Source organism: Lissotriton helveticus, chromosome 9, assembly GCF_964261635.1.
Source record: "Lissotriton helveticus chromosome 9, aLisHel1.1, whole genome shotgun sequence".
Lineage (NCBI taxonomy): Eukaryota > Metazoa > Chordata > Amphibia > Caudata > Salamandridae > Lissotriton > Lissotriton helveticus.
Window position 1 is genome coordinate 362,886,151 of NC_136070.1, and position 288,358 is coordinate 363,174,508.

A 288,358-nucleotide genomic window follows, 5' to 3' on the forward strand; every position below is an offset into this window, starting at 1 on the left:
ATAACACATGCCCTTATTATAGAAACCAAAATACACCCGTGATAGCATGTTTTTAAAAAAAGGACTTCATGAATCTCGATGACTAAGATCTGTAACTCAGTGCTGGCTTCAAGGGCCTGTAAAACAAACGTTTTCGAAGGGATAGAGGAATATTTGATCAGGGCTTGTCCTGGAAACTATCCCTCTGTAAAATAAGGGGCAGATTTACGTTGCCTGACGCATCTCTGCAAATCGGCAGAGATGCGCCAAGAAAGATACGGCACGCAAGTTTATCCTTGCGCCACCCATGATGCGCCGCATTTACAATGCGGCGCACCATGGCGCAGGAATGAACAGATGCGTGTCGCAACTTGGGCGTGAAGTTGGCGCAGTGCTGAAGTTGTGTTACGTGCGGCACGCAACTTCAGCACTTTTCCAACTTGCCCTATCTTTAACGTGGTGCGTGAAGCCTTACGCCTGCTTCAAGCAGGCGCAGGGTTTTGACGCATCAGCGTTGGGAAAGTGACTCAGTGAAATCTTGTAGATTTCACTGAGTCACTTTTCAGGGGCGTTCCTGCGACGGAACGCCCCCCCCTGCACCGGAACGCCTACATGAAACCTGACGCAGGTTTCATGTGGCGCAGGGCCTTACACCGTGACGCATCTCCATAGATGCATCACGTTGTAAATGCCTCGTAGGGATGCGCCACGTTTACGCCACCTTGCGTGACGCAACAGCGGCGTAAACGTGGCGCAAGGGGCTTGTAAATCTGCCCCTGTGTGTTTACCACATACTATGCCTTATAAAGTATGTTGCTGTGGGAACATAAGAGAGGTGATAAGAGTCTAAAGCAAAGTGTTCATACCTGCTATAGAGAATATTTTGGACACCCTTACACAAAATTGACTTTAGAAAAACACATATGGAAAAGATTGGGTTGAACGTGAGAACAAACTGAAACAAGAGTAATAGGGTTGGGTACGCCAGGCAAGGGATAAGACAGGCAACATGGGGTCGGTAAAATAAGGGACAGGGAACAAGTAGTTAGGACGATGTTCTATTAGAAATAAAATGTAAGATTTTTAAAAGTAAGGCAGGTGTTGGGCTCCCACCGGCAGTCATGATTGCATTTATTAAGGTATATGGTACATGACGATATGGCTACTCTTGGAACCACGGGTTCTGTCCCCTCCTCGTAATAGCAATACGTCATTTTCACAAACAGCGTTAGCCAATACAGTTTGATTTTACTAAAAGTATATGCCTAACACACCTATTTATAAGGACCTTTAGCCAGTCTTCTCTTTAATTGGTCTCTTATTGTGTCATTCACATTGTTCTTCCAACCACTACAGGTAGGGTATGGGCAATTGGTCAGCCCACTTGAGCCATTTCACTGTGAGTGATGGCATTCCTCCCTTTCACAAGCAGCACATCAATACACAAAGTAGTTCCAGTAGGTGCCAGTAACTACTTGAGTGAATGGGCCTACTGTGACAATGCATGTTTTTTGAGACAATAACATATTTTAAATTTTTGCCATTAAAAAAAAAATGGATGAAGACCTGGCAGGTTCTCCAACAATGAAGTTTTGCAAAAACCTGTGGACAAAACAAGCATTGACAAAGACAAATGGCAGGCAGCCAACACCAGACTGACTTTGCTAATACTTATTTTGACCTCTATGGGGGAAACAGCCATTACAACGCGGTTATAACCATGCGTGACCATTACCACAAAGCCACTACCATGCATATGCATTTAGCACACATGCCTCTAGCACGCATGTCTTTAGCACGAATATTCCTTTAGCACACAAGCCTTTAGCACAAATATGCCTTTAACATGCATGCCATTACAACTAATTTCATTCTAAAGCAATGACTGATGAAGGCATATGTGTGGTAAAGGTTTAAGCATTTCCATGGTAAAGGCAAGTATAGGTAATAAAACATACATTAGGCGGTCGCATCCGTGGAAACGAAGTACGAAGAGGTCCTTGCTAAGTGAGATGTCAGCTGGAAGTCTGTGTTCAGTCCGCATCCGGTGAAATGCAGTAGGAACTACTTCTAAGATGTCCAGCGAGCATACACAAACAAACACAAGGGTAGAATGGTTCATTTTCCTTGCTTCCTTTAGAGGCCTTGACACATTTTCTATGCTACTGAGAAACAGAGTTAGGAGGTGAGAAAATCAAAAAGGGGAAACAGGAGGGAGAGGTATCTGGAAGCATCAGGCAGGATTCACAAGGGTCACACATTGCCAGTCACTCGCAGGGCCTGGATAATTTGGGAAACAACAGTGGAGACTGGGCTCATGGAAACAATAGACTGCACAACTTAGTTTCACTGTACTCCCTTACCTCCTGTTTCACTCCGTTATTGCCAGTGTAACAGTAATTGTTTGGTAGTGGGGGATGGTGGACGGTGCAGAGGAGCCACGGAATGAATTGTCACTACCGAACCTATGCAGCAGCAGCGTCTCAGGAGGAGCGCCAGTGCACAGGGGACTCTCAGCACCTGCCGCAGAGCCATGATACCGCAGCCAAAAAGTGCAGGCTCTGCAGAAAGTTAGACGCCACTGGGAAAAACCGACCACATATGTACCTTTCTGTCTCCCTGCGGTCTGCAGCCCCAGAATCAATCCCTTCAGCCACCGCCTTCATTCTGCTGCATCCTGTACTTTCCCTACTTCACGCTGCAACCTAACCCAGCCATTACCATGCATGCCAAATTTGGAGCATGTATATGCCTTTACCAACCATGCTTTTACAATGAAAATTATGTGGTAAAGGCATGCATGGTAAAGGGATACGCCTTGTAAAAACGTTCATTATAAATGCCTGCATGGTAATGACGCATGCGTTGTATTGATGGCGTAGTAAAGACATGTATGGTAATTGTATGCGTGGTTGCGACATACAACCTCTTTATGGTTATCCAAGTCATTAGTGCTTTGCTTTGTTTTTCTTCAGAGCCACATGTACTTACTGGATAACACAACTAATAATGTTGCTATTGGAATCCGCAGTATCTGTAAATACAAGATATGTGTAATTTTACACAGAAATTTGTGGTTTCTAAATGATTTCAGCCTCAAAGAATAGTGAATCCTTTCTAAAGTGAAAAAAAGATTGAAGCTCGACCTGAGAAATGCATGAGGGGGTGGTGTCGAGGTTAGGTGAGGTTAGGCATTTATTTATTGATAAGATGTAAGTAACTGGCCTATGTCATTTGCTACTTCCACTGCAAACAATGTAATGTCAACCCCTGATGCACCATTTAACACTGACTGATCTATGGTATGAATGGCCAAGCTGAATTGTTAAGTATTTAATGTATTATATTGTTATTTGTATAAAAATTGTATATAAAGTTAAACAAACGTGAAAAAGATGACCCTGTCACCTAGCATGATAAGCTACAAATAGAAATCCATAAGGCTTGTAGTACATAGGTAAAACTTAAATTACACCAGCAACATTTTGGGAATTTTACGTTGTGCATTCCAAAATGTAAACCATTATGCAATGTTGCATGGATCTATGACATTACAACGCATGCTTTTACCACGCATGCCTTTACAACGTGGTTTTTACAACGCAAACCTTTACAACGCATAGCGCTTTGGGGTGCTGGATAGTGAATAGTTTAATTTACTATTCCAACTCCAGTCCCCGTGGACCCTAGGGAAGGTGTTGGATAGTAAATTAAACATTCCTTATCCTAGAGCGCCCCCCAGCGCAATGCGTTGTAATGGTTTGCGTTGTAAAAGTTGCGTTGTAAAGGCACTGCGTGGTAAAAGTTGCGTTGTAAAGGATGTTTCCCATGTTGCATAGTTACACCATCATTCACAGTAAAATTAGAATCCCATTATCCTTTTACAGGTACCTGCTAAATACAGTGTTGAGCTGCCTTGCAGTGGCAAGACTTCCCACTCAGCTTCCCTTTTCATCCCCATGGTCTTGCCACAGTAGGGATTTAGAAATATATTAAAAATGCAAGCATCACTTTAATAGTTCATTCAAAGGAAGTCAAATCCACTTATATATTTATAATTGATTTAATTTAAAATACATCTTGCCTAGTTTTCAGCGTGATTGGTAAATGTATTATTTGAATGTATTAATTTCATAGTGAGCATTTCCACTGCATATCCACAGTTGCATTTGCACTTTCAACATATTTGCACCTTTATATATTTATAGCAATTTCACTTCTTCTGGAAGATGTTTCAATAAACTATACACCTTCTAGAAAGCAATATAAAAGGCATAATTGCATTAATAGAATAATAGTAATAATTCCTCACACAATAAACAGTTACGATTGCTAAGATTAATAAGATCAGTTAGGGTTACTATTATTAATATTGTCCACGTGTAAATACTTTATCTGTTGATCAATTTACAAATCAAAAGTTCATGACATTACATTTACTCATTCTCATTAAAATTCGCCTCCATCGCACAAGCATAGAAAACCCATAAATGGATTATTTGTACTCTGTGCTGTATTTGGACTGATTATATTGCAGTCCTAAATTTCAGTTATCTTTCATTGACATTAGTTAATTTTATAGAATTAATTCAACCCTTTACTTTTTCATACCAAATGATTCCCACTTTATAAACTGTGTCTTTCTATCACAACCCCGTAGGGAATTCAGGTATTGTTTGCTGTGAGAAGTTGGCCTGATAGGTGATGTTTCCAATTCTGGAACCACCTATTATCAGACCAAACAATCCCTTATGGTGTCTGGTTGTAAGTCAACCTTATTAGACAAGCTATCCTAGGGGTAGCATGGACTAAGCAGCCTAAAGGCTTAACTTAAGAGGTCGTGTTAAGCGAGCTGTTTTACCACATACAATCCTGTAATATCAAATGAAAGGACACCACACAAGTATATATTATACAAATATATGTGTTTATTACTAAAAACAATCCCCAGTATTCTTTATGAATAAAGGGGCACAAGCGTTAAATCAAAAGCACTGTTTAAACATACAAGTTGCACAATTATGGATGAGGGCGGGTGGCCACTCAAACCATATACTAAACAAGTGGTATAAGAGATGCCACTCGAACAGTGGTTAGGCCTAGGGCCTAGGGAATCGCTGGGAGCAGTCAGGACAAGCAATGCTGAAGTCGGGAATGGCCCTCGGGATTCGGGAGATGTGCGGAAAGCGCACGCATGCACCAATGTTAACCAATGGTGCATAAAAGTCATAAAGTTAAAGTTTAAGGACACTTCCGCTGGACCTAGAGGAACAAAACTTAACACACAGACCCTAGAGATGTGCACCAGTGTGGGAACACCGGCGGAGCAAAGTTACCTCACCCACAGGAAGTGGGTGCACAGGGTCGAAGTGGCGTCGGGTTTTGACACGCAGGCTCTTGGTGCTTGAAGCTGAAAGGGCTGCAGGCGGGTTGAAGATGAAGTGTCCGGTGGAGTCCAAGGGTGGACTCAAGTCGAAGGGTACCTGAAAGCAGAGGGGACAGAGTCTGGGTCACTCAGCAGTGACCAGGGTGGAACCAGGACGGAACCAGGCAATGTCGGGCGCAATCAGGTGGTCGTCGAGGAGCTTCTCTCCGCTGTCACGTGGGCTCTGGGGCATCTGCGACGTCCAGGAGCAGGTCACGATCTGTCCCACGCAGGCTCTCACTGTCGGTGCAGTCGGCTTCAAGTTTGGAGCAAACAAGCCTTGGCAAGAGCAATCCACGCGGGATCGGAAGATTGCTTCTCACTCGGACCAGGAAGGTCAGAGTCGGAGCTCCTTTTCAGGGGAGCTGGTGTGGATCTGGAGCAACCAGATTCACGAGTCTTCTTTGTAGTTTCGTCGGCACAGGGACCACTAGCCGGCTGGCAAGTGACCGGGCCAACGCGTTGAGCCAAATGGAGCAGAAGGGCCCCACGCAGCACTCGTCGAGTGTGGAGGGCTGAACTTCGGCTCAGGAGTAGCTCAGGATGGGGGCTTCTCAAACCCCGGTGCACAGCTTCGAGGGTCACTCGTGGGCTGCACGGTCAGCGTCTCGTGGTCAATTCAAGATGGCGTGCCCCACGCTTCCGGTCGCCTCCACGGGTCTCAGCTCTGCAGGGACTGTGGATCGGGCTGTTGGAAGGCAGGCAAGCTTGATCTCGTCGATCTCAGTCGCTCGAGTTCCGGCGGGAACTGCAACTAAGTAGACGTCGAGGGCTGGATGGTGCCTGCTGCTGCAGGGTGGTCACTCCTTGACCACAAGGGAGATTCTTCGGGCTTCCACGTTGAGATGGAGGTCCAAGGGTCCAGAGTTTCGTTTCTAATGTTTCTTCCAGGAAATCTGATGTGCATTGGCACTGCTCCCACTCTTATTCCAATCTGGGGGGCGTGATTACCTGCTAGGTCCCCTCCTATGGGTGGGACCCAGGAAGTGGGTGGATACACCCCCTTCCTTTGATCCAGGCCGCCCTGGCACGAGGGCTGGAGTGCCCCAGAACCGGTTTGGCCGGATTATGCAAGGGGCAGCCTTGTGCGCCCCAGGCAGTGTCTGGCTTCTTTCAAACCTCCCTGCTACAATCCACTATCTCCTGTCTGGAGGGCGGTGACACCCTCCTGTGACAGGAAACCCTTTGTCCAGGACCCATTTGGTTGAGTTTCGGTCAACTGCAGGGGTCCAGACATTTGTCTGTGGCAGAGGCATCCATTTTGTGGATCTTAAGGTCTTTGGAGAAATTAACCGCATTTAAGTGAAGTAACATGTCTTACCCCTCTAGAGGGGTGGAATGCTATCCCCGTCGCCAGAACTGGCGAGGGGATAGTATTCCAAATCGTATGACACCTTACACGACATGTTTTGATAAAGCCAAACCAAAGTTGCTATTTAACCGCGAGGATTATAAGGCACTTAAGAGTATATGGTATGGCATTATCCTGAAACAGCTTAGGGAGTTGTTCCCGACAGCTGCAGACAGGCTCAGCTCATGCTAGAGCTCCATCTCACATAAAACCACGCACTCTGCCTCCAGGATTGATGAGGCCTTCCATAGGAGTGGCTCACAGGTTTACATGTGTCCAGATATAGGTTTAGATACAGGTATACTATATCTAAGCAAGGGGTGATTACACCACCTTACCCCAGCTGAGTGATCAGCCAGTTGTGTCAATTTAAGAACCAGCCAGGGGTGGCAAAAGATATGCTGCAGCCCCTGGTAGGCCTTGGTGGCCCCTATGCCCTGGGCACCTATAGTGCATTATACAGGGGCTGACAAGGAGTCCATTTCCAATTGTGGTATGTACCTAGGGTACATGGAATCCATTTTACAGAGAGAGCAGATGGCCTGGGGCCCTGATTAGCAGGGAACCAGGTCAACTAAGTCAAAAAACCAGCTAAACACAGGCAAAAAATCCGGGGTAACCATAGTCAGGTAGCCACCTTCCTACATTTGCAATATTTGATAATGTCTTTGGTTTGTTTATAAAATGTCTAGCCGTCCAACTCATTTTGTTGGTGTACGTTACTCTTATGCGCAGTCCTATAAGTCTTTGCCTTACATACTGTTATTTCTACATACTATTTTAACATGGGCACCATAAAAGCAATAAAATCTATCACAACTGCAAAATTAATTATAACACTCGCCAGTACGGTTGTGAAAGTGCCCCCCTATGTACTGCACATTGAAGACATCTGGATGTTTCTTTGTTGTTGATGGTTAATTGCATTGGTTGGTTTCTCCATATTGGTTTTGCTCTGGTCAACACTGAACTTAGATTTAGTAATTTTTTCAAATGCAAGCATAGGTCCTTCAACGAAAAGCTTTTTTACTATTAATCTGCTTTTAAGCATTCCCAATGTTTTGCTACTATTTTCATGCTTCTTTAGCTTTACATCAGGTAAGTGGATACATGTGCAATTTACTGACAACTTAGTAGAAACAGTAGATCCCTACATCAGGACTAACACATTTACAGGTTTCTGACATATGGCTATTCTGCAGGTTACCAAGTGTTTGCACTGGCTGAGGATTTTGAGGGGGCTATTGACCCACAAAATATGTTCTGCTTTTGGGACATTGGGATATTTTTCGATATTCAATTTAAACTCCTTCAAATAATATGTTATCCATTCTAAGCTACATCAACTGGGCCTATAACTGTCCTTATATTGATCAAATACTCTACTTTGAATGACTCCACAGCACGCATTTTAAGGTCATGCTTTAAAAGCCTAAGTGTAGCAAATGGGTTCCACCCATGTAGTCAACCAGAATTTTTTGCTTATGCTTCACTAACCGAGTATCACTAACGGTACATTCTAGGTAATTGGACTCACATTGTTAACAGCCAGTGTCCCCCTTTAAGATAAGGCCACTGCACAGGTTGGATAAGGTACACTGGACTGGTGACAAGTGAAACCGTGTGCATACTTACGCCAACAGTGTCCAGCAAGTTATCAAACTGGGGGAAACATGCATGCCAAGTTTGAATTTGTACTTCCCAACGCACTACAGTCACATCTTATGGGAATTCAGGAATTGACATAGATATTTCTCTAGCTCAGTTATTTACTTTGCTCCCCAGCAGAGGTAGTACAACCTTGCACAAGAGACAGACAGTTGAAAAGACCCTACACCTGATGGTGACAAAGGTAGAAATAAAAGCCATGTTATACACTGCAAAGAATGACTAAGGGCTTTGTCACCATCTGGCATCCCTGACTAGGATGAGTCTCTCAAGGGCCAATAGCACTGGCTGCCTAATGCTCCCTGAGGACCATTTGAGGTAAAGACCTAGCTGAACCCCGACAGATGTTCTGCAAGACAGCCAGGAGACTCTGGAGCCTGGGGAGTGCAGGCAGTAGGGTGCTCTGCTGGCTGATTGTGGTGGGGCTGTTTTCCCACCATCAGAAGAGGAGCACCAGGAGCCAAGCAGAGGAGAAGTCTGGCTCAAGAAGCCTGCAAGTTCAGCCCCCTGTAAAATGAGCCCCTTTATTGTCCCGGAGGCCAGATGAAAAGGCTCCTAGTATCTAGGCCTGGCCGCCAGGAGCAATATGAGCAAAAGGTGGAGAAAATTGGCTCAAAGGGGCTCGAGATGTGTAACTTTAAAGATTTGAACTTTAAACAAAGAAAAAGAGCAACTAAGTAAATGACTCTCCATCCAATCTCCTTTTCAAAACCCCAAGGACTGAGGGTCGACTCATGCAGAAGTTAATCAGTTTGTCTGGGGAGCAGGTGTCCATTGGACCCCCTAACTCCAGGGCCCCATCAACTTAGGGGAAAGTGCATTAATGGCAGGCTCATACACACCCAAGTCCCAGAACAAGGACATTGAACCATTGTGGAGAAGTGCTAGCATGAATATTCTTTTTTCTTTCCTGCCTCAGGGATACCATCCCTGAGAGTGGCAGAAAGTATCTGGTTATGATGCTGACCCCATGCCCATTCTACAGGGGTGGTGCACCCAGTACTAGAATATCTGCTCCAGCCGTTGGCAGAGGAAGAAAGCTGCTCCCCCCTACAGAGGAGCAATAACGTACTTTGCAGCTCCCATTTGCCAAACATGAGGTGGAAGCAAATAAGGAGCATGCTCCGGCAGCCTAAGGTGAGCTGACTGAGCTATCACTTTCATCCGTATCTACACCTGGGTACTCTGTGGGCATGGGCATCCAAGATTAAAGAAAATAAAAATGAAACCTAAACATGCAAGACAAGGCCGTAAAGAAAATAATATAGCAATACAATATTCATGGCTCCATGGAGGAGCATTCCATACTACGGACTAATCAGTATACTATTTTTACTTTTTTGGGGCCCAGAATGGGCAGGGAAACCACCAATGTGAAGCGCAAGAATTGTGGGGGGCTGCAGAAAGTACAGCAGCCCCCCAGCCCCCTGAAATGTTTCTTAAAAGTAACCCTACCTCTCCTAAAGGATTACATCCCTGATCCCAGGAGAGGTTTGCCCTAAATGTAAGCATTCCCACAACTGAAGCTTTTGCTCTCAGGCTCTGGAGTGTGGGAACCCCTTGTGGCTGGGCCTATGGCTACATTGTGTGGCCTGTAGAGCATGAAAGAAAAATCAGACATGCATGGTGTTGTGTATTAAAATGTTATTTGGCAATATGGTGATTGAACAAGAAATGTTTTCTATAATAATGAATGACTGTGTTTGTTTGTACTGTTTCCATTGAATTAAATCATGATGCAAAATTGAGTTATGACACATGGCTGTTTGTCATTGTTGATGGATATCCTAAATGCGTTTTTGCTCTTGCTTATACTTGGAAAATGCAAGAACATCTCCCGGGCATTTCCTAGCGTTTGTATGGCAAAATTGTGTTTGATCTTTATTTTTTTGTCTCAGTTGTGATGCGTATTTGATTGAGTATTGGTGATTTACGTACAGGGACAAGAATTGGCTGAGTAATTGTTGAACGAGAGAATCCTATACATTGGTTGGGACAACTTCCGCTGTGCGCCATTCACCTAGGAGAACTCTGCGGTTATCCATTATTACGGGGATTAAATGATCAGTCCATTTCAATCTATTAAGATTCTCTGTACGTGTGCCAGTTGCTGTGAGGCTGACTGCCGAGTGATGGGCGACGTTGAAGGATATACTTATTATTTGAGGGCGATGAATGCTAACACCCAGTGATGCAATGTAGAAATGCTATATCAGGTAAAGCATTTCATTATTGCTTAGTGTATAGTCTAGAAATGAGTGGGTATGACCATTTGATCGTGTCCAAGCTGGTGGAGAGTCCGTACAAAATCGCCCGTTCAATACAATATAACCCATGCTGTTAAGTTGTAAGACTTGAACTACCTATAGGGTGTTCTCAGCCCACCAAATTCTTCCCTGGTCTCAGCTTGCATGCTCGTGTCAGGATGAATGGACTAGTGCCTTGGCTGCCCACTTGATGTTTTGCAGCTGGAGATCGCACCTGGCCTGCTGCATACTCCACGTTGACTTCAGGTTGACCGCTCTTTGTCGTTGTTTGGAGAGTAGACTTAAGGGCTTGAGTTCGCTCAGATCGAACATGTGATACTAATTGTCAAGTACTTGATGGTGGTGCTTTTTGGTGTGAAGTTAGTTGGTGAACCGGAGACTGAGTACTGGTGATACTAGTTGTACTTGTCGAGCCCGGTGATGAGATGGGTGTATTATTTTGAAAGTCGTTGCTTATTGGGTTTTGAGCTTCTGTTACCTGTCTGTTAGAGTTTTTCGAAGTCTTTTTTTTCCCCGATTGCTCAGCCTGTGGATTTGCACAGTATTAGCAATTGTACCGGCAGCTGAGCCGGTACATTTAGGTGTCCTATTGCCTGTTGAAGATGATCTCTTGGGCGTGACCGCCTGAGCTGGTCTTAAAGTGTTCAAATCCGCATTAGCTGGTGAAGGTTGGCGAGTTAAGGAGCTCTTTCCGTTGGTATTTTGAAATTCGAGTGTAGGGATAACGGCATCAGAGACTATTTGTTTGACTGACATTGGACCTTCAGGGTGGACTTCGTTGCTGACAAGGCCTTTATTACTGTTGTTTGACTTCTGAACAATTAAGTCGGTTACAACAGATGAGTGGTAAGTCTGATGTGGAATACAGGTCTGCCCTGATAACAGAAGTTTCTTTTTTGTTTACAGTTAAAACTGCCAAGAGAAATTCAGGTAACGAGGAAAGGCTATTGATTATTGGGGAGCAGCAGCATACTGCTTGTGCTAAGTGTGCTTTGGATTGAGCTTTCATAATCAGAGTGTTGAGACGCTCTAGTTTTTGATTGATCCCGGCGGTGTACACGCCAAGTGTGTTTAAGAGAGCCACCTGCAAATCCAGTTTGTCAGAATGATAATTTAACGCTGAAACTGTTGATTGAAGGGTTCGCAAAAGTTGGGACCAAAGTACGCTCTCATCTTTCAAGCAGCGACTCACAAGAACTGGTGGCTTGTTATGATCGACATTGAAAAGAGATAGATCAAGTGATTTATTGATGTTATGGCCGCCATCTGGTGAGACTGTGCGGTTACACTGGCCAAATGGGTTTGGTGTTTTTTTGTGGGCAACAATTGGACCTTGCATGCAGATGTCCTTATCAGTTGTTCGATTTGAGCGATTAATGCTGGGTTGCTCTCTGCCTGTACTTCTGTGGTGGTTTGTAAATTATGAGTTAAAGGCGGAGGCAGGCTTGGGTTGGTGAAGGACTGGACATCCTCCCTTAAAGTGGTGTTTAGGGGTGGGACTGACGCTGCCGCTACGTTGACTGGTAGCAGGTTGTGGGGAAAATCAACAGATCTCTGTGATGGTGAATAGAGCTTGGTGACATTTTGAACAAGATGGTCATCCTTTGTTAAGGCACTCGATGGAAGAGGGGGTGGAGGTGGGCTAAAGCTTAGCCTACTGGGGCCGTCATGAATCGTGGCCTCAACTCTTGTTAGCTTCCGTTCTGATGACGGGTGGGCCTGGATGATTTCCAATACTGTCCTATGAGAAATTATCCCTGGCTTTTTTATTGCAGCAGTGTTTTTGAAAAAGTCCCTCAATGTCTCCCCTTTGGAGGCAGTCAACGCTGGGACTGCCACGCCAGATTTGAAATCAGGGAGATTGGGACTGGCAGAGGGTGACCACACCGAAGAAATTTGTGAAACAGAACTGCCATGGGGGTCTGGGGATGGATTAGAGATAGCTGAGCATGTCCCTGTGTCACACAGGTCTGAGATGTGTCCAAAAGTGGGGCTACCGCCATGTCCAGATTATCACGGGAGGACTCTGTTCTTGCGTTTTTAGTATGAGTTTTAAGTTGCTCTTTCCTGACTCTCCCTGACCTCATTGCAGGGCTAGATGCGGTTGAGATAGATAGTTAGTACCCTTCACTTCAGTGGTATAGCAGAGAATTAGAGGTCTAGAGGATAGGAGCTCTCCACCTTAGCAGGTTCCCAACCTTTCCTCTGCAATAAGGGGATTGGGAGGTGATTGAGGGGGTGGGGAGCATGGGGTGGTCTCTTCAATGGGAGGTGGGGATGATACCCATCTGGCCCTGTGGTGCCTCAGAGGTGCTCGCTGGTGGGGTACCCCTCCTCCGTACCTTGCACCCCCAAGCAGCACTACACGCAGGCGTACGCACTTACCGTGAGCCTTGGGCAGCAGGAAAATGCTGAGGAGTGCTGGCATCTATTGAGCAAAAAGTAGTATGTGGTGCACAGCAATTTATTCGATAAAGTAAAAGTTCAGTTGTGGTTCGCACGCACTACAGTGCAATATGAAGAAATTAGTCGGAGCACCGAAGCTCGAGCACACACTCTAGCGTATGATGATGAGGAACGTCAACGCATCTATGCTCTAATTGAGGAAGACATCACCCCAGCTTCCACCACTCGCAACAAAGAGCAATGTATACGACAACTCCTGTATCTTTCTAAAAGACATATTAATCAAAAGCTCCACGTGAGCACATTACTCAAATACCATCGGGCACTCAGAATTCCTCGCGGTTTAAGGATCGCTTTGAAACCTTCCCTGTGCAAAAATTCAAAGACATTCAAAGACAAATGGGATGGAATATTAAATAAATGCAGTTTGGACCTCATTCTCTTAATTGTTGAAGAACTTTCTTCTATCTTAAAAGAACTTGAACAAGAAATTAAAGACATAGATAAAGAACTAAAAGAAATGTTGACTCCAGAGGAACTAACTAACACATTGGAAGACTTGAAAATTACCCTTGATAAACATCAGAGAGAAATCAACGAAATCAGAAAGTTCCGCAGAGACACGCTTGATTACAAGCTTGACGAAGTCTACTCTTGGGCGGACATCTACGCCCAACGATGACGCAATCGGCCGACTAACACACAGACCGACACATCATCCTCTGGGAGCGACACTTCAACACGTCCACCTCGTAAAAACATCATTATTAGATCAACTCAAGAGCAAGCAAGCACCTCCACTACCTCACAGATTCAAACACCTGCGGTTCATTTTTTAGAGTCAGATACGGAGAACATCGAAGACTCAGGAGGAGCAAAAACAAAAGAAAAAGAACCAACCGCCCCAACTACTCGGAGCAAAGTGTCCACGAAGGATCCCAAACCAAAAAAGAACATTTAGTAATTAACATCTCCAGTTCCACTATCACTCCACACCAAATGAATCTACTTGAAAGAGGCACATCCTTTGTTCCTACAGCACATACTAACCAATTGGAACTCGAAGTGAGCACCTTTAAATTCGTCAGAAAACTCAGATTGCGCCACTTTTTTGAAAATATTTTGCCCCCAATCCAATGGGATAAACCAGATCAACTCAAAGGTCTTCGACCTTCAAGTACATACCAGGCTCCCAGCAGCCACAAATCCATTGATGTATTTGAAAAATTGGTCCATAATGACGTTGCCAAAATCAATTTCCACAGGAGCGCCAGAAATCAGAACCTTACCACCAAGGATCGAGACGCTCTTAAATCCTTAGCCAACAATGTGGATATAAGATGCCTCAAAGCCGACAAGGGAGGAGCCCTGGTCATCTTGGACACTTCTCTTTACACACAACGACTACAAGAACATATACGAGACACCTCTCTTTATATGCAACTTGAAAATAATCCCACTAAAGAATTCCAGATCACTCTCAAAGACATTGTCATGCGAGCCTTTCATAATGACATCATTCAAGAACGTACCAAAAACTTCCTGTTGGTTGAACATCCAAGAAGTCCCACGATCCACACGAGCCCCAAAATACATAAGGATCTCAAAAATCCCCCATTTCGGCCGATAGTATCTACTAAAGGTTCGATCCATGAACCTTCAGGCAAACTCATAGATCGATATTTGCAACCCATTGTTACCAAGGCTGCCAGCTACATCAAGGATACAACTGAATTCTTGCTCAAACTCACCGAGGTTCAAGTCGAAGACAACAATCAATACATACTTTGTACAGCCGATGTCAGCTCTTTATATACTTCCATCCCCCATCAGGGCGGCATTGAAGCCATTGAGCAAGCTCTACTACACAGTGATATTGATCATCCCATGCAATCTTTTCTGATGGAATTAATGGTATGCACTCTATACCACAGCTACTTTCAAGTTAACAGCGAATGGTTCCTACAGCTATCTGGAATGGCGATGGGAAATTGTGCTGCCCCCACATACGCTAACATCTACATGGAAAATTTTGAGAAAGCACACATCTATGGTGACATCAACTTTTATGAAAAAATAAAACTCTACGTCAGATACATCGACGACTTATTTTTCGTCTGGACGGATACCAAAGAATCTCTTGAGCGATCCCTTAGTCATCTTAATTCAAAGGACGAACGAATCAAGCTAACCTGGCAGACCAGCAATACTGAAATATCATTTTTGGATGTCAACATTAAAATCACTGCAACTGGCATCACCACTGATCTACACAGAAAAAACACCGACCGCAACAACACGTTGCATTATCACAGCTACCATCAAGAGTCTCTAAAAAAACACTTGCCTTTCTCTCAATTACTACACGTCAAGCGCATAGTATCTGATGAAGAAACCATGAAAACACGCATGCTTGAGATGCAGAATCGATTTCTGGATAGAGGATACCCTAAACAAGTCCTATCCGAGGCACAAACTCGTGTGGCACAAATAAGAGGCCCTTACCAAACAACCCACCAAAGAACAACAACGAATTGTTTTAGTATCAAAATACTCCACCGTCAGCCACATCTACAAAAGAATCATTCTCAGACATTGGCCAATTCTTCAAGTTGAACCAGACTTTGGTGACATGTTCAAATCTTTACCCTTGTTTGCACACACTAGAAGCCGAAACATCAAAGAAATACTATCCAAACCCACCAGTTCAGCTAAAAATTACAAAGGTACCCAACCCTGTCTCAACTGCAGTCACTGCAACTGTGTTATAAAAGGCAACATCATCCGCCACCCAATGAAAGGCAATGCCATCAAATTACAAGTCAATGCCACATGTGACTCTTCTAACCTAATATATGCCCTCAAATGCCCTTGCAGCAAATTGTATGTTGGTAAAACAGAAAGGAAAATCAAGATACGCTCGAACGAACATAAATCCAACATTCGACTCAAAAATGCTAAATCTAGTATTGCTACACATTTTTTGGAAGCTCGTCATACCATTGCTCAATTGCAATTCACCATTCTTGAAATTGTCAACAAAAAAGAAGGGACTGATAACAACAAACTTCTTTTACAAAGAGAACTTGAATGGATGTTTCGTTTACAGACCCAGAAGCCTTTTGGCCTTAATGATCGTTTTGAATATAGTTGTTATCTGTAAATTTTGTTATATTTCTTGACATTGCCTCTGTTGCCTGTGTTACATCTTTGTCTTTACCCTCCCCGTTCATTCACCTTTCCCCTCTCCAAGATGGCGCCGCGTCACATTGTTCTACCCCTCTCTTAATCCAGTCCGTTTTTTATTTTATTTCACCGCAGCCCGCTTTCTATCTTTAGTTTCTACACTTATCTTTCCCACATTCGGACCACCTGTGTCAGCGTTCTCAACTTCGTTTAGAACCCGTCAGTAACGCTCCGCGTTACATCGAATTTCAAGTAAGTTACATTCCATTCTTTCGTGCCTCAGATCCTGCCATTCACGCTCGCATACCGTTAAGTGCACTCTCCGTTTTTAGTTCTCCTTTCAGCACACGATTCGGCACTACCCTTCACATACCGATTACCGTTTGTTATTCCCTCACCCATTGATAGGCACTTTAAGCAATTTAGGTCACCTCAGCGCTCCCCATTTCCCAACCCTCACAGATTCTTGTCTTCTCCACAGTACTCCTTGAGAAAGGGCACCGCCCGAAATGCATTGGAGTTATCCTCTTCGAATGTTCCTCATTTTGAAACCTTGTACAAAATTGGATTGATATGAATTTAATATCGACCATCTGATGAAAGAAACATGTTGTTTCAATAAATTCTACATTTTTGGATGATCAAACATTGTAAGGAATCCTTTCCTAATCGGTGTGCCATAAGTGGGGATGTATTTGCATAATCTTATGCATACACAACTTCGTTACGTGGCATCTATTGAGCGCCACCACCACCGATCTGTCCCCCGTCTTCTGTGCTGCTGGGGTGCAGGCGGAACCGGTAGTGCTGGCAGGCAAGTGGGGGCACACCGGGGGACCGCAAACTGCACTCGGTCTGACCGAGCCGTCTCCGCGGACTCCTGGACCCGCTCTCTCACAGCAGCCTCCTGTGGCTGCCAGACTTGCGAGGGGGGTTTGGGGCTTGGCGTGCAGGAGAGTAGCAGGAAAGGGGGCACCGGGGGACAACTCTTGTGCAGCACCGCACTACACAGCACGCCCCCAGCTAGCTCCACAGGCTGAACCCCCACCACTCGATGCAACACTGAACGCCGACGCCTTTGGCTCCAGGCATCGGGTTTCGGCTTCGGCTTGGCTTGGCTCACTCCGCTCCAAGCATGTATGTTTTTATATAGAGGTGAACTGCGAAAAAGAGCTTATGTAATATTGCCAACTACGTTCCATGAAGTTATACCACTTACATAATCTGTTGGAGACACTGGAGCATATTTACAATATTTTGGCATGGGCAGCACTGCTCTACGTCAAAAGAAAAAGGCAGGAATGCACCATATCTATAAGATACAGTGCAATCCTGTATTTTCCGCCAGTGCTGGCACACAAACTGCAGCTGAGCGCGAACGTGGGCATCATGGTGCAAGGGTCTTTGTGTTGTTGGCATGATTGTTTTTGTGCAGGAAAAAATACCTTCTTGCACACAAACAATCAAAGGAGGCATTTTCTCCGTCTGTATGTGCTGCAGAGTGGTTCAAACTGAATTTGCTTCAGTTCCTATTACATAATAATGTTTGAGCAATAGCATGCTGAAGGTAACTAATTGGACCTATTCACAATCAAAGTGGTATTATACTAGTACTACTCAAGTAATGCATAATGCTATTCACAAACCTACGGATGAATACCTCCGCATCTGCCTCTCCTACCTTTCTACTGAAGTATTTCCGCCATGCTTTTGCCACTTGTGCATAGCATCTCCACACAGGTAGGTATTTGTTTAGTAGTACATGTGGAAGGGACAAAGGTAAGAGGCTGCAAAATGGAGAAATCTCACTACTAAATGAGTGGAGTTTATGGCAAATAAAGAAGGGGTTTAGGCAGGAACATCCCAATACAAACATACAGTCACAAAAGTGGCAAAACAGGTTCAAATGTAATCCAGCCAACCCTTGCAGTATGTCTAGCACCACACATGGAAAAACCAAAGGTGATGATGGACGGAGCGTTGACAATACAAACACTCACCCCCAGTCAACTGATCTGGGTTTAATCCAGCACCGTTCTTTAGCTCACTCCGCCACCCCAGTTCAGACATGGCCATATGCAAATCCGTCTGACCCTGTGCCTCATGGGAACAGTCCAGCCCGAACTGCCAAGCCATGTCTTCCCTGGACCGGAATCAAGCTTCCCATGACCGGTTTCCGGCATTACAGCCGTCTCAGCCGGGCTTGCTTGACTCCAGTGGCAAAGTGAGCAAGGGACTCACGTCTGAGCATACCCTGCCAACTTAGGGCGAACAAAGAAAAACCAAAGGTGATGATGGACGGAGCGTTGACAATACAAACACTCACCCCCAGTCAACTGATCTGGGTTTAATCCATCACCGTTCTTTAGCTCACTCCGCCACCCCAGTTCAGACATGGCCATATGCAAATCAGTCTGACCCTGTGCCTCATGGGAACAGTCCAGCCCGAACTGCCAAGCCATGTCTTCCCTGGACCGGAATCAAGCTTCCCAGGACCGGTTTCTGGCATTACAGCCGTCTTCAGCCGGGCTTGCTTGACTCCAGTGGCAAAGTGAGCAAGGGACTCACGTCTGAGCATACCCTGCCAACTTAGGGCGAACAAAGCACCACACATGGCCATTCATAGGCACTACAACACACTCCCGCGTTGACAGGAAACCATCCACTATCTATATTATACCCCCCTCTTTTTATTCATAAATGCATATGTAACAATGCAATGATGTTTTACCAAACCTTATTAATGAATCAATGATTTTATCAAACTATGTTCTGTTTGTATGGAATTAAAATGTATTTTATACGCTAACGCAGTTGTATACCATTATTAACTCTGGTCTGTTTTGCCTTCTGAATTGTGCCAGTAATTAGCTTGTGTGCCTGGGTGTGTTACTTTACATACATTGTTTACCCTGACCCAGGAGCTTGATCCATATCAGGGGGTCCTTGTTTCCCACATATAGAAAGAGAGAGTTGACTCAGGACTCCACCACACATCTAAGTTGAAACTCATTACAACACCTACCAATCACATACAAGTTGACCCCATAAGAAATTAGCTAAGACTAAACAACCTTTTGTCCTTCACTATATTGGTGAATGTCTTTGTGTCTTTGTTCCTCATTTTAAGAACAATTATTTGAGTGAGGGAGAGATGGTTTACGGGCAAATGATCAACATCTTTGACATGTCAATGCCCATGTTGAAATACTATCTTCATTCCATTTCATAGCTACTGGATCTTTCCAGAGGACCATTTCTGACAACATTGGTGAAAGAAATTGTGTTACTGGTTGAGGGGAGTAGAGCTCTACTCAGGCAGAAACCATAATCCTCATCAGGGTAAAGTCACAAGCAAACCCAAAATTAACATGTGCCAACCCTCGGGCAGCTTGGCACAGAGCAGTCAGGCTTAATTCAGAGGCAATGTGTAAAATATTTGCGCAAACAGTAACAGTGAAAACACACCACCAAAGTATCCCACATCAGCATAGAAAAATAGAGTATGTTTTGATAAATAAAACAAGGCCAAAATGACAAAACTCCAATGAGTGGAACCAGAGATATGCAGGAATACAGATTAAACGTGCCAGACCGGGACAAAGTCATAGGCTCAAGCCAGCCATCCACTTAGACATGGAGTCACGTTGGGGTACTGGGTTCAACAGATGCAGGTCCACTCCTTCTCACGAAGGCAGAAGGGCATAATGCAGCAGGTCAGCACAGCAAGGAAGCAGTCCTTCAGAGCAGCAGTCCAGCAGAGTGGCAGCCCGTGTAGCAGCACAGCAGTTCTTCTTCCTAGCAGAGTATCCCCAGGTTCAGACTTGTACTGAGAAGGTAGTGGCTGAGGCCCACTATTTACATCTGTTGCTCTTCCTCTGGAAGGTGGGAGAAGCTTCTAGAGGTTTCCCTTTGAAGTCTGCAGGCACCCTGCTGTCACATGAGTAGGATAGGCTGAGGAAGAAACACTGCCATTTTACATAAACACATTTCTTATATAGGCTTCTTTTCTACACAATGACTTTTGACACACATTTGCTTGCATGACAGTGCAGGATTAGTTTCTCTGAAACCACATTGATTACAATTCCACTTTGTGAGAACACTATCACAACACCTTGAACATTTAGTAAAAGGCCTGAACACACATTGTGCATTTATTGTTGTTTGTTTTTTATCCATGAGGCAACATGGCTATAACCAAGACAATAAACAGCTGAAGTGGAAGCTCGAAATGGAAGCATCGATTATGTTATACATACAAGCGCATTTCCATGCTCAACTTAGAGAAGCACTCTTCTGTCATTGCGAGGGCGTCGCTGTGTCAGAGTCTTAGTCCAACAGATTACTGTTGAACCCTCTGCAAGGAGGGAAGTCCAACTTATGACCAAGATTGGACCTACATACCTTGCCTTCAGGTAATGGGGAGATAGATCATCCAGTAGGGGATTCTTGGCAGATCACTCCCCCTAGACAACTGGGTTAGGGAGTGCATAGTAGGAGTAGACTATACCCAGTACTTATATGCCAGCATATATACACTGTTTTAGCACAATGGTGGAATTGTTTATCCTTTTCACTGTTCTTATATTGCTAATCACTTTTATCTGCTTCTGTCTATATAATTGCAATGTATACATTTTATACAAGAATCACAGTGGTTTGATAAATATTAAAAACACCCCTTTGTGTATTTCTTGTGTACCTTTCTGATTGAGCATGAGTAACTGAGCGAAAAGGTTCTAGATCTGTTACCATGATTCCTTGAGGAGACAGGGTTGTTATGTTCTGAGGTTGCTCAAACCATTTGTTAACTTGCCACATTTCGGGGATCTTACGGTTACACTTTGAGCTAGCAGGTCTATATTCCAGCATATCCAGGGGTGCATAGAATCAGTCTGGCACCATCTCAATGTTTATGTTGTCCAATCAATAAACAGTTCCAACTGTTCCACTGAGAAAGTGGAAACCATAGAACACTGCCTTCCCTGCCCTGGCTCCAGACTAATTACAGGGGGTATGCAGTCCTTTGTGTGGAGGCAGGACACAGCCTATTCAAGTATAAGTAGGGCTGGCCCAGCTCAATTCTCCCATCCTGCCAGTGAGGGACAATTCAGGTTCTCTATTGTCTGGCACCCAAAGGATAAAACAGTCATTCTCATATCCCCAGGCACATTTACTCCCGGGCAGGCAGAAAATATAGGTAGTCAGGAAGTGTATATACCCTAGACGGCAAGTCACACCCCTAGAGTGGGCTACTAGGTCTGTGCAGCCCAGGTAGCTTTCTGCCATTTAAAAAGTGGCAGAATAGAGGGTTCTGCATAGCAAAGGTGGCACACCCCTGGATGTGGGCACCTCATGGGTAGATTAGATGCAGGGACTAGTAGCCCATTGGCCACATTACCCACACCTCAACAACCATAAATACAGAATTTAAGGGACACCCCTGGCACCAGAAGCTCAGATCTGAGTTGACTTGCAACCATGGACAAAGTAGAGGCCAGAGTCCGCGACATCAGGACCTGCACAAAACAAAGGTTTGATACTCTGTACCTGTGACAACCACCCTGCAACTGCATGACTGCAACTTGTCCCAGACTAAAGACTGGTTTCCCCAGACAGAGAGCCAAAAGCAACTCCAGAACTCCTTTGGACTAGAGGCACTAGTCTCCTGTAGTCCCCGGGTAAAGCACGATCCAGGAACCAAAGAAATCACTGGCCATTGGGCCCGCCGAGGGATCTCTCAAACGTATATGGCCAACTACATTGTGGGAAATATAGTCCTGACCTCCAGCAAGTTTCAGGTGGCTATCATCTTTACCCAGATTCTTTTTTATGTTCAGAATAATTTTATTAAGTTTTCAAAAAAGTGACAGAAATGGACAATGCAGAAAAATAGAATAAAGAGCAATAAATGACTGTTGAATGAATAAAAAAGTTACAATCAATCTATCATAAATCCTTGAAATACAGTAAGAGAATAATCAATCAAAGGAAAAATAAAAGCAAGGAATGGAGAAGGGACGGGGAAAGAGGAGGGGGGATGGGACAGGATATATCATATTGCATGAAAAGTAAGGTTACTAATAACATAGTGAAATTAATCAGAAGTAATTTATGTATAACAACAAATTACAATGAGGAACAATAATCATAACAGCAAATATGAATCAATTGGAGACCAAAAAGATTGAAAAGACATGGAATTAAGGGTAACTCCTTGTAGAGACAATTGAGCACCTCTTCTTGTAAAGGTAATCCATGACCACCATGCAGGAACAGAAAGAGAAGTAGCATCTTTCCAACAAATAGTGATTGATTTTAATGCAGCTGAAATCAAAAAATTAAACAACGTTGCCTCAATGTCAGAAAGAGGGTGAGTAAGTACAACTGATTTGCAAATTAATAATTTATAAGAAAGAACATCTTGAATGGGTAGAATTTTCAATATTATGTCCCAAACTTCAGACCAAAATTTGAAAATTATATAGCAATCAAATAACATGTGGCGTAGTGAACCAAGACTTAAATTACAGTGCCAACAAACGTCTGATGGGAGCAATTTAGCACGAAATAGACGTAATGGAGTCTATAATGAATTAAGCAAAATGTAGGGGATCACTGACATAATATCGACGACACAAATATCGAGATACACAAATATCGAGTCAAAAATATCGATGGACAAAATATCGACTCCCTATCTTCAAACAGGTAAGTACCAAAATATCGACTCCAAAATATCGACTTACAAAAATATAGACTGTCAAAATATCGATTTTTTTAAATGTCTTAAAATTAAGTTAAAACTAATATAGTAATAAATATATTTAATATAAACTTAGAAATAATTAATAAAAAAATGTAATTTTAATAAATAATTTATATAATTAAAAAAATTATATCACCAAAAATTACACACATATATACATATATATATATATATATATATATAAACATATTATTAAATAAACATATATAACATTTTAGAAAATGTTTAAAATTTATTGTTACAACTATAGTGAGTTCAACATTAGCAAAAGTGTTGGATAGCGTAGAGGTAAAATTTACTATTCCCACTCCAGTGGGTGCAACAGTAGGGAAAGCGCTGGATAGCGTAGGGGTTAAAATTACTATTCCCACTCCAGGGATGTATGACGTTACAACGCATACTTTTACAACGCCTACCATTACAACAAAACTTTTACAACGCAAAAACTTTTACAACGCATACATTTACAACGCATATACCTTTACAACGCATACCATTACAACGTAAGTATTGGTAAGTATATAATAATTTTGTGAATATAAATTAATCAAAAATATTATAATATAATTTAATTTTATTTAATTTTGTTAAATAAATTTAATTTAAATGTAATTTTACTTAATTTTTACAAAGTACCCCTGTACCCCAAAAACCCAAAACTGACCCTGAACCCTAAAAATACCCCTTTACCCATAAACTGAAAACTGACCCTGAACCCTAAAAATACCCCTTTACCCGAAAACTGACCCTGAACCCTAAAAATACCCCTTTACCCCAAAAACTGAAAACTGACCCTGATCCCTAAAAATACCCCTTTACCCCAAAAACTGAAAACTGACCCTGAACCCTAAAAATACCCCTTTACCCAAAAACTGAAAACTGACCCTGAACCCTAAAAATACCCCTTTACCCCAAAAACTGAAAACTGACCCTGATCCCTAAAAATACCCCTTTACCCCAAAAACTGAAAACTGACCCTGAACCCTAAAAATACCCCTTTACCCAAAAACTGAAAACTGACCCTGAACCCTAAAAATACCCCTTTACCCAAAAACTGAAAACTGAACCCTAAAAATACCCCTTTACCCCAAAAACTGAAAACTGACCCTGATCCCTAAAAATACCCCTTTACCCCAAAAACTGAAAACTGACCCTGAACCCTAAAAATACCCCTTTACCCAAAAACTGAAAACTGACCCTGAACCCTAAAAATACCCCTTTACCCAAAAACTGAAAACTGACCCTGAACCCTAAAAATACCCCTTTACCCCAGAAACTGAAAACTGACCCTGAACCCTAAAAATATCCCTTTACCCCAGAAACTGAAAACTGACCCTGAACCCTAAAAATACCCCTTTACCCAAAAACTGAAAACTGACCCTGAACCCTAAAAATACCCCTTTACCCAAAATCCCAAACATATAACCTTTTAAAAATAATTATATACTTACTAATACTTACATTGTAATGGTATGCGTTGTAAAGGTATCTGCGTTTTAAAAATATGCTTTGTAAATGTATGCGTTGTAAAAGTTTTTGCGATTTAAAAGTTTAGTTGTAATGGTAGTGCATAGTAAAAGTAGCGTTGTAAACGTTGCATACCCACTCCAGTGGGCGCAACAGTAGGGAAAGTGTTGGATAGCGTAGGGGTTAAAATTACTATTCCAACTTGAGAGAGTGCAATAGTAGGGAAAGTAAATACTAGATATAAATAACATAAATAGTAATACCAATTACAAATAATTAAAATATTAAAAAAGTGTATAAAAAATATTAAATATTTATTTATAAATACAAAATAAAATGATTTAATTATGAAAATTGCCTACTCATACTAATTAATTACCTATTAACAATAAATTAATTTACAATGTAAAAATTAATAAATTAATTTTAATTACCAATTATATTTTAATTAATTACCTATTAAAAATTAATTAACAATTAATTCAAAATACATACCAATAATTTAAATGACATATTTAATTAATGAGAATTAAATTATTTCCCACCCTATTCCCCTATAAACCCACAACCCGCTACAGAAATTAAATGAATGAAATTAACATATTTATCAATTAATCAATTAAAATTATTTACCAATCATATTTTTATTAATTACCAATTATTATTTAATTAACAATGTATTCCAAATAAATAAGAATAAATAAATTAACATATTTAATTAATTATAATTAAATTACTTCCCACCCTATTCCCCTATAAACCCACAACCCGCTACAGAAAATAAATTACTAGCATTAAAATATTTATCAATTAATCGATTATAATTAATTACCAATTATATTTTAATTAATTACCAATTAATAATTAATTAACAATTAATTCTAAATAAATATCAATAAATAAATTAACATATTTAATAAATTATAATTAAATTACTTCCCACCCTATTCCCCTATAAAACCACAACCCGCTACAGAAAATAAATTACTAAAATTAAAATATTTATCAATTAATCAATTATAATTAATTACCAATTATATTTTAATTAATTACCAATTAATAATTAATTAACAATTAATTCTAAATAAATATCAATAAATAAATTAACATATTTAATTAATTATAATTAAATTACTTCCCACCCTATTCCCCTATAAACCCACAACCCGCTACAGTAAATAAATTACTAAAATTAAAATTTTTATCAATTAATCAATTATAATTAATTACCAATTATATTTTAATTAATTACCAATTAATAATTAATTAACAATTAATTCTAAATAAATATCAATAAATAAATTAACATATTTAATTAATTAGAATTAAATTACTTCCCATCCTATTCCCCTATAAACCCACAACCCGCTACAGAAAATAAATTACTAAAATTAAAATATTTATCAATTAATCAATTATAATTAATTACCAATTATATTTTAATTAATTACCAATTAATAATTAATTAACAATTAATTCTAAATAAATATCAATAAATAAATTAACATATTTAATTAATTATAATTAAATTACTTCCCACCCTATTCCCCTATAAACCCTACAGACTTATATCACACAAAAAATAAAAATTATTATTAACTTACCTTAAATTCGATATTTTTGTTGTCTATATTATGTCTAGTCGATATTATGTCCATTCTATATTTTTGATTCGATATTATGTCAATTCTATTCGATATTAATTTTCTCTAGTCGATATTTTTGTTGTCTATATTATGTCTAGTCGATATTATGTCCATTCTATATTTTTTACTCGATATTCTGTCCAGTCGAAATAAAAGACTCGATATTATGACTGCACACCAAATGTAGGCATTTGTTTGATAAAGAGACACTGTTAACCAACCAGAGATACTATTGAGCCAAATAGTCGACCAGGAGTCATCAGATAGTGAAATTGTAAGTTCAGTATTCCAAAATGTTGAAATTGTAGAGATGTTAGTTCTTAGTGAAGTGGTGAATTTTTTATAAAACATAGAAACAGCCTTAGAGGACGAAGAAACAACATTGAGATAAATCATCAAATCATTTGTGAGCATGGATGGAATACCATTTGGAAAAGAATCTAAAATAGAATTACATAGAAATTGATATTTTAACAAATCAGAATCTGGTAAATTGAATTTCAATTGTAGCATATCAAAAGGAATAAATGTATCATTACAAAAAACATCTTTAAGATAGAAAATGCCTTTTTTAATCCATGAGGTCCAGAAATTAACATTTCTATTCAATTTAATAAGGGCACTATGCCATAGGGATAAATGCACCGTAGAAAGTAAAGGTGAGGCAAAATTAGAATCTAAATCATTAAGGATTAATCTTGAAGATTTGATTATAGAAGAATGATGAATAGGCTTAGACGTATGAGACATTGTTAATAAGGAGGGCAGTGGGAAAGGATCCACAAGTGATTTTTCTATAGCAAACCAAATAGGAGGCTTAACAACAGGAGTGGTATTAAACCATATGGAACTCTGTTTTAATATAAAAGCTTTATGGTAAAGATAAAAATCAGGGAGAGCAAATCCTGCATGGCATTTAGGGAGTTTCAATTTTTTGTAAGCAATACGAGGGGGCTTATTGTTCCAAAGAAATTTGGATAACAGTGTATCAATATCTTTATAAAATTTTAGTTGAAATTGAGTGGGGATCATAGCAAGGGAATAAAAGATTTTCGGAGCAATATTAATTTTTATAGATTCCATTCTTCCCCACCATGTAAGATGAAGGGAAGATCATCTGAATGTTTTATTTTTGACACACTCTGATATAAAATTACAATTCAATTTTAACAGAGCAGGCAAAGTTGATGAGAATAAAATGCCAAGGTATTTCAGTTTGTGTTTTTGCCAAATATTATCTGTCGTAGGTAGCATATCGGGTGTACAAAGAACATTTAAAGGAAAAAATTCTGTTTTACTAACATTTAATTTATAGCCAGAAACGACAGAATATATGACAATAATGTCCAATAAGGACGGAACATAAGAAATTGGGTTATACTAATAAACAACAAAACATCATCCGCATAAGTTAAAGTTTTGATAGTGACATCTTTAATTGTGATACCTTGAATATCCTCACATTGATGTATGTAGTTTAGAAAAGGTTTAATTCCTAACAGGAATAAAAGAGGGGAAAGGGGACATCCCTGTCGTGTTCCTCTAAAAAGGGAGAATTGAGGAGAAATTTGGCCATTTATAAACAGACAGGCAGTGGGAGCATAATATAAAGCCGAAATCATACGAATAAAAGAGGGACCAAAATTAAATGACAATAAAGTTTTAAATAAAAATTGCCAATGAATTTTATCAAAAGCTTTTTCAGCATCTAAAGCCATAACTCCTGCAGGGACAAGAAGGGTAGGGCTCTGTTCGATAACATGGAGTAGTGTTCTTGTATTATTAGTAGAGTACCTGTTTTTCATAAAACCAGATTGATCAGGATGAATGACAGAATGAAGGACAGAAGCTAATCTTGAGGCAAGTATTTTTGCATATAGCTTAAATTCTTGGTTAATTAAGGAAATAGGACGGTAATTAGAGACTAGTGTAGGATCTTTATCAGGTTTGGGGAGCACAATAATTAAAGCGTCCGAAAAAGAGCCAGAAATGGTTCCCGAAGAACCAAAATGTGAAAAAAGTTGTAATAAATAAGGTGAGAGGTAAGGTTGAAATTCTTTATAGAATTCAGCAGGAATCCCATCAGGACCTGGAGATTTATTCTTTGGGAGTGATTTGATGGCTTTCAGGATCTCATCAGTAGTGATTGGTAAATCTAATCCGATTCTATCTGATGGAGAAATGTGGGGTAAATCGCAGGAATTTAAAAAAGCATCAATAAAGGAATCATCACAAAGGTCTGGTTTGTTATATAAGGCGGAATAAAAATGTAAAAATTCTTGAACAATATCGTTATGGGACACTACAACCTTACCGTGGGGACCATGAATGGACGTTATTTGTGTTTTATCATTTTTAATACGCAAATAGTTTGCAAGGAGTTTCCCAGACATTTTAGAGTTAAAACGGAATTTAGCGTATGACTTAGCAAGTTGAACCCCAGCCCTTTTACTTAGGATAGCATTAAATTCATATCGAAGCTTTTGTAGTTTAATTTTGTATTGAGGATCACTGGATGTAATAAATAAACGCTCATATTTCGCTATTTGTTTCTCTAGGAGGTGAATATTAGAGTTGAATTGCTTGTTCTCGTGAGCCATGATAGAAATTGTAGTACCTCTAATGTAAGCTTTAAAAGCGTCCCACCTGGTGACTACAGAAGTAGAATTTTCCGGATTAAACAAAAAGTAATCATGAATAGCTTGTAATAATTTAGGTTTATGAGTTTCATTGAGGACAATACCAGCATTCATACGCCATCTAGTTTGTTTAGTGAAAGTGGATGATACATTCAAAACAAAAGATATTAAAGCATGGTTTGATATATCAATGGAACCAATGACTGGGCTAGTTGCAAATTGAATAAGGGACGGAGAAAGCAAAAAATAATCAATCCTGGAATGAGAATTATGAGGGTTGGAAAACAAGGAAAAACATTTATCAGTGGGAAAGTGTAATCTCCAAATGTCAGCTAATTTGGTGGTATGAAGAAAAGCTTTAAAAGCATGAAAAACCTTAGGAGGACGGAATCTAGTAGTAGATAACCTATCTAACAATGGGTCAGCAATAACATTAAAGTCCCCCCCAACAATCAACGGAACTTTACCCAACTTCAAAACTTCCGTAGTGATGGTGGACAAGACAGCGGAATCATCAGCCGTAGGACCATAAATATTAAGTAAAAAGAAAGTAGAATCATGAATTTTAATTTTGACTATAATATATCTACCTTCAGAATCTGAAATTTTACTGAGAATCTGACAATGTAATCTTTTCGCAAATAAAATAGCGACCCCATTTTTCTTTCCCATAGCCGGAGAAGAAACGATAGTGTCAACCCACTTTTTATTCATATATTGCAAGACCTTATCTTCAACATGCGTTTCCTGAACAAAACAAATATCAGCTTTGCAACTACCCAGATAATCCAACATTTTTGTGCGTTTAATTGGGTGACTCAAACCTTTCACGTTAAGAGAAACAATTTTAATATTGTGAATATTAGCCATGAGAAAGAAGGAGATAGAAAAAAGAATCGAGACAAGAAGAGATAAAAAAAGGCATAGTAGAGAAAAAGATGAAAACAGCAACCTTATATGATAGAAGGGTAATTAGAATAGCAACTATATAGTTAGGAACAGAATAGGAGAGAAAGAAAAAAGGGAGATAAAAACAAACAAGATACATACATAGAATAAAGTGTGAAACGCACACACGCTCTACAAGCATGACCGAAACCGCTGGAGCCCAGTATAGAGAAATATCATTAATGAGTCAGAAAAAAGACCAGATACAAAAAGAGAAAACTAAATTCAAGCAGCTGAGTCATTAGTATCCATTGAAGATTGTGACTGTTGATCCAAAAAATGAAGCAAATCGTCTGGGCGATGAAAAGACTTTGAAAAATTATCCTTCCAAATTCGCATCGTCGACGGATCAAAGAGGCCATATTTGTATCCAAGGCTGCGTAGCTGTGGACGAAGAGCAGAAAAATCTTTGCGAATTGCGACAGTTTCTTTGGCGAAGTCTTGGTGGATAAATATTTTGTGACCATTCACCATTAATGAAGGTATTTCTCTAGCAGCTTTTCTGATGAGAACCAAATGATGATGTCGAAGGACTTTAAAAATCATTTGTCACGGTTTGGTATTGCGAGGGTTCCTATGCGAAGGGATTCTATGAGCTTTATCAATTTCACATTTTTCAGAAAATTTAATTTGCAAAAGTTCCGGCAATACATTTTCCAGGTACAATCTGCAGTTATTCCCTTCAACATCTTCAGGCAAATAAAAAATGCGGAGATTATATTGCCTATTACGATTTTCCAAGTCCAATAATGTGGAACACATAGGTGATATTTTGGCCACAAGAGGAGAAAATGACTCAAGTTTAACTTTATTATCTTGAATTTTAATGGAGTTGTCTGATATTTTCGTTGACAAGCTGGCCATTTCTCTACGTACATTTTTTACCTCAGATGCAATAGTGTCTGTGTTGACACGAAGTGTCTGAATTTCTTCCAATATTAAAGACAATGAAGGTTCAGAAGACTCCACTACTTTGGATTTAGCAGGAGGAGGAGATATTTGTTGTTGCCTCTTTTTATTATTAATAACACATTTAGATTCCATTTTGCAAGAATAAGAGGCAAAATTGTAAATATCTGATTAAAATCAAGCAGAAGCAATATACTGCTGTGGAAATGTAACGAAAACCACTGGTGCAGCAGCTAAAATGGACTGGGGGAGTGGCTAGGCCCACGCCAGGCCCTTTCCTGAATGGTCACTCCGCCCCCTTTGACAGAAACCTGGCTTTACCTCAATGCAGTGCAGGGAGCTGGAACCAGGCGAAGGAATTGTCCACTTCTGCTGCTTGAAATCGGCCAGAAACGCTCCACAATGCAGGTGAGAACAAATGACAAGCAGCGACCTCCTAAAAAAAAAGTTTCTGACAAAAAATCGTCGTTAAAACGATGTAAAAGGGTGAAATTCGCACTGAGCCCCTCACGCGGCGGCCATCTTGGATCGCCCGCTCGCGCGTCTTCCTTTTTTTTACCCAGATTCTAAGAGGGTGAAATAAGTCTAAGCTGATCTTGCTGCTGCCAAGGCTTATTGGGGGCCTGTTCGGCTACCACTTTTATTCAACGCTGTGCCTCGAGGGAATCCAGGAGCATCTTCAACTAATCACCTTAGTGGCTCCATTATTACATTTCTGCAACCGTTTCTTCAGGAGCACCATATGAGTGGTAAAACCAGCTCACCCGCTGCTGCTGCTTCAGCACCAGGGACAGCCAGGACAACTCTGCACCGGGCCCTATGAGCAAGGTAAAATTCAACTGGCTGTCATAGCCTCGTCCTGGAATCCACATCACCTTATCCCCCAGTGGGTGTCATGCAACTTGACCTGCAAGTGACTAATTGTCACTAGTGCTTTTTGCTATTCACTACAAAGGTAACGTTTTGCAATAGCGAACTGCACTGATTTCTTTCCTTCTAAAATCTGTAACGCTGATTATATTCATACCATTGTCTTGGTGTCTAAATTTACATACAAATCTCCTTTTTTTAAATAAATTGATATTGGATTTCCTTGGACTTGTGTCAATTGCTTATCGTCCATGCTGGTACTCTGAAATGCTTAGCACATGTTTCTCTAATAAAGCCTGACTGCTCTGTGGCACCCTACCAGTGCTGAGCTAGGGTGTGAATCCAAAGGACCTGTTTAGGGCTATTGTGAGTGTATTCCATAAGTAAGCCTAACCAGCCTCACTGCATAATACTCCACTTACATACATCCATGCTGTCCGTAGCATTTGTTGTCTTGTTTTGAATATGTACCTTTGTGTGTAAGCTGTTAAATGTTTAATGTATGTGAAGTTAATTTTAAGTTGGCATGATGTATATGTTTTGTGAGCTTCATATTTGGTGTACACAGAACATTTCTTATCACAGTTTGACTTATTTATAATTTCAGTTTTGCTAACATGTATGTATGTGAGTCTGATTTGACATATTCTTTCCTTAATCCATTAAACACCTACAACAGAGTTGGTAAACTATTTAATTATTGTATTGAATATTCTTATCTGTAATACCACTTAAGAAGCACTTCAACCAATTCATCATTTCTGCAATAGTTGACATGCTGGGGTACTTTTCCATAATGAACATTGTTTGCCATGAATCATGTCTAATCACATAAATGTGTCATGCACTGAAGGACTGATGGCTGACAAGACAAAATATTTTTTCAAACTTTAGCTTCAGTTTTCACCCACATATACAAAGACACACACACATTTATAGTAGGGGACATATGCACTCAGCATTTCTTTCTTTTTTTCAGAGGACTGAGCTGGCAAACAGCCATCTCTGCAGGACCCAGGTAAGCATCAAGATCTTTGACTGTAAAGCCAGCTTCAGAGCTGTCAACATCAAGCAAGGAGGAGTAACGAAAAGCTATGAGGGAGGGTGTGCTTTCCCGGAGAGAAATACGTGGTGGCTGTTGAAGTCACTGTGGGATTGGAGATATTAGTCATCGTTAGAAAGGGGAGGAGGACAATGGGGCTCCTTCTCACCTTAAATTAGATCTCTCTGTGGTGTCTAAATAGGATGCCTCATTATCATCTGGGCTTGCATCCACTCCCTTCTTAAGTCCAGAGGCCCTTATAATGACGAGGCTTCCAGCTGCACCCTCTGTTCAACCTTCTCGTCCTCCTACTACAATTTCCCATCTGGAACAACAGCAGCAATTGAGAGACACTTTCACCCCTGTCACCTCTGACCGCTCATGTGCTGCCCACCACCATCCCCATGATTAAGTCACTTTGACGGCTCTCAGTGAAATGCTGACGCCCATAGCATATTTTCAGTTAACAATCTATTGGGATGTTCTAGAGTTGATAGGTACAGGTAACACAATTAGAGAACATTTAACTGAACAGCATCCAAATAAATGACCTCCTTCATTACATTTGTAATGTCTCACCTGCTTCCACAAACCACCCCACCTCCTGTAGTGAGGACTTCAAGTGCATCAGGTTTACTTGTTTTCACCACCACCCCTGTGAATTAATATTTCTCAGAGGGTGTCAAGTCCTGCTGCAGCCGGTTGTCACCGCAATGGAGGATATAAACATTGTGGTGGTAAAGGGTCTTGGCGGAGCGGGGGAGTGGGGGAGAGACTTTAATCTTCATTTGGAGTTTTGACTTTTTTATGACTTTTTAAAATATATTTGCAGACTGCAAATAGTGGATGCTGTCTTACGCTTACATTCTTGCTATTTTTTCACGTTAGTACATAGACATGTTCCATGACATTTTCTCACCGATTTTTATAATTTGCCCATGCCCATCCATGTTGATATTCCTCTCTAACCAAATAAACTATTTATTTTAATTTTCACAAATCCCATAAGGTGGTGGTATAGGTACAGTGGCTGAGGTTCTGCTGGTTGTAGTGGTAAGTTTGCGGTGATTCAAGGGGACTAACATCAGGATTTGTGGGTGATGTAGCCTCATAGATTGTGATGTTTTGTGTATGCCTTGACACTGAAGATTGAGAATGGCACTTGTTTCTTATTGCAACTATCATCTTCATGATCAAGCTACGTTTATTAGAGATGGGGTCTCTAGTTGGTAGAGGTTTACTCCCTGTCTAAGTAAGGATCACCACCCTAGTCAAGGCAAGTCAGATACACACCCTAAATTAATCTGTGCTCACCCTCTGGTAGCTTGGCACAGAGCAGTTAGGAGAAAATGTGTAAAATATGTCTGTAACACTTAAATTACAGTAACTCAATTATACCACCACAAAAGGCTCTAAACAGGGTTAGAACAATGGAACAATGAAAACATGTCTATCTGAGCAAAACAAAACCAAAACAACAAAAATCCATCAAAAGAAGTTGAGATACAAATTTTTAAAGAAGGAAGGGAAAATATTTCTCAGAAGTAAATAGCGCTAAAGGTTACTTGAGGTCACGCTACACCAGAAAGTCAAGCCCATCGCAATGGATCACAGGTCAGATGGAGTTCCAAACAGGTCCCACTGAAGTTTTACCTTCTCAAGTAGAGCCAAGAGTTCCGTTCGCTAGGAAGAGCATCACCAGGAGCACAGTGAGCGTCACTGGCGATGGTGTGCAGTGCGTAAAGAGCCAACAGGTATTGCAGACAGACAGGCGGAGGCCTCGCGTTCACAGCCAGCAATGCTGTTGTGTAATGAGATGAAGCTGCCTCCGCCCGCACTGATCCTTCATGGGAGCGACGTGGTTCTGATTGAACTGGCATGTTTGCAGTCTGGAAGAGCCCAAACGCTTGATTTAAATGGCATAAGAGCTGTAGAAGATGACAGCAGCTGCAGAACCCACTTCTGAGGCCCAAAAAGGGGTACCCCAGGTGACAAGAGTAAGCTCACAGAAGACAAAGTCCAGCAGCTTGATTAGAATTGTAGAAAGTCTTTTTTGTCCCTGAGACTTCAGAAAACAGGAGGCAAGCCAGCAAGCCTTTGAAGTCACTCTGGGTTCAGTCCTTGGCCTCAGCAGGGCAGAGATCAGAAGGGCAGCATAGCAAAACAGACAGTTAGTCACAGCAGAGTGCCAATCCTTTCAGCACATCAGTCATTACTCCAGCAGAGTTCTTCCCGGGTCCAGTAGTGTAGTGATTTGAAAGGGCCAGAGCCCTGGTACTTAAACCCAAAAGTGCCTTTGATGTAGACAGTGAATTCAAATGAGTTATCTGAAGTGTGCAAGAATCCCTTTTAACCCAGGCCTAGCTTAAGACTACCAGAAGGGGTTAAATCAGCCCTTTGTGTGACAGCAGGATACAACCTATTCATATGTAAGTGTGAGCCACCTCTCCCCCTTCCTCCTCAGGAAGGCTTGCAATATGCAGATGTATCCCCTGTCACACCCAACCCTCCTTGTGCTGTGGCTGCCTAGAGAGAATGCACAAAGTGTAGCTGCTACCCAGCCCAGACGTGTAGTGGAGGCAGGCTGCAGGTACACAGCAAAGTTGGAGAAGAAAAAGGTCTACTTTCTAAAAGTGGCATTTCGAAAATAGTAATGTCAAATTCAGCTTTACCATTAAAGAGGATTTATCATCAGCATTCCAAAGATATTAAACATGAAGTAGCTACTCCTTTCCAATCAGGAATGACACCTTAAAAGGTATTGTTGAGGAATCCCCAAAGCTAGCCTAAGGAAGCTGTAGGCCTCACAGCAGTGAAAACAAATTTAGCAGTTTGTCACTGTAAGGAAACGTAAAACTTAAAAGACATGTCCTGCCTTTTAGTTACACAGCACCCTGCCCTTAGGGCCACTTAGGGCCTACCTTAGGGGTGACTTATGTGTCATAAAAGAAGAGTTTTAATAAAAGAAGAGCTTAACACTTGGCAAGTGGTTTTAAATATCAAGTCGAGGTGGCAGTAAACTGCTCACATAGGCCCTGCAATCGCAGTCCTTAGACAGGTTTGAAAGGCTACTCAGGCGGGTAGCATAATCAGTGCTGCAGGTCCATTGGTAGCATTCAGATTACAGGCCTTTGGGTATATTGTATAACACTTTACAAGGGATTTATAAGTAAACTAAATATGCCCATCAGGTATATACCAATGTGAACATGTTTAAGTGGAAAAGCACATGCACTTTAGCACTTTAAAAGTTCTACGGCCAACAAAAAGATACAGCAAATATGGGAGGCAAGAGGGAAAAAAATGGAGTAAAGGCCATCCTATGAGTGATAGGCTTACCAATGTTGCTTTTGCAGTTGCTTCTCTCAAACTACAATGATTTCCATGCATATCATTTCCTTGGCAACATTGCACAACATTATCCAAGACACAGATCTACATGTCAGCTGTCTGAGGGAGTCCTTTAAGGTGTTCCACAATCTCATGAATAGTTGCCTCCAAGTCATGAATATCCCTCTGCAGAGTGGACTGCCATTGGAAAAATTGATCCCCCAAAATATAGGAGTTAGTCTTGCAAACCCTCTCTCCCTAAATGCATGGTCAGTTGATATACGCATCAGGTTGCCATCATAGTAGCAAAAGGGTGAGTGCATGATAATGTGATACAATAATCTTTGGCTAAATAATTATGGCTATTCAATAATATCGTATGATTGTTGTTGATTAAACAATCTGTAGTATTAATCCGTACAGAGAACCCCAAATGTGATTGGTACAGCATCATTGCAGAATCAGTGTTCCCTGTGCCTGCAAGAGGAAAAAGAAAAATATGAAATGCATAAAATAAAGCTTCGTATCAATACTTCTACAGACTAGTCTGTGCAACAGTTTTTAATTAATTTTCACTTTAAGATAATAAAATGAGAGCTGAAAGAAACATATGAATTCAGAGGTTGATCTTTACATGGAATTAGCACATATATATAATATCAATTTACCTGCTCCAGGCATGGATTCTTCTTTTTTCAGATGAAATCCTTGATGTCAGTTGCTAAAGGAGTGTCCTGGGAGTTGCAGTTGGTAAGGTATCCCATGATCCAGCAGCTGGTAGGACAATTAATGTAACATGTAAAATGAAGAGTTGTGAACATAATGATGTAAGACCTGGCATCCTTGGTGTGGTATTCCCCCAATCTTTGGCCTTTATCTCTCCTGTTTTGCTGACTTCATTTATGTTGGCTGTAGGACTCTGTACACTTTACCACTGCTAACCAGTGCTAAATTGCTGGTGCTCTTTCCATAAAAGCATGATAGAATTGGCTTATACCCAACTGGCATCTTTAATTTACTTGTAGATCCCTAGTAAAATTGGCACTCCCTGTGCAGAGAACCTGTAAATTAAATACTACTAGTGGGTCTGCAGCGCTGATTGTGCCACCCACTTAAGCAGCACTTTAAACATGTCTGAGGTTTGCCATTGAAACCTGTGTTTGTGGTTTTAAACTGCTAGTTCAACCTGGCAAAACAAACATTTGCCAGGCTCAAACATTTCTTTTTAATACATATAAGTCACCCCTAGGTTAGGCCTCGGACATCCCAGAAAGTAGGATGTGGGGTATTTAAAAAGTTGGACATGTACATGTCTTGGTAGCGAATAACTCTTAAAGTCATTTTATCAGTACTGCGAGGCCTTCCTTCCGCATAGGATAGCACTGGAGTTACCTTATTACATTAAAAAAGTTAGCATTTCTAAATCGAAGCAGGTAACACGTTTATGCTTGGTGTCTTTGCAATTGTAATTATAATCCTCTCTCATGGTGAAATTAGATTTGAAATTACAATTTTGAAAAAAACACTTTTGGAAAGTTGGCATTTTCCTTCCATTTAGTGCCTGCAGCCGCCTGTCTCTTGGTCATGACTGGGTGTAGCTGATAGTTGGGCTTTGGGTATTTCTCCTGGACAGCCACACACAATAGAGAGCTTATGTATGAATGAATTGGCCATCATTGGAAAGATGGGAGGGTGGTTTTGGGCACAGCCCTGCTTACACTTGAATAGGCTGTGCCTTGCATCCCCACAAGGGGCTGCAAACCCCCTGCAATTAGTCTGGAACCAGTGCAGGGAAGTCGGGATGCCTGTGGACTTCAAAGGGAAATCTCTAGAAGCTTCTCCCACAACAAAGGAAGGCCCAGGTATAAATATGGGACCCCAGACACCAACAATTCAGTACACTTCTGCACTTGTGGATACTATGCCAGGAAAGAGGACTGCTGTGCTGCTAAAAGGACTGTTACTCTGCTGGACTGCTGCATCAAAGGACTACTGGCCTGGTGCCTGCTGTCATCCTTCCAGGTTGAGAAGGACTGGACCTGCATCTATTGAACCCATTACCCCAAAGTGACTCCAAGGCCTAGTTGGCCGGCCTTCTGACTAGAGCCTCAGGGACAGAAGTCGCCAACCATCTTTCACCCAGCACCTGGACCCTACCATCTGAGGTCCTAATCAACCAAGTGGTGCCACTCCAGTCCTAGAGCCCTTGAAAGTGGGCCTGAATGTGCTCTACCACTCCATCTGTGGATTGCAGGCTTCATTGAGCCCCCTATCCTTGGACATTAAGGATTATGTATTCCTCTGTGACCTAGATTTACAAATCAGCAACCCCAAAGACAACAACACAGCACACCACCCGACAGTATGAGCATCCTCAGATTGAACCAGATTGTCCATAGCCCTAAACACATAGCAGGACACATGCTGGACCATATTTTCAGCTCCAGCACCCGTGTGAAATACAGCCACATCTTAGAACTCACCTGGACTGATAACTCCATTGTCCACATCAGCATCTCCAACCTCCTCACCGTCACATCCAAGACAGCAGTGCCCCCCCACCGGAGGTGCAGCAAAATCTCAGAGACCAGTTGGACGGATTTCCTTAATACCCCCAAACCCACTACCTCCACCAACCTCGAACAGGGAGTGAAGAACTTTAATGCCTGGATCACCAATTGCGCCAGCATCATCCCCATCAAGAGCAACATCTAGAGAAAATCTTCCAAAAAGGCCAGCTGGCATACCCAAGAACTCCGAACAGGGAAACGAGACAGAAAACAGTTGGAGAGGAGATAGCATGCCAGCAAGGACACCTCAGACAGTGTAGCATTGAAGACCTCTCCCAAACCTCTAGCACCACCTGCTGAGGGCAATAAAGAAGATAGCCCTAGCTGCACACATCAAAGCCAGCGCTAACAACACAAAGGAACTTTTTAACACCGTAAACCCCTTCCCTGCTGGGCACATTCCCCCGCTGTGCTCGGGGGAGGGGGGGCGTGCACAGTGTTCGTGTGCTCATGACGAGCAGAGCTCGTCATGACCGAACCTGTTTCTTTAGAACGTTCGCACAGCAGGGGAATTTGCCCGGCGTGCAAGCATTCTAAAGGTCATGACGAGCTCAGCTCGTCATGAGCACACGAGAACCATGGCTCATGACGAGCTCAGCTCGTCATGAGCATGGGAGGGCTTAAGGAATTCTCCAACCTGGCTGCCAGCAAAAACAACATTATACCCTTACAGGAGCTGTGCGACAACCTCGCCGTCTTCTTCCACATCAAGATTGCAACCATATACAGAAACCTGAAACCCCAACCCACACCTACGGACTTCATCGACAGAAACACCACCACAGTAACTGACTTTAACCATCGACTGACCACCGGGAACCTCCTCTTCATCCAGAACACCACCTCCACTATGAAATCCATCGACTCTGGAGCACCCACAGACCCATGCCCGCACCACATCTTCAACCTCGGAAAGCAAAGGATTGGCCAGGAACTCACTACCCTGCTCAACACCTCTATCACCACCGTAACATTTCCAGACACCTGGAAATGCACCAAAGTCAGACCACAACTTTAAAAAAAACATGCCGACCCCAGCAAACTCAACAATTACTACCCAATTTCCCTTCTCCATTCCTGGTAAAGGGCTGGGAAAGATTATCAGCGAGCAACTCAGACACACCTGGAGCAGAACAGGCTACGCAATCCCTCCAAGTCTGGCTTCCACAGCAATCACAGCACCGAAACAGCCTTGATTGCAGCCACTGACGACATCTGAACCCTCCTTGACCAAGGAGAAACAGCAGCTCTAATCCTCCTTGAACTCTCAGCAGCCTTCAACACCATATCCCACTGCACATTGATTTAAAGACTCCACCACATCGACATCCAAGGGGACACACTCAGATGGATCACCTCCTACCTCACCAGAAGGACCAAGAGGACCCACCTCCCACCTTCACCTCCAAACCCAAGGAGATCACCTGCGGTGTCCCCAGGGCTCATCCTTCAGCCCCACACTCTCCAACGCATATATGACCCTTCTGGCCAACATCGTCAGATCCCACGGTCTCAACATAATTTTCTATGCAGACAACATCCAACTCCTCCTCTCACCGACGACCCGACCACCACCAGAACCAACTTCCACAGATGCATGACATGCATCGCTAACTGGATGAAGAATAACTGCCTGCAGCTGAACCCAGACAAGATGGAACTACTGATTATTTTCAGCAACAGTAGCAACATATGGAACAACTCCTTGTGGCCTTCAGTCCTAGGACTCTCGGCAACTCCCTCCGACCAGGCCAGAAACCTCAGAATCATCATTGACAACAAGCTAATAATTAAATCTCAAACCAACCTCATCTCCTTTGCCTGCTTCCTCACTACGCAAGATCTTCAAGTGGATATCCCTTCACATGGGAAGGTCTGTGACACAGGCCCTCTTCACCAGCCGACTGGACTATGGCAAGGCCCTCTTTATAGGAATTGCTGCACACCTCCTACAGAGACTTCAGACCATACAGAACACTGCAGGCAGACTCATCCTTGGTCTTCCCTGATGAACCCACATCACACCCTGCCTCAGGTAACTCTACTGGCTGCCCATACAGAAGGGATGCCAATTCAAGCTGCTTACCCAAGCACACAAGGCTCTACACCCACCTACATTACCCACCGCCTGAACTTCCACCAACCGTTAAGAAGACTACGCTCTACCTTCTCTTCTCTTGCCCAGACTCTAAACATTTACTGAAGCAGAAGTGGCAGACATCACAGCAAAGACCTGAAACAGCCTCATCAATCAACTCCAGACCATCACCTCACTCTCCGATTCCTGAATAGCCCTCAAGATTTTGCTGTTAGAATAAGCTGTGGGACCTGCAAGAGCATGGATATGCTATCGGGTGATCAGCTGCGCTTTATAAATCCTGATTGATTGATTGATTGACCCAACAGAACCAATGCATCACCTCTGCTGTGCAATCCCAAGCAGAACTGATGCATCACATCTGCTACGAGGGTTCTCCAAGTGCAAGAACTCCGAATCGACTTCTCAACCAGCTTTGGAACCACCACTGTGCGAAGCTGGACTGGCATAGCCCCTGCATTGCAAAATCATTTGCCAGCGCCACAATCCACAACAATGCAGGTTCTCACATTGCAGTCTTGCAGCTCCTAGGAACGGACTCATCACCTCACCTGCATGAAACCATCCTAAATGCCAGACTTTCCATCGCAAGCCCTGGGTGACAGGATCCTCAATAATTTTGCAGAACATCGCATCGCAGCTTTGCAGCTGCTTGGACCTGACACATTGCTTTGGCTGTGCTATGCATCTGAAGCGCGAGAACATGCAACGCTCTACAACCAGGATTTAAGGTACTGTTGTTCAGGAAGCCTCACTGGATACCTGTAGCTGGCCTCCACTCCATAGCGGTCAGTCTGAACTTGTGACTTTTTCCCAGGTCTGTGTGACCAGATATCCACAGTTGCCACTTTGTGCCTTCTGATGCTATTTTTACTGAAATCTTTAAACGTGCATATCTCTGGTTCAACTGATTGGATGTTTGTCATTCTGGTCTTGTTTTATTTAATTTGTGGGGTTTCACTCTTTTACTGCTTGAAGTGCTTCATAACTACATTACACATTACCTGTAAGTTAAGTCAGACTGCTATATGCCAGGCTACCGGATGGTTGAGCACAGGTTAATTTGGGGTATGCTTGTGTCTCACCCTGACAAGGATTGACAAGTATTGTGGTTGCTGCTTGAGTAGGATTTCACCCCCTCAATCAGTAACCCAATGTTTTACAAATGGTAACAGTAGTATTCGGCACAACTGATGTCAAAGCAGAGAGAAAAACATGAAAGTTAAATAAATCATAATAAAATCTGCTATGCATAAAAGTGAAATTTCAAATAACATACAAAAGATACTGAGAAAGTAAAAATACTGTGATATACAATTAAATATCAGATTTTGACAGACTTTTCTGATCCGGTGGTAGAGGGCCTTGGTGCTGCTGTCAGGATGCCCCTGATTTCATCTGTGGTGTAACACACCAGGCACTATTATCTGACTGTAGCTGACAAGAGAGAAGAATACTTTGAGGAATAACATATCCACAGGCATTCATGATGATCATATAGTGATAGGTTGGATACAAAGTATAACAAACACATAGATTCTTCTTCTGGTGCTTACAACTAGGGCCATAAGGAAATATTTTTGTGCTTACACTACAAAATGTACGTACAAAGATAAATGACAACGTCTAATTATCACTATCTAAAAAAATTATTATGAGCATAGATGGATATGAGGCTATGATACAGTTTACAAATGCATACTCTGTCACTTACAAATAGAGAGCTAGGTTTTACCTAAGCCCATAAGAACAGAAGATATACTTACCATTCTACCATCCATATGTTCTGTGTAGCCAGCCCTGGAGTTGGTGAAGTGCTAAAAGAAGAAGGAGAGGTGATGGCAGCAGGTGGATGGGACAATAACATGCCCTTGCAAGTTTAATAGAATAAAAAAATGTACACGTATAATGGTTTCGAACAGAAATACATTAGTTGAGTAAATTGTTAAAAAAAACACCAATTAATAAAACTGAGGGGTGCAACAATCAAAGAATTAGAAATCCTCCATTTTGTTAGTGGCATTGGTAGCATAATGACCTATATGTGTGTGTTGTAGTGTTGCACTTACAAGCAGGCGTTTGTGTTGTCATGCCCCATAAGGAAATACTCCAACACCAGTGATAGCAACCAATATAGTTGTAATAGTGATTGTATGGGAGGAAGGAATAATAAAAGAAAACTAACATAAACATCCTTTTATTTAAAACTAGCAGCCCATCCCGACGTTGTCCGGGTATGAATTGCTGCCGGCCAGTAGTATATTGTTTTGTAGGATTTCGTTTAGATAGCATTTCTTATCCGTGACAGGCCTGTGAAACGCTCCGATTCTGTTAGGACTGTGGGGGTAGTTGGAGAACTCTCAAAACAAGACCACACAATTTGTGCACTGAGGAACAGAAGAATGAGATCCAACAATGAGGGAAAGGCTCTAAACCGCCATTGTTGGTGCGCCGGTTCATGAGCGGAATTCCAAGATTGCCGCCGACTCGGGAAACGAGTTAGCGGTCTCGTGTTTCTCGCTATGCCAGGTGATGGAGACTAGGTGAGGCGCGCTCGCAACGGTAACTGCGCACTTCACCGAGTTTCTTGAGGGAACCAGTCGGCTTCTCGAACTCCGGTGAAAATTCGGAGTGAAAGCTAGCCGAGTGGGGTATAAATGTTATAGATTCTTAGCGTAAAGGAATTCATGCACGTCTTTATCCAGAGTTTGACATACGAAAATTCAAGGAAGAAGAGAAAACAGATATACTCACTGAATTCAGAGTCAGAGTAGAACCGAAGACTTGAGGAGCGTCACGAAGCACCTAAAGAAGGAGATAAGAGTAAAGATAAGTGACTGTCGATCGATAGTTGGTAAAATAAGTGTTCAGAACAGAGACTCTTTCCAAGACAAGTAATAACTAGGAAAAGGTACTAGATAACCAGGAAGCATAAGAAAATCAGTAATACTTACCTATTAAGGCTTGTCAGCAAAAAGAGAGACCTGAAATACAGACAAGGGAGAGTCACAAGGATATAGAGAGTTACAATATAAAACAAGATATCATTTAGAGAATGTATCAACATAAAACGAGCTTATGAGAAAGGTAAGAGCAAACAATAATACAAATATATATATAGAATGAACGATAGAGTTATTAGAGAAAACGAATCGAACATTTACCTTTTCTTAAAATCTTAGAAGCTCAGAGTTTGAAAAGAGAGAGAAGACATTAAAGGCAATAGAAGAGTAGCGCTAGGATCTGAATAGTTAGGTAAGAAGAGTTATTTACAGGTAGAAGATTTCAGGAGAATTTAGGGATAGAATTTAAGCTCTCTTTGTTATGTGTGCATTAGGACTTCCATAAGTTGAAAGAAGATCAACTTAGAAAAAGTAGCCGAACAGAACAGATCCGGAGCAGTCTCTTCTTGGTTTATTATTTTATCCACTTCCCCTTTCCCCCCTCAGGAGTCCTAGAGAGTCTGGTTTAACCTAGTTGCAGACTCTGATTACTCTGGGGGTGGAGTTGGGAAAACGGCAACCACCTGTTCCTGTGCAAGTCGTGGCAAGAGAACACTTCGAGATTACTCGCTTTGACAGATTCACAGTGCACTGCTGATGCACTTAAGAGTGTGCGTCCAGTAGTGTGTGAACTCGAGTTTCCCTACTTTATTTTTCCTTGCAATATTATATAGCGCGACCTCGACAACATGGCATGAGCACAATTTACATTACAGAAGAACACATTCATTTGTGGTAGGCACGGGGAGACAAAGCAATTTGCCTGGAATCACAGGATGTTGAGCTGATGCCGAGATTCAAACGTATTTACAACAAGGGGTGGTGATGGACAGAGTCTCTGAATTAAGCAGAGTACTCTCACCCAGTCAAGAGATCAGGGCTAGATCCAACACCGTTTTTTAGCTCATTGCACCATCCCAGTTTCAGAACCTGGCTGTATGCAAATTAGTCTGTCCCTGGCCCAGTGCATCATGGGAACAGGGCAGACCAGACTACAAAAGCAAATTCTTACACTGGGAAGGAAACAAGCTTCCGGGGACCGGTTTCTGGCATTACAGCCGTCTTCAACAGCCGATTCAAACGTAGCTCCCCAGCTCTAAAGTTCGCAATTCTAGAACTTGTGGCGGGAGGTGTGTCTAAAAGTGTATGTCAGTGCTGGCCATCAATGAGAGAGACCTGTGTATTTTTCAAATGGGTGGTGAAAAAATATGAGTATGTTGCTGGAGATGTGGGCCGCCGTGCCACCAATGTACTTACCGGGGAAGGGTAAACACCCATTATTCCGCAACTTTCTTTCCGCATACCATCACTCCGCATACTTTCATTACGAAAGTACCATGACTCCGTAATGCCATTATAATGCATGGCATTACATTTTATATGCTTTTACCACGCATACATTTACAACGAAATTCGTTGTAAATGCATGAGTGGTAAAAGCATCTTTTTTTTAATGTTTGGATAAGGTAAGTGTGGGTATAGGGGTATATGTTTTGGGGTACTGAGGTATGTGTTTTGTGGTGTTTGGGTATTTTAAGGGTTCAGATATAGTTTTGGGTTATGGGGTACAGGGGTAGTTTTAGGGTTTAGGGATAGGTATGGGATTCGGGGTACAGGGGTATTTTAAGGGTTCAGGGGTAGGTTTGGGTTATGGGGTACAGTGGTATTTTTAGGGTTCAGGGCTAGGTTTGGGTTTTGGGGTACAGGGGTATTTTTAGGGTTCAGGGCTAGGTTTGGGTTTTGGGGTACAGGGGTATTTTAGGAGTCAGGGGTAGGTTTGGGTTTTGGGGTACAGGGTTATATTCAGGGTTCAGGGCTAGGTTTTGGGTTTTGGGGTACAGGGGTATTTTTAGGGTTCAGGTCTAGGTTTGGGTTTTGGGGTACAGGGGTATTTTTAGGGATAGGTTTGGGTTTTGGGGTACAGGGTATATTTATAGGGTTAAGATGGGTTAGTGTTTAAGGGTGTTGGGGTATTTTAAGGAGCAAGGGTGGGTTATGATTATGGGGTGCAGGGGTATTTAAAGGGAGCAGGGTGGGATTAGCACACGATATGAGGCATGGCATGAAGGGCGGAACATACCACACGCCCCCAGCGTTTGTCACACCCCCAGCACACGCCCACAGAACAGCGCAGACATGCCCACAACGGACTACTTTGATGGCACAGTTCTTTTACCTTTTAAATGCATATGGTGGGCGTCTGCATAGCCTATGTCCTTCTGCTGCAACTGCCCTTTCCAACGCTGTATTGGGTGTTGTGATTGGTGCTGTGGTTCCTGAGATTACCCGCCTCAAAGGTTTGGGCTCTCTCTTTATTATATTAGTATGGATATGTGTTTTAGAGGCTGTGTTTCAGGGAAATGCATGTGATGACTTCACAACAGTGTGGGATTGGGGAAAGGACAGAGTTTGGTGAGTGGTATGGGATAGGTTTTAAGTGGTAGAACAGGGGTTTCATTCTTACCTGGTGTTACATTAAGGTTGCCTGCAACAGGCAGCCATCATTGTAGGTGAGCGTGTGTTTTGGAAAGGGCAGACTCCTCAAGGTTGTCGACAGGGAGATGGGACTTAGGTTGTAAAGATCCTCACGAAACGGCGCCTGCAATGCCCCTCTTTCAGTACTTCAGATGCCGAAGCGCCGTCAACGTTTTGCGTAATCCTGATTGGCGTTTTCCGCTCTCGCTGAGCCGAGTGAGAGGATTCCTCGCGGCTGATTCCCTGAAGCTGTTCTGTTCTCGTCCATGCACACTGACGGATGGTGGATTCAGCCGTATTTCTCGGCCATTCTGGATAGACCCCCTCCGTAAGGTAAAGGATTCAGAGACCGTTTCTAGCAACGTTTTAATTCCCTGAGTGGAATGCAGCAGCGTGAGTGTTGGAGCCGCGCATTGCCGTTTCAGGAGTCGCGTGTGTTTCTGCTCGTGAATGCTAACGAGCATGAGAAGCTGTTTATTTCTTCGGCGGAGCGCAGTGGTGCATTGAACCACGCGTTACCGTTTATTGGCCTCAGTGAGGATTTGAGATTCTGCCAAAGTTCCCTAGCGTGTATGGCAAAAATGTACAGGAACACAAAGTTTTCATGAACAAAACATTTGGCTGTGCATATCTAATGTGGAGAATAACATTGGGTTAAGACATTACAACAGGAACTTGTTTGCTTTCTGGATTGAGTTTCATTTATTATTTCATGGATTAGGGAAAAGCATTTCTGATGTGTTTGAATTAACTCTACCTTCTATACAGTTCAATGACTGGTCTCTCATGAACCTTGGTATGTATGCATGAGGCAATACAATGTGATGTCGGTACAGATGGTTTACAGTGTATGTTTGTACATTGACCTTTGTGAGTTTTGTTATTGTAGATGACTGGTATGGACTACACGAGACATAGGATTGCTTGAGTAGAAAAGGAGACATCACCTGCCAAGAAAGGTATATAGGATCTTAGTGAGACCAAATGAGAGTAGACCATTATATGCACTTGTTATATCATTTGTTCTTTGTTGTTACATGTCCTTTTCTCCCCCGCTGCTCCTTCCCTTTTCCTTTCCCTCACCTGATCCCTCGAACACCCTGTATATATACATCTTGGGTATTGGTGTTATCAGGAGGTGGACCAATATTCGCCTCACATGGATTCCACAAAGCTCTAACCTGACACAGGTCTATAGGAATAGATTTTGCCAGCTGAATCATGGAGAACTTATCTTTCATCAGCCTCCTTCTATTTTGCTAATTCTTCTTAATTTCCCACCGCATTTGTATTCCTCTCCCAATGTATTAACAAAGTCTGTGGCCGCCCGCAACAATGCCAGCCGTATGTGCTCCACTGAGGGTGAATGGAGCCCACCATGTAGTTGTTTCTAGTGTTTATCACAATTTCACTACAAAGTCCACTTCTTCTTCAATGCTGTCTGCATCTTAGTGGCTGAATATGCTTCTTGGTGGCTGCAGGGTCACTTGGGGCCCGATTAGGATATCAGGCGGTCAAACCGCCATCTGCTGTTGCGACGGTCATGAGACCACCTGACAAATAGTTGGTGGTTCAACTGCCCAATTACAATATGACTGCCATGGTGGCAGTCAGAAAGTTCCTTTACACTGCGGCTTGTGCTGCAGCCCAGGTAAAGGGCTGCAGCAATAGTTGCCTCGTTAAGGAGCACTTAGTGCACATCCATGCACTGTGTGCCATAGACCATGTGGTGCATGGCACACAGTGCATGGATGTGAGTTGGGACACCACATGTGCCCCAAGGGCCACTTTGCAGTGGCCTACAAGGGACAGGCCCTGTTTGGGGCCTCCAGCATCTCTTTCCGACAGCCTTTTCATTTTGGTTCGACTGTCATGAAAAGGCTGTCGGAAAATAATAGTGTAAACCAGATTTAAGGAATCCGATTCCAACCGCTGCCTTAACAGGATCATAGATCCTGTTGGAGGTGGCGGTCTTCCCCCCTGATGGTTTGGGTCTGACCACCTGCATCATAATGCGGTAGTTGGACCAAAGGGCTGTCTGTCGGTGGGACTGCCACATATGGCTTGGATTGTAATGAGATCCTAAGTCCATAGGCAAAATGGCAAACCCTACCGTGTGGGATGCATTTATGTGGTCTGGTCTGAATTGAATGGGTGTCAAGGTGTGTGCGTCTGTTTAGAATCATGTTTTACTATTTTCCATATTTGCCTAATCTCTTCTATTTCGAGGTCTCTACCTAGGTCACAAAGGCCTCTTTCTCCAAGGTGAAGGTTACCATCTCTATGGCAGAGGACTTGTCTGTAAGTAGGTGCAATTTAAAATATGCTCATATAGTTACTTACAGTAGTACCTTTACAGTTGTGAATAACATCATTGTAGGCTCCACCTCCTCGATGAACGGGGTGGAGACTTGTAAGTCTGCAACTAGGTGTGAATCTGGACTAGGTGTGAATCTACAATTGGAAATGGTGACTAGGAGAAAAGTGTAGAGTTACACTTAGATGTAGTTGTAAATATACACAAGTAATGAGTGCCATATCGCAAAATTATGGGACCATCCTGCAGAATATTACGAGGATCTCTAGAGTCTGCCACATCTCACGGACATTCATTGGCGTGGGACTGAATAGGCCCCCGTGAAGTTTTGTAGGTACTACTGTACCCCAGATGTTGCATGGATCTGTATTACAGTCCTGTGGGTGAGAGTTTATTTAACTTTGCATATAGGAACCACAGGGTACAAAAGCAAAACTTATATCATATGTATTGCTTTGAAAATGTTTTAATGGCATTCTGAACCTGGAAGAAGGTAAATGAATAGCCTAGGTTAAAGTAAAGCAATTTGATTTTTCATTGTCGGAGCTACAGTTATAAATACGGAAGCAAACTAATTGTGCCCCACATTTAAGGCCTGATGTACTAAGCCCTGCTCCCCCTTGGTCTAGTTCCACCAAATATTGTTTGTGAACAGAGCTTCATTTTGAGGTGAAACTAGTATATTTATTAGTTGCATCATAAAATGTACATTTTGGGTGGTGGACATCCTCTTTCATGATTATTAGTGATGCAGGAGGCACTTTGTGAGCCCTTGTTAGTGCCTGTTGGATAGAGTCTTGCACGAGACAGCAGACCTCCAACCCTCTGTTACTAGTCCTTCCAAGTTAATAAAGCATTCAGGCAGTTTAAAAGACAAAATCACTTAGAAGGAATGACATGGGTGCGGGAAGCATGCAGTAGTCCCACGGACCACTGACTGCTCACTACGGGCCTGATTTTAATATCAGGGATTCCTTCCGCCTCACACAGACTCGGTCCTGGGACTGAACGACACTCGGTCAGCAGTCCAACTGCCTCTTTAGGATACGACCAAACACTGTTTGATTGCATTCCTATTTTTCACTATGGGAGCATGCATTACGGCTGTAATACATGCTAACATAGTAAAATGGGAGGAGCGGTTTATCCCTGCACCCCATGGCAGGCACTGCAGTGTGCCTGTGACAAGGTGCAGGGATGAACAGGGCTGCATCAATAGGTGCCCCCTCGGCCTCCAATTGGAGGCCATCCACCAAAGGGGACTCTGCTGTGGACCCCGAACCCGTTTTCTGGCATGGTTTCCATGTGGGACAGGCGGCATGGAAACCATGTCAGAAACCTTGCATTATAATCTCAAGGGCAGAAAGGCCCACCCTTGAGATTACTAGGCTACTTCCGACTGGCGGACGGGCTCTGCAAGCCTGTTGGAAGCCAGCCAGAACAATGGGTCAGTTTCCTTTCTGAATGCCTCTATCATAATGAAGCAGTCGGAAAGGAAACCGAGCTCCCATTACGATGTGGCCCTGAAGGCTCAAACCACAAGGCGGAGCCTTTATGGGCTGCATTTTAATCTGCCCCTACGTGGTTCCTCGCCGGTTGTAAGATGGAACAATGATTGCCATTACCACGCATGCCTAAACAATGCGGTCTAAACTACAAATATGCCTCAACCACACACGTCTTTACCACGCATACCACTGCCATGCATACTCATAGACATACATCATAACTGCCATTATCACGCATACCTTTGACATGCATAACGTTACAACGCAGATTTCTTGTACACAAATAAGTGTTTCTACATTGAAAATTTGCAAAACAAAGTTGTTGATTTTTTTTAAAAATGTCATTCTGTAAATAAGTAACAAATACACCAGAGCAGTAATATTACCTCAAAAAACGGTTTTACCACTAAACATTGACGTAGAAATGCAATACATCTATAACTCAAAGAAATGTATCTCAAACGATACCGTTTCCACAGTAGTCCTTCCTCTGTTGCAAAGCTAAAATGGCTAATAAATACATATTCTTTCAGCATATAAAACACTTTAAAATGCAGATTTCAAAACGACCTCTATTTTGTGACCAGTAGTATGTTGGCACTACTCATGACCACATGTCTCTTGGACTCTCCGAGGAAAGTGTCAGTTTGCTGAGGAGGCACTGTCATCTACCAGGCAAAGTAAGTTCAATGTTTATACAAAACACACCCACTGTACGACCACATTTTTCAGAAAGCTAACAATTAATATTATTTTTCCTTACTTCATAGATTTTTACATCTCATCCCAAAAATAAATTATAGTTTAATCAGTTAAAGTAACATGAATACATTTTTCCTGTAACTAAAGTAACAATTTACCAACTTTTATTAAAAGTATTTTTTTAACTTAGTAGTCTAACTCTAGTGGGATCTTCCCTCAGAGCAGGTGCTGGACAGTGACTGGGGCAAATTTACTATTCTAACTAGGCTGGGGTATCCCTCAGGGCAGGTGCTGGACTGGGGGAAAATGTTCTATTCTAACTCCGTTGTGGACATCCCTCAGGGCAGGTGCTGGATAGTGACTGGATCAATCAATCAATCAATCAATCAATCTGGGATTTATAAAGCGCACAAATCACCTGCGAGGGTCTCAAGGTGCTGGGGGGGCGGCCCCCGATCAGTCGAAGCACCAGTACTGGCGGCAAATTTACTATTCTAACTCCATCTGGGCAAACCTCAGGACAGATGCTGGACTTTAACAGGGTATAAATTTACTGTTCTAAGCCCGCTGGGGTGTCCCTGTATGCAGGTGTTGGACAGTCACAGGGGGTATACTTACTATTCCAAGTCCGCTGGGGGTGTCCCTGAAGGCAGGAGCTGGACAATGACTGGGGGCAAAAATGCTATTCTAACTCCACTGGGGGCATTCCTCACGGTAGATGCTTGACAGTGACTGGGGGTAAATTTTCTATTCTAACTCCACTGGGAGTGTCCCTGACAGCGGGTGCTGGGCAGTGACTGGGACAAATGTACTATTCTAACTCCACTGGGGGGCATTCCTCTGGGCAGGTGCTGGACAGTTATGGGGTACATTTACTATTATAACTCCACTGGGGGATTTCCTCAAGGCAGTTGATGGACAGTGATAGGGTATAACCTTACTATTCTAACTCCACTGTGGGCGGTCCTCACTGCAGGTGCTGGACTGGGCCTGGGGGCAAATATACTATTCGAACTCCACTGGCGGCGTTCCACATGGCAGGTTCTGGACATTAGCTGGGTGGTAAAGTTACTATTCTAACTACGCTGAGGGCATACCTCAGGGCAGGTGATGGACAATGACTGGGCGGGTGAATAAAATACGAAGAAAAACATTTTGTATTTTTATTTTCTCGCAGAGCTAACCAGAAAGGGCAAACGCTGGGAAAAGCCAGAAAATTCAGACCGTAACAAACAAAAATCATCAACGTATTTAAAGTCAGTGAAGAAAAAAAATAGATAACACCAACTAACCAAAGACGAACAATGCAACAGGGAATAAAACTAATAACATATTTCATGTTTTTTTCTCCAGAAACAGAAAACCTCCAACAGTGAAAGTCCAAAATCACCTGCATCCAATAACAAGGCCAGAATTCCAAAATCATTGACCTCCTCCTAAAGTACCAATACAGGCCATACTACAGGTAAATACATCTCAACTTTCCATTTCTCTTTCTGATAACAAAATACATTTTTTCATAGGAAAAAAATGCTAACAAACAATTTCATTTACAGCAGGGTATCTAAACTGTTCATTTTCTCCACAGGAAAAATTAAAACAATGCAAAAAATACAGTAATTTATTATGAGTTTGGCAGTGCGGGAGTGGGACCGCCCGATCCCACAGTGTCACACCCATGTTTAAACCGCCTGCCAGTTTAGGAGTTTTCTCCTGTCTGGTGGGCTGTTCCCTGGTGTTCCCAGGGTGGTGCCTTTGAAATATGTACCACAATGGGAACGTCAAGGACAGTACCTGCAGGACATGAACTGCTGCAGTCCAACCCGTGCATGTACTGGTGTGCATGCACACAGGGGAGCTCATTTTGTGCCTCCCTGTGTGTATCCACATGGCATGAGGCACCAGGGAGCCCTGTAGGGCCCCTTTTGTTTCCTTACTGCCACAATTTTCATGGCAGTCGCACCACCATGAAAAGTATGGCAGTGAGGAAACTCGTAATAGGCTTAGCGGGGCTGCAGCTGCCCCGCCGAGCGTATCTTAGCCTCAATACCGCAACACCACCGTGGTCCTAGAGTTGCCTGACAGCCCTGGTCATAATAGGGTAGTCAGAAGACCGCCATTGCTGAGTCAACATGAGTTTGGCCATCGAAGGACCACCAGACTCGTAATAATTGCCTTATCCTTTTTACTGTTTCTTTTTTGCCAACAGAATCAACAATAATGGCTGCAGCTATACCAGCTGTGTATGTCAAATCAAGAAGGGGAATTTAACTGCTGAAATAGGGTGACTAAGTTTATTGTAAGTGTGCAATATTTATCATCCCACTGCACAGGCAGAGCGGTGTTGAAAGCACCTCCGAGCATAACCATTCTGCCCCCACAATTGAGATAGAAGTAAGAGAAAATATACTACAAATAAAATATCTTGCATCCAGCTCCAATGAACCGTACGGCACAGTTTTGAGGGAGGTATCACAAAACATTCCCATGCATGTAGCTGATAGTATGCTCCCAATTTTCACTCTTTAAAGGAGGCTTCATAGACAAAAACAGGCAAGCAATCCCCAACGTGTGACCTCACAGACCTTTTCTGATATTAAAATTTCCCTAGAACTAACTATTACTTTCAATAAGGAAACTTTCCTACTGCATGACACGGAAAAACCTCAAAAAAGAATATGAATTTTTGGCACATCCCATAACCTGCTAACACTTGAGAATAGTGATGTTTAGATGATGGATAGTACTTTTAAATCCACACCCCATACATTCACAGATATACACTATTCATGTTAAAATAAATAATACATCTGTACCATTAGTATATAGCTTACTCCCTGACAAACAATCCTCAACATATTCTGATGTTTCAACAGTGATAAAAGCCAAAACCTTACATAAAAGTCTTAGACAAGTAATAATTCCACCTTTCACAAGAATATTGCAGTCAAAATGTAAATAATCCTTAGTTTAGGATTACATCTCAGCCAGTAAAATACAATTTGAATTATGAAAACTTACTTTGTTATGCTTCGTATCTCCTGAGTGTGCAGACGAGTTATACTCATTAATTACTGAATCCGAGTATTTTACATAAAATAAGGAGAAATTACTAAACATGTTTGAGGACACATGGATTTGCCAGCTAAGCAGTTTGGATCACAGGAGGAAACCAGGGTTCCCTGTTGAGTGGTGGAACTGAGATGAAACCTGCTTGGAGGAGCTGCGAAGTCTAACAATGCAATTCATTGATGGTACAACTCCAAACCTATATAATTTCCTGGAAATATTGAAGTAGGAGCAAAGATTACAAGAAATAAGAATTGCACAGTCTTTTACAGATAGTCTGAACCCTTGGGTATCTTAAAAAAGCAAAGAAATATCAGAAAGACAATTGGCAAAGATCCAAAGATTTCTGAGGTGGGTGCATCAGACTACCTAGAAAATATTACCTATATGTTAAATTTCTAACATTGGCATTTAAAAAAAAAATCCTAAATGTCATCAAAGATTTTCTTCTTACCTGCAGATGTCTTCTTTTTTCAACCCTTGGTAACTTTTTAACTCCACCTGTCACCAGGAGTCTTTGGCGTTCCGACTATCCAAATGTGGATCCAACATCCAAACCAAAGTCCAAAACCCAAAAAATGTTATCAGAAGAAAAAACAATTATTCTTCTAAACAAAAATCCATCCATTTTTAGAAAAAAAGGATCATCCAAATTGTCATTCCAAAAGACTGTTCCAAAAATGAAGTGTGCTTCATTCCAGTGCAGAAATCCGATGTACATGAACAAAACCGGGAAAAAAGAAAGATGACCCTCGAAAGTTTTTTTAAAAAACTAACCTTTTCAAAATGCTAAGCTGGTTAGTTTTAAGAAAGAAAATAACAAATATGCAAAAAAATACAAATGAACTCCCACCATGTGCTTCGGTCTCCTTCCACTAAGTGTGTAATGTCTGTTTGAACTACAAAAGCATGACAAAAAAATGAACTTTTAAAAAAAAAAGAACTTACTAATGTACTTAATCACTTTTTTCAACGTATATTGAAAAAAATTCAACCATCCCTACGTGGGCATACTTTAGCAACCTGCATGGGAATAAAAATGTGTTAAAAACACAGAAATAAAGCAACATCCTTCTTCCTTACTATTATATCCCTCCTCCCTCTATTCTTGCAATAAAGTTAGCCACCTGTTTACATTTAATAGGTAAATAAAATTATTCTTACCTGACCACAGCTCTTCCTTGCTTCTGATCACCACCGCAACACTCCATCGGCTGTAGAAACAGACACACAACTGTGTACGTCACGGATGAAAATAAAAACGAAAAAGGACAATTTCTCACATTCAAATGACTGGGAAACCGTGGAAAACTGTCTTAAAAATTATTCAAAATTATTACGACTATTTCTTTTTAATAAATTACTAAATATTCTTACATATTACCTTTTTTTGCAGAATTAAAACAAAACGTTTTAATGAATATTTTAATTTAAAAAAGTGCAGCATCGTTTTGTAATTTAATAAATAAATTATAAATGCAATTGTTTTTTACTTATATTATTTTGTTGTCAAAACATTTTTAATATTTTATAATGTTTTAGGGATGGTATTCAATCATGAAATATTTTTTAATAAATTAGATTTTTAATATTTAATTAATATATACATTCATTCTCAGGTAGTTAAATAAATATTTGAGGATTAATACACTTCCCAACCCTGTATCCCTATATCCCTTACATCCTGGCCTACATTTTAGTCTAGCAAATTACTTACTACATGAAAATACATATTATTAGTAGTTAAATTATTGTATAAATTAATATTCTTGTATTTTAATAAATAGCTGAGTTTGTATATACTTCCCCACCCTATTCTCCTATATTTCTTGCATCCAGTGCCTACATATTAATTTTACAAATTACTTAGCGCATGTTAATAAATAGTATTAGTAATTAAACTATTTTAAGAATTAATACTTGGGTATTTAAGTAAAAACCTGAGATTTATTAGACTTCCCCACCCCATACCCCTATGTCCCCTGCATCTTGTGCCTAACGTTTAGTGTTACAAAGTTCTTAGCATATTAAGACATTTTATTAGTAATTAGATGATTATAAACATTAATACTCAGGTATTTATTTAAATACCTGAGTATTAAAACACTTCCCTGGCCTATGCCCCTGTAGCACCTGCATCACATGCCTACATTTTAGCATAACAAATTTCTTAGCACGTTAAGAAATGTAATCATTAATAACATTATTGAACAAATAAATACTCAGCTATTTATATAAATATCTGAGTATCAATACACTTCCCGACCCTATATCCATTAATCGCTTGCATCCTGTGCCTACATTTTAGTGTTTCAAATTACTTAGCACAAGTTAATCAATATTATTAGTAAATAAACCATTTTAAATATTAATACTAAGTTATTCAAATTAATACCGGAGTATTAGTACACTTCCCCACCCTATAGGCCTCTGTCCCTTGCACCCCATGCCTAAATTGTATTGTTACAAATGTATTAGCATGTTAATAAATGTTATTAGTAATTAGATTATTGTAAACATTAATACTCAGTTATTTAACTAAATGACTGAGTATTAATACACTTCCTAACCCTATATCCCCTGCATCCCTGACTACATTTTAGTGTTACAAATTCCTTAGCACATGTAAATAAATATAAGTATTAAGTCAATTATTATAAAAAATAATACTCAAGTATTTAAAGAAACCCCTAGGTATCAAAACACATCCCCACCGTATATCCATATATCCCTTGAATAACATGCCTAGATTGTAGTGTTACACATTTTTTAGCACATGTTAAAAAATATTACTAGTATTTAAATTGTTGAAAAAATGAATGTTCAGGTATTTAAATAAGTGCCTGAGTATTAGCACACTGCCCCTCCCGTATATCCCTATATCTCTTGCATCCTGTGCCTACAATTTTGTGATACAGATTAATTAGCACATGTTAATAAATAATATTGGTAATTACATTTTTCTAAAAATGAATGCTAAGGTACTTAAATGAATATCTGAGTATTGATAAACTTTATACTTTTTGCAATTTATACAGTAGCTGAAGAAGACGCTTTTTACGGCCACTTTTAATGCATAAACACTTTACTTCACACCAACGAGGGATTGATTTAAAAAAAATGTTTAGAAACCCCTACCAATTGTTTCTCCTTCCTCAACTACATTTTAACCACTTTAACACTGAGGAGGAGGTATGCTTTATAAGGATACTTATTTTAGCTCTGATGAGAATGCTTACAGTTTTATTGAGTACTAGGAGTGCCAAATATATAATTTTATTGGGCAAATGTCATATTTAATGAGATTTTAAATCTGTTTAGCCAAATGTGCAAAACACTTCAATAATCATAATCAATGAATACGAAAAACTAAATGATGTATAATGTACTTTAATTTTGTGTTTTTATGGCCATTGTTATAGCCAAATAAAGACTATTGAACTGAACTGATAGACTTCCCCGCCCCATACCCCTATATCGCTTGTATCCTAGTGAAGTTAATGTATTTGCTTTTTTAATAAATAATATTAGCATTTAAAATATTTTTTACAAAATAATACTCAGCATTTTAAATACATGCCTGAATATTTATACAATTCACAATTCACCACCCTGTACCCCTAATGTATTACTTTTCTTAATTAAAAATGACCTCAACTGTCCTAAAAAGTAAATAAACTATCCCAGAATACTTACCAATGCACTTACCTATATACTTACATATAAATGTGGGGTAATGATTAAGGGCCAGATGTAGGTAATTCGTATTTACCGATTCATAAATACCGAATTTTACCGATTCGGTATTTATGAATCGGTAAATATGAAGGTGTGACAAGTAGGTAAAATCGGTAATTGAATTACCGATTCTGTAAAAATCGGTATTTACCGAATCGGTAAATACCGATTCGGTAATGCCCATTGATTCCTATGGGCATTGAAGCCCATAGGAATCAATGGGCATTACCGAATCGGTATTTACCAAATACTGATTCCAGCAAGGGTGCAGGGGGTGTCACTTTGACACCCTCTAGCACCCCAAAGATGGGCATGTGAGCCATGTGGCACACAGACATGCCCAAAGGGCATGTCTGTCTGTCACATGGCTAGGTGTGCATGCACACATGTGCATGCACACCTGGATTCGGTATTTTACCACCCAATTGGATTGGGTGGTAAAATACCGAATCTGTAAGGCCTGTGGCACTCTCAGGAGTGCCACCTACATTTGGATATACCGAATCGGTAAAAATACCGATTCAGTATTTTACAGAATCGATAAATTTACAGATTCGGTAAATTTACCGATTCTGTAAAATATATGCCCCTACATCTGAAAACCCAAATACCGGTCGGTTACCGACCGGTATTTTGGCTCCTACATCTGGCCCTTAGTGCATTGGATCCTAAACTTAATCTTTCGGATTATTCACGTGATAGGTCTGTGTTGGTTCTATTCATTATTATGAAATCAAAGTATCAACTTAAAATATACAGTTTTCTTTATGTTTCACCGGAGTGCAAAATCTCTATGTAAACAGGACTGGTTAAAAATCTGCTTTCTTCATTCCCTTTATTAATCAATATGGGAAAAATGGAAAAGACAGCAAATAATCTGCACCACCGTACCCTTTATGGACTTGGTCTCCCGTATGAAATGGACCTTCTGACTAAATCATTAGAGATTATATTCAAATTGCATTTATGCAAAAGTGCAGATTCTGCATAAGTAATCGGAAGTGAACGGACAGGATTTACTCGTGCATATCTGTAGCATTTTCATTGCATTTATGTAATTAGAAAAAGAATACCTAAGTATTTTTCCAATTTTTAAATGTTTAAATTGAAACGAAGCTTTCCAAATTTCTTATTCAAAAGAAAACGGTATAAACGCTCAAAATCAATTTATTTTTTAAGGAAATTTACTAGATGGATCTGTTTTTGTTGAAACTATATTATACATAAAAGATATATGAACTATTTGAAATTTACCATAATGTGGCACCTGTATTTTTTCCTAGGAAAATGTTTTGTTTAGTATGGACATGATCAAAATCTGATTGCTACATTCCCCATCACGCAAGCAGCACAGAGGATATCATAGAGAATTTGAAATTTTTGGAACCAGTGTAGATTATTTAACGAGCACTGTTTTTATCAGTAAGCTTTGCAGAAGCAGGCGGATACAGAGACAATATGTGCTTTCTTTCTAACAGCTTCCCATTCCGTTCTTTCAGCACTGCAAGGCCTCCGTGTTTTTTACATGCACGGCCCTGTCTTTCCTTCAGATGACTCCCAGTGCAGTATCAGCTTTGCTTATTGCATGCTTTTTCTGACCACGGTGTGTGCTTTTGTTTGCACGTGGACAGAGAAAGAGTAGCCGACGTCCCCACCACGGGTGCAAAGTCGGCACACGCACCATTTGAACAACAAACGACCACATGGGGCTTTCTGGCCTCAATTTATAGCCAATCAGGGGGATATTTAACAGGCTGAGTTACTTGATAATTAGGGGCAAAGAGCGGACATGTTTCCACAATCTGGTGTTTATAATTCCAATTGGTGTAATGTTCTGTGATGCATAGCATTTCACCTTATAGACACTTTTGGATTAACGACTCCTTCTCAAGTAACTGACTGCTGCTTTTAAACATATGTTGGAGGAGGATGTTATGATACTTTGAAATTACCAGTTCTGTTGCTTTTACTTCAGTGAGCTAAAAGGTGGTCAGTCGTGTATATACACATATAAAACGTCTTGCAATTCCGATATGGAAATAGGGAAAACTAAAAAAAGAGTAAAAAGTAAACCCAAAAGAAACGTTAAACAATTTCTTCCCTGCTAAGGTAACAATGAACGGATCAGCATAAACAGGATAACAAAATTCCAGATCTGTTCAATTTGGGGGATTTTTAGAGATCGCCGAATTTGACAATATTTCCGCAAGTAGCTATTTATTAAGACCTGTACATGTCCCCCATGGAGTATTTAATTTTCTATCTATGTAGAAAATGACTGAGGCAACAGACCAACTCATGTCCCATGGCATACATTGTACATCTTTTTCTTATACCTGTGTACCCCATGGCAGCTTCCTGTATACCCCGTGATGGCCTTCCACCACCACTTCTAGGATTACAAAAGAAGAAAAAAACCTTGCTTCATCTCTGTGGGCCTGCCACAATCCCCCAAGAAGTTGAAATACATGAATAAATAAAGAAATATATAATCTATGCTTTGCTCCAGCATGCCATCCACACAAACAAAAACATCAGGCTAGATTCCCTCTGTTCCGTTGCTAGCTTGTGGTTAAAGTCTGGAGGCTACGCTGGCCTGTGAACATTCACAAGTTCAAGGTATAAGCTGCGGTCACCTCTGGCTGACTTTACCCAGTCCCCGGCCCTCAGTGGCAAGCCACTTTCATTTTATAGTTACTGGATTCTGATTTCTATAACATTTAGTTGAGACTTTGAGACTTCACAGAAAGCTTCTGAAATCCGGTTTTTTTATTGTTGAGAAAGCAGCTATTGAAAAGGCAGCTACGTTTCCAGTACACAGGTTTATCAACTTGAAACGCATAGTAAACTTAAAAATGACTTGCCTGGAAGAAATTGTCAAATCATGCCTCAAAAATAAATGATCACAGAGCAAACCAAAACATTGCAAACTCACCTGGAATGTAGAAAATGTTTGACCCAAAATCTGAAAACCAAAAGAAATTTTAGAGATATAAGAAATAGTATAATTTTAATAAAGTTTTATGATAATATTGTGAAATTAAATGAATGACTTGAAATATGGGTTTGCCATTTCTCACGAGAAATATTGACAAAAGGGAATACTTAATGGACAATGTCACACAACATGGCAAAAGGAGACAACTTTAAGCAGAAAATGTCATTCATTATGACATTTTATTCCCAACATAGAGGCCGATTACGATAACGGGCGTTTGGACCACAGCCAGCCCACTATCAGGCAGTCGGTGGTGGTCCTACCAACATCGTAATCAGGCCCATAGTCTCCTGCTACAAAAAAACCCCACAATATTGCGTACTGCAACATTTTGTGATTTACACCTATTTCATATGGTGCAAAATCTAAAAACACTAATCACAATTTTCACAAGCATAATGAAACTTTTGCAACATTAACAAACTGTATCTTCTCAACGGAGTCTGCATTAGAAATGATAAAACGTTTGAATGATATAAAATCATTGGCAACCCTAGCACCCATGAAAAAGAAGTGCGTTAATGGAGCCCTATCATTTTAAGAACAAGTTGCTTTCCAATGAGCTTTGCATTTGGAAAATGTGCTAGCTAAGTGAACAAATTCCTATGAAAAGCCAATTTAGATCCTCATCCATTATTGCTTAGTTGAGCTGGTATTCAATTAGTTGGTGAGTGGCTAAGTAAATTATATGGTGGAAAATATGGCAGTTAGGTTTTCAGCGGCACTTGTGTGTATATCAATTATAGAAGAAACCAGAAATCACAGCTACTGCTCTGGGATTACTTTTTGATTCTACTGGCTCTTATCTAACAGCCCCTTTTCTGAGAGGTTTAAGAGGTGCCTCAAAGGCAGCAGAAGAAACCGAAGGTTAATATGGGCACACATACTTTTTACTCTGAAGTCTAGTTAGCTTCTAGAAATGTTTTTACGGTGGGCACATAAGGGCACACAAAGGCTGACAGATATAAGTGGTGGTATGCCTGTGTATATTTATAGAATAATTCCTGCACGTCAACCAAATGAAATTGGGGCTTTACCTAAAAATGTCCCACTCTCCCCACACTTTTCCAAGTGCAGTGGGTTCTTTCCACTCAATCCTGTTTTTTTTGCCCAATGGAAAAGGCGAGTAATAAGAAAGTGGTGCAGTATCCTGTTGTACTTGGCCCTTTTTGCAGGGTCATCCCTAAACTTTTTGCCTTTATCCTAGCTGTTTCTCTGACAAGGTGTTGGTGGTTTTAGGCCTCTGGGCACTTTGGCACTGCTGTCCAGTGTAAAAGTGCGTGCGCTCTCTGTGTTACATGTGGTAAGATTGGTCTACACCTGTTTGGCATATTTAATTTACCTGTCAGTCCCTTGTAAAGTGGTATCTCATATACCCAGGGCTGGTAACTTAAATGCTACTGGTGGGCTTGCAGCACTGATTGCGCCACCCACCAAAGTAGCCTTGCAAACCTATCTCAGGCCTCTGCCATCAGAAGTCCTGTGCGCGCAGTGTCACTGCCGCTGTGACGTGGCACCTAAAGTGTGTGCCATGTCCAAGACCCCCCTGTTACTGCATGTCAGTCAGCCCTAAGGTAGGCCCCAGCTTACCCTATGGGCAGGGTGCATTGTAGGTAAAAGATAGGACATGTACCTTAAGTGTGTGACATGTCCTGGTAGTGACAAACAGCCATTTTGGTTTCTCACTACTGTGGGCTGCCCTCCCATAGGAATGCATTGGGTATTCCCTGATATCAATGGTAATTCCTGATATTAGAGGAGCAGCGTTGTCAAGTTTAGTGTATTTGGAATTGTCATAATAAATGCTGCACAATAGTGTGCGCAGATTTATTATAACTATTTTAGAAATGCCACTTTTAGAAGTTGGCATTTCTGTGTGCTATGTGTCTGGCTTCCATGAATTGCATGTCTGGCTTTTGAGTGACAAGTGCTGCGAGGTGTGTGGCTCCAGGAGAGGCAGGGTGAGTCAGCACTAGGCTGAATGGGACATTTAGATTGGGAGGAGCGTGAGGAGTAATCCCCTGACCCTGAATAGGTCTGTGCCTAGCCTGTACAATGCTGGCTCCGCCCCCTGTGATGTCTGATCAGCTAGCCCCCACCTGACAAAGGGGAAGAGGAGCCTGGTAACCAAAGTGCTCCAATTCCCCCTGAACCAGTTGTATCTGGTTCCCCCAACACCTGCACTGCAGACAAAGGAGGAAAGAAGTATAAGTGTAGCGTCTGTGACCCCATGTTTTTGGTGCTGTTCCTGACTTGATGGGGCTTGCTGCTGCTGGGGCCCAGGAGGAACCGCCATGGGGGCTTGCCTCCCTGCTGGAGGGCCCTGTGTGCTGGCCTCCCTGGGCCCAGCTATGCCCCATGTATCCGGGAAGATTCCTGCACCCTGGGAGTGCTTTTCTTTTACTTCCCAGGACCTTAAGGACACCTAGCACCTTGGGAGCGCTATGTCTTTGACTGCCAAGAATGAGGAGAGCGTGGGCTGCACGGCGCCAAGCTGCCTGTCTTTTTAGAGGGAATTCCCGTTGTAGGGATTCTCCCGTGATGCTGCCTGGAGCAGGTGCCATGGGCCTTGGATGAGTGGGGAAAAACCATACATTGGTCAAAGCTCAATGTAATAACAGACAATATAGCGCTGCAATCGGTTGTCTCAGTCCTGTGTTATTGTACCGCAACACAGGAACAGCAGGTTGCATCTGCCCAGGCACTGTGTTCACAATTGACAACAGCACTGAGAAAGATTTCAGGTACAGTACTAGCGCTATGCGCACAGACCTGGAAGAGCACATTACAACTACAGTCTTGTTTTCACAATTGGCCACATAGCTCTGGGGCTGATCAAAGCTGTTTATCTGTGTCCTAGCATTGTGCTCTTGATTATGAACACAGCAGTGAGATAGATATAGCCTGATGACCCAGCACCATGTTCACAAAAGAGAACACAGAATAGACAGCATATCATTAGTCACAGAGCGGTATTCTCACTTGAAAATGCAGCATTGGGATCAATTGATTGCAACTATGAACAGGTTTTCTAGCTTCCCCACTCCTCCCTGGATGACATAAGTGTGCAGACCATGGAAGAGTGGGGCAGCCGCTGGCTCTCCTATGTGATTTTTCTAAAGGTCCCCTCACTTAGAAGCAAAGCATGGGGTGAATGGGACCATACATCACTGCTTACATTAGTTAAGTTAAAACAACCACCCTACTCTTGGGAGATATGAGGAGAGTGTTGGGAAACACATTGTTTCGACCCTTTGTCGAGGAAAGGGTAGCTATAAATGTAAGCCCTCTGTCCAGTGTGAGGGGTAGATTCCCCTAATGTCCATGTGTTATAAGAGAATGCTATTTAATCTCTCCTGATGCTCAAGGTCCTTGAGAAATAAAAGAAAGGAGCACAGGGACTGGGTGCTTGTGTTAATCACTGTGAGAGTAAAGTTATGGAATGCTTTGAGTTATGCCTAAGATTCAATTGTGCAAGAGTGTTTTGCGAATGTGGTCTTTTATCTGAATTTGAATTCCTGTCCCTGAATTAATAAACGTGACATTAATGATATGGTACACTGGCTATTTTGTGTTACATTTGTAACATTGAATTTTGCGGTGGGAGTAAAAGATAATTCAGTGCAGTAGGGGAGGGAGATTAGATGAATGCATTGCCTTAACTTTTCATTCAAATTAATATTTTGCTGTTGATAGTGTCAGATGTTTGAAATCATACCCAGCTTTCACAGGAGCAGAATGATGCTTGTTCCCAATGCCCCCCCCAGACCCTTTCTAGATTCCCAAGGTTATCAAGAAATGAACGAGTGCCCTGACACGGTAAAGGGAGATGGGAGAAAGAAGAATCTGTCTTTGTCTTATTCCTTTGGTTTCTTCGTCCACCACTACTATTCTTGCTTCTCACTTTTAGGCTGTGGCTTGAAATTGCTAATGAACTGCAATTAGTTAACATGTACATTAACAAGACATTTCTATATCAAATAGAAGCAATATCAATCTAGTCAGTATTCATATAATTCTACCATAACTCACTTGACAATGGAATTTGCCTCTCTTCTACTATGTGTGCAACGTAACCTTGTTGGAGGTTTGTAGGTGTTCTGCTATGACTCTTCATTATTGCTCTCTGTAGGTTTTTCTTGTCTTAAACTAATTATTGAGTTCTTATTTCTTTCTATATGTCTTTCTATATGTCCAAAGGGTTCCTTGAGTTACTAACAACTTTTTATCTCAGAATGCTTGAACTGAAGTGTATATAAATATTGGGTTATATTTACAAGCTACATGGTGGGCAGGTTGACGCACAGGAGAATGAATGTATACTTTTTACAGAAGTATTAAGTGGTGGGCAATACGTTGTATTTGCCCGTGTCATCTTTCCTGGTGATCAGGATTGGGTTTTCTTTTTTATATAAGAAAAACTTTCTTGCACGGATTGTATTTTTATTCAGTGTCATGATTGTGTTTAAAAGAATCGTGAAACTTGTTTTTTACATTTATTGTGTGTTAAGCATTGGTTTTAACAAATAGGTCTTCTATGTCTACACATATTACTTTTGAAACCTACCAATCATGTTCGAATTCAACTTGCACTTGCACTTTAAAAATGAAATGCCCCTCCTATGGCGTCATGTGATCAAGGCCTCTGGGCAGGCCGACATGTTAAGCTGGTGGCGATCTAAAATAAACAAATATTTTTTCACCTTAAGCCTGGGTCGGCTCTCGTTTCCTTGCTGGCGGTATCCTGGTGGAGTTCGGATTGCTGGCGCGATTGGGGCGAGTGATTGCTGTATATATATATATATATATATATATATATATATATATTCACAGAAAAAACCATAGGTTATAGACCATATATAGTTAGGAATTAGCATTTACAAAACCTTGAAAATTCACTGAAAAAACCATAGGTTATAGACCATATATAGTTAGGAATTAGCATTTAGAAAACCTTATTTTACTCACACAAAACCATTGAAATTCCATATATAGTTAGTTGCACTAACTATATATCGCGCACCCGCAATCCACTGCTGATGATGTCACATATTACATCATTCATGACATGGTCAGTGACATCACTGATAACAACATCCAGTGATTTTTTGTTTCTATAAAGTTTAAATATGTCTTACATATTGAAGAATGAGTGGATGTGTAAGTGTCTGGACGAAGGATTTAGTAGGTGCATGACTGACTGTATGAGTGAGTGATTAAATGTGTCTCACTGACTGCATGGGTTAGTGACTAAACTGTCTTAATTTGTGCATCATTATGTCTGTTGTTCTGTAAACTGCTGCATGTGTTGATCAGTAGCTATATGAGTAACTATATGGGTTATTGATTGATTGCCCAAGTATTTGTATGGGAGACTGAGTGTGTGTGTGGCTAGCTGGGAGGTGTGTGACTCTGTGCAGCTCAATCTGTACTTGTATCAATGATTGTATAAGAAGGTAAGTATGTGTTAGTATATGTTTGAAAATGTAAGGTGCTCTATGTTTAACTGTATAGACAAGAAAATGGAAGTGTCATTGATTCTTTACAGGACTGACTAGGTGTGTGAGTAACTCCATGGAAGAGTGGCAGACTGTGAGTGTCTGTATAGGTGTATGAGTGCATATGATAGTGTTGTAAAGATGAGTGATTGTATGTATGAATGATTGTATGGGTGAATGAGTGAAGGTGTGTGTAGACGTAGCAATCAGTGAGTGCGTATGTAGTAACTAGTATTGGTGTGTCAATGGTTTCAAAAATTATACTCTCTTTTTAACACTGGGTGAAACAGAGGTTATATTAAAATGTGAGGAGATGCATTGTATTGTCACATGAATGATATCATCAGTGATGTGGTCATTGATGTCAAATGAGATGTCATCAGTGATGTCATCAGTGATGTCATTTGAGATGTCATCAGTGATGTCATCAGTGATGTCACTGACCATGTCATGAATGATGTAATATGTGACATCATCAGCAGTGGATTGCGGGTGCGCGATATATAGTTAGTGCAACTAACTATATATGGAATTTCAATGGTTTTGTGTGAGTAAAATAAGGTTTTCTAAATGCTAATTCCTAACTATATATGGTCTATAACCTATGGTTTTTTCAGTGAATTTTCAAGGTTTTGTAAATGCTAATTCCTAACTATATATGGTCTATAACCTATGGTTTTTTCTGTGAATTTCATTGGTTTTTTAACAGCTAATATCTGTAGCTGTAAAATGTATTCTTCTTTAAATCCAAAAATATATTTTATATGTTTATGAATAATTTTTTTTTTAAATATTTTTTTTCTTCGTTCCCGCTTCGCGAATCGGGAAGCTTCCCGTTAGCTGACCTTGATGCCGCGAAATAGACCGCGAGCCGGTAAACGTTTCTTTACCGCAAGTGCCGCGTTAGAAAACAACATCGTGACGCCTCCCGTCCGCATGACGTTTCACGTTGTCGCGTGATACGTCATATGACGTGCTACGTTAGCGAACTGGTACGCGAAGCGAGTCGCAAAGCGCAGGTTTCTGGAAGCAAACCGGGAGGCCCTGCAAAGCGCTTAACGTAAACACAGCAAGTCATGTGACTTGGTAATAACACTTTTCATTGGTTCATTTCACTTTTGGTTTCCTAATGATGTAAGACTAGGTCATATAATCTAAAATGAACACTTTTGATTGGTTGAGAACTCTTGTTTTTCCCAAATGATGAAAATCCCTCCTTCTTTCCTCACTCTGACTTTCATCATTGTGAGAGAAAGACCCTTTGTGATCACTGAGCAATGGCTTCTTTAGTAGCTTCAGCTGGTGCTTCCCCACCACCTCCACCACATCCAAGGAAGAGTGGACCACCTGCTCAAGTTATAATTCAACAAGAAGAAGAAGAAGAGGAACAGGACGACGAGCACGAAGAGAGGCAGTTTTTGCCTGAGCAGCCCAGGACGTCTCACCGGAAAGAAAACTTCATTTGGCAATTTTTTAAAATTCCCAAAGGTCAGAAAAAAGTAAATGCAAGATACGTAACTTGCCTTATATGTCAAGATAGACTGTCCAGAGGAACCGAGAAAAAATACAGTTTCGGAAACTACACAATGCATCGCCATATGACTAGGTGGCATCCTAACAACTACAGTGCTGCACAGTTTCGGAACGACCTAGATAATCTCCCTATTATGGCCAGAAGATCTGTTGTACCGGAAGTAACGGGACCAGAGGGCAGGGAGATGGTGCCAAATATACAAATGAAATTTGGTGAAGTAAAACACACCTGCGTATTTTGCGATGGATTCATTTCCTTCGGAGAAAAAAGCATCACTCTGATCAACAGAGCTATTGACTATCATATGCAAGTTTGTACGAAACGCCCAAAATAATAAATACTTCTTTTTTTGTTTTGTTGCTCCTGTTGAGCCCTTTACAATGAATCGTTTTCATTGCCCCCTCCAAGAAAAACCCAAAAAAATATAAAACTTCAGAAAAATTCAAAAAAAGTAAAAAAAGTTCCGAAAAATAATAAAAAAAATATAAAACAACAAAAACAATAAAAAAAAAAGTTCTTTTCAGAACTCCCTCCCCGTTATTAAAAAATTGGTACAATATTTGGAACTGTGCCAACCTCTATTTCTCTTAGTTCGCTTCCCAGTTCGCTCGCCGGTACGCGAACTAGAAGCGAACCAAAAACAGTAAGTATAAGGGAAGGAAACAGACACTTATGTTAAAAGAAAGACAGCTATAGGGGAGTAAACTAGAGATACTATTACCCGTAATCCACTGCTGATGATGTCACATATTACATCATTCATGACATGCTCAGTGACATCATCTGCAGAGGATTGCGGGTTTTTTGGCAACGTGCCTTATCCACGGTTTAATAACGCTGCCTTTTGCTTTATATAAGTTTTCAAATTGTATGAAATATATACCAATAGGTCGTTATGAACCTTTAGGTAGTGCTTTTCTTCATGAGGTCTGGTCGCTTCCATACACATACAGATGTTTCAAAGATGATCAAGAAGTTTATCTGAATGGAGAGGAATGCACTGAGACGCCAGATCATTCACTAATGTGTAGGCACATACAGTTACACGGTTCATGCAACAAACACTGACCAAATATGGCTTGCGTGTTGCAAGGCACGCCAGTTCCTGCTATCATCCCCACGTTCAAGTTGTTGGAAAATGGTAGTTATTTGATGCTCAATAATGAAGATTGTTCTGAGTTAATTGAAAAGGGTCTGCACCTCTGTACGGGTGTTCGCTATGTGAAGCACGAAAGTTTCACGGGCCGAACTCAAGGCCACCTCTCTCTGAGACAAAAGAGCTCTTATTCTTGCCATGCCGTTGAAATCTGTCCCAAGGTTGGTATTTGTGGCCAGATTGAAAACTCCCTATGTTCATGTGTGGGAGGAAATAGAACATTTCTGCAGCAAATAACCCGTTCACTTACTGTTACGATAAAAGGAATACTTTTAATTCAGATTTGCCTTTCAATTTCAGCAAGATGGTTCCGACTATCTTTAACGCATCCTCCACAAAGACCCTGGCGCACTTTTTTAAAGTTGTTACCAGTGGTCTCGTGACTTCATTTGAGAAAATCTTTGGAGTCATCCCTGCTTCCTTTCATTCTATTTTCTCCACTCTGGTTCGTGGATTGGCATTTTTACTTGCATTACCAGCGGACGCTCTTGTGCTTTTTTACATTTTTAAATATGGATGTCCCTCCTATGCAACCTCCCACCCTGCAGCTGCTGACACTGTTCCGCAATCGCATGCTAGAATATTATGGCACAATGCCGTTGGCGATATTAAGCACGGCATATGGATTATCTTTTCGATTCTCCTACTTCACCTGTGTCCAGCCTGTATTTCACTGCCTGACCTGTGATTTCGATTGGGCCATTGATTTGTGTCTCTGCGGACCGGTTTCTCCTGACGTCGACTTTAATCAGCTGATGACTCCTATCATTACTCACGAGTTGGTTTGTCCTGGCGAAAGGATTATGGCTGTGGCATTGATGCATGGACTACTTGGTCCCTGGAATTTACTGGCGGCAGCACAGTCTTTCTTGGAACAGAGCTTTCTTGAAAACCCACCGAGCTGTCCTCTGATGGTGATAGAGGATCCGGTGCTGGGAGAGCACGTATGTTCTTTTCCGCTTTTAAATTGGATGGCTGAACTGTTTTCGGATGAAGACGGTGACTTCCTATTGGAGGCTGTTGCAGCTTATTTTGCATACACAGTTATGTCATAGACCTTTTTCATGTTTGATATGCTGAGTACTAGCATTTCATTGACAATTCATTGACTTATTTGTCAAGTTTTTATTATTTACCTTGCCTATTGGCTTAAGACTCGATAAAGTACTTGGCTGTTTTATTTTTCTTTAGCATTACATTTTCCTAGTTTTTTGCGGACCGTCCACATATAAACTTGCAATCTGCTCTCATGAGATGGCACTTCTATTATCTTATTCAGTTTGTTTCCGGATCATGGGGAGGTGTCATCTAGGTCCTGGATATCTTTACACCGTGTTAAGTTAGCATGGGCTCATTACCGGTTTAAACGCCATTTTTCCTTTTTTGCAATTCTGCACACGACACTTAGTTGTTGCTTTAGCTTTCCACCTAGTAGTTCATCGTGGTTTACATGAGAATAATATGTTATTGCTCTACTATCTGCTTTGCTTGTTAAACTATATCTGTACAGCGAGTGCTAAAGTTTCAAGAACAACACGATACAGAATTGTTATGAGGTCTGATCTCCACGACTTCATACTCATAACATAAGTGCAACTTCTGCCAATTCTGGGCATGAGGCGGGTTTTATATTGCTTTGCCGAACACACATACACAACAGTTGATGCGGTTCACATGAAGAGAGAGCTGGTGTATGCTGATGTGATTCCTTCAAATCTAAGACACTAAAGTATGGGCACGCCCTAAACCAACACAAAGAGACCTTCTTAGCAAATAATATAATATGTGTATTAGGGAGGGTGAGATATAAGCAGCCGCGGGCCGTGGAGGGAGTTACGGTGAGGCAGGGAGGCGGGGAGGGGGAGAAGCAGGGTGGAGCCCTCTCTACCTTGCCCCTCCCCCTCCCCGCCTCCCTGCCCCACCGTAACTCCCTCCACGGCCCGCGGCTGCTTATAAGTGTTGCTAACTCTTATTCATTTACAGCATGTTAACATACTGTTACCATTCGCTTTTTATGTACTAGTAACTATGCTGGTAATTTTGCTACTGATAATATGTGTACTTGTATTCTCCACCCTGCTTCTCCCCCTCCCCGCCTCCCTGCCTCACCGTAACTCCCTCCACGGCCCGCGGCTGCTTATAAGTGTTGCTAACTCTTATTCATTTACAGCATGTTAACATACTATCACCATTCGCTTTTTATGTACTAGTAACTATGCTGGTAATTTTGCTACTGATAATATGTGTACTTCTATTATCTAAGATACTACGCCTGAGAAGACGGCATTAGTAAATAAACATTTCAAATACACATGTGTTCTTCTTAACTCCATGTTCTGGTTTCTAAGAAATATATAACGACCGACTGTTCATGAGTTCCACGTATCCTGAGGTACTATAAGTTCATATTCTGGATTGTCTAAACATTGAGAGTTTGTTATATCCAATGTGACACTGTACCTAGCTTGCTAAGGAGTTTTTGATTACTAACGTGAGTTTTGGGACACCCTAATTCGCCGAGGTTCCAATCCTCTGTCCACAGTTCTGTGTGAGAACAGAAACCCTGCGACAGGGGCACCCCCGACCCTTGCTGGAGCTTCATCACACTTGCGATACAACTCCAGCAATGCGCCACCTTTACGGCACAGATACATCACGCATCTGTGCTGTTTTTGCCCCATGATGCGCCGCATTGTAAATGCAGCACACCATAGGTGACGGAACAGCGGCACAGAATGACTAACACATCCCTGGTGATGCGCCAGTCATCATAAATGTATCCCTATGCTTCTTATCTTGTTAGAGATGAACCGCCATATGTATCATCAAAGTTTTTTGCATTTCCTAAATAGCGAACTTTAAGGAATAAATAGCGATTCTTTACCATTCCTAGTTTGCGATGAGCTATTTGCTAATTACAAATTACCCATTCATTTCCTTCATTTCCATAGGGCGGTTGGACTCACTTTTAGCTCGAACGGCTGAATAGATTTCCACGAAACTTGGCAAAATTGTAGGGACTGGTAGCCCGATGTGCCTTTGCTATGTCTCAAGATATATGCTCCAGTGGTTTTTACGAAAATTAACTTTGAAAAGTATATATTGGGCTACATTGGCCTATATATATGTTGGAGCCCAAATGTAGCCCAATGTAGCCCAATGAAGCCCAATGTAGCCCAATGTAGCCCAAAGATGGCCGCCAGACACACAAAAAAACAAATGTAGCCCAAATATCAGCCAGATGTAGCCCAACTATAGCCCAGTGACAGAATGACCAATCAGCTTCGCAAACCTCCGTTACGCGAAGCGGAGCGCTGTTACAGATATATATCTTTTTTTGAACGTTAATTTCTCAAAATCCACTGGAGCACATATATTGAGACCTAGCAAAGGCACATCGGGCTACCAGTCCCTAATATTTTGCCAAGTTTTGTGCAAATCCATTCAGCCGTTCGATTATTATTATTATTATTTTTTTTTGCCCCGCGGGGCCCTTTTAAAACCTCCACATCAAACCTAGGGGGTCAGCGAGGATCTACTATGCCCCCTTATAGTTATTTCCCCCTTTGTTTTGACCTCCTCTTGTCTCTCGATCCTACCGAGAGACAAGATGGCGGCCGCTACGGACTTTTTGGAATGTTGACAGACGCCGGAGAACCAATCAGCGTCGCTTCACAAAGCTCCGTTATTCGTAAAGTACGCGTCCTGGGACGCTGCCAGGTCCGCTGTTACAGATATATATCTTTTTTTAAACGTTAATTTCTCAAAATCCACTGGAGCACATATATTGAGACCTACAAAAGGCACATCGGGCTACCAGTCCCTACAATTTTGCCAAGTTTCGTGCAAATCCATTCAGCCGTTCGGGCTAAAAGTGAGGCCAACCGCCCTATGGAAAACTCAATGTTAAAAACACGTTTTGGGACCCCCCTTTTTTCTCGGCCCCCCCGTGACGAACCCCCCCCAAATTTTCAAGGGCTGCTCAGAAACAAAATGTGCCATTTTCCTGAAAATTTCAGCCAATTCCGTCCACAAACGCCAAAGTTATTAGACATAGAATTTTCAAAAATCCCATAGAGAAAAAATCCTAACTATATATACCTACTGGCGACCGCCAGTAGGTAATATATATATATATATATATATATATATATATATATATATATATATATATATATATATATATATATATATATATATATATATATATATATATATACATATATACATATATATATATATATATATATACACACATATATGTGTATATATATGTATATGTATGTATATATATATATGGGCGTGGTCACGCAGGCGACCAAGATGGCCGCCCGTGCTTGAAGCTCCGCCAGCCGGGTACTGTTTAAACTCGATTCCATCGATGTAGGCTTCACATAACTCAGCAGACACCTTCCTATGATGCCCAGGATTGGATGCAGAGCAAATTGATGCCAGCGACGGGCCGATCCGAAGAGCGGAACAGCCTTTCCTCGGAACCTGCGCTGCTGAGACCCGAGCGCAGGTCCTGCGGCCTTCCTGAGAGCGATGCTGATGCGTGACGAGCTGCTCCGGATACGAGAGGTGAGCGGAGGCCCCTGGTCGGCGCCCGGTGCCGGAATCGCCCCCCACTTACTTGGTAGCCCTCCCCCGCCCCCCCATGCTGGCTGTGCGTTGGGTCCCGCTGTGGACGCGGCGGTCGCGGGCTTTACTGGCCTCGTGGTCGTGGTGGGCCGTGGCGCACGGTGTTACGGCGATGGGTGTGACGGGCTAGAGAGGGAGACCCGCTGGTTCTCGGTGCTGGGGCCGCAAAGGCGCTGGGCCTGATCGGGTGTGCTGGGCTCTCTCTCCCCCCCAACGAAATGCCCTGGTGGCGGTGTGGTGCGTCGGCCCGGGCAGGCTGTTCCTGATACCCCGACGCCTGACCTAGATCGAGGTGAGCTGGGCCCTGCTCTCCCTGGCCTCACATATTGTCTGGCAGCTGACGTGGGGTGATATCATCCTTGGCCTCGGCGCTGCTGCTGCCGCACCACGGGGAGGAGGCCCTTTGTTTTAATGACTGGCTGACTCCTGCTGTTGCATGACCATATTGGCAGGAAGGTGCCTGACGCTCATGCACTGACCCTCTGGCGTTTACTTTTGGCCTCAACGATCACACCCTCTACACTACCCTTTGCGCTTGTTTGTAGAGCAGCACACCCCCTCCGCTCTACACCTCTCTTGGCTGTCTGACCGGCGCTGTGCTGTAACTGCGTCTCACCTACTCGCACCTATGGCTCTCCGTCCCTGGGGGCACTAACTCCAACCTACTTCGTGGCCAGTATTATTGTGTGCACTCATTTGATTTGGTACATAGCCCCCCCTGCGCTTTGGAGCTGAGTTGCGTGGTTGGGCCCTGAGGGTAGTTGCTTTCAGTATATCCACACTTTCGTCATCTTGCTTCCATGCTTGTTCTTGGGGCACGGCTCTGCTTCACTCCACTTGTGATTGGGGGCACGGACAGCCTCTTTGAGCCATGGGAGGGCTCCTAAACAGCGGATGTTGCAGTTTGATAAGGTCCCTGGCGCCACTTCTGGCGACCCTACAGACATGGCAGATGGGGCACAGGGCAATGACGATGTTGACGACCCTGCCTTTCTCACGGCAGCTATGCTCAAGGAGATGAGGGCTGGCTTCAAGGCCCTGGACGCAGATTTGATGCACTGGATAAGAGACTGGCTGATATGGGTGCGAAGGTCCAGGCACATAACCGGCGGTTGGATGTCGTGGAGGCTAGTGTCTCAGATATGGAGGACGGAGCGGCGCAATCGCAGAAACGACTAGAGAGGTTAGAAAGAATTCTGAAAGATGTGGCAATAAAGAATTAAGATTTAGAAGCCCGCAGTCGATGGAACAACGTCCGCATTATTGGCGTACCAGAAACTGCCACCACTGGCCGCATGGACATCTTCATGGAGCAACTACTATCGGATTTGTTTGGCAGAGAGTCATTCACACAGGGTTTTGTGGTGGAACGTGCACGCAGATCGTTGGGACCTCGCCCTAAACCGGGGCAGCCTCCGAGACCCATCATTGCAAGACTCATGAACTTCAGGGGCAGGAACACAGCTCTTCATTCTGCCCGTGAGCGGGGGGAGGTCCAGTGGCAGGGGACTAGGCTCTAATTTTCCCCAGACTTCACTGTTGTGGTACAAGATGCGTGACGCAAGTTCAACAGAGTGAAAGCCACTTTAAAGAATCTGGGCCTTAGGTACAGTTTGCACTATCTGGCCAGACTGAAGGTGGATGTGGACGGCAGATCCCGCATCTTTGAAACCCCGGCTGAGGCACAGGAGTTTTTCCAAGAGTACAAGAAGAACAACAACGGAGCGACGGCCGCTGCGCGTGTGACATCCCCTCCTCATAGTGGGTCGGAGGCCAGCATTGAGCTCTTCTCTAAACCTGGGACTGGTTGATTCATTTTTGTGCTTTTTTTTTAGGTTCTGCTTTGTTATTACCATACTTGTAATTTTTTCCATTTGTCACTACAGTATTCAGTATTGCCCGGCCGGTGTGGCGTTGCTGCGCCTCATGGTGAACACTGAGGTTTCTTTGCTAAATATGGCACGTTTACGGTGTGTAAGTGTGATTACTGTATAACAAAGCCTGTTCGTATTGCACCTGCATTTGGTTTATGGGGATGGGTTCTGCCTTGCCAGGGACGGGGTGAGGCTGAGAGGTGGGAGGGGGGGGGACATTTGCTGTTTTTCCATAGATTTTCAGATATTGCGGCATGGGTTACTGGTACATGGCGCTGGGTTGGTTTGAAAAGTCACATGATTGTTGTAATATTTACTAAATGACACAGTTAGGCTGGCAGCCCGGTCCTTCTAGGCTCTCTCTGATGTCCTGGAATGTCAGGGGATTGAACAATACATGAAAAAAACGCAAGTCCTCAATTATATTGCTAGGCATAACATTGACATAGTTTACAAGCAGGAGACTCACTTGCCCAAGTCCGATGCGCCACCTATGGCGGCGTGCTGGGGATCCCATAGATATTTTTCTAACTATAGTAGTTATGCGAGAGAGGTGGCCATAGTTATCCATAAAAGGGTCCCTTTCTCTCTGTATAGGGTGGTGGCTGATGGGGAGGGCCGCTTGTTGATAGTTGCTGGCTCTCTGATGGGGCACAATGTTGCTCTGGTGGGCGTATATGGTCCTAACGTAGACTCGCCTGAATTCTACTATGCGTTGCAGGTGCGCCTCCTGGCTTTGGATCCTTGCCTATTGATAATGGGAGGGGATTTAGAATTTATTGTTAGATCCTGCTAGGTATAGCACCTCCTCCTCACCAGACTCCAAGCTCCGCTCACGCCACGCGCTGCAAGATATATGTAAAAAACACAGTTGATGGACAGAATGTAGAACAATGTCATACATTCACCCCAGTACAAGGATCTGGGCCTAAATCCATCGTTGTTTTGCACTCCACACCACCCTGGGTTAGACACTGGCTATATGCAAATCAGCTGTGACCCTGTGCCTCATGGGACCAGTCCAGTCCGAACTACCAAGCCATGTCTTTCCCAGAGCGGAATCAAGCATCCAAGGACCGGTTTCTGGCTATCAGCCTTCATCAGCCTGGATAGCTTGACTCCAGTGGTGTGGAGAGCCTGGGACTCACGTCTGAGCATACCCAGCACACTCGGGCTGAAAATTGCAAAAAACACAGTTGATGGACAGAATGTAGAACAATGTCATACATTCACCCCAGTACAAGGATCTGGGCCTAAATCCATCGTTTGTTTGCACTCCACACCACCCTGGGTTAGACACTGGCTATATGCAAATCAGCTCTGACCCTGTGCCTCATGGGAACAGTCCAGTCCGAACTACCAAGCCATGTCTTTCCCAGACCGGAATCAAGCATCCAAGGACCGGTTTCTGGCTATCAGCCTTCATCAGCCTGGATAGCTTGACTCCAGTGGTGTGGAGAGCCTGGAACTCACGTCTGACCATACCCAAAACACTCGGGGTGAAAATTGCAAAAAACACAGTTGATGGACAGAATGTAGAACAATGTCATACATTCACCCCAGTACAAGGATCTGGGCCTAAATCCATCGTTTTTTTGCACTCCACAGAAACCGGTCCTTGGATGCTTGATTCCGGTCTGGGAAAGACATGGCTTGGTAGTTCGGACTGGACGGTTCCCATGAGGCACAGGGTCAGAGCTGATTTGCATATAGACAGTGTCTAACCCAGGGTGGTGTGGAGTGCAAAAAAATTATGGATTTAGGCCCAGATCCTTGTACTGGGGTGAATGTATGACATTGTTCTACATTCTGTCCATCAACTGTGTTTTTTGCAAGATATATGTAGGCACTTCTCCCTGGTCGATATTGAACGCACGCATCACCTGCACCTCACATCATACACACACTATTCTGGGTTCCACAACACCTGGATTAGAATAGACTACTGTTTGGTCTCTCCTGGAGCCGCTGGTTGGTTCAGTGGGTTAGATACACTACCACGGACGTTCTCGGACTATTCACCGGTCCTGCTACGGCTCAACATTCCTAGGCCTTGGGGATATGAGAGGCAATGGCGTTTCCCTGGGAAGGCACTTCAAGAACAGGTATTTCTTGAGGAAGTGAGGGAGGCTATTGAGGATTATGTTCAGATTAACATGGGGTCGGTGGATACCAGGGCGGTGCTTTCGGAGGGCTTTAAGGCCTATATCAGGGGTATTTGTATTGCTAAGAATGCAGGGGTCCTGGGAGCTCTACAATCCACTTTAACCCGCCTTGAGAAAGAAATCACAGCCCTGGATTTGGAACTGCTAGAGCATGGGTCAGAGGCCTGCGAGGCTCATCATTTAGCTTTGATGATGGAGTTTCGGGAGGCCGCTGAGCGAGAACTGTTATACCTCAGCAAACAGCATGTTGCCAGAAGATATGGGGAGGGCAATATTTTGGCACACACGCTCCGACCTCCGCACGACAAAGCCTATATTACTGAAATCACAGGCCCGAATGACCAGGTGTTATACTCCACTCCGAACATATGCGATACGTTCCTCTCTCATTTTAAAACTTTGTTCACCTCTAGACTCACCGGTGATATCCATGAACAGGGAGAGTACCTCGCGGAGATTGCACTGGTATATCTTGAAAGGCATATGCAAGACTTCCTTGCCATTCCCATATCCCAGGAGAGTGTAGTGGAGGTGATTGATGCACTTAGAGGTTCCTCGGTGCACAGCCTTGACGGGTTCTCTCTAGATTTTTACAAAGCATATAAAGATATATTGGTTCCAAGGTTGATAGAGGTGTATGCGAAGGCTCTTGAAGTAGGTATCCTTCCGCCAACTTTCAGAGAGGCGGTCATTATCCTTCTCCCCAAGCCAGGCAAGGACCCTAAACTCTGCGACTCCTACCGGCCATTGTCCCTGCTAAATCTTGATTATAAAATAGTGGCTAAAGTGATCGCTATCCGGTTGTCTTTATTAATGGAATACATTATTTCACCGGCGCAGTCTGCTTTCGTCCCCCACAGGTCCACCTTGCTCAATTTACGGACCTTGTTCACAGTGTTACATAGGATAGACCCCAATACACCGGCCGCTGCAGTGCTCCTTGACGCCAGGAAGGCGTTTGACTCCCTTGAGTGGCCCTTTTTCTGTCGGTGATGCACCACATGGGAATGTCTGAGTGTTTCGTCTCTACGACCGCTCTGTTATACATGGAACCCACAGCTAGACTGTGCCTGAATGATACTATCTCCCTGTCTTTTCGCCTTTCCCGTGGCACCCATCAGGGTTGCCCCTTGTCCCCATTACTTTTCCTTTTAGCAATGGGCCCATTGGTCCGGCATTTTCAAGAGAAACATTTGCACCGTGGTTTTCAGTTTCGTACCGGCCCTCTTTTGGTGTCACTATATGCCGATGATACTATTCTGTACGTTAGACTGCCCCAGCTTAACCTCCAACCCCTTATTAGAGAAATTATCCGATTTGGTGGGTTCTTCGGTCTTAGTGTTAATTGGCACAAATCTGTGATTTTTCCGTTAACAAGCAGTACGACTTTAGTGGTGTCATGATGCTGTTAAATATCTCAGGGTTTTTGTGCACTTAGACGCAGCCACTATCATTAGATTAAAATATGGCCGTGCAATTAGTTCGCTGGAATCACAGGTAGAGAGGTGGTTGCGGCTGCCTTTGTAAATGGCGGGTAGAGTGACCATTAACAACATGGTGATTCTCCCAAGATTTCTATATTTCTTTAACAACATTCCTATCCCTCTCACCCAGGCCTTCTTTTTACAGCTGCGTCAACTTCTATTACGACTAGTGTGGGGAGACAAGAGACCGCGGGTGAGCTGGCCGAAGCTGACACTGCGGTATGAGCGAGGCGGGTTTGGTGTTCCTGATATGTATCTATACTATTTGACTGTGCAGTCTTGCTATTCCTATGCTTGGTATTACCCTGACGCAGCCAGAGGCTGATTTTGTACTTCTGCAAGAATTGTCTGCCGTTTTACCTAAAGGTATCCCAAGAGACCAGCGGGACATTCAGACGGTATCTACCACTTGCTGGGCATGGGAAAGGTTATGAAGACTGTTGGGATTAGACCTGTTGCATTCCCCGGCATTGCGGCTTCCATATTCTCCACTACTCCCCATAACAGGTGAAACTTTAGTTCAGCGTATATTGGAGAAATTTCAAATTCACAAGATAGGTGACCTTTTCCCCAACAATCATATTTTCTCAGTCTCGAAAGAGGCGCGGTTCCACGATTTCTCCTTTATGGTTGCTTTTGTACTGCAACGTATGCATTCCATGTTGCGGGCCACCTTCCCTTCTTTTTCGGTTGCTCCTGAACCGGCCTCTCTGCTGTCCTTAATTATAGAAAGTCCAACTGGCGCACATTTGATTTCCAAATTGTATAAACAATGTGTGATGGATCGGCCCTTCTCCGACGGTAAAATTCGTACAGCATGGAAAAGTGATTTGGGTCGCCCTATTACTGATGATCAAGGGAGCAATGTTGCAAGGTCACGAGGGAGGTGTCCCTGAATAGTAAGTATAAGCTGCTACATTTCAAGTTTCTCCGCAGGATGTACCACACCCCGGCATGGTCCCACAAGATAGATCCCGCTAGACCCCACCAATGCCAGAAATGTTCTGCTCCACATGCTGACTTTGCTCCTTTGACCTGTCCAAAGATACAACACTACTGGGTACAGATGCACGTCGCACTGGGAGACATGCTTTCTATGACACTGAGCCCTACACTTGAGATTGCACTGTTGGGATATATGGTTAATTCCCCAAGAAAGTTAGAAAGTTCGCAGCACTTGGATTTCTGTTCGCCAAACGAGAGGCGGCGTAATTATGGGGTAGTAGAAAAGTCCCTTCCTTGCAGGCATGACTTCGCAGTTTAGCGTTTTGTAATGTGAACTGCGAGGAATATGAGACCATAGTGCCCAGCTCCTCGCGACCTGTGGATATATGGGTCCCGTACAGAGCATACATAACCAAGAAATGTAGTTCAGCGGATACGCAGACCGCACAGGTAATTGTTCCCGAAGGGGTTGGCTAGGAGTGATGTGACGTATTATGCTCATATGATATGACTGTTCTTCTGCGCTATTCATGTATCCCACTATTGTTCGGGTCGAGGTCTGGTTGGGATGGACAGGACTATGATAGATGCGGAGATGGGCCTGCAGGTTGGTTGGTGATATGACTTGGCTTGCCTCTCTGTTCCATTGCTTACTGCTGCAAGGGGGTCTAACATGTAACTTATATTGCATTGCATTTGTTTTTGAATATGCCTTCACTGTGTACCGCTGTGAGCATTGCTTATTGACATGTATGTCTAAAACTGAAAAATAAAGATTAAAAAAAAAATATATATATATATATATATATATATTCACTGAAAAAACCATAGGTTTTACACCAGTTATAGTTAGCTGGAAATTTTACTCGCATAAAACCATTGAAATTCCCACGTTATAGTTAGTTGGACTCACTATAACTTGCGCGTGCAATGCACTGCTGATGACGTCACATATTACATCACTCATGACATGGTCAGTGACATCACTCATGACATCACTGATGACACCATCCAGTGAATGTGTGCCTTTCTGAAAAATAAATATTAGTGAGTAATGTTTAAATATTTAAATATATGTATTAGTGTTTCACTTTGTGTATAAGTGGCTGCATGGGCTGGTGAGTAGCTACATGTGTATGTATATGGGTTATTAGATGTTTTTCTTAGTATCAGTATGAGTGTTTGTATGGTTTGGTGGGGGTATTACTTAGCACATAGATGCATGAATGACTGACTCTCTCTTTGTATGTGTTTTGAAGACAGCATATGTGCAGGACTGTATGGGTGGATGAGTGTGTATATGTGTGTGTTAGTGAGTGAATGACTGTCTCACTAGTGTCTTTATCAGTAACTACATATGTTTTAATCTAGTATATGTGAATATTTATGTATATAAGTGAGTATATGTGAGAGTGAGGGATTGTAAGAGTTCCTGTTTAAATTAGTATGTGTTTCTATAAGTGATTGTTTAAGAGAGTAAGTATGTGTAAGTTTCCTTAGAAGTAAAGTGGTAGTGTGTGTATAGCTGTATATGCAAATAAATGGATGTTCAATAGTTTATTTGCATGTGTGAGTATGTGTGCGAGTAACATTTGGATGCCTGTCAGTGTGTAACAGGATGTATAGGTGTATCACTACATATGATGAGTGAGTATATGTATGAGTGACTATATAGAAATGTTGGTGAATGAGTGCATGTGTATATAGATGGTGGAATTATTCAATTGGTTGCTGTAAGTGGTATGGGTATCTCCATTTTTTTGAAAATGTTAGTTTCTATTTTTGAATATGTGTTTCAAGGGTTACATTACAGTGAAAGGAGGTCTCTCACTCTGTCACAAGGATGGTGTCATGAGTGACTCTTGCAACATTGCTCCCATTGATCATCAGTAATAGGGCGACCCAAATCACTTTTCCATGCTGTACGAATTTTACCGTCGGAGAAGGGCTGATCCATCTCACATTGTTTATACAATTTGGAAATCAAATGTGCGCCAGTTGGACTTTCTATAATTAAGGACAGCAGAGAGGCCGGTTCAGGAGCAACCGGAAAAGAAGGGAAGGTGGCCCGCAACATGGAATGCATACGTTGCAGTACAAAAGCAACCATAAAGGAGAAATCGTGGAACCGCGCCTCCTTCGAGACTGAGAAAATATGATTGTTGGGGAAAAGGTCACCTAGCTTGTGAATTTGAAATTTCTCCAATATACGCTGAACTAAAGTTTCACCTGTTATGGGGAGTAGTGGAGAATATGGAAGCGGCAATGCCGGGGAATGCAACAGGTCTAATCCCAACAGTCTTCATAACCTTTCCCATGCCCAGCAAGTGGTAGATACCGTCTGAATGTCCCGCTGGTCTCTTGGGATACCTTTAGGTAAAACGGCAGACAATTTCTGCATAAGTACCAAATCAGCCTCTGGCTGCGTCAGGGTGATACCAAGCATAGGAATAGCAAGATTGCACAGTCAAATAGTATAGATAAATATTAGGAACACCAAACCCGCCCCACTCATACCGCAGTGTCAGCTTCGGCCAGCTCACCCGCGGTCTCTTGTCTCCCCACACTAGTCGTAATAGAAGTTGACGCAGCTGTAAAAAGAAGGCCTGGGTGAGAGGGATAGGAATGTTGTTAAAGAAATATAGAAATCTTGGGAGAATCACCATGTTGTTAATGGTCACTCTACCCGCCATTTACAAAGGAAGCCGCAACCACCTCTCTACCTGTGATTCCAGCGAACTAATTGCACGGCCATATTTTAATCTAATGATAGTGGCTGCGTCTAAGTGCACATAAACCCTGAGATATTTAACAGCATCATGACACCACTCAAGTCGTACTGCTTGTTAACGGAAAAATCACAGATTTGTGCCAATTAACACTAAGACCGAAGAACCCACCAAATCGGATAATTTCTCTAATAAGGGGTTGGAGGTTAAGCTGGGGCAGTCTAACGTACAGAATAGTATCATCGGCATATAGTGACACCAAAAGAGGGCCGGTACGAAACTGAAAACCACGGTGCAAATGTTTCTCTTGAAAATGCCGGACCAATGGGCCCATTGCTAAAAGGAAAAGTAATGGGGACAAGGGGCAACCGTGATGGGTGCCACGGGAAAGGCGAAAAGACGGGGAGATAATATCATTCAGGCACAGTCTAGCTGTGGGTTCCATGTATAACAGAGCGGTCGTAGAGACGAAACACTCAGACATTCCCATGCGGTGCATCACCGACAGCAAAAAGGGCCACTCAAGGGAGTCAAACGCCTTCCTGGCGTCAAGGAGCACTGCAGCGGCCGGTGTATTGGGGTCTATCCTATGTAACACTGTGAACAAGGTCCGTAAATTGAGCGAGGTGGACCTGTGGGGGACGAAAGCAGACTGCGCCGGTGAAATAATGTATTCCATTAATAAAGACAACCGGATAGCGATCACTTTAGCCACTATTTTATAATCAAGATTTAGCAGGGACAATGGCCGGTAGGAGTCGCAGAGTTTAGTGTCCTTGCCTGGCTTGGGGAGAAGGATAATGACCGCCTCTCTGAAAGTTGGCGGAAGGATACCTACTTCAAGAGCCTTCGCATACACCTCTATTAACCTTGGAACCAATATATCTTTATATGCTTTGTAAAAATCTAGAGAGAACCCGTCAAGGCTGTGCACCGAGGAACCTCTAAGTGCATCAATCACCTCCACTACACTCTCCTGGGATATGGGAATGGCAAGGAAGTCTTGCATATGCCTTTCAAGATATACCAGTGCAATCTCCGCGAGGTACTCTCCCTGTTCATGGAGATCACTGGTGAGTCTAGAGGTGAACAAAGTTTTAAAATGAGAGAGGAACGTATCGCATATGTTTGGAGTGGAGTATAACACCTGGTCATTCGGGCCTGTGATTTCAGTAATATAGGCTTTGTCGTGCGGAGGTTGGAGCGTGTGTGCCAAAATCTTGCCCTCCCCATATCTTCTGGCAACATGCTGTTTGCTGAGGTATAACAGTTCTCGCTCAGCGGCCTCCCGAAACTCCATCATCAAAGCTAAATGATGAGCCTCGCAGGCCTCTGACCCATGCTCTGGCAGTTCCAAATCCAGGGCTGTGATTTCTTTCTCAAGGCGGGTTAAAGTGGATTGTAGAGCTCCCAGGACCCCTGCACTCTTAGCAATACAAATCCCCCTGATATAGGCCTTAAAGCCCTCCGAAAGCACCGCCCTGGTATCCACCGACCCCATGTTAATCTGAACATAATCCTCAATAGCCTCCCTCACTTCCTCAAGAAATACCTGTTCTTGAAGTGCCTTCCCAGGGAAACGCCATTGCCTCTCATATCCCCAAGGCCTAGGAATGTTGAGCCGTAGCAGGACCGGTGAATAGTCCGAGAACGTCCGTGGTAGTGTATCTAACCCACTGAACCAACCAGTGGCTCCAGGAGAGACCAAACAGTAGTCTATTCTAATCCAGGTGTTGTGGAACCCAGAATAGTGAGTGTATGATGTGAGGTGCAGGTGATGCGTGCGTTCAATATCGACCAGGGAGAAGTTCCTACATATATCTTGCAAAAAACACAGTTGATGGACAGAATGTAGAACAATGTCATACATTCACCCCAGTACAAGGATCTGGGCCTAAATCCATCATTTTTTTGCACTCCACACCACCCTGGGTTAGACACTGTCTATTTGCAAATCAGCTCTGACCTTGTGCCTCATGGGAACCGTCCAGTCCGAACTACCAAGCCATGTCTTTCCCAGACCGGAATCAAGCATCCAAGGACCGGTTTCTGTGGAGTGCAAAAAAACGATGGATTTAGGCCCAGATCCTTGTACTGGGGTGAATGTATGACATTGTTCTACATTCTGTCCATCAACTGTGTTTTTTGAAACTATTGAACATCCATTTATAGACCTCCTTTCACTGTAATGTAACCCTTGAAACACATATTCAAAAATAGAAACTAACATTTTCAAAAAAATGGAGATACCATACCACTTACAGCAACCAATTGAATAATTCCACCATCTATATACACATGCACTCATTCACCAACATTTCTATATAGTCACTCATACATATACTCACTCATCATATGTAGTGATACACCTATACATCCTGTTACACACTGACAGGCATCCAAAAGTTACTCACACACATACTCACACATGCAAATAAACTATTGAACATCCATTTATTTGCATATACAGCTATACACACACTACCACTTTACTTCTAAGGAAACTTACACATACTTACTCTCTCAGTGATGTCACTGACCATGTCATGAGTGATGTAATATGTGCCGTCATCAGCAGTGCATTGCACGCGCAAGTTATAGTGAGTCCAACTAACTATAACGTGGGAATTTCAATGTTTTTATGCGAGTAAAATTTCCAGCTAACTATAACTGGTGTAAAACCTATGTTTTTTTCAGTGAATTTAATAGGTTTTTTAAATGCTAATTCCTAACTATAACTGGTGTGAAACCTATGGTTTTTTCAGTGAATTTCAATGGTTTTTTAATAGCAAATCTTAATAGGTATAGAAAATGAAACATTTTAAAACGAATTTTATATTGTATAAAAATGTAAAAAAAAAAATGTTTTTTATTTGTTACCCGGGGGCGCTCCCAGGGCGCGTACCGGTGAACGCACGGGTAAGCGCAATGTTACGGCGCGCCCCGGGGTTCGTACCGGGGAGCGTCCCGTTAGCGCAATTGCCGCGAACGAAAACAACATCGTGACGCGCCGCGTAAGCGCGACGTATCGCGTAACCGCGTGATGCGTTCTTTCGGTGCGCTGCGTAAACGCACCCGGAAGCGCTCCGTGGCGCGACCCGGAGCGCGCAACGTAAGCGAGCCGGTGCGCGTAGCGTAAGCGCGTCGGGACATGTGACCTGAAAATAACACTTTTCATTGGTTCTCAACTTTTTTTCTCCAAATGATGAAAGCCCCCTCCTTTTTTCCTCATTCTTACTTTCTTCTTTGAGAAAGCAAGAGCTATTTGTGAGCAGAGAAATGGCTTCAGTAGTAGCTGCAGCTGGTGCAACCCCACCACCACCACCACCACCCAGAAAGGAAGGTCCACCACCCCAGATCCTTCCAGGAGTTGAAGAAGAGGAGGAAGAAGATGATGAGGAGGAACAGCCTAGGAGATTCTTGTGGGGAGAACATAGGGAAAGGCATGTGAAAATGCATTTTATATGGAAGTACTTCTCCATCCCTGCTGGGCAAAAAAAAGTGAATGCCCCACATGTCACCTGTTTGATTTGCGACAAAGTCCTCTCCAGGGGCAACCCAAATAAAAAGTATTCCTTTGGGAATTATACAATGATCCGCCACATGGAGAGGTGGCATCCTAACAATTTGGCACAGGCTGAGGTACGGGACATGCTTCAGAAGAACAGAGATCCTCAGGCCAGCACCTCCACAGGTGAATTTTCGGTTGCAGCACCAGAAGGGCGCCAAATGATGCCAACCATACGAAAAAAAATTGGTGAATTAAAGATGGTCTGCATTTTTTGTGGAAAGACCCTGTGCTACGGGCAACGAAGTATTTCCCTCATTGATGATGCTGTAGACAACCACCACTGCAGCAAGAAAAGAAAGCAGTAGCTTTTTTTTAATTTTTTGCTCCTGTCGAGCCACTGTTAATTCCCAGTTTTTTGTTTCTTCCCTAAAAAATATAAAATTGTTCAAAAATACAAAAAAAAATGTTCAGAAAAACAATAAAAAAAATATAAAACAACAAAAAGAATTTAAAAAAAAGTTATTTTCAGAACTACCTCACATTTATAAAATTAAACCTATATTTTTACAGGATCTCTGTCAATTTTTTGTCCTTAGGGTACGCGTACCGGGCCCCCCCCCCCCCCCAAAAAAAAATAAAAAAAAATTAATGAAGCAGTTAGCATGAGGAAAGGACACAAAGAGAGTTATGTCAAGAGAAAAAGAAAGAGCTACAAGATGACCACAGAGGGATTGTTTATTACATAGTAAAAAATAGAGAAGGTGTAATTGGATGAAAGTGAAAAAAGTAAAATGACTAAAGGAGCGAAAGAAAGGAAGAGAGAGGAAGAACACTAAAGTAGAGATAGTGTGAGACTGTGATTGGCTGTTAAAAGAAAAAGAAAAGACAGTAAAAAATGGAGAATGAAGGGTAGTGGCGGAACCACGATAAATGAAGAACGATGAGGGAAAATGAGAAAAGACCAGGTAGTATAAGTAAAGAGGGGTGAAAGAGGGAGAAAAATTGAATTAGGATAACACATAGGGAGTGACAAAGAGAGAGGACAAAGAGAGTAAAGGAAACAGTACCTGAATGGGCTTGAGTAAAACAGCAAAAAAAGATAAATAATGCAGTGTGTGTGACTTACAGGGAGTCAGTGGGTGTAGGTCGGAGTGTGGGTGTGTAAGGTGTGTCTGTGGGTGTGGTTGTGTGGAGTGTTTCGGTGTGGGTGGAGGTGAGGGTGTGTGATATATGTGTGAGAAGTGTATGAGTGTGGGGTGTATATGCGTTCGATGTATGTGTGTGTATGGAATGTGTGTATGTTTTTGAGGAGTGTGTGTGGGAGGTTTTTTGTGTGTATGAGGTGTGTGTGTGGTGTGGTGTGGTGTGTGGTGTGTGTGTGGGGTGTATGTTACAGGTGTGTGTATGTGTTGGGAGGGGGATGAGGTGTATGTGTAGGAGTAAGGTAAATAATTAAGAAAAAGAGAATGAGTGAAAAAGCAAAGGAAGGGAACAGAGGGTAAGTGAAGTAAAGAATAGGGATCAAAAGAAGTTGAATATGAGAGGGTAAATAGGGAAAGGGGAGTAAACATGTAGAATAAGAATAAGTGAGAGAAGCAGAGTAAAGACACAGGAGTGAGGTAGATTGAGAAAATGTTAGTGACCTTAAAGCAAAGGGTGATGACAAACTACATTTTTTTAGTCATACTTACCATATAATAAATGTAACTTTAATTTTTTTTACTACAGTTTGTATCTGTGAAAGAGAGAAGAAAAAATAAGTTATATTTATTAAATTATGTATTTTAAATTAAAAGATACAAATGAAGAGGTTAAAAATCATAACACTCTATTTAGAAATAAAGTTAGAGTGAAGGACACAGAAAGGGAAATAAAGTAAGGTAGAAGGACAAAAAGAGAGAAAAAGAAATAGAAGGAGAGCAAATTACAAAGAGTAAGGCATATAGATTCACTGACAAAAAGAAGAGAGAGAAGAACAGAGAAATGAACTGAAGGTAAGAAAGATACTAAAACAATGTGAGTTAGCAAAACTAAATCAGGAAACAGAGGTAAGTAAAAAGATAATGACTGAGACAGAAAACAGTCTAATTAAGGATGCATTTAGAAGAATGAGGAATAGAAGATAACTGAGAGTAAGTGAAGAACAGTCATAGAGTGAAAGGATGAAGGGAGACAGGATAATATACAACGATTGAGGGAAATGGACTGAGGAAGTTATAAGGTAGACACACTAAGAGAAAAACTGAGTGAGGTGGAGTACAATGAGAAAAGAAAATGAGTAAGTGAGCAAAAAGAAGGAAAGAGAGGAGAAGACGACTAAAACAGTGGTACTGAGAGAAAATAATTTGGTGATGAAAGTAAAGAGAAGGACATTGAAAGAAAGGAAATGAGGGATAGTAACAGAACCAGAGTAAAAGAAATGGGATGAAGAACGATGAGAGAGGAGCAGTGAAGTTGTTGTAAAAGAAGTGATAGAAGGTAGATAAACACAGGTGAAAATAACACAAGTAGAGTGAGGCACTGAGCACAGAGAAGTAGTGAACGAAAAATAGAGAGAAGAGGTCAAAAGTAAGGAGCAAACAAAGATAAGCTAGGGAGAGTGGGTGATTTATAGTGATAGAGTGCAATAATACTGCTGAGTGAGTAAACAGGAATTACTAAAAGAGCAAAAGAGGAAAATACGGAAAAGAGAAGTAAAGCAGAGAGACTGAAAGCTGAAAAGTTATGCAAGGGAGAGAGGGCATGCAGACAGTTGAAATGAGAATGAGGGGTTGTCAAAGTAGTGGAGTAAAGGAACGGGGGTTACAAAGAGTGAGAGAAAGACATTATAAGTGAGTAAAAAGAGGTGAAAGAGGATGGAAAAAAGAAAGTGAGTGTCAGAGAATGGGAATACAATTTAATTTACACAATCCAAACTATAGAATAACTTCTACAACATGTTACATAGTTTATTTTTGCTGTTCTCAGAATATAATGAATTTCACTTAAAACAGTGAGTTCAAATTACTCATCATATCACAGCGGGAAAAAAAACCACAATCTAAAAGATTGTGTTTTAAAAAAAACCTTAGATACTGACAAATGACAAATGTACGCTAATCTTTGATTGACTTACTTTTCCTTGAGGCCAAATACTGTATCATGGAGGTCCTTTTCTCGTTGCAAAGTACTTTGCAGTTCACTTAAAAAACCTTTTCATTGACTTTCTACAAGAAAAGCTCCAAGAACATCTGAAATATTTTCAATATTTTCATATACTCCTTTTTTTCAGTCATAACTCTTTACTCATTCTTACACCTCTCCATTTGGCCAAATAGTGTCAGATGTATGAGTATATATGAGTACTCCTCCCGTCTTCATAGGCCAATTACCTTTAACTAAATTTTGGCTGTAAAAACACTAGGTATGAATTTATAAAGCCAAAAGGCAAACGTTGTTTGAAAGTCAAATGAGTGTCGTTACATTGGGTCCAACCTTTAGAAGTTTTTAAATAGCATATGTAATGCCCTGATGTTGTAGAAGGACCATCATGAAAAATAATAGCTACAGTTGTAAAGGTTCTTCCTGATATCGATAACTGAGAAGCCACGAAATTTTTAATAGAAGTTGTCAATTTAGTTCCATCAGGTCTACATCGTTGGAACATTAATATGACATAGTGACCATGATGTTGTAGAAATAATGTGGACAGCATTGCAGACTTATAAAAATTGGGGGGATAGTGGTGTTCCCGAGGGAAATGTCCGCACTATTCTATGAACCACAAGTATATATCATAAATTAGTACACGAAGAGTTAGAACAACGCAATAGAAACAATAATAGTGTCTTGGGTGCTAAAGAAAATCTATGCACCTACTATCCAAAGGTGCTATAGGCAAACACCGAAATGCAAGCCTGAGTCAGTGTATATGGGGAACAATATGCTGGAAAAATCCTTATGAAATTTTGAATAAAGAAACTTTTGAAGATTACAGACTTGGATCTCAAATTATATTGGCGTCACAACTGTCGATCTGTCACTATTTATGAAGAAACTGTTCCTTTGAACTGCATCTGTGTCTGCTTGTTTGAACACTCCTGTGTATAAAAGCTTGAGTGCTGAGGGCTATATACCAGAGCTCGCTGTTGAATTTTACCAATTTGGAGTGCTGTAATCAGAATTTCCCCATATACAGCATTGCAGACTTACATTGGGTACACACCATACTGCTTTAACTAGATTATTAAAAGGCACTGATTTGCAGTCTGGTAAAGTCAAATATATAAATCTTTCAGAGTCTATTCTAGTAGTACTTGATAAATCTTTCAGAGTCTATTCTAGTAGTACTTGATGAAGCACAGTTATCGCAGTCATGTTGCCATTGATAAGAAAGGTTAAAAAGATTTTTTATATCTACTCCTTCATCTTGCAATACATCAAACATATACATTAAAAATTCCTGACAATCCTGCTGAATATTCTGTGAAAATTGATTTTGACCTGAACATATGTCTAGAAGATTTCTAATTTCTGAAACACTTTCTATTTTTGCTCTATCACTACTACATTTCTCTAACACAGAATTCAATAAACAGCACAATGTTTGTTCCTGATTTTCGACAACCTGTTTTTGTAAATTTTGAAGAAAAAAAACAACATTAACTACTACATTAGCATAGCAGTTGACACCAGAACTGTTTTCAAACTGAAATCCAACAACATCTTCAACATAATCCTTTTTGTTTCTCTTTACAATTACACCTTTATCTACTTTATGCCTTTTTGCTGATACCTCACTGCAATTACTCTCATTTCTTCTTTTTCGGCCTACCACACGTTTTTCAATCAGAGGATATTGAGGCAAATGTGGAGCATACTCTCTTCTTAACCTATTGTATTCTTTAACACAATCTAGATCTGCACAAATCTTTGTTTCATCCCACTCAATCAAGTACAATCCTGATAAAGTTCTGACTCGTGATAATGCCACATATGCCATACCCTCTTTAAACACAGAACTTCCAATGTTCACCATAGCGCTATCTACACCTAAACCTTGAGACTTATGAATTGTCACCGCATATGCCAAACAAATAGGAAATTGTTTTCGGCGAACATATAAGTCTTTCACGAGCAAAAATCTAGCTGAACAACAACAAATTTGTTCTACTTCATCAATGCCATCAAATTTAATTTTTAAAATTTCAATTCCATCTCTATTTTTGTAATTCACAAAACCAACAACATGACCCATTGCTCCATTTACCAGACCTCTTTCAACATTTAAATTCCTTCTTAAAATGACACGACAATTCAAACACACATTCAGAGTCTTTTCAAAACCAGCAGTTTTAGATATAGTCTTCTCTAATGAATCCAATTTTGATTTCAAATTTTCAGACAAAATAATTGTTGCTCCCATATGCTCTATTTTATCTGTAGCTTCCAGTTTCACTATCTCTTCATTTTCTAACTGTAACATTTTGTTGTTGAACATGGAACATTCTTTCAGAGTTGGCATCAAACATATGCCAGATTTCTTCTCGTTAATTTTCTTAAAAATGTTCTCTGGAAGAATGTTTTCATTTGCGTGCAAATTTGAAATTGATCGTCCATGTAAAGCTTCTTTCCCTTGCTGACTTACTTTTCCGATCCTTACATCTTGTAAAATATTTTTATAATCTTCATCCTTTGCCTGCCGCATATTTTGAAGCAGTTCTGCATATTTGAAGTTTAACCATATATTAACGTTTCCAATGCTTCGTAAGCACTTCCTGGTATCTTCATGCGTGAGCATTTTGAACACAGGTTGTCCTTTCACTGGAGTCAACTGCAGAAGATCTCCAAAAACAATAATATGTTTTCCTCCAAATAAGACATCATAGTCTGTTCTAAGAATTTCTTGCATTCTCAAATGCACAAAAGCAAGCATTATATTTGACACCATGCTTACTTCATCAATGATAAGAAGTTTCATTTTCTTCAGTACTCTCGAAACTTCGGAACATGCATCTCCAGATAGCTTGTGATACTCCAATTTGTTATCATGCTCCACTGGCAGCATCAGTAAACGATGTAAAGTAATCCCTTTAATGTTATGTGCTGCCAGCCCAGTTGGAGCGGTAACAACACAAGACAGCGGTGATTCAGTCCTTTTCTGCAGATAAGTTGCAATTGCTTTAATCAGAGAACTTTTTCCAGTTCCCGCTTCTCCACTCATGTACAGTTGGACAGGCTTAAATGATGTACATGAGCACTCTTTTTTCTCATGACTGAATCCATGTTCAATCTGTTCTGTGACTTCGTCATATATCTGTTTCTGCTCAAGGTTTAGTTGTTTCACCAAATCTTCTAAGTTAACTTCATCATCTTGAGCTTGTTCCATAGCTCTTTCCACCTCATCCATGGCAGTGGCAGCTTCATTTTGGATAATTGGTCCTCCAAGTGGATCCTGACTCAATGAAGCAAAACTCTGACTGTCTTGGGAACTGTCTCTAGCAATCTCTGCAGCAATTGTGGCTTCTTGCTCTGTTTCTTCGTTCAACATTTGCAGATAATTTGGAAAAACAGGACATTCTATGGTATCCTTGGTTGCATTAAAAGAATCTTCGTAACAGAGAAAATCTCCAAGTAGTTCCTCTTCTGTACGCCATGGCTTAAAGTGTTGCAAAAGAGCTAAATAGTAAAATTCCCTTTTCTCTGGATTTTCGCAACTCAATTTTCGATGATTAATCAAATGGCCTTTTTTCTGTCTCACTAGACATCCTTCACACCCAATGATAGCATATATTCCATTGTTAATATCGTCTCTGATGGTTCTCTTATAAATATACTATTGCAGAACTTCATACAAACAAACGTTCTCAAGATGACTACTTCTATTTGGATAGTATGTATCCAACATGTTGGTCTTCAAAATATCTGTACTTTCTGGTTCTTTCTCCGCCAAATACTCTATTTCTTGTACAGATTTCAAAACTCGGTTTCGTGTTGCAGCAAGACCTAGACTCACCCAAATGATGGTTCTAGGTTTCGCATAGAGACTTGCTGACGACAATCGATCAGAACATTCATATGCTCCAATTTTTCATGTGAAATGTCCTCCCACATTTCCTTCAGTTCTGTCTTTTCTTTTTTTGTGATGTAAGACGTCACATATCGAGCCACAGCAATAGAGTTGTCAGCAACGAATTGAATATCCATGTTAGCATTCCACATGGACAAAATCACTGGGTTGTAGTCGTTGATGTACTTGGACTCTTCTTTTCTTTTTAAATTGTATGTATTTTTTGGTGATTTCCTCGTCACAGTATGTCGCAGAGAAGACATCAAATTACTTACTCTTCCTTTAGAAATCACTGGTCGTGGAAAGCCGAAACGACATTTTGTGTAGAACTTGTCCTTGTTTATGAATTTGCGACGACAGTACTTTCCACAACGATGGGATTGAAAACGTAAAACTTGTTGCCTTAAACTGTTTTCTTCTGTAGTTTTCGGAACAGCACATGTTGAATACTCTTCAATGAAGCTCATCACTGTCTCATCCGAATCTGTTCCAAATTTGGGTGCATCTTTAATCCATAACAACATGTGTATGTGAGGAGCACCTCTCGCTTGATACTCCTTTCTCCAAAAGAAATCCAAAACCTCTCCAAGGGGAGGATTTTTTTTGTTGGTAATAAAAGACATCATAGCTTCAAATCTATGATTGAAATATCTGCAAACATTCACTGGATCCAAAGAACACAGTTCTCCAGGTGTTTTGAATTCTATATTTTGTATATTTGCATTTGCCTCTCGTAGAAATTGGAGTAAGTCGTCCCATGCATACTCGGCACAGCTAAGAGTGAGGAACCATGTAGGAGTTCCTAAGTTTCTTAGCATACATTTCAATTCCCCATGACGACGGTACCAATACTCGTTTGTACCACGCTGACATGCCATGAGATTGATTAGATGAGATTCCAAAATATTATCTTGCAGATTCACTTTCTCTATAAAGTCCCTCGCCGAAACATTTTGCAGATGTGCTCCACTTTTCAGTATATGGTTTACTGCATAAGAAAGCCCAGACAAGTCACTTTCATACAGTAGATGAAACAAATAGGGAATGCATTGACGAAACCTTGGATCTTCAGCATATAATCTTACAGTTCGATATTCAGATGCAGGAATTTGAAGTGGTCGATCGTCATATCGTCCACCTCGACCTGTTGGAAATAGCTGTGGAAAACAACGAGCTTCCAAACTTTCTTCCCATACACTAACGAGACTTCCTTTTGCTGCTTTCATTTGAAACAATTCAATTGCATTCCCCATTACTTCTTTGGAATGCAAAGGATGGACAGTATAATGTTCATATATTTCTTCACTTCTAGAGACATCAACTTTTTCAATTTGGCCGCCTGAACAATCACTGTCTTCATCTGCAGCTGTTTCCTCTGCTGCAACATAAACATGTTTGTAATACTCATTGTTTTTTACTAAATACAACGTTGCCTTTTTGACTTTCCTAACATCCACTAAATCTTGCCAGATTTTTTTACTCTTTGTTGGAACCCCATTAACTAGAATAACTAAAGGTTCCTCTTCTACTTTTCTATACCAATGGTATCAATATTTCTTTTGAAATCTAGGGGCAAATAAACAACTCTTCCCTTTAATCCTCTCTGCAAATCTGTAGGAGGCAATTTCCCCATTTTAGGCTCCATGTGAACAATTGCCTGAAAAGGGTGGACACATTGAATCAAAATAGACTCATATGTATTTAAATCCATCAATTCACGGGGAATGTCTACCAACTCCAGATTATTATGAACAGCTCTAGCAGGCATTCTGTTTTGATTTAATTTATCATAACAATATTTACAAATACGCTGATCAGAACTCAAATCAAAACAATTCTCCACCCACAAATAAGTTGCAAAATCTTTCCACTCATAATTATTCATCTTTTCACTTTTTACGTATAAATCAACTAATTTAGTTTGATGCTTATAATGACTTCGTCGACAACACACACAAGTAAAATTCGGCCTTTCACTTGATTTCACCTTAAACCTGCTAATTTCCTGCTCAAACTGTTCTGTATTTGAAATCTGTACATTGTCTTCCACATTACCTTGAATTGCTGTCTCAATTTCTACACTGTCCTCTTTTTCACCAAAATAACAAATCTCAATTCTTCACAAATCTTCTTCACATCTAATTCAGTTCCATGCAAAAGAGCACTGTTTAATTGTTTAAGCTTAAGTGCTGGACTTTTTGCATAATACAACATTCTCACTAATTTCCTCATTTTGGTATGATGCACTGCTAACATCCTAAAATGATGAAAAACACTCTGACAGACTTTTCTAGAAAGACAAGCCAGTGAATGGCCTTGCAAACCTGTGATTTCTCTCACTCTGCAAGGATCTAAGTCTTGCAACAACTTCACTTTCTGCTTTAGACTTTTCTTACTATATGTACGTAAGAAATTACAAAACAAATCAATTGATTCCTGTCGCACACCACAAATACGACTACACTTCCAAGTGTACACTGGACCCTTAGTACGTCTCCCTAAAACTTCATCAGTTAACACCTCTTCTGGTTCTCTAGGCACAAGTTTCTCTTTTTCAATCGGACAACCGTCTTTCACTTCATACGCTCGACCACTGGTGTCAACTGCATGCACTAAATCATTCTCCTGGAAGTAACTCTCCTCATTAAAAAATGGCTCACAACTTGAACTGCGCATCCATTCTCCTGAAAAAACTTTACAAAAATTAGTCCGATTAATTACTCTTTTCCATCTACTGTTTGATTTGAAAACATCAATTGTCTTGTTAAGTGTCCTAATTCTATTGATTATTAAAATAAATAATTTTTTCTTAACTTCAAAAGCTTGATCAACAATCTTCTCTACACTTTTCTTTTTCTTATAAAAAGCAGCTCTCTGTTTACCTTTCTAATGTTTTTTAACACATTTAAAACCACCCTATTGCGAAACATTCGTTTACGAATGTCTCTAAACTGATTCTGCCTTCTATTCCTATACATATTATTCTCTCCTGCTCCAGTTTTAGGATTCTTTGAAGTTCTCTCCTTCCATTTCAATTTTACTCTCTCATTTTCTTTTTCTACATGCTGTCCATCATTTTTTTTAAAGTACATATGTTCCGAATAAAAGACTTAGTTGTCTTAGCAGGAGCTTGGTTCCTGTTTTTTGAAGTATTTGTTGTGGAAGAGTGCTGTAATTCCATTGCTGTTTTTGATTTTTCCCGGTAGCATTGTTTTCTTGTCCTTTCCCTTGTGGGCATTGTTGCTTACTCTTGAAATAACGATTTCAATCTGTGTTAAAGAAAAAATAGCACATTATAGACCACTATTACCAAACAACAAAGCAATGACAAAAAGCAAACGATCTATTCAGGGTTACAGATCAGGTGAGGATTCTCCAGGAGTGCACAAAAGGTGAGGCCTGTATTGAAGAGTATAGTGGAAGACAGCTCTGTCCACAAGTACAAAGAAGATGAGACCTGTGTATAAGTCCACTGCACTGTTATACACAGGCTTCACCACCTATGCTTCCCTAGAAAGGCCTCTCTCCCACTACAGTCTTGATCATAAACCTCACCTCCTCTGTCCCTCTGGACATGTCTCACCTCATCTGCACAATCTACTTCCTAATCTCAGGTAACACAGATGACATAATTGATCCTCATTTATAAAGCCATGCGTCAGTTTTGCGCTACTGAAGCGTCACTTTTTGTGACGCATTGGCGTCATAAAACATGTGCCTTGTTGCACCATATTTAAAAAGTGACGCATGTAGGTAGATGCGTCATTTTTTAAACCTTTTGCACCACATTATACCTCTGTCAAGTGTAATGTACAGAGAGGGGTCATTTCTCCACAAAAAGCCTCGTAATAATGACGCAGTAAAATCTATGAGATTTCACTGCGTCACTTTTGTTATATAATGTTATATGTTATATACAAGCCTCACATCCTACGCTCCCCAGGAAAGCCCAAACATGTACCTTTTTGCACCATATTTAAAAAGTGACGCATGTAGTTAGATGTGTCACTTTTTAAACCTCTGTGCCACAATATACTCAAAGATGTAAAAACCATTCATTTTCCCAAAAATAGCACAGATCCTATGTACAAGCATCTGCCTCACAGCAGGGATAAGACTGAGGCAAACGCTTTCACATGGAGCTTCACAATTTTACAAAATACAATTCCTCTATGCAAACAAACTCAATATGCTTCCTACACTGAGTTAACACAGGTAACATCATTGTAAAGAGTCAAATTGACACCTGTGTCTAAGAATGCAGACGGGGATAGGCTTCATGAAGCCTAGTCCACTGCACTCTTAGATACAAGCCTCACATCCTACGCTCCCCAGGAAAGCCCAAACATGTACCTTTTTGCACCATATTTAAAAAGTGACGCATGTAGTTAGATGCGTCACTTTTTAAACCTCTGCGCCACAATATACTCAAAGATGTAAAAACCATTCATTTTCCGCAAAATCGTTTTTGACATCACATTTAGGAAACACAGCACAGATCCTATGTACAAGCATCTGCCTCACATCAGGGATAAGACTGAGGCAAACGCTTTCACATGGAGCTTCACAATTTTACAAAATACAATTCCTCTATGCAAACAAACTCAATATGCTTCCTACACTGAGTTAACACAGGTAACATCATTGTAAAGAGTCAAATTGACACCTGTGTCTAAGAATGCAGACGGGGATAGGCTTCATGAAGCTTAGTCCACTGCACTCTTAGACACAATCCTCACCACCTACGCTCCCCAGGAAAGCCCAAACATGTACCTTTTGCACCATATTTAAAAAGTGACGCATGTAGGTAGATGCGTCACTTTTTAAACCTCTACGCCACAATATACTCAAAGATGTAAAAACCATTCATTTTCCCCAAAATAGCACAGATCCTATGTACAAACATCTGCCTCACAGCAGGGATAAGACTGAGGCAAAAGATTTCACATGAAGCTTCACAATTTTAAAAAATACAATTCCTCTATGCAAACAAACTCAATATGCTGCCTACACTGAGTTAACACAGGTAACATCATTGTAAAGAGTCAAATTGACACCTGTGTCTAAGAGTGCAGTCGGGGATAGGCCTCATGAAGCCTAGTCCACTGCACTCTTAGACACAAGCCTCACATCCTACGCTCCCTAGGAAAGCCTAAACATGTACCTATTTGCACCATATTTAAAAAGTGACGCATGTAGTTAGATGTGTCACTTTTTAAACCTCTGTGCCACAATATACTCAAAGATGTAAAAACCATTCATTTTCCCAAAAATAGCCCAGATCCTATGTACAAGCATCTGCCTCACAGCAGGGATAAGACTGAGGCAAACGCTTTCACATGGAGCTTCACAATTTTACAAAATACAATTCCTCTATGCAAACAAACTCAATATGATTCCTACACTGAGTTAACACAGGTAACATCATTGTAAAGAGTCAAATTGACACCTGTGTCTAAGAATGCAGACGGGGATAGGCTTCATGAAGCTTAGTCCACTGCACTCTTAGACACAATCCTCACCACCTACGCTCCCCAGGAAAGCCCAAACATGTACCTTTTTGCACCATATTTAAAAAGTGACTCATGTAGGTAGATGCGTCACTTTTTAAACCTCTACGCCACAATATACTCAAAGATGTAAAAACCATTCATGTTCCCCAAAAAAGCACAGATCCTATGCACAAACATCTGCCTCACAGCAGGGATAAGACTGAGGCAAAAGCTTTCACATGAAGCTTCACAATTTTACAAAATACAATTCCTCTATGCAAACAAACTCAATATGCTGCCTACACTGAGTTAACACAGGTAACATCATTGTAAAGAGTCAAATTGACACCTGTGTCTAAGAGTGCAGTCGGGGATAGGCCTCATGAAGCCTAGTCCACTGCACTCTTAGACACAAGCCTCACATCCTACGCTCCCCAGGAAAGCCCAAACATATACCTTTTTGCACCATATTTAAAAAGTGACACATGTGGTTAGATGTGTCACTTTTTAAACCTCTGCGCCACATTATAATCAAAAATGTAAAAACCCTTCATTTTCCACAAAATAGCACAGATCCTATGTACAAACATCTGCCTCACAGCAGGGATAAGACTGAGGCCAAAGCTTTCACATGGAGCTTCACAATTTTACAAAATACAATTCCTCTATGCAAACAAACTCAATATGCTTCCAACACTGAGTTAACACAGGTAACATCATTGTAAAGAGTCAAAGTGACACCTGTGTCTAAGAATGCAGTCGGGGATAGACTTCATGAAGCCTAGTCCACTGCACTCTTAGATACAAGCCTCACATCCTATTCTCCCCAGGAAAGCCCAAACATGTACCTTTTTGCACCATATTTAAAAAGTGACGCATGTAGTTAGATGAGTCACTTTTTAAACCTCTGCGCCACATTATACTCAAAAATGTAAAAACCATTCATTTTCCCCAAAATAGCACAGATCCTATGTACAAACATCTGCCTCACAGCAGAGATAAGACTGAGGCAAAAGCTTTCACATGAAGCTTCACAATTTTACAAAATACAATTCCTCTATGCAAACAAACTCAATATGATTCCTACACTCAGTTAACACCGGTAACATCATTGAAAAGAGTCAAATTGACACCTGTGTCTAAGAGTGCAGACGGGGATAGGCTTCAGGAAGCCTAGTCCACTGCACTCTTAGATACAAGCCTCACCACCTACGCTCCCCAGGAAAGCCCAAACATGTACCTTTTGGCACCATATTTAAAAAGTGACGCATGTAGTTAGATGCGTCACTTTTTAAACCTCTGCGCCACATTATACTCAAAGATGTAAAAACCAGGGATAAGACTGAGGCAAAAGCTTTCACATGGAGCTTCACAATTTTACAAAATACAATTCCTCTATGCAAACAAACTCAATATGCTTCCTACACTGAGTTAACACAGGTAACATCATTGTAAAGAGTCAAATGTATTTCTTTAAACATGCACACATTCTTTATTCCTTTTAAAAAATGTAAAAGCCATTCATTTTTCTCAAAATCGTTTTTGACATCACATTTAAAAAACACTGCACAGGTCCTATGTACAAGCATTCCATGTCGCTACTAAAACTTCACAATTTTACAAAATACAATTCCTCTATGCAGTAAAAACTTTTTGCCAAGCATTATCAAAAAGCATGACACAAAGCAACATTAAAAAAACACAATTCGCTTCCAAATCTTCTCCATAGAGTATAGAAGTCTCTATGTATATTAAATGAATCATAACTCACCTTTACAAATGCTTTAGGAGATTCAGAACAGTGTCAGATTCACACACCAATATTTCTTTAGCAGAGCAAAAGGTATGTTCTCCAGGCACTGCAAACCATAAAGGCACAGAAAACCTCTAATTCTACACACATATTGCTCATGGTAACCAATCAAAACTCTTCCCTCTGTATTTTCAAACCAACACCCTTCCCCCCCTCAGCCCTTTCTACCTGTTACCATAGCAACTCCCTCCTCACTGAGCTCCCAGGGTTAAAAGTTCATTCTACAATGTTGCAAATCACCTCTGCAAGGATGTTTGACCTGCGAATACACCAGCTTATCTGGTGCAAGGTTTCTTTAAATGACTTTTTTTTTAACCATTCAAATTACTTCTTACACAGAACACAACCATGCACCCTAACTTTCAGATTACAACTAACTCATTCTAACACAGGTTTTTTTTTGCAAACTCCTATTGTTCCAACTGCCATTTCTTTTCCACACTTCATCTGACTGCATCAGAATCTCCTCTCACCATGTATTCTGTCTGGATTATTGGACATAGCTATATCCACTGGGCTCAAAGGTATGCAGCTACCAGAAATTTTCACAACCTTGACTTACCAAATGTGGAGATTAAATGGATTGTCCAGAGAGGATTGAAATGTCACCAATTGGTACCATTGGTGAAAACCTTTTTGCATTTGCCACACCCTGACCTTTTAATTGTGCACTGTGGAGGAAATGACTTGGGAACTTTGACTGGGTTAGGTCTGGAAATGCTTTTAAAGGACACCTTTGATCAATTGATGGCACTTTTTCCTCAAACTGCCTTGGTATATTCCAATATATGCCAAAGACAGAAATGGAAGTGGTCCAATCAATTTTGTCCACAATTTGAGAAAGCACAGAAACATGTGAATAAATCGGTTTCTGCTTACATGAGAGACTATGGAATGGGTTCAATATACAATAATAACTTGCGTTACAACCTGCAAGATATCTACAGGAGAGATGGTGTGCACTTTTCAGATGAGGGGAATAGAATATTCCTCCTGAATTTAAGACTGTGCATTGGTACCTACTTGTAGGTACCTAAATCAGCCACAGAACCCAAAAGCCCTTTTCAGGGCTACCCTATCTCTAATCACTCCAAATGATTATCTTTTTCTAACTTTTTTCACTATTTTTCACCATAGTACGCTCCCCGGTACGCTTCCCGATGCGCGTACCGGGCGCCCCCCCGCGAAAAATAAAAAATGTTGTTTTTTTTTTTGCCTATTTGAGCCTCCTAAGACCCCCTCACAAAACATAGAGGGTCAAGGAGTGCCTACGATGCCCCCTTATACCCATTCCCAACATTGTTTGTCCTCCATTTTCTGTCTTAAATCTACCAAAAACAAAATGGAGAACTGCCGTAGCGCTGCCGGTACGCGTACCGGGGCGCGCACCGGGAAGCGCTCTAAAAAAAATATTAAAAGTTAATGTACATAAAAACCACTGGAGACACTTTCACCAAATATAGAATAGCTCATACTACATACCAATCCCTACCATTTTCCCAAATTCGATGGAATTCCATTGAGCCATTTAGCCTGTAGACCTCTCTAAGTACCCTGAGGTAAATTACTTCACAAAAACACATCTGAAGTTTTAGAATTTACAACCAATGAAAATGTTACTTTCATTTTCTACTTTTTTTTCCTGACATTTGATTGGTTATGTACATGAATATAAATGAAAAATGAGAGGGAAACACGGCCATTTTGACTACAACTACCTGAGGTACATCTTGAAAGGATTTTCGCATTTTCTCTTCTTCACCTCTCTGTAAAGTAAGTTGATAATTTGTAAGGGGCACTTTAAGGTAATTTGTAAAAACGTTTTCTGATAGTTATTTACTGTCCCTCTGCTATAGTTATAGATAGAGATAGGCTCCTCTGTTATATTTATGTATTGACTTAGGCTTCTCTGCTATAATTATAAATTTACTTACGTTTCTTCACAGGCACTTTTTTATGTTACCATACACTGCCCAAAGTTAACTTCACTGTTAAAAAATCAAAACTACCTGTCTGAACTTAAACCCAACAGTGCCACATTTCTACTGATTTTTTTTTTAATGCAAATTTCAGCACAAAAATGTAAGGAGAACAGAACATTTCCTTTGAAATTGTCCTAGAGATGAACAATGAAGAAAACATTGAACCCAATGACTTGGAATTCATGGATGAATCACGGGACCATGAACTTCTACAATGTGTAGAATCTGTGGATTTGTTAATTCAATATGAGGACGTTTCTGACAGTCAAATGTTGGAAGTTATGTTCACTCAAAAAGAGGACATTTCGGACAGTCAAATGTTAGACGTTATATTTAATTTGGAAAATGAATCTCAAAAATAAATTTATATTTAATAATTCTAAAATTGTTTGAGACATTATTCATTTTTATATGTAATTCTTAAACTAGTACCAAATTGATTATAATGTAAAGTCAGACTTACAGTATACTGTGCAACTTTTTTGTTTTACATAGTAATTTTGCTCATAGATACTTCCTTTCTCCCACTATATTATCTCCAATGTGTATTTGACATCTCTTTTTCATCTCCTGCCTCCATGTTCTTTCTGCTTTCCTGACAGACTATGGTATGGATTCCATATACCACAATAACTTCTATAACAACATGCAAATTATCTACAGAGGAAACGGTGTACATTGAATTTAAGACTCTGCATTGGTACCTACATGTTGGTACTTAAATCACCCACACAACAACTCTATTCAGAGATACCCTACCTCTAAGCACTTTAAATTATTATTTTAGTGTTTCACTGAATTTTCCCCATGTGTGGGGGTGGGGGAGGTGTGTCTCTGAGGTGTGTATGTGTGTGTGTGTGTGTCTGGGGGGGATGAGGTGTATAGGTGTGTGGGGTATGTGGGTGGGGATGTGGGTGTGTAAGGTGTGTGTGTGGGTGTGGGTGTGTGGGGTGTTTGGGAGTAGGTGGGAGTGTGGGTGTGTGAGGTGTGTGTGGGTGTGGGGGGTATGTGTGTAGGATATGTATGTATGTGTGGGATGTGTGGATGTGTCTGTGAAGTGTGTGTGTGTGTGTGGGGGGGAGGTGTGTGTATGGGATGTGTGGGGTGTGTCTGTGAGATATCTGTGTGTGCGTGTGTGTGTGTGTGTGTTAGGAGGGGGGGTGAAGTGTGTGTTTGAGTGTGGGTGTGTGGGATGTGGGTGTGGGTGTGGATGTGTAAGGTGTCGGTGTGGGGTGTTTGGGTGTGGGTGGAGGTGTGCGTGTGTGAGATGTGTGTGGGGAGTGTGTGGGTGTGGGGGTGTGGGGTTGTGTACGTGTGGGTGTGGGTGGGACGTACTTGTAGGTACCTAAAACAGCCACAGAACCCAAAAGCTCTTTTCAGAGCTACCCTACCTGTAATCACTCAAAATAATTATTTTACACTATTATTTTCACTATTTTTCACCAAAGTACGCTCCCCGGTATGCTCCCCGGTGCGCGTACCGGGTGCTCCCCCCACGAAAATCGAAAAAAAATTAAAAACATTGTTTACCCGAGGGACCCTTTTATGTCCCCCACATCAAACCTAGGGGGTCAGGGGGGGTCTACCCTGCCCCCTTTTGGTTATTTCCCCCTTTGTTTTTACCACCTCTCGTGTCTCGATCCTACCGAGACACAAGATGGCGGCCGCTGCGGACTGTTTCGAATGTTTACAGACACCCAAAAGCCAATCAGCTTTCCGTGCGCAAGTTGCGTGGCGCGCCCGGAGCGCTCCCCGGTGCGCGTACCGGGGCGCGGCCATAGATATATACATTTTTTTGAACCTAAATTACTCAAAATCCTCTGGAGCACATATCTTGAGACATAGCAAAGGCACATCGGGCTACCAGTCCCTACAATTTTGCCAAGTTTGGTGAAAATCCATTCAGCCGCTCGAGCTAAAAGTGCGACAGACCGCCCTATGGAAATTAACATGGGGAAAACATGTTTTGGGACCCCCCTTTTATCTCGGCCCCCGCTTGACGACCCCCCCCCCCCAAAAATTTCAGGGAAGGAGCGGAGAGCCACGAGGCAAAGTTGCTGAAAAATTAAGGCAGATTCCTCAACCGGCGCCAAAGTTATTCCCAATAGAATGTTACGATTTCCCTATGGAAATCAATCCTAACTATAACTACCTACTGGCGACCGCCAGTAGGTAATATATATATGGCGGTCATGGGATTGCACACAAAATAAAGAAGACTGTGAATTACCTGTTTGGGTCCGTTTTCGTTTTTCCACAAAGTTGGGTGAAGAAGCGAAGTTCTGTGAATATATATATATATATATATACATAGAACTGGAACAATTAGCCAGTGAGCAAGACAACACAGTGATCAACCTGACAGATCTGACATTATCCAGGGCGGAAGAACAACTCCTCTCTCTAGGACTCTCATATTGTCCACCTAACGATTTTTCTTATGTCCAAGCACGGATTGATGTTTTTAAATTTATTAGGAAAAATAAATTGCAAAAATATTTTTTGTTACATCCTGATAATTCAACTTTACGTGCTGAATCTGAGGTTATAACACCTAATGTCGAATCTCTGCAGGTAAAACATTTGCAGGGTCTACAGACGTTATTGTCTCTAGATAATGAAAATAACTCGCAAATTGATCTGACAGTGAGTCAAGCTATCAAGGTGAATTGCTCTCCCCCTACTACCTTTCGAGGCAAATCCACTTTTTTGCCCTTGATGCCTAAAGATGCACTTGATGTCTTTAGTGATAGGATTATAACAGAATTAAAGGCCCTTAACAGAACGGTGCTGAAAAAGAAAAAACAGGTCGATTTCAATAACACGCAGTATACCAAACTTGTGAAAAAGATCCAGGGTAACGATATGGTTGTAGTGAAGAGTCCCGACAAAGGGGGCAACACGGTGTTATGGTCCAAAACTGATTACATTACTGAAGCGACCAGGCAATTGTGTGATCCCCTCTGTTATACCAAATGCACTAAATTTGTGATGCTTAGTAGTCATGAAAAAACTAGAAAAGACATCAATCTCTGGTATAGAACTGGCTTATTAACAAAGGATGAATCCAAGTTCTTGAATGTATCACATCCCATCACCCCACTCTTTTATTTGTTACCCAAAATTCACAAATGCACCGTTCCTGTCCCTGGTCGTCCTATTATTTCTGCTCAGGGTAGTATGAATGAGAACATTTCCAAATATGTGGACTTTTTTCTTCAATCACATATGTTTTCTCTCCCTTCTTTTTTGAAAGACACTACTGATTTTTTGGTTAAGGTCAGTCAAATCACTTGGTGTCCTGATTTTTGTTTCCTGGTGATGGATATAGAGGCACTTTACACCAGCATCAACCACCTCCAGGGCCTTGAAGCAGTCAAATATTTTCTGCATGGACGAGAGGCAGGATTTAGGGATCATAACCTCATGCTTTTGGACATGATACGTTTATGCCTCTTCAATAACTATTTCCAATTTAGAAAATAATTTTACCATCAAGAACGCGGGGTGGCCATGGGTTCATGCTTCTCCCCCAGCTATTCATGTCTTCATGTTGGCTGGTGGGAGAGGCATGTTCTTGGGGTCACCCATGCGCACTGGCTCCCTCACCTAGCGCATTACTGGCGCTTTATTGATGATATTTTCATCATTTGGCGAGGCACCAAGGAACAAGCAGCTTCATTCGTCACTGATATCAACGTCAATGACAGGAATCTAAGATTTACTGCCAACATTACATCTGATTTGGCAGAATTCTTGGATGTCCAGGTCTACATTGATCATGATACCATACAGACTAAACTCCATAGAAAGAGCACTGCGGGCAATTCCATCTTGCATGCCCGTAGTGCTCATCCTCCACATACAATCAACAGCATTCCCTTGGGTGAATTCATCCGGATTAAACACATCTGCAGTAGTCCCGACATTTTAAACCAATGTTTAGTGGAATCAAGGTCAAGATTCCTCAGCCGTGGCTACAGTAGAGCCATTCTAGATCAGGCTATGACTAAGGTACGTGCTCGCTCCCGCGAGGACCTTTTAATCCCAAAAAATAAGGAGATCCATGATTCTACTGAACAGGGCTCTGTTCGGTTCATCACCACCTATTGCTCTCAGACATCTAAGATCAGCAACATTATTCGATCGGAGTGGCCAATTGTACTAACTGATGTTATCCTTGCCCCATTTTTACCTAAATCACCAGCCATCACTTTTAGGAGGGCTCCTTCTATGAAAGATTCATTAGTTATAACCCAACCTGAACTTCCACCCAAAACGAATTGGCTTAATAAACCAGGTTTTTTAGGTGTACCTCGTGCCGTGCCTGCACATTTGCTGTGAATGGGACTCATTATGCATCTGCTTTTAATGACAGGTTGATCCCAATAAGAGAACATTTGACATGTCGCAGTGATTATGTAGTCTACCAGCTAACCTGCACATGTTCTCTTTCATATATTGGAAGTACTAAACTTCCTGCGCATCACCGTATTTTGCAGCACATCCGAGCTATAGTTAACTCAGATATGAACTATCCGGTGGCTCGCCACTTCAAAGCTGTACACGACAAGAAATTAAAGGATCTTAAATATACATTGTTGTGTTCCGTAGCCAATCCAGGCAGAGGTGGTGATCGCGAAAAATTGCTTCGTCAAAAGGAAGCATTTTTCATTCTGCTGCTAGATACCCGGTCCCCCAACGGTTTAAATGCTTTTGATGAACTACATCATTTTCTATAAATTGTGTGTATTTGGCCTTACTTTTTGTGAAATGAGCTTTCTCCGTTTCTCCTTTTTCTGATTTACATTCCTTGTGATTATTCTGTCTCTGATTATTTTATGGGGACAGGATACATTTGAGAGGTAAAATTGTATCTTTCTTGTTCGCATTTATGGTTTTTCAATACAGGTCTTCTGTAGCTCAAATAATGTATTTCATTGGATTATGAAATTGTTCTGAAGCACTTGCACTTTAGCACTTAGGCATTTTGTTCGACACTTGACATATATTGTGTTTATGACAGGGGTTGTCAACAATTTTGCTCAGGGAGAATGTAATGAATTCTTTTTTGACTAATGTTTAATAGAATATTCGGATGCATTTGCATTCGATTGTTTAAGCACACTGTTCATTTCCATTTGAGAAGATTCAGGTTTGCTTTATATTCTAGATAACTTTGATTGATTATCAGTATGTTGACAAGATTAATTTATAATCTGCACTTTACTCCCTAAAATTGGCCGTTATATCTATTCATGTAACGTTTTTTTGACATGTCATTTGAGCACTATGCTCCTATTTTTGTCTTCTTGTACATAGAGTAGAAACACAATTGATCGACATTATTGCTTCATTTACAAATTGTATGCCTATTTGCTTTTCTGCAACCCTTGCGTCCTGTTTCTTTAGGCGCTTGGGCTTTTAATTTGATTATAATGCACTGCCTACTCCTGACGCGTCATGTGATCAAGCTCCGCCTGCGGAGCGAAACGCGTCAGGGAGGGCACTCGCTCTTGCACTCTAACAAAAATTAAATATGGATTGCTGGTAACGATTTTTGTGTTGTGGCTTCATCGGTGTTTACGAATCGACTAAGCACCTGACATCGAAGACGAGGTCTACGCCTGTTGTCACCGCTACCTTTGGCGGTCAGGTCTCAGCGTTCAATATATATATATATATATATATATATATAGATATATAGATATAGATATATATATATATATATATATATATATATATATATATATATATATATAGAGAGAGAGATTCGTCCAAACACTCTGCATAAAACAGTGTGGCGCACACCCGAGTTGGTTCCATGAAGCTTACATTATTGTAGTAACACAGAAAGAGGAGACCAGGTCCAAAGTGGTGTGCTGTCCTGAGTGGTGAACGAGGAGTACACGGACACGTGTGTGAAAGAAAAGATGTGTTAGGTCACACTGGGCTAAGAAAACCCCATCAGACCACCCTCGTGGCGGCATTTCATCATGTGGGAATAGGTAGTACCTCCATGCACCGCCCGTACCATCGGGTGACGGTGCGAGAATGGAAAGCGGCGCATTTAGCCACAGTTGTGCTCAAAATGTAGTGCAAAAAGAGTGCAGTGCTTAAGAAAAGGTGCTTGTTAAAAATGACTACCTAGACTAAAGGAGTTCCTTGTCAAAATAATTTAGGTGTCAAGATTAAAAACACGCCAAGTAGTGAAAAAGTGAGACTACATTATGGCGCTGTGCAGAGTGGTCAACTAGTTTCAGCTAGATGGAGTATTACTCCAGCTTTCATCAGGACCTTAAAGATAGTAGGCTACTGCAACACGGTGTGAAAAGTATACAAATGTGGAAGAGCATTAATTACATCAGTATCATGCAATGTACTTTAAGGTAGACAAATGTCTCCCAGGAAATTGGAACCTCAATGTCCACTGAAGACAGGAAAGAAATCTTCTTCCTGTCAAGAAAACAAAAGATACCATGTATTCATTTACACACATGAGTCCACATAACCCCACACACACCATCAGAACAAGACACACCTGCGAGAACAATTTGCGTTCCGCATTACCAATAAGCATATTAGCTTCATCACAAAGAGGCATTTCCTCCCAGTGATACTCACCCAGCTTTGTGTGGGTGAAAGCCTCACCTCGCCCGGCAACCGCTCGGGGAATAGAGGCCCCGCTCTGATGTGTAGAAAAAAGGACACAGTTAGCGCACAATTCATCTGTGTCCAGCGCAATCGCTATACACAAAAAACCCAATAGACGTGTGATAGACTCCTAACTGCCCTGCCTAAGGCTGCCCCCGTCACTGAGCCAACCTGGATAGCTAGAGATAGATAAATAACCCTGGAACTAAAGTAATACCAATGCCAGTGGTGACCGTATGTTGCCCCGTAACTCATGCTGTAAATAGCACTACAAGTACTGTAATATGTAGTAGCAAAGGGATGTTGCCGACCGGAACAAAACCCAAGGCTAAAGGCATTGCCCTGAGTGGCACTGCTAATGCCATGATAGGTAGTAGCAGAGAAAAGCAAACGACCGGGAAAAACCCAGTCCAAAAGCATCAGATAGTGGAGACTATAAACTATAAACTACCAGCGCTGCCTATACACATAATGATTACTAGGAGACAATCCTCTCCTAACTCACCTATCCGTCGGTGCCCATCGCTCTACGTCGAGCGGAAGGGGAGGCACCGACGGGTCCACCCGTTCGATTTAAAAAGCGGGGCTTCCTATCTGATCAGCCAATTACGGCAACCACTGTGACCGTTTGCTTGTGAGTCCAAAACTCAATAAGAGTCAAGGAAAACTCACCTTCGATGGCAGGGAGCCGGCGCGGTGAAGTCGGATCGTACACGCCTAGCACTGATCCAAATGCGCATGCGCTCAAAAGCTCAGGGCTGAAATCCAGAAAGCATTCCACCCTCGCACATGCGCCGAACTGGTTTAGGGACCACACAAGTATTTAGTAATTAAAAATTTAGAGAGCATCTAGTCTCTATCGCACAATGATGCTACGCTCCTCCTTCACCGCGCCGGCTCACTGCCATCGAAGGTGAGTTTTCCTTGACTCTTATTGAGTTTTGGACTCACAAGCAAACGGTCACAGTGGTTGCCGTAATTGGCTGATCAGATAAGAAGCCCAGCTTTTTAAATCGAACGGGTGGACACGTCGGTGCCTCCCCTTCCGCTCGACGTAGAGCGACGGGCACCGACGGATAGGTGAGTTAGGAGAGGATTGTCTCCTAGTAATCATTATGTGTATAGGCAGCGCTGGTAGCTTATAGTTTATAGTCTCCACTATTTGATGCTTTTGGACTGGGTTTTTCCCGGTCGTTCGCTTTTCTCTGCTACTACCTATCATGGCATTAGCAGTGCCACTCAGGGCAATGCCTTTAGCCTTGGGTTTTGTTCCGGTCGGCAACATCCCTTTGCTACTACATATTACAGTACTTGTAGTGCTATTTACAGCATGAGTTACGGGGCAACATACGGTCACCACTGGCATTGGTATTACTTTAGTTCCAGGGTTATTTATCTATCTCTAACTATCCAGGTTGGCTCAGTGACGGGGGCAGCCTCAGGCAGGGCAGTTAGGAGTCTATCACACGTCTATTTGTTTTTTGTGTATAGCGATTGCGCTGGACACAGATGAATTGTGCGCTAACTGTGTCCTTTTTTCTACACATCAGAGTGGGGCCTCTATTCCCGGAGCGGTTGCCGGGCGAGGTGAGGCTTTCACCCACACAAAGCTGGGTGAGTATCACTGGGAGGAAATGCCTCTTTGTGATGAAGCTAATATGCTTATTGGTAATGTGGAACGCAAATTGTTCTCGCAGGTGTGTCTTGTTCTGATGGTGTGTGTGGGGTTATGTGGACTCATGTGTGTAAATGAATACATGATATCTTTTGTTTTCTTGACAGGAAGAAGATTTCTTTCCTGTCTTCAGTGGACATTGAGGTTCCAATTTCCTGGGAGATATTTGCCTACCTTAAAGTACATTGCATGATACTGATGTAACTAATGCTCTTCCACATTTGTATACTTTTCACACCGTGTTGCAGTAGCCTACTATCTTTAAGGTCCTGATGAAAGCTGGAGTAATACTCCATCTAGCTGAAACTAGTTGACCACTCTGCACAGCGCCATAATATTGTCTCACTTTTTCACTACTAGGCGTGTTTTTAATCTTGACACCTAAACTTATTTTGACAAGGAACTCCTTTAGTCTAGGTAGTCATTTTTAACAAGCACCTTTTCTTAAGCACTGCACTCTTTTTGCACTACATTTTGAGCACAACTGTGGCTAAATGCGCCGCTTTCCATTCTCGCACCGTCACCCGATGGTACGGGCGGTGCATGGAGGTACTACCTATTCCCACATGATAAAATGCCACCACGAGGGTGGTCTGATGGGATTTTCTTAGCCCAGTGTGACCTAACACATCTTTTCTTTCACACACGTGTCCGTTTGATCCTCGTTCACCACTCAGGACAGCACACCACTTTGGACCTGGTCTTCTCTTTCTGTGTTGTTATCTTGAGTATAGGGGCATGAGTTGACAGGTCGTTAAATTATTCCCCTTTTGACCCTCCGCACATTTGTTTTTTCAGTATTCAGAGCAACTTCTTGTTGCGGGTCTTTTCCAAAGATGTAAACCCATTTTTGTTTGCATCATTAAGTTCACCCAATCTAATTGAGTGTGAGTCCGCCTGCCTGCCTGCCCTCCCCCCCGTCATCCCCGCCATCCCTCTTCTTTTGTTTGCCCCGTTTGTTTTGACTTTTTCTGGCCGGGTACTTGGATTATTTTCCAGTACCGCGGTTCCTCAAGATGCTAGTTTATTGCATCTATGCAGCCTCCGTGACCGGAGCACTTTTCCAGATAAACCAAGTACTGATGTTCTTGCCTCAGCTACAAATCGCTTTAATACTGTCACTCCCAGCATTTTGCCTTGCTTTTTTATACCACACAGATCATTTGCAGTAGATCGATCTGACACTGCCTCTTTCCCATTTTTTTGATAACTGTGGTGACCCTCTATTGTCTGATCACTGCTAAGGAGACTAATCTAGCCCCTATATTCAGCATAGGAGCAGCGTAGTATCATTGTGCGATAGAGACTAGATGCTCTCTAAATTTTTAATTACTAAATACTTGTGTGGTCCCTAAACCAGTACGGCGCATGCGCGAGGGTGAAATGCTTTCTGGATTTCAGCCCTGAGCTTTTGAGCGCATGCGCATTTGGATCAGTGCTAGGCGTGTACGATCCGACTTCACCGCGCCGGCTCCCTGCCATCGAAGGTGAGTTTTCCTTGACTCTTATTGAGTTTTGGACTCACAAGCAAACGGTCACAGTGGTTGCCGTAATTGGCTGATCAGATAGGAAGCCCCGCTTTTTAAATTGAACGGGTGGACCCGTCGATGCCTCCCTTTCCGCTCGACGTAGAGCGACGGGCACCGACGGATAGGTGAGTTAGGAGAGGATTGTCTCCTAGTAATCATTATGTGTATAGGCAGCGCTGGTAGTTTATAGTTTATAGTCTCCACTATTTGATGCTTTTGGACTGGGTTTTTCCCGGTCGTTTGCTTTTCTCTGCTACTACCTATCATGGCATTAGCAGTGCCACTCAGGGCAATGCCTTTAGCCTTGAGTTTTGTTCCGGTCGGCAACATCCCTTTGCTACTACATATTACAGTATTTGTAGTGCTATTTACAGCATGAGTTATGGGGCAACATACGGTCACCACTGGCATTGGTATTACTTTAGTTCCAGGGTTTTTTATCTATCTCTAACTATCCAGGTTGGCTCAGTGACGGGGGCAGCCTTAGGCAGGGCAGTTAGGAGTCTATCACACGTCTATTGGGTTTTTTGTGTATAGCGATTGCGCTGGACACAGATGAATTGTGCGCTAACTGTGTCCTTTTTTCTACACATCAGAGCGGGGCCTCTATTCCCCGAGTGGTTGCTGGGCGAGGTGAGGCTTTCACCCACACAAAGCTGGGTGAGTATCACTGGGAGGAAATGCCTCTTTGTGATGAAGCCAATATGCTTATTGGTAATGCGGAACGCAAATTGTTCTCGCAGGTGTGTCTTGTTCTGATGGTGTGTGTGGGGTTATGTGGACTCATGTGTGTAAATGAATACATGGTATCTTTTGTTTTCTTGACAGGAAGAAGATTTCTTTCCTGTCTTCAGTGGACATTGAGGTTCCAATATCCTGGGAGATATTGGTCTACCTTAAAGTACATTGCATGATACTGATGTAACTAATGCTCTTCCACATTTGTATACTTTTCACACCGTGTTGCAGTAGCCTACTATCTTTAAGGTTCTGATGAAAGCTGGAGTAATACTCCATCTAGCTGAAACTAGTTGACCACTCTGCACAGCGCCATAATGTAGTCTCACTTTTTCACTACTAGGCGTGTTTTTAATCTTGACACCTAAACTTATTTTGACAAGGAACTCCTTTAGTCTAGGTAGTCATTGTTAACAAGCACCTTTTTTTAAGCACTGCCCTCTTTTTGCACTACATTTTGAGCACAACTGTGGCTAAATGCGCCGCTTTCCATTCTCGCACCGTCATCCGATGGTACGGGCGGTGCATGGAGGTACTACCTATTCCCACATGATGAAATGCCGCCACGAGGGTGGTCTGATGGGATTTTCTTAGCCCAGTGTGACCTAACACATCTTTTCTTTCACACACGTGTCCGTGTGATCCTCGTTCACCACTCAGGACAGCACACCACTTTGGACCTGGTCTTCTCTTTCTGTGTTGTTATCTTGAGTATAGGGGCATGAGTTGACAGGTCGTTAAATTATTCCCCTTTTGACCCTCTGCACATTTGTTTTTTCACTACATTATTGTAGTCCCGTAGCTGAACAAATGCATTTCGGCCATGATGGCCTTCGTTAATGTCAGTACGACAATGGATTCATAAAGTTTAAATGCACTTCAATTGGTTACTTTTTGGCTATTATAGAAAACTGACTTATATTAAAAGCATTTGATTTCATGGTAACAGTGGCGGCCATCTTAGAATGGTTAAAATAGAGATCACCTCGTTAAGATGATAGCCAACATAAACTGAGATAATTCCTTTTTTCTGGTGACACTTGATATTTCCTGCTTGTATACCTGTATTAATCATAATTAGAACATAGAAGCGGTAAAAACATTTTTGGAAACCAGACCCATAAAATTTATGGAACATAGTCAGATGATCATGGATTTCATGACCTTCTGCCTACATAATAACATGTTTGCGTTTGGTGATCAACTGTATATACAGAAGCAGGGCACCTTAATGGGCATGTGCTTCGCCCCTAGCTACACAAACTTTTTCGTGGGCTAGTGGGAGAAGCACATGGCCTGGGCGGGTAGGAATGAGGCCTTGGCGCAGAAGATAGCAATTTGGACCTGCTATATTGACAATATATTTTTCGTCTGGACGGGTACTAGAAATGAATTAGACCAGTATATAGACAGTCTTAATATCAATGACACCAAGCTACATTTCACTGGAACTATTAGCAGAAAGGAGGGAGCGTATCTGGATTTGACGGTTTATGCTAGAGCAGAGATTTGATCACGCCGGCCATCTTAGAGTTCCTTTTGTGGCATAATGCATTCCAGCTAAACCATGGCAGATGGGTTGTACAAAATATCAGCAACAAAAATATTACCCAAAAAAATCAAGAACACAAATATCGGCTTTATATACTATGGGCCTTAGTACAAGTTTGATGGTCCAACCACCCAAACGCCGAGTCCACATCCTTTACGCCGGTGATCTACTACCCACCATATTCCGAGTTGTGCTGCCTGAAATTCCAACAGCTGCAATCTACAATCTTGGCGATGCATCCACTGACACCATCAGGTCCACTGCCAAGCGTATTACGACTACACAGTCCTACTGGTGGTCACCCAGAGGTGCTTAACAAATGGTGGTTACCCAGCAGCGATTGACGACTGCGGTATGTGTGATAAAAAACCTACAATAGTGGCATCGGATGGATTTAAAAAATACACACTGATGTGCTTTGTCAAGTTGACATGCCGGCAAAACCCACCCCATCCCTGACCAGCATCCTTTGCTCCACAACTGCAGCACAACAAGACGGACAGAAATGTTCTCCGCTATCCATTTTCATCTTCCCATTAAGCACTCTCCACCACCTGTAATTCTTTGTTTTGCACCTTTGTACCTCACTCACTTTTTTTTGTCACGATGCCAGGAAAAAAAAAACACGCTTCACTGAGCAAGAGTTAACAGTCATGGTGGATGAAATCATTAGAGTGGAGCCACAGATTTTTGGATCCCAAGTCCAACATACTCCTCTCAGTAGGAAAACAGAAAGATGAGACAGAATAGTCAATAGAGTCACAGAGTCACAGGGTGAGATGAAACAACCTCAGGCTGAGGGTGCGTACCAGATACAACTACCACCACATGGAGGCTCAGAAGACTGGCGGTGGTCCTCCGAGCACACAATTACAACTCTTTCCATGGTGAGAGAAGGTCTTGGCCATCCTGCATTCCGAGGGCTTGACAGGAATAGAGGGGGGAATAGACTCTGGTAAGTTACACTCCAATAACTGTCACAATATCACAATGTCCTGTTTGCTCTGAACTCTGCTTTTGCTATTGAATTCTCTATCTATTTTCCTAATAGGCAAAACTCATAGTATCTGAAGTGGTGGTTTGTCTGTGGCAACATGTGTTGCTGCATATAAGAGCACAAGTATCCAACTCCATGACATGCCACAGTTTGCAAGGCTGTCTGGAAGTGCATTACCATCAAAATATCAATCTGCGACCCATGATATGTGCTAAAATGTAAATGTATGGCCCATCCCAAATGCATGTTGCCAACAGGTATGGTCCACTAACAATTTGTCAAGTGTTGGTAAAGTGAGATTGAAGTGACTGCAACCACCATGAGGCCTTGTGACTGGAATGCTAACCAAGATCCTAGACTCCTTTTGCCCCTTCTTTCTTGTCTGCCATGTTACACTGATCTGCACTCGTCATGCAGGTCACCATTTTTCAAGACTTTGTCAGTTCAGATCAAAAAGTTACCACTTCTACCATGAGGCCATGTGACTGCAACTCTAACCAAGATAAGACACTCCTTTTGCCCCGTCTCAGTTGTCTGCTATGTTACAACTTATCTACGCTCATCATGCAGGTTTCTGTTTGTAAATTCTTGGTAAATTAAGATAGAAAAGCTACCACTTTTACCATGAGGGCCTGTGACTGCAACTCTGACCAAGTTGCTGGTCTCCTTTTGCACCTTCTCACTTGTCTGCCACAATACAACTGATCTACACTAGTCATGCAGCTTATCATTTCTCAAGTGTTGGTAAAGTAAGATTGAAGTGTGTAAAACGACCAAACATAATACCGATTTTATGGGGGCCGAAGGGACTTTTTAAGACCAAGCTCTGACACGTTCCCTAATCAAACTTATCTACACAAAAGTGTCAAAGGATCTACGAAAATGTAAATGTATGCGCAAAATGTGAATGAACAAGACACCTACCCAGTCGGCTCGGATGCCGGCAGAGAAGTACCGACGGACAGAGCTTTGGTTCACTCTTTTCCTGAGCTGTTGCCAGGTGGGGTGAGGTCTCTACCTCTTACGAGTCTGTGATATATACGTCTCAAGAGATAAGATATGACGTGGACACCCAGTGACCTCAGGTGATCTCTGTATTTGTCTCTTTACTATTATTATTTTGATCACATCTTTTGTGTTTGTTGTCACTTCGTTGCAGTAGCCATCAGCCGCATAGGTCCTGAAGAAAGCAAGGACATAATATGCCAAGAATTGCTGAAACATGTTGACCTCGTACCACATCTAGGCAGTTATTTTATGAAAACTGTCACTGACTACTTTTAATGTTGGAGGAGTGAGTAGCAACAGAATAAAAATTGTCTTCGGTACTCCCTCATCCAATTTTATCACACTTTTTCTGCACTGCGACATCAGTCACTCTGTTTCACTAATACCCTCATAACAGAGTAGCAAGACCATAGTGAGACCTGTCTGATCGGGCAAGGCCCTCCTCCGTGAAAGTTAGGGGCTCTTTCAGAAAGGGTCATGAAGGAATCCCAAATGAAGAAGGGCGGTTCCGTGTGGTGACTGATGGGTATCCTCAGTTGACCATTATATAGGCTTTTGAGGGTTGATCCCAAATAGAGATACACGCAGTAGGTATGGTTAGGTGTCTTGTTCATTCACATTTTGCGTGTGTAAAACTACCTTCATGCCTTCTGGCTGGAACTCTAACCAAGATGCTAGACTCATTTTGCCCCTTCTCATTTGTCTGCCATGTTACAAATGATCTACACTCATCATACAGGTTACCATTTGTCAAGTCTTGGTAAGTTCAGATAGAAAACCTACCACTACTACCATGAGGCCCTGTGACTGCAACTCTAACCAAGATGCCAGACTCCTTTTGCCCCTTCTCACTTGTCTGTTATTTACAACTGATCTACACTAGTCATGCAGCTTACCCTTTTTCTAATGTTGGTAAAGTGAGATTGAAGTGACTACAACTACCATGAGGCCTTGTGACTGGAACTTTAACCATGATGCTAGGCTCCTATTGTCCCATCTCACTTGTCTGCCATGTTCCTATTGATCTGCACTCATCATGGACTGTGCAATACACAGACAATGCTTCATGCAGGTATTTGTCTGAATACTTTGCTTGATGGTGTCCTGGACCCAACAACTGAAATTCTTGATGGCATGAGTGACACAATAAAATGGTGTACCCCTAATGTATGTGAGTCATGAAGGAAACCCAGCTGATTAGCAATGCCAGGTGACCCCTTGACTCTGCACTTCTCACTTGAGGAACAATGCTGAATATACAACCAAGCTGGCTGTTTGCCTGTATTAGACACAACTAGGCATTGGAATGGGCAAATACACATGTTATGACTACATTGTATTTATAGCAGACTATTAGAGATGTCATGTCTATCCGTAACGGCAAAATGCCACATATCTGCACATCTAATGAGCTGATGAAACTACTGCATCTGTTGAGCGCCAACAAATGTCTAGTACCCAACTTCAACTCCACGTAAATAGATGACAATTTAGGTCCCCATTTACTTTGACCTAGACAATGTGGATGTAGATATCTCACTTCCACCATTAACAATGTTCTCTATTTCTTAAGAGGTCGCTCTACCACTGCACCTGTACAAAGGTTGATAACCAAACAGAGTTCCACTCCACCCCAGGATGAAGCCCTCATTGATGACAATGCTTTTGAAGAGGTGGACGTGGATGACGGTCTCAGCCCATCTGGTCAGCCTGGGCAGACTTTATCAGTGGGACTCACTGTGCCCACAACAATACTTCCCACCGCAGCTGAATCAACACAGCAAACTACTGCCCCCGAACCTGTGCACCTAGCATAGTCATTCCCCTCCCATCCTGTGTCAGCCAGGCCTGTATTCTGAGATGGCTTACACCACTCCAGTCACAGAGGAACCAGGACCCAGTGGGAAGATGCAGAATGTGCCACGGGCACAGGGCTGTGGGGGTAAACGTAGTGGGAGGATAATTTTGAACCTGCAGAGTGAGTCCACTGAGGCCGCAAACACCAAGGCTGCCATCACCCAAGTCCTGGGAGCCCACCAGGACTCCCAAAGTGTCATGGGCCAGGTATTCACCGAAATCCAGGAAATGAAGGAGCTGCAAAGAGACACATACCAGGAGGTTGCAGCAATGCACACCGAGTAGGCTGGCACCCACTCCGATGCAGCCGGCATCAACAACCAGGTGGCCTCCCTAGTTGGAGTGCTGCAGGACTTTAACACCACCCTCTACAGGGCTTTTCTTCCTGTGTCTACCCCTTCCTGAGGTCCAAGTACATCCAGACCATCAACATCTGCTGCAGCCACAGGAGGTTAGGCCCTGTCTCAGCAGCTCCAGATCTCCCCTCTGGCAAACCAAGAGGACATCCACGCAAAAGCCAGGGGCTCTGGATGACAGGACACCCACCACCACCAGGAAGAAACCTTGCCCCTAATGTCTCCCTGTGCATGCTCCACATTCCCTTTGTGGCCTATTCTGCCCACTTTTGTATATCTGATGGGAGGAGTATGTACGACTTTGGACTCCTGACAGTTTGGACTCTATTACAGTGGTTTCACTCACCATGACTGAAGACTTCACTTTTTGTTTGCACTGGTAAATTCTAAGCTAATTTCTTTATTTTATCTCTCCTGTTGTAATACTCACATATGGCAATGTGAAAGTAATACCATGTGAACTTTGTAATGTCAAAACTAGGGAATTCTGGAAGCTTGGATATGTTGTATGTAAGCAGTGTTCAACTCGGGATCACTACCATATCACAACAACACATACATAAAAGTGTCTGGGCTGAGAACATCTTTATTCCATTGTTCAAATCAAAGGCGGACATGATGTTAAACACATAGCAAATAAGTACGTTATTAGGTTATTCTTTGTCAGTGAACAGATAATCACTTGGTGACTTTCAAACATGGAATGAGGTGATATATCTGACAATATCCCACAGAATAGCTGACCATAAAGTAGGTCCACATCATCAGCTGGAGCCACATCGCCTACCTATCAAAAGGAATCCTGCATCAAATAAAGAAATAAACATTCTCATGTTAGTTCAACAGTTTCTGACCACAGGGTAATTTTCAAATCATTGTTGCTTGCATCTAGTGGAAAGTCACATACACATGTCAGTGATGTGCTGCAAGCACTTTTGCCTACAATGAGGATACACATCAACAGCTACATCCAGTTCAAAGACAATGAGGAATTAGCCAATGTGAAGGCAGGATAGCATACATTGAGCACAACACAACACTGTGTTGGATCACATGATGGCACACATTTTGCATAAGGACCAATACACCACAAGGAACAAGGTCAATGGAAGCCAGGTAACATCCAACCTATTGCTGTGCAAGCTGTTTTGGTACGTGATTTGTACACCTAAACTCTGTGACAGACATTCTCAGGACCAACCCATGTCCAATTTGTGCATCTAAACAGCAACCTTTACCTGCTAATGTCACAACTCTGAAATGCCCAAATGAAGATGACATGGTGAAGGTACCTAAAACAGACCAACACAGAGAGATTAGCTAAGAAAACATAAATATAACACACATCACATTGTGAACTTCTAGGAAACACAGTCCAAGACAACATTTACAGCTAAACATAGCTACACTTACTAGACAAACACTTTTCGCCCGATATTTTCAGGCCCATATATTCCTAATATGTAGCATTCACATCCTCCTCACGACATCAATCCAAGAGTTGCAATAATAGTCAAAGTCCTCACGTCTCACAATATACTTATACTCAGGAAAAGTAGTTTTGGACTAGATCTTGACGCAAGTCAGCTCCTTCCTCTTCACCACTATTATCACCTACATTTGGCATTTCAGGGTCCCCACCCATTGGGCCTTCAGGGCATGCATCTTCTGCAGTGTAAGGAATATTCAGTCGCAGGGCAATGTTGTGGAGTATGTAGCAGGCCAGAGTGATCTTACACACCTTCCCAGGTGAGTAGAGGAGGGCTCCTCCAGTCCTGTCCAGATATTGGAATCAGGCTTTCAGGAACACAAAAGCCTGCTTCACTGGCTGCTGTGTTCTCCCATGGGCCTCATTAAAGTGGACTTCCCCTGGCATTGTAGGATTCCTCAGTAGGGCCAACAACCACGGCCGGTTGGGATACACTGAATCTCCTAGATAAAAGGTAGACAGAAGGGCAACCTTTAGTTACACACTTTCAGATCATGCTAGCTGACATTTCCCACAAAAAGTTAGGACAGATCACAATTACCTACAAGCCAGGCCCTCTCCGGTAGTATATGTGACATCAACTGGGGTACGGTGCTGTTCCGTAGAACAAAGGAATCATGTGCAGATCCTAGAAACCGGGCACAGATGTTTGAGATGTACAAATCTGGTATGTAGACAACTTGCACGTTTATTGAATGGAAGTGCTTCCTGTTCTGGTACACTTGCTCCCGGTCATGTGGTGGTACTAATGCAATATGGGTGCCATGAATAGATCCAATTACATGTGGGATGTGACCAAATCCATAAAACTCCACCTTCACAGTCGCTAAATCCTCACGCCTCTTTGCAGGTAGCTGCTACTGCTACTGAAGTAATTTCATTTGCTTGTACACAACTTAAGTGCGGTTTTGGAGGTACCTGGCTTCGAGGTGCATTATAAGCACCATCTTTAAAGGACTTCTTAGTTTTTCCATGTAATGCATTTTCTGCTTGTTTTGTGTTCTTTAGTTTTAACCTTTTTCTTTAGTTTGTGTTGTTTTTCCAGTAGTGCCTTCCACAAGGGAGTTTGGGGCAGAACACAAGGGGTTGCTGTACCCTTATTTTGCTTTTAATTTCCTCCCCAAGCACTATTTTGAGCTCGCGCTCCAAGCACTGTGTCTTCATGCCCCATGACATGCCACCTCCAATGCTGAGCATCAAATTCAACACAATAGCACATCTGTGCTGCCTCATTGCAGGTAGTTGCTACTGAAGAAATTTAATTTACTTGTATGCACTTTAAGTGTGGTTTTGGAGCTGCCTGGCTCCATAGTGCATTAGTAGCACCATCTTTAAAGGGTTTCTAACAGCCTGATTCATCAAGGTACCGTTTTGCGAGTCTCTAATAGCGATTCATAGCGAATCGCTATTGAGGACTCGCAAAACGGTATTCATGTAGGAATTGCTAAATAAATAGCGATTCCTACATATTCTCTATTTGCGAGTAGCAAATTGCTACTCGCAAATAAGGAATAACTCCCCATTCATTCCTATGGGCCAAAAGGCCCATAGGAATGAATGAGGAGTATCCCTTATTTGCGAGTAGCAATTTGCTACTCGCCAATAAGATAGCGATTTTAAGGGTGCCAGGGGTGTCCAAAGGACACCCTGTAGCACCCCTGAAATGCTAATTGAAACAGGTGTTGCGCACACACATGTCCAAGGGACATGTGTGTGTGCAACATGCAACTTAGAAAAATGCTTTTAAAAGCATTTTTCTAAGTTTTTGCTATTTACCGAGAGGTCTGACCTCTCGGTAAATAGCGGCCCAAAATTGCTAATTCTCAATTTTTAAATGTGTCATGAATAGCATTTAAGGAATCTCTAATAGAGATTCCTTAAATGCTAATCCTCGCATATTTGCTAATTCTTTATTAGCGATTTTTGCATTTGGGATGATGAATCCCAAATGCAAAAATTGCACTCGCAAAGGGCCAGATTCTGAGAATCTGGCCGTTTTGCGAGCGCATTTACCTTCATGAATCAGGCTGTTAGTCTTTCTGTGTAATGCATTTTATGCATATTTTATGTGTTCTTTAGTTTTAATCTTTTTTCCATAGTTTGTATTGTTTTACCAGTAGTGTGTGCCTCGAGGGAGCTTACGGCAGAACACAAGGATTTGCTGGACCTTTGTTTTGCTTTCAATTTCCTCCCCAAGCAGTATTTTTATCTTCATTTAATTTCAACTGGATATAGCCGCCCACATGTCTCAAAAGCTCTGCTAGCACCTCTTGGAGGACCTGACTGAACATAGGTTGTGACATTCCACCAGAAATAGAAACAGTGATATGAAATGAGCCTGTGGCTAAAAAATTAAAAACAGACATGAGTTTGACTAGTGTTGGTATTGATGTAGGATATTGATGTGAAGGAGGAGGTCAAGCTCCAACTGATGACATAAACCAAGGACTGTTTGCCTATTTAATCAGAACTTCTGGATGACATAACGCTCTTCCATGGTGTGTAGGTCTGAGAATGGGTGATACACTGGAGGCTAGCATCTCTGCCCTCTCCCAGGGTACCCATGTGAGGAGTAAAACATAAATGTATTTTGGTCAGCTTGTACAGTAACATATGTGAAGAGTAAGGCGAAAGTCATGTGTCTAAACATCAATGCTTCATGATGCAGTACACATTTTATATCATCATCAAATCTTGAATATCCACCTGTCATCTCCAATGTGTCCTTCACATGTCTGCAAGATAACTGTGCAAAACATCAATTCAGAAATTGTAAATTGCCACTGTGGTGAGGGTAGCATAAACTGTCATGTGAAATACCACCAACCGCGGTGTACAGTGTGCCGTGCACATTCTGCCTACATGCACAGTAATGCACTAAACACCACTACAGTTTTACCAACTTCTAACATGGCGGTTGCCTGACCTTGCTGATAAGACATCTCAAACGTACACCACTGGTGGTAGTCGACCACGCGGTGGGCGGTCGTATGCATGGCGGTCACAGCAATAAGCTAAAGTTTGGAATAATGATAGTGACGGTCACGGCCCAATGGCTGTGTGCTTCGACACTAATGAGGACGTACGTGGTGTACATGTAGGTGGTGATAGGAAAAAAACTCACTTGCCTCTTGACACTTCTGCTATCAAAACACCCCCTCCATTTGAGCTGCTATTTGACACCTGTGGGAACAATCATTGCATGTACTCCAGAGGAGCTGGATGCCCTGATGGACGAGGTTCTCTCACTGTATGCCACGCTCTAGGGCTCACTAGAGGAACAGGTATGTTTCTCAAATACATATTGAACTCCATCTCACTGCTTCCTTTCTATTCCCATAGGCTACAATGTGCGTCTGAGAGTCAGAGTGTAAGCATTTTGCTGATTGCATACATTGTGTGGCCCCTACACAGGTCACACATGTAATAGATAATGGGGCCCTGGACTTGGGAGAGAAGGCCACCATTTACATGTTTAGTAAAGTTGATTTCTACTTGCGTTACAGGTATATTTCTATGCAGAGCTCAAGTTCATAGTAGCTACAGTGAGTTCTCAAATTACATCATGTGCATTGTTATTTATAGGCTTTACACCATGAGCCATTTCTGTATACTGTTATAAGCATTTGAGAATGATGCTAGCAAAGTGTACCATGTCACTGATTACTCAGTCCACATTTAAAACCGTTGGCTTGCAGGCAGCTATACCTCACAGACCCCTTCAGAGTAGCAAACGACGTATACTCACATATGAAATGGGCAGAAGTTTCACTTTTAATTGTTGCATTGGTGGAAAAGTGAGGTTCATGTGGGATAAGTAGCCTCAGATTACAGAGAGCAAGGCCTGACTTATTAGTTTTTGTTTGGGGTAGTTTTTAGGGGTGGGGGTTTGCTGTTGTATTTAGGGGTGGGGTATGGGGTAGTTTTCAGGGGTGGTGGGGGTTCAGGGTAGTTTTCAGGGGTGGGGGTTCATAATTGGTATTTTCTGTAGTTTTTAGGGTTGGGGGTTCGGGAAAGTTTTCAGGAGGGATTTAGGGTATTTTTTTAATGGGTTATTTTTAGAGCTCACGGAGGGGGATGGGGTAGTTTTTAGGGATTGGGGAAGGCAGGTCATTTTTAGGGATCAGGGGGTGGAGGAAGTGGGTGGTAACCGTACCAACGCATACTCCTTTACCATGCATGTCATTATCACAAAAAATCAAGGTAAAGGCATGTGTGGTAAAGCAATGTGTGGTTAAAACTTGGTCATTATGCAGACCTCGTTGTTTAGGTATGCGGTTGAGGAACTCATTGTTCCATCATACAACCACCCAAGGATCCAAACATTAAAAAGGCTTGTGAAACGGTATTCCTATCGGTAATTTTAACCATTTATTTTGTAGATCCCCAGGGAGTAATAATACCTAAAAGCTCCCTTTTTCGAGGTTCAGCCCACCAAGATTTACTTACAACCTGGATGTGGACCCAATGATGAAGCATGTCACAATGATGGTGTGGGTGAAAGTCTTTTATAAAAAAAAGCTTTTAGGTGGGGTGTTGGTACATATGGTAGGCATGAAATAAAATAAAATTGTAACATAACAATCATAAATATTGTCAAATATTAATGTTGCTTTCTAGTATGCTTCATCCTTTTGTGAATAGATATTCTGAATCTACCAGGCTGATAGAAGTCATTCTGTCAGTAAACCTCAAAATTATCCCTCAAATCTCTAAACTATTCCCAAATTAGGGAGATTTGGAAATAGTTTAGAGATTGACATTAGATGACGAGTCTGAGTACATAATGAGTTCATAATGGGTAACTGTGTCATATGGTCATAGATGGATTCTGAGGGTTCTGCAGCCATCATAAGCCACAAGACTGAAGGTCAAGTGTTTAGTAAATGTGTGGCGATGTCCAGCCATATAATACATGGCACCCATTACTTATTTTCTATATTGCATGTTTACTTTGGAGCAGTTAGCTTGAAAAACCTTTTATCCCAAACTGCAGCTAATAATGGGCACTGATTCAAATTAGGATGTTTAGGCTTTGTTTACCTTTATTGAATACATTGTTAATAAAACAATGATAGAGAGTGAGTTATCATTGATTTAGATGAATCTGCGGCTGCAGCATTTACCAAATATTTACAGATGTATTGTATTTGCCACGTATTGCACTACATATTTTGCAGAATATTTAACTTTCACCGAAAACAATATTTTTACCGCTTTGTTGGATTCCTGCCCTTCTTCGCTGGACTTCTGTTGCCCCCTCGTTCTGCTTCTGGCTGGTCTCTGTGTCGAGCCGTAAATCCTGCCCAACTTGCCACCACCCTCGCTCTCGCGGACTGCTGGGGCACTACAACCCCCAGAAGGCAGTGCGGCCGCGTGAGTAGAGCCGCGAGAGGACCAGCGCCACCACATAAAAACACTAGAGAGCCCCTGCGGCGCGGGACGCGCTCACCGCTTTGTTGGATTCCTGCCCTTCTTCGCTGGACTTCTGTTGCCCCCTCGTTCTGCTGCTGGCTGGTCTCTGTGGCGAGCCATGAATCCTGCCCAACTTGCCATCACCCTCGCTCTCGCGGACTTGTAGCCTGCAAACTTTCGGGGCACTACAACCCCCAGAAGGCAGTGTGGCCACGCGAGAAGAACCGCAAGAGGACCAGCGCCACCACATAAAAACACCTGGGAGCCCACATGGCGCGGGACGCACGCGGGCTTGCCCGGGCCCAGGGCGGGCCCGTTTGAGCCCGTTCGAGCACGAAAGAGGACAGGCCAGGGCCCCCCTCTGATAGGACGTACATTTGAAGGTCAGTGCCTGCATGCTAGGTTGCAGGATTGTTCGTTAATTTGCGGTTAGCCACTTGTAAGACAATATTTGACCTCTGGAGTAGCTGCTGAGCTGTCTTTTAGAATCGTGATGACTTGTAGAGGTGGGAAAGGTGGGAAAGGTGGGAAATCTGTAACTGGAGGATCAATAGTGGGGTCGTTGGACCAGTTCTTAATTAGAGCATCGTCTGTACTGGCCCATGAAATTGAGCTGACCGAACGGCTTCTACCGCATGATCCCACCTTATCTAAACAGTCATCTTTAGGCAGGTTAGCTCATGCCAGATCACCTGAGCAACCTACAACTTTAGACACTGTATCTCCTGCTGTTGAAGGAAATGACACCCAGCAACTACAAGACCCTGGGGGTCCACTTAAGACCTCTTCTTGTCCGGATGGTACACCAGTAACCCCGCATGTTGCTCCACTAAATAAAGAGCACTCTTGTGTTGCAACTTCCAGGGCATTAATGAGGTCTGTATGTAGTTCTACCTCGCAAGCGGTGGCCCAATTGAGCGAACCAGCAACTAAGAGAAAAAGGGGTGGAGGCTCTCAGAGGAACAAAAAAGCAAAAATTAAAAAATTTACAAAGCTCGGAGAGCCAGTAAATAGTCCTGAACAACGCCAGCCACTCGCTCAAGTGAGCATAACTACTCCAAATTGTGGCGATACTAATTCAATTCAGATGGGAATGGACTTTTGGACTAAATTGGAAACTTTATTCATGTTAATGTTAATGTTAGTCAGCATTTATTGAGCGCTCGTACGCCCGGGGGCTTCATGGCGCTATAGGAAAGAACCAGGCGCGACAGTCAATTAGTGGAGCTGGAGTAGCTCAGTAGTGTGCTTGAGAAAAAAGCCAGGTTTTCAGAGAGTGTCTAAAGCTGAGGATGCTATCATTCAGCTTTAGATGAAGGGGGAAAGAGTTCCAGAGGACAGCTGCAAGATGGTCAAAGCAGCTGCCTCCGAGACGCTTCTTTTTATACGGAGGTACAGTCAAAAGTGATTTGTAGGCAGACCGGAGATGGCGGGAAGGACTGTATCTTTTAAATAAGTCTCTAATGAATAACGGGCCAGTGTCATTCAGAGACCTAAACAGAATGCACCCGGCTTTAAAAGCCACACGTTGCTTGACCGGCAACCAATGTAGCTGCTTCAGGCCGAGTCTGATAGATTGCCTCCTGGGTATATTCAGAAGGAGCCTAGCTGCTTGGTTCTGAACCAGCTGGAGACGTTTGAGCTCTCCAATTTGGAGGCCGAGGTAAAGACTATTAGAGAAGTCCAGTCTGGACAGAACCAAGGAGATGACTATCTGTGTAAGGGCAGCTGAGGAAAAGAAGCGGGCAATTTTTTTTATTTTCTTCAGCTGAAAAAAACTGGAGGATACAACTGCTCCAACCTGTCTTTTTAACGAGAGGTCCTCACTGATAAAGATACCTAGGCTCTTAACCGAAGGCGACTTAGATGGAGGAGCGCCCATGCTGAGGGGCCAAAAGCTAGGATTCCAACTAAGTATGCTCTGTCCAGGCAGGACCAGCTCGGTCTTGCCTGGATTTAGTTTCAAATGATTGCAGCTCATCCAACTCAGAATGTGGGACATAGTTCTTTGAAATTCAACCACAGAGTCCTTGGTGTTAAGAGGAAAGATGAGCTGCAAATCATCAGCATAGTTGAAAATGGTTGCCTTTGAGTACAGAAGGGGGCGTAGGTATACATTAAAAAGCAGGGGGGATAACGAGGAACCTTGTGGTACCCCGCAGGTAGTGGGTATATTGGGAGCCGAGAAGGGGCCCAGTCTGACCGATTGTGTTCGACCAGTGATAAATGAGCGGATCCAGGCCAGTGCAGGGCCCCTAAGACCTGCCTGCTCGACACGGTCGACCAAGATGGTGTGGTCGACCGTGTCGAACGCAGCAGAGAGGTCCAATAGCACCAGAGCCTGATGGATTCCTGCGTCCGCGTTCCGCCTCAGAGTGTTCTGCACCGAGAGGATGACTGCCTCTGTAGAGTGGCACGGGCAGAAACCAGCCTGATTGGGTGCCAGATAATCAGATTTTTCCAAAAAGGTGGAGATGCTGTCACAGACATGTGACTCAAACAATTTGGCACAGTATGGCAGCAACGATATAGGTCTATAGTTGAGAGGGTCTAGCGGGTTGGCTCCTGCCTTTTTTATGAGGGGGATGAGAAGGGCTTTTTTAAGATTATTTGGGACTTTGCCCTGTTTAAGTGATCCATTCAATATGGAGAGTAAGCACTCAGGAAGGCTGGTACCCACTTCTTTCAGAATATGGGGGGGACAGATGTCATCAGGGGAACCAGATTTAACTTTAGTAAGGAGTTTAAGTAGATTAACATTTTCAATGAGGGGGTAGGAATCCAGAGTGACTGAGTTGTAAGAAGTGTCTGCAAAAAGAAGAGGGGGCTGAGTAATAGAAATGCTTTGTTTAATAGTGCAAATTTTATCAAAGAAAAAAGAGTTAAGTGAGTTGCAAAGTTCTTGGGTGGGGACCATCGGGAGAGAGGTTCTGTCACTGGTGCTAAGGTTTTCCACAATATTAAACAACTCTCTCGACTTATTTTGAGCCTTAAGAATTTTTTCAGAAAAGTAATTAGTTTTATGTTTCAAAATAAGTTTTTGGTAGTCCCTACGAGCCTTGCAGTAACTGGCTCTGTCATGTTCTAAGTAGGCTGTTCGCCACTTTCGCTCCATTTGACGAACCTTAAGTTTAAGGGTTTTCAGATGGGGTGTAAACCACCTGTGAGCGTCATTGGGGCGGGAGCGGGAAAAGTTGGTACAAGGAGCATGGGCATCAGCTGCCTGAAGTAGCCACTCGGAGAAGGCTTCTTCTGATTCTTCTATGTCCTGATCAAGTGAGGGGCGAGAGGAGGTTAGGGATCCAATGAAAGCCGGAATATCAACATTTTTCCACATTCTAGTCTTACCTCCTCGCTGGGACATAAGCTTTCTACTTGTTACGATGGTTATAGTGAAATCGATCAAAAAATGATCCGACCAGATACAGGGTGAGATGGACTTGATAGCCAAAGAGATGTTTTGAGACCAAATTTGGTCTAGGCTATGCCCTTTCTCGTGAGTAGAAAGGTGAATGTGTTGGATGAGATTCAGATCCAGAAAGGTCTCTTTCAGCATAGCTGCCTGAGAGTCAGACTCGACCGAATCCAGCCAAAGATTAAAGTCGCCTAGCAACACAATTTTATTGTGGGAAATTATCAAAGGGGCAAGTTGTTCCGCTAGGGATGCAATGAAGGAGGGCATATTTTGAGGGGGGCGATATATGAGGATCACAAGTAGTGATCCAGTCTCCACTTCCATTTTAAAAATCAGATTGTCTGATCCTATTAAATCAAAAGATGGTAGGGAAGAGACTTTGTGGATTTTGCGAATAATCGCTGCAACCCCTCCGCCCCTTTTACCTGCTGGCCTATCAACATGCAGTATATAGTAATCCGAGGGAACTGCAGCCAGAATGTCGGGTAAGGATTCCTCATTAAGCCAGGTCTCAGATAAACATAAAAGATCTGGTTGTTCGGCCTGAAGCAGGAGAAAGATGTCCAAATGGTGTTTTACCATGGACCTGGTATTTAGGTATAGACACTTGAGGGTAGTCTCAGAGTCATACGGAGGTAAGGGAGCGGACCGTGGTATGGATTTAGAAGCCTTATCAAGCGAGAATTCAGGCTTCAAGATGCCATAAGTGGCGGCACGTTTTAAAATGTGAGCGGGTAGGGGGAGTCCAGCGCTGTCAGGGAGTCTTAATGACAGCAACAATGCGGAGGAGTATTTATAAATTTGACCAGGGGTTCTGGCCCCGAGCCCCGGTCTGCCGCGTACGGGCGCAGACGGGCTTGACTTGTGCGCGACTTCGGCGCGCATTCGTCGCGCCCGCTGCGCTCGTCCGCTGCGCTCCTGAATACACATTGTTTATATGGCCTGCCTCCCGGGATAACTAGACCGCTAGGTCCGGTCCAGCTACACCCAAGATGGCGGCACGCCTCACCCTCCACACAAACGGCACCAGCCGCGATGGAACAGGGCGGGCAACAGAAAAAAACAACAGTGCAATCAGTAAGTGGTGACAACACAATGCTTTAGTGAATTTAAAATGAATATTAAAAATTTTCGTCGCGCTGGCGCCTAACTCGCGCTAGAGCAACAACCGTTTCTGCAAAATGACTGCGCTGCTAAAGAAATGTTCTGCAGGGTTCACGAGGGCCAGGCTGCTGCCACCAGCCAAGCGTTCTCGAGTGGCCCTGATTCAGGAAGTGTTTTATGGCCTGCCTCCCGGGATAACTAGACCGCTAGGTCCGGTCCAGCTACACCCAAGATGGCGGCACGCCTCACCCTCCACACAAACGGCACCAGCCGCGATGGAACAGGGCGGGCAACAGAAAAAAACAACAGTGCAATCAGTAAGTGGTGACAACACAATGCTTTAGTGAATTTAAAATGAATATTAAAATTTTTCGTCGCGCTGGCGCCTAACTCGCGCTAGAGCAACAACCGTTTCTGCAAAATGACTGCGCTGCTAAAGAAATGTTCTGCAGGGTTCACGAGGGCCAGGCTGCTGCCACCAGCCAAGCGTTCTCGAGTGGCCCTGATTCAGGAAGTGTTTTATGGCCTGCCTCCCGGGATAACTAGACCGCTAGGTCCGGTCCAGCTACACCCAAGATGGCGGCACGCCTCACCCTCCACACAAACGGCACCAGCCGCGATGGAACAGGGCGGGCAACAGAAAAAAACAACAGTGCAATCAGTAAGTGGTGACAACACAATGCTTTAGTGAATTTAAAATGAATATTAAAATTTTTCGTCGCGCTGGCGCCTAACTCGCGCTAGAGCAACAACTGTTTCTGCAAAATGATTGCGCTGCTAAAGAAATGTTCTGCAGGGTTCACGAGGGCCAGGCTGCTGCCACCAGCCAAGCGTTCTCGAGTGGCCCTGATTCAGGAAGTGTTTTATGGCCTGCCTCCCGGGATAACTAGACCGCTAGGTCCGGTCCAGCTACACCCAAGATGGCGGCACGCCTCACCCTCCACACAAACGGCACCAGCCGCGATGGAACAGGGCGGGCAACAGAAAAAAACCACAGTGCAATCAGTAAGTGGTGACAACACAATGCTTTAGTGAATTGAAAATGAATATTAAAATTTTTCGTCGCGCTGGCGCCTAACTCGCGCTAGAGCAACAACCGTTTCTGCAAAATGACTGCGCTGCTAAAGAAATGTTCTGCAGGGTTCACGAGGGCCAGGCTGCTGCCACCAGCCAAGCGTTCTCCAACTCGTGCCTCCCCCTCTATGACAGACTTAATTCTATAGAGGAAAGACTCTTGCATCTTGAATCTCTTTTTGCACGTAATCACGCTAAGGATACTCTGCGGATGGAAGGGGATACTGGGAATCCAGTTATGGCAACAAATGTAACGTGTATCCCCCCGCCCATAGCAATTTACCCTACCGGCCCCTCCCAAATTACATCCTAATTTACCTCTACCCTCAATGACTGGGAGTGTGGCAAATGGTGGGGGTGGAGTCAATGAGAACACAAACCCAGTGATGTTGTGTGAGGGGGGTAGTTCAACGCACGAACAAGTGACAACAGATAGAATACGTACTCCTCCAAGGAGTGCTGTGATTCATGCTGCATTAAAGACCGTATTACCATGTATAGATCTTCCACCTGAATCAATACCGTACGTTGTAGTACTAGCTGGGGTTCCTGTTTTAAATCAAGGCAAAGATGAGTCTTACATTGATCCAAAAAAAAAATGTATTTATTGGCTGAATTCTAACAGGCCACTACCTCCACAGGCATCTAGTGAAATCCTTTTTGCCCACAGAGTAAATTGGTGGGGCAACGAAAGAAGCATATTGAGGGTGACTGTATTTTGATCAATTTTAGAAACAGGTGGGTCGTTGAGCACATATGCAATTGGTATTCAGCACGGTCACCAAAACAAATACAGTACCTCCCCATAACCTATTTTTACCCTGCCGCTTCTAATAATCCAATTTCAATGAGAGGAGGCCAGCTTTGGGGTAATGGGGATAGATGGGATTCAAGTGTTCAGGCAGGCAGTAGACACTTTGACCAAGATATAAATGATATCCCCCTATCAATTGCCTTCGCTGTAAGTAATAGATTCAGTGTTCTGGACCAGGTAGATTGACAGTCGAGAAGCACCATTCAAGCTCCCTTGATAACCAGCCAGGTTTGCTAGAAATTGGTGAGGGAGGTGTGGCCCACGATCAGATATTGACCCCAAACAGTGTCCTGGGGTGTGAGAAATCTCTTAAGGGAGATACTTATGATAGCAGGGAGGCTAAAGTTTGTATAATGCCCAGTCTGGTAATGAATGGTGGCAGGTCTAGAACTTTGGTGGCAGACCAAGACTCAGAGGGAAGCTGTAGTTTACTGTGGGTCTGATACGGCCGGGGGGAGTAGCGTGAACTCAGGTGTGTCCTTTGGTACTCTACCAATGATGGCACAGGAAGGTGGAGTTATAGGTGTACCATCGTTAGTAGCTAGGGGGGCCATCGGCAGAGAATTGGCAGTGGCAGAGCACAATCATGCCGGATTGTATCCTGATGGACTGCCGGCCAAGGGCGATAGGGGCACTCAGGTTCACCAGAATACTCGATTGATGAATGTTGATCCTAATATTGGAATTCTGTCCTGGAATTTGGCTGGGATAAAAAATAAACTATCCTGTCCAGACTGGGGATCCTTTGTAGACAACTGTGATGTTTGCCTGTTCCAGGAGACGTGGGCCCTGGAGGAATATCAGAGAGTAGATTTTGCTCCCTTTAATATATTGGATACCACGAAGGGTAGGGGGAGACCGTCTGGTGGCCTAAGTATTTGGGTGGGCACGCACCTTGGCGTTAAAGCTGAGCAAATTCCAGCTAACTCTGACGATGTACAATGTGTTCTTTTAACACTGTCTTTAAAAATATAAATAGCTCTACTTAATGTTTACTCAAGACCTGTACAGAATGGGCAAGAATCCGGAGCTATAGAAGACTTAAGACAGTTTATACCAACCCTTGATCCAGTAGTTGTTCTGATAGTAGGTGGCGATTTTAATTGCCAGTTTGAGCCTCTGAACAATCCAATCCTAGATGGCCCTGACGAGGGGGACCAGTACTGGATCATACCTGATCCACAGATTCCAGCTGTCAAAGCTTGGACGCCGCTGGTCCTCCAACTAAATTCTCTTACCCTGGAACTATCACTGAGGGCATGTAATGGGAGGCCAAAATCTGATAGACCAGGCCAGTCTACGTTTAATAGAGAAGGGCAGAACTCGCTGCTTGATTACATCTTGGTCGAAACTAGAGCCTGGGACAAGGTTCTTGATTTTCAGATTCACCAGAGGCAATACAGCCCTTAATGCTCTAGTAATGACCCTCAAACCAGGGAGCTTGGGTCTGTATAACCCTCTACTAGCACCTATTCCAGTACAAAACGTATTGACTTTAGCGAATAATAGGTGGAGAGTGAGGTGGTGCCATATCCAGAAATCTCCAACTAAATTGGCCAACATATACCAACAGGCGCTACCACATTTAATTGAAATGGGTGAGGCAGGTGGAGTGGGCATACAAACAGGGACTAAGGACAGGTCCCTAAAAATCCATAAACTCCTGATGTCAAAATTGCTCGATGTGTTTTATCCAGTAGGAAAGCAAAGGGCAAAAAATGATTCTGTCTGCCCTTGGTATAACACAAATTGTCATGAGGCCAAACTAGAACTGCTAGCTGCAGTGAAGGTGAAGGACAGGTCAGTAATTAAGCAGTGTAGGACCAGGTTTAAGCGGACCATTAATTCAGAAAAGAAAAATTGGGAAGCTGAGAAATGGGAAGATCTTAGGATTGCCCTATGTGAAAAAGACCTAAAAACATTCTGGGCAATAGTCAGCTCTCGGGGTGGGGTGGCGACTCGCCATAGAACCTAATATAGCCCCAGCAGTTTGGGAAGCACATTTTGGGGCATTGTATGCTGATCGGGGCAAAGAGGGTACTACCTCTCCTTCTCCGAACCCCTTCCATGAATATCGATTGGAGGGGGATCGGGAGATCACTGTAGGTGAAGTAGAATCCGCAATTGATAAATTACAACCTAACAAAGCACCTGGTTTAGATAAGTTACCCGGGGATCTTTTTCGGATGGAACCGAAAATCTGAGGTCCGTACCTGTGTGCCCTGTTTAATGCCATTCTAAAGGGCATGGATCCCCCGGATACTTGGCGTGGGGCCGAGATAGCCCCTATACACAAAAAAGATGGCCCTCTCCTACCGTCCAATTATAGGCCTATTAGCCTAATAGACACTACCCAAAAACTTATGCGACGGGTTATTTTAGACAGAATTCAGAGCTGGATAGAGGAGATGGAGATCCTGAGTCCTTATCAGGCAGGCTTCAGGTTGAGTACATCAACCATCGATCAGATATTTAGACTTCAGGTCCTATACTGGAAGACAGTGAGTGTAGATGGTGGCAGCCTCTACCTCATCTTCGTCGATCTGAGGTCTGCCTTCGATTTAGTTCCTAGAGAAAAACTGTGGAAAGTACAGTGGGACCTTGGGATTCCACCGTACCTTTTGGATGTGTTGGTGAGGGTGCATAGGGAGACCTACGCCCAAGTAAGGTGTGGGAAACATGGGGAATTGTCAGCACGTTTTCTGGTGAAGCAGGGCGTTCGCCAGGAGTGCGTCCTGGCCCCCACTTTATTTTGCCTTTATATCATGGGCTTATTGAACATTTAATTGGTGTTAAAGACAGCGATGCTCCAAGGTTAGTCTCGGGGAGGGTGCCTGCGTTGATGTTCGCGGACGACACTTTGTTGCTGTCCAAAACATCAACGGGCATACAACGTATTCTGGATGGCTTTGCTGACTTTTGTGTCCTGAGAGGCTTGGAGATCAACTTAACTAAAACCAAATTTATGATCTTCAACCCCCCCAGGACCACTCATCCGAACCCATCGTTAGAAGGCACTCCCCTGGACAGAGTGAAGACTTTCGAGTATTTGGGTATCACTGTATCAGAACAGCTAGAGTGGGATACCCAACTGGCTAGGGCAAGACTTAAGTTAACCTAAACAGCGGGGGGGATAATGAAAATGTACAGACTGGCTACGTTTACGCCAGCCGCCCCTATTATTGAAATCTATAAAGTACAGGCTAGGGGGGCCACCCTCTATGGGGCTGAATTGTGGGGACACTGTAGGCCCTCTAACCTTATGAAAGTAGAGCATTCTTTCATGAGGAATTTGGTGGGACTTCCCCCTAGCACACCTTTAGTTCCCCTCCGCATGGATTTAGGGCTGCTACCCATTGACGAAAAGATTGTACTAAGGCTAGTAAATATAAGATAGAGTGGCAGGGGCGCTAGGTGGCGCACTAGCTGAATGGCCGCACTTCTGTGAGGCTCCAGCTGCCTGGCTACAGATATCCTGCAATTATCCTGTTAACCTGCTGACACCCGTCCCAAACTTGGCTCGAATGCATACAAAGGTGGTAGAAAGACTCGGTGAAAGTTTGGTGCCGCTGCGCTGAAATACGGCGGACCTGGAGCTGTTTGAAGTTTGGCCGTGTCCTACTGCTGGAGCCTGCTGCTGAGCCCGGCCGGACGGCTCTCCACGCGAGGCCGGGGCGCGCCACGAGGGAGAAGGCCAGGAAGGCGCCCGAGGTGTTGCGGAACGGCGGCGGCCTCCCGGAGAGCAGCGGACCGTGGAAAGGTACGGCGCACTCCCCCCCACCCCCCCTCTATCGTTGCCCGCACTACCAGCACCCGCCGCCCTGGCGGGGGGAGGAACCACTATCTACGCCTCCTGGGGGGGAGGACAGGCGGACTGCTCTAGGAGTTGGACCCTCGGGGCCTCTGTTTTTGCCAGTCACCAAGGCGGGAGACCGATCCTGGAGGAGTGACCCACGCTTCCCTTCACGGGCAGAGTATCCTGGGGACATGTAAGGCTGCAAAGCTGACTATGCTTGCAGAGATTGCGGTGATTATTGGAGGGCCACGTCGTGGGGCAATGCTGGCTGCCTTACCCTGCCTATAACTGGGTGCGAACAGGTGGAGGCAGGCCTCTTGGACATTACTCCTGCATTGGGACCAGTGTAGCCTGAAATGGGATGTGGCATATAGGCGCGACTGGCACAACGGACCATTCATAATTGTGGGACACGGTGAGGCTATTTGAGGAAGGGGACTGAGGGCCGCTGCGGACCGCTATCATCTGGTGTGGGAAGTGACATCAGTCAGACGCGCCCACGGCGCCGGAGATCCTGTGAGGACTCCTCCCCCCCCCGGGGCGCTGCCTGTTGCCCGGTTTGAGAGACTGAGGGGGACGCGCTGGCCTCCCGTGCCTGAGGCCCGTTGGACAATATTGGCCTGCTGCACGCTTCGCTACCCTCGGGCCCCCGAGGAACTCCCCGGCTGCATATATCCCTGGCTCTAAGTGATAGGAGAAGGGTGTTGAACCTGTGTGAAGTCGCCAAGGTCACTGTGTGCGTGCCTCTTTGCCTCCCATACCGCTAGCCAGAGTGTGAGTGGCGCTGCAGCTCCCCCCCATTGCCTGGCGACCATGGGGAAGCCGGATACTAGACAGCCCAAGCTGCAGTTTGAACCTGCGACGCAAAAGAAAGTGACCAAACACGTAGGTGACACCGGACAACCTCGGAGCCCAGCAGCGGAGGTTTCTACCCAGGCCCACACAGCCCCTGACATTGCCTTGATGATGCAGGAGATCCGCCAGGGCTTTGCTACTGTTGTGGACAAGGTGGACAGGCTGTCCGCCAGAAGGGATAGCATAGTCCAGAAAATGGATGTCCATGAAGAGCGCATAGTGGAGGCAGAGCGCCGGATATCTGAACATGATGACACCGCGGCGGCACATACTTCTCGACTCTCCAGAATGGATAATCTATTAAGAGTAATTGCCGCCAAGAATGAAGAATTGGAAGCGAGAAGTAGACGGAACAACGTACGCGTCACGGGCATTCCGGAATCGACCAACACGGGGAAAATGGAGCTCTACGTTGAGAAGCTACTAACAGCAGCAGTGGGGGCGGAGGCTCTCTCGAACCAGTTTATTGTGGAACGCGCCCACCGTTCGCTAGGTCCCCAGCCCAAGCCTGGCAAACCGCCATGGCCCATTATTGCACGCCTGCTCAACTATCGAGATCGAGATGCGGCACTACGAGCAGCCAGGACGAACCAGAACCTCACTTATGATGGAGTGCCCTTCTCTATATATCCTGATTTTACCCCGGTGGTCCAGGAACAACGGCGGAAGTTCCTTCCGGTTAAGAGAAAACTTCGGGATCTGAACATTAACTATGCCCTTTTATACCCGGCCAAACTGCGAATAACCCATCAAGGCACACAGCATTTTTTTCTTAACCCTCAGCAAGTTGAAGACTATATTAAAACTTTGCCTAAACGTGGTAGGCGCCCTGCGGATGCTGACAGACACCAGGACTCCGGTCCTGAATGAATGGGCGAGGGCCCTGTACTGATCTGAGACACCGGTCTTCTGCATTGCCATTGCTGGCTTGTTGTGAAGCAAAGGGCATCACGGTGTGCGGTGGTTCGAATTACTTCTGAGGTACCGTGGACGGGTGCCGGACAACAGGTGGTAATGTATGCCAGGCCCCCACCCCCCAAACTCCCTCTCCCTCCCGAAGAAGGACGATGAGGGTGGACATGCACGGAGCGGGAGGAACAGGGGTGGGTGACCGTGCGCCTCTGATGGCCCCTATTGGGTGTGCCCCAAGGACCTTGACTTTTGCTCTTATATTGTTTACCTGTTCTGGTTACTATGTGGGTGGGGGGTGGGCAAGGGATGCTGGCGAGTTGGGGACGCTTCAGTGGGAGGAGGGTGGAGGGGGGGGGGCCTTGCATGGTATGACTGCTGATGATACAGGGTGGCTTACTTTAGCAGCGCTGGGTGGGTGGAGACTCTTCGGTGGATTGCTGAATGCTGCTGTTCAATCTGCATGTCTGGTACTATTGTTGGAGGGTGTTGGGGGGGGGAGGGGGAGGTATTGTGTAGGGAGATGTGTTTGCTTTTGTTGTTGGTCCGTAACATGGAGGTCCAGTGACGGAAAACTGCTTCTACATATGGGTGGGAGGTGGGTAGGGGTTTACTTAGCGACACCTGTTTGGTTTTGGTTTAGAACATGTGCACTAGTTCTCGTAAAATGGCTTCGAAGTCACGTTTGGAGATGGCTAGCTGGTGGCCGGGAGAAGGATGGGTCTACTTTGTTATGTGTGCAAAATGAGGGGCTGAGACGCAGTACTGCAGCTAAGGGAGGAGCTCCTGGGCGACGATTTCCAGTCCCCCCGGGTAACACTGTCTTGAGGGGCGATCTGAGGGTTGTAAGTCTCCCTGATTGTGTCTACGCCTTGTTGGATGCCTTGATTCCTACTGTATGTATCCAATTACACCCATGGGGGACACACACCTGAATGTACTCACTTGGAATGTGAGGGGGCTGGGGGATCACAGAAAGAGGAGACAGATACTGGGATATCTAGATCGCCATAAAATACACATTGCTTTTTTACAGGAAACGCACTTTGCACCTAATGGACCACACACCTATGGCAGCAGGTGGGCCTCATGCACTCCCTTCTCTTCATATTCATCATATGCACGTGGTACGGCTATACTTGTCAAACGGAATACACCCTTCTTTCTGGCAGGCTCAAGGACAGACCCACAGGGGAGATACTGCTTAATGTGGGGCAGGTTGGGGCGTATATCAGTGACGCTGGCCTGTTGTTATGGACCTAACGTAGATGATCCGCAGTACTTCACTGCCTTATGGGCAGCGATAGTTGAGACGGGGTCCCAACACATTATATGGGGGGGTGATTTTAACGTAGCCTTGAACCCCACTTTGGACAGATCACATCCCGCCCCGCATCACTACACTAAAGGGAGGGAGGTCATTCGTGCGACTATTGATGACAACCATCTTATAGATGCATGGCGTTCACATTGTGGGGCGCTGGAGGAAGGTACTCACTTTACCGCACAGGCGAAATCGTGGGCTAGACTTGACTACATATTCCTAACGTCCCATCTCTACACAGCACTGGTACACGCAACACACCTCCCCAGAACGTATTCGGACCACTCTCCGGTTCGGATCACATTGAAAGGTGCCGAAATGGGGCCCCCTGTCACGGCATGGCGCATGCAGCCCTCGATGCTCCTAGATATGGTATTCCAGGAGGAGCTTCGCGAGGAATGTTTAGACTTCTTTCAACGTAATAAGGACTCAGTTAGGGATGTTGAAACTATCTGGGATGCATTTAAAGTCACGCTTAGAGGCATTTGCATCTCAAAGGGCTCGGGGGTCCTAAAGAGCATACTGGATAGATTGAGATCCCTGGAAGCTGACTTAGGGCGAGCTGAAAGGGAACTTAGAGCAACCCCTGGGGACGAAGCGCTCGCTGTGATACGGGAAAAGCTATCGGACTACACCGATGAGGCTGCCCGCGAGGTGAAATTCAGGAACAAATACTGGGTGGCGCGACGATATGGAGAGGGCGAGAGGCCTGGGAAAGCTCTGGCTACTACGGTTCGGCTTATGCGTTCGCCCACCATCATACTGGAATTAGAAACTGCTGGGGGAGTGTTCCTTAGGGATACCACACAAATACTGAATGAATTTGTAAGTCATTATAGTGCGCTTTACACCTCCACCAGAACGGGGGAACTGACCCTTGAGGACTACCTGGCGGATGTCTCCTTGGGATGGCTGAGCGACTCACAAAGGGCCTTTTTAAGTGCCCCGTTTGAACTTGATGAAGTCAGGGAAGCTATCATGCACATGAAATCGGGCAAAGCCACTGGGCATGACGGCATCCCCATAGAGTTTTACAAGACATACATCGACTTCATGGCACCGGTCCTGCGGGAGGTGTACGAAGATGCACTAGAGGTTGGGTACCTCCCCGCTTCCATGAGAACTGCCCTTATCACATCCCTGCTGAAGCCTGGGAAGCCTGCTTCACGCTGCGATTCCTATAGGCCCCTCTCCTTACTTACTTGTGACGTGAAGATACTCGCCAAACTAATTGCGACGCGCATTAGTCTCCTACTGCCAAACCTTATACTTCCTGATCAGGCTGGGTTTGTCCCCGGCAGGGCGACCTCGCACAATCTTCGCACCTTTTTCTCAGTAAATTATTCTATCCATGAGGACTTGCCAATGGCGGCCATTTTTTTAGACGCCACTAAAGCGTTTGACTCGCTTGAGTGGGATTATGTATTCCAGGTGCTTGAGCGGATGGGCTTCCCTGCTATTTTTATATCCTGGATCAAGCTGCTGTATACGCGTCCTGTGGCTAGAGTACTCATTAACGGGCAGTTGTCCTCGGAATTCCCTGTCTCACGGGGGACTAGGCAGGGATGCCCCTTGTCCCCGCTCCTGTTCGCCATAGCCACTGAACCCCTTGCAGCTAAATTACGTCAACATCATCGGGATAGTGCGCTGAGGTGCTATCAAAGGCAAATCCTCATCTTAATGTACGCAGACGATATTACACTCTATGTACGCCACCCCAGCGAGAATCTGCACCCCATACTTAGGGAGTTCGTCCGTTTTGGAGTTCTCTCAGGTGTGCAAATTAACTGGAGCAAGTCCTGCATCTTTCCACTTACTGCCTCGACACGTGAGTTTCAGCTGGAATATCCCCTTGCCTGGTGCGAGGGAGATTTCAAATACCTGGGTATTCATATAGAAAAGGATAGGGAGGCCCTTATGCGTGCCAATTATGGGACGGTGATGAACAAAATCAGTGACAATGTATCCAGGTGGATAACCCTCCCCTTGTCCATGGCGGGGAGAGCTTCACTGGTTAAGATGGTGATACTCCACCAGCTCCTGTACTTATTTATGAACATACCATTTGATCCCGGGACATATTTTTTTAAACAGCTGCGCTCAGAATTACTCAAATTGGTCTGGGGAGGGAAGACGGCCAGACTTAAATGGGAGATACTGGTTAGGCCGTACTCGCAGGGGGGTTTTGGGATCCCGGATTTCGAACTCTATTACCAGACTGCCCAAGCCCACTTCGCCTATTTTTGGATACGACAGCCTCGATACATGCCCCAATTGGCGGCCGAACATTGGCTAGCACACCCGACACCGATCGAAGGAGCACTCTACTCCCCAGTTGAAGGTAGAGATAAAACCCCAAACACGGTCCTCAGCACAGTGACGGCATGGAATCGTATTACTTCGAAACTGGACCTACAACTGATGTATGCCCCACTACTCCCTTTGACATACCACCCGCAGCTGCCGCTCCTACAGGAGGCTGGCTTTCGTAGATTATTGACAAAACTTCATGTTCAAACGTGGGGAGATTTGTATAAAGATGGCACTTTTCAAACTAAAGACCAACTATATGCCGGGATACAGCCGACGCCACTGGAGATATTTTACTATATCAGGCTTAGGCACGGTCTGCAGGCGGTTACACCTGATTTCCCGCACGAACCTCCTGTGCTTCTCCCTCTGCAGCATATGCTTCAACTTGATAGCCCCAGCAAACTGATGTCCACGTTATATAGGTCGGTGCGTGTTAATATGGAATACACTGAGGTGCCTGCTAGGGAGAAATGGAACCAGGAATTAGCCGTAGCCCTTACTGATAAACAATGGACATTTTGCCTACAGCAAACAGAACGCATTTCATCCAGCAGCAGATATAGAATCATTCACTATAAATTCATTCACAGATTATACTATACACCTGCGCGACTACACAGATTCCAGCTAAGGCCTAGTGACGCGTGTGACAGATGCGGGGCCCCGGGGGCTGACTTCCTGCACCTTGCATGGGAATGCGCTCAGGTATACCACTATTGGGAACAGATCTTCCAGGAACTTTCCAAAATGATTGATGAGCCGGTAGCGCCCACTCCATTATTGGCACTATTAGGCTACGTTGAACCTCTCCAAGCTGCCCACCGCAAGTATGTGGCGATGGCCATGTTATTAGCTAAGCGCAGAGTAGCCTGCAAGTGGGGAAGGGGGAGGGCACCTAAATTTAAGGAGTGGATGCGAGACATGGTGTACTGCCAAGAACAATTGCACACTTACACTGAACTGCTACCTCCCGCTTCCAGACCCGATGATATTTGGGCCCCGCTGCACTGCTATTTAATCACAGATTCTCCAGTAGATGCCGAGGATTGAGGTTGGTATACTGGGAATATGATTTGCTACCCCCCTTACACTTGGAGGATGTGGGGACGTGTTAAGATGCTGTAAGGTCTCATACCACCTTTGAATGTAGACATGCCATCAAACCGGGGCACATGCCTCTCCATCTTCGTGACTGAGTTATCGCACATGTTAAAGTTACTTACAATATTTACAGAAAATGTAAGACGAATTGATATGTCTAAGTTACGTTTGTACTTGTCACTGAATTGATGCGCTCATTATGCAATACTACATATGCCGACTGTTGACTTTCACTTTTCATCCTGATGGTCTCCACTAATGGCGGCCGGCCTCCGGGTTGTAGGCATGACGCTGTGTAACCCTGACAGTACTCAATAAACGTTTTACACCAACAAAAAAAAAATATATATAAGATAGAGTCTGAAATTCATGTGTTTTTCCTCTGCCCTGCATATCTTGTATCCCGTAAATGATGGATGATTCCAATGTGCAGAAACCTAGGATTTGGACATTGTTTTTAAGCTTTTAGGATCCTAAAGTACGATACCCATCCCCCTATTGTTTTTGCAGCGTCCCGCTTCCTTAATGGGATGTGGCACAAGCGCAGGAGTTTTTTTTAATTATTGCGTGTAGAGCCCGATGTTTGCCTGTCTGCTACAGAAATTTATGAAGGCACATATCATGTGGTAATTTGTATTACTTATTAACTTAGTTTTTATTGTCGATAACTTTCAATGAATTTTGAAGTTGTTTTATTTGATTCCAGGGATGGTCAAAACACATTTTTAAATTGTAAAAAAATGTAGAATACTTGCTTGTATTGTATTATTTTATGCTATTTATTAACTTGCTTGTTCTTTTTTATGATTGTATTAATGTCTTTTTATGGCCCGAGGTGGCCGAAATAAAGTTATCTAAATCGAATATTTTTATCTCAAATAGATAAAAGCAATAATGACAACTAATGTCTGCATAATTAGCATTTTTTGCTGAATAATTTTGATAACCTTGCTACATAATTTGGTCTTCCATGCCACACAATCTTAATAGCCCTGACAATGTTAAAGCTCTGCAAAGTTGCTTGGGGGCTGTCATTATGATGATGAAATCACTATTTAACAGACAACAGTAAAACATTTAACAGATGTCACAGTTCCCTGTGAAAAATACATTTTTATGCCACTATATTTTGTGATACAAAAGCACCAACTCAGTATACATTTGTGTGTTTGAGTGTGTGTGTGTGTGTGTGTGTGTGTGCACATGCATACATATGTATTGTTAAGAATGTTTTTCTTTAATTTGTAAAATTATTATTGTTTAGCAAAATTAAATAATCAAGATACACATAATTTAATTTTACCAAATTACATTTCAATGGATTAAAATTCAACATTTAAAAAAATTGAACGAACGTATGTAAATGTATTGAAATATTTTGTTTAAATAAAAGTTACTATATAGGAAGTAGTTTTATTAGTTTTAAGAGTTTTTAAGATCAAGTGTTGTATAGTATTTAGGAGAAGTTAGGAGTTTTTCAAACTCGGATATAGGTAGAGTATGAAGTAGTAAGGAGTTTTAGGATTTAGTAATGGTTAGTGTATAATATCAGTAGAGGGTATTGGGGTTCAGGGACAGATAGTGTTTTGGTGTAGAAGGGGGCTTTATGGTTTACGGATGGCTTCTGTTTGGGGGAAGTAAGAGGTTCTTAGGATTCAGGGATGGGCATGTATAGCAGGGGTAGGGTTTTTTGTATTATTCAGGTATGGGTTGTATTTATGGATAGGAAGCAGTTTTTAGGGTTCAGGGGTGAGTAAACTAATTCAATTATATTAGATTATTTTAATTTGAGTTAAAGTACAATTAAATTAAAGTATATTACTTTTGATTTAGTGTTGGTGTAATTTAAACAATTAATACTTAAATATATTAACAAAATAGATGATTATTTTTTAATTTATATAATTATTACCTACTGGCGGTCGCCAGTAGGTATATATAGTTAGGATTTTTTCTCTATGGGATTTTTGAAAATTCTATGTCTAATAACTTTGGCGTTTGTGGACGGAATTGGCTGAAATTTTCTGGAAAATGGAACATTTTGTTTCTGAGCAGCCCCTGGAAATTTGGGGGGGGTTCGTCAAGGGGGGGCTGAGAAAAAAGGGGAGTCCCAAAACGTGTTTTTAACATTGAGTTTTCCATAGGGCGGTTGGCCTCACTTTTAGCCCGAACGGCTGAATGGATTTGCACGAAACTTGGCAAAATTGTAGAGACTGGTAGCCCGATGTGCCTTTTGTAGGTCTCAATATATGTGCTTCAGTGGATTTTGAGAAATTAACGTTCAAAAAAAGATATATATCTGTAACAGCGGACCGGGAAGCGCTCCGGTTCGCGGACTTTTCGCGCAACGGAGCTTTGTGAAGCGAAGCTGATTGGTTCTCCGGCGTCTGTAAACATTCCAAACAGTCCGTAGCGGCCGCCATCTTGTCTCTCGGTAGGATCGAGAGACAAGAGGAGGCCAAAGCGAAGGGGCAAATGACCATAAGGGGGCATAGTAGATCCTCGCTGACCCCCTAGGTTTGATGTGGAGGTTTTAAAAGGGCCCCGCGGGGCAAAAAATAATAATAATAATAATAATCGAACGGCTGAATGGATTTGCACGAAACTTGGCAAAATATTAGGGACTGGTAGCCCGATGTGCCTTTGCTAGGTCTCAATATATGTGCTCCAGTGGATTTTGAGAAATTAACGTTCAAAAAAAGATATATATCTGTAACAGCGCTCCGCTTCGCGTACTTTTCATGTTACGGAGCTTTGCGAAGCTGATTGGTTCTCCGGCGTCTGTCAACATTCCAAACAGTCCGTAGCGGCCGCCATCTTGTCTCTCGGTAGGATTGAGAGACAAGAGGAGGCCAAAGCGAAGGGGGAAATGACCATAAGGGGGCATAGTAGATTCTTCCTGACCTCTTAGGTTTGATGTACCATTTTGCCAAGTTTGGTGTAATTCCGTTCAGCCATTCAGGCTGTAGACGTATGTAAATGTCCTATGGAAAATTGCTTGGGGAAAACACATTTGAAAGTGTTGAAATTTAGAACCAATTAAAATGTTACTTTGGTTTTGTATTTGTGTGTGATGAAAGTTAATTGGTTATGTATATATGTCAAATGAGAGGAAACCACAGCCATTTTGTGATACTACTGTCTGAGGTACATTTGTGAGGAATTGTTGGTGGTGAATTTCTGGTGTTTGATTTACACAGTACTAACACTTTTCCTACTTTTAAAAAGGTGAGTTGTTAACTTGTAAGGGGAACTATGTTGTACACTTGAAGATAATTTGAAAAATGTTTTCTGTTATTTATTTGCAGTCCTTCTGTTATACTAAATACTTGATAAAGTTAGTTTTATATTATGTATTACTAAAAACGATAAATGAAAGTGATTATTTTTTTCTGCAATTTACAGCAAGCAATTTCAAAATAAATGGCTCACAATGAAGAGACCGTGGCAATTTCTTTGTAAGGGGAACTATGTTGTACACTTGAAGATAATTTGAAAAATGTTTTCTGTTATTTATTTGCAGTCCTTCTGGTGTACTAAATACTTGATAAAGTTAGTTTTATATTATGTATTACTAAAAACGATAAATGAAAGTGATTATTTTTTTCTGCAATTTACAGCAAGCAATTTCAAAATAAAATGGCTCACAATGAAGAGACCGTGGCAATTTCTTTTGAATTGTCCACTACATTGATTGAAATTCAGAGCACCAAAAATGAAATATTGTCACAAGGAGGAGATGACTTGTATGATTCCATTAGATTGATTGAAATGGACAGCACCAATAATGAAATATTGTCACAAGGAGATGACTTGAATGATTCCACTACATTGATTGAAATTGAGAGCACCAATAATGAAATATTGTCACAAGGAGGAGATGACTTGTATGATTCCATTAGATTGATTGAAATGGACAGCACCAATAATGAAATATTGTCACAAGGAGGAGATGACTTGAATGATTCCACTACATTGATTGAAATTGAGAGCACCAATAATGAAATATTGTCACGAGGAGATGACTTGAATGATTCCACTACATTGATTGAAATTGACAGCACCAATAATGAAATATTGTCACAAGGAGGAGATGACTTGAATGATTTTTTTGATCAATCTGTTGATGGCGAATTTATCGAATGTTTGGAGGCCATAGAGTTAGAAGAATTATCATTGCAGACTTTTCATGAGGAAATTGCTGATGAGGACATGGTACTAGTTCTTTCAAATTTAGAAAATTCTGAAGAATAAATTTATATTTAGAAATCAAAAATTGTTTGAGACATTATTCATTTTTATTTTTAATTTATGAGGTTGTAGCGAAGTGATTGTAGTATAAAATGAGACTTATAGTATAGAGTGCAACATTTTTATGTTACATGGTAAGTTTACTCATATTTACTTCCCTTCTGCCACTATATTATCTCCAATGTGTATTTGACATCTCTTCTTCATCTCCGGCCTCCTTTCTCTCACTGTGTGTCTCCGATGCATCTTATCGCTGCTATTTTGTGTAATTACAGAAGAGAGTAAAATAAAATAGTTTATCTCCTATTACCAACTTTTGGAGATATTCGCGCTAAGCGCGAATATCTCCAAAAAGTAACACCTGCCCTGAGCAGTTCTTAGCCATGTTATCCAATGGGAGGTGGATAACATGGCTAAGAGCATTAGTTCGGTAATGCATGAATATCGCTGACTTTTTAGCGATATTCATGCATTGCGGCCGTTTATTATCGCATTTGCGATAAACCTTGATAATAGCAAGGTTTATCTTCGATAATTTCTGACGATGCTTAGCGGTAAAAAGATTCGTTGGTAAGCATCGTTAGCGATAAATATCGCTTAACTTTGGTAATATGCACCAACGTCTGTTAACGTTCGATTGGAAGGAAATGAGGAAGTGATGAAAAACATTGTCTGCGCCATCTTGCCTTTTTTGAAATGCCACACTTTTGTCGTGCACGGCAGCCATTTTAGATGCCTTGAGCAGACCCACTCTCTGCACGGTGTCGATTCGTAGCATGGCTCCCCACCCTCGCAAGCATCTTCCCCAGGCACTGGTCACCCCCGCTCTCTGTCTTATGCATCGGCAATAAACCTCCCCCCATCTGCGCTGCTCTTCCCTGAAAATCACACTCTGTGCCCGCCCGACACCTCCCTTTCGCCCTATTCACTACCGCACCCTCTGACACTCCTCTTCCTCTGTGTCCGATTGTCCAGGCTATCAGCTAGCCCTGCAGATGTAGTTTATGGCTCCAGCTGTAAAGAATCACCCCTCTTCAAAGGAGTTATAGTAGATCAAGGCCCACACCCGATGAGATCCGTCACACCACACGTGTTCCTACTATCTGAAAACCATCCTGTATTGTGATTGGGGAGGGGACCGAGCCTGAAGCGGAAGATTCTAGGAATGACTCTTTGTACATCAAAGTTTTTACAATTATGTGTCACATTAAAAATATATAGCACTCCAACAAAGTAGTAGGAATATAAAACTTTAATAACATATAAATATATACAACAAAACAAAAACAGTAAAAACATTTAAACAACGAAGAGACCGTGGCAATTTCTTTTGAATTATCCACTACATTTATTGAAATTGACAGCACCAACAATGAAATATTCTCACAAGGAGGAGATGACTTGAATGATTTTTTTGATCAATCTCTTGATGGCGAATTTATCGAATGTTTGGAGACCATAGAGTTAGAAGAATCATCATTGCAGACTTTTCATGAGGAAATTCCTGATGAGATGATTGAAAAGGAAATTCCTGATGAGGACATGTTATTAGTTCTTTCAAATTATGAAAATTCAGAAGATGTTGCCTGGGGGTGGGTCGTCAGTAGCAGTCTGTTGTGCGAATAGTTCCAAGGCAGCAGAACGCGCTGAAATCTAGATGGCACGAAAGTGATGTCTAGTAAGTTGCCGCCCAGCAAATAACGGCGTGGGGCGCCGCGGGGGTGAGTGAGTCCAGTAGGCACCACAGCTATTCTTACCGGCATTGCAGAATTACTGCTGGGGACAATGCCTGTGCTGTAGCAGGGTCACAGCAGAAACAAAAAGGATTCTGTTGAAGATGTTGTTGGTTTTCAATTTGAAAACAGTTCTGGTGTCAACTGCTATGCTAATGTAGTGGTTAATGTTTTGTTTTCTCTAGAAAATGTAAAAGAGGGGGAGGCAGTCCAAAGTTCCGTTAAAAGGGCAAAGGAAAGGATCGGTGGTTTGAACTATCAGTCAAAAAGGGGAGGGGGTGCAACAATTTTTCCTACCGGGTCACACTGTGCTTTCACCGGAACTGAGGTCTGCAGGATTCTAGTAATTCAAAGTGAGGCTGGCGCCAGCATGGGAGCACCGACGTCCCGCGGATACAGTTTCGTCACTCCACGGGCGATCATGGCAGTCATTCCCCATCGGGGGTCGGAGACTCCCGCGGCTCCTCTAGAATCTTCAAGGTCGTGGAGGACTACGGTGGTGGAGTCAACCAGTGACCGGGCCATTTCTTTATGCTGGGCCCGCTCTTGCCAGGTCGACCGCCATTTTGAGAGTTCGGTAGCTACTGGCGATCGCGGGGTCAAATGAGCGGACGGGCTCCACCCTGCCGGGCGAGACGTTGCAGCATGGCTACAGTGGAAGAACCCTTTTCCGGGCGCCTGGAGCGCTGAGGGTGCAGCTGGGAAGCCTCCACCTGGGGAGGCGGGAGAGGCCTGTTCGCACCGTCTCTCCCTCCCAGTGCACCCCACGGCGTCTCGCTTGACATTTGTTATGGCCGGACCAGGCAATGAGGACGAGGGGGGGGGGGTCGGAGGGATGTGCAAGACATCCCCCCCCCCAGTGTTGTCGCAGCCATTATTCAAGAAAGAAGAAGTGTCCCGTCCGTCTTCGGGCCGGGCTTCCGGTAGATGTCGGCCGGACGCCCCTGGCTCTGGCCCCATGAACGGGTTTCTTGGTTTATCGGCTGCAGCCGGATCCCGTCGGCCTCGGCCCCCCGACCGTTGGTGGCCGGACCGGAAGAGCATGTGGCGGGACTACCTGCAACTCTCAAGGGCCACCGCGGCCAGACTGGGAGAGAGAGGGGAGGGTCGAGGAGACATTCCCCCCCCCTGCAACTGTTCAGCGTTGTAAAGGCAATCCCCTGGCCAGGTCCCGCTGGCCTCGGCCTCTCCTCCGGCTACACCCTACGTTAGGATCTCCTGGCCGAGGCGTGGCAGCAGGACCCGCCTTATATGGGCTGCTCCCGGCTGGGCGTAGCCGCAACCCTGCCCCACCTTGGTAGTTTCCAGAGTGGGGGCGGATGTTCTACTGACTGGCATTTTCCCTAGTCTATCGATTTTTTTGGCGTGGCAGGCGGTGGGACAGCGAGGGGTGATTTGGTTTCTCTTACTGTTTTTCTGGTCTCTCACCACTGGCATATTTTAACGTTTTCTTGTTTCTAGGACATTAATAGGTTTTATCATTACGTTATGTTATCGTTTCTTTGTTCGTTGTTTAATAAAAGTTCATGTTCATCAGTGGCCTACTGATTTTCGTTTTCCTATTCTTTTCTTTCCAGGTTGTTTCATGCTAAAGTTTCTGTTAACAGGATACAGTGATCACTTTGTTATTATTGCATATGTCCTTTTCACTAGGGGTGCTCTCTGGTCGGGCCAGATGACCTATCTCTAGTAAATGGTCCGGGTGAAACAGGTGCATCAATCAGTGGGGAGTAGATAGGCATGACAGATTACAACGGGGGAGAAAGGTTCGCATTACGTACCCTTTCACTACTTGCAAAGATTTTCCTACGTTTATTTGCAAACCGGGAATACCTCCAAAAAGAACTAATTCTCAAACAGTCAATGTTCGGACAATCAATCAATCAATGAGGAATGAAATAGGTACGACGTGTTAAAGGCTTGCGTTACCTACCCTTCACTATCTGCAAAGGGAGAGAGAATATTCCTATTCTTCCTCGTTTGCAGGCAGAGAAGATCCTTAAGAGAACCAACTTCGAACAATTCAATGCTCGATTCAAACAATCAACAAGGGGTACTGTGAACACAAATGAACGCCGCTTATGTACATACACATTGCTATTTTCAACAGGTTGTTCCTAATGTTTCTATTTTAGCGAGGTCAAAAAGAGATCCCATTAGTGGCCTACTGATTTTGCTCGATTCCTTTTGTTTTTTTACACGATTTTTCGCTATCTGCAAAGACTAAACAGAGTATTGCGACTCTGTGCTTGTTTGTAAATAGAGAATGAACCAAAGAGAACAATCAATCAAATGGAGAGAGAAGCAGGCACGACGGATTACAACGGGGGCAAAGGCCTGCGTTAACTACCCTTCACTATCTGCAAAGAGAGAGTACTCCTAATAGAAATGAGGGGTGGGGAGCAGCATTCAAAGCAGATCAGTGTGCATAAACACGAAAAAATTTTTACTTACCACGTACTTGACATTCGACAGTTTATGATATTTGCTATTAAAAAACCATTGAAATTCACTGAAAAAACCATAGGTTATAGACCATATATAGTTAGGAATTAGCATTTACAAAACCTTGAAAATTCACTGAAAAAACCATAGGTTATAGACCATATATAGTTAGGAATTAGCATTTAAAAAACCTTATTTTACTCACACAAAACCATTGAAATTCCATATATAGTTAGTTGCACTAACTATATATCGCGCACCCGCAATCCACTGCTGATCATGTCACATATTACATCATTCATGACATGGTCAGTGACATCACTGATGACATCACTGATGACATCTCAAATGACATCACTGATGACATCAATGATGACATCTCATTTGACATCATTCTTGTGCTAATACGATAAACCTCTTAGATACACTCAGTGTATACAGACACTCACACACTGTCACTCATCCATGGAGTTACTCACACACGTAGTCAGTCATGCAAAGAAACAATCTCACCTCCATTTCTTCAACTATACAGTTATACACACCTTACTTATTCAAACATATACTAACACATATTTACTCTCTTATACAATCCCTGATACAAGTTCACAATGATCCATACAACCACTCACATATTCAGTGGCTCTCATGCACAGTTATTTATATATGCCAACTCTCACATGTACTGTGTTTTACATATGTACTTACTATGACATGTAGCATTGAGATATCCATTCACTCATCAATACACTCATGCACACAGTCAACTGCCCATGTAGCTGTTTCCACATGCACTCTTGAACTCATACACCTAGTGAATCAACTGCTCACACATCTATGCACAGAGTCACACACCTCCCAGCCACCCCTACACAAACTCAATCTCCCATACAAATACTTGGGCAACCAATCAATAACACATATAGCCTCTCGTATAGCTAATGATCAACACATGCAGCAGTTTACATCACAACAGACATAATAATGCACAAATTAAGACAGTTTAGTCACTAACCCATGCATTCAGTGAGACACATTTAATCACTCACTCATACAGTCAGTCACGCACCTACTAAATCCTTCATCCAGACACTTATACATCCACTCATTCTTCAATATGTAAGACATATTTTAACTTTACAGAAACATACAGTCACTGGATGTTGTCATCAGTGATGTCATCAGTGATGTCATTTGAGATGTCATCAGTGATGTCATCAGTGATGTCACTGACCATGTCATGAATGATGTAATATGTGACATGATCAGCAGTGGATTGCGGGTGCGCGATATATAGTTAGTGCAACTAACTATATATGGAATTTCAATGGTTTTGTGTGAGTAAAATAAGGTTTTTTAAATGCTAATTCCTAACTATATATGGTCTATAACCTATGGTTTTTTCAGTGAATATATATATATATATATTTATATAATCAGTTTTTATTCACTTTTAGTGATTATGGTTTTTCCTTTCTATTTGTAGGAGACTGCTCTATAAACAGATGAGAACAAGCCTTGGGGGTTTCCTTAGGAAATGGAGTCTATGCAAGTTTTCAACTACAAAGCAGATGATAAACCCTTTTTTTGATGTAACAAAATGGATAAAATGTAGTGCAATGTTGGCTGTATGATTAATGTAATCTTAACCGGATGTTCGTCTGGCATTAGTAGCACATGCCCACTTGGGCGGAACTTCACTGATTTCGCAATCAGTATGGACAATTAAGTGTGTTCCATGCCTTATGAATTCTTGCCCACTTGGGCAAAACACATTTTTTGGAGTTTATTAATAGCATGGATACCCATGTTTTCAACTAAGAAATACAAATTGTATTGTTTGTTTAAATGTCAACATTGACACTTTATATTCTTCATATGTGCATTATAACATCTCAAATGCGGGGTATCACTAAATTGAGTATGTATCAGTTTAAACTTGAAGCCTGTTGTGAATATTCAACTATGGCCGCCTCCATTGTTCAACAAACCTGAAGTTATGAGGAAGTAGTCCTACTTTTATGTTGTGCACTTAATTTGCTTTTTCACTTTAAAAACTCAAAATGTCATGACTGAATTCACCCGTGACCAAGGTGCGGCTGCACCGAAACGCGTCGGGCGTTTGAGCCATTTTGCTGAAATAAATCTATCACGCTTATGGAGATTGTGGCTCGAGTTTCCTTCTTTTCTACCCAGAAAGTTGGTTTGACACATATATTTATATATATATAAAATTCACTGAAAAAACCATAGGTTTCACACCAGTTATAGTTAGAAATTAGCATTTAAAAAACCTATTAAATTCACTGAAAAAAACATAGGTTTGACACCAGTTATAGTTAGCTGGAAATTTTACTGACATAAAACCATTGAAATTCCCACGTTATAGTTAGTTGAACTCACTATAACTTGCGCGCCTGCAATGCACTGCTGATGACGTCACATATTACATCACTCATGACATGGTCAGTGACATAACTCATGACATCACTGATGACACCATCCAGTGAATGTGTGTCTTTCTGAAAAATAAATATGTTTTATATATGTATATGTAAAGGTCGATGGAAGAATAAATGTTTAAATAAGTGTCTAAATGGATGTTTTAAAAAAAAATTTGATTGGTTAACTGGCTTTTTAAGTGTATCTTAGTAAATACATATATTAGCGAGTAATGTTTAAATATTTAAATATATGTATCAGTGTTTCACTTTGTGTATAAGTGGCTGCCTGGGTTGGTGAGTAGCTACATGTGTGTGTATATGGGTTATTAGATTTTTTTTAGTATCAGTATGAGTGTCTGTATGGTTTGGTGGGGGTATTACTTAGCACATAGATGCATCAATGACTGACTCACTGTTTGTATGTGTTTTGAAGACAGCATATGTGCAGGACTGTATGGGTGGATGAGTGTGTATATGTGTGTGTTAGTGAGTGAATGACTGTCTCACTAGTGTCTTTATCAATAACTACATATGTTTTAATCCAGTATATGTGAGTATTGATGTATATAAGTGAGTATATGTGAGAGTGAGAGATTGTAAGAGTTCCTGTTTAAATAAGTATGTGTTTCTATAAGTGATTGTTTAAGAGAGTAAGTATGTGTAAGTTTCCTTAGAAGTAAGGTGGTAGTGTGTGTATAGCTGTATATGCAAATAAATGGATGTTCAATAGTTTATTTGCATGTGTGAATATGTGTGTGAGTAACTTTTGGATGACTGTCGGTGTGTAACAGGATGTATAGGTGTATCACTTCATATGATGAGTGAGTATATGTATGAGTGACTATAGAGAACTGTTGGTGAATGAGTGGATGTGTATATAGATTGCGGAATTACTGAATTGGTTGTTGTAACTGGTATGGGTATCTCAATTTTTTTGAAAATTTTAGTTTCTATTTTTGAATATGTGTTTCAAGGGTTACATTACACTGAAAGGAGGTCTGTCACTCTGTCACAAGGATGGTGTCATCAGTGATGTCATGAGTGATGTCACTGACCAGGTCATGAGTGATGTAATATGTGACGTCATCAGCAGTGCATTGCAGGCGCGCACGTTATAGTGAGTCCAACTAACTATAACGTGGGAATTTCAATGGTTTTATGTCAGTAAAATTTCCAGCTAACTATAACTGGTGTCAAACCTATGGTTTTTTCAGTGAATTTAATAGGTTTTTTAAATGCTAATTCCTAACTATAACTGGTGTGCAACCTATGGTTTTTTCAGTGAATTCCATAGGTTTTGTAAATGCTAATTCCTAACTATATATAGGGCCTCAAACCTATGTTTTTTTCAGTGAATTTCAAAGGTTTTTTAATAGCAAATTTCTATAGCTATGAAATATAATATTTTTTTATAATGAATCCTATATTGTATATTTATGTAATACTATTTTTTTATGTATATTGTTCATGTTTATTTATTTATTTATTTTTTTGCCCTGGAGCGCTCCCGGTGCGCGTACCGGTGCGCTCACCGGTAAGCGCAGTCTTGCGGCGCGCCCCGGTGCGCGTACCGGTGAGCGTCCCGTTAGCGCTATTGCCGCGAACGAAAACATCATCATGACGTATCGCGTTGCCGCGTGATGCGTCTTATGACGCACGGCGTAAGCGCACCCGGAAGCACCCGAGTGCATACGATCGCGCTACGTAAGCGCCCCGGGCGCGCCCCGGGGCGCGTAGCGTAAGCGCGTCGGGTCATGTGACCTAAAAATAACACTTTTCATCGGTTCAGAATAGTTTTTTTTTCCAAATGATGAAAGCCCCCACCTTTTTTCCTCATTCTCACTTTGTACTTTGACTGAGGAAGACCTGTTTGCTGACCTGTTTGTAGTAAGTGAGAAATGGCTACAGTAGCAGCAGCAGCAGGAGCATCTCAACCACCACCATCACCACAAGGACCACCACAACACCATAGTTGTGGTGAAGAAGAAGAGGAGTAGGAGGAGGAGGCAGAGGAGAGGCAGTTCCTGCCTGAAGATAATACCCCCTATGAACCCAAGGAGCACTTTGTGTGGGAGTTTTTTAAAATCCCAAGGGGACAAAAGAAAGTAAATGCTGCAAAAGTCACATGTCTCATCTGTGGCACTGTACTTTCCAGGGGGAACCCTGCAAAAAAGTATTCATTTGGCAACAATACAATGATTCGCCATATGCAACGCAGGCACCCAAACAACTATGCTGCGGCAGAGGTCAGAGAACTGACAAAAAACCCTCCCTAATCTTCTCCCAGCACCTCCAAAAGAAAACAACCCATTCCATCGGGTCCAGAGACAAGGGAGATGATCCCAAATATCCAACCCCAGTTTGGACATTATAAAATACTTTGTAAATTTTGCGGGACTACAATTTGCTATGGAGAGCAAAGTATCAAACTGATCAACCGTGCTGGAGACAACCACAACTGCAAAAAGAAACCTTAATTTTTTCCTGATTTTTTTTGCTCCAGTTGAGCAGTTTACAATTCCCTGTTTTTTGTTTGTCCCTATAAAAATTACAAAAAAAATATAAAATTGTTCATAAAAGCCAAAAAAAGTAAAAAATTACAAAAAAACAATAAAAAAATATAAAACAACAAAAAGAATTAAAAAAACAGTTCTTTTTAGAACGACCTCCAATTTATAAAAAAATGCTACATTTTTTAAAAACGCTTTCATTCTTTTTTCTCCAGGGTATGCGTACCGGTACGCACCCCGGTGCGCGTACCGGGCGCTCCCCTGCGAAAATCGAAAAAAACCTAGGGGGTCAGGGGGGGTCTATCCTGCCCCCTTTTGGTCATTTCCCCCTTTGTTTTTGCCACCTCTTGTGTCTCGATCCTACCGAGACACAAGATGGCGGCCGCTCCGGACTGTTTGAAATGTTGACAGACACCCGAGAGCCAATCAGCTTTCCGCTCGCGAACTCGTGTAGCGCGCTGGGGCGCGCCCCGGTGCGCGTACCGGGGCGCACATATAGATATATATATTTTTTTTAACCTAATATACTCAAAATCCACTGGAGCACATATCTTGAGACATAGCAAAGGCACATCGGGCTACCAGTCCCTACAATTTTGCCAAGTTTGGTGGAAATCCATTTAGCCGTTCGGGCTAAAAGTGAGTCCAACCACCCTATGGAAATTAACATGGGGAAAACACGTTTTGGGACCCCCCTTTTATCTCGGCCCCCGCTTGACGAATCCCCCCCAAACTTTCGGGGAAGGAGTGGAGCAGAGCTGGCCATTTTCTTGGAGAACTTCAGCCAATTCCGTCCATCAACGCCAAAGTTATTCCCAATAGAATGTTGCGGATTTCCTATGGAAAACGATCCTAACTATAACTACCTACTGGCGACCGCCAGTAGGTCATATACATCCATCCACATGGGTACCCAAAGGAAGAAGCCTTGAGGCAGGTAAGTGCTTCATCTATTTATTGAAGGCAGTTGCGAGCAAGTAACAACGAGGACAGGCATCACATTTCATAAGCCCAACCAGACGCGTTTCGGGAGTCCATTCCCTTCATCAATGGTATTTCCGTTTAACTCGAGACAGCTTTTCAGTGTACCTTTTAACTTCCGCGAATCTGCCGCAGTGGGCGTGGCTCTCCTCACAGCCTTGTGGTTCTAATAGTACACATGTCCTCTCAACTGAGTCCATCTCGAATGTTAAGCAGTTTATCAGGGCGTCAATAAAACCATGTGGGTTGGTGCTCTGCCCTGCTGTCAGCACCTGACGTTTTTTCCAACCAGCTTCGTGAATGATTGCCTCGCGTTTTGCTTGTGATATCTCTGTGGCATCACCACGGGCCCGCTAGAATGCGGTGTGCTCCTCCCGCGGCTGGGCTCAGCCGCTTAAAATCCATCCACACGGGTAGCCCCAAAGGAAGGAACCTCGAGGAAGGTAAGTGCTTCATCTATTTATTGAAGGCAGTTGCGAACAAGTAACAACGAGGACAGGCCTCACATTTCATAAGCCCAACCAGATGCGTTTCGGGAGTCCATTCCCTTCATCAATGGTATTTCCGTTTAACTCGAGACAGCTTTTCAGTGTGCCTTTTAACTTCCGCGAACCTGCCCCAATGGGCGTGGCTCTCCTCAAAGCCTTGTGGTTCTTGTAGTACACATGTCCTCTCAAGTGAGTCCATCTCGAATGTTAAGTAGTTCATCAGGGTGTCAATAAAACCATGTGGGTTGGTGCTCTGCCCTGCTGTCAGCACCTGCCGTTTTTTCCAACCAGCTTCGTGAATCATTGCCTCCCGTTTTGCTTGTGATATCTCTGTGGCATCACAGAGATGTGCAGGAAGGGACACCTTCCTGCACATGAACAAACCTTTACAGGCAATTTGCTCTTTCTATTTCTCCTTGTTGCACCAATCTAATGCATGCTTTTAAATGGTGTTAGTTTTTGGCTTTGCCTCAGATTTATACATCCTTGTAAATCTGGGGCAGCGTCAAAAAGCAATGGGTGTTGCCGTGAAAGGCCCACAGCAACACCCATTTTACGCAGATATCTTTGTGAAAAGGTACCATATTACAAAGTGGTGTTAAGCCGCACAAATTGGCTTAGCTCCACTTTGTAAATATAAAGCAGGGCTGTACCACCGGAACGTCAGAAAAAGTGAAGTTCTGGTGGAGCAAGCCCCTTGTAAATATGCCCCATAATTTGAATCCCACAACCATCTCTCTGCAAGACAATATAGCACTGATGCACTTACACCAAATGTGAAATACGATGGTGCATATTTACAATTAGCAATTAACGATTATGGACAAGACTAGTATCTGAGTCTAATTTTTTGCCGCTTTATTCATAGACTCCTATTTTTATGCAAGATAAAAGCATTTGTATTATGCAATTACATCTACACAAATGTGTTAGAAATTTGACTAGCACAGGCAATTTCACGAGTGAAAGAATATGGAAATATTTTGCACAGTGGCAGTGGCCACTGTTTAGTAATACGTAAGTAAGAGTTTCCAAAGGAAGACATTATTTTGTTTTGCTAATTACTTCTCCGTCCTATGATACATCTTTATGAAACTTTCCAAAAGCAGCTCATCAACCACAGCTCCTTCCATGAAAGTTTCAAGGTGATCTGTGGGAGCTAAGAAAAAGAGGAGATCCCAAAACACGGTTTCCCCTATGCAATTTTCTTAGGAAACTTAGACAATGATGCATTATAACAGCTAAACAGAATTTCATCAAATTGAGCAGAAAGCTAGATATTTATGAAGAAAGTGTGATTTTTGTGATGTGGTATACGTTTATTTAACTGTTTTAGAGAAAGTAAGGTTCAAAATATTAGCTATCTGTTGCCACACGGCTTATTTATTCATTACATGTTTCGAACAATGTTATACTTGTCATCATAAAAGAGATTTTCCTCATTGACTGATGAATTGCCTCACATGATTGACTCCATCTATTAGCAGGAAAGTTACTACAACATTCAACATCCACATTATCCATACAGGCTTATTTGTCCTCCAAATACATTCTTGTACTGATTTTCTCTAAATTCCAGCTACAGGGCACACTCACTCCTATCCTAATGATGACCTAACATTTATAGAGGTCAACAACACACATATAGACTCCAATTACAGTGAAATAATTTGTATAAATAGGAGTCATATTTCTTTTTAGCAGAGATGCACGTTGCCTTGTTTTTTCTATCACCCTTCACTGCACCTCTCTTTCACTTAAAGCATGAGCGTGCGATCTCTTTTATGATGGCAAGATAACATCATTCAAAACATCTAATGAATACATTACTTACACGATAATTTTGCTCTTTCAGCCTGTTCATTAAATGCCTTGGTAATTTCAAATTGTGTATGTTTGCTGTCTTCATCTAAGGAAAACTCTTAACTTTGCGGTAGAGATTTGAATCCTTTAGCACATTGTACTACCCAGGTACTCTAAAGATATGGGGTAACTCTTCTGAAAGAAAGATTGGTTGTATATAGGCATTCCCATGCAACACCCTTGGGTTTTGGCCCAAATCCTTATCTACTACTATGTCCAAGCATAGTATATCGAGACATCGTACACACACCCCTGCACAATGATGCAAGGTTATTTGCATTGACACGAGGATTGCACCAGGACTAGCAGAGAGAGCAATAGCGCCAATTCTTAATAGATATGACGCTATTCTGCTCGTTACTTTTGACGCAACACAGTGCAGCAACTTTGGTTTGTCACTTTTTAGTAAATGTAACATTAATGGTAATTTGCTTGGGGCACGATTCACAAAGGGCCTCCACACTCATGGTGGAGGTCCCAAAGTCATGGCAGGGGGCCTGGACTCGTGGTGGGACCTCTGCAATGAGAGACTGCAAACAAACGGTCCTGCCACGAGTTGGGCCCCACCGCCACGAGTGCGGGGCCTCCGACACAAGTGCAGAGGAGAAAGGCAAGTTTAGGATGATCACTACCTACTCAGAGAACGCCAATGAATTAAGGAATATTCTACGAAAAAATTGTTGAACCATGAAAACGTATCCAGTATTAGGATCTGACATACCTCATACCGCTCTGGTAACCTTTAGAAAAACAAAGTCTTTGAAGGACCACCTAGTGCAAAGCCATTATGCCAAAGAGGGAAGGAGTCCAACCTCTAAAAATCTGCAAGGTTTTTTCCTTTGTGGCAAATGTAAGGCTTGCACTAACAACACTACAGTTCTATCCTATACCATCCCAGGATTGAGAGCACTACAGTTCTATCCTATACCATCCCAGGATTGAGAAAACCCAAGCTCAAAGCAAAACTGAAGTGTAATACACCTTACACAGTTTACTGCATGATACTGCTTGTTCACATGAGTTGAAATATATTGGAAGTACTATTCATCCCATGCAAATACGTATTATGGAACACCTGAGGGCTATAGTGAACAAGGATATAATGTACCCAGTGGCAAGGCACTTTGAATTGATGCATGACAGCAACGGAGATCTCCTGTGTTATTTATGTGTAGATCATGTAGGAAGAGACGGTTTTGAAGCTTAGGAGGTTGGAATCGAGATGCATTATTGATCTACAAATGAAGGCCCCGCTGAGTATGAACAGGGGGAAAGAACTATTGGTACACCTCTGACACTGACTGCATGAATTAAATAATAAATTGTCAGAATTTGAAAATGTCCTAATAGCCTTATGAATAAAGTTTTTTTTCTGTGGGCATGTAGCTGCTTGATATGAGTTAGGTTCATGTTAAGATAGCAAAAGATATGCACATTGTAAGGATTTGGGCTCAGATGTAGGTAAAATAGATTTACCGATTTTTAATTACCGAATTTTACCGATTGGGTAATTAAAAATCGGTAAATCTAAGGGGTGAATATGTAGGTATTCCAGATGTGCTGGAATACCGATTCTGAAGAATTCGGTATTTACCGATTCGGTAAATACCGAATCGGTAATGCCCATTCATTCCTATGGGCTTTCAAGCCCATAAATACCGATTTGCACAAGGGTGCAGGGGGTGTCACTTTGACACCCTCTGGCACCCCCAAAACAGGCTCGGGTGCCATGTGGCAGGCATGCATGCCCTGAGGGCAGGTCTGCCTGTCACATGGCATAGGTGTGCATGCACACATGTGCATGCACACAGGAATCGGTATTTTACCATCAAATTGGATTTGATGGTAAAATACCGATTCTGTAAGGCCTCTGGGACTCTGAAGAGTCCCACCTACATCTCGGTGCCTCAGAATCGGTAAATGTACCGATTTTTTATTTTTACCGAATCGGTAAAATTACCGAATCGGTAATTTTACCGATTCGTTAAAATAATGCCCCTACATACCATTTCTGAAATACCGATCGGTAACGGCCGAAAATACTGATTTTCGGCCGTTACCGACCGACCTACATCTGGCCCTTAGTCCCTTTTCACACTGAGCTATTTTGCTCTTTCGAATAGGAAACATAAGAGCTTTAGCACTGGGGAGACAAAGGGGATGTAGTTAGAAAAGAATGCCCATTCAGGGCGGTATAAGGCTGAATGTCCTATATCATTGTTCCCATAACCAAACAACTGAATATAAGTAGCCTATTCAAATATTGCCCTTAGCACTTTAAATGCTTACATTAAATATGTTTGATATAAGCGTCTAGAACCGTAGCAAGTTAAGCTTGTGATTATTTTAGCCCATTTTGGGAAATATATTGAGTAATTTAATGATTGCCGATAGGAAAGTGTTTTCTTATATTGAATTAATTTGTCTTGAATTTGCCGCTACATTAGCCCATACAGGGCAGAATCTAGTTTGTTTCTATATAGATATACAGCATATTGAAGTGGATTATCTCACATAAGAGGAGCATGCCTGTCATGCAGTTGTTCATGTTGATGAATTTTACACATGCAATGATGTTAAATTGTGACCGTTTCAGGCGCGCCTGTGAACATTGAGGAAGACGTCAGCCAAAACATGTGTGTTTGCACAATTTTCATTAAAACGATGTACCCTGTGAGTGCTGATTCCTTTGTGGGAAGAGACAGAGCAGAGATTTTGATCGCGAGCTCACCCCCACGTTACGAGGCACCAGTTCGGGAATGCACAGCAAAGGTGGTCTTGGAGCAGTGAAAATATATATATGCATCCAACAGAAAATCTGCTTACAACACAGATCGCAGCTTTTACACCACTCTAGAGATGCTAGCCAGAAACCCTGAAGTGATCATTAGGGGCTCCGATAGAGGAGTAAACATTGTGCTCTGGTCTAGCAAAGTCTACATGGCAGAAGCTTATAGTCAACAAAGAGACATCACTGGCTACAAAAAAGTGGATAGAACGCACTGCTAAAAGAACATGAATTCAATGCAGTCCTTCTAAAATGGAAAACAGAGGGACTCATCAGCAGTGATGAGTATAGTTTCTTCAAAACAAAAGAACCTGAGGGGCGTGGCTAAGATGGCGACCTAGGAGGACGCTACCCTCGGAGGCTCCCCTGTGTCGGCTCCCTCTCACCGGTTCTATCCTGAGCAAATCCCCCATCGGAGCCCGAGGGTGACGAGAGGCCAAGCTGAAACACTGCGTCTGCCTCCGAGTGCAATTCCGAGCCTTCGGGGCCACAGGGAAAGCTTGCTCGGACCTGCCGCCGGCGGCCGCGAAATGGCGCCCTGAGAGATGAGGCTGCAGCGGACAAGTCCAGGCCGACAGGGAGAGCCCGAACTTCGGCAGCCCAGGGGATCATTGGAGGGCACATCATCAGACTCGGTGCGCGGCCCCCGGCTGCAGTCCGAGCCGGACGGGAGCTCCGGAGGCCCGTTGACACCCCCCGCGAGCAGCAGCACTGAGGCGCGAAAATCGAGGTCCGGTGCTGAGCGGCCTTTTCCAGTGTGGGCGGGGGCCATTCACCCACTCGCCTGGCATAACCTCAAGTGCCAATTCTGTGGGGGTAGCAGGCCCGGTTCTAGAGGGTGGGCCGGGTGGGCCGGGCCCACCCAAACATGAGCCTGGCCCACCCAAACAGGAGCCTTGGCCTGAGGCCAGATGTGAGCCGTTCCTCCCCCATCAGTGTTCAGGCTGGCTCTCCTGATCCAAAGTCAAGAGGCTGCTGCAGCCTCTGCTCAGCCAAGCACAGATTATCGCGGCCCATTGTCACATATAGAATGACAATGGGCCAAAGCCAGCAGGCACAGCATGTGGTGGGAGCTCCGGCCCTGGCCTTAGGGCACAGGTCTTCAAACGGTGGTGCACACCTCCCTGGGGGTCCGTGATTGCATTCCCAGGGGGCACAACTGCGTCTGCAAGGAAGGAATTGTGAATGAAGATCGCCTGCAAGCGTCGACGTTTATCTGGTGAGTTCACAGGCTGTCTTCTTTTATATGCATAAGTTAAACAGCATAAAAAGTTTGCACCTGTAATCCTGAGTGTTTCCTGGGGCGCTGTCAGTGAGTAGGGAGACGGGGCTCAAGGGTAAACACAACATGTAATAACTATGTAATTTTTTCGTCTTCATATAATTGCATATTTAAAAAAAAGCGCACACACAGTAAATGAAAAAACAAAGCAAATGAAACGAATTTTGCAAAAATATACTCTCTTACGTTATAAACCTCAGTTATCTAAAGCAATCACTGCAGATTTCTGTGCCTGACCAGAGAGTCGCCGATTTGAATCCTGGTTTTCACAGTGGGAAATAGTAACTAGTGTATTTATAGAGCTACACGTTCCATGCCTGTGGTAAAAAGCACTTTGGCATCACATAAAGAATATATTAGCTCCTCGGCTGCTTTTATGTGTTTTGCTCAACCAGTTGCATAGGGTACAGTGTCATGAGAGGCCTATTAAAGCCAGTGTCACTGGCATTATGCGGCAGGGGAGGACCAAATCATGTGGCAGGGTTGACTAAATTATGTGGCAAGAAAAGGAAAATTATGTGGGGTTATGCAGAACATTTTGTCATGCATCTACTTTGTCATTTTTGCATTTGGTAAAAACTAACTGGGCATTGATTACCTCATTAATGCTGGTTTAATACCCAAATATAGCAAAAAGCAAAAGAAAGGTGACCAGTCAAGCTTTGCGAAGGGCGTTTCACAGAGAGATGAGAGCACCTTCACTGCGAAAAGGTGGGGACAGCACATTGGAGCTCATTATTTCTAAAAGGGAGGAGTTGTGTCCTAATGGCAAGAGCTTCCTACTTTGGAACCTAGTTCAGGTCCTCCTGTCAGCTCAACTCAAATCACTTAATAGTCCAGTGCCTAAATTAAAAAAATATATATAATACATTTTATGAACTTGTATTTGTGTAATGTAAATGGTGCTTATTTAAAGTTTCCCAATGCCCTTGGGCCGGGTCTTCCTTACGTAAAACCAAAAAAGTGATGGATAACCTGTTTCAAGATTGGAGTGATAGCCATGGTCGGTAAGTTGTGAAAGAGGCAGAGGAGGTAGGGGGCTAATTCGGGCATCAGCTATAATTAGTGCAGAAAATAAAATTCCATTGGGGCCCAGGAGTGCGAGGGGCTCACAAGAACCAATTTATTGAGAGAACAGGTTTTTTGTCAATTTCTGTTATTGCTTGATGATTTTCCCTATCATATGTTTCACATTTACTGTGGATTATGAGCTCTCAAAAGCTCTGCCTTTGCTCTCAGCCCTGCCTCTCCTGTTTTACGATCCTTGGAATAAAGTTTTGCAGGGGTCCCCAACTTCAAAACATTTTGCTTTGGGGGGCCCCATGCAAAAAAGTTTGAAGACCACTGCCTTAGGGTATGACAGTGAGGCCTCACCACGGGAGATGCTGCTACGACGGGCCAGAGTTTTCACTCCCCTTGGAACAGGAAGTGATGAGGGCAATAAACAAGGTTTTTCTCCCTCCCTCCTCGCAGTGGATGGCTGGCCCGACTCCAACTCATTCTGGCCAGGCAAGGCATCCTCACTGCTCTACCAACCTCCCATCTCAAACTCAGGATTTAACCAGAAACCAACCCCCACCATACCTATCTCTTTGAGATGTGGCATTTAATGTATAGGCTTTGTCAGCAGATGCCCTTGGCAGCGAGTTTCCTGGGCCCTAGGGCCACCGCAGTGTAACTTTTAAGTTACCTCAGTCAAAGGAGGGCCACCACAGAAACTGTTATGGTTTTTCTGAGAGACCAAATGTTTGATCGTGTACTCCTTCCTTGGAAAAAAAAAGTAAAGCCCTTTCAATCAAAACCAGCGAAACTGAACATGTTTACGCCATAGTTATTTGTTCAGACAGCACAGTCATTAACTGCTGCCTGCTGGGGTGTATTGATATAACCAGGGCCACTGGAATTATGCACCATTGGGGAGGGAGCCTGGCTGCTTGCATCCTGGGCAGGAGCTGAGAAGCCGTGGCACCCGGGAAGCTACATTTTAAAAAAGATATTATTAAATTACCCCCCCCCCCGCGTGACCCCCCTGCCCCCTCTCCCTCCCCCGCGAGTCATGCCGGACGCGACTAACTCAGTGGCCCACCCAAATACACCATTGGCCCACCCAAATAAAAATTCCTGGAGCCGGGCCTGGGGGGTAGTGGTGTCCCCCCGCCTGTGAGGAGCGTGGAGGAGGACTGTACGACATCTCCATAAAGATAGTGAGCAGAGCAGAACGGGCGTTGGGGCCTGGGCGTCCGTGCTTCTTGGTGGGCCCCAGCGCCGATGAGACTGCGAAGGCCTCAGAGAAGGGTGAGGACCCGTGACCTGTAGCTGCTTTAGCCTCACCGACATACAAAGGATGCCTCCCTCTCGGGCGCTGCACCGGTGTTCGATCTGCAGGCCAAGGCACTAGCTGAGTCCAGGCTCTCCCCCCACATAAGGGCCTAAACCACACGCACTGGGGACACTGCAAGCAGGAGGGTGCAGCATCTGGAGGGAGGCACCACACATCACAGAGCTAACGGCCAGCACCAAAGACTTGCCAGGACAGGGTGCCTCTTAAACAGGGCTGCACCTTCACAGCGACACCGCACCGTACCGCTCAGTGCCTGCTAGGAGGACACCAAATAAGGGGACTCCTACCTATCTTCCCCCACTGACGCGCGGACCCCAACACCGAGGAAGCACATCCACCAGCTTGCGGGCTGCGGCTCTTGGCCGGCGCCCTAAACACACGTGGTCCTGACACATGGGGCTGACCCAGGAGGACCCCATCACCCAAGAGAGGAATATTTCGAGGGGATGGCGATGAGACATGGCCAGTGCGGGGAGGAGAGGTGGGTGCACGCTCAAGGAGAAAAGGGATCCACCGCTCCAGCGGCGTGAAAGCAACTCACTAATCAGGGAGACGGAGAGATGCCCATCACCAAGTCATTCCTCTAATCCTTATTCAACTCCCTGCAGGAGGACTTCCAATCATTAAAGCAAGAAATAGCTTGGGAGTTTCGCGAGATACGCCGTGAGGTGGGTGGCCTGGGGGAAAGGGTGGCGGCCGTCGAAGATTCGGATCAGACCAGGAACGAAGAAGTGGAACAACTTCAGCAAGAACTTCTCCGCCTCCGAGATCAATAGGTTGACCTGCAAGGACACGCAGAGGATCTTGAGAATAGGTCCAGCCGCAACAACATTCGGTCCGGGGCGTACCACCCACAGTGAAGGGACGAACGTCGCCAGCTACCTGCAGGAAATGTTTTGTGAGATTTTGGGGGAATCAGCGGACTTCGACATTTGAATCGAAAGGGGGCACAGAGTAGGACAGGCACGGCGTGCACCTGCCCCCCCCCCCCGAGCTGTACATACTGGCCTTCCTCCCAGATTTCCCATTGAAAGAAAGGATTCTGCGGGAGGCGTGTCAGAAACAGCCGCTCAAATACCAAGGGCACCCAGTGGCTTTATTTCAGGACCTTTCAGCCATCACATTTCAAAAAAGGAAGTCATTTAAAGTTGTCACGACATTCCTGCGGGACAAGGGGGTCACCTACTCTTGGGGTCACCCCTTCCGTCTGATCTTCAAGTAGAATAGAACCCTGCATCAACTGAGATCCCTCCGGGACACCTGCACCCTGCTGGGTATTGAGCAAGAGGAGGGTTCTGCCTCGCCGGGTCCTTCACAGCAGCCATCGAAGAGCAGGTGGCAAATAGTCGGCTGCAGACGCCCACCCAAAGCGGAACTGAAACCAGATCCAGTCACCATAGCCCAGGAACAAGCCCTAGCCACCCAAGAAGTTTCGAAGGACACAACTTCCGCAGACTAACTTCCTAAAGCGATGGGGTTTCCTTAGCAATACAATTCTAGTTGGGGGGGGGCGGGTGGGTGCCGGAGAGGTCGCCACTGCTACACCCTCCTTTTCAGAACCTTACCACGGGCCTGGGTTACGTGTTGCTAGACACGGGACTATGATACCATTGGGGGACGTCTTGTTGGGGTAGGGCTTGAGCACCTACTTTTTGAAAGGAGTTGGGGAACAAGTTCAAGAGGCTTGGGGGTGTTGGGGAGGGGGAGGGGGGCGGGTGGATGGTTCGGCCGGGGTGCGAGAATTGGGTGTCTTGCAGGGCAGGGGGTGGGGCAGGTATGAACCAGTGTGCCGACAGGGGCTGAGGCCCTCGTGCAGGGTACAGTGCGACAGGAGGATAGTAGACTGCGCAAGTACCGCCATGTAATGTGATGTCTGAATGTCTGAAGCCACGTTGAAAATCCTTACACTGAACATGAAAGGGCTCAACAACCCCATTAAGCGGCGCGCTGTCCTGTCATATTTAGAAAACTCAGGTGCCGCGATATGCTTACTTCAAGAAACCCACTTACTCACTAAGGATTGGCACAGGATGAGATCCCATGCGTTCCCTCAACAATTCTTCTCCTCAACACCTGACAAAAAGGCGGGGGTTGCGATTCTGGTTGGCAAACACTTTCATGGCCAGGTGAGAGACAAGGTTGGGGAGATCAAAGGTAGACTTCTGGCCCATGGTATCACAGTGGGTGGCATGACCATGATGGTGGGATCCCTCTATGCCCTGAACGCGGGTCAGGAACCCTTTATCAAGAATGCCCTGTCAGAGGCCTTACGCCCACCCGACACCTTCCTACTTATGGGGGGTACCTCAACTTGGTGATGGATAAGGAAAAGGACAGATCGGGTCACCGCTTTGGCAGCACAGGTGCCATTTGGGTGACAGGGAAAGAATGGCTAACACAGAGAGGGCTAAGGGACCTGTGGCACGTTAAGCACCCGATACCTCGCACTAAATTTTTTATTCTCACGTGCATCACACCTACGCTAGATTTGACCACTTCATAGGCTCCTCTATGTTGGAGACCTGGGTAGTGGATGTGGATATCATCCCAGCTGCCATTACCGATCATTAGGCCGTGGAAATAAGGTTCAGAGTCCCACACACCAAGAGACCACCTGGTCGATGGAGGTTGAGGGAACCCCTCCTGCAACATAAGGAGATAGTTCACAAACTCCGTAAATGCATCACTGATTATCTCAAGCTCAATGACCGGCCAGACACGCCTGTGGCCGCTGTGTGGGGGTGTTAAAGGCTGTGGCGAGGGGCGAACTGATAGCCATTTCGGCGGCGGAGGTCAAAGACCACAAAGCCAAACGGGCATCCCTAACGGCCAAAGTGAGTGAATTGGAACGGGTGCACAGGAGCTCCAAGAATTTGGAAACAGTTGAAAATTACCTGAGCTCAACTGGCAAGTCTGGATACGGATCGGGCCGAATATGCCGCTCTCAGACTACGGCACACATACTACGTAGGGATAAAAAAACAGGGCGCCTCCTAGCGAGCACGCTCCGGGCCAAAGTCCAGTGCTCAAAAATATTAACCATATACAACAAAGAAGAGGAGGAGATTCACGACGAGGCACAAGTAGCGGGTGCATTCAGGGACTATTATGCATCTCTCTACAAAGCTGATCCCACGCCAGGAGACAGTGCCAAAACTTACCTGCGTGGCGCAGCCATTACTGCACTGAACTCAGCGAGCGCAGGGTCCTTAGATGCCCCTATCAGAATCGAGGAGGTGGTCAGCGCCATCTCCCGCCTCAAGCCCCTGAAATTGCCGGGGCCTGACGGTTTCTCCTCCGGCTTCTACAAGATTTTCTGTCCAATACTCGCTCGCTTCTCACCAAACTCTTCAACTCATTCCAGGGCCCCGGCTCCATTCCACCTGACATGTTGGAGGCGGACATCATAGTGCTGCCTAAGCCAGGCAAGGATCCCTCCCAGTGCTCCGCCTACCGACTGATTTCCCTACTTAATCTCGACCTCAAACTTTTCACGGGAATACTAGCCTCAAGGCTCGGCCCTTGTTTCCCGGGGATTATAGAACCAGACCAGTCTGCCTTTATCCCCGGCAGACAATGCAGTGACAACACCAAGCGTATCCCACACTTAATTGACAAAGCCCACTTTCAACAATCAGATTCAGTTTCCTGGCCATCCATGCTGAGAATAGACAGCTAGCTTTCCGTGGGATGGATGAGGGGGGCCTAGGGAGTCCCAACCTGCATCAATACTTTCAAGCGGCACAGCTGCGATATTTGGTGGAATGCTACAGACCCGAATCAGAGAAGAGGTGGCTCTTCCAAGACAGGGCTATGGCCCAGACCTCCTTATGGAAAATACCGTTCCTCCGTCGAACTCACAGACCACACTACTTACAGAAATCATCTATAACACGCACACTACTGGGTGTGTGGGACTCGTTAGCTACTAAGCGGGAACTCACATAATTCCCGTCTCCACTAACTCCTTTATTGGACAACCCCGACTTTCCTCCCGGCACTGACTCCGACATGTTTTCGCAATGGCGAGGTTCCAAATGCAGGTCGGCAGGGCATCTCTTTGACTTAGAAAGCTTCATACCATTTTCTACACTGTCACAGTGCTACGATGTCAAATCGACACAGCTCTTCCAATATTTCCAACTCCGGCACTGGCTCACGCAGCCCGAGACTAGCCCCTTAGTTGGTAGGAGAATGACAGGATTTGCAAAAATGGCTTGTTACAAAAGAATCGGACCGTGGTTTGATTACAGATCTCTATAAGATGCTTTTCCCTCCCTCCGAGTTACACTGTTCTGCCGGCCAGAGGCGATGGGAGGGGAAAATAGGAAGAACGCTCATGATCCAGGAGTGGCAGTCAATTTACTATAGAGCCAACCACAAGGCTAAGAACAAGTCGGGTAGAGAGAAGCTGTGAAACTAGCCACATATTGGTACTTAACCCTAGCAGACTACATAGAGGCAATCCATCTCGAAGCTCGACCTGTTGGAGGGGGTGTGGTGAGTTGGGCACTCTGACACACCTTCTATGGGACTGCACAGAGGTCACAGCCTTATGGACATCTGTCCTCAATGACATAGACACATCCCTTGACACTGAAATCCCACGGTTCCCGGCCTACACCATCATGGGGCTCCCGAACACGCTCACAACAGGGGGCGACAAATGGGTCTGGCAGTGCAGGCAGCCTCACAACATATTGTGTCTCTCTGGGGGATTAACGCACGGCCCAAGCACACAGGCTGGTTACACAAACTTTGGTACACACTGGGGATGGAATGCCTCCAAGCCACACTCACACAGACCACAGCCGCATTCCACATGACCTGGCAACCATTGTTAGCACTTCTATCCCAGGAATTCAATGAAAAAACATGCCCAAGATACCTCCGTCTACTACGCCTAACTGAGGCAGACCATGGCACCGCAGAGCCCGAGACGGAGGCACAGTGAGCGCTCTACACTTACGCTCTATCTAACTCACACACATCAGCACACTGGTTGGGGGGGATCTGGGGGGGAGGGGGTTTGTTGGTTTTGCTAGCTTTTTTTAGCTTGGGTTCATGGAAGGTCCTTATTTAGATCTACGCGTCATCATGGCAACATATTCCAAGGTCATCCGTGTGGCTTGTTAGCCTTTGCAGGGCATGTGCATTTTATGTACAGGGGTTACTCCAATCTGCCATTTTCATGCTTTCGTGGACACATTACTGCAATGCACTGTTTTTGTTCTTTGTTTTCTTTCTCTGAAACCAATAAAACAAATTTAAACCAAAAAAAACTGAAGAACCTAAACATCCGGTATACTACCTGACACCAAAGATACACAAAGGCCCTAATACCCCCCGACAGCACAATAATAGCAGCACAGGAAGGGCTATTTGAGAATGTATCTAAATACATAGACAAATTCCTGAGACCTTTTGAGGAGGTGTTAACTTTGTGTAGAAAAGACGCAACAGAATTCCTGAAACACATACATGACATACAGTCGAAGGTGATGCGACACTCATGACACTGGATGTTATGTCCCGTTACACCAGCATCCACCATGAAGATGGGTTGCGGGCCACTGAACACTTTCTTATGGACATAAATACAAGGTTTTACAAGCACAACCTAATGCTACTGGAGATGATATGTTGGTGTCTTAAACACAATATATTCTACTTGAAACACAACATCTTTGAGTAGAAATGTGGGACTGCAATGGGCACATGTTTTGCCCAAGTTTTGCCAGTCTCCATATGGGTTGGTGGGAAGACCAAGTTTTGAATAACCATCCACTAGAGAAATGGAACAGCCCTTACAGATGACATGTTTGTAATATGGAGAGGCAGCAAAAATACAACAGAGGCATATGTTACAGAAATAATCTCCAAACCTCCAAATCTGAAGTTTACCAGCCACATTAGCGCCAATGAAGTAGAATATTTGAATGTCAACGTTGAGGTGAAGGAGCAACGACTGGTCACCTCTTTGTTTAGGAAACCCAGTGCATAGAATAGCACACTACATGCTAAAAGCTTCCACCCCCAACCTCTAATTGAGAGCCTACTGTATTGTGAATTTTTAAGAGCTGGGAGGATACGCAGCACCAATAAGAGTTATAAGGAAGAGAAAGATGATATGGTAAGGGGGTTTAAGGAATGAGGGTACAGGACAAAAACCCTCACAGAAGTTAGTAATACATTTGAAAAAGTCAAAAGAGACAGTATAATGTTCAGAAGCAAAGTTAAGAGTTACAACGTCAAGACAGAGCAAAGGTTCATCACCATCTATCACAGCTCACATCTAACCTAAGGTGCATCTTGTATGAGCATTGGCATCTCAGGAGAAGTGACCCAGTCAAGGGGGAAGCTATATCTAGGAGACCCATGATAACATTTAGAAAAGCTGATTCCATGAGAGGCAGTTTGGTTAAGAGTGATGTGAGAATTGAGAGAAGTAATTGGGTACTACTGAAAGATGGTTTCACGCATTGTAACAAGTGTGATGAATGTAAGAATGGGGAACATTTTACAGAAATCCACTTGGTTAATGAAATCCACAAGATTAAAGGACACTACACATGCAAAAATGAATTTTCTGTGTACATTCTCAAATGCAGTTGCCAGAAATGTATGTGGGCAGCACAACTCTCCAGGTATATAAGAAAATAGTGCAACACTTAAGGGCCATGAAAATGTGTAATAGTAGCAACCCAGTAGTGAGGTATTATCAAGAAATTCATGGAGGGGATGAAAAAGACTTGAAATACAGTGTGATTGATGGGGTTAAAATGGATGAGAGAGGAGGGACAGAGAGAAGAAACTGAGGATTGTAGAATCCAGATATATCTTATTATTATACAGTAAAGAACCCTGGGGACTAAATCATGACAAAGAGATGTTTTTTCATTTGTAAAGAAAGAGCATAGAGAGCTGCACTTATACCCTCTTTGATTTTAGCAATTTTACTAATATGAACAACCTTAAGTTTCTTGTAGCAAAGGTTTTCTTTAGAGAAATATAACCTTACGTCCCGAAGAGAATGTAGGGAAGAGACATCCACTTTCTGCTGTACAATTTCATCCTCCATCAAGGAAATTCTCCCCTCTGCTTCCCCTATCCTTGCCGACATCTCCGCGCAGGACTTGACAACACGGCGCAACATATTCTCTAGCTTACCGACTGCACCCTGCATCCGCAGGCCTTCTGCTTTTGTCTCCTCGTGGTGTAACATAATAGCCTGGTAAATAGTGGCCAGAGTAACCTCATTCTCTATTTGTTCACCAGGACAGGCGGTTTCTCCATGTAAAACGACAGGGCCCCCTCTACTGCCGCTCAACACCTCAAGTTGTGGTAAAAGAGTATGGTCCAGAATAGGAGACCCATCATTACACATGACGGCCTTAGGCGGTGCGTTGGATAGTTCCTTAGTTTTTTTACCTTCCGTACGGTGCTTCTTTCCCCAGAAGTTAGCATACTATTTTCCTCTTCATCCAGTGGGGCAGAACTAGTCAGGCTTCTGTCATCAGCCCAGTCAACTTCAACACTCTCAATATCCGAGGTATTAGAAAGATCTGACATATAGTAAAAATTTCCGCCTGAGTCCCCCGAGTCTGCCTCAATAATCACGTCTCTGCAAAAAGTTTCACTACGAGTCGCAGTCCCTTGATGTGATTCAACAGAACTCACATTAGCAACTGTCATAAGTGGGGCACTTAAAAAGTTAGTTTGGTCATCAGCTAAAGTCCTGAATGCCAGCTGGGGAGACGCTGCATTTTCTACAGCAAGATCTAGCTTCTCTTGCACAGGAGTGCTGCCCGCCTCAGCTTCCCCCATATTTCCCACAGTGTCTTGCTTTTTTGACAAAAAGGATTTACTCAGGCTTAACAAGGGCACGAGTGAATTTATTGCTGCTCGAGGTATACCACAAGCTTTATCACCTTGCGGGTCACCCGGTGCACTCAACACTTGTTCTGTAGCCCGCGTCATGTTTTTACCTGGCATTTTTTTTTAAAGATCCCAGGAATTTTTACCTTCGCCCCAGTAACATCAGTAAACCGAGCGACCCCCGGAGTGAGAGTCTGATCATCCTGTGAGACACCGGATGCTTCAGGACCTTCGGGCACGTCCGTGCCTCCCAAGCCTGCATGTTGCGCTATAGCAGAGTGACCCCGACAAGCCCAGAAGCAGGTACTGTTGCAGCAGCCGCTGCATGAGTCTTCGGGCCCTTAGCATTGGCGCTGGCGTTCTTGGGACCCATCGTTGTTGTCCTGCTCCAGCCCAGGTTTTCGAGAGGGCTCCGCGTCTGTGTCTGCCGAACCACAGCAGCAGCTCTCTCCTCTCGATGCCTGGAACCAGCCGCACCTCCGCTACACCGAAAACCACGGTGAGCCACAGAGTACCAGGTATACTGGCACCCTTGTTGATACAAATGTATCAGCAATGACAGCATTCTGTATAAGTTGAGCAGCGTTCGGCAAAGTTCAGCAGAAGTACTCTGTTTTCATATCTTCACCAGCAACCAGGGGTGTAGAGGGTCAGGGAGTGGAGAGCACTCATAGCCTGCCTCACTCGGACACAGCCGTGTCCGCCATCTTGCCTCCGACTTCTGCCTGGAGTCAAGTGATTTATTAGTTTCAAAGTCAAATGAGATAAATGTGTTAAAAATGTATCTTTTTCAAGGATAACAATTAAAATTGGGGATTTAGCTCTTTTTCCACGACGATGCAGTATATAGTGCTGTCGTTGCTGATACATTTGTATCAACAAGGACGCCAGTATATCTGGTACTCTGTGGCTCACCGTGGTTTTCGGTGTAGCGGAGGTGCGGTTGGTTCCTATAGCAGCGCGACCCCGACAAGCCCAGAAGCATGTATTGTTGCAGCAGCCGATGCACGAACCTTCGGGCCCTTAGCAATGGCGCTGGCGTTCTTGGGACCCTTCGCAGTTGTCCTGCTCCAGCCCGGGTTTTCGAGAGGGCTCCGCGTCTGTGTCTGCCGAAACACAGCAGCAGCTCTCTCCTCTCGATGCCAGGAACCAGCCGCACCTCCGCTACACCGAAAACCACAGTGAGCCACAGAGTACCAGGTATACTGGCGTCCTTGTTGATACAAATGTATCAGCAACAACAGCATTCTGTATAAGTTGAGCAGCGTTCGGCAAAGTTCAGCAGAAGTACTCCATTTTCACATATCTTCACCAGCGACCAGGGGTGTAGAGGGTCAGGTAGCGGAGAGCACTCATAGCCTGCCTCACTCGGACACAGCCGTGTCCGCCATCTTGCCTCCGACTTCTGCCTGGAGTCAAGTGATTTATTAGTTTCAATGTCAAATGAGATAAATTTGTTTAAAATTTATCATTTTCAAGGATAACAATTAAAATTGGGGATTTAGCTCTTTTTCCACGACCATGCAGTATATAGTAGAGAAGCCATGTATATATATGTTTTCCATGACAGCTACTATGCGCTTGTGCATGTGACTATAAACATTTGAGGTGCACAGATCTAGAGTGTCACTGGTATTGAGGGTGCTCTATGCACGAGCTGCTTTCCACCAAACTTGAGAACTTCCCAGAGTTCTCTGCTTTGTTTTTGCAAAATGTATGCGTAACTCAATGCCTGAAAGGATATTGTTTTGACTTATACTGGGTCCTTCCTTGTGTCTGAACAAAGCTACACCTCTCTGAAGAGCTCTAATGAGAGTGAAACATGTGTCAGGGTTTTCTTTTATTCATTTCAGGTTAGCTTGGTTGGTATATTACCAATTCAAAGCTGTAATACTGTGCCTGGAGTAGTAAAAGGCTTTTGTCATATTACTGCTCGGCATTGCCAGCACTGTGCTAATCCTCGGCTTAAAGACTGTGCTGTAGAAATGGCAAAATACTTTGTCCCTTTCTATTTCAGCATGGATGGCACTGTGCTAATCCTATGCTTGAAGACTTTGATAAGAAAGCAGACATTTGAGGTGAGCAGATCTAGAGTGTCGCTGGTGTTGAGGGTGCTCTATACAGGTGCTGCATCTCACCTAAAGTTGAGAACTAGAACTACCCAGACTTCCCTGCTTCTTTTTTTGCACAATTTATGTGTCACTCTATGCCTGAAAGGGTATTGTTTTGATATATACATATACATATATATATATATATATATATATATATATATATATATATATATTCACTGAAAAAACCATAGGTTATAGACCATATATAGTTAGGAATTAGCATTTACAAAACCTTGAAAATTCACTGAAAAAACCATAGGTTATAGACCATATATAGTTAGGAATTAGCATTTAAAAAACCTTATTTTACTCACACAAAACCATTGAAATTCCATATATAGTTAGTAGTACTAACTATATATCGCGCACCCGCAATCCACTGCTGATCATGTCACATATTACATCATTCATGACATGGTCAGTGACATCACTGATGACATCACTGATGACATCTCTAATGACATCACTGATGACATCACTGATGACATCTCAAATGACATCACTGATGACATCACTGATGACATCTCATTTGACATTACTGATCACATCACTGATGACATCATTCATGTGATAATACAATGAACCTCTTCAGACTCTAATATAACCTTAGATACACTCAGTGTAAACAGACACTCACAGACTGTCACTCATCCATGAAGTTACACACACACCTAGTCAGTCATGCAAAGAATCAATCACACCTCCATTTTCTCAACTATACAGTTATACACACCTTACTTATTCAAACATATACTAACACATATTTACTCTCTTATACAATCCTGGATACAAGTTCACAATGATCCATACAGCCACTCACACATTCACTGGCTCTTATGCACAGTTATTTATATATGTCAACTCTCACATGTACTGTGTTTTACATATGTACTTACTTTGACATGTAGCACTGAGATATCCATTCACTCACCAATACACTCATGCACACAGTCAACCGCCCATACAGCTGTTTCCACGTGCACTTTTGAACCCATACATCTAGTGAATCAACGGCTCACACATCAATGCACAGAGTCATACACCTCCCAGCCACCCACACACACACTCAGTCTCCCATACAAATACTTGAGCAACCAATCAATAAAACATATACTTACTCATATAGCTACTGATCAACACATGCAGCAGTTTACAGAACAACAAACATAATGATGCACAAATTAACACAGTTCAGTCACTAACCCATGCACTCAGTGAGACACATTTAACCACTCTTTCATACAGTCAGTCATGCACCTCCTAAATCCTTCATCCAGACACTTCTACATCCACTCATTCTTCAATATGTAAGACATATTTTAACTTTACAGAAATACACAGTCACTGGATGTTGTCATCAGTGATGTCATCAGTGATGTCATTTGAGATGTCATCAGTGATGTCATCAGTGATGTAATTTGAGATGTCATCAGTGATGTCATCAGTGATGTCACTGAACATGTCATGAATGATGTAATATGTGACATGATCAGCAGTGGATTGCGGGTGCGCGATATATAGTTAGTACTACTAACTATATATGGAATTTCAATGGTTTTGTGTGAGTAAAATAAGGTTTTTTAAATGCTAATTCCTAACTATATATGGTCTATAACCTATGTTTTTTTCAGTGAATTTTCAAGGTTTTGTAAATGCTAATTCCTAACTATATATGGTCTATAACCTATGGTTTTTTCAGTGAATTTCATTGGTTTTTTAAAAGCTAATATCTGTAGCTGTAAAATGTATTCTTCTTTAAATCCAAACATATATTTTATATGTTTATTAATAAAAAAAAATGTAATACTTTTTTTTTGTAAGCTCCCGGGGCGCGGACTGGTGAACGCACGGGTAAGCGCAATCTTGCGGCGCGCCCCGGGGCGCGTACTAATACGCGTCCCGGAAGCGCTATTGCCGCAAACGAAAACAACATCGTGACGTATCGCGTAGCCGCCACGCCTTGCGTCATAAGACACGTATCGCTTAGCCGCGAGATGCGTCTTATGATGCACCGCGTAAGCGCACCCAGAAGCGCATACGATCGTGCAACGTAAGCGCCCCGATGCGCTTACGATACACGCCTGGGACGCGCCCCGGGGCGCGTAGCGTAATCGCGTCAAACCATGTGACTTTAAAATAACACTTTTCATTGGTTCAGAACTTTTTTTTTTCCAAATTGTGTGAAACCCACCCATTTCTCTCACTATTGCTTTGTACTTGGAGAGAGCAAGAGCTGTTCTGTCTACTCTATCTCCTACTTTTGTGATCTCCAGCAATGGCTACAAGAGAGTCATCCAGCAGTGATTCAGATGGATTTTTAGATGAGGACCCTCCTCAGCAAAAGAAAAAAACCCATTTCATCTGGAAATTTTACGACATCCCTGAGGGACAGAAAAAAGTCAACGCTCCCAAAGTAACCTGCAAAATATGTGGGAGTAGTTTATCCAGAGGCAATCCTCTGAAAAAATATAGTTTTGGGAATGCTAATTTGATCAGGCATGTGAAAAGAAGACACCCTAACAACTTTGCCAGGGAGAGTGTCAGAGAGCTGGCACGGAATGTACCACTGGTGGAGCAACACCTTCGGGACCACCCCGTGGAAGAATGGTTCCTAACATTCAGCCGGTGTTTGCAGGCATCAAATTTTTGTGCACGGAGTGTGACGAACTGCTCTGCTATGGGGAGCAGAGTGTTGAACTCATTGCCCTAAAGAAACAGCAACACCGCTGCTCTGCCAGTCCCTAAATTTTCAAATTTTTTTGCTCCTGTTGAGCAGTTTTGGAATCCCTGTTTTTGTTTTTCCCTTGACAAAAATCCCCAAAAAATATAAAATTGTTTTAAAAAGTCTAAAAAAAATATAAAACAACAAAAACAAAAAAAAATACATAAAACAACAAAATCAAAAAAAAAGTTCTTTTCAGAACTACCTCCAATTTATAAAAAGAAGCTTTTTTTTTTAAAAAAGTGTCATTTTTAATCTCCATGGTACGCTCCCCCGTAAGCTCCCCGGTGCGCGTACCGGGCGCTCCCCCCCCCGCGAAAATCGATTTTTATTTTTTTTTCACCCGCGGGAGCCTTTTATGGCCCCCACATCAAAAGTAGGGGGTCAGGGGGGTGTACCCTGCCCCCTTTTGCTCATTTCCCCCCTTTGATTCTTGCCACCTCTTATGTCTCAATCCCACCGAGACACAAGATGGCGGCCGCTGCGGACTGTTTCGAATGTTTACAGACACCCGAGAACCAATCAGCTTGCCGTGCGCAAGTCGCGTGGCGCGCCTGAAGCGCTCCCCGGTACGCGTACCGGGCGCGGCTCTAGATATATATATTTTTTTAAACCTAATTTACTCAAAATTCACAGGACCACATATCTTGAGACCTAGCAAAGGCACATCGGGCAAACAATATCTACAATTTTGCCAAGTTTCGTGGAAATCCATTCAGCCGTTCGGGCTAAAAGTGAGGCCAACCGCCCTATGGAAAACTCAATGTTAAAAACACGTTTTGGGACCCCCCTTTTTTCTCGGCCCCCCTTGACGAAACCCCCCCAAATTTTCAGGGGCTGCTCAGAAACAAAATGTTCCATTTTCCTGAAAGTTTCAGCCAATTCCGTCCACAAACGCCAAAGTTATTAGACATAGAATTTTCAAAAATCCCATAGAGAAAAAATCCTAACTATATATACCTACTGCCGACCGCCAGTAGGTAATATATATATATATATATATATATATATATATATATATATATATATATATATACACAAACCACTTCCCTTAAAAAGAGAAGCGCGGAGGCCAGAGGGGGGTCATGTGGAAGCCCTTTATTTCTCGGTGGTATCAGTTGGCAGCAGCAAATGCATTTCGGCTTAACACAAGCCTTCCTCAGTGCTTACGCCCCAACACAAAGTCACGCATATCTCCATCAAGGCTGTTTTGCGAGTGCTGCAGTCGACATTGTACTCCTCCCCTTAAGCGTTGGCTCACCTGTTGGAAGTCACGTGGGTATGTAGAGACTTCAACTCCCAGCATGCAACATGGTCTTGGTATATATGCACCAGCAATTCCACACCACTTCCGTTTGTACGGCGAAGCAGGAACTCAGACCGACCACAGCATGTTCAGGCGAGGTAAAGTTTTATTTTCGTTCTTTCAAAGCCAGCAAGACGCGTTTCGGGCTTCAAGATCCCTTGATCACATTCAGCTATCTGTATGCTACTTTACGCTTTTTATTTAGTGCTTAACACAGTGCACACCCCTTCACAGCTGATTATTCAGGTCATGTGATCATGGATAGTAACAACAGACCTTTGCAAGTACCTGCTGTGTGAGTTAACATTTCTGCCTCAATGCATAGATGTTTAACGAATATGGCACTTCTTAAAATAATGCAATCATATTATTAAAAATACATTTTGCAGTCTCTATACTGCTTTTTTTTATAAATAATGTTATTTAAAACAACATTTTTTTATAGCTGGATGAATCCAAAACGTAATAAATACATTAATTTTTGTTCACTGTAGAGTTAGATATTCGTTAAGTCTTAATATTACAAACCTCATCACATTTTACTGATCAATTTATTAATCCCGAATTTAATTTCCTTGTGAAAATACGTAAAAAAAGGTGCTCTTGTGCTTTTTTCATATATCTAGTGCAAACTCCATAATTAAAGTGCTACGAGATATGTGCAACATTAAGCCAATAATAAATATAAAGTGCATTTTCATAAATATGTACATTAACAAACGTGATAAGTAGGTTTATATCTTAAGAAAAGCAAAATTCATTTCATACAATCTCAACAGTATAAAATTTTAAAGCCAGCCGGATAAAAAACCACTATTAAAAATATTTATAAAAGATTTGTAAAATCGCTTATAAATATAAAACCATCAATGTTTGTTAAAATTCAAAGAGAGAATACTATTGACTGGCATGGTTTGCAGATTATCTTTACATTATATGGGCAACGAAATGATAATATCACATCATCTTTTCTCTCATTTTTTACACAGTGGTCTATATTCTTTTCAATTACAGTTGTATGCCGTACTTATATATAAGTGTGCATATCCTCTGCGTTATTCAAACCACGAGGCCATTTACTGTCAAGAGTAAGGATAAAGTTGGTTTCCAATTGTCTTAATTGTCTGTCTCGATTCCCTCCTCTTTTGCTAACTGGTAGTGCTCCAATAACAAAATAAGACAGGCAATTTACGTCCTTATTGTGACACTTATTAAAGTGTCGTGCCACGGGGTACGCTGTGTCATGGTGGAGGATAGCTCTCAGATGTTGTAATATCCTGACGTGCACCTGTAGTTTTGTGCCTCCCACATATCTGAGACCACAGGTGCACGTCAGGACATATACGGCAAAATCCGTCTTGCAGTTATAACTGCCCTTGATTGCCACTGGGGGTGCATCAAATGGAGTCGTGTATGATGTTTTATTTAATCCAAATTTACATGCACGACATGTTGTGCATCGTCTAAATCCCCTAGTTGGCTGAAACCATGAGATAGCCTTTCTTGTTTCTGGGGAATTTTTATCTAAGTCGTTGCCCATTGATCTGCCTTTTCTGAAGGTTATGATAGGGGAAGACAATAGACGTTCTTGTAGCACAGTATCTGTTAGGATAATGGGCCAGTGCTTCTGTACAATAGTTCTAATTTTTCTCTCCTGTCTGGAGTATGTAGTGATTAATCTAGGACCGTCAGAATTGTCGTCTCTGTCTGTTATTTTGTTGGTTTCCATGTTAAACAGACTGGATCTTGGGCGCTCTTGAGCTTTTCTGATAGCGTCATTAATGATTTGATCACTATATCCCCTATTGCTGAGTCTAATTCGCATCTCTTCTTGACAGGTCCTGAAATCCTCATTATTACTGCATATGCGTTTCAGTCTAAGGATTTCTCCATAGGGTATGTTAGCCAACAAATGCCTAGGATGTGAACTACTTGCGTGAAGCGTTATGTTTCCAGCTGTGGGTTTCCTAAATAATGTGCTTTCAAGTCTGGAGTTTTTGACATGAAGTCTAACATCTAAGAAATCGATTTGAGTCTTATGAATGTGAGATGTGAACTTTAAATTTAAATCATTACAATTGATGTCTTCAATGAATTTCTGTGCTGAAGCTAAGTCACCTTGCCAAATTAAAAACACATCATCTATGTATCGATAGTATGTGGATACATTCTCCTCTATATGTGCTAGGTGTTTGCGCCTGAGGACCCGTTCCTCCCACCAGCCCACGTGTAAACACGCGTAGCTGGGGGAAAACATGCCCCATGGCTACACCTCTTAGTTGTTTAAACAGAACATTATTAAAGAGGAAAAAATTGTTATTGAGGCACCAGCTAATAAGTTCAATAATGACTTTGTTGTGGCCATAGAGCTCTATTGGTCGAGTTGATAACAAATATTTGATTGCTTCTAGGCCTTGCGTATGATCTATGCTTGTATATAAGGATTCTATATCTAATGTTATCAGATAAGAATCCTTTGACTATGTCGCACCATTCATTTTAGTCAGAAAATCACCAGTATCTCTATTGTAGCTGGGGAGTGATTTAACTAAGTCTTGTAAGAAATGGTCGATATATTGACCAATATTCTCACCGGCGCTGTTGATAGCAGAAATAATGGGTCTTCCCGGTACCGGTGTTACCCCCTTATGTATCTTAGGAATAAGATGCAAGATGGGCAACACCGGATGTTCCTTATATAGGAACTTACTTTCATCATTGGAGAGAAGTCCTTCTCTTCTCCATTGCATTAAATGCTTTTGTAGGGTTTCCCTGGCTTTTTCATATTCTTTCATTGAGCTTTTCTGGTAACATGTTACATCGCTCAGCTGCCTTTGTGCCTCAGTTATGTAGTCCTTTTTAGGCCATAATACTAAGTTACCGCCTTTATCAGACTTTTTTATGATCACTTCACAATTGTCCCCCAATTTTTTAACCAATCTGTCATATGCTACTTTTCTAAAAAAGATACCTCGTTGTCGTTTGTTTTTTCTGACCTTAATATTTAATTTCTTCAAGTCATTTACAATCATGTCATGGTAGGTGTCTATGGCATCTTTTGGCATAAGGGTCAAAAAGCTAGATTTATTCTTAAATGGACTAATGCCTGCCCCTTGCTGAACAAAATCAATTTTTCGTAGTCTCTCTTGTGTGGAAATATCAACTGGGTCAGCCGACCCCTCTTCTGGCATTTCTTGTTGTCCCTCATATAAATCATGCATAGTAATTACACCTACAACATCAGATGCTCTAAGCGTGGGTACTGTTAGACTCCCCCCTCCTCTCCCACCACATTAGTTTCAACATGATTTGAAAAGCCCATGTCATTATTTTTATCATTTTTTAATGCAAAGTACTTTTTCAACTTGAGCTTTCGAATAAAGCAATACACATCTCTTCGAGTCCTCGCATAATTGAAGTCCTCGCCAGGGCAAAAATTCAGCCCTAATGACAAAAGTTGCTGTTCAGCCTTTGTTAGGACCACATCAGATAAATTTACAATTGTGTTGTCGTTTAGCGGCGATTTTTCTGCCAAAAGTTTTTCTTCTTTGTGGCAGTGTTTGCGTCTTTTGCGTTGTTCCCTCCGGCGTTTGTTTCTGTGTTTTCTTGTGGCTGTCTTAATAGTCTCGGGCGCAATGTTTTGAGTCTTTCTGCCACTAAAAAATCAAGCTCCTCACTCATATTCAGGATTGGCTTTTTTGTGTTAATAAACTCTGTGCTGCCGCTCGAGCCACTTGTAACAGATAACGTGTCAGTATTGGAGGAATCATCATTGATGCTGATAGATGGCTCTACGCTGTTATTTGTAGCTAAGTTCTTGTCTTGACTGTATTGCTTGCGTTTATTCAAATCATATTTCCAGGAGAATGTTAAAATCTGGCCATTTTCATAGTCTGCCAGATCCCAGGCAAACTTATGTGTCTTTCTGGCCATGATTTTTTCTTCATGCTTTCTGACTCGTTCTTTGATGTCTGCCTTTGACTTTGTGATGTAATCAGTTATGGGTATTTTATCCAATTCCTCATTTAACGCTGCCAGGCATTTGTTGGCTAACATACCCTATGGAGAAATCCTTAGACTGAAACGCATATGCAGTAATGATGAGGATTTCAGGACCTGTCAAGAAGAGATGCGAATTAGACTCAGCAATAGTGATCAAATCATTAATGACGCTATCAGAAAAGCTCAAGAGCACCCAAGATCCAGTCTGTTTAACAGGGAAACCAGCAAAATAACAGATAGAGACGACAATTCTGACGGTCCTAGATTATTCACTACATACTCCAGACAGGAGAGAAAAATTAGAACTATTGTACAGAAGCACTGGCCCATTATCCTAACAGATACTGTGCTACAAGAACGTCTATTGTCTTCCCCTATCATAACCTTCAGAAAAGGCAGATCAATGGGCAACGACTTAGATAAAAATTCCCCAGAAACAAGAAAGGCTATCTCATGGTTTCAGCCAACTAGGGGATTTAGACGATGCACAAAATGTCGTGCATGTAAATTTGGATGTAATAAAACATCATACACGACTCCATTTGATGCATCCCCAGTGGCAATCAAGGGCAGTTATAACTGCAAGACGTATTTTGCCGTATATGTCCTGACGTGCACCTGTGGCCTCAGATATGTGGGAAGCACAAAACTACAGGTGCACGTCAGGATATTACAACATCTGAGAGCTATCCTCCACCATGACACAGCGTACCCTGTGGCACGACACTTTAATAAGTGTCACAATAAGGACATAAATTGCCTGTCTTATTTTGTTATTGGAGCAGTACCAGTTAGCAAAAGATGAGGGAATCGAGACAGACAATTAAGACAATTGGTAACCAACTTTATCCTTACTCTTGACAGTAAATGGTCACGTGGTTTGAATAACGCAGAGGATATGCACACTTATATATAAGTATGGCATACAACTGTAATTGAAAAGAATATAGACCACTGTGTAAAAAATGAGAGAAAAGATGATGAGATATTATCATTTTGTTGCCCATATAATGTAAAGATAATCTGCTAACCATGCCAGTCACTAGTATTCTCTCTTGGAATTTTAACAAACATTGATGGTTTTATATTTATAAGCAATTTTACAAATCTTTTACATATATTTTTAATAGTGGTTTTTTATCCGTCTGGGTTTAGGATTTTACACTGTTGAGATTGTATGAAATGAATTTTGCTTTTCTTAAGATATAAACCTACTTATCACGTTTGTTAATGTACATATTTATGAAAATGCACTTTATATTTATTATTGGCTTAATGTTGCACATATCTCGTAGCACTTTAATTATGGAGTTTGCATTAGATATATGAAAAAAGCACAAGAGCCCTTTTTTTACGTATTTTCACGAGGAAATTAAATTCGGGATTAATAAGTTGATCAGTATAATGTGATGAGGTTTGTAATATTAAGACTTAACGAATATCTAACTCTACAGTGAACAACAATTAATGTATTTATTACATTTTGGATTCATCAGCTATAAACAAATGTTGTTTTAAATAACATTATTTATTTTAAAAAAAACAGTATAGAGACTGCAAAATGTATTTTTAATAATATGATTGCATTATTTTAAGAAGTGCCATATTCGTTAAACATCTATGCATTGAGGCAGAAATGTTAACTCACACAGCAGGTACTATCCATGATCACATGACCCGAATAATCACCTGTGAAGGGGTGTGCACTGTGTTAAGCACTAAATAAAAAGCGTAAAGTAGCATACAGATAGCTGAATGTAATCAAGGGCTCTTGAAGCCCGAAACGCGTCTTGCTGGCTGTGAAAGAACGAAAATAAAACTTTACCTCGCCTGAACATGCTGTGGTCGGTCTGAGTTCCTCCTTCGCTGTACAAACGGAAGTGGTGTGGAATTGCTGGTGCATAGTGTTACGGAGGTCAGCTGCCTCTGTTTCCAGACCGCCTCCCTGAAAGCTGGAAGCCGCCCTCAGCTGAGATATATATATATATATATATATATATATATATATATATATATATATATATATATATATATACAATATATTAGTTGCAGTGTATCTCCAAAAACAACGATGATGTGTTTGCCTCCAAATAACACAACATACTCTGTTTTAAGAATTTCTTGCATACTTAAATGCACAAAAGCAAGCATTACATTTGATACCATGCTTACTTCATCAATGATAAGAAGTTTCATTTTCTTTAGGACTCTTGAAACTTCACAACAAGCTTCTCCAGATAGCTTGTGGTATTGTAATTTGTTATCATGCTCCACTGTCAGCATCAATAAGCGATGTAAAGTAATCCCTTTAATGTTGTGTGCTGCCAACCCAGTTGGAGCAGTAACAACACAAGAGAGCGATGACTCAGTTGTTTTCTGCAAATATGTTGCAATCGCTTTAATCAGGAAACTTTTTCCAGTTCCTGCTTCTCCACTCACATACAGTCGGACAGGTATAAATGATGTACATGAGCACTCTTTTTTGTCATGAGATAAACCATGCTCAATGTGTTCTGTGACTTCGTCATATATTTGTCTCTGCTCAACGTTTAGTTCTTTTTCCAAATCTTCTAAGTGAACTCCATCCTCCTGAGCTTGTTCCATGGCTCTTTCAACTTCATCCATGGCAGTGGCAGCTTCATTTTGTATAATTGGTCCTCCTAGTGGATCCTGACTCAATGAAGCAGAACTCTGACTATCTTGAGAACTGTCTCTAGCAACAAGTTCCTGTGGAGTGGAAGAAAGCCATAGTATTGCCAATAAGGAAAAAACAGAATGTAAGCATGGAGGTGCTGGAAAATCTCAGACCCATTTCCTTGTTGCCATACGTGGCGAAGGTGGCGGAGAAGGTGGTCAATACCCAGCTGACGGAACATCTTGAGAGGTGGAATTTACTTCATCCCTCACAGTCAGGTTTCAGGGTAGGCTATTCCACGGAGACGGCGCTCCTGAGAGCCACTGAGACTTTAAGAGCTGGGGCAGATGTAGGCCAAACTATGGCCCTGATCATGCTCGACCTAAGTGCGGCTTTTGACACCGTAGCACATTCCATTCTGCTGCGGTGTCTGAACGAAGCCGGGGTCGTTGGTCCTGCGCTGCGCTGGTTGCAGTCGTTCCTCACGGAAAGATGTTTCCAGGTACAGCAAGGGACATGTCGGTCAGTGGAGATGCCATTAGATCAGGGAGTGCCTCAGGGCTCAGCATTGAGCCCCACTCTTTTTAATCTTTATATGGCCTCCCTGGCGAAGGTGGTACAATCATTTGGGGTGGAATTGGTATCGTACGCCGACGACACCCAGCTGCTGATCTCCCTATCGCAGAACACCTCTAACACTCCAGCCAACTTTAAATCCTGCATGCAGGCATTGGCTGAGTGGATGGACTCCCATTGTCTAAAACTCAATGGCTCTAAAACAGAGGTGTTGGTGGTGGGGGGGAAAAGTGAAAACTGGTCAGCTGAGTGGTGGCCGGCGTGCCTGGGTCCTGTTCCCACACCCTGTGAGGAGGCCAAGAATTTAGGAATCTGGATGAATCCCTCTCTCTCATACGAGGGCCACATAAGGCGGTTGGTAGGCAAATGTTTCGGAGTCCTAAAGACCCTAAATAAAACCCTAGACCTCCTACCCATAGCGGCCAGAAAGACACTAACTCAGGCACTGGTGACCTCGCGGTTGGACTATGGAAACATACTGTTCCTAGGGGCAACCGAGGGGAGCCTAGGCCGCCTTCAGGTTATACAAAACTCCCCCGCCAGGCTGGTGCTAAGAAGACCTAGGAGAGCCAACTCGCAAAAGGCACTGGATGCGCTTCATTGGTTGCCTGTGAAGAAACGTGTGCTGTTTAAGTGCCTCCTCTTCTGTCACCGAATTGTCTGGGACAGGTCGCCCGATTACCTGAAGGATTTAGTCAGTCGCTATGAACCGACCAGGACTCTCCGTTCGGAGGGTGCCGGACTGCTGATAGTCCCCAGGATAAGGAAGGCCAGATTAGGCGGGCGTTCCTTTGCGTTACATGCAGCTCAACAATGGAATAAACTTCCCCTTGTACTGAGACTGGAGAACAGTGAATCACGGTTCAGATCCCTACTTAAAACTCATCTATACACGGCTTAGAGCTAAGGACCTCATGTCATGCTGCTCACTGATGGCTTTAGCGCGGGGACACGCCGTGATGGCGTTACTGAGCGCTCTACAAGCTTTTATATTATTATTATTATTATAGCAATCTCTGCTGCAATTGTAGCTTCTTGCTGTATTTCCTCGTCCAACATTTGCAGATAATTTGAAAAAACAGGACATTCTATGGTATCCTTGGTTGCATTGAACGAATCTTCATAAGTAAGAAAATCTCCAAGTAGTTCCTCTTCTGTACGCCAAGGCTTAAAGAGTTGCAAAAGAGCTAAGTAATAAAATTCCCTTTTGTCTGGAGATTCACAACTCAATTTTCGATGATTAATCAAATGGCCTTTTCTTTGTTTCACTAGACAGCCTTCACAACCAATTACTTCATATACACCTTTATTGATGTCTTCTGTGACGTTGTTTTTAAAAGCATAGGTTTGCAGAACTTCATAGAGACAAACGTTCTCAAGGTGAGTACTTCTATTTGGATAGTATGTATCCAACATGTTTGTCTTCAAAATATCTGTACTATCTGGTTCTTTCTCCGCCAAATATTCTATTTCTTTTACAGATCTCAAAACTCGGTTTCGTGTTGCAGCAAGACCTAGACTCACCCAAATGATGGTTCTAGATTTGGCATATAGACTTGCTAATGATAACCGAACAGAACATTCATATGCTGAAATTACGACAACATCTTCAGACTGTAACTGTATAATTTCTTGCTTAGACTCTTTTCATGTGAAATTTCCTCCCACATTTCCTTCAGTTCCATCTTTTCTGATTTTGTGATGTAAGACGTCACATATTGAGCCACAGCAATAGAGTTGTCAGCCAAATATTGAATATGCATGTTAGCATTCCACATGGACAAAATGACTGGGTTGTAGTCATTTATGAATTTGGACATCTCATTTCTTCTTAGATTGTATGTATTTTTGGGTGATTTTCTTGTCACAGTATGTCGCAGAGAAGACATAAAATTGTTGACTCTTCCTTTCGATGTTACTGGACGTGGAAATGCAAAACGACATTTCGTGTAGAACTTGTCCTTGGATTTGTATTTTCGACGACAGTATTTCCCACAACGATGGGTTTGAAAGCGTAAAACTTGATGTCTTAAATTGTTTTCTTCTGTACTTTTCGGAACAGCACATGTAGAATACTGCTCAATGAAACTCATCACTTTCTCATCTGAATCTGTTCCAAATTTTGGTGCATCTTTAATCCATAGCAGCAGATGTATATGAGGAGCACCTCTTGCTTGATACTCCTTTCTCCAAAAGAAATCCAACACCTCTACAAGCGGAGGATTTATTTTGTTTGTAATAAAAGACATCATAGATTCAAACCTATGATTGAAATATCTGCATACATTAACTGGATCCAAAGAGCACAGTTCTCCAGGTGTCTTGTATTCAATATTTTCAATGTTTTTATTTGCCTCTCGTAGAAAATCAAGTAAGTCTTCCCAAGCATACTCAGCACAGCTAAGAGTGAGGAACCATGTAGGAGTTCCTAAGTTTCTTAGCATACATTTCAATTCCCCATGATGACGGTACCAATACTCGTTAGTACCACGCTGACATGCCATGAGATTAATTAGCTGAGATTCCAAAACACTGTCTTGCAGTTTCACTTTATCCATAAAATCCCTTGCCGAAACATTTTGAAGATGTGTTCCACTTTTCAGTATATGGTTTACTGTATAGGAAAGTCCAGACAAATCAATCTCAAACAGTAGATGGAACAAATATGGAATGCATTGATGAAACCTTGGATGTTCTGCATATAATCTTGAAGTCCGGTATTGAGATGCAGGAATTTGAACAGGTCGGTCGTCATATCGTCCACCTTCACCTGTTGGAAATAACTGTGGAAAACAACGAGCTTCCAAACTTTCTTCCCATACACTAATGGGACTTCCTTTGGCTTTTTTCATCTGAAGCAAGTCAATAGCATTCCCCATTACTTCTTTGGAATGCAATGGATGAACACTATAATGTTCATAAATTTCTTCACTTCTAGAGACATAAACTTTTTCTATTTGCCCAGCAGAGACATCAGTGTCGTCTTGTACAGTTGTTTCCTCTTCTCCCACATACACATTTTTAAAGTACTGATTATTTTTTACCAGATACAACGATGAATTTTTGACTTTCCTAACATCCACTAATTCTTGCCAGATTTTCTTACTTTTTGTCGGAACACCATTAACTAGAATAACCAGAGGTTCCTCTTCTACTTTTTCGACACCAATTGTATCAATATTTTTGGTAAAATCTAGAGGCAAATAAACAACTCTTCCCTTTAATCCTCTCTGTAAATCTGAAGGAGGCAATTTCCCTGTCTTAGGCTCCATGCGAACAATAGCCTGAAAAGGATGCACACATTGAATCAGAATAGACTCATAGGCATTTAAATCCATCAATTCAGAAGGAATGTCTACCAACTCCAGATTATTATGAACAGCTCTAGCAGGTATTCTGTTTTCATTTAATTTATTATAACAATATTTCCAAATACGTTGATCAGAACCAAAAATCAAAACAATTTTCAACCAACAAATAAGTTGCAAAATCCTTCCACTCATTATTATTTATCTTTTCGCTTTTTACATATAAATCAACTAATCTTGTCTGATGCTTATAATGAGTTTGTCGACAACACACACAAGTAAAATTAGGCCTTTCACTTGAATTGACCTTAAACTTTGTAATTTCATTTTCAATTTGTTCTGTACTTAAAATCTCTACATTCTCTTCTACATTACCTTCTATTACTGTATCAATTTCTGCACTGAGCTCTTTTTCACCAAAGTAACAAAACTCAATTTCATCACAAATGGTTTTGACATCTAATTCAGTTCCATGCAAAAGAGCACTGTTTAACTGTTTTAGTTTAAGTGCTGGACTTTTTGCATAATACAACCTTCTCACTAATTTCCTCACTTTATTATGATGCACTGCTAACATCCTAAAATGGTGAAAAACACCCTGACATACTTTTCTTCAAAGACAAGCCAGTGAATGCCCTTGCAAACCTGTTTTTTCTCTCACTCTACAAGGATCTAACTCTTGTAAAATTTTCATTTTTTGTTTCACACTTTTCTTAGTATATGTCCGTAAGAAAGTACGAAACAAATCAATTGAATCCTGTCGCACACTACAAATACTACTACAATTCCAAGTATACACTGGAGCCTTAGGACATCTCCCTAAAACTTCATCAGCTAACACCTCTTCTGTATTTCTAGGCACAATCTCTTCTTTTTCAACCGGACAACCGTCCTTCACCTCATATGCTCGACCACTGGTGTCAACTGCATGCACCAAATCATTATCCTGAAAGTAACTTTCTTCATTAAAAAATGGCTCACAGCTTGAACTATGCTTCCATTCTCCAGAAAAAACATCACAAAATTAGTCCGATTAATTACTCTCCTCCACTTACATTTTGATTTGAACACATTGATTACCTTATCGAGTGTACGAATTCTATTCATTACTAAACTAAACAATTTATTTTTCACTTTAAATGCTTACAATCTTAACTATGTTTTTTTTTCTTGTAAATAGCGGTCTTTTTTGATACCTTTTTACATTTTTTAATAAATTAGATATAATTCTGTTATAAAACATTCGTCTACGAATTTCAATAAATTGATTTCTCCTTTTTTTGTTGTAGACAATATCATCTCCTTGTACAGGTCTAACATTTTTAAAGGGACACACTGTCTTCTTTCTAATTACAGGTGTCTTAAAAAACACACTTTTTTGACATTCCAATAAGTTCCTGAGAAAATGTTTACTTTGCTTACCAGGAGCATTATTTTTTTTCTCTGAAGATTTTGTTTTGGTGAGTCTTGTTTTTCTTTTTCCTTAGACCTTAAATTTTTTTTATAAAGTTTTTCATGTCTTTGTTTGGAAGGCATCTTTTTCTTTCTTTGTATAGATGATTATAATCTGTGGTAAACAAAAAATAACATATTATAGACCACTACAAACATATTACATAGCAATTACAATAAGTAAACGATAAAAAAACTAGTATACAACAAAAGGCTAATTTACATTACATGTGCTTTGCTTTGTGTCAAAAACGATTTACTAATTAACGTTATGTATTGCTTATATATAGGTGGCCTGTTTTTGGCCTATACAGACAGTGAAATAATATGAGCAGAGACACACATACTGCTTGCAGAGACAGAGATGGTAGATTATATATAACATCCTGGTCATGTGCTTAAGATCACACTATGAGTCAAGCTTGATTTTAAATGGATCTGGGTGAATGATATGCTTAGTTGATATATTTAAAAATATAAAAGTACATGTTTTTAAAAAACATGATAGATTACATGTTACATCCTGGTCATGTGCCTAAGATCACACTGATGGGTGAATCAAGCTTCACTCACAGTGTGATCTTAAGCACATGCCCAGGACGTTACATGTAAGGAGTAATTAATGTTATGTCTTGCTTATATATAGGTGGCCTGTGTTTGGCCTGTAGAGACAGGGAAATAAAATAATATGAGCAGAGACACACATACTGCTTGCAGAGACAAACATGTTGGATTACATGTAACATCCTGGTCATGTGCCTAAGATCACACTGTGAGTCAAGCTTGATTTTAAATGGATGTGTGTGAATAATGTGCTTAGTTGATGAGACAGGGAAATAAAATAATATGAGCAGAGACACACATACTGTTGGCAGAGACAGACATGGTACATTATATCTAACATTCTGATCATGTGCCTAAGATCACACTGTGAGTGAAGCTTGATTCACCCATCAGTGTGAACTTAGGCACATCACCAGGATGTTACATGTAATATACCATGTCTTTAAAAAACATGTACTTCCATATTTTTAAAGACATCAACTAAGCATACCTTTTTACCAGAAAACATTTTCTATAGTTTAAATTGTTTTTCACACAAATCACAGCCCTTTTAAATTACCACAACAAAGCAAAGCAGAAACCTAACTCATTTCCAAAATACATTTCCAATATACAGTATACAATTTTTAAACAGCATTACAAACAAACATAACACACAATGCAAGAATAAAGAAGCACAATATGCTTCTTAATCCTCCCCTATACTGCATACAGCAGTCTATCTTCATTAAATGAATCATATAGCAGATAACACACAGGCACAGAGTAAAGTGAGACACAAGCAAAGAATACTGTTTAAGCTGATTGAGGCAAACTGTTACAAGGCACAGGTGACATTCTTGAAAAATGTGAAAATGTTTTCGCTTATTTCAAACAGAAAGGCAGTGTGATACTTCACCAAAATTTAAAAAGCAGACTTTTTTTCCAGAAAATATTTTCCATACTAAATCGTTTTTGACACAAAGCACAGCTCATTCAGATGACCACTACAGAAACAAAGCAGAAACCTAACTCATTTCCAAAATACATTTCCAATATGCACCATTCTATTTTTAAACAACATTACAAAAAAAAGGCACAAAATGCAAGAATAAAGAAGCACAATATGCTTCTTAATCTTCCCTATAGTGCATACAGCACTCTATCTTTTTTAAAAGAATTATTACTCACCTTTAAAAATGCTTTGGGAGATATAGAACAGTGTCAGTCACACTCAACAGATTTTCTTAAGCAGAATCTCTGAATAATGCTTCTTTCACCTGAGCCTCAGAATAATGGCACAGATTCTTTCTCATTTCAGACCCATATTCTTGTACATAACCAATGAAAATTCTCCCACACAAATTCAAAACCAAACTGCACATTTTAATTGGTTGCACATTTGAACACTTTGAAACTCACATAACATCAACATGATGTCACTGACCATGTCATGAATGATGTAATATGTGACATCATCAGCAGTAGATTGCGGCCGCGCAAGAAATAGTTAGTACAACTAACTATATCGGAGGAATTTCAATGGTTTTGTACAAGTGAAATGTCAAGCTAACTATAACACCCCTAAAACCTACATTTTTTCAGTGAATTTCTGAGGTTTTTTAAATGCTAATTCCTAACTATATCAGGCCTGAAACCTGTTTTTTTCAGTGAATTTCAAACGTTTTTTAAAAGCTAATTCCTAACTATGTCAGGCCTGAAACCTATGTTTTTTTCAGTGAATTTCAAACGTTTTTAAATGCTAATTCCTAACTATATCAGGCCTGAAACCTTTGTTTTTTTCAGTGAATTTCGAAGGTTTTGTAAATGGAAAATTATAAGTGTATTAATTGTTATATATTTTTTATACTGATTTACTATATTTTTTAAACTATTTATTTTTAGATATTTTATTTTTTAAATTACATTGTAATTACATTATACATTACATTACAAAATATGCTTTCTCAGAATAAATTACTTTAGTTTAAATACTTTGCAGATAGGCAATAGATTTTTAAGTACAGTAGTTACAGTTGTTCCAATGGGCAACACAATTTCAAACACAGAGCAACATTGGCCTCAATGTGTTTTTCTAGTTAAATGCAATTAGTTACTTTATGGATTACTTTTCTAACCACAGGACTGGATCGTAGATTCAGTCACCGGACACCTCCTGTAAATAGTTGAGTAAAACTGTTTTAGTTACAGTAGTGATTTTTAAGGAATATTATTGTATTTTAAAAGTTGACAGAATTGTTTTCACATAGAATCACCAATGTTATCCTACGGGAGGAAATTCACTTAGCAGGTAAGTAGTGTTAGCATTACTTTTTCTTACTCAGTCGTGGATCCTGGTTCCAGCACTGGTGCATCTCCTGTAAACAGTTGAAAGAATGTGTTTAAGTCATACAGGCGATTTTTTTGAAACATTTCTCGTTTGTGAAAATAGACACAGAAACATTTCTGGTGAAAACCAGACAATGGATTCCTATGGTAGGAAATTCAAGTTACTGGTAAGTATGGTTAGAATTACTTTTCAGGATCAGTACTGGGCTCAAAGATGCAACACTGAGGTCTCTCCTGATAACAGGTGAGTAAATCGGAATTTGAAGTTCGGCTGATTTTAGAAGGATTTTTTAAAGTTCCAAAACTCCACACTTAAAAATATTTCCAAGTGAAACCAGTCAATGTTAGCCTATGGAAGGAAATTCAAGTTACTGTAAGTATGGCTAGAATTACTTTTCAGGATCGGTAATGCGCTCAAAGATGCAGCACTGACGTCTCTTGTGATAACAGGTGAGTAATTCGGAATTCGTAGTTCGGCTGATTTTACAGGAATATTTTGCTCAATAGTGAAGGAAGGGGGTGGGGCCTGGGATAACATGTGTGCAAACACGCCCTGTGGCGCGTTTTAGGTTGGGAAATTAATTCCTCTTCAATCCTGAGGTCCCCTGTGAGCCAACTAGCCAACCAGGTACCTCCAGTATGCGACAGGGAGCTGCATTGCAGACAGGTGTTCAGAGGGCACGCCCCCTTTTTACAACACTCTGCAACGCAGCTCTGTGGTGCTTACTGGAGGTATCTGTTGGACTAGTTGGCCCCTAGGGGACCTCTGGATTGAAAAATAATTCATTCCCCACTTAAAACGCGCCACAGGGCATTTTTGCACACATATCACCTCTACCCCCGCCCCCTACCTTCACCACTGTGCAAACAAGCCCCGCACCGTGTTCTAACTTGGGGATTAAGTCCCCTTGCATATTGGGGGTCCATGGGGGCCAACTAGCCCACCAGGAACCTCCAGTATGCGTCAGGGGGCTGCATTGCAGAGGGGTGTAAAAAGGGGCGTGGCCTCATTACACCTCTCTGCAACGCAGCCCCCTGGCACGAATGCAGAGGGGGAACTAAGTCCCCTTGCATACTGGGGGTCCCTGGGGGCCAACTAGCCCACCAGAAACCTGCAGTATGCGCCAGGGGGCTGCGTTACAGAGAGGTGTAATGAGGCCACGGCCCTTTTTACACCTCTGAGCAACACAGCCCCCTGGCGCATTTGCAAAGGAGGAACTAATTCCCCTTGCATACTGGGGGCCCCTGGGGGCCAACTAGCCCACCAGGAACCTCCAGTATGCGCCAGGGGGCTGCGTTGCAGAGAGGTGTAAAAACGGATGTGGCCTCATTACACCTCTCTGCAAGGGAGCCCCCTGGCCCATACTGGAGGCTCCTGGTGGGCTAGTTCGCCCCCAGGGACCCCCAGTATGCAAGTGGAAAAAGTTCCACCTCTGCAAACGCGCCAGGGGGCGCGTTTGCAGAGAGGTGTAGGGAGGGGGCATGGCCTCCTCCCGATCCCATTTAAAAATATATATATATACTTTTAAGAAGGGGGGCTTCTTTTTCTTTCTTTTTTGGCCCTGGGCCTGCCCCCAATTCTTTCTTTTTTTATTTTTTTTATGGGAAGGGGGCCGCGTGGCCCCCCTCCTGTGGCCAATTCCAGCCCTGGGGACCAGGGGGACTCCATCCCCCGAGGCCTGATGATTTTTTTTGTGTTTTAATTGTGAGGGGGACCGTGTGGCCCCCCTCCCAGGCCACTTCTGGCCCCGGGGACCCCTACCCCGGGGCCTGGCCTTCCTTGTTGGGGGCCGTGGGCCCCCCACGGTCCCTGCTGGCTCCCCGCATCCTGCAGGACCCGGCATTGCTTTTCTGCATGGGGAGCAGCTAACATGCTGCTCCCCATGCAGAAAAGCAATCGGCTTTGATTTTTGAAAGAGAGAGCAGGTTTCCTGCTCTCTCTTTCAAAAATCAAAGCAGTTTGCTGTGGTAGGGTGGGAGCCGCGAGGCTCCCGCCCTACCATAGCAAACAGCAGTGTCCCGGGGGTGGGCACCCTGGGACACTGCAGGAGCAGGCCTTGGGGGGTGGCGGTCCCCAGGGGCATCGAGGGCTCCGGGAGGGGGGCCGCGCGGCCCCCCTCCCACCCCTTTAAAGCCCTGGGGAGTGGTGGTTCCCGGGGCAGGGGGGTCTGTCACGGACCCCCTATTTTACATATTAGAGCCCCGGGGAGGTGGCGGTCCCCGGGGCGTGAGGGGGGCTTGAGCCCCCCACACGGGTTTAATTTATTTTTTAATTAAAAACAAAGCCCCGGGGGTGGCGGTCCCCGGGGGTCCGGGGGGCCGTGAGCCCCCCGCATACTTAGTAACAAAGCCCCAGGGGCTGGTGGTCCCCGGGGGTCGGGGGGGCCTTAGAGGCCCCCATCATTAATGTTTTTGCCCTGGGGGTTGGCGGACCCCGGGGCTGCGGGGGGATCGTGTGCCCCCCACTAGCATAATTACTTTGCCCCGGGGTGGCGGTCCCAGGGGCAGTGTGGGGGGGGGTTGGGTCCCACCCACACTTTTTTAAAATATGCCCCCAGGATTTGGTCCCCCGGGGGCTAATTTTTAAAAAAAGCAGACCAGATTTTTTTTTCACGGGGTACGCGGATGTACGCGTACCCCGCAATTTTTTTTTACAAAAAGCCCCGGGGAGCGGTGGTACCCTGGGCTGGGGGGTCTGTCACGGACCCCCCTATTTTACATATTAGAGCCCCAGGGAGGTGGCGGTCCCCGGGGCATGTGGGGGTCCTGAGCCCCCACACAGGTTTATTTTATTTTTTATTTAAAAAACGAAGGCCCGGGGTGGCGATCCCCGGGGTTTTGGGGGGGCCGTGAGACCCCCGCATACTTAGTAACAAAGCCCCAGGGGTGGCGGTCCCCGGGGCGCGGGGGGGCCTTAGAGGCTCCCCAACATTAATGTCTTTGCCCTGGGTGGTGGCGGTCCCCGGGGCTGCGGGGGGGCGGTGTGCCCCCGCTAGCATAATTACTTTGTCCTGGGGGTGGCGGTCCCAGGAGCAGTGTGGGGGGGGATTGGGCACCCCCACACTTTTTTTAAAATATGCCCCCGGGATTTGGTCCCCCGGGGGCTAACTTTAAAAAAAGCAGGCGGGGTTTTTTTTTGACGGGGTACGCGTACGTACACGTACTCCGTGATTTAAAAAAAATAATAATTTGGAGGGCCTTGGGGTCCTTGTGGGGCCCCCTGAGCAGGCCTAGGGGTCAGGGTGTGTCTACCCTGCCCCCTTTGCGTATTTTGCGCACTTGTTTCACTGCTTTCTTGGTTCTACCGAGGCACTAGATGGCTGCCAACACTTCCTGGTTTGGAGTGTTGACAGACAGTTGACAGCCAATAACCATGCAGCTTATGCTCGTAATGGTACTCTTCACCGTACGCTTACCGTACGCGTACGGTAAGCGCCTATAGATATACTTATGATTTTACTTATGATTTTCTCAGGAACTACTGAACGGATTTACACCATTTAACAGAAAGCGTAATCTGCGAACCGAACTCTACCTTTTTGCCAAATTTGGTGTAATTCCGTTCAGCCGTTCGGGCTGTAGCCGTGGCTAAAGATCCTATGGAAAATTGCATGGGGAAAACACGTTTTGGGACCCCCTTTTTTCTCGACCCCTGCTTCACGAATCACCCCCAAACTTTCAGGGAAGGGGCGGAGCGGAGCAGGTCATTTTCTTGGAGAAATTCGCGAAGATTCGTCCACCGGCGCCAAAGTTATTCCAAATAGAATGTTGAGGATATCCTATGGAAACTAGGTCCTAACTATAACTACCTACTGGCGACCGCCAGTAGGTAATATATATATATATATATATACACATAAAAAAACATAGGTTTTAGGGGTGTTATAGTTAGCTGGGCATTTCACTCATACAAAACTATTGAAGTTCCTCCGTTATAGTTAGTTGTACTAACTGTAACTCTCGTGCCCGCAATCCACTGGTGATGATGCCACATATTACATCATTCATGACATGGTCAGTGACATCACTGATGACGTCACTGATGACATCTCATATGACATCACTTATGACATCACTGATGCCAGCATCCAGTGAATGTGGTCTGGTTTGTTATTTAAATATGTGTTATATATATTTATATAGCAATCTGATTGAAGAATGAGTGGATATAAAACAATCTGGATAAAGGATTTTGTAGCAGTGTGATTGATTGTTTACTTGAGTAATTTATAGTGTCTCACTAAATATATTGGATTGTGACTAAACTGTATGAATATCTGTATTACTTTGTCAGTTGTTCTGTAAACTGCTGCGCCAGTTGGCTACTAGCTAAGTGAAAGTCTATATTACTTATTGATTAGTTAACTGAGTATTTGTATGGGAGAGTGAATGTGTGTGTGGTTCGGTGGGGGGTGTCTGACTGCCCAAAGATGTGTGAATAGTTGATTCAGTAGGTATATGACTTTAAGACTACATGTTATAACAATTGTTTGGGTGAGTTAATATCTTTATGGGTGTGGTGATGAGCAAATATATCTCTCAATGGTACATGTCCAACAAAGTACAAAAATAAAAGGCAGTGTATGTGACATTTGTTGTATATAAAGAAGTATACATATGACTCAGTGATTGGATGAGTAACTGTATGGATAACTGTATACTTGTAATAGTGATTTTATAACACTAACTATGAGTTACTATCTATATGAATAAATGAAGTGCTGTTTATATAAGTGTTGGGGGTAGTGTTTTAGGGTTTAGGGTAGTGTAGTTGTGTTTGTGCAGATTAGGGGGTCGTTTTGATGGTAGTGTTTTAGGGTTTCGGATAGTGCAGGGGTGTTCGTCTACTGTAGGGGGTAGTGTTTTAGGGTTTAGGGTAGTGCAGTGGTGTTTATGCAGTGTAGGGGTTCATGCTGGGAGTAGTGTTTTAGGGTTTAGGGTAGTGTAGTGGTGTTTGGGAAGTGTAGGGCTTGTGCTGAGGGTATGTATTAACATTACACTATGACCACCCTGCGCAGAATTATCTGTAGTAACCACCAAAAAATTCCAGGTGAAGTTATCAGCAGAATGCTAGGAAAATGCTTATCAATATTAAATGCTTCTAATCAAGTAAAATTCAAATCATCACATGCAGTGTGCCACAAATGGTATTACCACAGCAGTAAGTCTTCCCAACTTAGATTTAAAGTGGATAAACATGTTTCATGTGACATACCCATAGGCCAACGCTGCAGCTTCCACATACTTCAACACCAGGGCCGGCGCTAGGCATGGGCAGTATGGGCAGCCGCCCAGGGCCTCGCGCTCAGGTGAGAGGCAGGGGGCCTCCCCCTTCATTGTGAAATGAATTACTTTCAAAGATTGCCCCCCTGCTCCACCAGGGCCCCCTCCCCACACAATTACAATACACATCAGAGATGTCTGGTGTCGACCGCGGTGGCATTCCTGGGGGTGCAGGGGTGGGGGGGAGGGACAAACAGAGTGGGGAAGTCAAAGCGGCAGGGACAGCAATTAAGGCTCAGAGTGTCAGGGGCGAGGCAACACCTTTCTTAAGTACCGGCCATTCCCTGTATGCATTTTGTTGCTAGGTGACAGAAGGCAGCCGGACACAGGTAAGGAGCAGTGGGTGAGGGGAGGAGGGAGCAGCCAGATCAACTGGTGCTGGGGCAGTGTTTTAAGAAAGGCCTTGTTACTGCTTCGAAGGCCCAGGGGAGGGGGCCCCCTTTCCCTGGGCCTCGAAGCACTAGAGCAAGCTGCAAGGTCCAGGTGTGGGGCCCCCTTTCCCTGGGCCTCTAAGCACTATAGAAATCTGCAAGGTCAGTGTGTAGGGGCCCCCTTCCCAGGGCCTTGTAGCCACTACTCCCTCTTTCTTTTCCTTTCCTTTATTTGTTCCCCTGTGAAATGAATCCATAAAAGAAACTTTTTTTCTGGAATCTTTTTTGTGACATTTTTCACTTCCAAAGTGCAGCCTTGGAAAAGGGAGAAATACAAAATTCAAAATGTAAAAAATAACTAAAGCAAGACACAGTGGGTCGAAAAGGGGCCAGATTGATTTATTCACACCCAAAACACATTAGTGCCACAACACAGAGTTTACCAGTGAAGCGCTACTTTTGTTTTCTTCTCTTTCTCTAAACAGCATTGTTTTCCCCGGGTGGGAAAGTGCACCATTTCTGGATGCACTGCAATACCTGCTTGATGGGCGGACTGGAAAATAAAGTGCATACCGCTGCTCTGTATTCACAAATGTGGTCTTTTTAAACCATATTGCTTTTGTTTTTTAAGGATATATTCAATGGGCATTGTAGGAGGTCCGATCCGGCCCTGTAGTCATGGCCTTAACTTTTCATGCAAAAGGACTCATTCATTTCTGAATAAGTGGAAAAGCGTTAAGGTAACCGTGTTGTTCCTGCTTACATTTCACATGCTTTAATTAATCTTACATTCCTTATGAGTGTTTGCTTTTTCCAGAATGTTGTCACTTTTTTTTAGGCAGCATATTGCTCTTGTCTAGTGCGTAATTTGAAATGAGTCGCCTCTAGGTGTTTGAAGCGGGGCACAATTGGGTTGTAGTTAAAGGCAGTGCGAGTTTCTCTCAGTGGGGTAGTATGGTGTTCAGTGGGGAGAGGATGTGGCACTATGGTCAGAGCTGCCGAATTTGGAACTGGGGAGCCAGGTTCAGCCTTCATGACCAGTCCACCAGACCAATCTCCCTGAAGGAGCATATTTCCATGCTAGACCTTGGAAGGACCCGCAAGACCTTAGAAGCCCTGGTGTCTTAGCACCAGCAGGTGAACCCTAGCAGTGGCAAGTGTGGGTTAACCTTGAAGGCCTGTCTACCACAATCCCTATTGAAGCCCAGCGCAAGTCTTTTGGGCAGGCCTACGAAGCAGCACACCCTAGAGCAACAGTGAATCTGTCATTGAGGTCACAGGACCCTTGAGCAGGGAGGCTCTAGGGCGGTGCAAACGGTGAGATCGCATTGAGCGCTGACTTTGGGTCATGTTTGCGGGTATATTATGTTTCTAAAAGCACTTGCTGCCTCCTTCCTGGCCTCCAGGAATTTTCGGCAACAATACAAATGTCATGAAACTTCGGTGATCAATGTTCTTCCTAGAAAGAGATGGAGGTTTGTCAAGTGGAAGTTTTGACTCATAGAAAGGTAGCGCAGAGGGTTAATGTGCTCGCTGCAAAGAACATGTCCCATGCAGATCACTAAGTCCACACAATGTAAATAGGCCAGTGGATTACTGCTTTTGTCAGAGAGATCCTATTGGTACTTGTAGTTTATAAGTCAAAATCCTAACATAGAACAATGAGCTATTAACTGTCATCTAAGAGCTGCATGCCAACTGCAAGGTATAATTTACATCGTTATGGTGTTTTTTCCCCAGTCTTTGATTAACATAATGTTGCGAAAAGGGTTCACTTGAACAGAAATCAATTCTGGTTATTAAAGAGAACTTCCAACCATGGTATTACGTTCTAAATTCAGAGTTTATGTTTCTCCAGATCAATCACTATTAAACTATACTGCCTACTAGTACGATAGTCATGTGACTCCTAGTCCTTTGTCTTATGTAAAATTACCTATTGTGATTTCCACACGTATTATTGATTATCTCTGTGTAATGTGTGATATAAAGTTCTCTGACACTCTAAACTGGTATCAGTGGTGCTGTTTATCAAATTAAATGCATCTGAGAGAGTGTGTAGTTATGGAGACTTGAGGGGCACTGTTAAAGGGTAGTAGTGAGGGAATCTGTGGCTGAGCAAGTCATTGGGGGCACCAACATTGTCGCACAGGGCTCCACCAGTGCTAAATCTGGCCACATCTAGGGGCATATTACCAAGCAATAGCGATAATTATCGCTATTGCTTGGTTAGAGACAAAAAGTTACCGCAGAGCTGCGGCGATTTTTATCGCAGATAAACCTTGGTATTACCAAGGTTTATCGCAAATGCGATAAAAAACGGCCGCAATGCATGAATATCGCTGAAAAGTCAGCGATATTCATGCATTACCGAGCTAATGCTCTTAGCCATGTTATCCACCTCCCATTGGATAACATGGCTAAGAACTGCTCAGGGCAGGTGTTAGCTTTTGGAGATATTCGCGCTTAGCGCGAATATCTCCAAAAGTTGGTAATAGGAGATAGCGATGTTAGCGACTGTTTCCAGTCGCTAACATCTTGGCACGCCCACTTTGCATGTCATTAGTGATAAATATCACTGACATGCAAAGTGGGGCCCAAGATGGTCGCTATCTCCTACTAGCTGTCGCTAACTGGTGTTAGCGACAGCTAGGTAATAGGGAGATAATTTTATCTCCGCTTTCTTGGCTTTTAAAGCCAAAAAAGCGGAGATAAACCCCCTTGGTAATATGCCCCCCACTTCCTACAGTTCTAACACCAAATCAAAAGCGTTAATTTGACAACCCCTTGAATCTGTACCATACCTTCAAGTCAATGTATGATTTAGCAGTGGTCTCGGTTGTTCTAAGACTGTTTTTGTTTATGTAAAATCTTTATTTGTTTGCAATGGTGTCTTGTAATTTTGTACCATATGTGTTGTGTTTTTGCACTTAACATATTTCTGGTGAGTAAAGAGCACACACACAAAAAAGATTGTCCTACGTCTCTTAGCATGGGAGTGTGGGATTCTGGTGAGAGGACTTACGTTAAAACAAATTACGTAATGTCATCCTAAGGTAACACAATAATGGCACAGAAAGATAAGGGAGCCTTTTGAAATGTGCAATTATATCCATGGTGTGAGAGGTTTACTCTTGTGTAATTTTATATTTTGAATGATCCTGCCCCTCATTACCTCAACAGGATCTCCCCCCATTATGAGGCAGAACTGGAAATTGTATCATGCACTCATCTGCAAGCAATCTGTTAACGAGGAGTAAATAATATACATCTTTGTGAGATCTGCGCCTAGCTTTTCCATCTAATGAGACAAATGTAATCCATTTAACAGTTTTAAAACATATGGACTTATTTCATGTGTATATTTATCTTTTTGTCTATGTTACTGATATCCACGTTAGGTTAGGTCTCTTCAGGGATGCCAAATAAGATCAATAGTCCTGTAATGTCACTTTCCATGATAACACTTCTTGTGATATTACCAAGGGCGGCTCCTTCACTAGGGCGGAGGAGCGACGCCCCACTACTTTCTCGCAAAAGCAGAAACACAAAATGACCATTTTATGTTTCTGCTTCTAGCACTGCGAGAAAGCAGAAGTGTTTCGTTGTGGGCGGGCGGGTCTGTTTTAGGGCAGGGGAGGATTGCCTTGCCAACTGCTAAGGGCGCTGACTGTTCGGCCAAACCAGTCTTGCGCACTCTGGCCTTTCTCTATGTAGGCTGCAATGCAGCCTACATGGGGAAAATGGCCTCCCCATAGGCGCCTGGCTGGTCGGCGTCCTGATGAATCACAATGCTGCCATTGCAGCATTATGATTGGCTTAGGGGAGGGGAGGGAGGCTGCCTGCTTCCTGCTCCCCCCCCTTCCGAACTCCAGCGAAATCCTCCACCCGCGATTCATGCCGGCTGCGACTGGAAGATACATGCAAATTAGAGGGGCCTCACATCTTCTCTTTCGCCCGGGGCCCCAGGAGTTCTAGGACCGGCCCTGTTCAACACCCTTCACATACTCAGCAAGACCTTCAAATAGACCCACCCCCCAATCAAGGAAGACCATCACCCATGCACTCATCACCAGCAGGCTGGACTATGGGAACACCCTCTATGCCAGAATCAACAAATCTCTACTCCACATACTTCAGACTGTCCAGAACACCACAGCCAGACTCATCCTCAGCATCCCACAACAAGACCACATTACCCAGCATAACAAGCACTCCACTTGCTCCCCGTCGAAAAAAGAGTGACCTTCAAGCTGTTCACACACACCTATAAAGCCCTCCACAACACCGGACTCCAATACCTCAATCTCCTTCTACACCCCCAAAAAAAACCTCCACTCCGCTGACCAGGCCTTCGCCGAAATCCTCTGTATCCACAAACCAGACATGAGGCACACTCTTCTCCTACATCATGGCCAAGACCTGGAATGAACTCCCCCTCATCATCAGATGAAGCCCCACACTGAAAGCATTCAGGAAGAGCCATAAGACCTGGCTTTTCGAATGACCAAAGCTGCACAAATCACCCCCCACACACTCCCCCAGCGCCTGGAAACCCTCACAGGTGAGTAGTGAGCTCTATACATCCCTGATTGATTGATTGATATGCCACCACAGTGTGTGTTTGAGTGTTATCAACAGGCCCTGCCATTGGTTTGACTGTCAGTAACTCTTAAGGGTAGTGAAATGAGGAGTGCTACCTTCTTTAATATACAAAGGATCTCTGAGATTGGCTTGGCTTGGCTTCACCTCTGAGAGCTACTTTCAGGGTGCTGGTGAGCTACCAGTAGCTCCCAAGCTACTGGTTGGAGACCCCTTGTATGTATAGTGAGTGGGGAATTGTAGTCCTGAAGCACAAATGTGAAGGTTATTACACCACTACATGCATAATACATAGCACCTTGAATCCCTCCATTCCCTAAAGCCTGGCTCACTGCATGAGTATATGCTTACTGACTGAATGATTACATTAATATAAGTAAAGACACTGGGTGAATTCCTAATTGGTTGACTTCTACTTTAGTGAATGAATTACTGCATGGTACCGAAAGAGTCATTATGAAATTACAACAGCAGTCACACTGTGTTTGCTGGAGTATATGGATAGTGCCTGGGGAATTGTAGGCCTGAAGCACAATTGTGAAGGTGGTTACACCACTACATGCATAATGCATAGGAGTTGGAAGCACTGCATACCCTAAAGTCTGGCTTAGTGCAAGGGTATATGTACTTATGTAACTGCAAACACATCAACCAACCAAATCATTCTCTCTCAATTTTCCCAAATGAACACTGACTCACAGTATGATTCTAGACAAATAAAAGTATCCCTTGGACTTCACTGAAAGGATTATTACATGCTACTGAAAGAGTCACTATGGGATTGTAAGAGCAGTCACAGAGTGTTTGCTGAAGTGTAAGGATAGTAACTGGGGAATTGTAGGCCTGAAACTCAAGTGTGAAGGTCGTTAGACAACTACATGCATACTGCATAGGAGTTTCAAGCACTACATGCCCTACAGCCTAACTCACAGCAACAGTACATATACTTATGTGTCTGCAAACACATCAACCAACCAAATCATTCTCTCTCAATTTTGCCAAATGGACACTGATTCACAGTGTGATTCTTGACAACTAACAGTATCCCTAACAGTGTATAAAGAAAGATTAAAAATATTAGATAAATAAAAGTATTAAAACTCGGAGTAATGGAATTAAATAAATTAATACTCGGATATAAATTAGAATACTCTAGGGGGTCGATTCCGATCCGGTAAAATCCGCGTCCGTACGATTCGTATCCGGAGCCGTTTCCGTACGACTCGTACGGACGCCGTATGACCGGACGATTCCGATCCCGATCGTCCGACCCGGTCGCGATTCGTACGGTACACGTCGATTCGTACGGAAAAGCGCACGTTCACCTACACACCGTACGGCGCGTACCCCCCATGATCACAGGGGTACGCGCCGTACCCCTGTGATCATGCGGGGTACGTGCCGTACACCCAGCGTACATGGGGTACGTGCCGTACAACCACCGTACATGGGGTACGGTGCGTACCCCATGTATGCTGGGTGTACGGCACGTACCCCGCATGATCACAGGGGTACGTCGCATACCCCTGCGATCATGCGGGGTACGTGCCGTACCCGGGGGGGGCGTTCCGTACCTGTTTCGGCATGAACTCTGCGTTTACGACTGTTTTCGGCTCCCGTAGGAAAAGGGTCGTACGGTGCGTACCCGACACGAATCGTACTTGCTGGGTCGTAAAAACCAGCCGCGAACAGTAGTGATGTCGTGTACAGCGGGTTCCGAGTGAGACTCGTACGGAGATTTCAGTCGTACGGAGTCCTGTACGACTCGTACAGAGTTCGGCTCCTGGTACGAATCGTACTTCATCATACGTACGGGACGTTTACGGGTACGATTCGTACGGGGAAAAAAGCTCCGTACGACGATTCGGAGCGCATTTTACCGGATCGGAATCGACCCCTAAGTGTAATGAAGAATAATAAAAATAAAAATTTTTAAAGGGAAGTTACTAGAATAATAAGTTGGAAAAAAAAGGGGAATGAATGTTAATAATCGTATTAAAGAAAAAGTAACCTCCAGAAATGCTTTAATAAGAAAAACGAGTTTAAATAGAGCATTTTAGAAATTATACGAAAGTTAAAAAGTATGGAAAGAGGCACGTTTACATAAACACGTGACGTACTAAAACAGTGGCAATGAGAACACCTGTAAACTGAAAAACGTGAGTTAAAAGTGGGAGGAGCAATACATTTATCCCATAGAGTGTTAAGTAATCAAAAAGAATATAAACTACACTCGTGGGATGATTAGTTTTGTTTCAGAGAATCAATACGGACGAAGAAACTACGAGCAAGGTAATGATTCGGGACTGCGGAAGCATCTTGAGATAATCTTTCATTTCCTCAGGGGGAACATATTGTTAATGTATATTTAAAAAATACATAAAACATTATGTCCCCTCCGGAGGAGTTGGATGAATTTTGACGGAGGAAGGAAAGAATATCGAAGAGAGGTAAAGTATCTGAATGGGTATATGTTTGATATTTTTAAAAAAGAAAGCAAAAATATTTAAATGATTATAGAATGTGGTATGATTAAATTTAAATGGAATATAATAACGAGTTGACGAAAGAACCATTAGAAGAAATATAGGTTAATTAAGGAATTACTACGTGGAAAGTAATGATTAGGTGTGATGCCATCATCTTGAGTTTATCTTTCATTTCCACAGAAGGATCATATTGTTAATGTATATTTTAATTTACATTCAACTTTATGATCCTTCAGGGGGAGTTGGATGACTTTCAACAGAGGATTTCAAAGAATAATAAATATTATTTTTTTTAGTATGCAAGTATTTCTTAATGATTGAAAAATGTAGTATAAATAAACTATCAATGAAAAAAAGAAATACTTTGGAATAAAGGAGAATACTCTTTATCTTCTAGAGTTAAAATGGGTTAAAAGTATTTATATTGAGTAGTGCTTTTACCAATTTTCACTCGTGAAGAACAAGAGGATTATCATCGTAAGCACTTTTTATGAAAAATATAATATAATTGTGTCTTCAAATATTATTTAATAATGCTTTCAATTTTTAAATATGATTGTAAAATGTAATAATAACATGAAGTGTACATAAAAAAAGAAAGATGAAGTAGTGAGGGAGTGTTTATCGTAGCACTTCTATTCTACTTTATCTGAAAGTAAAAAAGTCCAAACACGGGTTTATTTTATTTTTTAATTAAAAACAAAGCCCCCGGGGTGGCGGTCCCCGGGGGTCCGGGGGGCCGTGAGCCCCCCGCATACTTAGTAACAAAGCACCAGGGGCTGGTGGTCCCCGGGGGTCGGGGGGGCCTTAGAGGCCCCCATCATTAATGTTTTTGCCCTGGGGGTTGGCGGACCCCGGGGCTGCGGGGGGATCGTGTGCCCCCCACTAGCATAATTACTTTGCCCCGGGGTGGCGGTCCCAGGGGCAGTGTGGGGGGGGTTGGGTCCCACCCACACTTTTTTAAAATATGCCCCCAGGATTTGGTCCCCCGGGGGCTAATTTTTAAAAAAAGCAGACCGGATTTTTTTTTCACGGGGTACGCGGATGTACGCGTACCCCGCAATTTTTTTTTACAAAAAGCCCCGGGGAGCGGTGGTACCCTGGGCTGGGGGGTCTGTCACGGACCCCCCTATTTTACATATTAGAGCCCCAGGGAGGTGGCGGTCCCCGGGGCATGTGGGGGTCCTGAGCCCCCACACAGGTTTATTTTATTTTTTATTTAAAAAACGAAGGCCCGGGGTGGCGATCCCCGGGGTTTTGGGGGGGCCGTGAGACCCCCGCATACTTAGTAACAAAGCCCCAGGGGTGGCGGTCCCCGGGGCGCGGGGGGGCCTTAGAGGCTCCCCAACATTAATGTCTTTGCCCTGGGTGGTGGCGGTCCCCGGGGCTGCGGGGGGGCGGTGTGCCCCCGCTAGCATAATTACTTTGTCCCGGGGGTGGCGGTCCCAGGAGCAGTGTGGGGGGGGATTGGGCACCCCCACACTTTTTTTAAAATATGCCCCCGGGATTTGGTCCCCCGGGGGCTAACTTTAAAAAAAGCAGGCGGGGTTTTTTTTTGACGGGGTACGCGTACGTACACGTACTCCGTGATTTAAAAAAAATAATAATTTGGAGGGCCTTGGGGTCCTTGTGGGGCCCCCTGAGCAGGCCTAGGGGTCAGGGTGTGTCTACCCTGCCCCCTTTGCGTATTTTGCACACTTGTTTCACTGCTTTCTTGGTTCTACCGAGGCACTAGATGGCTGCCAACACTTCCTGGTTTGGAGTGTTGACAGACAGTTGACAGCCAATAACCATGCAGCTTATGCTCGTAATGGTACTCTTCACCGTACGCTTACCGTACGCGTACGGTAAGCGCCTATAGATATACTTATGATTTTACTTATGATTTTCTCAGGAACTACTGAACGGATTTACACCATTTAACAGAAAGCGTAATCTGCGAACCGAACTCTACCTTTTTGCCAAATTTGGTGTAATTCCGTTCAGCCGTTCGGGCTGTAGCCGTGGCTAAAGATCCTATGGAAAATTGCATGGGGAAAACACGTTTTGGGACCCCCTTTTTTCTCGACCCCTGCTTCACGAATCACCCCCAAACTTTCAGGGAAGGGGCGGAGCGGAGCAGGTCATTTTCTTGGAGAAATTCGCGAAGATTCGTCCACCGGCGCCAAAGTTATTCCAAATAGAATGTTGAGGATATCCTATGGAAACTAGGTCCTAACTATAACTACCTACTGGCGACCGCCAGTAGGTAATATATATATATATATATACACATAAAAAAACATAGGTTTTAGGGGTGTTATAGTTAGCTTGGCATTTCACTCATACAAAACTATTGAAGTTCCTCCGTTATAGTTAGTTGTACTAACTGTAACTCTCGTGCCCGCAATCCACTGGTGATGATGCCACATATTACATCATTCATGACATGGTCAGTGACATCACTGATGACGTCACTGATGACATCTCATATGACATCACTTATGACATCACTGATGCCAGCATCCAGTGAATGTGGTCTGGTTTGTTATTTAAATATGTGTTATATATATTTATATAGCAATCTGATTGAAGAATGAGTGGATATAAAACAATCTGGATAAAGGATTTTGTAGCAGTGTGATTGATTGTTTACTTGAGTAATTTATAGTGTCTCACTAAATATATTGGATTGTGACTAAACTGTATGAATATCGGTATTACTTTGTCAGTTGTTCTGTAAACTGCTGCGCCAGTTGGCTACTAGCTAAGTGAAAGTCTATATTACTTATTGATTAGTTAACTGAGTATTTGTATGGGAGAGTGAATGTGTGTGTGGTTCGGTGGGGGGTGTCTGACTGCCCAAAGATGTGTGAATAGTTGATTCAGTAGGTATATGACTTTAAGACTACATGTTATAACAATTGTTTGGGTGAGTTAATATCTTTATGGGTGTGGTGATGAGCAAATATATCTCTCAATGGTACATGTCCAACAAAGTACAAAAATAAAAGGCAGTGTATGTGACATTTGTTGTATATAAAGAAATATACATATGACTCAGTGATTGGATGAGTAACTGTATGGATAACTGTATACTTGTAATAGTGATTTTATAACACTAACTATGAGTTACTATCTATATGAATAAATGAAGTGCTGTTTATATAAGTGTTGGGGGTAGTGTTTTAGGGTTTAGGGTAGTGTAGTTGTGTTTGTGCAGATTAGGGGGTCGTTTTGATGGTAGTCTTTTAGGGTTTCGGATAGTGCAGGGGTGTTCGTCTACTGTAGGGGGTAGTGTTTTAGGGTTTAGGGTAGTGCAGTGGTGTTTATGCAGTGTAGGGGTTCATGCTGGGAGTAGTGTTTTAGGGTTTAGGGTAGTGTAGTGGTGTTTGGGAAGTGTAGGGCTTGTGCTGAGGGTATGTATTAACATTACACTATGACCACCCTGCGCAGAATTATCTGTAGTAACCACCAAAAAATTCCAGGTGAAGTTATCAGCAGAATGCTAGGAAAATGCTTATCAATATTAAATGCTTCTAATCAAGTAAAATTCAAATCATCACATGCAGTGTGCCACAAATGGTATTACCACAGCAGTAAGTCTTCCCAACTTAGATTTAAAGTGGATAAACATGTTTCATGTGACATACCCATAGGCCAATGCTGCAGCTTCCACATACTTCAACACCAGGGCCGGCGCTAGGCATGGGCAGTATGGGCAGCCGCCCAGGGCCTCGCGCTCAGGTGAGAGGCAGGGGGCCTCCCCCTTCATTGTGAAATGAATTACTTTCAAAGATTGCCCCCCTGCTCCACCAGGGCCCCCTCCCCACACAATTACAATACACATCAGAGATGTCTGGTGTCGACCGCGGTGGCATTCCTGGGGGTGCAGGGGTGGGGGGGAGGGACAAACAGAGTGGGGAAGTCAAAGCGGCAGGGACAGCAATTAAGGCTCAGAGTGTCAGGGGCGAGGCAACACCTTTCTTAAGTACCGGCCATTCCCTGTATGCATTTTGTTGCTAGGTGACAGAAGGCAGCCGGACACAGGTAAGGAGCAGTGGGTGAGGGGAGGAGGGAGCAGCCAGATCAACTGGTGCTGGGGCAGTGTTTTAAGAAAGGCCTTGTTACTGCTTCGAAGGCCCAGGGGAGGGGGCCCCCTTTCCCTGGGCCTCGAAGCACTAGAGCAAGCTGCAAGGTCCAGGTGTGGGGCCCCCTTTCCCTGGGCCTCTAAGCACTATAGAAATCTGCAAGGTCAGTGTGTAGGGGCCCCCTTCCCAGGGCCTTGTAGCCACTACTCCCTCTTTCTTTTCCTTTCCTTTATTTGTTCCCCTGTGAAATGAATCCATAAAAGAAACTTTTTTTCTGGAATCTTTTTGTGACATTTTTCACTTCCAAAGTGCAGCCTTGGAAAAGGGAGAAATACAAAATTCAAAATGTAAAAAATAACTAAAGCAAGACACAGTGGGTCGAAAAGGGGCTAGATTGATTTATTCACACCCAAAACACATTAGTGCCACAACACAGAGTTTACCAGTGAAGCGCTACTTTTGTTTTCTTGTCTTTCTCTAAACAGCATTGTTTTCCCCGGGTGGGGAAGTGCACCATTTCTGGATGCACTGCAATACCTGCTTGATGGGCGGACTGGAAAATAAAGTGCATACCGCTGCTCTGTATTCACAAATGTGGTCTTTTTAAACCATATTGCTTTTGTTTTGTAAGGATATATTCAATGGGCATTGTAGGAGGTCCGTTCCGGCCCTGTAGTCATGGCCTTAACTTTTCATGCAAAAGGACTCATTCATTTCTGAATAAGTGGAAAAGCGTTAAGGTAACCGTGTTGTTCCTGCTTACATTTCACATGCTTTAATTAATCTTACATTCCTTATGAGTGTTTGCTTTTTCCAGAATGTTGTCACTTTTTTTTAGGCAGCATATTGCTCTTGTCTAGTGCGTAATTTGAAATGAGTCGCCTCTAGGTGTTTGAAGCGGGGCACAATTGGGTTGTAGTTAAAGGCAGTGCGAGTTTCTCTCAGTGGGGTAGTATGGTGTTCAGTGGGGAGAGGATGTGGCACTATGGTCAGAGCTGCCGAATTTGGAACTGGGGAGCCAGGTTCAGCCTTCATGACCAGTCCACCAGACCAATCTCCCTGAAGGAGCATATTTCCATGCTAGACCTTGGAAGGACCCGCAAGACCTTAGAAGCCCTGGTGTCTTAGCACCAGCAGGTGAACCCTAGCAGTGGCAAGTGTGGGTTAACCTTGAAGGCCTGTCTACCACAATCCCTATTGAAGCCCAGCGCAAGTCTTTTGGGCAGGCCTACGAAGCAGCACACCCTAGAGCAACAGTGAATCTGTCATTGAGGTCACAGGACCCTTGAGCAGGGAGGCTCTAGGGCGGTGCAAACAGTGAGATCGCATTGAACGCTGACTTTGGGTCATGTTTGCCAGTATATTATGTTTCTAAAAGCACTTGCTGCCTCCTTCCTGGCCTCCAGGAATTTTCGGCAACAATACAAATGTCATGAAACTTCGGTGATCAATGTTCTTCCTAGAAAGAGATGGAGGTTTGTCAAGTGGAAGTTTTGACTCATAGAAAGGTAGCGCAGAGGGTTAATGTGCTCGCTGCAAAGAACATGTCCCATGCAGATCACTAAGTCCACACAATGTAAATAGGCCAGTGGATTACTGCTTTTGTCAGAGAGATCCTATTGGTACTTGTAGTTTATAAGTCAAAATCCTAACATAGAACAATGAGCTATTAACTGTCATCTAAGAGCTGCATGCCAACTGCAAGGTATAATTTACATCGTTATGGTTTTTTCCCCAGTCTTTGATTAACATAATGTTGCGAAAAGGGTTCACTTGAACAGAAATCAATTCTGGTTATTAAAGAGAACTTCCAACCATGGTATTACGTTCTAAATTCAGAGTTTATGTTTCTCCAGATCAATCACTATTAAACTATACTGCCTACTAGTACGATAGTCATGTGACTCCTAGTCCTTTGTCTTATGTAAAATTACCTATTGTGATTTCCACACGTATTATTGATTATCTCTGTGTAATGTGTGATATAAAGTTCTCTGACACTCTAAACTGGTATCAGTGGTGCTGTTTATCAAATTAAATGCATCTGAGAGAGTGTGTAGTTATGGAGACTTGAGGGGCACTGTTAAAGGGTAGTAGTGAGGGAATCCGTGGCTGAGCAAGTCATTGGGGGCACCAACATTGTCGCACAGGGCTCCACCAGTGCTAAATCTGGCCACATCTAGGGGCATATTACCAAGCAATAGCGATAATTATCGCTATTGCTTGGTTAGAGACAAAAAGTTACCGCAGAGCTGCGGCCATATTTATCGCAGATAAACCTTGGTATTACCAAGGTTTATCGCAAATGCGATAAAAAACGGCCGCAATGCATGAATATCGCTGAAAAGTCAGCGATATTCATGCATTACCGAGCTAATGCTCTTAGCCATGTTATCCACCTCCCATTGGATAACATGGCTAAGAACTGCTCAGGGCAGGTGTTAGCTTTTGGAGATATTCGCGCTTAGCGCGAATATCTCCAAAAGTTGGTAATAGGAGATAGCGATGTTAGCGACTGTTTCCAGTCGCTAACATCTTGGCACGCCCACTTTGCATGTCATTAGTGATAAATATCACTGACATGCAAAGTGGGGCCCAAGATGGTCGCTATCTCCTACTAGCTGTCGCTAACTGGTGTTAGCGACAGCTAGGTAATAGGGAGATAATTTTATCTCCGCTTTCTTGGCTTTTAAAGCCAAAAAAGCGGAGATAAACCCCCTTTGGTAATATGCCCCCCACTTCCTACAGTTCTAACACCAAATCAAAAGCGTTAATTTGACAACCCCTTGAATCTGTACCATACCTTCAAGTCAATGTATGATTTAGCAGTGGTCTCGGTTGTTCTAAGACTGTTTTTGTTTATGTAAAATCTTTATTTGTTTGCAATGGTGTCTTGTAATTTTGTACCATATGTGTTGTGTTTTTGCACTTAACATATTTCTGGTGAGTAAAGAGCACACACACAAAAAAGATTGTCCTACGTCTCTTAGCATGGGAGTGTGGGATTCTGGTGAGAGGACTTACGTTAAAACAAATTACGTAATGTCATCCTAAGGTAACACAATAATGGCACAGAAAGATAAGGGAGCCTTTTGAAATGTGCAATTATATCCATGGTGTGAGAGGTTTACTCTTGTGTAATTTTATATTTTGAATGATCCTGCCCCTCATTACCTCAACAGGATCTCCCCCCATTATGAGGCAGAACTGGAAATTGTATCATGCACTCATCTGCAAGCAATCTGTTAACGAGGAGTAAATAATATACATCTTTGTGAGACCTGCGCCTAGCTTTTCCATCTAATGAGACAAATGTAATCCATTTAACAGTTTTAAAACATATGGACTTATTTCATGTGTATATTTAGCTTTTTGTCTATGTTACTGATATCCACGTTAGGTTAGGTCTCTTCAGGGATGCCAAATAAGATCAATAGTCCTGCAATGTCACTTTCCATGATAACACTTCTTGTGATATTACCAAGGGCGGCTCCTTCACTAGGGCGGAGGAGCGACGCCGCACTACTTTCTCGCAAAAGCAGAAACACAAAATGCTAAAACGACCATTTTATGTTTCTGCTTCTAGCACTGCGAGAAAGCAGAAGTGTTTCGTTGGGGGCGGGCGGGTCTGTTTTAGGGCAGGGGAGGATTGCCTTGCCAACTGCTAAGGGCGCTGACTGTTCGGCCAAACCAGTCTTGCGCACTCTGGCCTTTCTCTATGTAGGCTGCAATGCAGCCTACATGGGGAAAATGGCCTCCCCATAGGCGCCTGGCTGGTCGGCGTCCTGATGAATCACAATGCTGCCATTGCAGCATTATGATTGGCTTAGGGGAGGGGAGGGAGGCTGCCTGCTTCCTGCTCCCCCCCCTTCTGAACTCCCGCGAAATCCTCCACCCGCGATTCATGCCGGCTGCGACTGGAAGATACATGCAAATTAGAGGGGCCTCACATCTTCTCTTTCGCCCGGGGCCCCAGGAGTTCTAGGACCGGCCCTGTTCAACACCCTTCACATACTCAGCAAGACCTTCAAATAGACCCACCCCCCAATCAAGGAAGACCATCACCCATGCACTCATCACCAGCAGGCTGGACTATGGGAACACCCTCTATGCCAGAATCAACAAATCTCTACTCCACATACTTCAGACTGTCCAGAACACCGCAGCCAGACTCATCCTCAGCATCCCACAACAAGACCACATTACCCAGCATAACAAGCACTCCACTTGCTCCCCGTCGAAAAAAGAGTGACCTTCAAGCTGTTCACACACACCTATAAAGCCCTCCACAACACCGGACTCCAATACCTCAATCTCCTTCTACATCCCCAAAAAAAACCTCCACTCCGCTGACCAGGCCTTCGCCGAAATCCTCTGTATCCACAAACCAGACATGAGGCACACTCTTCTCCTACATCATGGCCAAGACCTGGAATGAACTCCCCCTCATCATCAGATGAAGCCCCCCACTGAAAGCATTCAGGAAGAGCCATAAGACCTGGCTTTTCGAATGACCAAAGCTGCACAAATCCCCCCCCACACACTCCCCCAGCGCCTGGAAACCCTCACAGGTGAGTAGTGAGCTCTATACATCCCTGATTGATTGATTGATATGCCACCACAGTGTGTGTTTGAGTGTTATCAACAGGCCCTGCCATTGGTTTGACTGTCAGTAACTCTTAAGGGTAGTGAAATGAGGAGTGCTACCTTCTTTAATATACAAAGGATCTCTGAGATTGGCTTGGCTTCACCTCTGAGAGCTACTTTCAGGGTGCTGGTGAGCTACCAGTAGCTCCCAAGCTACTGGTTGGAGACCCCTGGTATGTATAGTGAGTGGGGAATTGTAGTCCTGAAGCACAAATGTGAAGGTTATTACACCACTACATGCATAATACATAGCACCTTGAATCCCTCCATTCCCTAAAGCCTGGCTCACTGCATGAGTACATGCTTACTGACTGAATGATTACATTAATATAAGTAAAGACACTGGGTGAATTCCTAATTGGTTGACTTCTACTTTAGTGAATGAATTACTGCATGGTACCGAAAGAGTCATAATGAAATTACAACAGCAGTCACACTGTGTTTGCTGGAGTATATGGATAGTGCCTGGGGAATTGTAGGCCTGAAGCACAAATGTGAAGGTGGTTACACCACTACATGCATAATGCATAGGAGTTGGAAGCACTGCATACCCTAAAGTCTGGCTTAGTGCAAGGGTATATGTACTTATGTAACTGCAAACACATCAACCAACCAAATCATTCTCTCTCAATTTTCCCAAATGAACACTGACTCACAGTATGATTCTAGACAAATAAAAGTATCCCTTGGACTTCACTGAAAGGATTATTACATGCTACTGAAAGAGTCACTATGGGATTGTAAGAGCAGTCACAGAGTGTTTGCTGAAGTGTAAGGATAGTAACTGGGGAATTGTAGGCCTGAAACTCAAGTGTGAAGGTCGTTAGACAACTACATGCATACTGCATAGGAGTTTCAAGCACTACATGCCCTACAGCCTAACTCACAGCAACAGTACATATACTTATGTGTCTGCAAACACATCAACCAACCAAATCATTCTCTCTCAATTTTGCCAAATGGACACTGATTCACAGTGTGATTCTTGACAACTAACAGTATCCCTAACAGTGTATAAAGAAAGATTAAAAATATTAGATAAATAAAAGTATTAAAACTCGGAGTAATGGAATTAAATAAATTAATACTCGGATATAAATTAGAATACTCTAGGGGGTCGATTCCGATCCGGTAAAATCCGCGTCCGTACGATTCGTATCCGGAGCCGTTTCCGTACGACTCGTACGGACGCCGTACGACCGGACGATTCCGATCCCGATCGTCCGACCCGGTCGCGATTCGTACGGTACACGTCGATTCGTACGGAAAAGCGCACGATCACCTACACACCGTACGGCGCGTACCCCCCATGATCGCAGGGGTACGCGCCGTACCCCTGTGATCATGCGGGGTACGTGCCGTACACCCAGCGTACATGGGGTACGTGCCGTACACCCACCGTACATGGGGTACGGTGCGTACCCCATGTACGCTGGGTGTACGGCACGTACCCCGCATGATCACAGGGGTACGTCGCATACCCCTGCGATCATGCGGGGTACGTGCCGTACCCGGGGGGGGCGTTCCGTACCTGTTTCGGCGCGAACTCTGCGTTTACGACTGTTTTCGGCTCCCGTAGGAAAAGGGTCGTACGGTGCGTACCCGACACGAATCGTACTTGCTGGGTCGAAAAAACCAGCCGCGAACAGTAGTGATGTCGTGTACAGCGGGTTCCGAGTGAGACTCGTACGGAGATTTCAGTCGTACGGAGTCCTGTACGACTCGTACAGAGTTCGGCTCCTGGTACGGATCGTACTTCATCATACGTACGGGACGTTTACGGGTACGATTCGTACGGGGAAAAAAGCTCCGTACGACGATTCGGAGCGCATTTTACCGGATCGGAATCGACCCCTAAGTGTAATGAAGAATAATAAAAATAAAAAAATTTAAAGGGAAGTTACTAGAATAATAAGTTGGAAAAAAAAGGGGAATGAATGTTAATAATCGTATTAAAGAAAAAGTAACCTCCAGAAATGCTTTAATAAGAAAAACGAGTTTAAATAGAGCATTTTAGAAATTATACGAAAGTTAAAAAGTATGGAAAGAGGCACGTTTACATAAACACGTGACGTACTAAAACAGTGGCAATGAGAACACCTGTAAACTGAAAAACGTGAGTTAAAAGTGGGAGGAGCAATATATTTATCCCATAGAGTGTTAAGTAATCAAAAAGAATATAAACTACACTCGTGGGATGATTAGTTTCGTTTCAGAGAATCAATACGGACGAAGAAACTACGAGCAAGGTAATGATTCGGGACTGCGGAAGCATCTTGAGATAATCTTTCATTTCCTCAGAGGGAACATATTGTTAATGTATATTTAAAAAATACATAAAACATTATGTCCCCTCCGGAGGAGTTGGATGAATTTTGACGGAGGAAGGAAAGAATATCGAAGAGAGGTAAATTATCTGAATGGGTATATGTTTGATATTTTTAAAAAAGAAAGCAAAAATATTTAAATGATTATAGAATGTGGTATGATTAAATTTAAATGGAATATAATAACGAGTTGACGAAAGAACCATTAGAAGAAATATAGGTTAATTAAGGAATTACTACGTGGAAAGTAATGATTAGGTGTGATGCCATCATCTTGAGTTTATCTTTCATTTCCACAGAAGGATCATATTGTTAATGTATATTTTAATTTACATTCAACTTTATGATCCTTCAGGGGGAGTTGGATGACTTTCAACAGAGGATTTCAAAGAATAATAAATAATATTTTTTTTAGTATGCAAGTATTTCTTAATGATTGAAAAATGTAGTATAAATAAACTATCAATGAAAAAAAGAAATACTTTGGAATAAAGGAGAATACTCTTTATCTTCTAGAGTTAAAATGGGTTAAAAGTATTTATATTGAGTAGTGCTTTTATTAATTTTCACTCGTGAAGAACAAGAGGATTATCATCGTAAGCACTTTTTATGAAAAATATAATATAATTGTGTCTTCAAATATTATTTAATAATGCTTTCAATTTTTAAATATGATTGTAAAATGTAATAATAACATGAAGTGTACATAAAAAAAGAAAGATGAAGTAGTGAGGGAGTGTTTGTCGTAGCACTTCTATTCTACTTTATCTGAAAGTAAAAAAGTCCAAACATTTAAATAAAGAGGATGTGGCAACACTTATATAATGAAAACATAAGGAATGTGGTCCAACGTGTGTTACCAATGAATGAAAAAAAGATTTTGCATTTCACCCATGTGATGAATATAAAAGATTCAATAAAAATATTTTGAAAACTTGTGCATTTTCTTTCAAGGATGGTTTGAAGAATTATACATTTAATGAAAGGACAAGGTACTCAACGCTAAAGGAGAAAAGTCAGCACAATTATGATAGAATAGAAAATAGAATAATCTTTTTAAATACCTTTACAGTCAACAAACTCGTACGCAGAGTACACAGTTTAAGTTAAAAACACCCAACCACAACAAATTTTTTAAACGCATTGTAAAATAAAGTGCGCCACAAAATAGGCTATGTACATGGTGAGGGTATCGTAACGTCACATAGAAAAAACAAGCCAATCAACATTAGGATCAGGAAGGTAGAGTTAACCACACAACAGCCAATCAAATGTTTTTGAAAATCTGCGCAAGGAAAGGGATTGGTCGGTAACACGTCTTCCTACAATGCTTCACAACCAATGAAAAAGAGGTGTAGAAAGTTTCTGTTTTTAACATACAAGCAAATCAGATGGCCTTGCAAGTACAAGCAGCGGGAGGCAATTATTGAAGATGACTTGCTTTCCTTGTGAAAGCAAGTCATCTTCAATAATTGCCACGAAAGGCTTCTTGCAGAATAAGTACGCACTGATCTGCCAGATCCCATTTAATGATTAATCAGGCTCTCAAGCCGAAACACGTCATCTCTCGTCACTTTTTCTTCTTCCAGGTTCACCGTGAAAGTGCATGAAAGTGCGTGTCTACTTCTCCTTTAACTCCTTTCTTTTTCATAGTAATTGTTACTCATACACTATCCGGCAAATACCCCAAAGATGCAACCCCCTGGATTTGCAATAGTAATTGTTACCCATACACTAACCTGCACTTACCCTACAGATGCACCCTGCTCTGTCTTTCAAAATCCAAACCAGATTTACAACACCCTTGCACCACTTTTGCGTCACTTTTACCATCTTAAAAGTAATGCAATAGTAACGCAATGATCTTGTAAATCTACCCCTGTGCACATTATGAGCAAACCAAGTACACAACTCATTCAATTCTTTATCGATCACAATTAGACAGTGTTGCTTCACGATTCACAATGAACTTCAATAAATACTTTGGGGCCCATTAGGATGACGGGCGGACTTTGTCCGCCCGCCATCCCATCGTAGAAAGGGACCACCCGCTATAAGGGCGGGGGTCCCATGAGGGAAATTAGGATGCGCCCGCCACTGTGGCATATTTATAAAGACGCAGTTAAAATTGTCGTCGCTTTAACACCTGCAAACTACAACAAAAACGCCGAAAATGAACTTCAAAATCCTTTGTTATCTTACCGGAAGATTTTCTCAACATTGCTATCTCCTATACAAGAGTGGGAGCCACCCCCCGGGGCTATACAATAAATGGTTGGGGGGGACTCCAAGGCCTCCCCTTGCAAAATTAGAACTGTGTGGGCCTCAACAACCCCCCTCAAGCCCCAGGAACCACCACCCCCGGGGATTTGTGTATTGTGGGAGGCAGGCTGTTTGGCCCTCCACCTGGAGCCCTCGAGGGCCCTGGAGACCACCACGCCCCACGGCCGGCTCCTGCAGTGTCCCGGGGTGCCTACCCCCGGGACACTGCTGTTTGCTATGAGAAGGCAGGAGTCTCGCGGCTCCTGACCTCCCATAGCAAACTTAGTTTGGAGTTTGAAACACACAGCAGTGAAATCTGTTCTCACTTCCAAACCATATTGCTTTTCGACATGCAAGTTATCCCCATGTGGAAAAGCAATGCCGGCTCCCGAAGGACGCGGGGAGCCGGCGGGACCGTGGGGGCATTGTGGCTCCCCCCACGGTCCCCAACATTTATTTATAAGACCCGGAGTATAGGATCCTCTGGCATATTGAAATTACTGATAGGGGCTATTCTTTTTACGGAAAAACTAGAAGTCGCGCACCCAGCGCACCGCTCAGTGCGGCACCCTGCTGTGCACGTGCTGGATTCACAAGTCATAATCTGTAGGGTGCGCGACTTCAGTGCCTTTGGTGCACAACTTCTACGTGTTTGAGAGCCGGCATTGCTTTTCCACATGGGGAGCTACTAACATGCAGCTCCCCATGTAAAAAAACAATCTGATTTACATTTTGAAAGAGAGAACAGATGTCATTGCTATGGGAGGACGGGATGGGAACCCCGGAACACTGCAGGAGCCGGCCCTCCCAGGCAGTGGTGGTCCCCGGAGATTTGGAGACCTTCCAGCCCCCCAACCATTTTATTTTATAGCACCAGGGTTGACGTTGCCCTCGAGTGCTCAAGGAGGGAGGCCACGCAGTCCTCCTCCCACAATACATAAAGCCCTGGGGGGTGGTGGTCCCCGGGACTTTGGGGACCTTGGACCCCTCCCCCCACCATTTTTTTCTAGCCCCGGGAGGTGACGATCCCCGGGGCTGCATAAAATTTAATAATTTTCCCCCCGGAATGTAGCCCCCTGGGGCCTAATTATGAAAAAAAGCTCAGTTTTATAAATTTTTTTTTTTTTTACGGAAGAGTCCGCGCACCCTACACGCACGTGCCGGGTCATTTTAAAATAAAAATTTTAAAAATGTTTTGGGAGCAGCTGAATGTCAGCGGATGATTTGGTTATATAAATAGGGCTGTGGCCCGAAAATGCCTCTTTCGACCCAGATGCCTCTGATGAAGTGGAAACGAAATGCGTAAGGCAGTGGTCGTGTGCCTTTACTTAATGGACTGAGGAAGACTGTCTGCATACCTTAATAAAGCTTTATTGGGGGAAAGCTAAGTTGTGTTCGAGTGCTGCTTATATTGGACCCCCCAGCGAGCCTCGATATATATATATATATTACCTACTGGCGATAGCCAGTAGGTATAAATAGTTAGGATGGCTACCATAGGAAATCCGCAACATTCTATTGGGAATAACTTTGGCGCCAGTTGAGGAATTTGCGTGTAATTTTCAAACATTTTGGCCAGCTCCGCTGCGCTCCTTCCTTGAAAGTTTCGGGGGGATTCGTGAAGTGGGAGCTGAGAAAAAAGGGGGGTCCCAAAACGTGTTTTCCCCATGTTAATTTCCATAGGACGTTCTGACAAGTCTACAGCCCGAACCGCTGAACGGAATTACACCAAACTTGCCAAAATTGTAGGGACTGGTACGCAGAAGTGCCTTTGCTATATTTGGTGAAAATTGCTCCAGTGGTTTTTATGAAAATTAACTTCAAAAACACATATATATCTGGGCGGAGCCTAACCACACATCTGATCTGATTGTCTGTCAGCACTTCATCCAAGAAGTGTTGGCAGACATCTTGGGACCAATATACATGATAGCACCTCATTAAAAAGCATTGTAGTTAATGGAGGGTTTTAGGACTTTAGTTACATTATAAATCATTTGTTGATGGTACCATACTCATTTTAGGAATTGTGGTGTGTTCTAAGGTGATTTTACCATGTGAAAAAGCCTTCTGCTGGGATATCATGAATCATGTTTGAAAGAAAACTATTATCTCATGCTTTTCCCCCAGTGGTTTGGAAGGGGATCTATAAGCTAAACTGAAAGCACATTTTCTGTAAATTCACATTATCTTTCTCAGTCATGTGAAAATGAAGTCTGACATTCTCAGTAAAACATGTACATCCAACAAGGACAGAGACTGTCAGTTGATTCCTTTGTGTTCTACTGCAGCCTCCTAGAGTGTTCTAAAGAACAACTAGAGCGCTAACAGTCCTACTTATTACAAAGGTATGGCACACCTGAAACCATCTTGATTGAAATAAAGTGGTAACTCTTAAAACATTTAATTTAAAAAGGAGCAAAATGAGGGGGAATATTTTGCCATAGAAAGTATGATTAGTGCTGCAGAAAGAAAAAATAGGGCACATTTTGAGTGACTTCTCACCTCCTCTTCTATTTTATTTAAACATTCTGACATGCAGTCTCCCAAGATGGCCACCAGAGACAAAAGAGCCCAAATGTAGCCCAAATATCACCCAGATGTAGCCCAAGTATAGCCCAATGGTAGAATGTCCCAGAGTGTTCTAAAGAACAACTAGAGCGCTAACAGTCCTACTTATTACAAAGGTATGGCACACCTGAAGCCATCTTGATTGGAATAAAGTGGTAACTCTTAAAACATTTAATTTAAAAAGGATCAAAATGAGGGGGTATATTTTGCCATACAAAGTATGATTAGTGCTGCAGAAAGAAAAATTGGGGCACATTTTGAGTGACTTCTCAAATCCTCTTCAATTTCATTAAAAAATTCTGACATGCAGTCTCCCAAGATGGCCACCAGAGACAAAAGAGCCCAAATGTAGCCCAAATATCACCAGATGTAGCCCAAGTATAGCCCAATGACAGAATGTCCCAGAGTGTTCTAAAGAACAACTAGAGCGCTAACAGTCTTACTTATGACAAAAGTATGGCACACCAGAAGCCATCTTGATTGGAATGAAGTGGTAAGTCTGAAAACATTTAATTTAAAAAGGAACAAAATGAGGGGGTTCATTTTGCCATAGAAAGTATGATTAGTGCTTCAGAAAGAAAAATTAGGGCACATTTTGAGTGACTTCTCAAATCCTCTTCAATTTCATTAAAAAAATTCTGACATGGAGACTGAAACATGCACTTTGAATACCAGCAGCAGACTTCCCTGGTGAGCAGTAGCTTTACTACAGTGATCTAATGAGCAACTAGAGTGCTAATATTCAGAATTTATGGCAAATGTGTGACACATCTGAATGCCTTCTTGATGGAACTAAAGTAAACAAGCATTGAAAATGCAATAGATCTCGCCCTCTATTAAGTTAAAGCCATTCTGTTTGTAATGAGGTGGCTTTTTAGCTTTCCTTTTTTTTTTAGTGTTTTTTAAACTTTCATGTAAATAACATGCATATGTATGCATATATGTATATGTATGCATGCATTTATATTTGTATAAATATAGATATACAGATTATATATGTTTATATATGTATGTAATTACCTACTGGCGGTCGCCAGTAGGTATATATAGTTAGGATTTTTTCTCTATGGGTTTTTTGAAAATTCTATGTCTAATAACTTTGGCGTTTGTGGACGGAATTGGCAGAAATTTTCAGGAAAATGGCACATTTTGTTTCTGAGCAGCCCCTGAAAATTGGGGGGGGGTTCGTCCAGGGGGGGTCGAGAAAAAAGGGGGGTCCCAAAACGTGTTTTTAACATTGAGTTTTCCATAGGGCGGTTGTACCTCACTTTTAGCCCGAACGGCTGAATGGATTTGCACGAAACTTGGCAAAATTGTAGGGACTGGTAGCCCGATGTGCCTTTTGTAGGTCTCAATATATGTGCTACAGTGGATTTTGAGAAATTAACGTTTAAAAAAAGATATATATCTGTAACAACGGACCAGGCAGCGTCCCAGGACGCGTACTTTTCGCGCAACGGTGCTTTGTGAAGCGAAGCTGATTGGTTCTCTGGCGTCTGTCAACATTCCAAAAAGTCCGTAGCGGCCGCCATCTTGTCTCTCGGTAGGATCGAGAGACAAGAGGAGGCCAAAACAAAGGGGGAAATAACCATAAGGGGGCATAGTAGATCCTCGCTGACCCCCTAGGTTTGATGTGGAGGTTTTAAAAGGGCCCCGCGGGGCAAAAAAAATAATAATAATAATAATCGAACGGCTGAATGGATTTGCACGAAACTTGGCAAAATTGTAGGGACTGGTAGCCCGATGTGCCTTTGCTAGGTCTCAATATATGTGCTTCAGTGGATTTTGAGAAATTAACGTTCAAAAAAAGATATATATCTGTAACAGCGCACCGCTTCGCGTACTTTTCGCGTTACGGAGCTTTGCGAAGCGAAGCTGATTGGCTCTCCGGTGTCTGTAAACATTCCAAACAGTACGTAGCGGCCGCCATCTTGTCTCTCGGTAGGATCGAGAGACAAGAGGAGGCCAAAGCGAAGGGGCAAATGACCATAAGGGGGCATAGTAGATCCTCGCTGACCCCCTAGGTTTGATGTGGAGGTTTTAAAAGGGCCCCGCGGGGCAAAAAATAAAAATAATAATAATAATCGAACGGCTGAATGGATTTGCACGAAACTTGGTAAAATATTAGGGACTGGTAGCCCGATGTGCCTTTGCTAGGTCTCAATATATGTGCTTCAGTGCATTTTGAGAAATTAACGTTCAAAAACAAGATATATATCTGTAACAGCGCTCCGCTTCGCGGAGATAAAATTATATCTGTATTACCTAGCTGTTGCTAACACCAGTTAGCGACGGCTAGTAGGAGATAGCGACCATCTTGGGCCCCACTTTGCATGTGAGTGATATTTATCACTAATGACATGCAAAGTGGGCATGCCAAGATGTTAGCGACTGGAAACAGTCGCTAACATCGCTATCTCCTATTATCAACTTTTGGAAATATTCGAGATAAGCGCGAATATCTCCAAAAAGTAACAGCTGCCCTGAGCAGTTCTTAGCCATGTTATCCAATGGGAGGTGGATAACATGGCTAAGAGCATTAGCTCGGTAATGCATGAATATCGCTGAGTTTTCAGCGATATTAATGCATTGCGGTCGTTTTTTATCGTATTTGCGATAAACCTTGATAATAGCAAGGTTTATCTGCGATAATTTCTGACGGTAAAAAAATCTTTGCAATGCATCGTTAGGGATAAATATCGCTTAACTTTGGTAATATGCCCCAACGTCTGTTAACGTTCGATTCGAAGGAAATCAGGAAGTGTTGAAAAACATTGTCTGCGCCATCTTGTCTTTTTTCAAATGCCACACTTTTGTCGTGCACGGCAGCCATTTTAGATGCCTTGACCAGACCCACTCTGTGCACGCTGTCGATCCTTAGCATGGCTCCCCACCCTCGCAAGCATCTCACCCAGGCAGTGGTCACCCCCGCTCTCTGTCTTATGCATGGGTAATAAACCTCCCCCCATCTGCGCTGCTCTTCCCTGAGAATCACACCCTGTGCCCGCCCGACACCTCCCTTTCGCCCTATTCACTACCGCACCCTCTGACACTTCTTTTCCTCTGTGTCCGATTGTCCAGGCCGGTCCTAGGTTATCAGCTAGCCCTGCAGATGTAGTTTATGGCCACAGCTGTAAAGAATCACCCCTCTTCAAAGGAGTTATAGTAGATCAAGGCCCACACTCGATGAGATCCGTCACAGCAGAAGCGTTGCTATTATCTGAAAAACATCCTGTATTGTGATTGGGGAGGGGACCGAGCGTGAAGCGGAAGATTCCAGGGATGACTCTTTGTACATGAAAGTTTTTACAATTATGTGTCACATTAAAAATATATAGCACTCCGACAAAGTAGTAAGATTATAAAACTTTAATAATTTATAAATATATACAAGAAAACAAAAATAGTAATAACATATAAAATTTTTAAGGAAAAACAACGAAGTAGCGGTCGGCTGTGCGAATAGTCCCAACGCAGCACAACGTCCAGATTTCCGGCGTGGGGCGTCGCGGGGGGTGGGTCATCAGTAGCAAACTGTTGTGCGAATAGTTCCAAGGCAGCAGAACGCGCCGAAATCTAGATGACACGAAAGTGATGTCTAGTAAGTTGCCACCCAGCAAATAACGGCGTGGGGCGTCGCGGGGGGTGGGTCATCAGTAGCAAACTGTTGTGCGAATAGTTCCAAGGCAGCAGAACGATGGCACTAAGGTGATGTCCAGTAAGTTGCCGCACTGGTTTTGGTATCCTACAATGCTGCTCCGAATAACGGCGTGGGGCGCCCCGGGGGAGGCGGCGTGAACGGGCCTCTCCAGGTGGAGTGTCATCTGTTGTAGTGGGGCGCCCCTTTACCGTTTCAGTTGCCATTCCGTCCGTTTTTGGTCCACTGTGTCAAAAGCCGCAATTCAGCTGAGTTGCGCCCACTCTTGCGGTGCAGCGATAGGCGGCTGTCACAGGACTCTCAAAATGGCGGCAGGCTCTTTCCTTTTTGGGCCTGGTCCACTGAAATGGCCCTGGGACACCTTGGAAATCGGACGCTTGTCTGCTAGGTCTTGGACCCCATTCTCGAAAGCGTCCCCTCCGCCTTGAGAATTCATCAAAAGTTTTGGGGGCCCCGACTCCTGCAGGCTTCTGGTGGGGAGCGGCTGCCATGATTGCTCGCGGAATGACCACGACGGAGCTACGAGATGGTGGTGCTCTCATGCTGACGCCAGTTTAGTCTGAAACATCCAGAAACAAGGTGGGGCTTTCATCGTTTGGGGAAAAAAAAAAGTTTTCATCCAATGAAAAGTGTTGTTTTTAGGTCATATGATCAAGCCTTCCATCATTAGGAAACCAAAAGTAAAATGAACCAATGAAAAGTTTTATAAACAAGTCACATGACCTGTTATGCGGCATAGGGTATAAAATGCGTAGAAAATACGTTGGCACGTGAGGCGGCGTCAGTAGCGGACCGATGTGCGAATAGGCCGAAGGCAATACAACGCGCCAAGATCCGGATGGCACCGAGGTGGTGTCCAGCAAGTTGCAGCACTGGTGTGGCCATCCTACAATGCTGAAAGTCGGCGTGGGGCGCCCCGTTGGCCTGTGAGTTTGCGTCAGTAGCGGACCGATGTGCGAATAGGCCGAAGGCAGCACAACGCGCCAAGATCCGGATGGCACCGAGGTGGTGTCTAGTAAGTTGCCGCACTGGTGTGGCCATCCAACAATGCTGAAAGTCGGCGTGGGGCGCCCCGTTGGCCTGTGAGATGGCGTCAGTAGCGGACCGATGTGCGAATAGGCCGAAGGCAGCACAACGCGCCAAGATCCGGATGGCACCGAGGTGGTGTCTAGTAAGTTGTCGCACTTCTGTGGCCATCCTACAATGTTGAAAGTCGGCGTGGGGCGCCCCGTTGGCCTGTGAGATGGCGTCAGTAGCGGACCGATGTGCGAATGGGGCCAAAGGCAGCGCAACAATATTTTCTGACTGACACCACAAGGCGCTGAGATGCCAAGATCCGGATGGCACCGAGGTGATGTCTAATTTGCGGACTGATGTGCGAATGGGGCCAAAGGCAGCGTAACAATATTTTTTGTATGGAAGATACCACTAGGCGTTGAGATGCCAAGATTCGGATGGCACCGAGGTGATGTCTAGCAAGTTGCTGTACTGGTGTGGTCATCCTACAATGCTGAAACTCGGCGTGGGTCGCCCCATTAGCCTGTGAGATGGCGTCAGTAGCGGACCGATGTGCGAATAGGCCGAAGGCAGCACAACGCGCCAAGATCCGGATGTCACCGTGGTGGTTTCATAGTTGAGAGGCACTTCATCTGCAGTGGGGCGCCGAGATCCGGATGGCACCGAGGTGATGTCTAGCAAGTTGCTGTACTGGTGTGGTCATTCTACAATGCTGAAAGTCGGCGTGGGGCGCCCCATTAGCCTGTGAGATGGCGTCAGTAGCGGACTGATGTGCGAATGGGGCCAAAGGCAGCGCAACAATATTTTCTGAAGAGAAGACACCAAAAGGTGCTGAGATTCCAAGATCCGGATGGCACCGAGGTGGTGTCTAGCAAGCTATGCAGTTGAGTTGTGTGCGCACTTGCGGCGAATAGGTCGAAGGCAGCATAACAATGTTTTTTTAATAGAAGACACCACAAGGCGTTGAGATTCGGTTACCACCGAGGTGATGTCTAGCAAGTTGGCGCACTGGTGTGGCCATCCTACAATACTGCTCCGAATAACGGCGTGGGGTGCCCGAAGGGGGGGGGAGCCGGCGTGAATGGGCCTTCCTAGGTGGAGGCTCGTCTGCTGTAGTGGGGCGCCCCTTTACCGTTTCAGTTGCCATTCAGCTGAGTTTCGGCTGCTCTTGATGCTACAGCGACAGGCGGCTGCAAGAGGACTCTCAAAATGGCGGCCTGTTCTTTGGATTTGGGCCTGGTCCACTAAAATGGCCCTGGGACACCTTAGAACTCGGACGCTCGATTGTTTTTTCCTTTCCTGTACATGCAAAAAAAGGTAAATGCCCGGTACGTTACACGCTTCATCTGCCACGATGAACTCTCCAGAGGAACCGAAAAAAAATATAGTTGTGGTAACTATACCATGCATCGTCATATGGAGAGGTGGCACCAATTAATTATAGTGCTGCATAAAAGAGAGATTTGGAGGAGAACCCCTGACCTGCTAGTACATTCATCAAAGAAGTGGCACTGAGAGCTTCAGAGGCAAGGGAAACGGTCCCAAATATTTAGAAGAACTTTGGAAAGATTAAAATGACATGTTTAGATTGTGGCAAATTAATTTCATGTGGACAGATGAGTGTTACTCTAATAAATACAGCATATGAACATCATCATAGTCGATGGTTGGTAGAGACATTTTGACTATATCCTGGACCTGCCCGTCCTCGCCCAAAATGGCGCCGGAATAAATGGGACTCGTAACTCCTTGTTGTGTACTGGTTGCAGAACCTTGAAATCACGAGATACGTATGCAGTTTTGAAGCACATGGCGGGCGGGGACGAGAATTGATTGACTATTTCGACATCCCTATTGATATTAAGTTCTGATGTGTTATTGATTACTGTACTGTTGAAAGTTCGAATTAACGTCACCCATGGTACTTGCCCGCAAATGTATATCTAGATAATTTTATTGTAACTGGCCCTGTCGTATTTTAATTATAAAATGTACGTCCACCGATTCCGTAACTGTTAGACACCTTGAAATGAAATGAAATGAAAAATTGCATTTGTATAGCACATAACTGCCCTAGGGCCTCGCAGCGCTTGAAGATAAAATGGTTTAGCGCAGGCTCGGGGCAGATCAGCAGGATTTAGCAAACAAATGCGTTTTCAAGGCCTTTCTGAATGAGAGGAGGTTGCTATTTCCTCGGATGGCAAAGGGGAGGGCATTCCAAAGTCTGGTCGCCGAATGGGAAAAAGAGCGGCCACCCCAACGGGCTTTGTTAATTTTAGAGGAGGTGGCCAGCTGCAAGGTACCAGACCGAAGGGGGCGTGCTGGGACATAAGGCGTGACCAAAGGGTGCAGAATCGCTGGGCCTACACGGTGAAAGGATTTGTGCATAATGCACAAAGCTTTAAACTGCACTCTGGCAGCCATTGGGAGCCAGTGGAGGTCTTTCAGAGCCTTCCTCGCCGACTGCCGACGGGAGAGATTGAACAGTAGGCGGGCCGCACTGTTTTGTGTGACCTGAAGCCTCTGCAGTACCGAAGCCGGTGCTCCTAGGTAGAGAGCATTCCCATAATCCAGGCGAGAGAGAATCAGGGCCTGGACCATGGTCCTCCTCGCCTGGAAAGGGAGCAAAGGGAGCACCCGCCGGAGCATCCTCATTAGTCCAAAGCAAGTGGCGGCAGTCTTAGTAGCCTGGACCGAGAAATCAAGGGCGGTGTCAAGCCAGATCCCGAGGCTCTTTATCTGGGACTTGGGGGCAGGAGGAGCGCCAAGACATGGTGGCCAGACGGGTGCAAGAGCAGACGGGGAGGGATTTCCGAGTAGAATGATGTCTGTCTTCTCCCCGTTAAGCTTCAAACAGGAGGCTTGCATCCATCTGGCAACAGCCTCTAGACAGGGGCCTAAGGTGTCGGATGATCCATCTGCGTGGTCTAACGAGACCACAAGCTGCGTGTCATCCGCGTAGGTGACTATACGCACACCAAAGGGATGGACTATCCTGTCCAGAGGTTCCATGTAGGCGTTAAAGAGGGTCGGGCTCAGGGAGGAGCCCTGAGGGACCCCACACCTGAGAGGGTGTTTGGGAGAGACTATCTCACCCTCGAAGACCTGGAAAAAGCGCTCACTCAGAAAGGAGGTAAGCCAGTCTAGAGCCGCGCCCGACACGCCCATGCCCGCCAGTCGGTGTAATAGCGTGGCATGGTTCACCGTGTCGAACGCGGCGCTAAGGTCTAACAGGATAATGGCCACCTTTCCTCCCCGATCCAAAGTCGTTCTTGCTTCCTCTGTAACCGCTAACATAGCGGTTTCTGTGCCATGTTGAGGGCGAAAACCTGTCTGGGAGGCACGCAACAGACAGTTGGACTCCAAATAGTCTGTTAAGATATTGTTGGCGTGCCTCTCCAGCAGTTTACTCAGCCAGGGGAGCAACGAAATGGGGCGATAGTTGGACAAGTTGCTCTGGTCCAGGGAGGGCTTCTTGAGAAGCGCCCTCACCATGGCGCACTTCCAGGGGAGTGGGACCGACCTGGCCACGATGGAGGTGTTTAAGGCTTCCAGGATGACAGGACGAATAACGTCCAGTGCCTTGACAAGGATCCGGGGGGGTGCCGGGTCATTGGGAGACCCGGAAGAAACTTTAGAAATTAATCTATCCAGGCTGCCGGCATCAAGAAGCGGAATTATATCCAGTTTGCAGAGAGCCGGAGAATCAGCTGGCTTAGATGGGACGGAGGGGGCGTTGACCGTAGGATTACTAAAAGAAGAGTATATGGTCGAAATTTTCTTGGAGAAGAAGGCAGCTAGCTCATTACAGCGGTCTTGTGCCCCTTCAGCAGTAGGACGCTCAGCCGGGGGTGAAATAAGGGACTTGGCTATCCTAAAGATTTCCCTAGGCGCGTTGGCTGCAGCACTAATTTTCCCTTCGTAGAAGGAGGTTTGCGCCAATTTAATCTCTGATTTATAGAGCCTTATTGCGGACCTATAATCATCTTTCCTAGACAGAGAATGGTCCTTCCTCCACGCTCTCTCTAGTTTGCGGCAGTCAAGCTTTAATAACCTCAGAGCAGGAGTGTACCAGGGTGCAACTTTAGGTCTTCTGATGAGTTTACAGGGGCGTTTGGGAAGAACTCGGTCTAGGGTGCTGGAGATCCAGTGATCAAAGTTGCTAGAAGCAGAGGCAGGGGTCAAGGCCCTTCTCGGGGGGTCTTGAGTGAGAGCCAATGTCCAGTCGGTGAGGGGAAGTGAGGACCATTTCCTGCCCATGTACTTGGTAGAGGCCTCACGGGGGGAACAGGAGTTAGAAAGCCAGGTGAACGGTATCAAAAAATGATCAGTCCAAGGCAGTGGAACAGGGGACTCTACATTAAGGTTGGTATTACTGTATATGTGATCAAGGAGATGTCCCTTCTTGTGGGTCGCCTGATGGCCTCTCTGGCAGAGGTCTAACGCTTGCATGTTGGCACGCAAGTTATTAGCTGCCATATCCTGGGGGTCATCTGAATGGATGTTAAAATCCCCAAGCAGGGTGAGGTTAGATGAGGTCAAGACTGCGTTGGCAGTGAGATCAGTAATTTGAGTGATAAAATTATTCAGGGAACCCGGTGGGCGGTAGAGTAAAATACCAGAAAAAGTGGTGGTAGGGGAGAGATCAAGTGCAAAGTGTAAGCTCTCGCAAGTCAGCAGGGAATTAGGAGTGACCCGACACTTAAAGCTGTCCCTGTATATAATTGCTAGGCCTCCGCCTCTCCCCGATTGGCGGTCGAGGCGCTTAAGTGTGTAGCCTGGAGGTGTGGCCCATATTAAGGACGGGTCATTGTCAATCTGAAGCCAAGTTTCCGTTAGTTCTTGCAACCTAATGGCCCGCCCGTTACGTTCCTCTACAGTGTAAATGTCTATTCATCATATACGATTACAGTTTGCTCTGTGGCAGGCCCACGTGGTTATAGGCTCGTATTTGTATAATGACATTTTCACAATAAAGGTTTTTAAAAGAAAACATGGTAGTAGTATATACATTGGTAAAGTTTTTAATAATAGTGACTGTTTTAGAATCATTAAAAGGCAAGTGAAATAAAGCAGGAAAGGAGAGGGGTACCCCCGACTAGAGTTCCTAATTTCGGGATATGTGACCGTGTGTCAATACAATAATTAGGAACAAGATAAAAGGGCGGATAATAACTTCATGCTGTTGTAGAACATACAAATATGACGGAGACCAAACCATAATGAATGTATAAAAGATATTGGTTCCTCCCTCCTTTCCTCTTTTTGATATATGATTGTCTAATAAAAATATATGAAACTTAACTGCACCGCACACTTTTTTGATGATTTAGTGTTCCTTCTCTCTTGTCAGTAATTATCCGCCCTTTTATCTTGTTCCTAATTATTGTATTGACACAAAGTGAAATAAAGCAGACCAATTACATGAAGGGTAAAAGGTATAATACGAAGGAACGCAGTAAAGATAAATGGTCAAGGGCTGTTGTGTTTTCTATTCCTGCAACATAAAGTGATCGATAAGAATCTCATATTCAGGCGTATCGGCGACTAAGACAGCAGGTCGACCCTCTTTTGCTCAACGGCTCCGTCATGGGACGAAGAAACGCTCTTTTCTCGAAAAAAGAATATATTTTACTTGCAGGACAGTTGTAAAATTTCCGGGAAAGTACATTAGCCTGGAACATTATAACATATATTTAAGAAAAAATAATGTTCGGAAGTAATGAAAAGTGTAATTTTTAGGTGATATGACCAAGCCTTTCATCATTACAATAAGAAAAGTAAAATGAACCAATGAAAAGTTTTATTAACAAGTCACATGACTTGTTATGCTTACGTTACGCGCTGCGCGCCCCGGATGACTTCCGGATGCGCTAACGCGGCGCGTCATATGACGCATTACGCGACAACGCAGGTCCAGAATATAGTCAAAATGTCTCCACCAACCAGCGGTCGGAACACAACCCCTTTCAGCAGGCTAAATAGTTCTGTTAAATGGCAACAGAAGGGACAGGCAACAAGAACCATCAGTCAAAGAGGGGAGGGCTAGTTCTTCTCTACCGGGTTACATTGGGGCACTACCAGAACTGATCGAATTGGTAGTCTACAGTGTTTCTGGATGTTTCAGACTGAAGCTGGGGTTAGCATGAGAGCAGCACCATTTCGTAGCTCCGTCGTGGTCATTCCGCAACCAATCATGGCAGCCGTTCTTTATCGTTATTTTGGGCGGGGTGGGTGGCGGAGCCGAGCTGTTTTGCAGCCATCATTGTGTGGAGTTCAGTTCATCTCACTAGTTTTGTATTTGTCATGAGGGGTTGTTCCTAATGTTTCTATTTTAGCGAGGTCAAAAAGAGATCCCATTAGTGGCCTACTGATTTTGCTCGATTCCTTTTCTTTTTTTTTACACGATTTTTCGTTATCTGCAAAGACTAAACAGAGTATTGCGACTCTGTGTTTGTTTGTAAATAGAGAATGAACCAAAGAGAACTAATTCTAAAACAGTAAATACTTGGATAACAATCAATCAAATGGAGAGAGAAGCAGGCACGACGGATTACAACGGGGGCAAACGCCTGCGTTAACTACCTTTCACTATCTGCAAAGAGAGAGTACTCCTAATAGAAATGAGGGGGGGGCACCATTCAAAGCAGATCAGTGTGCATAAACACGAAAATGTTTTCACTTACCACGTACTTGACATTCGACAGCTTATGATATTTGCTATTAAAAAACCATTGAAATTCACTGAAAAAACCATAGGTTATAGACCATATATAGTTAGGAATTAGCATTTACAAAACCTTGAAAATTCACTGAAAAAACCATAGGTTATAGACCATATATAGTTAGGAATTAGCATTTAAAAAACCTTATTTTACTCACACAAAACCATTGAAATTCCATATATAGTTAGTTGCACTAACTATATATCGCGCACCCGCAATCCACTGCTGATCATGTCACATATTACATCATTCATGACATGGTCAGTGACATCACTGATGACATCACTGATGACATCTCAAATGACATCACTGATGACATCACTGATGACATCTCATTTGACATCATTCTTGTGCTAATACGATAAACCTCTTCAGACTCTAATATAACCTTAGATACACTCAGTGTATACAGACACTCACACACTGCCACTCATCCATGGAGTTACTCACACACCCAGTCAGTCATGCAAAGAAACAATCTCACCTCCATTTCTTCAACTATACAGTTAAACACACCTTACTTATTGAAACATATACTAACACATATTTACTCTCTTATACAATCCCTGATACAAGTTCACAATGATCGATACAACCACTCACTCATTCAGTGGCTCTCATGCACAGTTATTTATATATGCCAACTCTCACATGTACTGTGTTTTACATATGTACTTACTATGACATGTAGCATTGAGATATCCATTCACTCATCAATACACTCATGCACACAGTCAACTGCCCATGTAGCTGTTTCCACATGCACTCTTGAACTCATACACCTAGTGAATAAACTGCTCACACATCTATGCATAGAGTCACACACCTTCCAGCCACCCCCACACAAACTCAATCTCCCATAGAAATACTTGGGCAACCAATTAATAACACATATAGCCTCTCGTATAGCTAATGATCCACACATGCAGCAGTTTACAGAACAACAGACATAATGATGCACAAATTAAGACAGTTTAGTCACTAACCCATGCATTCAGTGAGACACATTTAATCACTCACTCATACAGTCAGTCACGCACCTACTAAATCCTTCATCCAGACACTTATACATCCACTCATTCTTCAATATGTAAGACATATTTTAACTTTACAGAAACATACAGTCACTGGATGTTGGCATCAGTGATGTCATCAGTGATGTCATTTGAGATGTCATCAGTTATGTCATCAGTGATGTCACTGACCATGTCATAATTGATGTAATATGTGACATGATCAGCAGTGGATTGCGGGTGCGCGATATATAGTTAGTGCAACTAACTATATATGGAATTTCAATGGTTTTGTGTGAGTAAAATAAGGTTTTTTAAATGCTAATTCCTAACTATATATGGTCTATAACCTATGGTTTTTTCAGTGAATTTTCAAGGTTTTGTAAATGCTAATTCCTAACTATATATGGTCTATAACCTATGGTTTTTTCAGTGAATATATATATACATATATACACATACATATATATAAATGCATGTGCATATTTATGCATATATATATGTGTATATGTGTGCGTGTAGAGAGAGGTAGAGAGGTAGAGGTGTAGAGGTAGAGAGGTAGAGGTAGAGAGGTAGAGACTAGTAGAGAGAGAAGTAGAGAGAGGTAGAAGGAAGGAAAATTCTGAATTAGTTTGCGATCAAGAATTTCATCAGACCTCCTTGATGGTACAAAAAGATGAAATACAGACTTTGGTTCCCCTGCTATTGAATCCTTGGCCTCTCGAGGGGCCTTCTAATTCTAAAGTGGCCTTGTTAAATTCTAAGCCCAAGAAAAACGAAATTACCTCTATAAATTCAGGATCCCCTAAGCTTAATCCCTTGGCCAGTCTCTTCACTGTTAAAAGGGAAGCAGCAGCACTTTGTCTAAATTCCCCTGAAATCCTTATGGATGAGAGCGTAGACACTCTTATCCTAGATTTTCTACCTTTATTTGATGAAGACTGCATTTTAAATAGATCACTGCTTCCTAAACATTTTCAAGATTCTGCAAATTTGAAATTGTTACAAACCTCGGACATAGACTTAGTACGGATCTTGAAGATTGAGGGTGGTAGCTTAACGAGGGTAAGATTTTACTCGAAATTAGTGGTAAATCTTATTTTACAACGGTCCGAATACTTTCAGAGTAGAGGGATTGATGTGATGCCCTTTTGGGGAAATTTCTCTTTTGATAAACCCTCTAAATCCCTAGGGCCCTTAAGATCCTCTATTCCCCTCCTGAAGGCAGTACTTGGAAATAAAGAACAATATAGTGGTTTCGATGATCTTAAAATTCAACTATCAAAAGATCTTCGCTCTGTGTCTTACCCCAATCCATCTATATCCCACCTACTGGATAAGGCAGAAGATGATTCTGTCCGTTGGGACTGGCTACCTGGCGTTCTTTCGAAGAAATTGACAATCGCATACCCCCCTAATCCTCATCTTTAGCGAGAATATAACGTTATTATCCTGGAACTGTGCAGGGCTAAAGAATTGTCCGGAAAAAATTAATTTCCTTATGTCTTTAAAAGCCAGTGTGATTTGTCTCCAAGAGACTTGGTGCTCGGAGAAACTTCAGTTAGGAAGGGATTATTTTGTTCTTGATGGTCAAGCCGTTTCCTCCAGGAGAGGACACGCCAAGGGGGGAATTGCCTGTCTCCTATCCACTGAGATAAAATGGAATTTCTCCCATTATATGGATTCTAGCAATCTCTTTCAAGCTATAACGCTGTTTAGTCACGATAATGTTAATGTAGCTAAACCTCTGGTATTGATTAACGCATACATTCCCCCTGAAGTTAGTTTTAATGTAATTTTAAGAAGAGTTTTTGCCTATATTCAGAGTCTAAGGGAGAAATCTTCTTCCCCCAATATAATCTTAGTAGGGGATCTGAATTGTAAAATGTCTAATTCAAGTATGTCTCTGTTTCGCGATAAAGACAAAGAAGAATCATGTCATATCCCACAAGCTATCCTTCCCGAGAAAATTAAAACAAATAAGCGCGGGAAGATGCTTCTCAAAGAACTCTCTGAAATGGATGGGATTATAGCGAACGGAAGACTCCCCTTCGACTCTCCTGCTAATTTTACTCATAAATCTCATCAGGGAGAATCAATATTAGATTATGTGATAGTTGAGAACTCTTCCTTTTTCCTATTAAAGGATCTCAGGGTCATTGAAACGGTCTTTAGCGACCATAAATTACTTCTCTCTGCTATGAATATAAATCCTCAGAGTCCTGATCAATGGTCACTTAATAGTGATCATGTAAGTTTTGGAGTGAAATCAGGAAGGTGCCATTGGAACCCACAAGCTGAACAAAATCTGGAGAGCGCTCTTGATGCTGCAATCGATGATCTTGCCAATTAGCAGGGTTCTGAAATAACGTGCTTCCAAGATTTTATGACGTTAGTAATTTCACTCGCTACTAAAAAAACAAACAAGAAAAGGTGCTTTGCAACTCCCTCTTGGCCCTTACGTTCTATTAATATAGAAATAAATAAGCTTGTAAGGAAACAATACTTGCATAAATCTGTAGAAGGATCTTGTAAAGTAAGCCTATTAAAAAGAAGGAGGAAAAGGTTGCAGGAAAAACTACGGAAAGAAGGGGAGGATGCAACTTGGATTAAATTAAGAGAGGCCGCTTTTAAAGGGGATATGAGACAGTTTTGGTCACTTATAGGTGAGGGGTGTGGATCAAGAACTCGTCCACCTCCTATTCCCATAGATGAACACATATGGGTGGACCATGTTACAACCCTTTATGCAATAAATGGAATGTTGTCTCCTTATGTCGGTGTCAATGAAAAGGATCAGCCTCTGATTCCCCTATCTGAAAATGACATTAGAATAGCCATAAGGGAAATGCGCTCATCCGGGGCAATGGGGCCTGACGAACTACCAATTTCGGTTTTAAAACACAATAGTGAAAAATGGAGCAAGTTGTTATGTCCAGTGTTTAATGTTTGTTTCTGTAGCGGAAAGATAGTTCCCTCGTGGAAAGGAAGCATTTTAGTGCCCCTTTTTAAAAAGGGTGATCGATTAGCTCCCCAAAATTATCGCCAAATAGCTTTGTTAGATGCAATTGGAAAGGTTTTTACTAGATGCCTTCTGAAACAAGTTAATGATTGGGTAGTCCAGGCTAATATTCTTCCTCTAGAACAGACGGGATTCCGAAGAAATCATGGTACCTTGGATAATTTAACTGCTCTCCAGGTAATAACGGATAAATATGTCAAGGTCAGAGGTGGGGGAGTCTATTCTGCCTTCATAGACTTCTCCACGGCCTTTGACAAAGTTGACCGTCCATTATTATGGAAGAAATTATTTGCCCTGGGTATGCCAGTCAGGCTATTAAATCTAGTTCAGGAACTCCACTCTGAGACCTGGTGTAGAGTATTATTGGGGGGGAGAGAGGCCTTTCCCAAGCAATTCCGACAGCCAATGGTCTTAAACAGGGCTGTTTATTAGCACCCTTACTATTTTCCCTTTATGTTTGTCATCTCCCACAGATCCTTTCCCTGAGCGAAGGAATTGCCCCCACTCTAGGGGACAAACAGGTAGCATGTTTAATGTATGCAGATGACATACTTCTTCTTGACCTTACGCCTAAGGGTCTTAATAGTCGTCTGCATGCTTTGCATTTATTTTCTAAAGATCATCATTTGAAAATTAACATGTCTAAAAGCAAAGTAATGTGCTTCACGGGGAAGAAAAAAACAAAATTGTGTAACTTCTGTTGGTTTTTAGGGAATGAGAAATTGGAAGTTGTAAAAACGTACGTTTTTTTTGGGAAAAATAGTTTGTGGTAATTTGAGTGACAAGGCACACATAGATGGTAACACCAGGAAAGCCCTGACTCAGGGAAAGGGACTGAGCGCTCTTTATAAAGCCACCGGTAGAAGACATTTTGCCATTCTCCTGGAGGCCTTTCGAGCAAAAATTCCTGCTTCCCTGCTCTATGGCACTGAGCTAATAGACCTAAGACAATGGGGTTTTTTGGATACCATTGAGGGTAGACTTTTGCGTTGTTTATTGTCAGTCAATAATGCGTGTACAGTGGAAACCCTTAGACTTGAATTAGGCTTACGAAGCAGCTGGGTTCAGGCCCTGGCAGGAGTAATACGCTGGGTTTTTCACCTAGCCAAGGGCAACCCGGCTACATTAAGATCCCTAATTAAAAAAGAATTACTGGGTCCTATGAAAGAATATTCTTTACTTATAAAGAATTTTAGAAGGGCAGTTATGCTATTGGAATTGGAGGAATCATCGCTCTTTCTATTATCCCTGCATCAGCTAAAGCTGTCTTTAAAACGGGCTACATGGGAGTTAAGTTTTAAGAGGGATAGAGATGTTTTCTGTACAAAGAAAGGTGTTACCGAGGTTGTTAATTCCTATTTATTTAAAAAGATACAACCCTATGCATCTTGGTCCCTCCCTCACGGCTTACGCCGTTTCTGGTTTCTTTTGAGATATGACCTTCTCCCTTTAAATAAATTATTAGCTAGATGGCATGGTTGTTCTGATAAATGTAATCTATGTAGCATTGATTCTTCAACTCAGGATATTACCCATATCCTCTTTATATGCCCTGCTTGAAGGGCCCATCGTCGAAAGTGGTTGAGACCAATATGCTTAAAGTTAAGCATTTTTTCTGCAAAATCTCTACTGGAAGCTATGTGCAATCCACCTAATGAACTGTTCTGTTACAGAATTTTTATTTTTTTTAAATGTTTCCTGGATTTATATTAATAGATATGATTTTATGTTTTTTTGTACTACGTGAATGTATTACACGGATAGGATACTTTGTAACTTTTGTTGTAACTTTATGTTTCTTGTCCTTTTAAATATGTGGATCTCTGCTGAGTTCCAAATCATATTCAAATACAATTGAATTGAGAGAGGTAGAGAGTAGAGAGTGAGAAATAGAGAGTAGAGAGTGAGTAGTAGAGAGTAGTAGAGAGCAGTAGAGAGAGTAGCCGAGAATGAGTAGTAGAGAGTAGTAGAGTAAATAGTAGAGTGAGTAGTTGAGAGTAGTAGAGAGTGAGTAGTAGAGAGTAGTAGAGAGTAGTAGAGAGTAAGTAGTAGAGTGAGTAGTAGAGAGCAGTAGAGAGTGAGTAGTAGAGAGTAGTAAAGAGTGAGTAGTAGAGAGTGAGTAGTAGAGAGTGAGTAGTAGAGAGTAGTAGAGAGTGAGTAGCAGAGAGAGAGAATAGTAGAGAGCAGTAGAGAGAGAGTAGTAGAGTGAGTAGTAGAGACTAGTAGAGAGAGTAGTAGAGAGTGAGTATTAGAGAGTAGTAGAGAGTGAGTAGTAGAGTGAGTAGTAGAGAGTGAGTAGTAGAGAGTAGTAGAGAGAGAGTAGTAGAAAGTGAGTAGTAGAGAGTAGTAGAGAGTGAGAAGTAGAGAGTGAGTAGTAGAGAGTAGTAGAGAGTGAGTAGTAAAGAGTGAGTAGTAGAGAGAGAGTAGTAGAGAGTGAGTAGTAGAGAGTAGAGAGTAGTAGAGAGTGAGTAGTAGAGAGTAGTAGATAGTGAGTAGTAGGGAGTGAGTAGTAGAGAGAGTAGTAGAGAGTAGTAGAGTAGTAGAGAATGAGTAGTAGAGAGTGAGTATTAGAGAGTAGTGGAGTAGGAGAGAGTAAGTAGTAGAGAGTAGTGGAGAATATTCCAAAGTTTGGCACAGCACCACTTGCACAATAAGTCCAATCAAATCATATCACTTAGAGTCCTTATTGAAGCGCTGAATCTTGGTGTATATTCAAATGCTTTTATTTTCCTTAAATTTATGTACCACAGCCAGCCGACACATTTCATTCTGTACAACAGAACTTCTTCAGGGCGTTCTTATTTCCTTCAAGTTATGTCGGTATCCTGTTGTCATATAACTAGATATTTCTTGCAAATGTTAGACGAGACGTAAGTACATTCTTATTCAAAGTGACTAGGTATCAATTTTACCCACACAATGCGGGCAGACTTGAGTAATTTATAGCATCCTCAAAGTCAGTCTTTCAAAACTTCCAAAGAATAGGACATGATAATCCAAATCAAAATGTTTCTCAAGAAAAGTCATTTTCAATCGTTCGGAATATCGGCGCTTGGGCAGATGTGACCCAGGGACCCCCAGTATGCAAGGGGAATTAGTCCCTCCTCTGCAAACGCGCCAGTGGCCTGCGTTGCAGAGAGGTGTAACAAGGGGCATAGCCTCATTACACCTCTGCAATGCAGCCCCCTGGCGCATACTGGAGGTTCCAGGTGGGCTAGTTGGCCCCCAGGGGCCCCCAGTATACAAGGGGAATTAGTTCCCCCTCTTCAAACATGCACGGGGGCTGCGTTGCAGAGAGGTGTAAAAAGGGGCATGGCTTCATTACACCTCTCTGCAATGCAGTCCCCTGGCGCATACTGGAGATTCCTGGTGGGCTTTCAGGTCTTATATAGTTAGAAATTAGCATTAAAAAAAACTTGCAAATTGACTGAAAAAACCATAGGTTTCAGGCCTTATATAGTTAGGAATTAGCATTTGAAAAACCTTTGAAATTCACTGAAAAAAACATAGGTTTCAGGCCTTATATAGTTAGGAATTAGCATTTAAAAAACCTTTAAAATTCACTCAAAAAACTATAGGTTTTAGGGGTGTTATAGTTAGCTGGACATTTCACTCATACAAAACCATTGAAATTGCTCCTATAAAGTTAGTTGTACTAACTATATTTCGCGCACCCGCAATCCACTGCTGATGATGTCACATATTACATCATTCATGACATGGTCAGTGGCATCACTGATGACATCTCAAATGACATCCCTGAAGATCCACGATGGGAGGTAGATCCTTCTCCTACTTGGCTGCCAAGACCTGGAACTCACTCCCCACTCACCTCCGCCTTACACAGAACCACATCTCCTTCAGAAAAGAACTTAAAACCTGGCTATTCGATAAATAATAACTCCCCCCCCACAAGCGCCTTGAGACCCACTGGGTGAGTAGTGCGCCATATATATTCCTGAACTTGAACTTGAACATGACATCACTGATGACATCATCCATGTGACAATCACATACACCTTTTCATACACTAGTAAAATCTTTCATCACTCTTTGTAAAATACAGAGTATCATATTTGAATCCATTGTTACAGCAATACAAGTATCTAAAAACCCACTCAGTGATTCATAGATGTATACACACATCTAATCACTTACCTGAAGATTCACTCATACATGCTGTCAATGAACAATAGAACACTATCAAAAATACTTATACACCTAAATCGACATTACACACCAGCACACATCCTATTCACATATGAAGTCATCCTACTCACTTATGCAAACAATGGATCATACTTACATATTTACTTAGCTACACACTTATACAAACACAACTTCATCTATTCATTTAGATAGTAAGTCATACTTAGTGAATTATAAAATCCTTATTACAAGTATAAAGTTATCCATACATTCACTCACACAATCATTGAGTCTTATGTATACTTATTTATATACAACTGACACATACACTGCCTTTTATTTTTCTAGTTTATTGGACATGCACCATTGAGAAATATATTTGCTCATCACCACACCCATAAAGATATTCACTCACCCAAACAACTGTTAGAACATTTAGTTTTAACTTCATATATCTAGTGAATCAACTATTCACACATCTTTGGGCAGTCACACACCCCCCACCGAACCACACACACATTCACTCTCCCATACAAATACTCAGTTAACTAATCAATAACTAATATAGACTTTCACATAGCTAGTAACCAACCGGAGAACCAGTTTACACAACAGACAAAGTGATACAGATATTCAAACAGTTTAGTCACTATCCACTATATTTAGTGAGACACTATAAATTGGTCAAGTAAACAGTCAATTACACTGATACTAAATCCTCCATCCAAATATTTATTTTTATATATCCACTCATTCTTCAATGCAAATTGCTATATACATAATGCATATTTAAATAACGAAGCAAACCACATTCACTGGATGATGTCATCGGTGATGTCATCAGTGATGTCATCAGTGATGTCATTTGAGATGTCATCAGTGATGTCACTGACCATGTCATGAATGATGTAATATGTGACATCAGCAGCAGTGGATTGCGGGTGCGCGAAATATAGTTAGTATAACTAACTATATAGGAGCAATTTCAATGGTTTTGTATGAGTGAAATGTCCAGCTAACTATAACACCCCTAAAACTTATAGTTTTTTGAGTGAATTTTAAAGGTTTTTTAAATGCTAATTCCTAACTATATAAGGCCTGAAACCTATGGTTTTTTCAGTGAATATATATATATATATATATACACATATACATTTCCGCCAGCCAAGCCCCAGCTCCCAAGGAAGGGTACTCTGTGTTCCATCCGACGTTCAATTGGATTCTCCAGTCAAGAGTACCTGCCAGCTGTTGTGCGAAAATGTGTGGCTGGAAATCAGAAACACCACCGGCACCAACGATCCAGGAAACCAGCGCTGGCGGAAGAGCGGGTAATCGGCTCCACGCCCTGGCGTGCAGTCTCTCTTCCTGAGTCACCGATCACCCTGGAAACTGACGAGGGAAACGAGGTAGACACGAGGTGCATCAGCACTTCCAACTGACTTTCCCTGCAACACACCATGCCGCAATTTTGCCCAGCTACAGTTCACACAAGCCAGCGGCTCGAGACGTGCGGCCAGTTACAGAGGAGGTGTGTGAAGAGTGCACTATTAACATCAGGACTTTAATCATGGCAGATGAGTTTATGAAAGGGTGGGAGGAATCCGTCACGGCTATCTTCAATAATACACCATTGAGTACACTGCCATCTGGGAGTGTGAGGGCTGAAAACTCCCAATCTACACTGAAACAGAAAGGCAATACACTAGAACGTTTGAGACGCAAAGAGACTAGTAGATGGTGGGAAGCGACCTCGCTTCAGAACTACTTGGAGGTCAATTGCATCCCCTGTGGTTTCCGGATGTTTATTACCCCAACACTTTCTATACCCAAACCACAGGTATTAAAAGACTGGGCCGACAATACAACAGCATGTTCAAGAAGAATGCTGGAGACACTGATAGCCAATGCCTGGGATGAGCACAAAAGTATACTGGTGCAGATTCATGATTTAATGAAGGACCTGAGCAAAGAAACCGATCAAAAAGAATCTGGAAGTGTACTCAAGGCAGTAGACGAGATAATGAAAGCCTTTGAGAAAGACGTCATAGCCAGGAAACAGCGCACGTTCTGCGTGATGAAAGAGACTACGTAACTGGGCGCATCCTGACTTTTGCCAAGAAATGTGACAAGATGAGGTCTGAAGTCACGAAGGATCAAACACTAAGCCTCCTAGGAACAACCAAAGAGGGATCCACGACCGATCTCAGCTCAGACTTGGAATCAATAGACAGTAATGCCTCAACAAACACAGAACAGCAGTCTTTTTCTCAAGAACTAAGCCTCATGCAGAAGGCAAAAGAACAATCCAACAGAGGAAAGCCAAGATTAGAAAAGCAAGAAACCACAGGAAAAACCCCAAGAGGAACCTCAGGTGCAGAAAATCCAAGAACAACTGGTAGGGGAACAACAGGCCAGAAGACCAAGAATCCATAATGGGAGACACTGCACCAAAACTTACGGTAATTAATCTAACTGAAAAGGTTCTTACAAACGATGAAATAAGTGTGCTAGAATTAGGTTTGTCTTTTTGTCCTGATGTATGTTTTGATTATGCGCAAGCACGGTTTGACTTGTATAAATTTGAATGATAGTTAACACTATGTAAAATACATGCTGCAAAAAAGAAGCAAACTGAGGTAACAACTAGAATAACAGGGAGGGGGAAACATAGGCCTATTCATTGAAGATATTCCAACCCTACAGGCTCTGACAGCCCTTGAAGAAGTCACAGGTGTTCCACTTGACCCCTTTAATCCCTCCCACACTGCTGAAATATCAGATCTTTTGGGGATAGATATTGCAGAAACTGCCTCCACTGACTTCAAAGCTAAATCCAAACATGTCCCCATCACAGTCAAGTACAACATTGATATATTTAGCGACTTGGTAGCTCAAGATTTTCTTGAACTTCTCGAAAGAAAAACTAGAAGTGGCAATATGACCAAGATCCAATGGGTGGCGGTCTCCAAACTACAAAAAGACCAGGAGCTTGTTATAAGGCCCTCTGATTAGGGAGGCAATGTGGTTCTAATGACGAGGACCATGTATACCAAAGAAGCATACTGCCAACTCAATGATCCAATGTGTTATGGAACGGTTGAACAAAAATATCTCACTGACCTCAAAAACATGTATATGGGCAAGCTCTAAAAATGGCAGGAGAAGGGTTTACTATCATGGGATGAGACACGCTTTCTTAAAAATGACACACCCACAACACCGACCCTGTACCTCCTCCCTATGGTCCACAAAAATGAGAGTGACCCACCAGGTAGACCGATTGTGTCCTCAAAGAATAGCCTCCTTGAGAACACCAGCAGATATATTGACCACTTTCTCTTTCCCTATGTGAAAAACCTTTCATCTTATCTCAGGGACACAACGCATTTTTTACAAATAATTAGAGATGTCAACATGGGGAAAGATCACTGGCTGGTATACCTTGATGTGGATGCTTTGTACACAAGCATCAGACATGATGACAGCATCAAGGCTTGTCAGTTCTTTTTTAAACCATGCAGAGCAGAATTCTTAGGACACACTCTCATGCTCTTGGACCAGATAACAATATGCTTAAAAAGAACATTACAAACAGCTACAAGGGTCTTCCATGGGTACCTGCTTTGCCCCCAGCTATGCTAATCTAATGGTTGGCTGGTGGGAGAAGCAGGTGCTCTGGAATGACCAGACTGAACATTGGATATTTAATGTATCAACATGGCTCAGGTATATTGACGACATTTTCTTTGTGTGGAAGGGGTCTGAAATCAAACTTAACCGCTTCATAGACTGCTTGAACATGAAGAATGTGAATCTCAAATTTACTAGACACTATAGTCAGGAATCCATTGACTTTCTACACCTCAAACTGAGTGTAGAGAGGGGGAAGAACATCACCAACTTATTCAGGAAGAAAACAGCAGGGAATTATATTCTTCATGCTGCCAGTTCCCACCTTCCCAGCTTCAGGTGGGGTAGTCCCTATAGTGAATTCCTCAGAGCCAAATGCAATTGCAGCACCCCCGCAACCTATGAAAATACCAAACGGGAAATGAAGACCAGATTCAGAGAGAGAGGATACTCTAGGAAAGCAATTGCCCAAGCAGAAAAGCAGAGATGACATTCTAGGCAAAACCCCAGGTGAGAAGTCCCTAAAGACTGACAGTAAGAATCAAGTCAGATTTATCACCAAATACTGCAACCAATCTAACCAGATACGTAGCATCCTCAGGAACAGATGGGACATTCTAAGGAGGGATCCCATTCTAAGTAATGAAATAAGCCCAACCCCATCAGTAACATACACGAGAAGACCATCTCTTAGAGATATGCTCGTACACAGCCATCTCCAACAAAAAGAAGGTAGCTGAATGAAGCACACCAAAGGTTTCCACAAATTTGGAAAATGTAAAGCCTGCAAGAATAGCAGTAAAGTATTTGAGGTAACCCTAGACAGAACCAAGATCAATTGGAAAATTCCGAAATCCATTACTTGTGGAACTGACTTTGTCATATATGTGATAATCTGCCCCTGCAATCTCATGTATATTGGGCCAACTATGTTCCCCATCAAAAAAACATATGTTAGAACATTGGCGGGCAATTACCAACTTTGACCAAAGCTACAGCACAGCGAGGCATTTCGCTAGGGAACATGGGACCAAAGCCAGATACTTCGCACTGGATAAAATCACACCCAACCCAAGGGGAGGTAATCACACCACAGCCCTCCTCAAACTTGAGTCACGCCTGATCCTCTTAGCAGGCACAAAGCACCCAGATGGCCTAAATCAAGATGAGAAATTGTATTCCCACTTGTAAGATTTAACTCCATGATTATACCTATGCCATGCTCATGCCCTACCCCTCCCTCCTTTTCCTTCTTTAGTTGCATTCACTCCCTTTCTTGTGTATGTGTTTTCTTTTATTCTGCATACATATGCAATGTCTTTCTCTGAAACGTTTTATGGAATTGTAAAATCTCTTGAAAGCTTGGTTTCTCTAATCATTACAGCCATAATCATGAATGTTGTCGGTTTGTTAAATATCATGATGCTAATTATTGGCACTTTGTCAAATTTACAGAACTTGAAGCGGTAAATCACATTGAGCTGCACGGTGGCAAAAAAAAAAAGAGCACCAGAGTTTGACAGACCTCCCATCCCACTACTAGTCACTACTTGCACTTACCTGGGTACTATACCTGTATTACCACAAAAGACAAAGGTTGACCATAGCCACGTGGAATTTCCTCTAATCACTATACAAATTAGCAAATGGTGCACTAGTCCGCTTGTTTCTTAAACTGAGCCTACGCTAGAAGGTATAAGCATTAGCGGCGAAAAACCTGGGTGGAGGAAACCCCCCCCCCTTTTTCTTAAAATACCTAACATTCTAGTTAAATAAGAGCCTGGTTGTACATTAAAGAACCAATTTAAACTAGCGGTAGGTGAAGCATCTAGCTTTTCCCATTGGACATAATGCAGCTACAATGCGTAATACCTCTTAGCGGTTAAAATATATATCATACCAGGAGAATTTTACCATTTACATCCTAAAGGGCCGTAAAGGAGGGGGCCATTACTTTGAAGCAATAGGTACCTAGAAATCATGCTATAGAATCTAAGAAAGAGTTATAAAAATTAAATCTTAATTTTAAACCCTTAGGACATATCCAGTCCCCGAGGACGCATGGTATGCCTCGTTCAAGCTAAAATGTATGAATTGCAAGGTAAGGTGCACCTAACTATATATCGTAGTTCAGTGAGAGATAGCAATATACGCTACACCTTAAAAAGTCAAAGGAGGGGATACAATAGAGAAAATAATATTTGGGGGATATTCCTGGTTTGTCTATTTTAGATTGCTTGGAGATGCCAGTATTGTGCTCCAGTTACCGAACCAGAAAATTCTGTCTAAAAGAAAGGACTCAAATATATGGATAACTTTGAGACCTCATGAAGGTAAAAAATAACCACTCAAACTTACTTAGAATAACGGTTTATTAAGAAGGACCAGATAGAACAACCTTGTGTGTTTTACCCCTAGTAGAGAAACACGAAAGGACGGGAATATACCCTAAAGGAGAGTGTGAGAGCCAGAGCCGGTGGATGTACCACACCGCACCTTGCAGATTGAAAGCAAGGCAAGTAAAAACACGCTCAGATGGTGTGATGAGATGCATGCGTGAGAGGATGTGGTCCCTCCCTGGTATTTCCTTTACCCACGCTTCCTACACTATAATGAGACGGAGGGCACATATATCATAAACCAAGTATACTGTGCAAGAGTGAGTCCAGAAAGACTAAAGGTCCAAACAGAATGATTCAATGTTTAACTCTGATGAGCCCTGGAATAAATGATGTATAGTGCCATCTGCAATTGTGTGATAAGTAATAATATCATAAGGAATCCTGTAATACTGTGATTGAACCACACATTGTAAGATAAAGGTTTATTCTAGGAACAATATATAGGGGTGAAAAACAATGTGACATTCCCCGCTTATATTGTATGATACCATAGATGCTGTAAAATGTAACGAGCAGTTTCTAGAGTGGAAATAACAGTAGCCTACTCGTATACAAGCAATGACACTTTTTTCTATATATCTTATAAGGTGTCCCAGATATTCTGTGAAGCCGGTGACCCCAGAGAGTTGGAAAGTCCTGAAGAAGGTGTTCAAATATCCAGAGTTATGACACCGAAACGCGTCAACGCATTTCTGTAACTAAAATCCAAATTTAGCCCAGGGAACAACAGATATCCATACATCCATGATACTGTTAGTAGCCCAGAGAAAGAACGTAAGGAGGCCCTTTTGGATATCTGAAAAGGAGTGGCGAGATAACGTGTAGGACACTATTAGTTGGGGTTTTGTTATTATTCTATTTCTGTTGAAACAAAATGTAATGTGTTGAACTCTATTTTGATGTACTGTAACACCACTGTTGTTTTCCTTTAAAAATTGCTAATTGTGAGATTTTGGATTTTATTAAATTCACACTGTATTTTATGTAATGACATTTTCTCAGAAATGTTATTGATTTGTGTATAAATCTGTGTTTTTAATGTATTCATTTTTTTTAAAAAAAAGAATAAAAAGTCTGTGAACGTTAGTGCAGGTCCCGATGTAGCCACGGCACTCCCCCCGAGCTACGCTATTGTAAGGAGGGACCGGGTTGGCCAAACAGGAGGGGGCATTGCTATTATTTATAGAAGAGACTTCGTATGCATTTTTGAACCTGTAGACATTCCTAACTGTGAAGCGGCATCTTTTAAAATTATCCTCAGTCCTAATTTCACATTCTCTGGCCTACTTATTTATCGACCACCAGGTAATAACCCTTCTTGGTCAGAAAATTTGGTAAACTTTATTTTACCTCATCATTTAAAAGCTCAAAATCTTACAGTACTCGGGGACTTGAATCTCCATTTGGATGACGACAACAATAAGATCTGTAAAAATCTCATAGATGATTTCATGGCTTTAGACATGTCATTGCGCAATAAGGGCCCTACCCACAAAGCGGGACATCTGCTTGACCCTATCATCTCTAACATGAAAGAATTATCATGGCTGAATACTACTCCCATTTGTTGGTCAGATCATCTTCTCATACTCTTCTCTATTTCTCTTAAACCCACCAAACGCCCATCCACTACCCCCTCTGTTTCTTTTAGGAGAAACTGGAAAACCCTAAATTTTGATGATCTCAATAATGCATTGAATAAAGACCACCCATGCCTTGACGGAGACATGGATAATATATCTAATGCCATACAGACATGGCTAAATGTCGCAGTGAACGCCAGTCTGCCCCTATCCCGTTATAAAGGGAAAGTACATCGTCCCCCGGCCCCTTGGTTTACAGAGGCCCTCAAGAAAGAAAAATCTACCTGCAAAAATCTAGAGAGACAGTGGCGTAGGAACTACGAACTGCATCAAAAAGAGATCTACCGCAAAGCCAGAAACAGCTATAATTCGACTTGCATGAAAGGTAAAGCAAGCTATGTGACTACTACCATAAATACAGCTGTTAACAAAGTCCAGACTCTTTTTAACACTGTGAAGGAATTAGCCGGAGAAAACTCTAGAGCAGAGGTGGCTCCACTCAACACCCAGCAGTGTCAGGATCTGGCGACCTTTTTCACTGAAAAAATTGAGAAGATCGTCTCTAATATCAACAAAAATAGCACCATCACTCATAACCAAGAGGAAACCTCCCTAATCTCTAAAGGAAACTGTCATCTCGAAGCCTGGCCTCCTATTACATTAGATCAACTGAGGAAACTTTTAAAATCGATTAAATCAGGCTCCCCTCGCGACCCCATTCCCATCAGTATCATGAGCCAATTGGAGGACTCTACCCTGACGCCCATCATAGAAATACTTATTGCCTCCATGGAACAGGCTTCAGTTCCTGCTTTATGGAAACACGCCATAGTCAGCCCTCTGTTAAAAAAAACGACCGCCGATCCTACGATATTGGCCAATTATCGGCCAATATCGTTACTCCCCGCTTTCTCCAAAATGTTGGAAAGGCATATTCATGAGGCACTTTCCACATATGTGGAAAACAATGAACTACTTCACCCGTCCCAGTCCGGCTTTAGGAGTGGACACTCTACCGAGACCGCCTTGCTCGGGATTACGGAAAAGATCAGAGAGCTCAGAGATGATGGACAAACGGTAGCACTTGTCCTGCTAGATCTAAGTGCGGCCTTCGACACCATTTCTCACTCCAGACTGCTTGCCAGGTTGGAGGAGTGTGGTGTCGAGGGCAGGGCGTTAGAATGGATTAAATCATACTTATCCCTACGCACCTTCCAGATCACCTCTGCTGAGGCCTGTTCAGATGTTTTCTACTCTCCCCATGGTGTACCACAGGGATCTATTCTGAGTCCCCTGATGTTTAATTTGTATCTTCGTCCTTTAGCCAATCTTGCAGAGAACTTTGGTCTTATTTTAATGACTTATGCAGACGACTCTCAGATTTTGTTTTCCCTCTCCAAATCTGATTCGTCCGCTCCTTCTGCACTTAGAATGGGCCTTCATGAGATATTTTGCTGGATGTCGGCTAACCAGCTTAAATTAAATGGGGACAAAACAGAGGTCCTCCTCTTAGGGAATAATAAGGACCTTTGGAGCGATCCACACTGGCCGACATCACTGGGCAAGCTTCCGCCCCCAGCCATTCAGGTCAGAAATCTTGGGGTCATCATTGATGACAACCTCTCCATGACACAGCAAGCCAACAAAGTGGCGGGCATTTGCTTTACCATTCTCAGATGGCTACGTAAAATTGTCTGGATGTTGCCTCCTATCACCCAGAAGACCGTAGTCAATGCCTTAGTAACTTCTCGGCTTGACTACGGTAACATCTTGTACCTGGGTGCAAACAAAGCAGTAGTAAGACGCTTGCAACTGGTACAAAATGCTGCGGCCAGACTGCTTTGTAGAATCCCCAGACACGCCAGGATTACTAAACATCTCAGGGACCTTCACTGGCTCAGGGTTGAAAACCGGATTCGCTTTAAAACCCTGAGCTATCTGTTTAAAATCAAAGCTGGGACCGCCCCCAAGTATCTTCAACATCTTGCCAAGCCCTACCTTCCCAATCGTAATCTTCGTTCTGTTACATCAGCGACCTTTACGGTACCCAGGTATAAACGGGCTAGAATGGGCGGGAGATCCTTCTCATATCTGGGCCCAACTCTTTGGAATACATTGCCCACCCAAATACGCAAAGAGGAAAACTACAGGAACTTTAGGAAAAGCGTAAAGACCTGGTTGTTCGACAAATAAATACTCTCGGACGTGTTCTCTCTCTAGCTGTGCCCTGTGTTTCATTAATTCGGCGCCGGGAAACCCTTTGTGGGTAGCTGTGCGCCTTATAAATAATATAAAATAAAAATAAAAATAAATTATAGTGTGGAAATCGAGCCTGTGTACGTCCCATACCTTTTGGGTGTGTATGAGTGTGAAGATTAAAACTTATGCGACATAACAGAGAGTTTCCAGGGATTTTCCCTTGACTTCCCGAACAATGATGTTAATCAATGTTCACATAATTTACCTACTATTAATCATAAACTGGTGTGAGACTATAATATATGTCTAAAAAGCTGATATTCAAACAGCTGTGTCTGTTTTCACTTTTTATCTAACACCAAAAAACATGTGCCATAACATTTCTTTTATGTTTATGTAAATTTAAAGTGCACTTACCTTTAAATAAAACAAAATGGAGGCGGTGGTCATGTGACCAAGACCACAGATGTGGTCGAAACGTGTCGTCCTTGTTTGCTGTACCGAGATTAAACTGCTGAAACTGACTGAGTGGGCTTGTGTGGATTCTTTCGTGAATTTCGCTTTGCTGTGCGATATATATATATATATATATATAAAACACAACACTTTGTCACAGGATACAAAAGTCTGCACACTCCGGCTCATAGTTGATTATATAAATTTATTCCAGCTTCTTCAGAGAGTAAAAACTAACAAACACGTTTCAGCCACATGACCTTTGTCAATGTTAGTTACCACACAGGGACCATGGGAGCCTTGCAGTTCCCCCACAGTCCCAGGGCAAAAGAGCAGAAAGAGGCAAAGTAAAGGTGAGAAACAAGCAGAAAGAGGTAGAATAAAGGTCAGCAATGACCAGACAGAGGCAAGATGAAGGAGAGAAACAAGAAGAAATAGGCAGAATAAAGGTCAGAAACGATCAGGGGCAGAATAAAGCTCAGCAATGAACAAAAAATATAAGATAAAGGTGAGAAACGAGCAGAAAGAGGCAAAATAAAGGTCAGCAATTAGTAGAAATAGGAAAAATAAAGGTGGAAAATGGGCAGAAAGAGGCAGAATAAAGGTCAGAATGGAGAAGTAAGAGGCAGAATAAAGATCAGCAATGATCGAAAGAGGCAAAATAAAGATTAGCAATGAGCAGAAAAGGGCAAAATAGATATCAAGATCAAGCAAATAGAGGTAAAATAAAGGTAAGAAATTAGGAGAAAGAGGAAAAATAGAGATCGGAAACTAGCAGAAAAAGGTCAAATAAAAGTCAGAAACTAACAGAAACAGGCAAAAGAGAGATCAGAAATAACCAGGAAGAGGCAGAATAAATGTCAGAATCGCACAGAAAGAGGCAGAATGAAGGTCAGCCATGAGCAGAAAGAGGTAGAATAAAGGCCAGAAGGGAGCAAAAAGAGGCAAACTAAATGTCAGGAATGAGCAGAAAGAGGCAACATAGAAATTTAAAAAAGAGCAGGAAGAGGTAAAATAAACGTCAGAAATGAACAGAAAGAGGAAAAATAGACAATAGAAACGAGCAGGAAGAGGCAAAATAAAGGTCAGAAGCGAGCAGAAAGAGGCAAAATAGAGACCAGAAATCAGCAGAATGAGGCAGAATAAAGGTCAACAATGAACAGAAAGAGACAAAATAAAGGTGAGAAACAAGCCGATATAGACAGAATAAAGGCCAGAAGGGAGGAATGAGCAGAGTCGCAAACTAAAGCTCAGCAACGGACAGAAAAAGGCAAAATAAAGATCAGAAACAAGCAGATAGAGGCATTCAGACAGTAATGTGCCTACTCACAGACTCACACAGAGACTCATGCACTGGCTCACAGACCCAGTCAGCCCTTCCTGCATGCACTCAGAGACACAGTCAGACACTCAGGCACCTACTTATAGACCCACTCAGAGACTCACACACCCACTCAGAGACTCATATAGTCACTCACAGACCCACTCACACACTGGCTCACAGACCCATTCAGACACTCATGCACCCACACACAGACCGACTCAGACACTCATGCATCCAGTCACAGACCCTCTCAGACACTCATGCACCCACTCACAGACCAACTCAGACACCCACGTACCAAATCACAGATCCACACAGGCTGATCCTACACTCACTTAGACAGCTATGTACACACCCATCCAGTCAATCACACACTCACCCTCAGGCCCATACAGCCACTCATACACCCACAAACCCACTCACACACCCACTCAGAACCCAAACAGGCACTCACATAGCTACTCACCTACCTACGCAGCCACTCACACACACACACCCATTCTCAAAGGCCACAGGTTACAGTCAACAAATAAAATTGAAAAACAGCATAAATTCTTCCAAAAAAAACAATGGTTATAGGGACGTTAGTTAATAGAATTTAAAAAAAACTGAAATTCACTGAAAAAAATCAAGTTTACAGGGATGTCATCAGTGATGTCATTTGAGATATCATACATGAGATCATTAGTGATGTCATGTGTGATGTAATATGCGAGATCATAAGCAGTGCATTGTGGGGCATAAGTTATAGTTAGCTCAGGTAACTATAACTGCCAAATTTCCCTGGTTTTGCATGAGTGAAATCTAAGCCTAACTATAACGTCCCTGTAACCTTTGTTTTTTTGTGAATTTCTAAGGTTTTTTAAATTCTATTTTCTAACTATAACGACCCTGTAACCTTTAAGTTTTTTAAGTACATTTCTAAGGTTTTTCAAATTCTATACCCTCACTATAACATCGCTGTAACCTTTGTTTTTTTTTAAAGTGAATTTATATGCTTTTTTAACTAGTAGTCACGTTTCATAGCAGTGGAGAAAGGGGACGGGCCTCCAACCACCTCGCAGGAATCCTGCTATGTCAGACTTACTGGAGGTAACAGGAGGTCTTCTGAGACTCAAAGAACCTTCAGCATCCAAGAGGACTACATCCCCCAACAAGCAGTGCACCTGGAGACACGTTTGCTGAGTGGTGGTAAAAGAGGGCATGACCTCCGAACACCTCTCAGCAATCATGCTGTGTGGGATTTACTGGAGGTAACAGGAGGGCTTGTTGGCCCCCAATGACCACCAGCATCCTAGGAGACTTCAAACCCCAACCAGCAGTGCGCCAGGAGGCATGTTTGCGGAGTGGTGAGGAAAGGGGGCGTGGCCTCTGAAGACCTCTCAGCAATCCCGCTGTGTGTGACTTACTTGAGGTAACAGGAGGACTCATTGACCCCATGGACCCTCAGAGTCAAAGAAAATCCATCCCTGAATAATAAAGTGCACCAGGAGGCGTGTTTGCACAGTGGTGGAGAAAGGGGGCCTGGCCTCCAAAGTCCTCTCAGCAATCACACTGTGTGGGACTTACTGAAGGTAGTAGGAGGGCTTGTTGGCCTCCAAGGACCCACAGCATCCAAGGGGACTTCATCTCCCAACCAGCAGTGCACCAGGAGGTGCGTTTGCAGAGTGGTGGAGAAAGGGTGCGTGGCCGCTGAAGACCTCTCAGCAATCCCACTGTTTGGAGCTTACTGGAGTTAACAGGAGGGCTTGTTGACCCCCAAGGACCCTCAGCATCCAAGGGGATTTCACCTGTGATCCATGTGGCACATTTTCAGAGTGGTGGTGAAAGGGGATGGAGCCTCCTGTGACTTGCCATTTAAAAAAAATGTTTTTAAATTTTTCAAGGAGGGTTGCCACATGCCCCCCTTCCCTGGGCCAGTTTTGGCCCTGTGGATCCCATCCCCCGGAGCCAGGCCTTTTTTGAATGGAAGAGGGGGCCATGTGGACCTCACCCCCCAGGGCCCAGCCTTTTTTATTTTTTTTACTAAAAGGGAGAGGGCTGAGTGGCCCCCTTCCTGGGTCAATTTCAGCCCAGGAGACCCCATCCCCACGGGTCCAGCCTTTTTGTTATTTGAATAAATAAATAAATAATGGGAAGGGGCTTGTAGCCCCCGGGCTGATTTTGACCCCAGGGTCCCCAACCCCCCAGGGCCTATCCTCTTGTGTGGGTGCCCTGGTCTCACCCAGGACACCCACTTTGTAGTGTTGGGTAACGCGGTGGGAGCATCTAGGCCCCTGCGGTCCCTGCCAACTCCCGCCTCCTGCAAAAGCCGGCATTGCTTTGACAAAGAGGGAGCTGCTGCAAGCGAAACACATGGCTTGGCAGGACCGATAAAGCTCCTGCCAAGCCATAGCAAACAGCTATGTCCCGGGGTGGGCACTCTGGGACACAGCAGGAGCTGGCCCTGGGGATGGCGGTCCCCTGGGCCCTCTATGGCTCCAGAAGGGGGGGGCTGCATGGCCCCCGTCTTTACTTTTAAAGAGTTGCCATGGGGAGGTGGAGGTTCCCTGGGTTGCTGGGTGGCCATTAATGTTTTATTTTGTCCCGGGGAGACGGCGGTCCCCTGTGCTGTGAGGCTATTAGGGCCCCCTACATCAACTTCAAATATTGCCCTAGGAAGATGGCGGTCCCCAGGACAAGGGGGTTGCCGAATAGGCAACCCTGCATTTCTTGTAACAATAAGAACCAGGTAGTTGGTAGTCCCAGGGGCATAATAAGCCCCGGTAGGGGGGCTCGTGCGCTCTCCTCCTTTATTTGTACAATGCCTCTGGGACCTATCCCATCCGGAGGCTAATTAATAACGAAGCGCTGAAAGGGCCCTTTAGGACCCCCCCTAAAGAGGGCTGGGGGGTCAGGGTGTTTTTACCCTGCCCCCTTTACTTTTTTTAATGTTTTTTTCTGTGACGCGGTTCTGATTTATAAAATGGCTGCCAACACTTCCTGCTTTGATGCGTTGGCAACCAATCAGATCTCAGCACGAGATCGGGAGGGGTTTGCGGATCCTCTACATCCCTATATATACACCTGCAAATTTCTTTAAATAACTCCACACCAACTAAACTGATTTATACCATTTAACAAAAAGGTCACTTTTTGGACCAGCAACTACCTTTCTGCCATATATGGTGTAATACCGTTCAGTAATTGTAAACATGGCCTCCTTTAATTATACTAGTAATTTAGCCAAATAAACAGCTTCTGACAAAATATTACAACATATTACAATATAAAATCAGTTTTTTGGGTAGCACACCCTCCTGAGTTGTGTGGGGCTCTACACAAATGGCTCCAGCTCTACAGCAAGTACTAGACTATGAAATGTGTTAATTCTGGAAGCACAATCTACCACCAGCCAAGACCCTGGCACTCAATATATAGTTTAAGAGCGAGACAAATTCAAAAGATCCTTATTTATGTATTTTTCGCCACTGTATTATTCTATCATTTTGTTAGCGGTTATTATTTATAGTTATGATGAACTAACCCATAATGTTAATTTTGGCATGAAAAATGCTTAACGGAATTCACTTTTTGCTCCACCTTTTAGAATGATCAAGACGCCTTCAGCAGCGAGTTTCCAGCTCAAAATATGTGCAGTTCTATGGGTATATTTTGCAAGGCAACCATAATTCAAGTAATGCTTCCCATAATACCAGGCTTGCCACTCTCAAGGGAAAAACGAATGTGATTTCCAAAAATATGTCACATCAACTCTTTAAAGTTACAATGTGTTCTTAGACAGCAATAATATCACATCTCGGCTTGTTTGAAAGCATAATCCCAGTGAATGAAATTGTTAGCAATGTGAACTATGTTTTATATCTGGTGGGCAAATGTATTTTTGACAAGTTAAAAACCAAACATATTTTTTTCTCAACCATCATCATAGAGCGGTGTTTAGAAATGGAGAAAATGATACGTTGTGTGCAGTGCTGCAAGACCAGAATTTGGCACGTGGTTTAATTATGAGAAGAACTGGCACAAACCTGCTTTCCATCCCTTGGAAGCTCCTCGGCTGAGGGGTGGTCAGCCATAATTGTGCTTTTACTTGGAATAAAGATTTAACACATGGGCTATTATTCCATTCTGATCTCATCGCCACCCTCGCGAGGATGCCACATTCTTTAGTCCCTTCTCACAAAAAGCCATGTCCTCGTGTGTGATTTGGCGCTATCGGAGATATTGTGCAGATGAAGAGAACGCCAAATCCGTTATTTCTGAGACGTATCATCCCCGCATACGGACACACGCTTTTGAAGTCTGAGTCCTGTTACCCATTAGGGCTGAGAAAGGATTTTGAAGTTGGGTACGTTTGAAAAAAAATGAATTAGAACCACATTTTGACAACTCTGGGTGGCCGGTGCTGGGAAGCTGCTGAAGAAGTAGCAACAAGGCAAGGAGAAAGGTGTGCGGTTATGCCAAGCGATAATCTTGCAGTTTCATTGGCTGGGTTTCCTGAGAAAAGCCTCGCTTGTGGCTTTGAAGGAAGCTCCAACATCCTGTGGTAATTGACTTTGAGCATGTGCAGTGTGTTGCCATAATATGTGCCAATATCACTTGGAATGGATTTCACTCCATACCCCACTTGTGTGTATTGCTAGGCAGCAGGCTAAATGCAGATTGTTAGCACCTACTTAGAATGCCAGAATCCCTTGGCATCTTTTTTACAGTGTATTAAATGTCTAAAATCCTTTGGTCCTCTCTAATGGCATAACAGAGCCAAACATTTGATGGAATGTTTTCATAACCAAGCTGATATTGAAGAAAGTAAACTGTGCACATTTTAAATATGGTCATGATTTTTTTCTTAGCGAAAATAAGAGTTACTTTTTATGCACTTTTGTTTATCTTTGAGGCTATGGTGTTCTGTAAATGTGGTACTATTAGAATTTTCACTGTACAACTTCAAGGTGTTTTACCACAGTATTAAGTTTATAATATTGACTTCTAACAATATCCAGTGCAAAATATTAACTATCACAATTTCATGAACATAAGTATAACTAGGTAAAACTCAACGTCTCTGTACCATCACAATCTATATGCACCTGGAAGCTTGAACCATCTCCACCCCTATGAACGGCTGGACCTCCCCCTCAGATAAAGGAGGATCCAAGAGCAGCCAAAATAGTGGATGTTGCCTTTGAAACAAATATCATGATTATTGACTCACAGTCATGCTACAAATGACAGCTCCTGTATGCAGATCACACCTTGCCCCAAGCTTTAATTCAAGTTCAAGTTCAAGAAGTCTTTATTCGATTAGTCAAATCATAAAAGACAATAAAATACAATATATACATCCGGGTCTAGCCAGCGCTATATAAAACTTTTCAAATAAATAAATAAATAAATAAATATAAAACAGTTAAAACAAATATTAAATCATTGATACGCTAATCAGCTTCTATACAAATATACAACTTTGTACAAATGAACACATAGACAGCCATACATCAACAAGTTACAGTAAACTGGCAGTCATCATTCGATTGTTTTTGATGAACCTGCATCTAAGCACCCATGCCCACCCGAGAAATGTTGCCACCCCCACAACAATGAGGGGATCCAAGGTAGTTTTAAGCAATCTAGTAGCTTCAGCAGCCAATCTGGTTCCTAACTGCCTACACACAGGTTTTAGCCATTTGGCTCTGGGGGCAGAATATAAAGGGCACACATACAACAAATGTTCCAGACTTTCCCTAGTGCCTTGGCAGTTGGGACAAAAGCCAGACCTGTCTGTTCCCCATTTTATAGTAAACTCCCCTATGGGGAGTGAACCGCATCTAAATTGGAAAAATAATTTGCGGTCCAGGGGTTTGGTTATAATGTCCCAAAACCCCTCTAGCTTTGGTATGTCCTTGTGTACGGTAAACAAACCAGTAAGGCTGCTCGGGTTTGTTTTCATGTACATATTGTGGGTCACCCAGTTCCAATACCTTTTTTTAAGATCACTTTTGGAGGGAAAATTGGCTGACTCAGGCGAGGACCACAGATCACCATAGCCCAGGGCCAATAAGGTAGACTTAAGGTCTCTAAACCATCCAATATTTGAGGCACCAGGGCTATTCTTAACCTCCAAACAGGCTTCTGCATAGTAGTGGAGTTCTGGCGTAGTCCATAGACGGCGCCAGAAGGTAAGGGGACGGAGTCTTGCTTGGTCTTCCACCGGGTGACACCCTAGATCATAAAGGAGGGGAATTATTGGAGTCGACTGTGGGAGCCCTATGGACAGTCTTAGAAATTTGTTTTGGGCATGTTTTAAAGAATCCAGATTACTGCCACCCCATAGTTCTGCGCCATAAAGGATCGCTGAAAGAACCTTACCACCATAGATCTTGATAAGCGGAGACATTGGCCTCGTGAATGACCTTTTATGCTCTTTAATCAGTGCCCCGCCTAACTGTTTCAGTTTCAAGGTCATGAGCTCAATCTGGTGGGTCCAGCTCAGAGTATCACTGAAGGTGTCACCCAGGTAGGTGAAGTATTTTGTTTGCTCCAGGGGCATGTCCCCCATGGTGACCCTGGCATTTATTTGCTTACGCCCCCTTAACACCATAAATTTGGTTTTGGAGACATTCACCTCCAGCTCATGTTCGCTGCAGAAACTCTCGAACCTTGACAGTGCATTCTGCAAACCCTGCCTGGTACGTGAAATCAGGAGAGTGTCATCAGCGAACATGAGCAGGGGGATTCTCATGCCAGCCAAAGTTGGGGCATCCGTGGAAAAGTTGTCATAATACTTAATAACTCTATTAATATATAGAGAAAACAAGGTCGGTGCCAAAACACAACCTTGCCTGACACCCTTTGCCACAGGGAATTGCTCTGTCACCTCACCCGGTTTGCCCCATCGCACAAATGCAAATGTCTGAGCATGGAGATTCACTATAAGACGCACCAAAATGGGAGGCATCCCCATATCCAATAGGCAATTCCAAAGCCCAGCCCTCGGGACTAGGTCGAACGTAGACCGAAGATCCACGAAGGCGGCATATAGATTGCCTTTACCCAAGGTAACTGTCTTCCAGTGCAGAAGCATGAAGCGAAACGCCTGATCCAGGGTACTCACGCGGGGTCTAAACCCAGCTTGGAGAGGAGTAAGAATGTTAAATTCCTCCATCCAAGCCTGAACCCTTGTCAGAACAAGGCGAGTAGTAATCTTCTGAACTGCGTCTATTAGGCTGATCGGCCGGTAATTCGAAGGAACCGACCGATCCCCCTTCTTGAAGATAGGCAGTATTTCAGCGCCTGCCCAGGAGGCAGGGACCCTGGCGCCCACAACCAGCGCATTTACTAAACGCACTAGGTATGGTACCCATAAGTCCTGGTCTTGTTGGAATAAGTCCGCTGGGATACAATCCGGACCTGGCGCTTTGCCCCTAGGGATGGCATTCAGGACAGACTCTACCTCTTTGGCCGAAAACACAAGTGTATCAGTAATAATCGGCCAATTAATAGAGTCCTGCGTAGAGCCATGACAACTAAATTGTTCCTCAAAGTATGACACCCATTTTTGTTGTTCAATGGATGCGGGGCTAGGGCGGTCGTCCTGAGACTGACCCCACCTAAGGAGATGCCAGAAGCGTTGGAAGTTCCTGGAGCCACAGGCCTCAGCAAGTAGGCACCAACGCTCGTCGTCCCATGCAGCTTTTGCCTGATGTTTGGCTACTTTGTACGCCTTCCTACAGGTTTTGATTAGGGCCGGGTTCTTTAATTTCAAGGCCTTAAACAGAGACGAGTGGGACTCACGGCAGGCATCGTTAAACCAGTTAACTGGTTTCTTAGCCTTCCCCCTTCCCTTGTTAGCAACAATTTTGACAAACATGGTTTTTAGAGACATGAACAGGCTAGCGTGGATGTCTGTGATTGTTGTGATCATCGTTTCCTGGTTTTCGCATTTGTCAATTTCCATTATGGAATTTGATACCAGGGTTCTGATCTTGGCACGTGCTTCCAAATCAACAGAAACCTTTGGCCAACGCACCCTCCTCATGTTATTTGTTAAAACCACAGCCTCTTGTACGGGATTAGGCTGGCAAACAAACGGCCCTGCAAAGCTCAAGTCCTTCAATTCCGCTAATAGAGGTTCTTGATCACTTTCTGGGCGAGGTTTGACTGACATATCCAAAACTAAGTGCCACATTGTAATATCAACTAAGATATAATCAATGCGACTACTATGTCTGCCATTAAAGAAAGTGTGATTGCCTACCCTATCAGAGCTTACGCGTCCATTCAGGGCGCGCAGCCCCCAATTTAAACAGAGACCTTTAATAAATGTGGCTGCTTGAGACCACTTGGGGATCGGGGGTAACTCAAGTTGGGGAATCCCCCATGTCAGGTCCTCATCATCGGTTAATAAACCATCCTCAGTGCCTAGGGGTTCAAAACAAGTGTTAAGATCCCCCATAACAACCACATGACCCGTTAGTTGGGTGGAACCCAAGAAGTCATCCAAACATGTAAGGGTGGAGGACACACGGCCACCCGCAATGCCTCTTGCATATACGTTGACAAGCAGTATGTTCAGCCCACTACTTGTTTCCATACTGATTATCAATATATCTGGGCAGTCAATAAAGATCTCCTTCACAGATACACCTGCTGCCTGACGAACCCAAATAATAAGACCACCCATGGCCCTGCCTCTTTGGCCTCTCACCGCAGGTTTATCAAAATTCAGGAAACCTGGAAAATAAACAGATTCGGTCGCCCAAGTCTCCTGGAACGACCAGACGTCACCTTGTCGTATAAAATCAGCCCAATCAGGAATACAAACACAAGAATCAATTCCTGCAACATTCCAGCATCCCAAAGTGGTGCCCTTTCCACATAGTTCATCGCACATTTTAGTAACAACATTTGAGCAGGAATCATTAGACAAGAAAGAGGATTCAACATACCCCACAACTTCTGTGGACGGACCATCCTTTATCAAACGCAATGGCCCATCCAAACTAGTTGGCCCACTGCTTGCTCCTAGAAAATTAACTTCATTGGTATACAAGGGGGTAGATAACGAAGTTATTAACTCTAACCCTTTTCTACAACCAATACAGCCCTCCACGGAGTGATAGTCTTGGTCTACTGGCCTTTCAGCAACATTGGGAGTGATACCCAGGACATCTCCCCCCCTCCAGCACTCCAAGTTAGAGACATCAACCCTAGAGGAAAGTACTGGTCAATCATTAGTTGATAACCATGATAATGGATCATATAGATTTCTCAAGGGGATCTTCCATAGCTCTTTGGGCTGGGTAGACATATTTGGAAATGGGTGTGGTGGGAAGAAACCTGGGTACTGCTGTGTCTGTATAAGGGCAGGTGTTATAGGAACCGGAGGATACAGGGGCTTATTGGGGAACAATGAATAAGTTAGGACTGGAAGGCCCTTGGTCTGGGTATTGATCTTAGCCCAACCTGGCGTCTGAGCGGGACAATTATAATTAGATTGAATGTAGGAGCTATACTGCGCCTCAGGATTGAACTGAAATCCGTGATAATTGGGAGTAAAGTTAGTCCATTTAAGGAGGCTTTTGGTGTTTTTACTGTTATTAGCAGGAGGGTGATCAGATGGATTGATCAGGGTCTCAGGGTAAAAATAAGTAAGATTCCTCGTTGAGATCCCACCCTCGTTACTTCCTACATACCAATCAGAGAGATGGGATACAACTTTGTGATCCCTAAAGTTAATAATAACTATGTCCCCCTCTATGTCCTTGGGGCGAACCCCTACCCACCGACATCTTCTGACTGTAACAATGTCCCCATTGAGATGTGAAGGAAGGGGCCTATTTGTTTTTAGCCAAAAGATGACTTTGTTTTTAAGGCTATCATAGTTTTCCCTATCCCCTTCCGCAACCGGAGGCACTCCCGTCATGACAATTACAAAGTTCGTAGAATCCGGGGGCAGATCAACATTTTTCTTATGTGGAAGGGGTCTGTTAGTTTTACCAGTGGGATTGGCGGATTTACTCTTCCCATTCCTAGACTGTGACACTGCACCCTTTTCAGGTGGTTTATTGACTACCACCCTAGGATTTGTTTTAGCAATGCATGTCGCTGGCGGGGGTTTGGCCACTGAAGCCAATGCTTTGTTATTTATAATAACGTTATCAGTGTTGGGAGCACTTTTAGTAGTTTTATTAGTAGAACTAGTTGTAATGCCTGCACCCTGGGATATACCAAGAGTTGAATTTGGTGGTCCCTTTACCTTGCCCTCGCTAGGAGCGTGGATAGGCTCTATGGTCGCCAGCAGGCGGTCCAATTTATCCCCCAGGGTCCTAACACGCTCCAATACAGGAAGCATGTATGATTTAATAAGCTTCTCTATGTTAACATAGGACACCTCCTGAACCCCTTCACTAGATATCTCGTGGGTATCCATCCCCTGTATGTCTGAGACCAAGGGCGCTACGATAGATGGTAGTGCCAACTCGGTGTTTGGTTGGGATGGTGTTGGTGTGGGTGGCCGGCCACTATGGCCTTTCCTTTTTACCCCCCCCTTCCTCCTTCTTTTCCTCGGTGGAGATTTCACAACCCTTTTAGCCTCAGCTGGCTTAACTCTACTATTACATCGATTCTTAGATGGTGTACCATCACCTAGGTCTATACCAACCAGAGAGGGGGTGGGCAACATGGAACGAGATTCCAAATCAATAAGATTGGTAGAGGGGATATTTTTTTCCACAAAACTGGAGTGATCAACCGGCGGGCAAGCCAAGTGATCACCACTAGTGGCATTGACACAAAGCGGGGAAATGGTTGGGAACCTAAATATTCTCGGGGTTTGATTGATGTCGGTAGCATCGGCCTCAATTGAGCTCAACCCTTGTGCAACCGTATCATGGGTAGAATTTAAGACAGTTTGAGACTGCATAGAGTTTTTCTTTAATTGCTCAATCGATCGTCGACGCTCTGCTCTTCTCTTGGCTAGGAGGAGGTCCATATCTACCTCCTTGGTAGATTTTTTTAAAAATGTATCTAGTGGGCCAAGAACAGAATTGCCTACACCAGGGGGGGCAGAGTGACTCATGACAGGACCCTAAAACAGTAAATAAATAGCACTAAAATAATCAGACAACAAACACCAGTAAATGTTAATAACCTGGCCCAGCCCGGCCTCCGGCGGCCCCGGACGGCCACAGACGGTCCCGCCCTTGTCCCGGGCTTCTCCCGGGCGCGCTCCCGCGCGCTCCCGCGCAGCGGGGACAGTGGTTCAAGGTATACTCAATGGGCACTTGCTGATTGGTTGGCGTACAGGGGGGTGTGGCCAGCGGGGAGAGCAGCCCAGGTGTGTTAAATGGGCGCGCAGGGGCTCCTGGTCATCGGAGTCCCTGCCTGCGTGCTCGCAGCCCCGCCGGCTAGCTCACCTGCCCGCGCCTCCTGTCCTCAGCTGTTCAAAGGTCCAGGGTCTGCTGCCTCCTATGCGCGAGGCGCTGCGGGACCCGCGAAGCGGGTACCGCGAGGTCAAGGGTGACGAAGAAGAAAGAAAGTCACTGAAATCCTCTGCTGTCCTCAGGTAATGCAGGCTCTCCCTTCCTGCGACGATTTCCACGGGCGGGCAGCAACGAGATAAGGGTTCCAATCTCATTGAAAAGAGGTTTTGAAACAGAACACACAGGCCAGCTGCCTAAACACAATAAGTCACAGAGAAAATAATGGCAACTCTCACACCTGACAACTGCACCCATCAGACCCCACGCCCAGAGCCCAACCTTATCAACTCCAGAAGCCCACGATGGATGGAGACACTTTCTCCACTGATTCTAAATGCTCCAGTGGGAAGGAGCGGCCTGGGAAGGGAGCAGAGGAAATCATACATCTTTTGTACCATCAAAAGCCAGCTCAAAATGGGATCCTGCAAGATGTTAATTATAATGGCCAAAGATTGGTCCATAAGGCACCCCTTATAGTGGTGCAAATAGACACTCACTGAACAGTCTATAAAAAAAGGCAACTGGAATGTACAACTACTTCAGACAATGACACGAAAAGTCAGATACAGATTACTGCTTTAATGGGCGGCAAAAACAGAAAGCTAATTAAATCAATATTCTTATTTGAGTCTGTCCTCTATTACAACACAACCAAGTGGTGGTCCAAGTGGAACTTTGACCTACACCAACGCCTCCGGCACTCACAAGTAAATTGTGAGTTGGCCCTCATCATCCTTTGGGTGGGGAATTTGTGACCTGGCCTGAATTGATCACCACCGCTGCTTAACATTCGTGTTACCTGAGGCTTTAACAGCGGTCCCAAGATTGAGAGTCACTCACATGCAGCTTATTCAGTGAGACCCTTGTGATCGGGTCCTACCAGAGAAGGTAAACGATAATGAACTCTGCCCCAGAGAATCGCAGGGACCACAATTGAGAATATGCATGCAACTGAGAATGCAGCTAACCATTTGGATTTGGGTCCCATTATAAGACTGGCCTGCGGTTCACAAACACAGTAACAAGCTTGCACTTTCCACTCTGAGCCTGCAAAGACCATTGGTGTTATTAGATAACTATTGCCTTAGCTGTAGCTCCTAGTTAGAACCTTGTTTCCCTTTCATAATGTATTTATGTTGTAGTTTGTAGTTGGTGTATGTATGTATGTATGGTATTTATAAAGCGCCGCAATCACCCCTGAAGGGTTATCGCCACGCTGCAAGAAAGACAGAGTACAGGTCAGCCACAAATCAGTCCCGGAATAGTTCAGTCTTTAGGAGTTTCTTGAATCGAAGAAGACTTGGGAGTATGCGCAGGACCTCTGGCAGAGTGTTCCAATATTTTGGGGCAAGTTATGCAAACTTTCTGCCACCTGTTCGTAATTTCCTGTAGCAGGGGACCACAAGCAGCCCTTTACCTTCGGTTTTAAGCAGCCTGCTCGGACAGTAGAATTTAAACTTGTCCGCCAAATAGCTAGGTCTCTTACCATAAAGTGCTTTATGGGCGAGGCAGTAGAGTTTGAATGTAATTCTCTGGTGGATAGGAAGCCAGTGAAGCTGTCTCAGCAATGGCCTGGAGGAGGTACGAGGCGGTATTTTGAAATCCAGACGTGCGGCAACATTCTGGACTATCTGTAGTCTACTCAAAAGAGATTCATTTGCTGATGCTAAAAGAGCATTGCAGTAATCAAGTCGGCCAATGACCAGAGCCTGAATCAAAGTTCTTTGGACAGATAGGGGCAGCTACTGGAACACTCTGCACAAAAGACTCGGAGTGTGGTAGCAGGTCCCTGAGGTGGTCATGGCTTGAACCCTCATAGATAAAGAATTATCCAAACGGACCCCTACATGTTTTGCCACAGATGAGGGGGTAGGGGCGGGACCACCAGTTTGGGGACCAAGTTGTTTGAGCTGAGCCAAACAACAGGATTTCAGTCTTAGGTGCATTCAGCTGGAGAAATGTTTCTGTCCCTTGCCGATATGGCTAGCATGCCCTCAGCGAAGCGATGTTCAACAAGCTCTATATCCTTATCAAAGGATAAGAGCAGTTGTGTGTCGTCTGCTTACGAGTAGGGAGTAAATCCGTACTCCCTAACAATCTTGACGAGGGGGGCACATAAGCATTAAACAAGGTAGGACTCAAACAAGAGCCCTGGGGCACCACCTTAGCGAGCTTCAGAGTATGGGAGTGAAATGGGCCTAGATGAATCGTCTGGGTACACTGATCCAGAAAGCTAGCAAGCCACTTAAGTGCCTGTCCCTGCAGACCAGACTCTCTCAATTGATGAATCAGTTTCTGGTGAGAGACAGTATTACAGGCTGCTGTCAAATCCAATTATAACCAGCAGCACTGCCTTGTTGTTATCCAAAGCAAGTTTGATATAATCTGTGACACCAAAGAGGGTGGTTTCCATAGAGTGGTTGGGTCTAAACCGAGACTGGGAGGTGTCGAGGGTACCTTGAGATTCTAGATAACCCATCAGCTGAGTGTTGACATACCCTTGCACCATTTTGCTCATAAGCTGCAGAAGTGAAAAAGGGTGATAGTTAACAACCACCTCAGCTGATATCCGAGCTTTCTTTTTAATTGGTAGCACTTGAGCGGCCTTCCATTCAAGTGGGAGTACCCTTTCACGTGAAGAAGTGTTAAGGATGTCACAGATGGAAGGGGCCAGAGGAGGAGCAAGTAGGGTAAATACATGCGCTGGCATAACATCTAAAGGTGACCCAGATTTTGCTGTTCTTAGCATGGCTTCAGCCTGAGGTGTCGGTATTGCATTAAAATGACCTTCATCATAGCATCTTAAGGTTGGGGTTCTCAAATTCAAAGGATCCAAGGAGTTGGAGTGCTGAGGAAATTGATAATAGATTAAATGTATTTTTTCATCAAAATTGTTAGCTATGCTATCACATAATCCCTGGGAGGGGAGAATCTGCAGGGTACAAGCTGTAGGATTGGTGAAAGTGTTGAGAATTTTATAGAGTTCCTTAGTTGAGTTGCCCTCCTGATTGAGATTTAAGAAGACATTGGCTTTCCGTGCCTTTCTTAGTTTCTTGTGATAGGAAGTGAGAGCTTTTTCATAGTTAAGTTTCTCCGACTCCGTATGGGTTTTGCGCCACACTTTTTCCAAATTTTTGCATTTAGATTTTTCATTACGTAATTAAGGGGCATACCAGACTGCACATTTTTTTATAAGTGTTAGTTTGTTGCCATTTCAGGGGGGCTAGATTATCCTTTACAGAAGTGATGGCCTCATTGAAGAACCTCAGTATATTGGCAGTATCCATATGTTCATTGAATATGAGAGGCACAGACTTTTTGCTTAAGGAGTCAGAATTGACTTTATGCCATTGTCTTCTATGACTGTGTTGGGCGTATGAGGGGATTTGATTTCTGAAGCAGCCATCAATCCAGAACGGAATCAAAGTATTATCTGAACAAATCACTGGGCAAGGGGGATCAGAAGATATGTAGGGTGAGTTAGTGAGTATGAGGTCCAAAGTATGACCAGCCGAAAGGGTAGGGCTGCTATTGATCTTTGCAAGGCTCAGAGAAGCCATATCGACCAGAAAATTACCAGCCTCTGTATTCTCACTATCTTCACTATGAATATTAAAATCCCCCAGTAGCAGAATGTTTTTGGAGGTGATCGTATGAGGGGCAATTTTCTCCATCATTTTTAAATTAAAATCTTTAAGCGGCCTGGAAGGTCGATATATAAGAGCACCCTTTAGACTGTCCTGAGGGGTAAAGTAATTTTCCAGTTTCATAAAGCTATAGCATTGAGCTGAACCGTCATTATTGAGTTCAATTGTCTGTCTATTGAGCTATTTTTCTGATTGTTGAAAAATGTGGGGCTGATTTAGAATTGGCATTGAGGGTAGTCCTTAGCAACAGCAACAGCCTACCCTCTCTGCCAAATTGAAGGTCCTGATTTGCAGATGGGATAACCTTAAGTATGTAAGCGACCACTCCATCTCTTTCGCAGACATACTCCTGCAGCAGGCCAATGGAGTAAGGGCTGTCAGAGGTTTGGCAATTCAACTGGCCACCCACCAAATTTAGAGTAGGCGGTCAAATGACCCCGCCTCATGGGTGACCACTCCCATGGTATGAGGGTCATTAGTTTTTGTGAATTCAAAAACAAATGCTTCTTTGGATTTCTGTTTCTGAAAATACAAAAGTATGTTAAAACTTTGACACATAGTACCATTGGTACTGTCATTTTGATGGTAACGTCCATCAGACTTTTGATACATTGACAGGATCTGCCATGATATTAGTCCCTGCCAATGTTAACAACTGTCCACTGGGCGTGTGGACATCTCTAAATTTACAGGCAGAGGACCCTCTGTATGGCATGAGTAAAGTACTCCATACTGATGGATTTACCTATGTCTGTCAAAGTCAAAATCAGGGCCTAAGCCTTTACCCTCAGACTACCTAACTGAAAATCCTTAGACTACTTGCCTCACTCTCCTGAGAGTCAAGTGCTGAAAGGGATACTTGATGCTCACTTCTGAGAACCAGAATAGGTCTGGCCTGAACCATCAATGATAAAAGGCATCAACCACTTAATTTGTGTCCCAGTAACCTATGCATGCACAGGGGCACCCGAAACAGTAATTAGGAGGAACATAAATACGTTGATAATGAATGGATGTATGGATACAGAGTTTAGCTCATTGGGGTATTTAACCAGAGGTTTTAGTAGCAAGTCACCCTTAGGATGTTAGTTTGGCCTGCTCATTAAAGCTAACTGAAAAATATGCAAACCAGAGGTTTTAGTAGCAAGTCACCCTTAGGATGTTAGTTTGGTCTGCTCATTAAAGCTAACTGAAAAATATGCAACCACTTTCATGTGATCTCAATGATTCTTATTACTTCCTCGTCCGTCTTTCCATTCCATTCCTTACACATCAATGAGCAGAAACCTATCACCTAGCTGAGGTCAAATACTTCCCCCAATATGGCGCTGTCTACCCAGTGTGCATAAAGGGGGAATCATATCACCAGGACAGCCTCTTCTCTTCATGCTGTGCTGCAGATCTGTTGCCTAGCGAGGTCGGGTGAGTTTATTGTACCTTTTACTGTGTTTTTTTTGTTTTCCTACTGTGTGGCTTGCTCTAGCAGTTGCTGTTTTCAGGGGGCCTGGCAGTACTGCTCAGTGGGTGATGGTCCGTGATGTAGGTTGTGGTGCTGAGCATTCTTACGCCCATTTTTCAGCCCCCGCTGATTCAGCCGCAGGTGAGATGTGCTCTCCCTTGCCACTATGTGTCCTTGTTTAACCTCTTCACTGCGGTGGTTATTCCCCCACAGTGCTAGACATTCCAACCGCGGGCAAGGTCACAACGGCTCCCGGCCGTCATGAGCACACGCCCACTGTGACTCATGACGGCGGGGAGCCATCATGAGCATGGAAGAGGTCCCACGCACCTGTGCTGTTTTTGGGGTCGTAGGTGCTTCTTGCTTACCAGCGGCTCCTGTGAGATGTCGGGCTGCAAGACTTTGTTTCCTCAGAAACAATTCCAATACAGGAGGTGTCCGTATTTGGTTTTTTTTTAGCGATCATGGAGCTGGCAGCCTCCTGTGGTTCTGCAGGGGTTCCTACAGTGGATGCTCTGATCCTCTTGACTAATGAGGCTATAGATTCATCATTATGGGCCAGGAAGGCTGACAATCCTCCAGCTAAAGTGCCAAGGCATGTTCCCCTGTCAGACAAGGATGAGCCAGATGAGAGGAAGAACGGAGGGGTCACTTTGTGCTGGGGGTTGAGCTCTATGATCTCTTTACCCATGTCAGGGGCAATCTGCAATTTTTTGCTCCTGTGATGCAAGAGTTGGAGAATTACTTTTTTATCCAGCTTGATCCTGAATCTTTGTCTTTGCACAGAGCGGTCTGCAAAGTACTTGCCAAGGAATGGCAGGACATTGATAAGTCTGCATTTCCCTAGTTTGTGGGAAAACGTTATGCTTTGGAAGGGGTTTCCGGGGAATTCCCTCAAACAGTCAAAGTAGATTACCTGATGTCTGGACTGTCTTCCCAGAGCAGGGTGCTTTTGGATGATGCCCTTCCTTCCAACTCAGTTGCTAAGAAAGTGGAAGGTTAAGTGATGAGGTCTTATACCACCTCCAATGTTTCCAGTAGGATGACAGCCTATACTAATCATATGGTAAAGTCAATTTTTTAAGGATTTCCAGGCCCTGGCTCTGCAAGATGAGTGAGGTGGGGATGCTTCTTTTCTGTTGGCTTTGATGGAGCAGCAGGTCTGCTCCTTGTCCAACATCTCCTTCATTAGTTTGTGTGCAGCTGCTGTGGCTTCATGGGCTTCCATTGCAGCTCATCACCATACTGCATGCGGGCATGGAAGGAGGAGGCCTCGTAGAAGTATGTCCTTTTGAAATACCCATTCGGAGGTTTGAAGGGTTTTGGCCTGCAGCTTGAGGAGATGGTGAAGTAGTCGGCTGAGAATCGGAAGCTTGTGTCTCCAGTTCACCCTCCCTCCCGAGGTAGAGGTTTTGGGTATCACCGCGCTTTTGCTTTTCCTCAGGGCAGGGGTGCTCACCAGTTCTGCTGTGGTAGGGGTCCTGGCTGAGGAGCCTCTCAAGGTGACAAGTCCTGGTCTCAGTCTGCGGGTGCCTCCTCCACTCCTTCTCCAAAACAGTGACTATCCTCCCCTTCCAGTTGGTGGTTGGCTTCACTTCTTTTGTCATCAGTGGCGGGGTCTTTCCGATGCCTGGGCAGTTTAGGCAGTGGACTCCGTTTACCAGATAGAATTTTCGTCTCATCCAGCTTTGGAGTTCAAGGAGACTCTGCTGCACTGAAATCCCATGAAGCTGGCAGCTTTGCTGGATGAGGGTTCAGCTTCTCTTGGAGAAGGCAGCTATCATTGAGTTTCTGCCCCTGGAACGAGGGCTGGGATATTATTCCATTCTCTTTCTGGTTCAGAAGAAGAACACCACAGACTTCCACCACGTTTTGCTTTAAAGGGGAGAAATTGGCACATTTCTCATCGTCATTTCTTGATTGTGGTCTTGCGGTTGATACTTCAGCTGGTGCATCAGGGGCGCTTCTTCCCCTCACTCGACTTGTATGTATGTATGTTTGGATTTATATAGCGCTTATAACCCAGGGGTCTCTAAGCGCTTTGCCTTGGGAACCCGTCCTGGCTTTTCCCTGTGAGATAGCCCCTACAGGGCATCCCCAAGGTGAAAGCCAGGCATCCCGCCGCGGGGGCCGTTGTGGAGATTAAGCAAGCTTAATGCCCAGAGTTGCAGAGTGTGAACCCATGATTAGGTCAGGCACCGAAGCGAGAATTATCGGGTCCGTGGACATTTGAGCTCGAGACCCTGCCGCGTCGGGAATTGAACCCTGGTCCCGGGTCTGACCTCTGCTTCAGGGTCTGCCTGCTCTAACCAGTGAGCCACACTTCTCCATGGACTTGATGGATACCTACCAGCATGTTCCCATCCATTTGGTGGATCTGCATGTTTTGCAATTTGTGGTGGACTCTAGTCACTACCAGTTCCAGGTGCCTCCTTCTGGCCTTTCTTTGGCGCCAAGGGTTTCCTATGAAAACTCTTGGCCCACGGTGGGTATTCTCCATTGTCAAGGTATTCAAGTCTATCCTTACCTTCATGATTGGCTGACTGTTTTTCCATCTTTCTCTCAGGTGTCGGAGGTTGTGCATCAGGTCTGCCATCTTCTGGATTCTTTTGGGTTTGTGATAAACTACAGCAAGTTCTCTCTTCAGCCCTCTCAGTCCCTAAAGTTCATGGGGGCCCTCTTCTGGATGGATATGAGGATGTGTTTCTGTCTCCTGAAAGACAATTGACTCTGTTCCACCATCTCTCTTGGGTGGTGTTCCAGTCTCAGGTATCTGTCCATCTCTGGAGTTAGTGGGAGATGGCCTCCACACTGCAAGTGCTCCCCTGGGCCTGTCTCCATGTGTATCCCCTCATGCATTATCTGCTACGCCGCTGGGATCCTGCTTCTTAGGCTTTTGAAACTCTCATTCCTATGAACCTGTGATTCTGGAATTTCTCCAGTGGTGGTTGTCTCCTCTTAGTCTCTCCCAGGGTTTCCATCTCAATCCCCTTCTCTCAGTGGTCTTGTCGACCAATGCCAAGCCACGGGGTGGGGGTGATTCTGGGAGATTCAAAGTTTCTCCAGTCCGTGAACTGAAGGAAATTGATGGTGGTTTGGCAGGCCCTTCTTTAGTTCGCTCCCCTCCTTTGAAATCAGGCTGTCTGTGTTCAGACTGACAACCAAGGCATTCATGCCTATATCATCCAGCAAGAGGAATGTGCCAGTCTCTATTTCTCCTTTCCTGGAAAATCGGCCTACGGGCCAAGAGGAATCTCTTCTCTCTCTCAGCAGTCTATCTTCCGGGGATGGAGAAGAGACCTGTGGATTCTTTGAGCAGGGTGTTCCCCTTGTCTGTGACCATGTGTCTGTCTCCCGTTCTCTTTTCGCAGATTCTTTCCAGGTTCAGCCTTCCCTGGCTGGATCTGTCTGCCGCGAAGGAGACAGGACATCTCCCTCTATTTTTGCTACCTGATCAACTCGAGGTTGGCCTGGGCGATAAATGCTTTCTCTATCATGTAATCCCAGGAGCTCCTGGTTGCTTTCCTCCATTTTCCCTTGATTCCCTGGATCCTCCAGATGATTTGTTGGATTGGGTGGAGGTTCTTCTCGTTGTTCCAGAATGGTCCTAGAGGCCCTGGTTTCACCTACTCAGTGTGCCCTCATTGGAGGTTTCCCATGCCCCCTCTCCAATGCTTACTCTTCTTCTTTGTTCACCCTCTCTCTTTTGCCTCCAGCTAGGGGTATGGCACTTGAGAGGCTGATCTTGTTGAATCAGGGTTGTTCGCTTGAAGTGGCTCAGAGCATCCAGTTGTCTCACAGACCATCAACCCTGAGATCTTACAGTCGTCATTGGAAGAACTTTGACACGTGATGTCAAGAGAAGGATATGTCTCCTGTTTTCTGTGATCCTGTTAGGGCAATAGACTTTTTGCTGGATGGTTGTGTCATGGGTCTGGCTTTCTCCACTCTCTGTGCCAAGGGGCCGCTGTACTGGTCTTCAGGGTTTCTGCTATGGCTTCTGTCTCTCCTTTGGTAACTCACCTTTTGCAGAGTTTCGTGGTTCAGCATCCTGTCTCCCATTCTCCGGTCCCCACCTGGGATCTTCCCTTGGTGCTCCAGGGATTGACTGGTCCTCCATTTGAGCCCCAGGTTTCTATTGACGTTAAGTTTCTTTCTGCTAAGGTTCTTTTTTTGGTGGCAGTTTCATCTGGTCTCCGGGTTGATGAGATTGAGGCTTTACTGGTTTCTCCGCCTTCTCTTGCTTTTTTCCCTGAACAAATTTATTTAGCATCTATGTCCGTTTTTTCTGCCCAAGGTCTAGTCTGACTTTCACTGCTAGGAGGATATTGTCCTTCCTGTTTTTTTTTTGACCCGTCTTCTCCAGAAAAGGTGGTTCTCCATTCTCTGGTTGTGTTGAGGGCCCCTCACATCTACCTGGATTGTACCAGGGATTTTAGACAGGTGGATTCCTTGTTTGTGACCTATGGTCTCTCTGGGAAGGGTCTCAAGCCTTGTCCACTCTGACTTGGTGGGTGAAATGTATGGTTCTCTTATCTTATGAGGCTCCTCGTTATCCTCTTCTGTCTAGGTGCGATACACTCTGTGGGATTCCTCATCCTGGGCTGTGTTTAAAGGGTTGTCACTGTGTGACATTTGTAATGCTGCTACAGGGGCCTCTGCCAACACTTTTGATTTTCACTACCGTCTTCAGTTGGGGATGGCGGCGTCTGGTGATTTTGGCGCTCATGGTTTATCTGCTGTACATGATTTGTAATTTGTACTGTTTTTTGGCTTACATTTTCTCTGTCTGCTTGCAGCATCCTTGGGGTCTGTATGACTAAATCACCATGCACTTGGATATGGGCTCATGTGTAAGGAATGGGACAGGTAGATGGATGAGGAGGTCAGCCCGGTTATTCACTGGTAATCTTCATTACTCCGAGTCCTGGTCTTCCCGTTCCATTCCTGAGCCTGTTTACCTACCTGATTTCTGTTTATGGTGATTGTTTTGTGTTTTCTTTCCTTGGGTTTCATTGGTATTCTCAGGCTGTCCTGGTGACATACTTTCCCCTTTATGCATACTGGGTAGGCAGTCCCGTATTGGGGGAAGTATTTGACCTCAGCTAGGTAATCAGTTTCTGAGGAGAAGATGAGCTGCTCATGTATAAGGAATGGAACCAAAAGACAAGGACTCCGAGTAATGAAGATTACTAGTGAGTAACCAGACATTATCTACTGTAGGCGATAGAGCAGGATGCAGGCACCCTTTGTGGTAGAAACCATGGAGAAGTCAGGTAGTGTAAGGGTGTCTGTGTTGGTTTGTTAGGTGACCCTGAACAGCTCCTTCCTGGCAGTAATGAGATGATGCAGAAAAGAAAGTCAAGAACCAGATTGATAGTCATTTAGCCATTCATTGAGAGGTGGTCACGTTCTCAATGGTTTTTGCAAAGCAAAGTAGGTCCAATAGAGGCTGTACAGTTACTGCTACAGAAGATGACAGCTTGGAATAGTATCAAATTAACTGAGACAATGCAACACTTTAAATTTCTTTTTGAAAGAGTGTAATCTGTGATTGTCCATATAGCCTAGAAAGGTATTATCTGAATTTTAGCAAGTACCACAGAGATCGACCTCGTTTCTGAGAGAGCATACATTGGGGGTTTTGAAATTAGGCATTTTAAATAGCAATACTGAATGTTGCCGGTCTGCACAGCTGAAGTCTATGGTGTAGAAACCTTTGGCCTGGCTTATAGGTGGCACAGTAACATATAAATAAGGTGTTGAACAGCCAATGTAGCTTAGCAAGATGGTCAGAGACAATGGAATCTTTCAGAAGACTGATGATCGGTTTGGCTCCCATATTAGGAATACCTTAGCATGTATTCAACAGGTATTTCATCATACCAATATGTCTTGAATTGCTGTAATCCATTTATTTTGAAGTACCTAAATGTAAGATTATTCTATGTTGCTACCACAAGAGAAGAGGAAGAACCTGTCGTTGTGTCTTAAGAAGAAATTGCAGTTCAGCAGAAATGACAAATTAACTGAAGCAGACCACAAGCTGTGCATCTAGAAGATGGGAGGATGCATCAAAAGTATTATCTTATTTTTATTTTCTTGAGTTGCCTTGTATCCAGCCAGCAGTGGCCACAAGGCAAGTATCAAACTGAGCTACAAAAGCTTCATCCTTGCTGTCAAACTGCAAAATAATGTGTGTATAATCAGCCTGACATTAAAAGCTGTATATAAATGAGCAAATGAAAGTAGCAAGGGAAACTATGTTTTTTTAAGCAAAGTTAGGCAAGGGTCTTGTGAATCACTGAATGTCAGTGTGTGAATGTCAGTTTGACACATGGCAATGATACTGCCTGCAATCTACTTTTGGAAATGAATACATCCATTTTAATTCAAAGGTTCTGATGTTAGTCTTCTGCATTATGGTGACCAATGTGGTGTGGTCCACCATATCAAAGTCAAGTAATAGATGTAGAGAACTTTTCAATATTGTTAAAGATTTCTCCTCCCCTAAAGCTATTAGCAGCCCATTTGTCCCCAGTGAGGTCTGGGCTAATCAGATGGCCTGTTTCTTCTATGACAAGATTAAGATCATCCAAGACTCTTTTGCGGCTCAACTACCAGAAGTTGGAGGGGACAGATATCTGCCCTGTCCCATCTGTTGTGACATAGGCCCGGCATTTACTAATTTCCCCCCATATCTCTGGATAAGTCCCTGGCACTGATGAAAGCCCTCAAATCCGGGTAACCCTCCGATCCATGTCCGGCCAAAATTCTGGCAGCCATTGTGGAGGTTATTAATCTGGCAGTCAATGCACTTTTGAATACTGCCCTCCAGGTGGGAGGAATGCATAAGATCTGGAAAAACGCCAAAATCCTTCCCCTTTTAAAAAACCTACGGCGGATCCCTTGAAGGTCAGTAATTATAGGCTGATATCTTTACTACCATATTTCTCTAAAGTCCTGGAGAGCTATGTTAATTCGGTGACCACGGACTATGTTGAGGCCAACCTTCTCCCCCATCCAAGCCAATCGGGCTTTAGAGACAATTTTAGCACGGATACTGCCCTTCTGTAAGTCGTGGAAACTATTAAAATCACTCTGGACAATGCGGGCAGGGCTCTGGTGCTGCTGGATCTCACCGCGGCCTTCAATACCGTGCATCACAGTGGACTTTTACGAAGGCTCCAAGAGGGCGGGATCAAAGGCACGGTGTTGAGATGGTTTGATTCCTTCCTGAATAATCACCAGCAAACCATTTGGTGCCCGCCTTTCTCGGCACCCATTTCCCCTATGAATGTGGCTCAATTCTTATCCCCACTTTGTTCAAAATGTATATGGCGCCTTTAGCGCGTCTCGCAGAAAACTACGGGGCTAAGATAGTGCCATATGCTCATGACACTCAGTTGCTGTTCACCTGCGGTAAAGAGCTCAGAATTTAACAGTAAGGAAATAAACACATGCTTATCTGAGGTTTTCCACTGGCTCAGGAAAAACCAACTGAAGTGCAATCCCCCTGAAAAGTCAGAGATAATGTTCTTCGGCTCTCGGCCCGGTGATCTCTGGCATCATTGGTGGCCGCAAGACATGTCTCCTCACACTGCAGCCGTCCAGACTGTAAAAAATGTGGGCGTCAAATTTAATGACTCTCTCTCAATGAAGGCCCAAATTCAATCAGTGTCCGGGACCTGTTTTGGGATGCTGAGGATGCTGAGGAACTTTCTGCCTCTTCTCCCGGTCCCCCACCGGGAGACGATAGTCCAAGCCCTGGTGGTGTCGAGATTGGATTATGCAAAAGCTCTGTATCTTGGCCTTCCTGAATTTCAACTTGGTTGCCTCCTGGTGATCCAAAATGTGGCGGCCCGAGCTATTTTCTTGGCTGGGTCAAGAATCCATTCCACACCTCTCCTAGCCTCACTGCACTGGCTACCTATTAGGAAACAGATCGCCTTTAAATCATTGGTGCTGGTTTTTAAGGTCTTTCATAACATTGTGGCCCCATATCTTGGGGATAGACTGCAACACTATATTCCGTGTCGAACTCTGAGGTCATCGGCCCAGTCTCTGATCAGTACCCCACATATCCAGCTCTCTTGGAGGGGTGGCAGATCCTTCCAAGTAATGGCTTCTCGCCTCTGGAATGCTCTGCCTCTTGCGTTGAGGAAATCCCAGGATCTCCTCATCTTCAGAAGGAAATTAAAAACCTGGTTATTCCAAAAGCAGCCTTAAACTGGAGCATTTTTGGTTCAGTGTTGCAGGTCTTTTGTCTTCAGCGCCGGGACACTCCCGGGAGTAGCTTTGCGCTTAATAAATACCTGTTAACATAACAAAACATAACCAAAAAGTACAATAGGATCAATGTCCTTTTTATCTCATCTAAAAGGGTAAAGAGATTGTCCAACACACCCACGAGTACTACTGATTTTGCTCCAAGGCATAAATGAAAATTGTATTGGTCTGGCTCTAAGAGTTCAGAGTTTTTAATAAATGTGGGCAGTAGTTGATAAATGGCATTTTTAACAATTTTTGCTTCTGCCAGCAAAAGCATGTAGGGAAATAATGTATTATCAATGCATGAGCCACTATAGGCTTCTGAAGCTTACGCATGCCTACTGCTTTTGTGAAATGATAAGGTACTTCAGCCAGTTCTATGGAAAAGTTAAGAGGTGAGATCAAAGAGGCACAACAGTGTCACACAATCTCTCCAATTAACATAAGTGGCATGGATACAGAAGGGAGCCTGACTACACTGACATCAGGAGCTTGCCTACATGATCACATGATAGAACTTGAAATGCCTTTAACTGGCAAAAGAAATAAAAGGGTACTTACTATGTTATCTGGCTGGCATGTCCTTCTCACTCCGGTCGTCTTTTTCTTCTCCTTACATCCGGTCTTGTTCAGCTGGGCTTAACCAGCCCTGGTGCTGTATGTGAGCAGTGCCCTGATTGGTGAGAGTGACCTCTCTCGCCACTCCCAAGGACACTTGAGGCGTTTGTCGGCTCTCAACCCAGCTGTCTAAGAAAGCCGAGTTGAGAGTTTTAGAATCAATCATTTTTATTATGCGGAAATCAGGATCAATGTACACCACTTCCTGCCTACATCTCAAGGCTGTCAGAGCAAAACATGAGCGCAAGCACATAGCTTTCAGACATACAACCTGGCGGTCGACCACACCAAAAGCCAATGTGTAGGACTTCTGTGTTGACTTCCAGTTTATGGACAAGTAAATTATAACAAAAATAAACCAGATAAGGAACGACCTAAACAAACATCCCCCCACCTCCCTATCCCCCCATGCCCCCTCCACACCCGTTTCATCGATTGTTGGAGACCCTTAACCCAAGGCATCGCTCCATCACTCATACAGAGTGTCTGCTCAGCCCGCCTACTTTTGAATGGAGCCCAGGGGCTCCAGGGGCAAGAGCTTGAGAATCTGTAAGTATTTCAAGCATGTTACTTCTCTCATGTCTTTTGTGAGGAGGTGTAAAAAATGGGGGCCCACAATTTCGCAAAATGTTTACCCTTCCCTTCCACACTTGGCGACATGTGCTCCATAGCCAGAAGTTGCCATAGGCAATGTATCCATGCAAGTACTTCAGGTGTCGTTGTGGGCCCCCACATAGCCAGGATAACCTGGTGGGCCGCCAGCAGCGCCAGGGCAATCTGCTTTGCTCTGAAGGATCTCAACGGGAAGGCCTTGGAATGGGAGCGGCCTAGCAGAGCGTATTCTGGGGAGCAGGGTAGTGCAATCTGAAACGCAGCATCAATATCATCTAGGACTATTGTCCAATAGTGTTCCAGTTTTGGACAGTGCCATAGTAGGTGAGCTAGGGTTCCAGTTAATCCACAACCCATCCAGCAGAGATCGGTTTTGTTCTTATCCCAGCAGTGCACGCGAGAAGGGGTGTAATACCAATACGTGATTACTTTAAAAGCGGATTCCGCCCCAGCAGTGTTATGTGCGGTATGATGTGCCCTGTGTAGGACGTGTTCCCATTCCTTAGGTGTTAAGGGCCTGCCCAGTTCAGTTTCCCAGCGCACCTGCGCTCTCGTACGCTGACCAGAGGGTTGCGCCATAAGCATGGAATATAATTCGGAAATAAGCCAGCGGTCATCTGCCTTGCGCACTAACCACTTTTCAAATGAAGTAAGGGGTCATGACATGAGGGCATAGTTGGAGGGGCTAGTCTCCCAGTGACAGACCTGGCTATAATGAAATGCGTCCGTCGAAGTTGCACAAAAGGTATCAGCCCCTCCGTATCAAAAAGGGACCCCACCCACTTACAGCCCTCTTCTCTCCACCTCTTAAACACGACCGACACCTGTCCCGGCGGAAAATCAGGGTTGTCGACAATGGGGCACATTGGTGATGCCAACGATGCCCACCCTTTCTGCAAGGCTAACCTATCCCAGACCGTATGGGTAGGTGCGGTGATAGGAGAAGAATATAGACCCCATGCTCAATGTTTGCAGGGTAATCACAGTTCCCTCCTAATATTCACCCCAGTGACTGACTGATCCATAAAATTCCAGTTTTTATTGGACAGCGCCCTATTCCATTCCACTAAGTATCGTTGACACGCAGCTTGGTAGTATACACCTATGAGAGTGAGACCCAGTCCACCCTGAGCTTTCGTGAGTGTCATTTGAGCGAGAGAGAGTCGTGGCTTTTTCCCCTCCCATACAAATCTATTAATAAGGGTCTGCAGTTTCTTGAGCATTCCAGGCGGGGGGTTCATCGGTAACATCTGAAAGGTGTATAGAATACGTGAGAGAACTGACATTTTCACCACCGTTATCCTCCCGAACCAAGCCAATCGAAGATGCGACCAGGCATCCAGCACCTTAGTTGTATGTTCCAGTAGCCTGACATAATTTAGCTATACCGTCCTCTCAATGGTCGGAGCCAACTGAAGCCCCAGGTATGTTATGACTGTGTGAGTCCAGTGGAACGTGAAATCCCTTTGTAGGGCCTCCACTTCCTGTGAAGGAATTGAAAGGTTCAGGATCATAGATTTCCCTAGGTTAACTTTAAAAGCCCGAAACTTCCCCAAAAGCAACAATTTCTTCGAGAAAAGCAGGAAGAGTCGTCTGAGGCTATGTGAGAGATAGAATCACATCGTCTGCATACAGACTAATTTTATGGATGTCTGCCCCAAACTTAAGTCCCACAACGCTATGATTAGCCCGGATCTGTTGAGCACGACAGCACGAATAAATAGCCCCATTCTACACGATCGAAGGCCTTTTTGGAGCCTATGGATAAGAGAAAGGTCTGTTTTCATGACCGCTGCGTGCTGTCGATGAGGTGCAATAGTCGCTTGGCATTGTCCCCTCCCTGTCTGGACGAAATAAAACCCGATTGATCCTGGTCAATGATGTCAATGATGTCAGCCATAAGGGGCTTAAGGCACGCCGCTAAAATTCCCGCAAGAGCTTCGCGTCAATGTTAAGAAGTAAATAGGCCTGTAGGACCCGCATGCCTGTGTGTCTTTAACAGGTTTCAAAATAACCGAGATCGCCGCTTTCGACATAGAGGGCGAATTAAACAGTCAAAATAAAAAGGTAGCCAGCTCCACACAGAACGTTTTGTAAATGAAATCTGGGAATCCGTCAGGTCCCGGAGCTTTGGCCGGCTTCAATCTCGAGATAGCCTATATCACTTCTTCGATGCGGATTGCAGAATTAAGTTCCTCTGTTACGGTTCTAGGAAGAGGTGTTATGCCACAGGAGTTCAGATATGCACTGGGGTCTTGCGGTGACGGGACCTGCTCTGAGTAAAGCAGTCGATAAAAACTGCGGAAGGCGTCAACAATCTACTCGTCTGAAGTCTGGACTACTCCTGTGTGATCCCGGACCACCTGAATCAATGACAACTGTGTCTTAGCATGCAGCCTCTGGGCCAACATCTTCCCGCACCTATCACTGCTAAAATAAATTTGGGGTTGCAGCCTTAGAAGGGTATGCTCTGCACTGTCCAGATCTAAGTGCTTCAGCGCACCTGCGATTCTCCAGCTCTCGCCACACTCGCGGAGCCTCAGTTTGCTTATGGATCGCCTCAAGCTCCCCTACCCCCCTCTCTAACTCAGCTCATTTTCCCCTGCAAATGGAGTTGTAGGTTGCCGCAATGGCAATGAACTCCCCACACGTCACCAGCTTCAGGGTCTCCCATACCGATGACAAGGACGTGGACCCCACATCGTTCACCTGGAAGCAGTGTACTATAGTGTCTCGCATGAGCTTTACCATATCCTCAGAGTGCAACAGATTCTCTCTAAGCCGCCATCCCGGAAGAAATGTGAGTGTACGCTGCGCAGGCAGAGGAACAGAAATGAGGGCATGATCAGAGAGAGAATGGAGGCTAGGCATGAGCGAGGAAGAGGCCAAAAAATGGTCAAGGCGTGCATATGTTTTATGCGCGGCGGAGTAATATGTATAGTCGCGATCAGTGGGATGCTGAGCCCGCCACACACCATGTAGACGACTATCTACCAGTCATTCCCTGCCCGCCGGAGAAAGAGCCCCAGCTTGATGCGTCCGCTGCCCTCATCTGTCCAACCCTCCATCCATCACCAGATTCAAATTCCCTCCCACCAGAATCGAAGCGACCAGAAAAGCAAGGACCTCCAACAAGGCGTAGAGAAGGAGGGGTTCTTTTTTCTCATTTGGGGCATATAGTGACCCAATAGTCAGCTGTGTATCCCCCCACTGCACCCTTATGACCAATAACCGCCCCTTTATTTCTGCCAAGGTTGATATATTCTTGCATTGGCAATGGGCTCCTAATAAGATAGCCACACCCTATCACGCATGCTCATAACATCTTTGGAGAGCAGATGCGTCTCTTGGAGAAGGCAAATATCACTATTGCCATTTTCAAGGAGGGAGAGCACTGCAGCCTGTTTTACTGGATTATTTAGCCCACGAACATTCAGGCTTACCACCTTAAGATCCCTGCCCATGTTTTAACCAAGAATGTGCTCTGCCTGGCAGTCACCGGCATCTGTCCCCCAAGTGAATACTAGCGTAGACCCAGAATCGCCTTTTAACAGGTCGCCTTAGGACAAGAACTGGTGTCCAGGACCCCAACTGCAGCCCAAACAAACCCCAACCCCACAAAAAGCACCTAATGAAAAAAATGAAAATTATGACCAAAGTTCATCACTTTGGATAAAGTCCAGGGGATCGTGGCTGCAACTACGTCCACCCGAGGAAAGTTCGACCAGTGTCCACCTCGATGGTGAAGAGTCGTCAGTACGATGAACCAGACACTGCTTTCCGACCCTCCGACGCCCCTCTGTGAGCCCACTCCTGTGCCATCAGTTGTCTTCTTCATGGGGTGACTAGGTGATCAGTAGCCTGTGATGTGGAGGAAAGCACTGCCTCTTTCTGTCTGTCTCTCGTGGCCTGGTCAGGTTTCTTGATTGGAGACGATCTGCCCACTCGCTGCCATCCTGAGGCGCGACGTGCACGTTGCAAACTGGGTTGCTCTGAGCCTTCCGTAGGAGTGATATGCTCAAGACCAAGGATTCCCAGCGCTTCCTGCAGTGATCTGAGCTGCAGTAACTTGCCCTGATGTTAGAATACTAGGCGGAATTAGTGACTCCATGAGAATGGGATATTATTCTCCCGCAGGTGTGTGGACACCGGTTTGAATGCCAGTCTCTTAATAAGAGTGGAGGCCGCCAGGTCTTGAAAGATAGCTGGTTGGTGTCCGTGAAAGTGTATGGGTTGGGCCTCACATGCTTTCCGAATAATGTGCTCTTTTACTTGAAAGTCGTGTACACACACTACTATATCCGGAGGAGGCACTTTTTTACCTCGAGGGAGGCCCACACAATGGACCTGATCCATTTGAATGTCCGAGACCTCCTCGTCCCCTAGAATTTGCTGGAATAGCTCATTGACATAGGCCCTGAAATCGTCTCCTTCCTCCTTCCATGGATCTGCCCTGATTCTCACATTGTTCCGCCTGAAGCGGTTCTACAGGTCCTCTGCATGGGCCTGGAGATTGATGTTCCACTCTCTGAGGCGCAACATGTCTTGCTGTAAGTGGTGGAGCGCTTCGTCCCTCTTAAGGTCGTGCTCTTCGAGGGTTGCCACCCGCTCCCCTATCTCATCCACATCGTGACACACCTCTTTTAAATCCAAGGCCAATTGGGACCTTAGGTCTTGTATAACTTCTTTCATGGCCGTGAAGAGTTCCACCATAAAGGCTTTGGTCGCTGGGGAATCGTCGCCCTCCGGTGCGCTGGCGCCTTTGACCCCTGGGACGTGGAGTGAACGGTCTGTTTCTGTGGGAGCTCTGTTAGCGATTTTCCTTTACAAGCTCGCGCTGCAGCCATGGCGCACACCTCTCTTCTCGGACCTAGCAGGGCACAGCAGCCACACGTATTAGCAGCATCGCTGCAGTCTTCAGTAGCCCTGCGCTCCTTCCAGCTGGAGAAGCCCCGCGTGCTCCTCCACGCAGAACCACCCCAAATCCTGCCGTCCGCCGACTTGCAGACCATTCAGGCTTCACTCCAGGCCCGACTTTTAGGTAGTCCCTCGGCCGACACTTCTCCTCCGCTCTAACCGCTGGTCATGTGTCAGCCACTTTGATCACCCAGGAGGCCACCAAGCCAGCACTGTCAGTGCCGACTCACCAAGAATAGGGGAGATACAACCGCTCCTCTGCCTACACTCTTCGCAGCCACGTTGTGTCCTGGTAGCTTGCCAACTGCGACTCCTCAGGTAGGCCCTGTACGCCACTCTGCGGGATTCCGCACCCTGACTAGTCCCGCAGCCAACTTCACTCCATATACCCGTCCTCCGATGCACGGACCGCAGAGGCTCACCTCAGGCCCACTTCCTCCACTGTTAGGTGCGCTAAGACACATGCAGCCACCGTGTTCACTCACCACCCACTCTGCTCTATGCCCGGGGGTCAGCCGTCTTCTTGACACTCTGGAGCCGAGAACAAATCATGCAAATCTCCAGGCTGCAGCGTCCAACGGGCCCGCGGTCCAGGTGCACGCCGTTCACTGAACCGCGGACCGACCAGGCCCGCCCCAGAACCGGCCTTACTCTTGTGTGCCCCCTCCGCTGCCGCACTCCACTGGGGCCCTCAACAGGGAGCGCTCTTTGCCGGGCTGCCGCTCAGGTCCCGCACCACCTGGAAGACTCCCAGCCCTCACAACCACTTCACTTTCAGGTGTGCTTCAGGAGCCCAAGGGAGCACTAAATCCGTGAACCCTGCAGTATACGTTGTACCACGGGACCATGTGCTTGCAGACCGCGTTGCTCCCAGACCCCAGGTCAGGCCTACATGCCGCACCCCGGTGCACAAGGAATCTCAGCTGGGGGGGTGCACCTCTTCCTCACACTGCAGACCAGGCACACTATGCAGGTAGGGCCCGAGCGGCCAGCATGGGCACGGCAGTCCAGACACAGGAGGGGGACCGCCAGCAACCACCCCCCAGTCTTACTTGAAGCAGCATCTCAGACCCTGTGGAAAACCAGCACGCAGACAGCTCTACCCTCCAGCGTCCTCCGTCCGCCAATCTGCCGACCGGGAGCGACCACACCTAGCCATGCCGTGCAGAACGCCAGGCGCGCTCACCGCTCACCTCTGTCTTGTCAGTAGTCGGGATCTGAGCTCGGTGCCTCCGCCACTCCCGGGCCAACACAGTGCTCTGCAGTGAGGGAATCGATTAGGACCAGTCCCCTCAAACAGCATGGGCCCCGGAGCTCCACCACCACAGCCCACCCCGACCACAGGGCAAGCCAGTGGCAGAAGTGCCACAAAATGGCACCAGCGCGGTGTGCCCCACTGCTGTGGCAACTTGGGCTGCGTCGCCGCCTCCCCTTCTCCGGGCAGCTTGTAGGTGGGCACTTCACTGGACCGCGCCCCCATCCACCAACACAGAGCAGCACTTCCAGGTTGTGCCAACTGCTACGGGACCTCCGGCGAGGCCGTGCACGCCCGCAGGCCCGTTAGGCCGCCGCATCACACCACGGCGGTGGTCCACAGAAAGAAGGTTTCAGCCATGGAAACTCGGTCCGTTGATGTAGGACAGGATGACAGAGCCCCTCCACCTCCGTAGACAGTCGGATGGCACCAGAGGTGGGTGATAGAACAAGGCTAATACTTGGTGGCGCCGGAGGGACAGGATTCCACGTCCTATCTCGCCGCCATCTTAGCCACGCCCCCCGAGTTGAGAGTTTTAAAATGCACATGTCAGGCTGGCCGTCGCAAGACAGCTGGCCAAAGGGACATGAGCACCTTAAACTAGTGCACAGCCAGGAGGCCCACCACTGCTGCCTCTCCAGGCCCTGCCCCATTCTGACACTCGGTACAGGGTGGATTGTCGCAAAATAAAATAGTAATGAATTAACCTCATTACCATTTTATTTTTTGTTCTCCGGGGCAATTAAGTGGGGGTGACAGTCCTCCGCTCAAACAGAGGAGCCACCCCTGCATCTAAAAATTACATATATAAAAACCTAATTGCATCATAGCGAGTCCTAATCCCATATTTAATTAAAATAGATTTTAGTAAAAAATGCCTAATGGTAAAAAAAATTAAACAGTCTCATAATATATGCACAGCAAAATATCGAAGTCACAGGTCACAGTTGCAGTTTCCATCCTCATCTAACAAATGCTTCAATAGCTCACCTCTGGTTTAACCCTATCCTAAATTTTACAAAAACTGTGCACATTGCGTGGTTCAGTAAGTTCCCAAGATATGAGAAAGCCAATATATCATGCCAAGAGGCTCTCAAATACACCATTGACTTCTTAAAAACAAATACCCAAGATACCTGACCCTTGTTTCCGCTAATACTGTGTTGTTTAGATCCTTTTTAGACAGGAGACATTATACATCTATATAATATTTCTCTGAATTAAGATCCCTCGCAATCTGAACTAAACACTTCCTTACTTGCTTGCCCCACCTTAGTTCATTGACAATTATTTTTTTGATGCAGTTACTTTATATCTTTAGAGATTGCTCTGTTGTGTATGTTATGTTACGTTATGTCACATTGCATTGCGTTTTGTTACATTGTATTTTGTTACGTTATGTTATGTTAACTATGTTTTTATAGCATGCTAATCGATCATGAGCCTATCCACAGGCTCCGTAGTAGGTGTGTGAGGCCAGCCCTTGTGGGCTTACTTAAAATGCCAGGTCTTCAGATTCTTGCAAAAGTTAAGAAGAGAGGAAGAGGCTCAGATGTGTTGTGACAGATTGTTCCAGGCTTTAGAAGCCAGGTATGAAAAGGCACAGCACCCTGCTCATGGTGGGGTGTGTGCTAATGAGAGAATGGCAGAGCAGAGGTGTCTGGAAGGTTAGTGGAAGTGAATGCGATTGTTCATCTAGACTGAGTCTCCGTTGTGGAGTGCTTTGTAGGTGTGGTTGAGGAGTTTAATGTGTGTGTACTTTTGCATCGGGAGGGAGTGGAGTTCCCTAAGGTGTGGTGTGATTGGAATTTAATTCCAGACTTTCAGGTTAACTTTTAGTCTTAATGCCAGGAATATTGAGAAGTTGGGTAGCCAACCAGGTTTTTAAGACATTGCCCCTCAGCCTTCTTCCAGTCAACGTTCGTCTCTAATCAAGTACTTCTAACCCGTATAACATTTGGGGTGGGGGGCATTGCATTACATGCCATGTACACCGGTTACAAAGAGTGTTCACCAAAGTCCCTTTAGAATTTCTTTAGCCCTCCTAAAGTAGAAG